Genomic DNA, 288358 nt, shown 5'->3' with positions numbered 1-288358 from the left:
TCTTTTTAGAACAACGCTTGCCAAAATGTGTGGTGTATAAATTGGCTTCAGGTCTTGAAACTTTTTGTACCAGTCCTCAGTAAGCTAAGAAGCTTGTGCCAGTGTATAAATTAACTGTGATACTAAGCATTCTAGTTCTGCTAAATTCATATATGTGTGTGTGTACGTGTGTGTGTGTCTCATACAAACATTTTACTGCGAAAGGGAGGGAAGCATTGACTTGTGACTTGTATTCTAGCAGAAGCTCTTTTCTCCTCATATGTTGGCATTTTGAGTCGCAGTGCTCTTTAAAACCTGTCTCCATATACGCGTGCCATATTCCAAGTCACTAGTGTAAACTCAGGGCCCAGTCTGTGTAACAATTGTCTCTTCTCTCTTCTTTCTTTGTTTCCCATTGGTTTCTCTTTTTTTCCATCGGAACTAAAGTGTACAAAGACACCTAAATGGTGATGTTAGCTTAGAGTAAATGTTTGTGTTGAAAGCTCTTGATTTGAGACAATGTCTTGCAAGATTAAGCAATTAACAAATCAAAGTTCTGAGAAGCCATAGTTGCAAAGAAGTGGGCGAGAGGCTGGAAGGAAGGCCGAAGAAAGAAACCCATAGAAATGGCAGAGATGAAAGGACCCGGATGCTGGGAGGGGAGGAGAGCACCTACAGGCAGTCCCTGGTCCATGAGGTATGGTTCCCATGGTGTATGGTTCCAAGATCATGGGTGAACAAAAGCCATCAATGTTCAGGACTGCTGAGAGTTCAGTGCTATACTGGGGATGCTCCATTCATTTATTCCCTTTTTACTTTATTTCATTTATTTTAAGCACCTCAACTTTACCCTAAATGTTACTGCTTGCGTACCACTTGGGCTTGAGGAGACAGATTTTCACAAAATTAAAGGCAGGGAACTACTGCAGATCCCAAGTAATGAAATCGTGAGGGTTACTAGGAGCAAATCGACTGACCTCCTTAATGCCCAGGGAGGAATTTTTAAACTTTGTTTCAGAAATTTCTTTTGATATTTAAAGTGTGTTATTTCTTTTTTTTCCCCCTCACCTTGGCCCAAATCCCATATAATCCACATGTAAAGTAGGATCACTGGATATGCTCTTCCCCAGTGCTCCTTTTCCAGCTCTCAGGTGGAGTCCCCACGCCGGGGACCCTCCCTCTGGGGAGACCCTGTAAATCAGCCTTTGCACCAGTACCCCAAGTTGGATACCTTCAGACCTTTCTTTTTTCTTTCGTTTTTTTAAATTTCTTTATCATCTACATGAGAAGTACAGAGGGGTTACAGTTTCCTACGTATGGCAGTGAGTATAGACCTTTCTTTCTTTTTTTTTTTTTTTGGCCAGTCCTGGGCCTTGGACTCAGGGCCTGAGCACTGTCCCTGGCTTCTTCCCGCTCAAGGCTAGCACTCTGCCACCTGAGCCACAGCGCCACTTCTGGCCGTTTTCCATATATGTGGTGCTGGGGAATCGAACCGAGAGCTTCATGTGTAGGAGGCAAGCGCTCTTGCCACTAGGCCATATGCCCAGCCCATAGACCTTTCTTTGAGGAACCCTGTTGTTATTTTTTTTTTAAATGTGACTTTTACTTCCTTTTGTGGTTTCAGTTCTGGCCAAATTACAGATATTCCAACAATTCACCTTTTTTCTTCTTTTAAAATATATTTTATTGCTATTTTAGAGGTGATGGTACAGAGAGAGGACTTACAGGTACATAACTCAAGTCAGTAAGTACATTTCTTTTTGAACCATATCACTCCTTCCTTTGCTTGTCTCCCAGTTTTTCCCTCCCATCCTCACTCACAAGTTATATAGTTCACTTTCTGCATAGTGTCCAGTGTGGACCACTGCTGCATTTGTTCACCCTTTGCCCTGCCTTTTCTTGCCCCCGCCCCCCCCTTACCTTCCCAAAGACCATTGAACAAACAAGACAAAAGCAAAAGACAAGCAAGACAGCAGCAGTAGCCCCAACAAAAATCTCTTGTTTCCATTTCTTGGAGTTCTTTTTGTAAAATATTATTTCCTGTGACTGTATGCACATAGCTATTGAGCCTTTGTAATCTGTTCCTTTAAATATACTTGTTTGGTCTCGCCACGTGAATGTCTAGAGACCTGTATAATTCCTCCTGTCCCAGTATATTTTTTTCCTTAGTATCTAGTGTGTTTACTTGTAGACTTATAGGCACGTTGTAGATACCATAAATGCAGAAAACCGTGCAGCCTATGTTTCTTTGGGTGTGGCTATTTCACTTAATATAACATTTTCCAAGTCTTTCCATGTCCCTATTTTGTGATACCGTCAGGTCCTGTCCTTCTTGCCTGCAATTCCTATCCCCTTTTCTCACTAGGATAATTCTCCCTCCCCATCTTGTAAACATAGCTTAGTCATCAAATTTTTTCTTATTCCTTTCTCATTCTTACTTTCAATTTTAAAAATCAGGGTTGTTAGTGCAGGTACAACCACAGAAAGGGGATACAAGAGGATCATCAACAATAGAAGCTACGGTTTCACATCGCATGTTGAAAGTAATTACAACAGTGATCTAACAGTCGTTTCCATAACATGGAGTTTTCACTTAGCATCATCTTTTGTGTTCATAAGGGTATAACTATTGGGCTCTTGTGACCCTCTGCTGTGACTTGCCTAAACCTGTGCTAATTATTCCCTATGAGGGAGACCATAGAGTCCATGTTTCTTTGGGTCTGGCTCACTTCACTTAGTATAATTTTTTCCAAGTACCTGCACTATCTCTGTAGCTTATTTGAGTACATTGGAAACCGTGTATACAGGTATTAGAACTAGGAAACTGAAAGGGAATACCAAAATTGAGAGATACAGGGTAAAAAAGACAAACGATTACAAAAGCAATACTTGCAAAACTGTTTAATGTAAATCCACTGAACAACTTATGGGGCAAAAGGGAAAGGGGAGGGGTGAGGGGGGAATGAGGGAGGAGGTAACAAACTACAAGAAATGTATCCAATGCCTAACATATGACACTGTAACCACTCTGTATATCAGTCTGACAATAAATTTTATTTTAAAAAATCAGGGTTGTTGTCTCCTACTTTTATCAAGTTTGACTATCCAAATTCAAGTTCAAAGAATATGGCTTTGCTTCACCTTCTGAATTTTTCAGGAACATTGTCAAAATGTTTATTAACTCCTTCCTTTGTTACATCCAGTGTTTTATTTTGGAAGTTGTCTCACATATAAGAAGTTACGGGAACATTATAATTAATTCCTCATACACTTTGCACCTTAATTCAATTATTATGTTTATGTTTATAAAAATATTTATACAAGGAATCCTTGTACACATCAATGTCAAGGAGATTTTCCCATTTTTTTCTAGTAGTTTCATAGTCTTAGACCTTATTTATGTTTAAGCTTTTAACAATTTTTGAGCCTTTTGTGTTGAATTTTAGAGGTTATGTTTCAACATTACCTGACACATTTCAGTATTACTAGAAGAGAAAATTTTGTATATTCTAACTACAAAGTACTGATAAATGTTTGATATAACATAACATGTAGCTCTAATGAGTTGATTGTCATATACATATTGAATCATCACACTGTACCCATAGCTAAGGGCAATTACTATGTCTGTTAAAAACAGCAAGGATTTTATCTTTTAAAATTTTCTGGGTAATTGGAAAGTTACAGATAATGCAGTACATTGTTTATAATACTTAAGCATGCATTTCCAAGATAGGGATACTTTTTCTCAGACTTTTGTATAACTTTTTATTATTATTATTATTATTATTATTATTTTTGTTGATTCTGAGGCTTGAACTCTGGGATGGGGCGCTGTCCCTGAGCTCTTCAGCTCACGGCTGGCTCTCTGCCACTTGAGCCATAGCACCACCTCCGCTTTTCTGATGGTTCGTTGGAGATAAGAGTCTCATGGACTTTCTTGCCTGGGCTGGGCTTTGAATCAGATCCTTAGATCTCAGTCTCCTGAGTAGCTAGGATTACAGGTGTGAGCCACTGGCGCCTGGCTTGTATACATTTTTGTTTTTTTTTATTTTTTATTTCTTCAGTTTTGTTCCCATTTCTTTCAGTTTTCTTTTCTAGATCTGCCTCCTTTTCCTGATCCATATATGTGTGTGTCTCAAAACTCAGTCCTTGTTCCTTTTCTTTTTGTGCCTAAACTGTCTCCTTAATTCATCTTGTTTCACCCAGTGTCATTTAAATGACATCTAGAGTTTGTTGGGCTCAAAATTTGTATCTCCAGTTTTCTCATACGTGAAATATAAATGTTTATCCAAATGTTATTTAACATCTTTATTTTGATATAAAATGGTCAATCCAAATTTCATATGGGATGTTGCAGCAAGGAGGAATTGTATAGAATCTAGCCTCTTGTTCCGGGACTTCCTGGCTTCTGTAAGTATAGGAAATATTTTTTGTTATTTATCAATACATCATTATGAAATAGTCTGTTTCAACAACAAAAAGTAGAATTATAGAGAGTTCCAGTTCTTAATATATACTGTGCAAACACATACTCTACACTTGTATTTGCTTTGTTTCATCTTATTATTATTACTGCATTTTTGAGATAAGCTCTTGATGTATTGTCCAGTTTGATCTTCATCTCCTGAGTTCAACTCCCACTTCATTCTCCGGAGTAGCTGGGACTACAGGTCTGCATTACCATCCTTGGCCCTACACTCCTATTTACGTGTGTGTGTGTGTGTGTGTGTGTGTGTGTGTATCTGTGTGCTTGAGTGTATGTGTATGATGATCATGTAGAATTTTGTTGACCATATTTCCCAAAATAGAGATTATTGGAGGGCAGTGATGAAATGATCCCACTTACTTTGCAGCCTCTCCTACCTAGCACATAAGACCAAAGTGAGCCTGACCATTGCACTGTTGAAATCACCACCAGTCTTCTCTGACTGGAAGAGCGAAAGCTTGTCTTTGAATTATGGGGAAGAGAGCTTTCCCTGCAACAGTTAATTGCTACTTACTTAGAGGAGGTGGACATTACTTTTAGAGAAAGGTCTGTGGCTACCTATTTGCAAGCAAAGTCTTCCAGTAGTTATACGTCATGACACAGTTCCATTCTGGTAAATGGATTTATTAAGAGAAAAAGGATAGGGAGGCAGTATGAGGAAAGGGATTTCAGTCCAGGAAGAAAGCATGAAAATGCTTGGGAAATGAAAAGTGAAGGACACCGATTAAACCATGACCACTCTGACTCCCAGATTCTCCTGCTTTCTGACTCTTTTCAGTTAATGTATAATGACAGTCGATGCTCTTTCTATAGGGAGCAAGTAGAATTATGGAGTCCTGAGGTCTGGATTCTTATTTTGATTTATTACTACCACTCATACTTAAGAAAAGTCTCTTGACTTCTTGAAATACTTTTCTCATGCAAATTATGACATATTCATATTTTCCTACACACTTCCTTATGTGGCAAAAATTGTAAGCAAGATGTATATGTAAGTATTCTGCAAGCTATAAAGTAGTATAATATAAAACCTAAAGCATTTTTATTTTTTTAGGGCCAATGTCAATATTCTAAGTAGAAAGCATATGAGCAGTTAACATAGTACCCTAGACATAATAAATGTGCATAAAATGTAATATGTATTTTGATGTCATTCTTATTTCAGAGTATCACCATATACCTCTCACAAGTAGTAAAACATATCTGTACAATGATGATCTACTCTGTATCTTTTAGCTAGGCGCATCATAATACTTCTTATGGGAACTGTGACTCCCTCCCTCCGACCCCGTGGTTAAAGGAGAGCAGAACTTTTCAGTGGAGCCCATCAACTTAGTCAGCATCAGTCAGCCTCATGTTAGACTTAAACATGACCAACCAGAGCTCCTTCCTAGCATGTGTTAGTTATTTGATGGCAGGTATAACAAAATGCAAAAATGTTGTTACTGTGTTCTCTGCTGTATAGAGGAAGCTGATCCATGATTAGAATGAACTAAAATATAGGAAAGCCTAAAACAGAGAAAATGGAAGTGGTTTGAGATGGAACAATTATTTTCCTCTATAGCTAAAATGAGGCTTTTTCTGTGCCCTTCCTGTGCATTCATTCTTACAACTTTAAATTGACTTCATGCGACACTCAAGTATCTATGCAACTTCAGCTTAAGCTTGCTTAAATCTTGTTTTATTTTTATCTCACAAACAAGACTTCTGACTCATTTATGTTTATGTTAACCAGTCAGAAGTTAAAGAAAGAAGTCTATACCCTTAAGGCTATTTCAAGGCCAGGTACAAAACCTGGCTTTCAAGAGTATCAAATTTAATATATTAATATGTCTCTTTTACCAAGGAATAAACACTGGCTTCAATAGGCTAAGTGATTTTCCTTATTCAAAGTCAAACAGTTAGCTAGCAGTGGAGGTTAATCACTTGACTCTTGATATTTTCTCCAACAGCTTTGTCATTACCCACCACTGGGACTCTGTAATATGCATCGTTTTGTCTGATGGAAATTGAGTATGAGCCACAAATGTAAACTATGTGTGGATTTTTTATTTTTTACTATAAGTAAAAAAGGACCTATAATCCTATTGCTCAAGGAGCTGAGATCTGAGTATTAAGGTTCCAAGCCATTTAAGGCAGAAAACTCTGCAGAATTCTTATCTCTAATTAATCACCAAAAAGCCAGAACTGGAGGCATGGCCCAAGTGGTATAGTACCAGTCTTGAGTGCAAAACCTCAGAAAGAGTGAGGCTTTGAGTTCAATTCCTGACACATGCACGCACACACACATACACACACACACATATAGTAAAAAGACAAATGATCGTGGTTTTTTTAAATCACTTATTTAAACTAAAACCACTAAATGTTAACTTTTTAAAAACATAACATAAAATATAGTTGACACCATTTACATTCTTTAAAAATTATCCTCAATATATTATGTGAATTTTATCCTTACTGCACATCTTATTCTATTTCATGTGTTGTGTATGTGATCATTTTTCTAGAAGCACTGTTCTAAGGACATAAGATCAGAGATGAGAAGTGATCAGAGGAATCAACATTGGAGAATGCTTTGTGAGACACCATCATCAATTGTTTGTGTTTTTTGACATTCTCCTTGCTGATAAATGTATCAAATGCCTATGAAATAATTTCTTTTTGTTGAGATATAAAAATATGTTGATCCTCTTTTCATCCTTCCTTAATACTCTAAAGCTTGAGAGCCACTTTGTTGTTTCTTAACTTCTCCTGCTTTACATTTTCAATAACAGTTACTTAAAATTTTCCCCATTACTCAAGTGCCTGCCATTATATACATTTTAGAAAATGACAAAATGATCATAACTGTGTAAAGATGTTCTTTTCAAGATTGAAAAAAGACATAGAGAGCAATACTTTCTTCCCAGAGAGGTAATGATTTACTTGAAGATATTCTAATATATGAGTTTAACCATTTCATAATTTTTTTGCATATGCAGAATTTATTTGGTTTCTTACCACATTAATGAGAAGAGTAAAAATACAGCTCTTTCCTTATATCTGAAAAGGAAAATAATCTTAGCTAATGTGGCCTGATGCATACTTATTTGATGGCAAGCAAGAAATTATCACCTAATGATGTCTTTGTAAAGAGCATTTTGATACCCTCAAAAGGATAAGCTATTGCTTAGTATCCAGATGCACTGTTTTTTGCACTTTTATTTTATTGTCACAATTCCTTTAGCAGAGTTTCGGGGAAAAGCTGTGATGACAGATTTAGTTGATTAAGAATAAAATAGACTTCCTATCCATTGGTGGTAGTTTCTTGAGGAAGGATTTTTCTCTCTTTCTCTTTACTCCATGTCATAAATCTCCAAGAATACATGTACATATTTGTGAATGAATACAGCATGTATTGTAAATAAAAGGCTTATTTAAAAGGCAAACGGGAGCAAGTTATCTGTTCTGAACTGTGACAGACTCTGTGTGAACTTTGTAGCACACATTAACTGTAACTATTGCCCAAATCCCAAGAAACAAGCAATACCCTTATTTTACAGATAAGAAAACTGAAACAAAAAGAAGTGAATGATTTTTTTTATTTAACTGAATGTGTAGTCTGGATTTGACTTTAGTTGCATCTAATCTCAAAGCTTTACTTTTTCACTGGATCAGTTTCTTCAGGTGCAAAGCACCACACACAGGGTGGTCTGAAATGACAGAATTTGTTCATAGTACTGGAAGATAGAAGTTCAAGATCAAGGTGTCAACAAAGCCATGCTCCCTTGAAATATGTGATACATGGCATTTGCTATCATCTGTGACATTCTGTATCCTTTAGATGCACCATGCCAACCTCTGTCACCAATCCCATGGATGTTTGTGTATTCTCTGTATGGATGCCAGACATAGTGGATTAAGGTCTACTATATTGCATAACAAATTGTATATACAGTGACAGTATTTCCAAATCAGGGCACATGTTCAATATTCTTTCTGTGGGAGCAAACTTCTATCATAACAATCACCATACTTGATATTTACCAAGCTCAGATATTTACTAAACACTCCAAAATCCCATAACATGAGGCTTGCCTATTGATGTAGCTATCTAAGAATTCATGCCACACCATTTCTTTCTTTTATTTGGGAGGAGATATATTTCCATAAAAATAAATGTCAAAGATGGGTATTTCTAGATATTGTGAGTTTGGTGTAATAGTACATGAGAGAGTGCAGAAGTTTAAAGATACACCTGTAGAGCTCAGAAGAGAAGAAAGAATTGGTAATTGAGACTGAGAGCAATGTACATGGAGGACAAAAGGACATGGTGAGACTTGGTAGAAATTCCAGTGGTGAGAATTAGAAGTGAGCTGGCCTTCTATCAAAGCAGTCAGTAGGGGAGGAGAGAGGCCACTGTCTGGAGATGATCAAGCATGGCCATTGCTATTAGAACAAAAAACAATGAGTAAGAAAGGCCCACTGGTTATTAGAATACCTGGGGAAACTTTTTTTTTTTGGCCAGTCCTGGGCCTTGGACTCAGGGCCTGAGCACTGTCCCTGGCTTCTTCCCGCTCAAGGCTAGCACTCCGCCACTTGAGCCACAGCGCCGCTTCTGGCCGTTTTCTGTATATGTGGTGCTGGGGAATCGAACCTAGGGCCTCGTGTATCCGAGGCAGGCACTCTTGCCACTAGGCTATATCCCCAGCCCTGGGGAAACTTTTGAGTACACATTTTCAGTAGGATGATGGGTGCAGAAGTTTAATTGCAGGTTTTAGATTGTTCTGGACAAAAGCATGACTCTGGAGGTGATTAGAGAATAGTATTAAGTGAGACTAGGTTTACTTAGAAGGAGCTGCCGTGACTGTGATATCCATTGTCAATGAGGCTCAAGGCCACCTTTTAAAATTTCAGCCATGAATTGATGAATGGATTTTTGGACTGCCTGTCATGTGGCTGGCATTCTTCTCATTGTTGAGTCCATAGCAGGGAATGAGGATGTGACAATTCCGGATACCATGGCACACACTTCTGCTTCGTAGGGGAGATGAACAATGAGCAGGGAACTGAACACACAGATTGTGTGGTTTTTCATCATGGTAGGAGCCTTGAAGAAAAAAACAAGCGGGTTAGGCTTATCAGTGACAAGTGAGATGACATGTACACACACACACACACACACACACACACACACACACACACAGCTCTGTCTGGGCATGTCTTCATGCATTATGGGAAATACTCGACCAAATACAGTTGACTAATTGTGTGATTTTTTTTTGTTGGTGCTCATTTGTTTGTCTCTGTGGCTTGATCAGCATGTGTAAATGGTGAATGTGAGAGAATTCTCATCTACTTTTTAGTTGAGTGATCCAGTGTGCTTTGGAACCATCTGGACAGCCCTAATGTGGATCACAACCTCGACAGGTTGGCTTCAAATCTAACTCCTCAATCCTACCTTATACAGAAAGGGAAAACCCACCATAGACTAGTTAGTTTGTGAGGTGGGGTTTGAACTCAGGGCTTTGTGCTTGCTCAGCTAGCTTGCTTGCTTGGTGCTCTATCATTTAAGCCCCACCACTAGCCTAGCTTTTTTTTTTTTTTTTTTTTCTATTTTGGAGATTGTTCACATACTTTTCTGCCTAGGCTTACTTTAAACCATGATCTTCCAGATGTTAGTATCCCTAATAGCTAGGATTGCAGGCACGAGCCACTGGTGCCTGGCTAATATAAGGATTTTGATTGTTAGCATACTTTTTCTATGCCTTATGAAGGAAATGATGAACTTAAAAAATTTATTGTAAAGGTGATGTACAGAGGGGTTATAGTTACATAAGTAAGGTCATAAGTGCATTTCTTTTTGAACAGTGTTACCCCCTCCCTCATTTTCTCCTGTTATTCCCCCCTCCTCCACACTGACTCCCTCGATGAATGTTCCAGTTCTCAGTTATCACTGAATCATTTTATTTTGGTCTAGCCACAAATTGGATACAGGTTTCTTTTGTGTTCTGGTTCCAACATAAAATGAAAATATATGCCCTCAGCAGTGTTCACTGTGCTAAAATAATTGCCATACATTAAATGCAAATATTTACAGGTAAATTTCATTTTTTTTCCCAGTCCTGGGGCTTGAACTCAGAGCCTGAGCACTGTCCCTTGCTTCTTTTTGCTCAAGGCTATCACTCTACCACTTGAGCCACAGCACCACTTCTGACATTTTCTATATATGTGGTGCTGAGAAATCGAACCCAGGGCTTCATGTATATGAGGCAAGCATTCTTGCCACTAGGCCATATTCCCAGCCCATAAATTTCATTTTGAATAATGAAGATCTCCAGGTGAAGGAAATAGAATTTTAACGTTACTGGTCGATTATAAAATGAGGTATAATAGAGGAATGATAAAATGAGGTATGATAGAGGAATATTAGAAAGATCATTGAGGAAGTAACTCCTTTTAAAATGTCTTGATTACACTATGGCAAGCAGTATGGAGATTCCTCAGAAGGCTAAATATAGAACTCCCCTATGACCCAGCAGCCCCACTTTTGGGTCTCTATCCAAAAGACCACAAACAAAATCACAGTAATGCCACCAGCACAACAATGTTTATCACAGCACAATTTGTCATAGCGAGACTCTGGAACCAACCCACATGCCCCTCAGTAGACGAATGGATCAGGAAAATGTGGTACATATACACAATGGAATTTTATGCCTCTATCAGAAAGAATGACATTGTCCCATTTGTAAGGAAATGGAAGGACTTGGAAAAAATTATACTAAGTGAAGTGAGCCAGACCCAAAGAAACATGGACTCTATGGTCTCCCTTATTGGGAATAATTAGTACAGGTTTAGGCAAGTCATAGCAGAGCATCACAAGGCCCAATAGTTATACCCTTATGAACACATAAGATGATGCTAAGTGAAATGAACTCCATGTTATGGAAACAATTGTTATATCACAGTTGTAACTACTTTCAATGACCCATGTGTATCTGTAGCTTCTGTTACTGATGATGTTCTTGTATCACCTTCCTGTGGTTGTACCTACACTATCTCTGTAATCTTATCTGAGTATATTGGAAACCGTGTATACTGGTACTGGAACTAGGAAATTGAAAGGGAATACCAAAATTGAGAGACACAAGGTAAAAAAAGACAACTACAAAAGCAATACTTGCAAAACTGTTTGGTGTAAGTGAACTGAACACCTCAGGGGGAGGAAAGGGAAAGGGGGAGGAGAGAGGGGGGTATGAGGGACAAGGTAACAAACAGTGCAAGAAATGTATCCAATGCCTAATGTATGAAACTGTAACCTCTCTGTACATCAGTTTGATAATAAAAATTTGAAAAAAAAGGCTTGATTAAATATTTTTCTATGACATTCTGTTTTCCCCCAAAAGAATGATACTTTGGCTCTAAAGCCATGGCAAGCTTGGCGTTGATCCTGAAAATGATGTCTCTTTTCAAGTCTGTAAGAGCTACTCATTTAAAACTCATTGTTACAAGGGTGTCTTTGTTCAAGAAAAGGACTACAGTATTATTTCAGTCGAAAATATTCATGCATTTCTGATTCTGGAGGATTATTTTGATGTCAGAAACATTTGTTGTTTTGAAAAACCTGCCTGGAAAATAGTTGACAAAAAATAAAATCATCACTTGTTTTTTTTAATATATATGTATAAAGGGTGATAAATTACATCTAAATATTTCATTTTTTATAGTCTCATTTTTAAAGTTCTGCCATAAAATTGAAGGCTTGAAAAAGTTATTTGCAGCAGCGACATGATGGGGTGGTGGAGAGAGAGGAGGAAGCTAATGGCTCTGCTCTGGTGAAAGCAATGGAGAGGATAAAGCTAGGCTGTGTGCTGTTTCCCATTCCTCTCCTCGAACCCTCCAAAAGAACACACTGTTACATGACAGTGCCAGGAGAATAAGGTCAATATGCATCTAAAGAAAGGACAAAAGACCCAGGCTGTGAGCAGTCAGCCAAGCCCGGAGGAGTCTTGCTGGAGCTGAGTTCTCACCATGTGAACCAGCTCAGTGGGAAGACTCCTTCTCTTCTTTACTGTGGTGCTGCTGCTCAACCACTGCCATCTTTGCTGACAGATTCAGAGTGACAGTGGCCTGTGGCTCCATCAATTGAGAAAGGCAGAGTCAATTGGCAGCCTGTCTAGTGGTGAACATGCTTGCCTCCCTTCCTGCCTATTTGGAAAAGAATAAAGAGAGCAAATGGAATTGTGTGCCTCATTTTCTGTACTAACCAGGTCTGACCCTGCTTAGCTTCCAAGATCAGATGCGAGCAGGCATTTACAGTGGTATGGCCACAGACCAAATGCATCTTCTCCAGGGTCCTGTTCACTATGTTGGCTATGACTTCCTTGATTGCTTGGGTCTGTAGTGAGAAACACTTACAAAAACTGATAGAAACATACATAATGTGACCGCAAATTCTCACCTAGCTGAAGGCTGACAGTACAAAGCATCAGATGGTTTACATTTGCGTTGTAGGAAGATTCTATGTGTAATCATGACTGATGTTCAGAGAGATTATCCTTTTCCATCTTCACCCTGTTTCCTTGTAGCTAGCTCAAGTAGGACTTGTTCTAAAATAGCTTCTCTTTTATAAATAGATGAAGCTCTAGGCCTTCAACTGTCTGAAGTCAAATATTCTACTCATCAAGAATCTGTTTCACCAAATGGAAGGTGCTCCTTTCTTTCAGGCCCAGAGCAAAACGTGCTGCTTGGCTTTTTATGCCAAGAGCTACCTGATGCCAACAAGAGAAACTTCAAAGCTACTATATGTCATAAGGAAACGTGAAGAACTTGTCCCCTATAACGATTGCATACTGGATAGTAAGACTTTTTTTTGATGTGTATTTACTTTGTCGCTAATCTCCCTCCAGGAGCTTAAAGTGAACAGGCATAATAAAATGCTTCTTGCTGTTTCTCTTCAAATTTAAGGATTGACTGCACCACATGCTTTCTCTAGACTTATTTGGTTATCTCTCAGTAAAGGTTTTTCTCCCTGAAGTTCTCAATTCCCAGTGATGTTCAAGAGCATTTTGTTTGACACAGGCATTTCTCAGTCAAATTATGACACCTTATAACACCATCTAATGTCAGATGCATTTATCTAAGATTGCCAAAAAGGAAAAGAACAAGGACATGAAGATGTGTTTGGAAATAATTTTTCAAAGCAGGGGGTAGTTGTTTGGGCTAGAAAATAATTCCTTGTTCTGGTTCTATTTTGTATTGTTTCTTACTCCTTCCAAAGTTAATTTGTGGCACTTATTACTTGCATTTTATTTTTAAATTTAATTTTATTGTCACAATGATATACAGAGGGGTTACATTTACATATGTAAGGTAGTGAGTACATTTCTTGTCAGACTTGTTACACCCACCCTCATTTTTCTCCTACTTTCCCTCCCCTTACTCTCCCCCGCCCCCAAGTTGTACAGTAAATTTCCAACACTTTTTCTTGTATCACTGTTGCATTGGTTCACCCTTACTAGCATTTTCTAAGTAAAGGGAAAAGATTCAGTGAGGACTTATCTAGAAGGTGTATACACTTAACTATTTTTTCTTATGCAAATAAATTTGGAATAAGATGAAAAAACAGGACAATGGTGGCGCACAGAATGCTTTCATCATTTGGGGGTGGTTCTTCCGGTACCCAGGAAGAAGTTCAGAGCATCTCATTGGCTCTCTGGGCAGTCATTTGACAACAGAGCCAGCAGAGATTCCTCACCAGTGATCTCAGCCACAGCACTCATGAAGCTCCTCAGTTGCAACACTGTGGAAGTTCCTAAACTGTAAAAAAGGTAGGAACCCTTAGTGTGCCAATTCATAATGGCATCCGACTCTCAAATCCCTTAGGTCACCTCTTCTCATCTCAGTGGTGGATGTGTATTTATTAAGGCCTAACTGAGCCAAAGGAAGGGGTTTGTAGAAGGTCACACAATAAACTGGTAACTAGGAACTTGAACTTGCCATTCCTTGACAATTATTTCTCCCTCTAGGTACCAAAGGAAACGATTCCCAGGTTTAGTTTTTATTTTTAATGACACATGATTTCACATTTGGCTATATCATATACGTTTAACAGTAGCTCTCTACAAACCCATTTGATTATTTCTGTCCCTATAAAGTCATTTGCTTGTATTTTTAACTTTATCTTGTTGTAAAAGTGATGTACATAGGGGTTACAGTTACATAAGTACAGTAATGAGCACATTTCTTGTAGAATATTGTTACCACCTCTCTCATTTTTGTCCAAATTCCCACCTCCCCAACTCTACCCCCTAAACCAGGTTATAGAGTTCATTTCCAACTTAGCATTTTGTGAGTATGGTTGTTGCATTGGTTCATCCTTTGTCCTTTGTTTCACCGTTTTGTTATTCTCTCTCCCTTCCCCAAGTCAGATAAATGTATATACAGACACAGGGTACGAGAAAATTGCCTTTCTCATTAATTCAGCATGGATCAAATTCTAAGTAAAATCTTGTTTTGCGTTTTGAATTGATTCCTAAGTACATGTGCCAGGGCCTGTATTCTGGAAAGACACCATATTGCTTGGGATTTAGAAGGTACAGAATGATTATATACTATCCTATTCTCAAGGAGCTTATAATTAATTTTAAGAAATGAGAAACAATTAGGAAATAACTCAAGATGACATTGAGCACTGTATTAGATTGATGGGAGCCTGGGAAGACTTAGGGCAAAGATGCAATTCAAGTAGATTTTAAGGAAAATAAAGCATGTCTAGAAGAGAAAAAAGATAATACTATTTGGTTAAATAAAAAAAGATTCATCAATGGCCATACAGTCTTTGTGGTCTATAGAGATCTTTCTTTGTTCTGGTTGTGCATTTATTCCTATGTACTTATTCTTTCAGAAGATCATCAGACTATAATCTTGTTTAAATCCCAAAAGTTTAGTGCCTGGATTAAATTAAGAATAAATGACAGTAGTCAAAGTTCTTTAACGAATTAAGAGACTTTAAGGCCTCATATCTCCTTATCTTCATGGCTATGATAATATGTCTTTATGAGTGTAGATCTAATGAAGAGAGTTAATTAAATCTATATATTGACTAGTTCCTTTTGCTTGAAATTATAGCTATTGTTTCTAAGTCAAACATCTTACCAACAAGAACTCTTAATTGCAGTGGACCTTAGATGACAGGGTACAATGAAAAGTAATAATAATCACTGGTTTAGATATGTCCAGTATTGGAATGTGAGGAGAGAAAAGAGAACCCAATAATGAAGCAGGCAGCAGGGTTCTACAGAGGAAAATAATTCAAATCACCAAAAATTCAAAAGTCTGACAACATAATTCTTATATTAAAGACCTCTGATGTCAAAGGTCTGAAGTTCTATTGAATCTATTTGGTCTTGAATAATGGGCTATATTTTCAAGTGTCTCAACTCCTCAGTACATTATAGGAAGACATTAGTAACCTGGGAGTAGAAGCAGGTAGACCAATTTAATGAAGTTCTTGTTATGTCCAGTGTGCCAGAGGAAGTCTGTTCATTGGATGTAGTAGTTAAGTTGGAAATTTGAGTTGTTTTCTTTCCTTTCTGTCAGCCCCCAAAGCCTAGTATTCACTAATGGCTGAGGGCTATGAACATGGGCTTCAGTGATCCCTGCCTTCCAGGGTTCATGCGTCTATGTAATCTTCTTCCTATGAAAGTAGTTGAGGCTTCTGATTTCTTGTAAAGAATTCATCTTTGACGTGTTGAGGATGAAAGGAATAATTTTTAAGGATTCTGAGTTGTAGTTTCTAGTCACCAGTTTGTTTTGTGGCTGTGCACAAATTCCTCAGCTCCTTTAGGAGGTGGGAAAAACTGACTTGAGTGGTGGAAAGCCACAGAAGATTCTAACTTCCGTTTGACTAGTAGACTCTTTCTTGCTGGTTTTAATGATATAAGCTGCCATGTTGTGTACCATATATTGAGAGGCAACAAAACTGAGGGCAGCGTGTGACCAGCAAAGAGCGAAGGTCCTATCTTCAACTGAATCATTATTACATCATTACATCTGTGTGGGTTTGGAAGGGCATTCTCCAATTGAGCCTTGAGATGAGACCTCAGACTCAACTAACATCTTGACTGCAGTGTTTGAGACCTCCTGCAACTAAAATCCTAGCTAAGTCATGCCTGTACTTGTGATGCATGGAACTGGGATAAGATGAATATCTACTTTTAGGCCATTCCGTGGTAGTTTGTGGTGTAACAATAGATAACTCATGTACTCCTTATCATCAACTCTGAGTAAATTGTAGTCGCCTCTCAGTTATTTACCTGCAACACTGGGCCCCTTTGTGAATCTAGGTGGGGAGGCAAAAGGCGAAACTGTAACCCCTATGCAACTTTCCAAAGAGCCAGGCACTACATTTGAAGTCTCCTTTGTGCTTTCAGTGTTTCACCCCAGTGTCTGAGGTTTGACAGTGAAGCAGCATTGCAACTGAGCTCAGGGTTGCTAAGAAGGCTTAGCTCTTGGGGCGGACAATAAAGACAACGTTTTCCTTGCAGGCAGCAGAGGAGGGGATGTTGATGCCTTAGTTGAGAACTTCCTAAACTGTGTCTTAAAATATCTTCCTATCACCTTAGCAGTGTTCATTACTTCTTCCAGGAAGAGATGTCCAAGTGCAGCTGAAGAGCAGAGCAAAAATGCAGTTAGTGTCGTCTGATGTATCTATAAATTAGTAGCTGGAAATTTCAGTCTTAACAAGCTGCTGAAAAGTTGTCATATTTGAGGATTCTTGTAAAGTGTCTATGTGTGCAATCTCCAAATGCCTAGCAGGGGAGAGGGCAGGGAATAAGAAGGGCTCATGTGTGCCCTTCCGCCTCTAGACTCATGTTAGTCTGAGACTTTCTCACTAGAACTTTTCGCTAAGAAGCCTGAAATAGAATATAGGTTGTTTTTCTATCCCTGGGTATTTTTTCCTTTTTTCCCCCCTGTTTTGTTTTCAACTGCTCTCCTGAGAGAAAATTGAGTGTATGACAGGGAAGACAAGCATGAAACCTCTCATAATCCAGGCTTGTGTTCTCAGGAGATTGTCTTTGATGTATGAAGCTGCTCATTGAGTCTTCCCTGGAGTTTATTTAGTTGACCACGTTTTCCTAGACTTAAATGCCTCCATTAATCAATACCCAGTTTCTCCATACTGGAATTGCGGAGCTCATCAAAATGAGAACTTTTTAATTTAAAAAATTAAAAAGAAGTTCCAAGAGAGGTACCTAATCCTTAGAGAAATAATAGATCTATTACTGGGCAACAACCTATCCATTAATAACTGAGTTTTATTTTTTGTTCCCTATTTTGGGACTACTGAGGAATCAGGGTGAGAAGGAAAGGATTTACTTAGAAACTTATTCAAGAAGCTGGGATTGTTTAGGAGTTTAAGGCAGGACACAGTTCACTGTCTCACTCAATGGGTATTTGAATTCCTAGTCTGTTCTAGCACTGTGTGTGCTCTTGAGATGTCATGTGAACAAATCTTCCTCTACTGACAAAGAATCAATGATAAAGTGGGATGAAGCACAGAAAATGTCCAATTATAAATGCAGCTTGATAGAAATGATAGCAGGGAAATGGCATTGGTCAAATATGCCTATAATCTCAGCGTTTAGCAAGCTGAGAGATTAGAATATGAGTTTGAAGATAACCTGGGCTACATAGTGAGACTGAGGCAAGTCTTCATTACATCCTGAGACCTTGCCTCAATATTCTCTCCCTCCAAAATTGTTATGACAAGAATATATTTACAGACATCCAACCTGTGTGTAATGAAAGACTTCTTGATGTGGAAAGAAGACATAGCCTAAGAATCCTACCATCTGTTACCTGGTTGAGAAGCTGAAGCCGAAACATTAGAGCTCTCATGGAATACTTATTCTGAAAGAAGTTCTGGAAGAAAAGAAAGGCTCAGGAGAGAAAGCAGAGGTGAATGGGCTGAGGAGGACAGTCTAGAAATAGTCATCTTGGCTCTTTCAATGTCACTCTGTTATTATTAGTTCCATATTTGTATTATTCAATTTTTATTTGTTCTCAAAATAAAAGCACTTAACATTTGTGGGCATCACAGACTGGGAGAAGATATTTACCGGCCATTCAACGGACAAAGGCCTCATATCTAAAATATATGCAGAACTAAAAAAATTACCTTCTTCCAAAACAAAACCGCAAAGAACCAATAGCCCCCTCATCAAGTGGGCTAAAGACTTACAAAGAGACTTCTCTGATGAGGAAATGAGAATGGCCAAGAGACATATGAAAAAATACTCTACATCACTGGCCATAAAAGAAATGCAAATCAAAACAACATTGAGATTCCATCTCACCCCAGTAAGAATGTCCTATATCAATCCTATATCAAGAAAACTAACAATAACAATTGTTGGAGGGGATGTGGCCAAAAGGGAACCCTACTTCACTGTTGGTGGGAATGTAAACTGGCTCAGCCACTCTGGCAAGCAGTATGGAGATTCCTCAGAAGGCTAAATATAGAGCTCCCCTATGACCCAGCAGCCCCACTTTTGGGTATCTATCCAAAAGACCACAAACAAAATCACAGTAAAGCCACCAGCACAACAATGTTCATCGCAGCACAATTTGTCATAGCGAGACTCTGGAACCAACCCAGATGCCCCTCAGTAGACGAATGGATCAGGAAAATGTGGTACATATACACAATGGAATTTTATGCCTCTATCAGAAAGAATGACATTGCCCCATTTGTAAGGAAATGGAAGGACTTGGAAAAAATTATACTAAGTGAAGTGAGCCAGACCCAAAGAAACATGGACTCTATGGTCTCCCTTATTGGGAATAATTAGTACAGGTTTAGGCAAGTCATAGCAGAGCACCACAAGGCCCAATAGCTACACCCTTATGAACACATAAGATGATGCTAAGTGAAATGAACTCCATGTTATGGAAACAATTGTTATATCACAGTTGTAACTACTTTCAATGACCCATGTGTATCTGTAGCTTCTATTATTGATGATGTTCTTGTATCACCTTCCTGTGGTTGTACCTACACTATCTCTGTAATCTTATCTGAGTATATTGGGAACCGTGTATACTAGTATTAGAACTAGGAAATTGAAAGGGAATACCAAAATTGAGAGACACAGGGTAAAAAAAAGACAAACAACTACAAAAGCAATACTTGCAAAACTGTTTGGTGTAAGTGAACTGAACACCTGGGGGGGGGGAAGGGAAAGGGGGAGGAGGAAGGGGCATATGAGGGACAAGGTAAGAAACAGTACAAGAAATGTATCCAATGCCTAACGTATGAAACTGTAACCTCTCTGTAAATCAGTTTGATAATAAAAAATTGAAAAAAAATATGTAACTGTAACCTCTCTATCACCTTGACAAAAAAATAAATTAAAAAAAGAAAGAAAACATTTGTGGGCATAACATGCCTTTTGTTCTTACAGCACATATAGAAAATATACCATTCATTAAGTCAATATTCATTGGGCACTTATCACTCACCACCATTTATCATTATTGACATTCATGTTTCTTTTTTTTTTTTTTTAACCTTTTCCTTTCTTTTCTTTGGTACTGTGATGGAACCCAGGAAAAGTGCTAGGCAAGTACTTTGCCACTGAGCTACATCTCAGCCCAGATGTTTAATTAACAAATATGTGGCTTCTGTAGGGTAGTTTTCTGATGTGTTCACTCTACTATGAAGACAAGAAACAGGACAGAAGCCATTTTGAAAGACATATACGTTCTCACTGTTATTCAGAGAAACACCAACTTTGTAGTTATTGGGGGGGGGCGGTTTACAGATGCTGTTGAATTCTCTAACAAGTTGACTAAGTCATGGAGGTTTCCATATGAATCCTTGAAGAGCAATCAACTCTTTCTGGAAAGAGATTCCCAACAACAGCTGGATTAACAATTGCTCTCTCTTTGCTTGGTCTAGTTTTCATGACTGCCAGCGCTGCTGGTCTCTGAAATGTGAAACATTTAGTTAGCTGCTCCAATCGTTCACACCCATTTCCCCACCCATTCAGAATACACAAGCATCCCTTCCTATCCACGGAAGATCATATCCATTATAAAATGCTATCACATTTGTTCATAACCTCTCTGTAATTGTATGTTTAAAACCATCTCTAGGCTATTTATCATAGGCAACCGTGTGATGCTTTGTAACGAGTTTTGATGCTGTATTGTTTAAAGGGAGAAATGACTGAAGAAAGGATATGGAGACCTTACAGGACTATCTTGCTGATTCTGCATCTGTAGTTGCATTCTGACGGATGCACCGGGAATCTTAAAAGTACTGTGACCTTAACACATCTTTTATGCTTGGAACAAACACCATTGCTGGTGAAATTGGGAAGACATTGTTTAAGTTCTATGCAAACATCACCCAAGTATATTTCATGAGATCAGCTTGGCCTTCCATTTGTTGCCTTCGCCTAGTCTCTCTGGTTAAAGAGTGCGAGGCAGCTGGTCACTGGGTGAGTTGCCCACACTCCTCCACTGCTCATACTTTCAGTTTTCTCTGGCGCAGTTCTGCGATGTGGTCTTTCCAGCTGGCGAGATGGGAAGTAGCGTGCGCCAAGCTCTGTTGGAACATTTTAAAACAACATTGCCTATAACGTAATTAAATAGGGATGACTGAAGACTTAATGCCGTTACTGACTAGAGTCAAGTCTGTAGTTGAACCCAGAAGTATTATTTTCTGTGTATTTTTAGACAGAAAAAATATGATTTATGGGGAAAAAATAGGCTCTGTTACCCTTTTGATTCCATCAAAGAATAGAGACTTGTTCAAGATTATTTGATTCAGCCTTTTAATTTTTATCTTTTATTTTTGTGGTAGTAAGATTTGAAATCACTGGGGCCATACCTCTAGCACTTTTTGCTTTAATTTTTTTTCAAGTAGGCTTTCTTATGAGTTGCTTAGGTTGGCCTGAACCGTAGTCTTTCTGATCATTACCTCCCAAGTAACTGAGATTATAGGCAAGATCTGTATTGATTTTGGGGGAAGAAATATATATTCAGAAAAATGAAGAAATAAAAAAATGGCTTAAAATCACCCATGGGCTACCGGTGGTAGCTACAGCTGTGACCAAACACTCTTCTCTGCATGTCTAAACTAGATTTTCCCTGCTTTAATATATGTGTTAGGAGGCTGACCTCTTAAAACTATCTGGTTTCCTTGCCAAATGGCTTCTAATAATTTCAATTTACAGAAGGCCCAGATTGGCAGGTTGGAGAATTTACTCTTTGTTGATATCTGTCTTTGTCAATGTCTTGATGTTCCTGGCAGTGGTTCTAGATATTTTCAGAAAGCTCCTAAGAGTGTGTTGGTTCACTGAGAAGCTTTTGTCTTTATTCTAGCTCTTTTGCAGTGGCTCTGATTCCTAACATCTCATCACATAGCCCCAGTTTTATCATCTTCTTAGCCATACCTGGAATAGTGAATTCCAGGTATTGACATTCTCTGGCTTGCTCATTTTCGCCTATTTGCTATTTCAGTTTTTACAAAACCTTTATAAATGAGATTCCACAAATAAAATTCTTCTGTTTACTAGACAAAGCCAGCTTTTTCTTGACAGTCCACTAAATAAATCTACTTACTGTCTCAACATAACAGGAATATTTTACCATATAATATTGCTGCAAGATTTACATCTTAATTTTTCTCATCTTTTTCAGGAATAGCTTACATATAATAATATTTAGCAATTTGAAGTTTATGATCTGATGGGTTTTTGTTTGGGTACTAGAGATTGAGCATGTTAGGCAAATGTTTTACCACTATGGTACATTCTTAGCCCTAATTTGATGAGTTCTGATAAATATATAGACTTGCAATTACCATCATATTCCATAATATAAAACATTGTCATAACTCCCAAGTTTCCCAGTGCAGTCAATTCTTGTCTATTCAGCCCCTTGTAGCCACTGATCTTCTGTCTTAGATTTCATATACATGGGCTTGTATGTTGTCTTTGTACCTGACTTCTTTTATTTGACATGATGTCCTTTGAGAATTATTTCATGGTGTTTTGTGTATCAGCAGCACACTTTGGTATTTATTTACCAGCAATAGGGTATCTAGGATATTTCTAGCTTTTGGTTATTACGAATGAAGCTCCTAAGAATATCGGAATACAACATGCTTGTGTGAATATGTGTTTTGACTTAGCTTACATAAGAACGTAGAAAGGAGATTATTGAGTCTTCTGGTAATTACAAGTTTACCGTAATTGGAAGGGGCTATACAAGTTTTCATTTCTGCTACCAAGTTAGGAAATGTTTTTTTAGTTGCTTTACTGAGTATTGTCACCTTTGTAATAGATGCATCCTAGCATCCTAGTAGGTATGCAGTTGGACATTATTTAATTTCTTTACTGACAACTAATGTTGACTATCTTTACTTGTGTATTTTTTTTGTTATTTGTGTATCTTCTTTGGTGAAATCTCTATTAGATATTTTGTCAATTTTTAATCAAGTTGTCTATGATTGAATTGTATATCTCTCTATATGTGTATATATATACATATACACAAGACTTATATGTGTGTTTTGCAAATATATTAACCTACCCTGTAGTTTGAAATTTCAATGTTATTTCTTGGTCTTGAAGAGCAAATTTTTAACCTAGATTTTTATATAGGCTTAAAAGTTTTGCCTAGATTATATATAGTCTATCTCTTACTCTGTTTTATGAATGTGCCATTATATATTATTAAAGTTTCCTCACTGTAACTTCATTGCTATCACAATATTATTTGGCTCGTTTACATACTTGCATTTTACCTGAGCTGATTATAGCGTGTTATTCACAAAAGTACTATAACAGTTCAAGATTATTATATTTTGATATAAAGTCATTTTTAATCCCGTAGACTTTCTTTATATTTTATTTTTTATAAGTTTACATTAAAACAAAAACAGCCTGTAAGTCACTTCCTTCAAGGTAAGAAACATTTTATCCCTTCCTCCCTCTCATTTAAACTTGAAGTTTGGGGAATTGATTACTATTAAAGTGTACCATGAACACTTTGTGAGTATCTTGGAAGAACATTTTCAATATATTTGAATTGTCCAGTGCCTGGATAGTCAGTGGACCGTAGGTATTTACTTAGTTAAATTACAATAAAGGGCTAAAAAGTTACAGGTCTAAAGGGCCAAACTAAAATAAGGATTCAACAGAGTTCTAATAGCAGCGAGGTTGCAACATCTCTTACCACCAAAATTGAAAGCAAAAGACAAATGAAACAATGATAGGAATATTCATAAGGCAAATGATCTTCACTTATCCATAAAGGATTGGAGTGGAATAAAGATATTTGTGTGAGAAAATCTCATAATTTGAGTGGACAATCTCCTTGAAAAGTTACTTGGGCGTATATGGCAGTAAAATATGAAATGACATAAGAAAATAGAAACATCCATTTATGGAATAGGGAAATTCAGGACAAGATAGTAACAAAGCACTACGTAAGAATGCTGATAAAAGGAAATTCCTAGACTATCATTGAAGAAAAAAAAAAAGAACAAGCCAATTAATGGAGATTTTGTAAGTGTGTGTGTGTGTGTGTGTGTGTGTGTACATGTGTATCACTCCACTGTGCTTTAGGGTAGGTGTTCAAGCCGTAACACTGGCACAAAAAAATGGGATATATATATATATATATATATATATATATACACACACACACACACACACACATATACAATCACCATTAATTTCTTGACTAATGAAAATCTTGTAATTCATCTTAACTATGTCAACTTCAGCTACTTATGATATAGCAGAATTTTTTGACTGTACTCCTTGTAGAGCTATTTCATTTTTATGACTCTTTCTTAGTAAATAATAAATTCTAATACAAGATCCATTTAAATCATTTGATTGTTTTAGGCATTTTTAACAATATCTCTCATGGTATAGATTTTATATTCTGTCTCCTGAATTTGACACATAGGAACATTTAGCTTCATGTAGTATCTGTGACTAAATCTTAGCAATACCCTACATTTCCTCATAGCAGTCCGAAAGCGTTACTTACATATTTATGCTTGTTGCATTACACAAATAGTTATTTCTTTCTTAGATACAGCATTAAAACAGGTGCAGATCCCCCCGCGTGTGGACCTGATGGAGCAGGTTATATTAACCTTTTCAACAAGACATTTGGGACAAGCAGTTAATCCATGAAGCTATCGACTGGAAAAAGACCTCACCATCCTTACTGCTCTATTGAAGAGCTGTCTAAAATGATATATATGTGTATATATTTGGATGTTAAGGAGGAAAAAGTAAGACATCTTCTGAAAATTAAAATAAAAGTATATTCATCTCATTTGTATAAAGTGGCCATAACAGAATCTTATTTCCTATTTGATGGAAATGTTGTTGTTGTTTTTTCGTATGGTGTCTGTTGTAGTTGGATAAAACTGTCTCATTGGGGGCTGGGAATGTGGCCTAGTGGTAGACTGCTTGCCTAGCATGCATGAAGCCCTAGGTTCCATTCTTGGCACTGTGGCTCAAGTGGTAGAGCGATAGCCTTGAGCAAAGAAGCCAGAGACAGTGCTCAGGCTCTGAGTCCCAGCCCCAGGAATGGCAAAAAAAAAACACAAAAACAAACAAACAAACAAACAAAAAAAAACCCAATGACAACAAAAAACCCAAAAAACAAACAACAAAAAACCTTTCTCATTGGATATTCCATGACAACAGAATATAGTCTCTTCAGAACTAGCAACTGGATGTAGTAGCTTCAGAATGTAGAATCTTCAGACCTGGCTTCTTAGACCAATTTTATACGTTACTATTTGAGACAGTTTATTGGAAATCTTAAATAGTTAAGAATTCGCAAATGAGCTGATGAAAGTCTTAGCTTTAGTAGTTTTCTTTATTTAAGGCATTTCTAGATTGTATTGGCCTAAAAGAAAACTCCATACCACAAAGAAATGTGTCCTGTTTCAATTTTTTTTTCTTTTTAGTTAAGGATTAGTGCAGCTATTTTATCATGATGAGTAAATAGAACTAAAGACTGAAAGAAGCATGCTCATGATGATTATGAAGATTGAGGGAAAGCTTTCAATGAAGAAGAAAACTGACAAATTCTTAAGAGGGAAAGAAAATAAATTGTTGGAGTAAAAAATTAAACAAGGAAACATTCAAGAAAGATCTACAGGGAATCCAAAAGGATCTTGTAAGGCAATGCTGATGATGACAATATGGTACCATTCAAAAGACTAAATTAAAAGTTGGTTTGAAAGTTGACATTTGGACTCATTTTCACAGTTCTGTGTCTTCAATAATTACAGTTTTACATGCTCCTCTAATTTAATGAATAGCAACACAGATCAGAGTAAGGCAAGAAGGGGGTAGGGAAGAGAGAATAGAGGATCCAGATAGTTTTACCTTCGCATAGCTCATGTTGAAGCAAAGTTGGCAAAGGATTCCTTTTTATACACAGTATTTTCCAAGGTAAAAGGCAAGATTCCGGACCGTTTCCCTCCTCTCTGAAACCTGACTATTATTTCATGCCAACAGATTGTTACTGTCTGCTCATTTACTGAGCTTAGCACTTGGCTTGCTTCAGCTTCAGGGCATATGGCGCCAACAAAATTCCCAGAAGAACTCTTACAGTTTTGTATTGGCAAAACCTCAAAGCAAATGCAGAGTGCAGCTTTACTGTGAATTGAGGAAGCATCTGGGGACATAAGTGGACAGTTGTTAATAGGCAAGCACAATATCCAAGTGAAATCGTGCTATTGCTGACCAGATTTTGCTCAGAAATGAGAAAAAATATATTCAAGTATGGAGACCTGAGTCATACTGTACCATAGCCACTTGCTAAAATATTTTATTATGAAATGGAGCCACCTTTAAAATTGTGATTTTTTTTTGTTCTAAAGTAGTTGGATAGTTCTAGTACAGATTTGTGTTATTCCAAAGCAATGTCTTCATCCTGGGGAAATTCATAACCATCATGAACTGGCATTCATATCTGGTTTTCACCATTTCTTTTCACTATGTCAAACAGACCAAATTTGGGTCCCAGTGGAAAATCTGTGTAGATTGAGTTTCTACTATAATCTCCTTGTTGAGTTTAAGTCCCTGAGAGAATAATTTTTATTCAGTACTGAAATACCATTGGAGTTTCTCTTCTTCATTTCATCCATCTCTCTTTGCCTGGTTCAGAGTCACACCAAAGGTAAAGGATTACTAATAAAGAAGTGTAGGATTAATAATAAACAGGGAAATAAGAATAAACAGAGAAACAGAACACTTAAAGTGAATTGGTGTGAATGCAGCAAGGCGGAAGCATGGGACTCCTTAGCATCAGTGTTAGTCAACTTGCTGTTACTACAACAGATATCTGGTACAAATGAAGTCTAAAGAGACTAGGAGGTCTCTATTTTACTCATCACTCAGGAGTTTTGGAGATCCATAATCAGTTGCCTGATTGCTTTGGGCCTCTGATAGGGCAGCACATTATGGCAGAAGCATATGTAAATCAACATTTACTTCATGACCAGGGAGCAAAAAGGAACGAATCCCTTTCAAGGACTCACCCCATATGACCTAAAGAGATGTCACTAGTTCTCACCTCTGAAACCATTTTCCACCTGTCAATAGTGCCAGGCTGAGCACTCATGCAACTGCTTTTCTAATCATTTGCATTGTCTATTTATGGTGAAATACCCTGGAATGCTCCTACAATTGAAAATAGCTGCATGTACCTTCAGTTTGTCCACATCTTCCCTATTTGCCTCTGGTTCACTAATATGAAAGCTTGTTTATTTAAAATGGCAAAGCAAGGACTTAAGGAATTTAATAGAAAGAAAGAGAGAGAGAAAAGAGGGAGAGAGAAAGAGAGAGAACATTAAGGGAAATAGTGGTACTAATATTGATATTTAGAAGGAATTAATGCTAGGAACACTTTAAAGCAAAATACAAATAATCTGCCAATATTGAAAATCATGTAATATCAAAACACACATTCACCGGGTAAATGACATGACATGATTCTTTTATTTTTTAAGACCCTACATAATAACAGAATTAAGCACATAGCATATATTGCATTTCAAGAGCATTTGGTGAAGGGTTAATTTCCTCCTTCCAGGCTAGATTATATGCATACCATTTTAGTGTTATGGTGAAATCCAAGCAAATGTGAATGTTTCTAAACTACTGGCCAATGTAAATATATTAGTTTTATGTCATCTGGTTCTAGAAGCGTTTGTGACCATTGGTATCCAAGGATTCTGGGCTCAAGTAGAGAAATGTTGGAGAGGGCTAGGGGTGCGTATGACTTATAATTATTCCTTCGGCCCAGAATGAGAATTGACAAAAATGAGATGTTCAGAGGAAATGAGTGATCTGTTTCTAACCAGAGATTGTTCCACTAGGAGATGTTCATGTTTTTTGTAGAATAAGAATCCAAATTATACTTTTGACCATTTTCAGAGTCACCCTTAAATCAGGAATGTTTGTTGGTCTTCAAAGGCATCCCTCAATATAACTCGACAAACAAAAGAGTCTACTTTAATTATTTGGTTTAGTAAAGCAGATTTCCTTCAATTTTTCTTTCAGTAATTTGCCTCATGGAATTTTACCATTGTACTTATAAATTTATTTAATCTTGGTGCAGTACTGTAGAGTGAACTGAGCCCCATACACTTGCTAAGTAAGTGCTCTACTGTTTGAGCCATGCCCAAGTCCTTTACTTCCATTTTGTTTTACAGGTATGATCTCACATTATTTCCTGGGCTGGCCTTGAATGATGACCCTCTTATTTTTTTCCTCCCGTGAACTTTGCGTCATAGTTGTCTGCCGCCACTCTGAGATCTGAATTTTATTTTTACATTTTTAAAGACCTATCTGTATGTTTAAGCAGAGACATTGGTTAAATCAGACTTTAATCTTTCTGAGAAAATAAGCATTTGAACCAATATTTGTGGAGTTTAGCTTCATGTCACATACTAAATGATTCTTGGAGTATTTGCTAAGAACTGTCATTATAAGAAAAAATAATGACATTGCAGGTTGAAGTATCCCCAAAGTACACAATGAGAAGGAGATATCATAGTCATAACAATGCTAATACTTGTAATATGCAGCCAAAATAGAAGGCATCTTGGTCTACTTCTTAATTTATTGTGAAAACTTTTCTGTCACAGCCTTCAAAAAAATGTGCCTTTTTAATGTCTGGATCATGTGGAAATGGTACCATTTTTTTTTTCTTTCACAGTGAAGTGTCAGAGGTAAATCATTGCTCTCATCACCTCAACTAATACAAAGTATGCTTGTCAAAGTGCAGGAAAGAATTTATGAGATCACAAATAGACTGATCTTGACTCATTTTAGGAAGTACTTCAGTTCCAAATACTAATGTTGGGGCAAGAGAAGAACTGGCCTTCTCTGGGTTGAACACATCACCCCATGGACATAGCCTTTCAAATTCCAAATGGCCTAGGTAAAGTTCTTCATTTTTCTCATTGTGAGTATAGCAGTAAACAGAATCACATGCAGTCTCTAAAGCACTTTTCTTATGATCAAGTCCAGGAGTGTGGGAATCTTGTCGATCAAGGGACAGTTGTTTTGACTCTCTGAGTTTGTTTTCTGGTTAGCTAGCATCCCAGTCGGGGATGTTAATTGTCTTCATTGCTAATACATAGAATAAACGCAGATGGGAATGGGGCCCTCTCTAGTTCCTTGGATTATATACTCATTCCCCTCAAGACAGAATGCTTTTGCCTATGCCAAGTATATAATCACTTGTGTATTTTTTTTCCTTTGCATCATTTCAAGTTGAAAATTTGAGTAAGTCTCAGAGTAGACATATACCTGTTTGGAACAGTCACAACTTTTTCACTGCTAAATCACACATATAGGAGAAGCCCAAAACCATTAGTATTCTGATGAGTTTGGATTATAAGCACATGATATAAGCATATGGCCAAATATTCCTTTCATGCCAGATTCTACACACTACTATTCACTTCAGGAGACAGTAAAGAAATCAGTTCTATTGCAAAGGAAAATTATTCATGGCAAAACTGTAATTATAGAGCATTTTTTTTGTTTAAAAAAAGAAACAGAATTATAACGGCAACCCCAGATCATCCAATAGAAGATGAAATAGCTATGGAATCAAAAGTCACTATATTTTCATTGTTCATTACATGGATATTCACAAGGGAAGGATTTGAACATCTGTTTTTTTCTGAATAATGTTCTGTGATATGTCATCATAGCAATGGGAAGGAAAAAAAGTAAAGGAAAAGCACTGTATATTGAATAAAAGAATAATTTAGAAACTGAATGCTCTTCCTTTAACATACTCATTCAATCATTAAAGCTCCTGTCTGTGAATTGGTTAGCAAATAACTAACTGAGCTGCTCCCAGGTCTTTCACATTATAGAAACTACACTCTCACTGTCTAGAACACCTCCTTAATGGCCTGATTATCAGTATCTGTTCCATGTGAATTCAACTCCAACATACCCAAGTAATGTGGATCTTGTATGAAAAACAGAGAACTGTTTGCAAGAAGACAGGCTACATTTTATTATTCTTCCAAAACTGGTTTTGCTTTTGATGTACAATTTTAAGTATAATTTAAATGGTATGAAATTATTTTATAATTCTATGCTTTGATTGGAATCCAAATTGTAATTTTGAAAAGCAAATATTTTCCTTACACAATAACTAATTGGGAGGATTTAATATGTTAAGTAAAGCCCGCAGTTTCATAGATTTGAATCCTAGTGACTTGAATCTTCACATTCTTATTCAAGTCAGGAGATGTAATTAGTATGTTGGCTATCACCTTCTTCATGCTTTCAATTGCTTCAATACATGGTTATTCTGTAGACTTTCAAAGAAAGCCACTTTCTTCTGGGAAGAGAAGAGCCTGGTGTAGATTAAGCATGAAAACAGAATTGGATATTCACTCACCACATATGCATGTTGGCAAATCTTATTTATAAGAAATATTTTTTAAAGGCTTGGATCAAAATCATATTGTAAATAAGATGCTAACAAAAATGAAGTGAATGTAAAATGATTAGGCATAAGTTCAGACTTTCCTAGTGTATGTGAAGTTCTATTAATAGATGATAAAAACCTTTCTTTCAGGGCACTAATTCATTCATACTTTTGCCCTTTACTCCACTAAGCACCATGTTTCACTCACATTTGTTCTCTTCTTGGGAGGTGATCCAGCTTGGATCAATGTTGACACATCTAATTATTTGAACAAGGAATCTTAATGTAGAATCCATTGACCCAGGGTGGAGGGGGCTGGTGAACTTATTAAGTTGTGAGGTTCATCTTTTTTTTTTTTTTCTGTTGACAAAATCCATGGGTTTTCATCAAATTCTCTAAGGAGCTTGTCCCTCAAAGAGGTTAGTGCTGCTGTTCATCACCAACAAAGGACTGGGAGGGAGGACATAGCTAAACCATATGATTCTCAAGTCTATAAATTCATTAGATCATTATCCATGTACAGAAAATAATCGTGTTATTAAAGAGCTCACCATATTAGCTCTCAAGCTAAAAGTCTTTGTTAACTGCTCCATTGAGGAGATTAACCGTTGCTCAGGATCCTGAACTAGAAACTTAGATGTCATCTTTGCATTTGTCTCATTTGCCATACTTACTCCTCAATCAGCCATGTTGCATGGATGCAATGTAATACACAGCTCTCAAACTGTGCAACTCTTCTCTGTCTGCAAATATCTCCACTATGTCTCACACAGGTTATAGGATTTGCTTCCAAATGGATCTCTGCCTACAGTCCAGGACAAGTGAGTCTCTAATGTTCAAATCTGATTAAATCACCCCTCCTACTGTTTAAACTCTTGTGTCTTCCATCTGTTCCCTAACAGAGATCTTCCCAAGTGGCACAAATGCAAACATTCCCTGACGTGATGTGTGGCATAAAGAATGAAGAATATCTTATGCTTTCATTCTCTACCTAGTACTGGTTTTGTGAATTGATTTTTAGAATAGAATGGACTATGTTTCATTGTGTCATACTTTTAAGCTACAATGTAATATTCACACAGGTGAAAAAAATGTTCACCACTTGGAAAATATCGCCAAATCCAACTTTAACTGAATAGATAGTTAAGACTAAGTTGACTGAATTAAACATTGCTATATTACCTCTCTACATAAATAAACAATACTTATTTCTCAAGTCTGATTTTGCTTTACCAATATAAATGATGCATGAGTTAACTTTTTTATTGTAAAGGTATTTATTGTACAGAGAGGTTACAGTTATATAAGTAAGTAAATGAGTACAAGTCTTGTAGAACATTGTTACCCCTTGTCTTGTTTTGTCCTGCTTTCCTTCAGATGAGTTAAATTATAACATATAACCATCCATCCTAAAGTCTAGTGACCAGTTTTATACTGCCTACTGTAATACTCAAGACTTTTGTTCAGCCCCTTTTCTGCTTCTTCTGGTCTTGAGCTTGTGCAACCACATCACTGCTAGGACTTGTGTGGAAAGCAGGCTGATGTACTTGCTGTGCACCCAGTCTTTAGCTGTTCAATGTTTCTCTATACTTACAACAGCAATGGCAGGAATCCTCTTGCCAGTATGTTGAGCTGCTCACTCTAGAACCAACTCAAACACTATTTCTTTTTTTTATTTATTAATTTACTTTTTATTTGGCATTTAAATTATCTTACGTAGTTCTCATTTAATAAAGCAGTTTATGAATAAAATGTGTCTTGACCAATGTCATCCCTTTCAACATTCTCATTTATTCCTTCCCTACCCATCTCTTCCCTCGTTTTTCTTAATTTTGTAGAAAATACATTAAATTCTTGATTGCATTCTTCTCTTTTCTTCTTCATTTGCCTACTCCTTTCTCCTTGACTGCACCCCATCTTGTGTTTCTTTTCTTTTTTTTTTCAAATTTTTATTATCAAACTAATGTACAGAGAGGTTACAGTTTCATACATTAGGCATTGGATACATTTCTTGTACTGTTTCTTACCTTGTCCCTCATACCCCCCTCCCTCCTCCCCCTTTCCCTTTCCCCCCTGAGGTGTTCAGTTCACTTACACCAAACAGTTTTGCAAGTATTGCTTTTGTAGTTGTCTTTTTTTACCCTGTGTCTCTCAATTTTGGTATTCCCTTTCAATTTCCTAGTTCCAGTACCAGTATACACGGTTTCCAATATACTCAGATAAGATTACAGAGATAGTGTAGGTACAACCACAGGAAGGTGATACAAGAACATCATCAGTAATAGAAGCTACAGATACACATGGGATGTTGAAAGTAGTTACAACTGTGATATAACAATTGTCTCCATAACATGGAGTTCATTTCACTTAGCATCATCTTATGTGTTCATAAGGGTATAGCTATTGGGCCTTGTGATGCTCTGCTATGACTTGCCTAAACCTGTACTAATTATTCCCAATAAGGGAGACCATAGAGTCCATGTTTCTTTGGGTCTGGCTCACTTCACGTAGTATAATTTTTTCCAAGTCCTTCCATTTCCTTACAAATGGGACAATGTCATTCTTTCTGATAGAGGCATAAAATTCCATTGTGTATATGTACCACATTTTCCTGATTCATTCGTCTACTGAGGGGCATGTGGGTTGGTTCCAGATTCTTGCTATGACAAATTGTGCTGCGATGAACATTGTTGTGCTGGTGGCATTACTGTGATTTTGTTTGTGGTCTTTTGGATAGATACCCAAAAGTGGGGTTGCTTGGTCATAGGGGAGCTCTATATTTAGCCTTCTGAGGAATCTCCATACTGCTTGCCAGAGTGGCTGAACCAGTTTACATTCCCACCAACAATGAAGTAGGGTTCCCTTTTGGCCACATCCCCTCCAACAATTGTTATTGTTAGTTTTTTTGATATATGACATTTTTAATGGGGTGAGATGGAATCTCAATGTTGTTTTGATTTGCATTTCTTTTATGGTCAGTGATGTAGAGCATTTTTTCATGTCTCTTGGCCATTCTCATTTCTTCATCAGAGAAGTTTTTTTGTAAGTCTTTAGCCCACTTGATGAGGGGGCTATTGGTTCTTTGCGGTTTTGTTTTGGAAGAAGGTAATTTTTTTAGTTCTGCATATATTTTAGATATGAGGCCTTTGTCCGTTGAACGGCTGGTAAAGATCTTCTCCCAGTCTGTGGACTTTCTGTTTATCTTGCAAGCTATGTCCTTTGCCGTGCAGAAGCTCTGCAGTCAAACGCTATTTCTTTAGGGACATCGTTTTTTGTTTTTTGGTGGCAGTACTAGCCACTGAACTCAGCATCTATATTTGCTAGGTAAGCATTCTACCACATGAGCCATCTATTCAGTCCTTTTGATTTGATTTGTCTTTCCAATAGGGTCTTCTTATAATTTTGTCCTTATGGGGGCAAAATGATAGTTCGGCTGCCACTGCCATGCTTTCTCTCTCTCAGGCACGGTGCTTTTCATTATGTATCAGCCAACAGTTATGTGCCTATTTTTGTTGGTTGTGGGGCTTGAACTCTGGGCCTGTGTGCTGTCCCTGAGCTCTCCCAGCTTAAGGCTAGTGCTCTACCCTTAGAGCCACAGCACCACTTCCGGTTTTCTGATGGTTAACTGGGGATTAGGGTTTCACGGACTTAATTGCCTGGATTTAATCAGCTATGTGCTTTTTGTAATTTCTTTTTTTTTTTCTCAAATTTTTGCTTTTTGTAATTTCTTACAAAACATTTACTTAAATTCAAATTGTGTGTATGTTTGTCAACGTTTATGCGAACGTTTATCTAATCTGTTTACCTATATGTGAAGAATGGTTTACTGAGCTCCAGGTAAAGGACTGAGATTGGCAAGGTAAGTAAATCCACTCATAACCTTCTACATGAGAGGTAGACATGCTTGCTTGTGATAATGGAACATCTCTCAAGACCCTCACAAGGTCTGGGGTTTCTGCTTTTGCACATTTTGTGTGAGACTAGCAAGATTATCTCTGTATCAGTAACTGTAGATGGCTCTCATGTGAATTATAGCAAAACATAATTTTAATCCAAGACAAGGACCACTTGGCTGTTGGAAATCAGATTTGTAAGAGTGCAAATTTTAATTGCTTTTCTCCATATTAAGGCACACATGTTATGTTTTACAGGGGATGTGGTTTATAATACACAGAATGGCATTATTGGACCTAAGTAATTTTTAGTAAGATCTATTCACATTTTTTCTCATTTGGCAGAAAGACAAGTTCAACATTTATGATAAAATTAACGTGAACTGTACTTGAGGAGTGGACTGGAAGCCTTTCTTTCACAACAAGCTGCATTCCAGGAGATGCTATTGTTATCTTTTCTCAAGTCTAGTGTCTTGCTTTACTCTGTTTCTGGGACTCTGAGTAACTACCAAGGTCATTCATTCATTTATATTAAACTTGATTCCATTTGAAATTGTGCATCCATCATTCTTTCTCAAAATAGTAAAACAGTCATAATAGTAGAATTCAGAAGGAGAGAAAACGAATGGGATCTAATGAGAGGTCCATTTCTCACCTAGCTTTGAACTTGAGTTTGATTACACATTGATGGTAAATGATAATAAAGGGAGTTAATATGCTCAGCTCTTGGGGGAATTGTGTCAGGATTTTTTTTTTTTTTTTTTGGTAAGAGATCCAGGAATTATTTCTGCCATGATTTGAAGACAAGGCAAACACCTGCACAGAGAATTGGAGTTTGGGAAGCAGATTCTTGTGAGGTTTCTCAAACTGTAGTAACAGCTGTATATTCCATCGAAAATGTTTCACATGGAGGATATTTGGCTCTCATGTTAGAGAAAGGATAGGCAGAAACTCATGTTGGCAGGGTTGAGAATTCATTTCCCAGGCCAGCACCGCCTCTTGATAACAGTTGCATGTCTTCTGGGCATACCCACAAGGAGCAAGGAAGATCTAGGCTGGGAAGGATGGAAGTTGGTTTTAAAGGCCAAAGAGGGCTTATGCCAAGCCCACTAGCTTCCATTGCCCTTTCATTTGGACTCACTCACTGGCCTGCACTTCATTATCCTGGATTATCTTTGTTTTTCTGACATAACCAAGGATGAGAAGTGTGCATGTTTGTTAGCCTTTATTATGGAAATCTACGTTCAGAAATTCAAAATGTCAACCACAGGGGCTATTGTTATCAAGAGACTTTTCTTGACTTCATTCTCACCAATTTATCTTAGTCATTTCACTTACAGTCTAAAGTCAACTTTAAGGGAACCAATGTTTGGAATACTTTGCTGCCAAGCCATATGGTTCTTCCAGCCAGAGGGCACTTTCTTGATTTTTGTGACCCCTGAGAATATATATTTGCACTGCTTGGATTTTGGAAGGAGAGCTCTGGATATTTAGGGGCAAATAGGATCAATGAAAATAAAGGATTGTTGAATTTAATTCAGAAACTGTGGGAAGGGAAAGAAGCAAGATAGGAGAATCAGATTCATAAAATGGGGTTCTTGTAACTTCAGTGAAATTTACCAGTATCAAGGGAAGTAGTACCAAAAAAAGCATCTGAAAACTAGGACCCCAGAACAATCAAGGTTATGTACTAGAGAAGAGGTTCAGCTACCAAAATAAGAGGAGTTTTTCAGGGCCCAGTGATTCTCAGCGCTGAAAAAAGTGAAGATGTAGAGAGCAGTTAGGTATCACAACTGTTTCATGGTATCTTGGGAAATAGACTTGAAGGAAACAAGTGTGAAATGCCACATTCTGTGGGCAGGGACTCCTTCCAAATGTGGAAAACTAAAGGAATACTGTCCTTCAGTAATTAGGAATTACAAGACAATATGCTGTAAACCAACTGTACAACTCAGAGTGGGGGAGAAGAGGGGACTGGGGAAGAGGGAAGGTGGAAGAAAAATGAGGGAGGAGGCGACAAGTTTGACAAGAAATGTACTCACTGCCTTACATATGTAACTGTAACTACTCTGTACACTATCTTGACAATAAAAATTTTTTTAAATGTGGATTACCTACCAATAGGAGACTTTAGGACAGAGACTTGGCTATTCTATATTGGATGCAAGACAGAAGTGGAAATGACTTCCTGGCATAGTGTATTGCATAAAAATAATTGTACTTAATTCTGCGTATACAAGTGTGAACATATGTGACTGCCATCTTTCATGGACTTTGATATCAGAGAGAAATGAGAGATATCATGGTCTAGACTTGGAGATAATAGAACTGTGCTCAAGTTACAGGCTGCTAAACTGATTATGTTTAGTGCTGAGATGAGGCTCTGTTTCCAAATCTTATGGGTGTTATTTATATGTATTTTGACAGCTCCCGGGAACTCAGAACAGATTGTGCTCAATTTGGAGGAGTCCGTCATAACTTCACATGGAACTGTTCATGGCTGCGATCACCCCAGGCTGCAGTTACTCAAGAAGAGAGCCAAGAACCGAGGTGAGGCCCTTCAAGCTGAGAATGAGACACATGGTGAGAAAATTTATTCAGCTGTTATTTGGAGGATACTGGCTTTGTGTTGAGTATGGTCAGTGTCCTAACAATAAGAGTCCTTCTACCTTGGAACTTATATTCCAATGGGATGTGACAAACAACACAAACTAAACATAGTAAAAGGAAATAAGTATCGTGGAATAAAGGGAAGAGTAGGGTAAGGATTAGGAAGTCAATGTATGGGCCTGAGGCCATTTGCAGTATTTAGTAGGACATGTGGAGAGACATCACTAGAAAGTGGCATTTGCACAATGATGCAAAGGAGTAAGGGGTCAGCTTTCTGAGGGAGGTCTTGGGTGAAGGAAGGCCATCCAGACAGCATCATGGTGCCTTACTGGGACATGATCTGCCATTGTGTCTGGATCCGAGTAAAGGAAGAAGAGAGAGAGGCAGAAATGGGACAAGAAAGGTGTTAAGGAATGCTATAAGCAATTATAAGGACTTTGGAATTTTAACTAACCAAATGGAGAGAGATACATTTAGAAGTTGGATGGAGGGGATGACATGGTTTGACATTCAGTTAAAGATTATCCTCGAGTTAGTGGGAAGGAAAGACAATATAGGAGCAAACGCAAGAACAGAGAAGCTGCTTAGCATCATTGCTGTGAGGAAAGCAACAAGTGACTAGATTTGTGATTAGATTGAAAGCAGAGAATTGATATGCACTGAGCGATTTTGGGGGATAAGCAGCTGGCAAGGTGGAAAGCAATAATTAATCAGATCAATTCTTCTGTTGCCATAGTGGTAACATTTGTTCTGATAGATCTCAGCTTGTAACTTATGAAAAGACAATCTTCCCTTCATTTCTACAATTGGTGGCTATACCTGGGTCAGGACAGGTGTGTGTGTGCAACAAATTTGGGGTAAGAGGAAGGTCAAAAATTAATTTATAAAAAATTAAGTTTGAGGCTTTTGCCCGTTTATGATACTTTTTATTTATTGGGTAACAGGGTAAAGAAGATTTATTTTCTTGGACACTAATTTATCTATGTCAGGTTTTATGAAGAGTACTTGAGAAAGTGAGAGAATCTGAGATATCTTAGAATGGAATATATTTGACTTCTTTTATAGAGATGAGTATCTTTTGGATTCTAATATCTATCAATTATGCTATAATTTCACTTTACTAATCTTGCTTTAATTAAAAGAACTGAAATGGAAATAAATAAAAGACACATGGTCTAGACATCTAGAGACTTAGAACTTGGGAAGTAGACTACCATTTTTCTTGAAAGAAACACTTCTGAAGACCTGTGGGACTGATTTCTTTAATTTATTGATCCTAGGAATGGAGGGGGAATTAGAGTACTAACCTTGTACAACAAGGCTTTCGTGATGAAACACTCATCTACCTCCATAAAGAGAACAGGAAGACATCTGACTTGCCTTTTCAGCCCATTCTGCCAAATAAAAAGTGCTAAATAATGAAGGAGTGTTAAGAATTGCACAGCTGGAATTGTAACAGCAGAGCTGCAGACTCCTTGTCTTCACTGTAGTCCCTGATAAGAACTTGGAAAATCTAAATCTGAGCTATCACACAAATGACCCCAGCTCCTTATGGGAAAATCAAGGACACAACAGAACTTGGCATTGGTAGTAAGTGCCTTTTTTGGTGATGTGCTCTCCCTTGAAATCCCATACAGCTGACCAAACAAAATGAACTGGGATCCTTCCTGTGGAGAGGAGTTGCACCTTTGGAAGGCTCAGCAGGCAGCAAAAGAAGATGAGGAAAAGGAGGTTTAGGGAAGTCATTTAGGAAAATTTATCTGTACGTCTTCTCTCCCAGGTACTTCCCTCACCGTGTTGCTTAGTCGCCAACCCTAACTAACTTATACGCATGCTAATGGATTGTTGCTGTGCCTTTACCATTTGTCAGAAGTTCCAGTACTGCAATAGGAGAAAGCACTGCAAATTTTGATATACATTAAAATATCTCGCACCAGAAAGTTTACATCTTATTTAATTGTAGATTGCAGAATGCATAAGTATATTAATATAGCTTGTTTTCTTTTCTTGTAAGATAATGAACACATTGTTGGGCTAGAAACACACAAGGTCCCAAATTAGCTACATCTGAACAAAAGCACCTTCAATTTTTAAAGAAGATGTGATCGCCTATAAAACTAATAGTGGCCAATATGGGTTTTGTTTCTTTATTAAAACTCCTTACCTGATTTTTCTCCCTCATCAGCATTTTGGAGGCAGTAATATACATAATTCTAGCCACGGGCCCTTGCCAGCCGTATTGAAAGGGACACAGTTAAAAGACATCCTATGTCTTTGAAACTTAAATATGAAATACTTTTGAGTGCTATTCCACTTATTGGCCTTAGGTAATTAAATATGGCTCAGTTGGTGACTGTAGCCCTATTTTTAACTATTTGGAAGATTCAAAACTCCCTAAAATTAGCATAGGTTTATTTTCATTTCAAAGACCCAAACTGAAAAGAAGACCCCACAGAGAGCTTGTCACCTACTAGTTTGCACATATGACCATGGAAAAATAACTTTCTGAGTACAAAGATCAATGGTTTTCTTTCAAGAAGGACATGGTGGCTCAATAACTAATTAGCTTTTGTCTCTCTGTTCCTGTAATTGCAAGCCATGCTGGAATCAACTTTGTGAAAGTGTGAAATAGCTATTACTGTACGCGGCTTGCTTCAACCACCACACTCTATTTTTACACTTGGGATATTTCTTTTCTATGGCCCAAGTTCAGCCAAAGTTTTATATAAGATTTCTTCCTCGTGTCCAAAATATAAATATAACAGGCTTCATAGGGCGAAACTAACGCTGTAAAGAGATCTGTGAGGGTAAGGTTTCGGTTAATGAGTTGAATGTTAGATGTTAAGATATCCGAAATCCTATTTTTACTTTCAAAGCCTTATTTTGAGTAAGCATCTCATAGTATACTTCATTTTTTCATCTAAAATATAGTACAGTACCATAGTCATATCTGTGTGTGTATAAGCTTGGTCAGGCTCACTGGAATGAGCCAGGCAATTTAAGTGTACTGGTCTGGGACTTAAGTCTGGTTTCTGTTTTGTAACACCTATCTTGCAATAGACAAGTGGGTATCCTATAAATTAAAATTCCACAAAAATTCATTACAAGTAGATGAAAAATGACAAAAAACCCCAAAAATCCTGAAGCAACTAATTTGATTTATGCAATCACTAATACTCATTTGACAACTTATTGGCCAGTTGTATCCAGCAATGTAGAGCACCATCTTTTTTGACTGGCTCATTGCTAGTTAGCTAACAGTGTATAAAAAGGAACTGAAATTTGATATTGAATACTTTCTTATGAATCCTTTCAGAACTACAGTGACACCATTGCTTCTCATACTTCAGGTCTTGAATATCCTGAACCTAGAGATATCTTTTAAGCACTTTCTCTCTTGCATACCATTTTGTTTTATCCCTTCAGAACACTTCCATAATTTAAAAATTAACATGTTTTAAAGATGTTTATTGGGTATTGTCTATTTTTCTCCTCTAGAGTAGAAGTTCTGGTCTAGCAATACTCAGCTCAGTGTATATTTCCTGACTGTGTAGCCTAATAACGGCAGATAGCAGAGCACTGTTGATGTTAGTCAATATTGCCAATTGATCACCTCTATGCTGGCATGACAGGTGACTATAAGAAACATATGTCCTCCAGTAACTGGTATTATAGTTATGGTTACTGTAATAGGGAGGTCAGATCTGGCCAGTGCCATCATTAGCTGTGGAGGGACTTCAGGTTGACTCCAGCTCAGGTAAGAGCAAAAGCCAACTCCATCTCCACTAAGCTCTCCCCCACCCTATCCAGGGAAGCTCCCCTTTATTATGATAAGTTATGTAAATTGACCACCTGAGGCCTGGGGGCTTCAAGGGGACCTATGCCCTCCCATGGGTAGGCGTATCCACCTGCATCATGTGAGCCATCAATCAATGCGCCAATTCTAACTAGAATGATAGGTTAGTTCAAACAGATGCTATGAGACAGACTGTAACTCTATTGGCCACCTGCATGCGGCCTAGCATGCTCTGTAAGTGTTGTATCCTCATTGGCCGCCTGCGTGTGGCAAGTTTGGCTGTGATGTTTGCCTTATAACCAGGCTGGAAGGCCACACGGACATGCGGTTCCAGCTCCCGAGTCTGGGCCCTGACCCTGCACACATGGTCGGCAGTTTTGGCTCCCGACTCCGGGCTGCGACCAAGGCCGGTTGGTTCACTTTTTGTTCACTTTTTACTTCCCCAATAAATCTGTCTTTTTGTCATCTTGTAGCTGGAGACTGTGTGGTGGACTCTTGGGGGAACCAGGAATCCCCTCCCTTGGGGGGGGGACCCCATTTCATTGTAGCAAACCCCCACTCTACTTCAGTTACTAGTCAATTATAAAACATGATATCATCTTGAAAATGAGTTGCGAGGTAAATAAGATTTTTATTCAAAGTTTTTTTTTCTCTCTCTCTCTCCTCTCTCTCTCTCTCTCTCACCATTCTTGGTGCTTGAACTCAGGGCCTAAGTGCTGTCTCTGAGTTTGTTTTTTTCCTGAAAGGTAGTACTCTACCACTTGAGCCACAGCTCCACTTCTAGATTCTATTTTGTAGTTAATTGAGGAGAAGAGTCTCACAGACTTTCCTGCACAGGCAGGCTTCAAACTTCAGTCCTCAGATCTTAGCCTCCTGAGTAGCTAGGATTATAGATATGAGTCACCAGTACCAGGCTGTCACTCCAAGTTTAATTTCTGTATTGTGTACTGGTTCAGTTGATGAGAACATAATTGATATAATTAGGTGTCACCTCCACTGAGTTATATTTAATTTGGGGTGAATGACATATTGACAAAACATCCAGTGGATTTATTAGTTTGGCAGTCACTGTGTAGCTACAATGGCCCCAAGTGAGATGCCCATCACCCACTGGGTGACTTATTCTGTCCAGATTAAATAAAACCCTGTGCTTCTATCCTGGAAGTTTCCTTCAATGTCATCTCCTGGCACATAATATTTTCTTATTAATATTATGCACCTATATTGGATCCCAGGGACAGGGGAAGGCGCAATATTATTTGCTGTCAGTTCTGATACTGTGCAGTTGGACAAGGCTCAGTTAGGACGGTATGGGCTGTACTCCATGAGGGGTAACTTGGTCTCACAAGTCCTGCGGCCATGTGATAGGTGGCCTGGGTGGACTTGCTGTGAATAGACTCACTCACGTGTCTGGTACTTGCTTGGAGCTATTACCAAGCCGTCTTTTTTTTTTTTTTTTCATGTGCGCTTCTCCTCATGCCAGCTGACTTCCAGGAGGGCATGTCTTAACGTACAATCACTTGCCCAGTTCCTGTTTGTATTGCATCTGCTAAAGTGCCATTGCCAAAGATTGTCATAGAACCAGTCCTAGATTTATGAAAGGAGGAAATTATACAAGGATGTGGACAGTGGGAAAAGTAGGTCATTAAGGAAACAAGCCATGTGATGTTTGCAATGAGTAATGGAGTTAGTATAGTATACCTTTTGCATACTATTGTTCTGTCCTTGAATATGATGAATGCATAATTAAAGTAGATAGTCACAAGGAGCCTTGGTTTTATAAGTAAGCTTGAAGCAGTCTCTCCTGATATCTCATCGTTAGAAGCTACAGAATGAAATCCAAGGCATAGCTAAATGGCTTGTTAAGTAAATCCCTGCTATAAAAAAGCAAGGCCCCCAAATATTAGAAATAACAACCCATATTCATTCTGAGAACAAAGAAGAACACATCAGGAATTAAAGAAGCATTTGAGGCTACTTAGAAAATCATTAGTTTAGCAAATCTTTCTATGTAATTGATATTTGAGGCGGCTTAGTGGAAGGGGGTGTTATTTTACTTTTATTATGCATCAAGTATTTAGTGCGTTCATATAACACACTTTGAGAAAAATCATCCTTATCCAAGAGACTGTGCCATGCTATCAAACTTTATTGCTCATTTGCAGTCATGATGAGTTCACAGTTCTAATGAAACAAGAAATATTTTGATTAGCATAGCAATTTTATTGAAACATTTATGGTATTCTAAAATGATTAACTATAATAATTAATGCCATATTCATTTCTTATTGTAAAATAAAGATGGTTATTATTATCAGGAAATGTAAGATAAAATGGGTCACTGTATGAGACTCCAGTCACGATGAAGAACATGGAGATAGTGCAGAGCTCATTCTCTAATCTATTCTTTGCTCATAGTCACTGATTTCAGGGTTCTTTAGTGGAGCAGACATCAAAAGAACCCAGATATTCCTGATGTTATCGGAAATCTGTGGATGAGACAGAGTTCTGAAATAAAGTGAGAAGGAACCTTCAGATGCAGCAAGCATAAGTGGCTTTCCGAGTGCATCGTTTGGTGACACTGGGAGAGATGATACAATAACCTTCAGATCTGACCATCTAAGAACCATTACTCCAGCCATATCTCAGGATAGGAAAGAGAAGTGAAATGAGTACTTGCTATGAAACAAGAAGTGGTCTGACTACTTAACTTGTAGGCAAACTCCATATCTGCCAAATGACTCATGATTTTGCTGAATAACTAACATGGAACTATTTGGAATTTTTGTGCCATACTATGTATGTGAAACAGACAGAAAAAAAGAGGAAATGAAAGATAGGAAGGAATTGTACTAGTTTGTCCCATTATTACTGATTCCTATGTCTCTGGATTTCCTTCAAGTGGAGCACTCTGCTCCACAGACATCTTCTCTGACCATAGGATTGATTGTCACCATCAAAATTACTTTACAGAAAATCTGAAACTTGATCACAGATTTCATTTTAAAAGGCTATATATACCTTGCACCTTTGGCAAGTGGGCTCTATTAGACAGGCTTTCTTTTTGTCATTGTGACAAATTACCTAAATATCTGACAAATAATTTGAGGGAGGAATGACTTATTTGGGTTCAGAGTTTCAGAGGCTTCACTCCATGGTTGGCTGGCTCCATTGTGTGGAGCTCTGTGGCAAGGCAGAAACATCTGGACAGAAGCACATGTGGTGGGAAGCTGCTTATCCTGCCTAGCAGAGTGAGAAAGTGGACGGAGCCAGTGCGTTCAAAGGCATGTTCCCAAGGATTCACTTCCTCTACCAAGCCTCCACCCCCCTCCACCTTCCAGTAGTACATCTGTGCATTAATGCATTAGACTAATCATTGGGAGACTTAGTCCGTTGATGATGTTAGCACCCTAATAATCGAGTTTCACCAATACCACCCCAGCAGGAGTCTAAGCATCAAACACTTGAGCCTTATGGGAGAGACTTTGTATCTAAATCGTAATATGGACACTAAACAGTTTCCAGTTTGAGGCTGTTAAAGTAGTTCTGCTGGGAATACTTTGTGTATATTTTTTTGGACAAGCATGCCTCCTACTTAGATATATGCTGGACCAGAGAATATTCAGATGGTCAGCTTTTGTAGACAATGCTAAAATACCGCTTTCTAAGTATTTGAAACAACTGGATTCTAACAGTGGGCAAGCATTTGAGTCGCTTAATATTCTCACTAGCAGTTACTCCCACAACCCTTTTTTTTTCATTTTATCCATTCTTTTGTGGGTGTAATAGTAATACAATATGGCTTTAATGTTCTTTTCCCTCATGGCTAATGAAATCAATAATCATGTTTTCATATGCTGATTGGCCATTTAACCATGCTGGGTTGGAGTTTCTAATGAATACTTTCTTTGCATAAAGAAAGGCACTTAAAGGAATTACTGTGTTTCCCAATACCCTTAGCCAGAAAAAGGATTTCTAGAATGTTTTTACTTGATGTAGCCTAGACCTTAGTCCATATTTAGCAAATATTTGGTCCAGCAGGATTAGATCCCGTGATTGGCCAGCCTAGAGCTAACTCATTCTGCTGTGGTCAGACAAGAGGATGAACTTTGCACACCTGCTTCTGTGAGAGCAGTTTGTTTAATGTGGCCAAGGAAATACCTATCTAAAATAAGATACAAAACAATAGTATCTGCTCTATCTCAGAAATAGTCCATTTGGGTGCCTTTCTTTATGTCTCAAGGATACAATTATACCCCTTGCTTTGAGTTAAAAATTATAATACCATCTTTTATGATGTGTAACAGGATATATCATTCTAAACCCTTCATGTACTGAGCTGGTCAATTGGTTTAATGCCATTCGACTCTCATGGAGGATAGAATTGTGCTGTCCCAACTGAGTGCTCCTTTGTAGAAAGTAAATCCAAATCAGCCAAAGGAGAAAAATCACTAGCAAGAATACCGTTATGAACCAGGCACCAATGGCTCACATTGTAATCCTAGTCACTTGGGAGGCTAAAATAAGGTAGATCATAGTTCAAGGCCAGCCCAGGCAGAAAAGTCTGCAAGCTTCCATCTCCACAGCAGTGAGTTGGATTTGGTGGCCTGTGGTCCCAGCAACAAAGGGAAGCTGGAAGTAGGCAGATCATGGCTCAGGTACATGCTTGTGTAGGAAGTGAAAGCTTCTCTCCAAATAACCAGTGAAAAATAGAATTGGCAAGCATGAGGTCCACTTTCAGATTCCAGTACTGAAAAAGAAAAAAAAAGAAAAAGGACAATGTTACAACAGGGATGACGGCTGCCGATGAATTGCAGAATCTCTCCTCACTGTGCCATTTCAATGGTGCTTGGAATAGAGTTTTCTAGCTTTGTCTTTTGTTCGCTCATATTTTCTGCTACCTTTTTCATTAGAATAGTATAAGCCCATTTCATCCTACTTGATGATTGGATAGAATTCAGAGGATTGAACTTCATGGAACTTACCTAATCCTCCAGAATGGGCATTGAAGTTACTTCCGTTCTTGTTAACTTCAAAAGATACTTCAGTTAATATGATTCTGAACTTGTTTGTTTCTTTAGGGAAAAATTGTCCAAAAAGATAATCATTTCATATTAATTATTACTAATATTTAATGCCTTTCATCAAATATTAGAGATCTTTCAAAAAGGTCATCACTAATAACAAAATAAAACGTTCTCTGTTGGCAACGATTAAGGGTATTTAAAATTTTTGCTTAAAATGCTATAAAGTTGGGTGTTTTTTTTTTTTCTTCTTCATTTTTGGCAATACTGGAATTTTGAACGGAGGGCCTCATTCTTGCTAGACAAGTGCTTTACCAGTTGAACCTTGCTCCAGACCTTTTTGCTTTAGTTATTTCTCAGATAATCTTTTCTTTCTGTCCAATCCAGCCCTGGTTCATGAGTCTCTTCATTCTACTTTCCATGTAGCTAGAATTATAGCATGTGCTGCCAAACCTGGGTTATTCTTTGAAGTGAGGTCAGCCTGACATTCTGCCTGGGCTGGAGTAAACCATGATCCCTCTGTCTTCTTCTCCCATTGGGCTAGGCCCAAGTGTGAGCCACTGTACTGAGCCTCTAGTGACCATTCTTTTTTTTTTTTTTTTTTTTGGCCAGTCCTGGGCCTTGGACTCAGGGCCTGAGCACTGTCCCAGGCTGCTTCTTGCTCAAGGCTAGCACTCTGCCACTTGAGCCACAGCGCCACTTCTGGTCATTTTCTGTGTATGTGGTTGGGGAATCGAACCCGGGGCCTCATGTATCTGAGGCAGGCACTCTTGCCACTAGGCCATATCCCCAGCCTCTAGTGACCATTCTTTTTTTTTTTTTTTTTTTTTTTTGGCCAGTCCTGGGCCTTGGACTCAGGGCCTGAGCACTGTCCCTGGCTTCTTCCCGCTCAAGGCTAGCACTCTGCCACTTGAGCCACAGCGCCACTTCTGGTCATTTTCTGTGTATGTGGTTGGGGAATCGAACCCGGGGCCTCATGTATCTGAGGCAGGCACTCTTGCCACTAGGCTATATCCCCAGCCTCTAGTGACCATTCTTAAAGGTAGACTTCTCCATAATCTTTCTGAAAGAGGGAGTTTGGAAAATGTAATTGCTTAAAGACAGGGTATGTACATTTTAAGTTGGATTGATAATACTGAATTGCTCTCCATAAAAGCTATGTCTGTCCTTTATGTTGACCCTATCCAAATGTTTAATACCTGGTTTATCATAAAACATTCAGTGAATGTGAATCTTTATAATTCTTGCAGTAGGATGGGTGAAAATTTCTACATTGTTTTGCTTTACTTTCTTCCTGAACGCTGGTAGAGAATCTCCTTATATTTTTATCATCCAGATTTATATAGTCTGTTAATTATCTCTGCAAAAGTGTTTACTCGGACTGCCATTTTCCCTAGTGAGATAATTTTATTTTAACTTTTCATATATGTTTCTACATTTTTCTGAAACTCTTACTATAATAGGGTTGAAAGAGATAGTGTCTGCTGCTACTTTCTTGGTTTATTGTACTTACAGGGTCTCTCCCAATTACTTCATGAGCATGTACAGTAAATATTAGATCACTGCCATGTATTTGGCAGAAATTCCTTTCCTGGCCACTACCCTGCATGCTCAAGTCACACTCTCAATGGCGTCCCTCACTGTTAAGGAGAAAATGAATGTATTTCCTCTGACTTGCTGCAAGTGTAACCAATTCTGTTTTCTGAGACTACTGTTAAGCATTTCAACAAAAACCATTTACTAAAATCTTGCCTGCCATCAGAAATCCGTCCAAAATCTATGTTTACGTATATATTGTGAATGTCACATTCTTTTAAAAGAGACACTATTCTTTTGAACAGTTAGCATACTTAAAAAAAAATCAAACAATGAGGATGTAAAATAGGTCTTGCGTGGGTACTAATGGGAGATAGGAGGGCGAACGGAGACAGTGAAGGAGGATGAATGAAGTCAAATGCTTTATGTACATTTGTGAAAATGAGACAGTGAAGTTTGTCGAGATTGATCTGGTAGAGGAGAATGGGGATTCAGCAATGATTGAGAGAGTGAATCTGACCAAAGTATGTTGTATAATATAGAGGCATGTCAAAATAAACACCCTTTCCTATAATTGAGGCTGATAAAAATGTGGATACAAAAGAAAAACTACCAAATGGTTGAAAAGAGATAAACCTAAGTATTTGTTTATTTTGGTGCATGTACCGGAGTTTGAACTCATGGCCTTTACTCTTACTAGGCTTACTAGGCTTTCATAGTCAAGCTTATCACTCTACTACTTGAGCCACACCTCCGGGCTAGTTAAGTGGCAATAGTGTTTCTGGCAGGGCTGGCTTTGAACTGGAATCTTTCAGCTACAAACATGAGCTATGAATATCTAGCCATGAAAGGATTTTCATAAAAAAGAATCAGCATAAGAGGATGTAAATGTGAAAGGAAGCCATGTTTATAGAATATTGAGACAAAATTAGGGCACCTAAGTGTGGCCCTGTTAGCACACTAATTTTTGGCTTGCTGGTGTCCTTTAACTTGTGATGTGCATGGTTTGACAGGTTCTGTAGTTCTTTCCTTTCACACCTGTGTGCATTATGACTTTGTGGATTGTAGTTTCTTAGCATGCTAGTGTTCAGATTGAAATTATTTGGGGGGGAGGGGTCATCAAAGTGCTGATCAGTCTTCCCCATGAAAACACATATGAAAATGGCCCAGAGGAAAATCTGAGATATTACTATGACCATTTCCATCTATACAACTTTTTTCATTCTCTCCCCAAAATAGCATTTTTTAAGAGAAACTCAGGAACGATATCAAACACTCCAACTGGCAGTCAGATTTATAGAAAATTTAAAGCTTAATTCAGCAGTGAAATTTGTCAGTCAGAATGACTGACAGCCTAACAACTCCAAACCTACGTCTTAATTTATCATTTGAAGGCCAGTCATTCCTTGTCAGTTTTAAGTTGACTTCAAATAAACTTCCAACCTCAAAAAATGTAAAAATATAAATTAAAAAAATGAAAGTGTTCTCTTTCAAAATTGGTAATTCCGATTAGAAAATGTGTCTTTAACATTTAAAAGAAATCGTCCATTCTTAGTCTTACGCGTTTCTTATGCTGAGGCCTTTTATAGTTGCCTTAGGAAAACTTAATGCCATCTTTGCGTCCATATTTAGATCAAAATTATGAGTGGACATATTAGATTTATGGAAGATTATTTCCATCATCAAACTATAAAAGAGAGTTTTCAAACATGGGAAACAATCCAATTTGTGTAGACCCGTTTATTTCCTGAAGTTGTTGCTTTGGCAATAGGGAATTGTGTCCAGGCCATAAAACGGGAGCTCACCAGCTTGCTTGCTGTTGTTTTCAAAAAGGCTCACATTGATACAAGGCATATATTTTCTATATGTTTCACATATTATCCCCATATGGTCATCTCATATATCTGCTTAATCTTTGTGCAAAAAGCAAGGACTCTAAAAGCTGAATAAATCACCTTAAAATTATATCACAAGAAGTCTTTTTTTAGTAAAGTGTCATTTTTTTTTGGGGGTGGGAATGCAGAATTCATGCTCTTTTGAAAATAAACTCACTGATTATGAGTAGAAAGAAGTCATTGTAAATGAATGGATATGTCAATATTCAATATAGTTGAAAGGAAATACATTTTATTTTTCTTGCTTCAAAAGGCACAGTGTGATGGAGGATTAAGACATATTGTTTGGAATGTGCATTCTGGCCTGGCACTGGCCCCGTGATCTGTCACTTGAAGGAAACTAATTTTTGTAGGTCACATTATCTTTAGTTGTAAAATGAGCCACCAGATGGTTCTGGAAATTCCTTATATCACTAATATTTCAGTTCCAGGTTGCACATTCATCATGATGAATTCTCCAGTGCATAACTTCTAACTGGCGTGAATTAATTTATTCATCAATTTTTCTTAATTATTCTCTATAGTTCAGGTATTGGCAATAGGAAGTGAATGAAATGTATTTCCTGGTTTCAAAAATACATAGTTTGGTAAGAGCGAATCATGGAATGCAAAGAACTAAAAATGATTACAGATGCTCACAAAGGTGAGTTGTGTTCCCAGCATACACTGTGCAAGGGCCACACGAGAGAGAGAGAGAGAGAGAGAGAGGAGAGAGAGAGAGAGAGAGAGAGAGAGAGAGAGAGAGAGAGAGAGACAGAGAGACAGAGAGACAGAGAGAGACAGAGAGAGAGACAGAGAGAGAGAAACAGCAGTACTGGGATTGAATTCAGGGGCAGCTGACAGGAAGGGCTTGGTAGAGGAGCAGAGTGGAATGGTCCTTTATAGGGTCAGTCGCCTAGAGATTGTAGATGGTAGGAAGTAGGCGGGAGTGGGAGCTGAAACACTCCTATGCTTCCAGTGACGCTGAGACGAGAGCATGTACCACCATACCGAATGTTTTCTTGGTTAAGGTGGTGTCTGGTGAACCTTTTTGTTAGTTTACCAGAGGTGGCTTCTTAAATGAGGGTCCTCCCAATCTCTACTTTTTGGAGTAGCTAGACTAGGAGGTATGACCCACTGCACCATAGCTCAATGTTTGTTACTTAATTGCCCAAACCAACTTTGAGCACTAATTATTCCGGGCAGGTCATTAGCCATGGTCATTTCAGTGGGCCACTGGCATTGGGTCACAAGCATGTATCATAATGCGAGAAATACACTTGCTGTGCACATTCTATGTACCTGACCTGCTGCTTCCACACGTGGCTCTTAGATACCTGGGGAGACAGCTTACTGAAGTGGATTAGAAACAAGCAGGAATCAGTTACTCTTTTTATTTATGTCAGTTACTCTGATGGGAGGATATCTGCAAGAGTCAGGCCACAAGGTCTCGGCGCGCTGGGCCTCTTGAGCTGCACAGCTCGGGACTGTCATGCAAGCTCATGTCTGCTTTCTAGTCTAGACTCGAGGCTCCTCTAACGGTAACCATCTTGTTTCCTTGGTTTGAATTTTCAAAATTCTGTTTTTCTTTGCCTCAAAACCTGATAGAAGAAGGCTGATTCAGATCCACAGGAAATGAGACTCTAGTGCATGCTACAAGAATAGCACAAGCTGGGTGCGGGTGCCTCACACCTGTAATCCTAGCTGCCCAGGAGGTTGAGATGTGAGGATCATGGTTTGAAGCAAGCCTAGGCAGAAAAGGCCACAAGACTCTTATCTTCAATTAATTATTACAAAATAATGGAAATAGAGCCATAGTTCAAGTGGCAGAGCAAAAAGTGGCTTTGAGCAAAAAGAATTCAAGGGTAATACCAAGGCCTTGAGTTCAAGCTCCAGGACTGGCCCAGGAAATAAATAAAATAAAGAATAGCATTCCCTTTGGCCACATCTGCATCAGCATCTGTGACTAGTAGTTTTCTTGATTATGGACATTCTAACTGGGGTGAGGTGGAATCTCAATGGTGTTTTGAAGCAAAGTAAGCCAGACCCAAAGAAACAAAGGCTGCAAGGCGTCCCTCATTTGTAACAACTAGAATATGTCTAGCATATTCTTAGCAAAGAATCATAATAGCTCAATAGCTATGTGCATATGACCATTTAAAATGACACCAGCCGAAATGAACTCCAAGAAATGGGAACAAAAGGTTCTTCTAGTGTACAGTTTGCAGTTACATCTTGTTGGTCTGCCCGCCTGACACCCTCCCTCCCCCACCCCCCCATCCCTTTCCTCTTTGGCTTATTCCCTGTTGTCACTGCTTTTTATTTCTCTATCCTTTTTCTTGTATATAAATTCATCTGATTTGGGAAAGGGTAGGGGAATCACAGAAATGCTGGGACAAAGGGTGAACCAATGCAACAGTGATACTCACTAGACACTGTTGGAAATGAACTTTACAACTTGGGGGGAAGGGGAGGGGGTGGAGGAATGTGAGAAAATGAGAGAGAGGGTGATACTATTCAAAAAGAAAAGTACTCATTACCTTACTTATGTAACTCTAACCCCTCTGTACATCACCTTTATAATAAAACAAAAAGAATAGCACAAATAACCAGCATGGAGCACCTCTATGTGAAACTAATCAGTATTTCAAGGTCTTGTCAAGATAAAAGTTTTATTAGCAAATTAGCTTGAAGTTGACCAACCTTTAATTTGAATCAGTTCCACCCTGTGAGAAGTGGTCAAGTAGAACAAACAAAACAAAACAAAATTGGGCACATGTTTTCTCTGAGGGTTCTCTTAGTATTTACACCCAGTATTCCAAACTTGTTATTTCACTGAGTTCTTAGTATAGCCACAGAAATGCCCTTAGCATTCCATCTGTAAATTGAAGAACTCCCGGGTCTTGATGTTGCTGGCAAGTGGATGCTAGCTTTTCCCCAAGCTTACTGATTTCTTCATTGCTCTTTTTCTACAGGCCACAATTCCTGTGAATCTTCTAATTTGTTTTAGCATTTCTAAATCTCGAGTTTCCAATTTCTGATAATGAAGGTATGATGGTTAGTTTTATGTGACCACTTGGCTAGGCTCAGTAGTACCCAGTTAGTTGGTCAAATCTCAGAGTAGATATATATATATATAAATATCAGAAGGTGGGGAACACAAAAATGGAAGGAGAAAGTGTGAATAAGTAGTCATTTCATTCAACACACATTATGTAAAACTTGAACTAAGCAACTTGAGGGTAGTTATGGGGTGGGAAAAGATGGAGAAGGATGGAATGAAGTGACATTGATCAAATTGTTTCGTACTCATAACCTGACTTCTGGAATTGAAGCCTCTTTGTACAGTCATGTTTTTAAAAAGTAATTTTAAAAAATCTTAAAAACTTAAAAAAATAAAACTAGAAGCTTAAGGTTAAAGTCCTGAGAACTAGCTCATGCACACATTGCAATCTTGAAACTAAAATTAGAACAGAAAAAAATATAATTAACATTTCAGTCAGTAGACCTTGGATAAAGCAGATTTTCCTCCATACTGTGGGCCAGGCCTCATCTAGGCTGTCGAAGGTCATAAGAAAAAAAGGTCAAAGATCTCAGAAGAAAAGAGAATTTTCAATTCAAACTTCAAGACGAAGTTCTTTCTGTTTTTACAGCCTGTGGACTCAAGACTCCAACATCAACTCGTCCTGTAATTTCCAGCCTGCTGGACTGCCCTTAAGATTTCAGAGTTGCCCATTTCCACAACTGCATGAACCAATTCCTTAAACTACATCTCTCCCTATCTCTCTTTCAATTCCCTTTATATTCCTGACATAGATTTCATTTTGTAAGCATAAAAATAAATATTAAAAGTAACTAATTGCAGTCCCCTAGCATTTTCAACGTACTTGTTTCCCTTGTTTCCTATTATACATTTTTTTATATTTTACCTATTTTCTCTCTCTTTTCTTAAGCCTTTCCTAATATCTGAAGTTCTTTAATGCATATAGATGACATCTTTCCCAATTTACATCAAAATACCTATCTCATTAAAATAGAGTGATATTGCCTGACGACTAGTGCCTACAGTGACATTTATACATTTGCTTTCACAAGTGAGTAATGATAATTCATATGCACCACAAAGCTGTGAGTAATTACTCCCTTCCGAAGATAAAGGTTAGCACAATCTGTAGCCATCAGAAGTTACTCAGTGTATGCGTGTACAGTTTCAAAATATATTTCCCACAATGTTGTTCTGCCTCTCTGTTTTCATCTAGATATTCTTCATCTTTATGCAGGACAAACTTCCCATTGGGGAAAAAAAACAACACATTTTATTATTGATTTCTTCAATGGGTAAGTAAAATGGTAAATTTTAACACTCGGTTTGAGGTTGGCCAGGCAAGTGTAAGGAAACAAGAAGCAGATGCTGGGTGGCAAGAGACTGAGGCAACTGCAGAGCTGTAGGTGTGTCCCACAGAGCAGGACATTGTGTGATGCTTCCACTACAGAAAGCCAGCCCGACAAACATGGACTGGTATTATCATGGCCAACCTGTCCTCAATGGTAATGGCTTCTCCAAACCTAAGTAGCCTTGGAAAATTGCCTGTTCCCATCATGCATTGATACCAATCAAAGCTGAAAACTCATGACACAGTCTGAAGAGGGGAGGAAGCCCTATTTAAGGAAAATCCCTACCCATTCTTGGAATTCCTCGAACTAACTTGGGAGTAGTCCTCTTCACTATTTATCCCTAAAGCAAACTATCCAAAATATATGGGAACAGAGATCATGCCTTTCTTGGAAAGACTCCTCTCTTTTGGGAGAAGATATTTGCTCCTTCTAATAAATTTTCCTCCCAATTCCTTACTTTGTCTTGTATCTGAGCTCTCTCTCTCTTTCTGATGGCAACAAGAGCCTCGAAGCAATGAGTTGAGATCTCAATCTGCTCTATTTATGACATCTTTCCAGATTCACCCAGACGTATCCAAGTCATTTTTTTACTTCATAAAAAGTTAGTGCACACTGTGGTCATGAAGGTGTATAATAACAATGTGTCAGAGAGAGAGAAAAAGAGAGAGCGAGAGAGAGAGGAAAGAGAAAAGAGAAAAGAATGAGAGAGACAAAGAGAAACAGTAGTGACACTAAAGAGATTTAAGAAACTACTAGGAGGATTCTTTATTCCCTAACTATCAGCAGTGTGCAGTTACTGATACCTGAGATGTAATTTACAAGGAAGGTTTAATTAATTCCACATGCTCTTGGAAAGACAGATCAAAGACAGAATCCACACAAAATGTCCATTATAAGCTCCTTCCTTCAGGACAGGGACTGCCCCTTGATCACTGAGGTAGGATTAACCACATATAGAAAATAAGTACTTAACAGTTTGACGCTGAAATTGATGAATTAGTTATGAGAATTGATATAGCAGGATTTTGATGGTAAAGATGGGGAAACATGATGCAGATAGGAAGGGTCAAAGGCAAGATTGGAAGAAAGTTTGCAATAGAGTAAGAAAGCTTTACACATTTTGTTTTCTTGCCAATAACAGAGGAAGATATTAAGCTTTCTCTCAGACATTTATTTTTTAGTATTTTGTTCATTAATTTTGTGTTAATATGATTAAGCATTATTACTGGGTGAGTTTTTAAGAAGGTTTCTGGATGGGATTAGTGCTAAATCTGTGGATTCCATTAAGAAAATTGCTCTTTCCAATGTGGGTGGAGATAACTTAACCCATAGAGAACATGGCAGCATAAAAGGAGGAGGAAGGAAGAATTTTCCCTGTTTGTCCTGTCTCATTAAATGAACTCAGACATCTCTCACTTAATCTCCCTTTCTTTGGTCCATTCATTGAGATTTATACCATTGGCTCAAGCCTTTAGATTCCAGTTGTATTAAATCCCAGTTTTCCTGATTCTCAATCTTGCAAACAATAGACTGTGGAATTTCTCAACATCTGTGAGCATGTTCACCAGTTCCTCTTAATAAATCACCTTCCATGCATCTGGTGGGAAGCTGAATGAGTGCAGGTGTGCAGTGCATTGTTGGATCAAGTGGCCGGCCAGCTCTGCCTCCACTTGCAATTGAACCAAGGAGTACTTGCACTGAGACTAAGAGACAGACATCCTGACTGTGGAGTAGGCACACACCAGGGCTCGCATAACATTGCTTCTGTGGCTGAGGTCTCGCCCTGGTCAGCAAATGCAACCTCCAGCCTTTGCCAAACCTGCGTCTGTGCTCACCGATGCCTGCTTCTCTACAGGAGTTAATGCAGCTTCCGTAAGGGGCTCATTTCAGAGCCTGGCAAGAGCTTAGCCACTGAAAGAAATATGGCTCACTGAATGCCAGGTGATATAAATTAAAGTTAATGTTATATATGATGAAATGTCCTTTTAGATATTATGTGTAATTTTAAGTATTAGGAAGTCCCAGTAGGCTACTTTTTTTTTCTTTAGAAACTAATCTGTAAGATTTCTCCCATATTCATTCCTTCTTTTCAACAAAGCACCAGGAAAAGGTTATGTGAATAATCATATTTTTAGCATAGCAGGTAGACTAACCATTTATTAATAATATATTGTGAAAATATCTCTCACAAAACAAGAGGCAAAAGGTTAGAATATATTAGATTAAAAAGCTCATAGTGTTTTGGTTTTAAAAAAATCTGAAAAGACAATGAATCTCCCAGAAGACTTGCTTCTATAAAAGGGTGGAGAAGGTAATAATTGGGTAATATGCATTCAGGAAAAATAATTTGATAATACACATAAAAAATATAAAGTTCCTGTGCATTTTTAACTCAGATTCTAGCTGTTTAATCCTGGAAAACTATTTAATCTTCCTGCTATAAGATTTTTTTTTATCTTCTAAATATGAATTTAATGTATTTTTATAGAAACAATGTACACAAGAAGTATTGACAGTTTGGAGATCGGAATAAGGATTGTTAAACTTGCTTTTAGTAGCCTAATAGTTTTAGAATGTACAGTATAAATTCACATGAGACCATTGGACAGTTACTAGTGCAATGAGAATAGCCCCTTTAGGAATCAGTGTGGAGATATCTTAAGAACTGTAAACTTCTTTTGCACCTGACTCAGTAATTTTTTTCTCCTGCACCCCACCTGCCCAGGGCTCCAGGAGAGAAGACAGCAAATGTCTCTAAGCAAGGAGTGGGAAGGAACAGGGAAGAGAAGAAAAGGAAAGTGATATGCAGCCCTGCCCGTCTATGGAGACAGGAGTGAGCTGGGATGGTAGGCTCGGGTGGGCGGAGCTGGAGAAATCGTGGTGATGTCATCGTTTTCACGGCCTCCCCTGCCACTGGAATATTGGAGAGACTGGGTATCATAGGGTGCAGTGATGGGGAAGCCAAAAGCTTCTGTTCATTATTGTGTTTATTTGGAAGCTGGAAGAAGGAGAGGGTTGTTCAGTAAACATTAGGAGAAAGGCACTGCAGTGAGGTGGTGCTACAGAGCCACCATGAACTCCCATGAGCCTGGAGTGACTTCAAGAGTGAGTGACACCACGTCGTGCTCTGTGAGAGGTGGGGGAACAGGAAGGAACTGCTATTCTTAATTGACTTATTGACTTTACCATGGGTGGCCAGGAGAAACATTCTGTCAGAGTGTGTCTGATAGGATATTTCTAGATGAGATTAGCATTTGAATTGGCAGATTCCATCTCAACGGCGGGCTGGGCTCAAGCCTCTCATCCTGGCGACTCAGGAAGCTAAGATTTGAGGATGGGTCATGGCTCATAACCAGCCCGAAAAGGGAAGTCCCTGGGACTCTTATCTCCAATTAACCAGCAAAAAGTCAGGTGTGGAGCTATTCCTCAAGTTGTCGAGTGTTAAACTTGAGCAAAAAAAGCTCAGGGATAGCACTTAGGCACCGAGTTTAAACCCCAGGAAGCATGTGCGCACACACTCGCAAACACACTCGCGCACACACACACACACACACACACATACACACACACCTGGTTTTCCTTAATATGGGTGAGCATCATGTAGTCTATCTAGGAAAGAAGAGGAAAAAGGAATTCAGTACTTTTGTTTCTCCCTTGTGCCTGGTTGAACTGGACTTCATGTTCTGTTGCCCTTGTGCTTAGACTTACACCATCCACCTCCGGGGTTTCTGGCCTTCAGACTTGGCCTGAATTATATGCTGGCTCTTCTGGGTCTCCACCTTGTGGATGTCAGATGACAAGAGTTAGCCTCTGAAATCATCTGAAATGATTCCCCATTATAAGTATCGTCATCCATGTATACCCTACAGATTCTGTTTTTCTGGAAAACTGACTGATACAAGAATCTTTCAGGAAGAGTTTGTTCTGAGGTAGAAAAGATTCTGACACATAATCTATGAGAAGTTAAGTTTCAATAGAAGCTACTTGCAAGTGCCTGAAACCAGAAAAAAAATTGAACCAAGGGGCTGCCAAAAGAAGGGGAAAATTGCAGTCTCTACAAATGAGGTGAAATAACAAATCACAAGTACACTACTACAAACTTAGAAGCCATCAATGGCAAGATTATTTGGTAGGGGGAAGTATCACCATTCCCACACAGGATGTCCACATTCTAATCTCTGGATCCTATAATTGTGTAATCCTAGACAACAGAAAGTCAAGGTTTTAGGGTAGAGATGATCCTGGATAGCTGTATGGGAACATTGTAACCAGCAAGGCCTCGTGAAGCAGAAAGTTCAAGAGAACCACAAGAGATAAGGTGCTAGAAGCAGCTCTCAGAGTGATATGACCCTCAGCCAAACAACACATGAACAGTTCCTAGAATCTAGAAAAGCAAAGAAACAAATTCTTCCTTATGACTTCTAGAAGAATCTCAGTACGATTAATAATTTATTTTAGGACTTCTGACTCCCAGAAGTATGAGATACTATAGTTGCTTTGTTTTAAACCACAAAGCTTATGATAATTTGTCCCAACGGCATTAGGAATACAGTGTAGGTCCAATGAGTAGACGGGATAGGCCTCTCTTTGAGCATGCAAAAGGAATGTTGTGGATTTCAATTTTATTACTTATGCAGTGATGACAAACGATAGCTTATGGGTGCTCTCATCCCCCAGATATCAACTTGTGGAGTAGTGGGATGTGGAGGTGTTAGTGCATAGACTTTAAATAAAAGCCAGCAAGAATATTTACCCCAAAGAGATTGACTCACTTTAATTAGTTTAACTGCAAATAGTCATACAATTCTCAAAATGATCAAGTTAACATTTTCTCCTGTTACCTACTTGGAGGAGGCTCACAGAAAAATAGAACAGTGATAGAATTAAACTGAGAAAGGGTAGATTGCTACACTGCTGTGAATTTATGCCATGATCACAAGTATTAATGATGTTAACACCGAATTTGTGTCACCTACCTGCAGCACTTAAAGGACTTTGAATCTATTAGCTTCTCTCAGTGTTTAACACTGAGGAAAGTATCAATACTATGATTACCTTCAAATTTACTGATGTAGGAACGGGGGGATCCAGAAATCAAATAATTTTCTGAAAGCCTTGTGGTTTTCGATTTGTTAACCCAAATTTTGAACACACACATCTTAGAGGAAATACAGAAAAATCAAAACAGTTTGATTTATTTTATCAGTAGGGTATGTATTCATTCTTTTTGTTTTTGATTTTTGCAAATGGTAAAAGAAAGTCATGATCACGCTTTGTTAACATTTTTACATATTGGCAGTTTACCATCTGAGAACAAATTGTATCCTGAAATTATCAGCCAGAGAAGTTTATAAAACATTTTTGTTGAGGTGCCATATTGGACAACTTGCTTCACTACTTTGAGTTTGAGTTTTCTTATTTTGGGAATAAAGATAATAATGTTAGTATTAGAGTCATTTTCTGAACTCAGTGACTTGAATATAATCATGTAATGATGCTCTTTACTGCCCTTTAAAAGCCTGACTTTTGTATTCTTCAGAACAACCCAGTTTCTCATTTGAAACAATAAAATACTTGATGACATTATATATATAACTGTGTGTGAATATATGTGTATGTGTGTGTATACCATGATACACAAATAACAATGGCAGATCAGCCAGTATCTTCCTGTCAGTTCTAAGTTATCAGAGTTAAAGTACTAGGATACAAGTATTCAGTTATAGCAGTCTTACTGTTGCTTCTACAGGGAAATGAAATATGAGTTACAACCTGGAATAGTGAATAAATACACTATAGGGCCCTGTGCTCTCCTGTCTTCACTGCCCTTCACCATGAGCCATGAGTCTTCCATTGGTATTGTTGAATTTGTTCTGCTGATGCTGAGGAAGGAGAGGAAATGGGGACACAGAGGAGCTATGGGAGAGAAGTAGGATTGGGTAGATATACTTGAACAATCATATTCAAGTCTCCACAGTTGTAAGATCTTTAGATTTTTGTTATCCTTAAGTAATTGTACAAAGGAGTTGCCATTCAACAAGGCAGCTTATGAATACAATGCATCTACACACAGGATACTTAAAGAAGAGAAACTTTTTCTTGTGTCCTATTTCCCATTGACCTATCAGTATCTAATGTACAAAACTTAGGCTGAATTCTTGTGTGTGATTCAATGGGGAAAGTTTCTAAGTTTATAGACAGGTATTTTCTATGCACTTAACCTGTAAGAGCCTATAGTTGTGCCTAGATGATTTTCACTATTTAGCAAAATGGGGTAATCAATTAGCACATTACTATTACTACTGAGTTTTTAATGTATGATTCTTCCCCAAACTGCTGTATTTTCAATAATGTAAAAATGTGTCAGACTGAGAAGATAGAGGGTAAAGTACATTCTGTTATGTGGTCAATAAGGAAAACTGAGCAAAATTGAAAGGTATTAGAGAGAGGGGGAGGGAGGGTGAAGGAGGAAAAGGAAGAGAAGGAGGAGAAGAAAAAGAGGAAGAGGAGGAGGAGAAAGGATGCTGTTAGATGTGCTCTGAAAAGAGATACAGGGTTGATGGAGTATTAATCAATCATGCTATCTCAACAAGTTGTCCAGCAGTGAATTCCGATATGTTTTCCCTAAAGTCAATGTTAATTTCATAAAAGGAGAAAAGTAAATAGCATTTCTATTATATTTTGAGAATGTTTTCACCCCCCTGACCGCAACTGATCCATGACGATCTGTTACTTTTGAAAACTCTTAGGTTAACTTCATCAAATGAGATTTTCTTTTTCTCTTTTCCCCTGACTAGAGAAGCCAGTCCCTCTGTGTGTGCTATTGCTTTTCTCACTGTGATTACACTCCTTCAACCGAACAGCTTATTCATGGGAAATCGTAAGGCATAAAATGAAGAATATCCCACATTCTATGCTTTTCACCTTCAGTAAATCTATGACACAATAATGAAGACAAGACTAATTCGAAATAACACTAAGAGTCTAGTTTAGTTTTGTCATTTGAGAGATCAGTGCTCTCTACCATGTATCGCTGAAAGCATCCTTTCAGATGGCATTAGTAAATCTTGCACAGCTTGCATTTGGGTTGATTGCATAACCGTTTGGGGAAGCACAACTATGGAATTACAGCATTAGAGTTTAGCAGGCTTAACACACAAGAGTAATCACCAGTAAGAGCCAATGAGATGTTCTATGCACATATCCTGTGTGGTGGACAGGAGAAGGAATGATTCCATATCAGGGAGATTAGCACAAAAGGTAATAGGAAATATTTTGGTAACACTGCAGTCTGACTAAGCCCCTGGCATAACAGCTTGATGTAATGCAGCCAGTTTCCACCTGTAGCACCCAACTCTCACTAAGCTGTACAGCTGACAAGAAAGCTCAATCTCCACGCTACATCCAGATGCTCTCTGGAAACTTCACCTTCTGAACTTGCATTAAATACACGATAAATGAGAGGCTTCTTGTGAATGAGAAACACAAGAACCTAGAGCAAAGGATATTGAGAGGAATAAAGCATTTAATGTAGCCTCTTTTTTTTTGAAGGGGGGTGGTGGTACTGGCATTGCGGCTTGAACTCAGGGCCTGGGTGCTGTCCTTGTGTTACTGTCCTCAGGTCACTCTACCACTTGAGCCACAGTTCCACTTCCAGCTTTTGGTGTTTAATTGGAGATAAGAGTCTTTGTGGACTTTCCTGCCCTAACAGGCATTGAACCATAATCAACAGATCTCAGCCTACCAAGTAGCTAGGATTATAGGTGTGAGCTACTAGCACCTGGCTAAGTTATCCTCTATTATAGCTCTGTATTCAAAAGAGTTTAGAAAGGATTGAACCGCAGGCCTATGTACGCTAAAGCAGTTGCTCTACCATTTTAGTCACACAAACACACACACACACACATCTTTTATTTGTACTTTGTTTGTAAGATAGGGTTTCACTAAGTTTGCTTTTCTGGATTTGCCTTACATTCACAATTTTCCTACTTCTAACATCTAAGTATCTGGGATTACAGGTATGTACCACTTTGCCTGGCAAAGATTAATTTTGAGATTTATTTACTATTTTGTTTCTCTATTTATGTGGTGCTGGGGATGGAACCCAGGGTCCTGAGCATGTTTGGCAAGTGCACTACCACTGTGCTTCTGCCTTCATACAGTTATTTTTATTCTGAAAACATTTTACAACGTTTATACTAATTTAAGGAGAAAGCACTTTCTGAAGATTGTATATGTATTTTAGTTAACAAGGAGTAATGAGGAAATTAAGGGAAAAGACTGTATCAGAACCACAATTTTGGTTGTTTTATCTCTAAGAATTGTGCCCTGGAAACAACAGGTAGGGAAGAGTATGCCTAATTTAAGTATGCCTATTTAAGTATGCCTAATTAACTGGACAGAGGCTATGATCCCTTGGCTATTTAATTTGAATGGCATCAGCTGTTTGGGTTTTGGAAGTACTGGTATTGATATAGGTCATTTTTTCCTGAGCTGATTTGAGGTCTCTGAGAAGGGTTGCTCAGTCAAGTTCATAGGAGGTAACAGATGAAATACATGAACATCAATGGTGCCTGTAGATCCTTTTCAGGTTAAGGAAGGAGATTAATGATGCTAAACATAGGTGGGAGAGTGATCATGAATTCTTCTGATATCCTTTACTTCCTTAATCACTTTTGAGATCCCTGGAGGTTGGAGAATTATTTTACTAACTGTCTGGAAGTGAGTGACATTTGTTGAGTGGACCAATAGACATGGAACTGTTGAAGATAACCAAAAAGCTGTTCTGGAAGAATTCCTGACATTAGCCATGCCAATTTAATCATTGCAGATAGTTTTTCTCAAATAGAGCTTTGCTGACTTTGTCTTCCATGTTGCGTTCTTTTTTTGTTAGTGACCTAAAAACTGAGAAATGACAAATGCCGATCAGAAACATGTGTAAGGAATTGACACTAAGATTGAGCACTAGCAAGGCTATTCTATTTCAGTGGCACTGAAAAATGGATAGAATTTCCAGAAAGTTCCTGGAGCACTTGTTATATATGCACTTGGTGCCACACTTCAGACTCTAACTTCCCTTGGCTGTTAACAGAGAGCCGTGAAGCCCTGGCATAGATCCAGGGGTCCAACTCTACTACTTGCAGTGGGGAGAGTGGGGAGAAGTTCAGTCTGGGGACAAGGCAGTGTGGAGGGTCAAGTTGAAAGAATTCCAGCGAAAGTCAAAATGCACGTCTTGCCCTTCTATGTCCCTGATTATGCCCTTGTCTCAGAAGTTTGAGTATATCTTGTTTGATAATAATTCAAAATGTAGGCGATGATTGTGAAAACGGCCCATTAAAAGGTTCTCAAAAGCTCTCTTCTGTCAAGAAAGGGACTCAAATCATGGGAAGACGTTTCAGTAGGAAATTAAGTTTGGAGAAAAATGAGGAGATTCTTCTGTTCCATCACACAGTGTTCTCTTGAAATTTTGGTGTGAGGGTCGGTTCTGAACAGGCTGACTGCAGGCCTAATGGTGTGGGAAGCAAATATAAAGAAAACACAAATCTAGAAGGCACAGAGGTGGCACTAGTAAATGCAAGAAGAACAGTTAAAAAATGTGTAGGCAGATGAAACTTGAATTTGTTCTGCACATATTTTAGCATCTGTTGCTGGAAGAAACATTTAGGAATGAAGATTTAAAACACTCAAAGAGCACCTCCAAAAAGATCCAGATGGGTAGATTAAATTCCAGAATTTGGCAAGAAAGGAATGCTCTAATCATTAATGCTAACCAGCTGAGGAAAATTTTAATTTCTTAAGCTGACACATGAGCAATATCTGCAGCTCTCATTTCCCCAACTGCGCTAAAATGGAATCTATTGAGCATGGCCTGCTGTCATTGTGTTATGACATCAATTCCCCAGGTAATTAGTCTCATGGAACATCACCAAGCGAGCATATTTCCCTACCTCTGTACCTCTAGAGATATTTTAAATGCTTCTGGGTAGGTGCTTTTCACCACACATTCATATTGATGAGTATTATTAAAGGAACACAACTTCTATTTATTTTAGGCTTAGCAAAACACTGTCATTTCCTCTTTTGACTTTAAACTTTTGTTGTTGCAGCTCTCAGGCAAGGTGATGGGTTGGCTTTGTTGGCCTATACCTGTGACATGGTAAAATCAGACGCTAAAGTAGAACTATAGCTGTCTATATCAAAGAAGGTAGTGGGTACAGTCTCCAGATGGAGAATTTACAAATGAGTTGATGATGAATTTATTCTATGATCCTTGGATTAATCAAACAGAAAAATAAGTTCTGTACAAAAGAGAAAATGAATTAGGAAGTTCTTTCCAAGTAGGAATCAGTTCTTCTCCCTCGCCCATAAACCCCAGGTTGGGCTCCTGTGAGAACATCTCACACTGTTTTGACTTTGACCCTTGTGTGACTTCTGTGCCTGATTGCAGAGAGCTGTCTGTGTCTGAGCCCCCCTCATCACCTAGAGTCTGTGAAAGTAAGGCGTTTGGAGTCATTGTTCATGGACCAAATGTAGGTGGATAGAAAATAGAAATGAATGGAGCTATCTGTCTACTGGTTGAAGAGAGGGAGAACTTCCAAGTCAGGAATCTGGAAATAAATGCTAGGTCCAATGGGGTTAAGGAAGTAATCTGAAATTGGCTCCCAGCATCCACCTGTGGAAAGGAACTTTGTCAGCTGCTGCGCAGGGGATCTCCACCAGCCTGCATGGGGGTTGTAGGTGTTCCTGTGACACCTGCAAGGCGCTGTTGCACAGCTCTCTATGTAATGGTATCAAGAACTTCTTAGTCCTTACTTCATCTTTCATACCTTCTACCAGTGATAAGAAATAGGCAAGTAAGTGGGATGAGTTTGAGTGGCTAGGTGCTTACACAGTCACAAGGCATTCAAGTCAGGAGGAAGGGAATTCCTTATATTTGAGGCTTCCAGCCTGCAGCAAGAACTAATTGGAATGTAAGGGTTGTTGCACTTAAATTCATTTTATTTTGCCAGTCCTGGGCCTTGAACTCAGGGCCTGAGCACTGTCCCTGGCTTCTTGTTGCTCAAGGCTAGCACTCTGCCACTTGAGCCACAGCACCACTTCTGGCCGTTTTCTGTATATGTGGTGCTGGGGAATCGAACCCAGGGCTTCATGTATACAAGGCAAGCTCTCATGCCACTAGGCCATATTCCCAGCCCAGCCTTAAATTCATTTTTAATATATTCTTTGTTGTTTTAAAATGAGACTTGTCCTTCTGATTTCCGAATTGGATTGTGCTTGCAACGGACTTTAGGATATCTGCTGCCCAAGGCCCTTCAGGAGATGGCTACAGGTCACCCACCTGGATGGTGGTTTACAGGGAGGAAAGGGATGTATTTTGATTATATCAGGAGTTGTATACTCTTATACTAAAGTCCTTTGTGACCATTGTTCTGTGTGTGTTGCTGCTTTTCCTTTGGGACCTGTGTTGGGTCCCATTGGCTGGCTCCATTGCAAGAGGGCCAAGTGAATCACTGTCACATGGTACCACATTGTGCTTGGGCATAAAGAAAATATCAGGAACGCAGATTTCATCTGTTTAAAGTTTTGAGCATTTGTTCATCAGCTTTATTCCCATTGGTTTTAATACAATGGTATTAGCATCAATTTTGATTGTTGGTACTCTTCTTTTAAAAATTTTATTTTATATTATTGTAAGGGTGATGTCAGGGGGGTTACAGTTACATAAGTCAGGTAATGACTTCATCTCTTGTGGAACATTGTTTGCTCCCCTTCCCTTTTCTTCTCCCACTTTCCCTCCCTCCCCCACCCAAGTTATAAAGTTCATTTCCAACACAGTGTCTCGTGAATATCACTGTTGCATTGTTCCACCCATTGTCCCTTGTTTCTCCATTTGGTACTCCTTTAAAATTCAGACTTAGGGTGAGTATCTTGTAGTCACTTTCCATCAGGGCTAGTCCTGTTGGGAGCAGTTCATTTTTCTGAGAGAAGAAAATCCTTTCTTCTATTTGTGGTTGCTAACGTTTTCTCTTCCTTCCCCTCGCATTATCATTTTTTTTGTCTTTTCTAGGTTATTCTAGAGACCTTTACTTTCCAATTCCACCACCCATGTCTTTCTCTGGTATCAACCCCAATAATAAATTGTGGAACTGCTACTTGGGGTACTGCCACAATAATAAATGTGGCCAAAGATAACAAGAGGGGGCTGGGGATATAGCCTAGTGGCAAGAGTGCCTGCCTCGGATACACGAGGCCCTAGGTTCGATTCCCCAGCACCACATACACAGAAAAAACGGCCAGAAGCGGCGCTGTGGCTCACGTGGCAGAGTGCTAGCCTTGAGCGAGAAGAAGCCAGGGACAGTGCTCAGGCCCTGAGTCCAAGGCCCAGGACTGGCCAAAAAAAAAAAAAAAAAAAAGATAACAAGAGAATTTTCTCTAATCATAGAAATGTTTTATTTTGATATTCCAACTTGAAGGTTGGTAACAATTTTTCTGAAAAGGGCCATGTAGGAAATAATTAAGGCTTTGTGACCCTTACAGTCTGTATCACAAAAGTGCTAGACTCCACTAGCCTCACTGTTTCAATAAAACTTGACTTACAAAACAAATGCAGGCTAGAGTCAGCTCACAGGTTGTGGTTGGCAAGCCTCTGGTCCAAGCTATGCTACTTTGTTTTCATACCTGCCCACCCCCTTACATACAATTTAAAAAGAATTAAGAATGGTGAGGGAAATAATGACAGTGCTCTTTATGTTGCTGAGATAATTAGTACCACGTAGACATTGAGTTATTCTGGCCTTAAAATGAATAGATTACTAATGTGCAAATACCCAGGTGATAAATGCATTATTTTTAGAGTAGCTACTATGTATTGACTGCATACATAGGTTATATAAATTAATCCTTCAAATAACTGCAGTTATTGGTATTCCCATTTTAAAGGAAAGATACTAAGGACCAGAAGATTAGCAATTTGCCTAAGGCAGCATCCAGTCCTTAGTAGTTATAAAATGTCTTGTGCATTCTAAAGCCCTGTGAATGCCCCCTGACCCTGGCCTTTCCTCTGAAGTCCTCCTGCTGGAACAAACACGCAGGAGATCTTCATTAGAGGATAATTTTAGACTAAACTGGGAGAAGACAACAAGGAAGTCATGGCCTTAAACACTGACAAGCCACCCAGAAATGGGATCAGCAAAAAGAGGGCATTTATTTTGATGACCTCAAATTAAAGGTTGGCAGAGGCTGGGTTTTGATTCCATGTGGTTTAGAGAGCTCCAGTTGAGGTATAGAAATTTCTTTTTGTTGAAGTCAGCATCTTGTTTCATACTTAGCAGTGAAGGTGAGTGACCCTGAGCACTGACTGTAGCCTACCCTTAAGTGAGGACGTCATGCCTTTTCGGATTACCTTAACTATTTTGGTGATAGACGACCTGAATGTACTTCTTGGGACTTAGGTCTGCACAAGCAACTGGAGACACAGAAGCTAGTGGAAGCCTAAGAAAGCTATATATATATATATATATATACATATATACATATATATATATATATATGTATATATGTATATATATATATATATATTTTAATCTGTGCAAAACAACACACATAACAGACCAGATCATTTATGCTTATGCATACACACATGCATGCTCACTCATACACGTGTATGTATGTGAATGCTGTCATAGCTCTTTAGTAAATATTCTGCTTTTCTTACAAATATAGGCTTGTTCTTCTAGACTTAGTGATTGCAAGGTTTTCGCTTTTCAAGCTAGTACATATATTCATCTTTTAGTCCTTTTGATTTTAAAATGGCTACATGAATTAGTGAATTATTGATTAGTAGGGTAACTTACAAGGGAAAATTTCAGACTTGGTTTAACACTGACCGTCTTTGCTGTGTCAGACAGAGCACGTAATACAGCATTTGTCTCCTGTCCTTGGAGTATATCCTAATTCAGGTATTGCTTCCAATTTTCTTAAAATAAAATTGCCTTTTTTGTGTCAAGCAGAAAGAGAAAAAGGTCTCACTTTTTAACAGATTGCTGTGATATTAAAGTGGTCTCTATGTATCTATTTGCAAAATACCTGAAGGCTCCAGAAAATGAATTTGTGAGCGTAATTAGGGTACAATTTCTGAGGAATAAAATGGTGGGCCAAAATATAAGTTCATAAATAAAATGGAAAGCCAGAGAAATGAATATTAAAGAGGACCAGAAAGGCAAAAGGGTGACCTTTCATCTTTCTATGTCGTTGGCTCTGTGGTGCTCTATCTAAACGTTTAAAGCTCTCTGGTGGATGGGAAGATTCGAAGCAGATGACTTTAAACACTCAGTTGGGCTACTTCATCAAACACAAAGCCAAACACCATCTCACAATTAGTTTAGCATTTCCCAAACTAGTTTGAGAACATACTTGACTCAGGTTATGCGAGCCCTCCAAAGTCCTCGATTACTTTCATTTTTATTTTGTATTTAAACATGTTGTTTTGATGCCCTCTCTTATTTGTGGCACCTAATGCTGTATTCATTGTCCCTTAAAGAATCTCTCAACAACAAACAAAAATGTTTCCAAAACAACCTGAAAAAATTAAAGATGTGAGACAAATAAATTTCTTAGTATTTTTGCAAAATGGTACCCACCATTCCTTGCCTTCAAATATTTGCCTTTGCTCCTGTCTCTCATCAGAAATCGCTATGAACAAATAGAAAACATGAGGGAGTTGGGAAGACCCAATTACAGTTGTCTTTTTTTTTTTACTTTCTTTTAGGATGGAAGATTTTGTGGAACTGGTCAAGTTTCATTTTATCTTTTGTTTTGTAAACTCCTGGCAGGATGCTTATAATAGCCTAGCAGAGTATGTTTCAAATTTTCTGCTTATCTCTAGAGAGTAATGGGTGAGTCCATCACTCTGGCCTTTCTATTGTGCCAGTTCTTCATGTCCTAAGCATCTTGCATCATTCAGTAAATACTGTGATATCTTTGTGATAGGATTCTTTTAAAAGTTTCTGCACAACCAGTGTTGTCATTTAGTGTGAGCAGGTTCCCTAGAAACAGCTAATCAATTAACTTGATAGTGATCATCATCAAATAGAGATTGATTCATTTATCAGCTGTGTAAGTTACAGGAAAATCCAGAGCCAGTGGGAAATGGAAAAAGGCAAATTTCAGTGAGAAGTAGATATTTCTATAGTGCGTGACCACTGAAACATAAGAATGGGAAGTGGTAGGAAAAGATCCTCCAATTGGAGCAAACAAATTAAGGGTTTCAAAAGAGTGTAGGCAAGCTTGTTTGAGCATGCATTCTAATTTCTGTATATTGGATTAGCATTTTCAAAGTGCTGTCAGGTGATTTCTCATCTATCTGTATTAGGATTAGGCTTACGTGTAGCCAGAGGACAGACAAGTCTCACACCTAGGAGAGCTCACTCACCTGTGGGCTTGATGGCGTCTTTTTCTGCAGTAACAGTATGGGGAATGTGGCATCTCTCCTTTTGGTCATAATGGCTTAGGCTTTGCATGGCTCCCTAGCTTACTGCCTTCCCTTTGGAGCCATGGACCCATAACCCGATGTGGATCTGGCCAGAGCTCAGGAAGTGGCCAGCAGAAGGGTAGGAAGGTCAACAGATTCTAATAGGAGGCCATTAAACAGCAAAGGAGACTCTCTCGTTTTTGTTTTTTTAATTTTTATTTATTTCGTTTTATTATTTTGTTCAGAATAAAGATCAATTGGAATATGGGTTTATGCTAGGACAAAGGACCCTGACAGATAAACTTGCTATAAGCTCAAACCAACCCAAACCTGGAAGTGCCTTCATCCTCCCTCCTGTCTTATCTCCTGGGCTACCTCCTCTCTTTTTAATCCCCAAGGAACATATTCATTGGCAATAATATGTGACCATCAATGTTCTAGGTGCGGGATAGAGATTTACAGTCCAACATAAAAAATAAGATGAAAACCATGAAGATTTGCAATGTGTCCTCAGCCTGGATGCCTGTAGCCACTACTCTGCATAGGTTTCTTTCTTTTTGTCTTTTTGTCAGTCATGGCGCTTGAAGTCTGGGCCTAGACGCTGTCCCTGAGTTCTTTTTTTTTTTTTTTTTTTTTTTTGCCAGTCCTGGGCCTTGGACTCTTTGCTCAAGGCTAGCACTCTGCCACTTGAGTCACAGCGCCACTTCTGGCCATTTTCTGTATATGTGGTGCTGGGGAATCGAACCCAGGGCTTCAAGTACACAAGGCAAGCGGCTCTTGCCACTAGGCCATATCCCCAGCCCCTGTCCCTGAGTTCTTATGGTCAAGGCTAGCACTCTACCACTTTGAGCCACAGTGAAACTTCTGGTTTTCTGGTGGTTAATTGGAGATAAGAATCTCACAGACTTTCCTGCACAAGCTGGCTTCAAACCATGATCCTCAGATCTCAGCCTCCTGAGTAGCTCGGATTACAGGCGTGAGCCACTGGCATTGGCTTCATGGGTTTCTTAAGCACTGAATTTGTCAAAAGAACCGCTCATGGCCATGCCTGTATTTGTTTAGCTTGACATGTGTATTTCTCACCTCAACCATTGCTCCTGTTTAAAGGTAATAAGCAAAGTCATCCATGATAGCTAGATGCCTGTGGTCAGCCTCTGCCCACATGCGTTCTCTGTTGCATTTATATTTTAGGTTACATCCTTCCTTCTTGAAAGTCTGCTTCTCTGGGTTCTCCTTCCATTACCTTTCTTACCACTGGTTATTTTCTTGTCTTTTCCTATATGCTTTCCAGTTGTTCATAGATCTAATGGTTTTATTATCTTTGTTTTACTTGCAAATCTTTCTTAGAATACTTTACACTCTTCAAAGTCCACAAGGATAATGATTAGCATAGCACTAAAATGTTATCATAATAACTGACCAAATTATTGACATAGAATATCTATAATTATTTTTAGCACTTAATTCTGATATATGCTACTTACTATTATATATAAACACACACACACACATATATATATATACTCTGCATACATTAACTTAGTTCTTTTAAAAGTATTGAACATGAGATAATTCTCTTCCTATCGAAGATGAGGAACCTCAATAGATACAGAATAACTTTCTTCAAGCAACACAGTCCATGGTAGGCAGAGCTGAAATTGAAATCACCTGCTTCCCTTTGCAGAGCTCCCTTATCAGATGTCCTGTGGCTCCGTGCATTCTCCACATTAGGATCCACTCTAGTGTTGTTTGTTGCCCAGTGCGGATACATTCAGTAAACACATGCCATATGTCAGGCATGGGGCTAGGCATAGAACACAGAAGGGACCTGGTTTCCATGGGGCTTTCTTTTCCACAAGTAAGTAAATCATGTGCTGTTTGAAAGGCAAGCTGTCCTGTCCTTCCCTAGTCTACCTGGCAGATTCTCCTCTGTCCCCTAGTTCGTGCTCCTCAGTACTGACTGCACCAGAGTGTCCCCGGGATCCAGGGCCTGGCTTCACTCCTGTCTCACTATTTCATTACTTACAGATATGGGGCTAGGAACATCCATATTTTTCTAAAATGTCATGGCTGATTCTGACATATAGATGAGCTAGAGAACCTTTTCGTATCTCTTATCCTGGCATCGTCTGATCCCTTTGAGTTCCTCCAAAACTCCTTTTTAACACCTCCTCCTAGTCAGCCAGTCACATATTCCCTCAGATGCCATTTCTCAGGTGTCTTGTGAAGACATTACCTTCTCTTTATTCTTTCGTTGACACTACTATATTTCATGTCCTTATCATTTTTCCTAGATACTGAAATAACCTTTTAACACAACTTTCTGCCTCTCTTTTCAAATACTCCCACCGGATATTTTGAGAACTCAAATTTAATGATGCCATTACCCAGCTCAAACCCTCCCATGGTACCTGTTACCTGTGGGATAACTTGAAAATGCTTCAGCTGGGTATTTAAGGGTGCCCCTCTATTATTTCTGCATGTCCTGCTTTATCTCCTACCCTCAGCTCTTACTCTACCTCAATAACCTGCTCACTTATTCATAAATATAAAAATGACTAACATTAGAATTCAAGTGCATAAACTTAACTGTCACTGGTTTTATTGGTGTGTGTGTGTGTGTGTGTGTGTGTGTGTGCGTGTGTGCGTGTATGTGTGTGTATGCAGTAAGATGAGCTAGTATATGATTACCAGCAGAAGTGTGTTTCTACTTCTGGGAACATTTCGAGCACATGGCTTTTTTTTCTTCTCTAGTACCCAGGCTCAAATCTAGACTCATACTCTCACTCAGCTTGTTTACTAGTAGTTGGTGTTCTACCACTTCAACCACGTCTCCAGTCTGGCATTTTGGCATTTTGTGATTAATTGAAATGGAATCTCTTGGACTTTTTGACCTGGACTGGCTTGGAGCCATGATCTTGCAGATCTTAGCCTCATGAATAGCTAAGGTTATAGACAGGAGCTATTAGTTTTGGGCTTGAACACATAACTTTCAAGGTGAAAGAATTTTCTTTAGCGTCTGAGGATAGTATACTGTTACCACTGCCTCCTGCTTCCCTTTCTTTCTGAAGATCAAAATGAGAAATAAAAATACATTTAAGGTATATGCTTTGATAATTTGCATACATATGCCTTGTGCAATGATTACTACAAACTAATATACACATTCATCACTTTACCTTGTCCACAGTGTGTGTAGGGGCATGACTGTGTTTGTGTGTATAATGGGACATTAAAAATATATGGTTGTAGCAAATTTGAAGTACTCAGTTTAGAATTATTATATGCAGCCACATTATTATGAATTTTAGATCTCCAGAAGCTGGTCAAATTGTAGCTAAAATACTTTACCCATTAGCCTGCAGTTCCTGGCTCCTCTAGGCAATGCCTGTTCTGTTATCTGCTACTACAAGTTCAACATTTTTAGATGCTACATCTATCTGTTTCTGTATCTGACTTATTTTAATGAGAAAAAATATCCTTAAATTTCATCCATAACATCTCAGATGTCAAAATTCCCTCCTTATTTAAGAGGGGATATGCCACATTTTCCTCTGCTCATGTGATCTAGCAATCCTACTTGTGGGTCTACTGCAGAAGGAACTGAAATCCTTTTCTCAGAAACATGTTTGTCTGGATGCTGATGGTTCATGGCTATAATGCTAGCTACTCAAGAGGCTGAGATCTGAGTATTGCAGTTTGAAAGCCAGCGCAGGCAGGAAAATCCATGAGATGCTTCTCGCCAGTGAACTTCTAAGAATCCAGAAATAGAGCTATGATTCAAGTGGTAGAGTGCTAGCACTGAGCAAAAAAGCTCAGGGACAGTACGCAGGCCCTGAGTTCAAGCCCTAGGACTGGCACAAATAACAAACAAACAAAAAATAAAGCATATGTTCATTGAAGCATCATTCACAATAGCCAAATGATGATATCAGTCTTAGGATAGTAGCTTCTTGATGTTTAATGTATAAAGCTACTATAAAGAAACACTGCATTTTACTTGTTTAAAAACTATTTGCCCCACTGTCTATTTCCTGAAGACAGAGCTTGTGTTCAGCTGGGCTGGTCTTCCACCCATATATAGTGCTCAGCACATAGACATTCAGAAAAGAATTGTGACTTCTTGTCTAACTTTCATTTACAGAAAATACCGGTGAAGAAGAAATTCCATCCCCCACTCATTCTTAGAAATGTCATCACCTGTATCAGATCCCCAGTGCACCTCTGAGGTACTGACTGTCTTATACAAAACTCGACTTTCCCTGCTGCGGAAGACGAAGATGAATGCAAAAAAGATTGCCATTGATTTTTCAGACAGTTCAGTGAATGCATATTTTACATCGTTTACAGTGAGTTCCAAATTTGCAGGATCCCATAATTATGCTGTAAGTCTGTGAATATCAGTCCATGGGTTCTAGAATTTTCTCTTCAGTGATGACTTCAATCTCCATGATTCAGAAGAAGATTTGTGTCCAGGACATGTGCACTCATTTGTTAGGTGTTCTATGAAAGAGGGACACAGCTTCTAAAGATGAATGGAGGAACTGAGTTTTATCCTGATACACATGATCTTATTACCTTTCTCATTATCTTCTGCTTCCCATACTCAGGGAGTTATTAATAGGCACAAAATGATCCAGTCCTTTAAAGTACCCAGCCACTGTATGCATTCCATGACCTCCTGCTGCAGAGAATTCCATATACCCAGCTAATGAAGTATTACCTATTATTAGGTTCAAATTTACTACCTACCTAATTTTACTGCGTGTTTCTCTTTCTGCAATCACATTGCAGAAAAGGGTAAAAGGGAAAAGCACATTCATTCTCATAATGCCCTTTATTCTTTGGAATCCCCACAGCAGCTTCCTTCCTTTTTCTAATTTTCATGTTTAAAAATTGGCTGGTTTGCATTTTGAAGAGGGACAGTTATTTATTATGTTTTTAGAAAGTAGAACTGCAATAACAAAAGCTCTTTTTGATTACGTGCATCTGGAAAAAACATTCAGAAAACAACAATTATGTATTAATTCAGATTTATTTCTGGGAGGCTTGAGTCACGGCTGTGGAAGAGCAGTATGCCACTTTGCTGGTTTTCACTTCTGTCTTGGGTTAGCATCTCTTCTGTCTTCTGGAAGGTTGTCAAATAGCATTAGGAGTCTTTCAGCAGTGTTTCATTGTTCATCCCATGCCTTTTATTTCCCTAGGAATATTCTAGCTGCCTATAAAATGACTGTAATGTTTCTGAACCACCTTGGTGGGGAAAAGATCTGTGGCTCTGAATAGTAAGACATATCCAAAGAAACCTTACCATTGAGTTATAATCTGCAGCTAAAGCCCTCATCACCAGGAAGCCAGGAGAATGAGACTAGATACCGTGTTATTTTCCCAAGATACAGGGAGGAAAATATTACATGCAATTTCTTAGTAGAATAATACTGTCTGGGATTTTTTAAATCATTTTATAAGAAGACCCCTGTTGAAATTTCTGTGAATGGCACTGAGAGTCTGGAGCAACTAGATTATTCACTCTGTCTCTCTAATCTAGTAATGAATCCCAGTTCTCCATCCTTGGAAAGTACTCTTCTTTCCCAGAGAAGGTGCTGCTGTGACACACACATGCATGAGAGAGAAGAGGGAGAGATAGAGACAGAGGCTTTTAAGAAAAGAGTTACCTTCCCACTTCAGTACTAAGAAGTCCTGTTTATGGTTATTTATCCTGAGACCTGATAGAAGGATCTCAATGTTCTACCTATACTCTAATGTTTATGGCAACTCTACTCTTATGAGCCAAGAAGTTGTGAAAATAACCTAAATATCCACTAACAGAATATGGTGTGTGTGTGTGTGTGTGTGTGTGTGTGTGTGTGTGTGTGTGGTGTGTGATGTTATTGTTGTTGTTCATGTTCTTCTTATTCAATGGTTTACTCAGTCAAAGCCTTAACCGTAAAAGGGGATTCCAGGTCTTCTAGCACAGCTCTTTCCATATACATTGGAGATGACTACTAATTTCAGAAAATTTATATTGGCAAAGAATCCATAAGGATCCTTATGCATTGGTAAGCCTTCATTAAAAACAGCCAGTGGGCCTCTAGCCTTCTGTGGACATAAGACAAACCTTCAAATGGCCCCCAAGGGAAACATAGTTTCCACACACCCCTAAATTAAGAGGTTAACAAGGAGAATAATGCATCTGGAACACTCTCATAGAATATGAGGCAAAATCCACTAAGATCCATAAAGCAGGATACTCCATCCAGAGAGCAGAATCAGGGCCTGAAGAAACCTTCCAGTCTCCTGATTGGAGCTGGGGTTGCAAAGAGAAACTTCATATATTCTGTGAGAGAGATGTAAAACTTAATATGAAACACTGACTACTTTGTGTCCATATTCTTCTAATTTGGATTACTTGGTCTTTGCTCCAGTATTTCATTTGGGGGGGAATGTGTAAAAAGCCCCAAACCTTTCATTTTTAACTGATGAACAAGGGGCGGCTAGATCACCTGAAGGTGAATACACTGAGTGGCCATTCTAGATTCCAAGTTGTATGTTTTACCTTCACCAGGATGGAGTGAGTATGTTGTATTTGTAAGGAGGAAAGGAAATTATCTGGAAATTTGGACAATGGTGGCAGGAGCAATGTGAAATTCCAACCCTACATTTCCTGAGAAACACTAGATAGCTGTTTGCCTTGCATAAGGCCATTCGTGGATGATGGAATAAGGCAAGAAAGTTTTGCATTTTTGAAAGAGCCAGTGATCGCCACTTATTACAAGAGTGATGTCACAACCTGGGAGGAGCAGGATCAGAAAGTTCCTGTTGCAATCCCAGACAAACCGTGGCTATGCCACTGAGTCTGTCCAATCTTGACTTATATACTCTGCAATTCCAGTTATGTACATTCTACTTTGAGCAGACCTAATTACATCATTCCCTCCTGAATAGCATATCCAACTTGAGCTAAGACTTTACCACTTGGGTAATATCCAATTTCTAGTCCTAGTTATATTATTGTCATGACATTTTAAATTTTTTGCATGAGAATTATCATTTTCTTTTACTCATTATTTAACATAAAATATTGGAGCAAAATTACTCTACCACTTAAATGATTATTCCAAGTGCTATAAAGATAGAGAGTAAAATTGCCAAAACTAAACTTCTCCCTGCTAGGTAAGCATAGGTAATCCCTCACTAGCTATCAGACATAGAAAGGCAAGTCAGTCCAGGAAATGACTGCAAAAGCAGTTTTGCTGAAAAAACAAGGGTGTCTAAATAGGCCACGTATTCCTGTATGGCACAAAGTAGAATCAATAGTTTTCTCCGAAGTGTTTTGTAGGTTTCTGGAAGACAGAAGACATTGTTTAAAAATATTCCTAGAAATTGTTTTATATATAGCTATTAAAGAACTAAGTTGTCACTAGAGTAAACAGGAACTATTTTTTAAAGTCACATTTGACTTTTATTGTTTTAAATCAGAATCGCCTCCCATGGTAAAGGGCTATTGAATAGGACAGTATAGGTAGAAAATTTTACTGTCCATTAGGATTCTGTTTCCCAAAGCGGAAAATCCAGGTTAGATACAGGAAATATTTTACAGACTCCTTTCTTCATGGCTTCGTAAACATTATAGGAGAGTATTTGGAACTGTCATTAATCAAATGGTATTAAGAACTAAGAGAACAGAAGAGGAAGGATTTCCACAATTAATTTATGCTAATTATTTTAACAAAGGAAACAAATGATTTGTTGATAAATAAAGATAATAGTTTAACCTATACTGTGCAAATCCATAGTAGTTATAGTTTTGCAGTTTACTAACTAAAAGCTAATAATTTATGGTACAGAGAATAATTTTCATTTGGGGATGAATACAAAATGACCAAGGTGAAAACAAAGAAATCAGCTGGTCATTGTGATGGTATATAGCTGTTCCCTAAAATTAAATCTGAACAGCTACTTTCCCCTGAAAACGTGAACATTTAATACTGCAGATGCTTTAAGTAATGAAGGATTTGGCGGGGGGTGGGGGGCATCATATAATTGTTTTAGAACAATTGGTACAATCAGTGTGGTCAGTGGTCCCTTCTTCCTCTTGTCTATTTTATGGACCTCTGAGATCTCATTATCTCTGTAATAGGCAAAACAGCTGCCCAATTCTATGTTCTCTAGTGATATGTATATGCCTATGTACAATATATATGCAATATATTGTAATGTATATTACAAAAAGATGAAAATACATGTATTCTTGAGTACAGGAAGATCATATGTGAAAAAGGGCGGGAACATGCTATTTCCATGCAGAACTTGACATTTTTCTCTAAATAATTTTTTCTTCTCCATAACTCTTTTTGCTTCTGCCCGGACGATCTCTGTCAGGCTGTTTAGCTAATGGAGGAGGGTATGCATTTGCTGTCTGCTGTAAGGGCCTCCTTCTGATTTGGCTTGGTTCTCCTACCCTTCCACTTATTCTGATTAATCAGGACAGCCTGCCTCTTTCCTTCCTCTCAGGAGCTTCCGCTGTGCTCCAAGATGGCCTCTTCCCAGCCTACAAAAAATCCACAGAAAGCATGTTCTCCTGGTAGAATATACTCCTGTATACCTCCGGTATCTCTCTGAACATATGCATATTTACTATGAGAAAGCAAAACCGTTGGTGAATGAGTAATCAGGCTAAAATTGAAATTTAGGATTTTTAAGAGAACATTGCACAAGAGGTGAAAAAAATAGATATTAGAGAGTGGCCCTGGACTGTGAAGTTAAATTTCCATGTTCGTTTGTTTCTGCCTTCTCCTTTTATAGATGGCGACACTGAAACTCACAGTGGCTAAGTACCCAATGCCCAATATATGAAAACAATATTTGGAAACCAGTTTCTTAGGCGTCATACTCCTTATTTTCAGCCTTCAATGAATAAGCTAAAACAGCTCTTGCTGAGTCATGACCATTACTCCGCTTGTCGTTGTCACGTATCTGAGCATGCAGGGACGGTCAATGCTCAAAGAATCATTGAAATTATTGATTGCATGGAGAATTTTGTGAGAGGCAATTTTGACTGCTTCATAATTGGTGGTGTTCTTGGACACCCCATTTTCTCTCAATGTCCTCTGTACAGATGGATGAATATACACGTTAGTATTAATTTTGGTCTCTTTGGTTGGACTTTTATATCTACAAAAGTTAACACTAGGGATCCAGTGAAAAACACACAAAGTATTGCACGGAGCTTTATTACTTACTATTATTATTTAAATTTGTGCCGGACCTGGAGCTTGAACTCGAGCCTTAGGCACTGTCTCTGAGCTTCTGTGCTTAATGCTAATGTTGCACTTGAGCCACAGTGCCTTTCCCAGCCTTTTAGTGGTAAATTGGAGATAACAGTCTCATAGATTTTTCTTTCTGGGCTGGTTTTGAACTGTGATCCTCAAATCTCAGCCTCTTGAGTAGCTAGGATTACAGGTCTGAACCACCAATGCCAAGCTTATTATTTTTATCTGAGACCAAGCTCCTACCCTGCTATTCACTTACGCTTACCCTTTGCTTACAGGAAGCCTATCTATTCCTTGTTTCATCACAATTTGAGCAGCCAGATATGAGAGTGGAAATTTTTCTGGATTTCTCTAGTTGGAAAGTTTTCCAGAAATGGACAACTCGAAGTGGAATGAGGTGGTACTTTCTATTTTATATATTTGAACTTTCCAAATATTTAAAGCGAGAATGGAAAGGGTAAACGTATCATATTAACAAGTCAAAAAATGCCAAAGCAATTGAATGACCACATCTCTGAAAGCCTTCTTGGAAGATGAGTTTGAAGAACCCATTTCAGCATCAAATAGTAAAGCTAAAAGCTAGATGGTTGAGCTGTGTTCCAAGTTGCAAAATTGTCACATATATTTTCTTGCAGCATTATAGGAATGGGTCTGGCAGACAATCAGTTAGTGCCAACAACCTAGATACCCATGGAGCTACACCTCAAAGTGCCAAGAGAAAATCCATTCATCCAGCAAAGGCTGTATCTGTTTGCAAATTAATTTACTTGAATAAATTCCCATTCCCCTGCAAACAAATTCGGAGAGGACACAAACCCTGCTGATAATCCAAGTAAAGTGTGTTTTACAGATGGGAGATTAATACAGCCAAATGTTTGATGGCACTTCCTTTATAAAAAGGAAAATGGTATGCTTCCTATGAATAAAAAGCAGCTGTGAAAAAGAAAATGTTACAGCAGACAGTCATTCTAGTATAGAAAAACAGTATTTTAGACAGAGTGCTGGTGAATGGAAACTCCTGATTTGACTCTGTGTGTGTGTGTGAGAGAGAGAGAGAGAGAGAGACAGAAAGAGAGAGAGATATACAGAGACAGAGACAGAGACAGAGACATAGAGAGAAACAGAGAGACAGAGAGACACATGGGACACTGAATAATGAAAAGAAGAATGATTCTAGCTATGAGTAGATAAAGTCTTGCATCAGTCTCCACTTTTAAAAGGCAAACATTGATTGATAGGATCTATTTTCTCTGAATTCCTAAGTGAAGTTGAAGAGCAAGAGAATGTGGAGAGTTGAGAGAGCAGATGAATGGACTGACACTGATGCTCAAGACACAGGAGGAATCTGTAACCCAGACCTATACCTATGTATGGACATACTGAACACCAGGGAGGTAGGCAGTGGGGGAAGGACCATCAAAAATGAGATGTGAGGACACCAAAGAAGTTGCATTCTTAGGTGATTTTGTCATACCTCTTCCTGTATACCACCTTGTTAAGACTCAAGTAGATAAGATTGAAAGGTATATGAAAATGGTAAGTTTAGAAAATACAAAAGACAGGGGCAAAAGATGATGTAGCAAATGGTGTAGCTATTTATAACAGAAACACATCAAAGTTAATTAGAGGCAAAGTTAGTTTGAACAAGTGACAGCAAATGGTTCAACAACATTGATTTTTAGAGTAAACTTTAATAGATGGTGCTTTATGGCTTTCACAGGCAGACAGCTAGAATTGGCATTTAACAGGTAATGCACAATGAAGTCATTGTTCTGGAATCAGGCCCTATAACTTTTTCTTCTACTGACAATGTTCTTTACCTCCCATTGGCCAAATACCAGTGTTTGTCAGAGAAGCACATTGCATGATGGCTGGTTTGCAGGCAGTGAATTCCAGGCCCAAAGCTCTTCACTGGTATTCAACATCCACAAGAGTCTGTACTAATATTTGGAATCATCTGGACCTATGGAACCTTTCACAATCATCTGGAAATCCTGAATCTTCTCAATCTCTGCCATGGTTGATTGTTTCACTTACATATTGTTTTTAATGGAAACCTAACTCTTGCCTAGACTATACTACGCTGTTCTGAAGGTGAGGTGTGTGTCCTTTTTTGATTCTGTTCATGCTCCCTCCGTTTTCCCTAAACGTGTGCAACTGTGATTCTCATTTGCACATTATACCGCCATAGTGCATCTATTCCCATCTTCAGTCTACCCGTTGGTGGTGATTGATTTCTCACCATCATTCACTCACCACGTGCCTTCACTTTCTTCTTTGTCTGGCGGCTTACGTTCTACCCTTGTCTACTCCTACGCTCACAGTACTCTGAACCTGCTAGGCCAACATGGCTGACCTCAGCTTTCTTTCTATTTTTCCCCTTCACACAACCAGTCAGAGATTGCATACTGCGTTCGTAACTACCTAGCCTCAGTAGTTCTCAAATACTTCTTGGCAATCATGCTATTTTCCAATTTCATTCATTTTGTTACTGCTAGGTAATAATGTCATATTGTCCTCTGCCTTGCATTTTCACTGTATGATAATGTGTATATACTCTTCTTTCTCTGCCATTTCCATAAGAGTAGCTACCTTAGTCTTCCTCTTGTATAGTAAATACCACTTTTCCTGTCCCCACAAACTCTTCATTCCACTAATTCTCTTGCACCAGCAATTCTCTCTTCTCTAGTGCATAATCTCCATCAGCCAAAAATACACTATTATTACTCCAGTATAAAGGAAATGAATCTCCCAAGAGGCTGAAAGAAAAGGCAGCCAAAGGTAAGAAGGAGGCACAGCTCCTACTGATGTCTGCTAATCAGAGAAAAAAACAAAAAGAATTTGGGTAATGGACAGGACATTCAAGACAAAATGACCTCACTGATTTTGTCTCATATCTCCCTTACTTTTGGATCCAGCAGCAAAGGGCGTTTCTCTTTCAGGCACCTCAAGGTGTCTCCTGGAACTCAGGGTTTGCGTCACTAGGCAGCTACGCACTATGCAAGAAGGCCCTAACGTACAGAGCAGAGCAAATCAGGAGACACGGAGGCGGTTGGCCTGCGCAGAGAAGGAAGCTTCCAGCAAAGGAGCTGCCCCCAGTAATAGAAGACTTGTCTTTGTGTGGTGATTAATATTATCACCGCAATGCAGGGAGAACAAGATGGCTGAGCTGGTGGCAACTGCACTGATGTGAACTCCACTGCATTGTAAGAGGTTGGCTCCTGTGCAGTTATCAAGCTGAAGGGCAGGGTAAGGCCTGTGGTCCATAGGAAGACATATATCACTATTGCCTCACACAGGTGAATTCAGGAGACAGAGATGCTCTGGCTAAGCTAGTAGAAGCTGTCAGTATCCATCACAAAAGGACAAACAAGATGAGATCCTTTGTCATTGGGACACAATGTCTTAGGTCCCAAATCTGAATATAACAGTGCCGTACTGGAAAAGGCAAAGGCTAAAGCTACTGAATTGAGTTAGATGCCCACTGTTGATTTTCTCTACATAAATGTAATAGAAATTCTCTATCCTCTCCCTTGAAAAAGAATTAAAGGCTGCCCTGGCTCCGCTTGCTTTTCCACTTACTTACCCTACTTCACTCCTTCCTCTAATGGCAAAACAGCTTGAACTGCTGTACTTGCTGACTCTGGTTCATCTCATTTTTTTCCCCTCTCTCTTGAAACTATTCCAGTCATGCCATCATTCTTTCCTCTTATCAAGGGTCAACCATTGAAGATCATTGTTGAATGATCTTCATTTTGCTAAATCCAGTGGTTGAATTTTAGTCTCCATCTGACTCGACCCACGAGAAGCATTTAACACAGTGCATCACCCTCTGTTCTGGAAAAACTACTATCATGTGACTTCCAAGAAACCATAGTCTCTTGTTTTTCACATCCTCTATAACCTTTTCTCCTTATCTTTTTGATTTCTAATGATGAAAACCCCTGGGTTTAAAGCTTGGATGTCTTAGCTTTTTTGACAAGCCCTCCCCTCCTCCAATGTCATTTAGGCATAATTTCTACTTGGATGTGAACAGGCAGCTCAAAATTTTCTAAGCTGTGATCTTGATAGTTCCCCTTTCCTGACCCTCTCCTATTCTTTTCAGTCTCACTTAATGGCTATTTTTTTTTTAATTCACTCAGGCCAAGTATCTTGACATTATCTTTACATTCTTCTTTTCTCCCAAATCCATGATTGAATCTACCAGCAAATTCGGGCTCTATCTTCAGTGTACACCCAATGACCACTTCTTACTGGCTCCTAGTTCATGATGACTTTATCAATCACCAAGATGGTTACAGTAGTCTCCTAAGTGGTTTGTTTCTTCTGTAGGGCAGGAAGAGTCATCCTGCTGAGCCAGGCTAAAGCAGAAAGTGACCTTGCTCTGATGGAATTTCTTCAAGGCTCCACTCTCGGGTCAATGCAGTTACCATAGTCTCAGGGTTCCAGCAGGTCTGGTTCTGTTTGGGTGGCTGGCTTCCTCTCCCTTCACTCATTCATCTCCACTTGCAATAACCTTCTCATTATTGCCTCCTATAGGCCAAGAGCCTCTGGTATAAAGCAAGCATTTTCATAAATAGGAATAAATGTCATTGGGATCAGCATGACACATCTTGAGCTGCTATTTACCCAAACACAGATGACCAAGGTGTCTTAGAACTTAAATTTGAAATTACAACTGCTACCCCCTGTAAGTAATGCTGATTTAAGTAGTATGCATTTTCAAGCTACTTTGGAGGATGGCTATGAATTAGCAAGTTTAAAATAACTACCTGCATAGGTTTTCAGGCTTCCAGAGTCTATTCTTCCTTGAGTTTACATGTAAATCATAAAAGAGAGAAATTTTGATTTTTTTTCCTTGAAAATATATGTTTTGAACACTTTGACCCTTTCAGATGTGGTTGACTGTTTTGTTTTTATTTCTTTTGTGTTAGCCTTAAACGGTATCTATTCTACTACAAATGCAGTCAGTAATTATTTTGATTATTGTAACTACTTTTTCCTTAGAAAAAGAATATAGGTTTTCTACCACTATTGAACTTCTTATAGATTTTGGCTCCAAGGAAACCTTTTGAACTTACAAAGGGTTTTGAATCCACAAATCCTGAAAGGAATGGATAGCTCTCAGATAACAGGTTCTAGAAAAGGAGGAAGAAAAGAGTGATCCCAGCAAGGATAAACATATTAACCAGAGCTTCAATAAATAAGGAAACACACATTCTTCCACCTTCTGCTAGCTCAGAAAAGATAAGTTCGAGGGTGGTTTTGGAGTTCTGACACTCATTCATTCCCCTTAGAATTGGAGGACAAAGAGTCCTTGAATGGAACAGGTTGCAGCCAAGCAAAAGGTATCATAAAGGTCATGCAGTATGAGTGTGGCCTTCACAGAGAGGGTGCATTGTCTTTTGGGTCTGGCTTTCTTTTCTTCTCTGCCCCCGGTGCTTCTGAAATGAGTTCCAGCTGCACGCAAGCTGCTTGGAGAGGCTGCTCTGGATTCCTAGCTGTGTTGTGACTCTGGGCACCACAGGAGCTACTTTTCTATCCCAGCTGATAATTTTGTCAGGAGACCTGGTGTGAAACACTGTTCCTCAGTGCCAAGCCCCCTACTGCTGAAAGCCCCAGACACGGAGACACATGTTCTGCTGTTTTGTTCTCCAGGAACCCCTGTTGGAGTACAAGGCACTTTCTTTAGAAAAAGAGACTTCTATTGTTTCAAACAATACAAGAACACCCTTGGAGGCCAATGAGGAAATTCATTTGTTAGGAAACAATCTATTATTTTAAATGGTACTTTTTAAAGAGATAATTGGCCTTTTTCTGGTCTTTCTTGGGGAAATCACATTTCCATTTCTCCCACAGATTAATGCAAGACAGATAACTTTGTAAATTTACTACAACTCTTTCCTCTTTGGAACCTTCTAAGCTTTAAAGATATGTTTTATATGAGAATTACGTTCTTCAGATGCTGCAAGCAGACAAAAACAAGCACAAAGAAATGGCAGTTGGGTGGCAAGAACACAGGACCCCTATGTGGATTGCTAAACAACACGGTAGTGGTTGGGACACTTCCTAGACCTAATTTCTAAGATGGCTTGGAATTCTATGTGAAGCTTCTGTTCCTGAAGGCTTGAACATAGGCAAATAGGTAGAATGAGTAGCTTTATTTTCCATTTCTGCCTCTAACTGAATCAGATAATCACTGTGTTTATCTCAAAGTTATTTTGACCAACACTGACCTTCTTAACAAAAGGCCTGAGTATGGTGAAGAAAATATCTAGAAACAGTACCTATGTCAAAGGGCACTATTATTGTATAAATTACAGTCAAACAAAACTTGCTTGTGTAGTGAAATTCTTAATGTTACAAGCTATTACCTGATGCAGTGATGTCAATAAGATAAGAAGATATCAGAGGTTCCTGTGGAGGGAATTTTTGTTAGGGCCCTGCTTGCTGGCCTCACCCTTAGAGTCACTGGTGTAGCAGATCTGAGTCCTGCTAACTTCTCCTTTTCTAAGGTTCTGTAGATGCTGCCAGCTGGGTACTAGTCTCTGAGAACCACTGATTTAATCCATTATGCAAACTTTGTTCCTTTTTGGATGTTTATCATAAATAGCTTGATGTGTGATAGGTTTAACTCCTTTAGACACACAAAAGTCTTTCCTGTCAAACAATTTATAAGTTGAATACATCAATGAAAATTCCTATTTAACAATTAATTATAAGCTAATTGATTTCAAAGAATATTTTACCAACATGAAGCAGGAGATAGCAAGGAATAAAGTGATGTTTAATCTTCTATGAATACAGTATGTTCTTTGTACAGTAATGTTAGCTTATGTTGTAAGAAACTAGGAGTTGATTATGTTTAGGTAATTTATACGTATATAATTCATAAATAAATCATAATTTTTGTATAATACAAAAGTATGCAAAAATATACAAGTTGGGTAAATGCAAAACTTTCTGTATGTGCAATATATTTAGTGTAATTAGGACCCAAATTGAATTCAAATGAAGGCATAAAAATCAAACTAGCAATTTTAACTCAAGGGGATTAATGTTTTATGTTGAGGAATTAAAGCAATGTTTGTATTGTGGCTATGATAAGACTTTTCCTCAGCATGTGGCAGTGTGGAAATCAGAATGTGACCTGCTCTAAGTTTCTCCATATGGTATGGAACAGTAGTTTTCAGTCTGTGCTTTGCCCTGAGTGACTCCATTTTATAAAACAGCACATCACTCCATTTTGAGTGCAAATACTGAGACAGAATGACTCTACATCTTGTTTGTGTAAGTAAATAATCACCATCTGTCTAATACAAAACATGAGGAACTTACTTATACAAATAAAAGATTACTACCTATGAGCTTATCAAAATAAATCATGAACACATGGACCTATAGTCATATAGAACCCATAATTTTATAATTTATTGAATAACAATAAATCCACAGGCTCTTCTGCTTTTGCTGGTGTTAATTTACCAGGTACTGCTGGTATCACTTGATAGCCATTAGCAAATAATTTCTTTTTTCTGTCATTATGACTAATATTAGCTATCAAGTAACATAGTTATACTTTACAATGATTTATGCACAATACAAGATGACTAAGAAAGGGTAAAAATAGTGACAGTGTTAAAAAAGGACTTGTTGACGATAAAAGCAGAGGACAGAGGAGATAGTTATTCTGGATGGCTATATAAAATGCTCACATAAAGCATGACATTACAAAGGCATGCATCTCTGCATCTGGTTTCACAACACAATGCTGAGCTGATTCCCTAGGCTTTCTGGGTCTAGATGGGCAGCAACTTGAATGGGTCCTGTCAATCAAGGGCAACATGCTGCATTAAAGCCTCAGAAACAGACTGTAGAAATGTCTCTCTCTCTCTCTCTCTCTCTCTCTCTCTCTCTCTCTCTCTGGCTCTGGCTCTCTCTCTCTCTCTCTCTCTGATGCTGGTCCTGAGGTTTGAACTCAAGGCCTGAGCACTATCCCCGAGCTCCTTTTGTTTAAGGGTAGTGCTATACCATTGAGCCACAGTGCCACTTTTGGCTTTTTCTGAGTCGTTTAGTAAAGATAAGAGTCTCATAGACTTTCCTGCTTGGAGGCTTCAAGCTGCCATCCTCAGATCTCAACCTCCTGAGTAACTAGAATCACAGGTGTGAGCCACTGGCGCCCAGTTTCCGTGATCTCTTTTATGGCAAGGGAGTTTCATCATTCTTTGATCTGATATGTTGGAGAAATTAATGAAGCTGATTTTTTAAAATATTTTTTATGTCTCAGAATCCATATGTCTCTGATTTAATCTGATAAACTTAGAAGTGATATTCTTTTATTTGTGTAAATAAGTTAATCAGCCTGGCTCATGGTTTGTGATGGACAGATGGTGGTATAGTTGCACACAGAAGATGTAGGATCATTCTGCTTTAGTTTTTGCAGTCAAAATGGAACAAACTACTGTTTTGTAAAACAGAGACAACTTGAGTCAAGGCACAGCCTGAAAGCTACCTAAAGCCTCAGTGGTATTCCATAGAACATAGCGGAACTTTGGAGCAAGAACAGCCTGTTCTCTGAATACACCCAACAGAGTAATGTCAGACCATCCCTTAGTGGTATGGGGAAGTGTGGGGCAAATGGACATTCCAAAGCAGGTTTCAGATGAGGAAATGGGTTAGATTATGTAGAACATTATGAAACAAGATCAGGAACTTGAGGTTTGGATTTTCTTTGGAGGGGAGTGGAAAATCATTAGAGCATTTCCTCCAGGGAATATATATTATTTTTAAAAATCTGGCCACTCTGCAAAGAGTAGCTTGTAAAGAGGGAAGAGTGGAATGAATGTAAGCATGGACCCTCACGCTGAAGCAGTTATTTTATCTGTCTTAAACATTGTGATCCGGGTGATACATAAGAAGACGATAGGCTCCCATTCACTTTTCAAATTTGTTAGCATTTTTATTATTATCTTTAAGTAGCTTTACAAAGGAGTTGCCATTTAACAAAGCAGTTTATGAAGACAGTATATGTTAATCAGTGGCATTCCTTTCAACATTCCCACTCACCTCTCCCATACCTACTTCTTCCCTTCCTCTTCAGAAGTTTGCAGGCTATACAGTAGATTCTCCCCTTCTCTTCATTTGTCTACCTCTTTCCCCTTGACTTCCATCCTACCCATTTCAAGTACCTGCTTCCTGGTGTTTTATTTTGTTGCTCTTTGATTTTGCCTTTCTACAGAATATTTGAGATCTCCCTTGAAACTGCCATATTTCAATTCATACATTTGTATACACTTGCACACCATTCGACGATTTTACCTATGAGTATATAAGCTAAATCAGTCTGCCTTTCACAGATGAGGGAAAACATGCATCCTTTGTCTCTCTGGGCCTGACTTACTTTTCTTATCATAATTTTTTTTCAAGCCTTTCCATTTCTTTACAAATGTTAAAATGTCCTTCTTTCTAATGGATGAGTAAAATTGTCTCTACCCACTTGTCCATTTAGGGGCATCTGGGCTGATTCCATACCTTGTCCATGGTGAATAGTGCAGCAATAAACATGATTGTTTAACTGTCTCCTGGTTTATAATCTTTTTTGTTGTGGTTTTTCATATCTTTTAAAATTTACGTTATTGTTATTATAAAGGAGATGTGTAGAGGGATTACAATTACGTGAGTCAGGTAATGAGTGCATTTCCTTTTGTACAGTGTCATTTAGTCCCTGGCTCTCTAGTTTCAGCATCTTTTAAATAGTAATAACAAAGGCATCCTAAAGAACTTTGACGTCCCTCCATAGATGCTCAGGATCTTATGCAACAGAGTCTGTGTCAGGTGAGCCTGTGTAGCTTTGAGGTCAGACTTGATTTCCCCACTAGTTGGGCCTGGTAAGTAAGTTGCTTGACATTGCATGGCCTCTGTTTTCCTCTGGAATGAGACTAATCAGGCTTCTAACTCCAGGCTGCTGTTGGTTAAGGGTTCAGGCACAAGGGAGTCATTACACTGAGCTTCGGGGTGGTCACTTTGCATATATTTACATGTATTTAAATAAAGGTGTCAGAGAAGAATGTAACACAAAATAAAAGTGGGTTAAACACTTCATGATTCAAGAAGACTGGGGCAGTTATAATTATCAAAGGTGAGAAAGGAAAACCAAGAAATTGAGACTGGGTCATAATGAAGGTGCTTTCCTGTCTTGATTTTTGTCCTATTTGTGCCTTTTAAGCATGCTATTAAGGGCAAACTCACAGGAAAAGGGGACAAAAAAGACTAACTCAACTCTTTGAGAGGAATAAGTTCACTTCTCAGTAGTTATTCTTGTTTTGTAGATAAAGAGCATTCAAGTGGCTAATCCATTGTTGTAATTTCCATATTGAACTTCAGGTCAACCCAAACTGTTCATCCTGAACCACTGAATTTTGCTTCTTGGTAGAATTATGATGACAATTGCTTTATAACCATTTGTTACAATCTACACACTGACTGCCATTTACTTGTAAATTATATGACAATTCTAATGATTGCTTTGCCATTCTCCCTGAATGGGTAATTGAGACACCTCAAGACAGCCCTTTGAGACAAGGGTACAATAGTCAAATTTCAGAGAAAAAGTATGGAAAGTAGGGGGTTACATGATATAGGTCAAGTTGAAGTAGATTGTAAAGTTTCTGAATGCGCTGAGTCTTGAATAAACATTTCAATAAAAAAAACCTTCCGTGTTAAAAGCATAACTTGTAGAACATTTAAAATACTATTTATCAAAATGAATCCCACATGGGGTACAATTTTGTTTGGTTTTGCATTTTTAAATCATTTTAGGGGGAGCAAAAAGGGGGTGCAGAAATGGAGGGAGGCAGGTTGAACAAATATTACACTATGTGGAAAATGAACTATGCAGAAAATGAACTATGCAAATTGTGGGCAGGAATAAGAAGGAGAAACTGAGGGGGAGAGGAGTGAGGGAAGGGGTGACATTTGTCCAAAAAAGAAATGGACTTATTACCTGACTCATGAGATGAGTATAACACATTTAAAACAACAAAATTATATAGTTAACACTTCATTGTAAATACTATAGCAGAATAGATATTTACAGAGAGAAACAAAGACTTACTATTTTGTCCAGGTCTGTTCAGTTGCTGTTCTGTCCTTGCAATTACTTTTGTGATGACAATGAATAAACCTAACTCGTTCACCAAATATGCTTAAGGATAATTTCACAGCTCAGTGCAATGCAGCTGCTTCTGCCCTGGCCGGTGTTTCACAGCTCAGAGCAACAGCATATGGGCACATGCAGAAGGAAGCCTAGCAGGCGATTTCAATTTCAGACCGTGGCATCGAGAATATTGTATGTTATCTCCACGTTCAGATTCCCTGTTCCCTCATGGAATGATTCCAAAGGGAAAAGAAATCCTTGTTGGGATGTGTTTAACAAAATTCTGCTAATAACTTCCTCAATGAATTTGGCTTCGCAAGACTATGATATATTTTTTGCATGGACTCTTTTGCTCTTTTAATTTTTACATTTTGTTTTGAGTGTGCCTCTATTTCATTTATACTTGGTCTACCAAACTGCAGCATTTCTGAGAGTTATTTGATGTTGGAGAAGTTCTATACATTTTTTATAAGCCAAGTTAAGTGTTTCTCTTTGAACCATAAAGTTGTCTTTTTGCTTTTGCAAAGTGGAAATCAAACTGAAAAATAACATGGGTAGAGTTCCTAATGCAAAAAAATCACTAAGAGGATATTTATCTACTAAGTATAAAAGGATGACTTCTGCTTTATTCCACAATATCCTTCAGAAGCAAAATGGAATTTGTATAAGGCTATCATGATAGAACCCAAGCAAATAACTATCCACTTGATGGTCCTTTCAAATGGTCCATGTGTGTTTAAAAAAAAGGATAGTTATTCAATATCATGAATATCATGCATATATGTCCCTCCCATACCTAACCAAGTACACAGGAACTTTCACTTTTGAGAAAGCTCAATTAGTGTTCTTTCTTGCTTGCATAAAGGGATTGTAATGCATGAGTTAATTAGGCTTTTTAGCCTTCTATTCTTTTTTCTCATACCCAAGGAAGTATCAACTGTTTTACTGAGGCATTTAGAAATTTTCAAAGCACAGAACAATGTAATCAAATGTTTCTTTTTGGTATTTTCAAGGAACACAGTTCCACCACTCTTGTATGGACATAAAAAAATAGATGTCTTATTGGAGAAAGTGAACCTGGCTCCTTGGATCTGGGATTCCCTCAATAGGAGAAAATCTATGACGCTGCATGACATAAAAGAAGAAGAAGAAAACAGAAAAGCTGAAAGGCACCTCTAGATCTCCAGTGTCAGAGAAGCCCATCCTTTGGGCTTTGGTGTTTGGGATTTGGTGTTCAAATCTTGTTTTTGCTTTTTGCCAGTGTTCCCCAGAGTCAGATGAAAGAGTCATTGCTCTGGTTGGAGAAGGCAGATGGAAGGAAGAGCATTAAACCTCCCTTCTGTTTTCTGTCTTCTGTCTTCATCTCTTCTCACCACTCTGGCTCTTTGAGGCACAAGTTTGGAAGCTACTGACCACTGTCAACTCTCATTTCACATACAAGGAAACAGAGGCAGGAGAAGCTCTACCACACTCATTAAATACATGATTTGGAGAGAATTTGCAGTGCTTTTCCATTGTCTCTACTGGTATCTAGGGTAGAGATTTCTCTGTAGAGGCAAGATTGAATATTAGTAGGCTTTGTGAGCTTCAGGGCCCTTGTTGAGAGCCCTTAACGCTGAAGCTGTAGATAGCAACAGGAGTGGTTAGTTTATGAATGTATATTCCAACATGCTATTTATGAAAACTGAAAGGGAATTTTATGTAATTATCTTGTGTTATGAAATATATTCTTATATTTTTAACCACTCAGAGATTACTCTTAGCTCGTTAAACTATCTGAAAATAAGCACAAAGCCATGTTTATCACGTGGATACATTGCCCACTCTTACTACATTACCTCTTTAAATCATGCTTTCCGCTATTTGTTTCTTAACAGTATTGTTTCCTTCCTGTTGAGATCTTCTGTCCACCTACTGCACTGTCCTGCATTGTATATTTTTTGTACTTTCTACCACAATGACCTCTCATTTTTCTAGTTTTATCTGATGGTTCAGAAAACCTTGCCAAAAAGTTAGGAGAATTCTCTTGATGGTTTTGCCACCGAGCATAGATGAACACATACGAAATCAAAGTCATTGTTCAATTTTGCCTGATTTTGTATAGAAAATATCATTCTCCCAATTTCAACAATGCTATACATGGAGGGAGTCTACCTCACATGCCTTCTCCTTGCTCATGCTGCAATTAAAGCTGTACTAGGTGAACTCTACTCTGCTTCACTCACCACCTGTTATTCTAGCTAGATTTGTCTAAAAGGTTGAGAATTAACAACAGAAGCAGCAAGCTTCATCATTTGGCTCATCAAACACCAGTGAACATTTATTCTGCAACCACTGTGAATGATAACAACATTTATCTGCATACTCCCAGGTAAATCCTAGCTCGGTTGATTAATAATTATGTGACCCTGGGAAGGTTAGGTACAGTGTCTCTTCCTCACTTTTCTTATGTGAAATGGCAATAGCCACAGGAATAGAAACCTTACAGAGGTATTGATCTTAAAGATTTAATATATGTGAGATATTCAAACCAGTCTGGCCAATAGTAAATGGTGCATCAATATAGGATGGCATTATCATTGATTAGACATCATCTCAACTTCACTCTTGTCATATTCCCTCCTAATTCTATTTCTTCACTCAGAGTTACCAATAACTGTTAGTGCACTTAAAATCTGACATTTTCAATGTATATGATAAAAAATAGTAGCTAAAAAGTTATCTAGTAGTTGCCATGCTTACCAGATAGTATTAAGAAAGCATTACATGTTAATTTTAATAATGAATATGAATAATATCAGTATTCTGTATAGTAATATAAAAACTTTGAAGTGTAGGTAAAGACAAATGAATCAAAACAATGAGAAATTATTGGAGCTGGCCAGGGTTGTTTAGCTAACAAATGGCATCAGACTAAATAAATGGAGATGGAAAATGCATGTCATCAACTGATTGAAGCCCAGGTGTCAGGTATATGCAGGTTTTGAGAGTTTCCTCAACATGGAACTGGAGAGGCATCGCTTGAACCTGAAAATTGTCGAGACTATGAAGTACTGCTTTCCCCAGTGGTCAGAAAAACCGTAGGATTTAGTGCCTCACAAATCTGTGCAGGCTTCTGGAAGTTTCAGGAAGCCAGAGTATGACACCCAGGACTCAACCCTCATCCAACCTTTTGTAGAGAAAGGAATAATAGAATCCTCCAAACATCACTTAGTTAAGTAATGACAGTTCGATTAAAAGATGAAACAGACCTCAGAACCGTAATGTTATGTCACTGTTAGCTTATTTTCACCTTGTTTTTTAAAAATTTATTTATTTGGTCTTTCCTCCTTGAACCACAACATGGATGGGCCTCAGGGGCCACTAGGAAAAAGGAGCCTGTACCCTAGAGCCCTTCGTAAGAGGCTGCGATGTATTAATCCTGACTGAAACCCTCTGCTCCTAGGTCACGACAATTCTCTTGGGCAAGAGCTGCCCTCAGAAGGCTGGCAATTAGGTCCGAGGCAGTGGTTTTGACAGTGTCTTCAAGTACTGTAATACTCCATTGGGATGACTTCAGGCATCTTGAACAATCACGGGTTTGGAATCTAGGGACACATGAATGCGTTGGCGTTAATATTTTGTCTCAAAACACTCCCTGCTGTGTTTTGTAGCAGCTCACATGAAGACTGCAACTTCAAAAGACATTAATTAATTGCCCACAGTGGTACCAGCATGCAGTGGGAAAAACAAACAAGACGTAAAATAATTTTGGCTAAATAATTGTGTCGCTGAAAAGTACTTTTTCACCTTTCATATAAAGCATTTCATTATAGAGTTTTCAATTTTTCCCAGGAGGTTAGTCATATCAGAACCTATAAAAGCATCATTTTCTTTTTTTCCCTCCCGTGTCCAATTATCTTCTCTTTTTACTATGACAATCAGGTGAGGATAATGTGTTAATGTAATAATCAGTTGTCAATTTCTCATTTCAGTATGCTATCTAGCTCCCCAAGCCTGTTTTCCAGTTTGCTCTTCCTATTTTAATGAATAATATCAGTAAAACCAGAAACCTCGGAGTCAACTTTAAATTATCCTTAGTCCACCCAGATCCACAGTATTGTATTTGTATTGATTTGGTTTCAGAAATTCATAGCTCCCACTTCCAGAGTTGTAGAAGTTACCAAGAGCCAGCTCATGACCTGCCCGGCTGCTGCTTCATGGATCCTAATTGTGTTCAGTGGTCCAGGAAAAACAGAAACCTGGTAAATTGTCAGTCTCCTCTATTCTTAAGAATTGGTTAGCTCCACAGAGGTGGCCTCTGCTCATATTCCCAGCATAAGCAATCTCAGATAACCTATTACACATTCATGCCCCACCATCAGTAGTAGTAGTGATTACTGCTACAGATTCCTACCCAGGCTACTCATCCCTTCCCCCCCCCTCGCCCCCCCCCCCCCCCACAGGGTTCTCCGATTCCATCCTTACTGTTGCATATCTTAAGCAGCTTGGTTTACAACTTCCTTTCCTGAAATGCAGCCTTCCCCTTTCACCTGGCTAAGTCTCCGTAGATTTAAATATAAGCTCCTGTGCCACTTTCTTTTTTAAGGTTTTCCTTAAATCATCCAGTTAAATGACATTACTATTTTTATTACTTTATATTCTTATTTCTCTATGAAAACTCAATGAGAAAACTGGTATGTATGAAATTTTCTGTACTAAATTAGATATACTAATATAAAGTGAAGACAGAATAAAACCAATGTAAAGAAGAGCATCATTTATATTCTTTCAGGACAGATAGGCAATATCATTGAAACTATAAAGGTATATGTACATTTCTTATGTCTATGTGTAATGTAAGTTTTTCTAAGAATAGTTATTTCATACTGAAAAATAGGAGCCTTAATGTTAAAATTATAAGTAAAAGTGGTAAAAGCCCAGATCCATTAATATTAGAAATGAACAGTAGACTCTAATGTCAGCATCTAATGGGTCCATAATATAAAGAACGTGTTTCACTTAATAGTACAATCCTCAGCCTCTTTGCCCTCAATACTTTAATGGCTGCCACTCAGAAAGATAGGAGGAATGAGGAGTGAAGAGCCTTTTGTTTGGAAGCCTTGCTTATTTACTCTTTGTCACTTTTGACCCTGATTTTTTTGAGAGTTAACTTTGTATTTTTATTTTATCAAGAAGGCCTTAAGTCATTTTCACCAATTATACAAATTGTGCAAAATTTTGCCAGTGGGAACTCTTTTAAACTGGCCCTGTATGCTCTTTCTAGGTCGCCAGCATTCCTTGAGCCTGTTTTAGACATTCTTCTTCAAAACTACTGCTTCCTATTAGTGGAGAATGGCCTTCAGAAACCAAGATTTGAGGTTTTATTCAGGGCTTCTGGGTAACTTCATCAAGTAGCCTAGGAATACATGTGTGCAGTTGTAAACATGCGCACAAACATTTTTATGTACATAGGTATACACTAGATCCATATCTTTGATATCAGTCTAGCACTGCAATGTGGAATCTGGCTTTTCAGTATTTGCAATTCCTTCTCCACCATTATCTTCAGTTTCATTGCTCTTTTACTCAAGCTAGTGCACACCTAAGTCAGTTTGTAACTTGCTAACCCATCCTTCTCTGAACAAAGCAAGCCTACCAACTAGAGTTGAATCGCTGTCTATTTATGAGTAATGTACACACAGTGAATGCTCACATTCCAAGTGCACAACTCAGTACATTTTGATAAATGTACTCATAGCCCTATCTAAAAAGAGACCTTGCTGTATTCAAAAGGTTTCCTCATTCTATTCCTAGTCAGTCTCTTTCCCAGAAGCAATCACTTTCTGACTTTTTAAAAACCATAGATTACTTTTGCCTCTTCCAGGACTTCATATAAATGGAAATATATTCTCCTCTGTGACCGGCTTTCTTCACTCACACTATTGCATGTGTGAAATTCATCCACAGTTGTTTATTCTTTCTTATTGCATTGCCGGAGTATACCATGGTTGTTAATACTGTCTCCTGTTGTCGGACATTTAGGTTTGCTCTGGTTTGAGACTAATATGAGAAAAGCTGCTAAGATTATTCTGCAAAAGTCTTTTCCTAGATAAATGTTTTAATTGGTTTTAAATAAATGCCCAGAAGTAGAATTGTTGGGAAATAGAGAAATATGTTTTCCTTTCAAAGAGACTGGGGAAGTTTCTCCACGATGGTTACCTAATTTAACACTGGTACAGGAAACAAATGAAAGTTTTGCCATCATTTGTTGTTGGCTGGTTCCTAATATGATCATTCTTCATTGTAATTTTAATTTGCATTTGACAATGGTGAATAAAGCAGCATTTTTTGTTTACTGACGATTTGTATATCTTCCTTTATGGAAATCTTTGTTTAAAGACAACCTACTTTTGTGTTCTTTTGAGTTTAAAGTTTGTTCTGTATTCTAGATGGAAGTCATTTACTACATGTGTTGCCAGTTTTTCTCTTAATTTTGCAGTTTGCTTCTTTAATTTTGTAACTATACATTTTAAAACATTTTAAATTTTTATTTGTGTCTAAGAAATACCTGTCAAGCCCAAGGTTGCTAAAATATTCTATTTTATTTCCTTAGAATCTTAACAATTGTAGATTTTTGGTTTGAAGCTAGCCCATCTTAAATGAAATGTTTGACTGTGGTATGAGATAGAGACTGCTTTTTCCCACATTGCTATCCTTTTCTGCTTTCTATTCTGAATCCTTCTGTCCTTAGGATGCTCCTACACATGTTGGTTATTGTCACGTTTTCATAGATCTTGAAGTCAGTTTATCTGAGTCCTCCTACTTTCTTATTTCTCCTTAAGACGTTTTTAAAATTAGTGAATGATCCTTTTGTTCATAAAAATTGTAGATTCTGCCTATATTTCTAAATACATCCTACTGGAATGGCAAGAACTGCAACGAATCTGTAGTTTCTTCTCAAAAATGTTCATCAGAAGAAATTATCTACCATTAGATTTATTTTGGATCTTTAACATTTTTTTCTATCAATAGAATTTTGATGGTGGGAATCAAATCAAGAACTTTGCTCATTCTAGGCATATGCTCTTTCACTAAGATACAACTCTGCCACAATATTTTATTGCTTTGAGTGTAGAGGTGATATGCTTATTTTTAATTAAACTTCATTCAACATATTTCAGTAATCGTATAAATGAAATGTTTTCCCTTTTATTTTTTTAAGTTGCTTGTAATATAACAAAAATTGAATTTTGTGTATGAATTCTTCTATTCCATACTTTCTTCTATTTATTTGTTAGAGGAGTATCTTTGTAGATTTCTTTGTTTCTTTAATATTTACTTTAAAAATAACATAACATTTGTTTTGTATGTTAGAGACAGGGTCTAGCTAGTTATGTTGTCTGGGCTGTACTTGAATTCCTAGGCTTAATTGCTCTCTCCTCTTCCTTCACTAGGACTATAGACATGTGCCACTTTGTCTAGGCTACTTCTTTGATTCTTTTTGTTTCATGAATATTTTAAAGATGGTTTACCTTTAATTGTTTATACTTTTCATTTTTTTGTCTTATTGCACTATGACAACTAGTTTACAATGTAAAACTGAAGAGAGTGAAAGGTGACATTCTTGATTTGTTCCATATGGTGAAATGTTCCTTATTGTATTATAACATTTTATTGTGATGTTATTACTTTTTAAGACAGGGTCACTTATACTAGGCTGTAGCCTCCGCTGACCTTAAACTTTCTTTCTCCTGCCTCAGTTTCCTGAGTGCTAGGACTACAGTGATGTACTACTATTCTTGGTTAGTGCTTTTTTCATGAGAAAGATACTTGGACTTGATGGATTTATAGGTCATGATAGCTTCAAAACGGTTGCACGTGCTATAAACCTGACACATTTCACTTTTTTTGTGTAAGGAATGAGAACAAGCACCTTAGTTAGGGACTTGTAATATTTGTTTGTGCGCATGTAATATATGAGAAAGGATTTGAGGCAATGCAATTATGATTATCCAATACCTAACAACAGCAGCTTTGACAGTTCTCATAAAGCCTGGTGTTGGATAAAATTTATGATCCATGAGAATCTGCTTTGCCAACTGATTTATTTTTATTTATTTAATTTTGTCAGTCATGGGGCTTGAACTCAAGACCTGGGTGATGTCCCTGAGCTCTTTTGCTCAAAGCTTCATGCTCTACCACTTTGAACTACAGCTCCACCTCCAATTTTCTGGTGGTTAATTGGAGGTCAGAGTCTCATGGACTTTCCTTCCCAGGCTGCCTTTGAACTGCGATCCTCAGATCTCATCATTCACAGTAGCTAGGATTACAGGTGTGAAACAATAGCGCCTAGCTGTGATTTGGCAATTTAAATGTATTTTTTCTATAAGGTGGTTCATATCTCTCATCTCCTTATTGATCTTTTATATTTTATTTCCTAAAAATAATATTGAAGACAGAAAATGTGCCTCGTTTAGAGAAAAAGTTAATTATTATTGTATTTAAAATAGAAACTCTACTGGGAGTGTGGCTCAGTGGTAGAGTGCTTGTCTAGCATGTATGAAGCCCTGGGTTTGATTCCTCAGAACCACATACACAGACAGAAAAAGCCAGAAGTGGTGCTATGGCTCAAAGTAGTGGTGGCTAGCCTTGAGCAAAAGAAGCCCAGGCCCTGAATTTAAACCCTAGGATGGGCACACATGTATGCACACACACACACACACACACACACACACACACACACACATTAAAATTAAAAGCTCCATACATACATAGATAGTTGTACATATTTTTGTGTTCTAATATTACAATAACAAAAATAGCTACTTAAATTACCCAATAGTTTGTTTTTCCCTGGAGACTTGGAAAAGCATTAAAATAATCTTCATCTTCTTTACATTGATGAGATTAACTAGGTCTCACAACATCTTAAACAATAGAAAGCCAACAGTGTTTTTCTGTTGAATAACTTTTAGCCTATTTAGTAGTACCTCTGGCAGAGATTAGTTGGCTGTGTTTGTGTAGCTCTATTTCTGGATTCTATTCTGTTATATTGATCTGGGTGTCTGTCTGTTTTGCCATTGACATGCTTTCTTGATGAATGTAGCTTTATTCTAACTCTGGGAATTAGGAAGTTCCAACATAGGTAGTTCTTCAACTTTGTTCTTCTTTTCTTCTTTTCAAGATGGTTTTGGCTATTCAAGTTCATTTGCTTTTGGTTTGTTTGTTTTTTGTTGCCAGTCCTGGGGTGTGGACTCAGGGCCTGAGCACTGTCCCTGGCTTCTTTTTGCTCAAGGCTAGCACTCTAACTCTTGAGCCACAGTGCCACTTCCAGCTTTTTTCTATATATGTGGCACTGAGGAATAGGACCCAGGGCTTCATGTATACGAGGCGAGCAATTTACCACTAGGCTATAGTCCCAGCCCTCAAGTTCATTTGCTTTTTAACCTACATTTCAGAATGTATAAAGGTGCTTAACCCTGGGGCTGGGGATATAGCCTAGTGGCAATAGTGCCTGCCTCGGATACACGAGGCCCTAGGTTCGATTCCCCAGCACCACATATACAGAAAACGGCCAGAAGTGGCGCTGTGGCTCAAGTGGCAGAGTGCTAGCCTTGAGCAGGAAGAAGCCAGGGACAGTGCTCAGGCCCTGAGTCCAAGGCCCAAGACTGGCAAAAAAAAAAAAAAAAAAAAAAAAAAAAAAGGTGCTTAACCCTCAGTCCACTCACTATATTACAGTGTCTGCACTCTGCCTTTCTCCACCAATTCATCAATGGTTACACAGTTTTTTTTTTTTTACTGGTGTGGGTGCTGCCTGCCCCAGGCTTTTGTCTCTTCTTTCCCAGCAGACTCCTGTATATCCTAAGGTGAGATGTGCGCTTGATGGGTTGACCTGAGATCTCAGCTCCCTGATGAGTCAAGAAAAATCACAAGCTTTAGTTGCAGTGACAAACTAATTAGGAAGTATGTCTTAATTTCCTGCTCTTAGTGTTTAAATTGAAGAAGAGATGACAGTCTTTTTAGCTTTTTATATATTTGAAACCAGGAATTTAATTTTAAACCATGTTTTTTTATTAATTATTAAGTCATAATTGTTAGAGTGTTCAATTTTCGTTGCAGATGTATCATTTTCAAAAGTATGATAGCAGAATTTTCACAGAAAGTAGACAAAAGTTAAATCCATTTATAATTATAAGATTAATGCATAGTTATAAATTATTTTCTAATCAATAGCCACAGAAAACACTAATATTAGAGTATCTCTAGGAGGGCATAAACAGTAATGATACCTGCATGTACATGTTCACAACAGCATTATTCACAATATCCAAGCTATGGAATTAGCTCTGGCTTCCATCAACCAAGAGTTACTAAAACAAATATGGGGGCTGGGGATATGGCCTAGTGGCAAGAGTGCTTGTCTTGTATACATGAGGCCCTGGGTTCAATTCCCCAGCACCACATATATAGAAAATGGCCAGAAGTGGTGCTGTGGCTCAAGTGGCAGAGTGCTAGCCTTGAGCAAAAAGAAGAAGCCAGGGACAGTGCTCAGGCCCTGAGTTCAAGCCCCAGGACTGGCCAAGAAATAAATAAATAAATAAATAAAATAAAATAAATAAAACAAATATGGTATGTATACACGATGGGATAGTAATTAGCCATCAAGAATGGTGAAACTATATTCTTTTCTGGAAAAGGGAAGGAAACGGAGATCACGCTAAGCAAAGTAAGTCAGACTCAGAAAAACAATTATATATATTCTCTGGTATTCAGAATCTATACTTAAAGAAAAATATGCACATAAAATGGGAACTACTGAAAGGGTGAGGGAGAAGGAGGTGGAAAAGGGAGATTTAGGAGCATATGAGCAGGTATATTATATGCGTATCTGAGACAGCATTAAGGAAACCCACTTAATAAGCAGCCTGTGGCCAAGCGCTGGTGGTTCACGCCTGTAATGCAAGATACTCCAGAGGCTGAGATCTGAGGATATAGGTTCACAGCCATCAAAGCGAGGATGTCCTTGAGAGTCCTTGAGACTCTGAATCTCCATCTGACAACCAGAAAACCAGAAGTGGAGCTATGGCTCAAAGTGGTAGAGTGTTTGCTTTGAGCAAATGAGCTCAGGGACAGTGTCTAGGCCCTGAGTTCAAGCCCTGGTACTGACAAAAAAACCCACAAAAACACCAGCCTGTGCATTTGGCAGTAATTCAACTCATACATAAATGTGAATTCTATTCCCAGATTCATAGTTCAGAACTAAATTCTTGACATGTAGTCCTTGACTCAAGAAAGCATGCTTAGGAGCAGTGGGACTCAGTGTATGTCGTGTGCCTGCCTTCACAGGGGCTGAGTTCACTCTCCACTATACTGCACACAGAAAAGAAAAGCTGTTTTGATTTCTCTTTCTTGCATTTGGAAATACTAAGTAACCTTTAAGAAATAATGAATAAATCCTAAGAAATACTAAATTCCAGACACTCTAGAAAGAAAAACAAGGTAAAAAGATTGTCTTCTGCGCTACCTTGTCACAATTTCAGATCTATACTATTTTTAGATATTTTCCCATGTTGATTTCTTCATTTGTCATATTTTTCTGGTGCTTGTATTATTTTTTATTTTCTCTTTGAGGCATGTGTTTAATAAGTGGTTTGTTGTGGTTGTTGTTATTTCCAATGTACCCTATGAAATTATGCCTTTTTCTTTTGTCTTTCCCATGTATTTACCCCTGATGTCACTGTAACTGACTTTGGTACACTGAGTATTGTATATACGTTTATTGGAACTAGGGGAGGGGAACACCAAAATGGAGAGACAAAGGGTAAAAGGCAAACCAATGCAATAGCAATACTTTCAAGACAATATGCTGTAAACCAGCTGTACATCTCAGGGGTGGGTGGGGAGGGAACTGGAGAGGGGGGAAGGTGGGAGAAACACAAAGGAGGAGGTAAAACATTTGAGAAGAAATGTACTCATTGCCTTACATATGTAACTGTAACCCCTCTGTACATTACTTTGACAATGCAAAAAGTTTTAAACTATTTTTATTTAAAAATGTTTTCCTATAGGATTTGCCTTGCTGGTTACATTGATTCAGGCATGAACCATTTTCACTACCATTTCTGTCCATCATCATTTTCATCATTCATCATTATAAATGATAATACAATTAACTTTCTATTCTTTCTTTCCTTTTGATTTTTCATCACCGAACTTTGATCCATAGCACTTTATTTCCCAAGTTTTACTCTTGTACTCTGTTCTTATGCATCTGAACATTCAGTCATTATTTGACATCCTTGATATTACATAAGAAACTGTATTATTTAACTTTATCCCACATTATTTTACCATAGTTTAAAAAATAATACTGTATGTTCACTTTCAGATCATGCAGTATTTACATTCTATGCTGTCTTCCTGATCTCTACCTTTATTTTTGTCTTAGATCTATAGTTAAATAGATTTCTGTCTCAGTTGTACAAGTAAATGTATTCAGTGCTTAGAGCTAGAACTTTTGCCACGGTTTCTTCAATTATCCATGTATTGAGTGGAACTAATTCTTTAGTAGTTCTTTAAAGAAAAAAAGATTCATATAAAAATATTCCCCAGACTGCCTTATTCATAACAAAGCACGGCAGCCTCTATAGTTGAAGGGTTTCGTGTCTAGATGTGAAATCTTTGTTTTCTCTTTTGTACATATTCCCGAACCAGGTTCTGCCTTCTGCTTTGGTCAAGACATTTGAGACAAATTTAATGTTATTTCTCTTAGGAGTAGATTGGCAGTCAAACTTGTCAATCAAATACTATCATTTTGAGAATGAAGGAAACAATGTTAATAATTACATAGAGCGGTAGGTTTACACTAAGCCCTTCTTAGAAATGCTAAGGTATTTTATTTTCCTTTGTCTGGGAATCCATAGGTTCTTTACCTGGAAAGTTAAGTAATTTTCTAAGGTGGTAACTCTCGGATAATTTTTTTTTCTAGAATGTGCTCTTTGTGTAGATTCAAATCTTTTCTAATTTCATGGAGATTTATTCATTTAAATATTTATTTTCATTTGGGGAGACTTTAATTTTATAACTATACATGTATATATACATATAAGCATGATATAGACATATGTATATACACTATTTCCTCTTTCACAGATTTCCCTCATTTAAAAGTGTCCCATATTTTCTATATCCTTTTGTCTCTGTCATCAATTTCATTGATTTCTTATTTACTTGATTTTATTTTCTTATTTTCCCCTCACAAGCACTTTAATGTATTTATTAGTTTCTCTTCCTAAAGTCAGTGTTCCAATTCGTATCTCTTGTGTTCATTTTCATGGTCTTAAATCAGTCCTATAATCTCCTCCATTTCCTCTCCTCTTCCATGAAAGTGAGCCATTTGTAATCCTGGTGGCTAGTCTAGTATATTCCAGACCCAGGTATCTCCCTCTCCTACAATCTGGAAACTGTCTGCTCACTTAGAGGTCAAACACTCCATTACTGAGCAAGCAAATAGAGACCCAGATCCAAGGCACAGAATTCATTAATCCTCAGCAATCAGTTGGAGCCATTAGCTGATGGAACAAACTATACATCAATGTTAGTATTCTAAATAGGATCATAAACTTGGCTCCTGCAAGAGACTATAATTTGCCATGTAAAATGTTCAACACAGAAATGAAGGTAGAACACAAGACCCTGGACAAGTTGTGAGGTTTTAATTTGACCATTGTTATGGACAGAAGACTAGCAGCACTGTAGCATCCCTTGTGCTGAGAATTTCAGGCAATGCTGCCCGTGGCTTCCTCTGGTGAGAGCTGTTTGTTAACATGGCCTTCACTGGTGTAAGACAACCAGAGGGCTCCTCACACCTGTCAATTTCCCTAATGAAGGAAGAGAGGAACATGCACTAGATTTCTGTATTGACTTTTCAAAGAGTGCTGCAGCCCTGCAGGTGTCAACCTATAAACACATTGGAAAACGGGAGAGTCGCATTCACATCAACGCTTTTCATCTATTCACACCAATATCAACCAAGTAAATAGAGCAGAACTTGAGTTTCAATGTGTGTTTTTGACTGTAGCAGTCTTAACTCTGACTTTATTATGTCTCTTTCTATGTTTTGAGTGGAAAGTTGGAGAGTGTTACTATGATTGATAAAATCGTATCTCTGAAACATTTGATTTATAAAGTTTCTTTCCATAACAATTATATGGTTTTAAAAAATTTAAGTACTCTTGCTTGCCAAGAAGATGTCATATAATTTGTCTCAAAATGCCTGTCTTCATAATATGCTGATCATTAGAGTAATGCATATTTGATGAAAACGGGTAATAAATAACATTTCACAGCCTATTTCTAGGCACTGATTGATGTATGCGTTGTTTTGTCTGCTGTGTTTAATAGCCACAAAATACTTTTTCTAGTTTTTCCAGCAGCAACCACTGAGGGTTAAATGAGAAGTGACCTGTTTTGAAATCTTCTTCCCGAAATAAAACTCTTATCCAGTTACACTGTGGCTTTGGAGGGGCTTGGCACACATATTGCCATTCATTTACAAATACAAAGTCACCCACTTGAAAGTCTGTTCATCGAGAGTAGGGTACGGTCTGTCAAACAAGATCAAGGGGACTTTTTATAGACTCGCAAACATCTCTCTTTATGTACATACATAAAAGGGGTTGATAAGAATAGAATTTCTCTCACTGGGAAAAGTCTCCTAAGTATAAATACTCAATTCTATGAAATTTATTGATCATAAAAGGAAAATATGCTAGCAAAAATGCCAGTAAGCGGCTTGAACTCTGTTGATCCGTAATATGTATATGGCTTGGTACTCAAGAATCTCTCATGTGTGTTCTTTAGAAAAATCAGTTCTGACAAACTCTTAATAAGAACTTTTTTCCATTGTTATATCGCTTTTAGACATCCACTTGAGTGTCTGCCTAGAGATATTAAACCCTTGGGGAATAGAGAAAACTGCCTGTGTCACCGGGGGCCTTTACATGAGACCCTGTTCATCCACGGCTTGGCACCTGCAGGTCAGTGTAACTATCAGTCAGATTTTAGGACAGCCACACAGAAAACACATCAGTCCTGCCCATTGCCTGATTCCGTTTTATTTTTCCCTTTTTCTAACACTACCGAGTTGCTCACAGTCACTTGGGTGTAGCTTTGTATAATTGTTGGTTTCATTTGTGTCTTTCTTTCTTGGTGATTTTTTTTTTTAAAATGAGGTTTAACAGACGTAAAGAAAGGGAAGATTTCATGTATGTTCCGGACACACAAATAACGGAAACTAGAAGAGAATTGGAAAGAATTAAAGCTGATGTGAATGGACAACTAGAACTAAGTAGAAATTAAATCTGATAAATGATCATGTACATTTGGAATTTGAGAAGATCATTTCAGCACTGCTTTGAATTCGAAAAGATCTGAAAGCTTCCAAGGATATGTTATCTTATTTGATCATCAAAGATTTTGTTGTTGGTGGTCATGGGGCTTCAACTTGGAGCCTGCATGATGTCCCTGAGGTTTTTTGTTTGAAGCTGGCGATCTACCATTTCGAGTCACTCTTTACTACAGACTTTTTGGTGTTTAATTGGAGATGAGAGTTTCATGGGCGTTTGAGCCTGGGTTAACTTCAGATCTCAGATCTCAGCCTCCTGAGAAGCTAGGATTACAGCCTACCAGTACCAGGCATAAAAGATTTAAAAACAAACAAATGAACAACAACAACAAAAAAAAACAAACCTTTTCTTTCTGGGATGTTCACATCTCTAAATCTTAAATTCTATGGCAGATTTTTTTTTAAAACACGATTTTGTAAATATGAAGATAGGTGTTATTCTGGGATCCTTCCCATGAATTTATTTCCAAACATGAATTGTGTTTGATTCTTTCACTACTCACTATGTCCCTATTTTGATACTTTTACTTCTCAGATCTACAAACCTCTAGAGATGGCGTAGATTTCAAGGACAATTTTCTTTCCAGTCATTTGAATATAATGTGTTCAAGCATTTAATTTACTCTTTACTTGTAGATGTTGATTCATTTGTTAACAACCCTCAATTGCAATCAGTTTCCATTATTCAACAAATCCTTCAGCCAATCAAATGACGCGTATATATTCACTATCAATGTGTGTCCAGCAGCATACTTGATGTTGCACTGAATTTATAAGTCAGAACAGAGCACTGGTTTTTGATGGCTACTTACCATCATTGACTACAACCTGTCCACAGATTGATCCCACAAATTCTGCACTCATACTGGAAATTCATAATTATCATGTCTGTTCACATTTCCAAAATGTATACTATTAGAAATAAGCAAGTAATTGAAAAACTAAACATTAAGCTCAGAGGCAGTACAGGTTTCAGAGTTTTAGTAGCTTCAAATTATGTCTATTAGCATAGAATCTGAATACTCCTAAATGATAGCAAAGAGGAAGGCTGTTATTTGTTAAAATAAATTGTTTTAGTGAAATAAAGTCAAGCTTTAAAACTCTTGGTTGTTGTTGTTGTTGTTGTTTTGCTGGTCCTGGGGCTTGAACTCAGGGTCTGGTGCTGTCTCCGAGCCTCTCTGTGTTCAAGGCTAGCACTCTACCACTTGACCCACAGTGCCACTTCTCATTGCTGAATAGTTTATTGGAGATAAGAATCTCACAGACTTTCTTGCCCAGGCTAGGTTCCAAGCATGATGGTCAGATCTCAGCCTCCTGAGTAGCCAGGATTACAGGCGTGAGCCACCGGTGCCCTGCAACCTTTAAAACTTTTAATTCAGTTTTCCTCTTCCAGAAGAGATTCGGGAAAAGTTGGATATCTTTTGAAGCTCCAAGTTAGGAAAGAAAAGTTTCAATACCTCGATAATTGTGTCACTGAGATTTGATGATTCTGAACTGGTTTCCTCAAAGACTTTGGCAATACTTCTGTTTTGATTGAAAAGAAATTTGAGGACTCGCTCTCATAAATAATAATTCTTTTAGTCTTATAGATGCCATTATAGTTGATCATTGTTCTACTGCTGTTAAATTCAAACTATTTCTTAGAAAACAAAAATAATACCTGCTTAAGTGTGTGAAATAGTAAAATATAATTTTATTTTGGCAGACTCTCATGGAGTTGTCCATTCAAGTTGTCTTTAAGAGTTCAGTGAAATTAAAGCACAAAAGACTGTCCTACTGCCAATTTTAGCTACTGACGTGCTCAGAGGTTTCCTTTTTGTCTTCGTAATGCTTTTTGGTGTGATAACCCTATCATGCGTCCTTATCACTGCCACTGGGATCTTGAGAAAAGTGTTGATTCTTAGGACCTTTTGACATTAGGTCTTGGTAGGTGACCTACATTTAGTGAATTAGGAAATCAGAATATGAACTATGAACATTTTAGACTATGCACTTGTAAAGAAAGTTGTCAAACTTGTGGTCAGAAATTACAGCTCCCAGGGCTGTGATATTACATGTAATTATTAAACAATTTGGAGTAAGCAATATAGAGAAAGACCAGAATACTATTCAACTTGTAATCGTTGCCTGGGCTAGTAACTGTCTAAGTGCTTAAAAGAAAAAACCCTGGCAGTGCTTTCTGGAGCCATTAGGAGCTTGCTGCACCCTGGAGTGTTGTGAGCCATAAAAGCAGAGTGGAGATAAACACACCCTGGGGTGTCATAATCCATGAAGCACAGATGTGTTCACCCATATTATGATAACCATCACTTAGAGAAATCCCATTTTTAGTGGAAGAAGGAAAATGCATTTTTTCTCTTTGAAAATGATCTAGTAACTTAATTTTTGTCTTCCTAAAATTGTGTGGGGCTACTGAGCTAGGAAGTTTTACATAGCTATATATCACTTCAGATAGTCATCCAGTATTACAAACGTTCTCCATATGAAGGCTTCACAACTTAATAAAGAAAGAATTTTTTTCCTTAGTATTAGGGCTTACATTAAAAAAATGATACTGAGAATTGAACTCAGGGCCCTGTACTTGCTAGACTAGTACTGTACCACTTAAACCATGCTTCCATCCCCTTTTCACATTGTGCATTTTCATGGTAGGGTCATAGTTTATGCCAAAGGTGGTCTGGGCTGTGATTCTCTTTTGTATGATTTCCCATGTTACTAGGGATGACAGGTGTGTGCTACTGCACCCAGATATGTGCTTCACTATGGCGTGATAACAGGTATATACCACTTTTCCCAGACACTGAATGAATTTCTTGGCCCTGACCTTGAACCACATTCCCCTGGTCTACATTTTCCAAGTAGCTAGGATTGCATGCTTGAGCCACCTTGCCAAGGCAATATTAGGACTGTGCAAAAATTTATTTGGTGTAGTTATTTTCACGTATACAGAAAAGTAGGTTAGGAGTAATCCTGTATATTTTTATCAGTGTTGAATTGATGCAGTTTATGATTTATGAAACTAAAACAAACACTCCAGTAGGTACTTTTTTGGTGTAGTATGTTATTCAAATAAACATATTAATTGATTAAGTTTACCCTTCACCTTACTTTAAAGAGACTTGCTACTATTTCAAGGGAAGACTAAGGCAGGCAGGCATGTCAAAGTAAGGGAGGCTTGGGAGCTAGCAGTTTCTCTACCTTTTCAGTTTTGTGTTATCTGATAGCATGTATTAGAAGTTTTTTCTTTCTCATCTCCCTCTGCCTGTCCTACTGCCTTTGGAGTGTAATAGTTGTACAGATGGATATAACATCAACAGATGTGGTCTCAGATTTTTGTTGAGGGAACTAGAAGTAGCTCAACCTAAAAGGATGTGCAAAGTACCTCAGAGAAATAAAGGAAGTAAGAAAGCCAGGTTTTGGTGGCTCATACCCTTAAATCTAGCTACTCAGGATGCTAAGATCCATGAGGTCATGGTTTGCAAACAGCCCTGAGAAGAAAAGGTCATGAGACTCTGTATCCACAAATAACCAGGAAAAAGAAGTTCTAAATGACTGCCTCAAGTTGTAGGGTGCCAGTTGAACAAGTGAGCAAACAAACTAAGGAAGTATGAGGCCCTGAGTGCAAACCTAATAACACCACAAAATTCTGTATAAAGGGAAAGCAGTGTAGTAATTACAATGTAAATGTGGGAGAACATTTCAAAATACCTAGAAAATCCATATCTGTATCCAAAATACATTCAGATAAAAGTGTATTATCTCATGTTATATTATACAGCATTGGTTAGTACAAATTCTAGAGCTGTATATTTAAACCTATGTCCCATTACCCTCAAGATACTATGTTAAATTTTGTTATTACAACTGTGGTTCTGTTGTTTATGCATTATTCTGCAATAAGTTCTGTAGGTAAGTCTGAATCTAAGAGAATGTGATTGAAAGTTGATTGAGTGCCAGAAGAACTCTGACAAAAATTCTGTGGTACTTTCTTTAAAAAAGAACTGTGGTAATTGAAGATAAGTTGTTCAAAGTAAATCAGAACAAAATTTGATATATGAGTAACTCATTTCTTCAAGATCTCACAAGGGTGAGATCTTCCATAAGAAAGGTCAGCAAAAATTTTCACTGGATTTGTGCAAAGTATAGCTATGTGAATGAATTTTTTCCACTCCAGGGCTTTAGTTTCTGGATCCACTTGGAAGTTACCACTTCATCCTCACAATAAGTAAAAAGATGAGTCAGCAGCAATGAATTCAACAACTCTTCCTCAATTCAAAGAGAAAAGCACCTCACACTGGAAAGACATGAAGGGAATCCAAAGACTTATACGCATTGGAACTCATGAGGAAAACTTTCACTGGAAAGTGGCCAATGAAGGAAGGGAAAACTGCAATGGAATTATTGCTTCAGGCTTAGTGGGTATAATCAGTATGTTAAAATTATAGAGGGACAGACATGGAAGTCTCTCCACCCTTGTGTGGAATCTTATTTCCAGGATCTTAACTAGTTTTTGTAGTAAATGACACAGAAAAATCATATCATGATTTCAGAAGGACAAGGAGTAAAACACTATTTTGAAATATATCTACCTGCCTATATCTATCTATCTATCTATATCAAGATATTAGGCAAAATGTATTCAAATTATGAGGACAGCTAGTTAAATCTATGATACAACTAGAGAGTTCAACATCCCTCTATCAGTAATGAATATATTCAGAATGCAGAACATCATTAAAGGCATAAGTCAAACTCAACCCCACCATCAATAAACTGGAGATTATAGATCTTTCTCTATATCTATATACAGAGACCAAAATAGCCAACCCAAGCAGAATGTATATTGTTTTCAAGAGAAGATCACATCAAACACCTACCACAGTAGCCTGAGCCATAAAACATACCTTAATTATACAATTTCTGATCTTCCATTCCAATAGACTGAAACTAGAAACCAGTAACAAAATAAAAGCAGAAAACATCCACAAATACATGAAAAAATAAATATCATTAAGAAAAATTAAATAACAAAAAGATCTAAAAATTACAAAATGTTAAAGATGAATTTTGACATTGGAGCCTTGAATTTTATTGTCTCCTGTAAATTTCTCTTCACCTTTATTTTGTCAGATGCTTAACAAATACTTAAAGATGTGCCTTACATTATCAACTGTATTGATTCTTTTCATCCATTATCAAAACTATGGGTAAGGCAAAAAAATATATAAACCAAGTAATTAAGTTGTCCATTCAACAACCCAACTATTTTTACATTATGCATTATTTGATGTGGTGTAGGTGTGAAAATGTCATATGTAAAGTTGCAATCTAGAAGGAAGTTGGGTAGTTTCCCATAGGCGGTAAGAAGTCGTGATAAAGAAACCAGTAATGAGATTGGGCCACTTTTCATTTTTTTTATTTGGTGCTGAAATAAATGACTTCTGTGAAATTCCTGTTTGAGAGTTGTTTATATTTGTCAAGGAGATCATTTGTTTCATTGTATTTGTAATCAGAAATTTAAAGAATTTTTATCCATCTGCCTGCCAGTTATTTGTCATTGTATTAAATTGAATGTTGCTGTCCCAAAAAGTATCCACATGAGACTATAAAATATAAATGTATTTGGCAAAAGAACTTTTGTGAATGTCATTCAGTTAAAGGGCTCAAGATGAGATCAATCTGGATTAAAAAGGACCTGAAGTCCAACATTTGTGGTATTATAGAGCAAGATACAAGATATGAAAGAAGAGCCCAGGTAGAATGGAGACAGAAGTCACAGTGACACAGCCATAGCCAAAAAAGGTGTCGGACCATGAGAATCTAGAAAGGGAAACAAAAGCTTCTCCTTTAGAGACTTAGGAAAGAGTATGAGCCTGTCTTCATCTTGAGTTCAGATTTTGGTCCTGTAGAAGTATGAGAGAATAAATGGCTATTGTCTTTATAAAAAGCCCATATAAAGACATAGAGACACAGAGGCAATGCCATGTAAAAATAGCTGTAATATTAATGTTGAACTTGAAAGCCAACAAATTCTGGCAACTATCAGAAAGTAGGAGAGAACTAAGGAATGACTCTTCCAGAAGGGTTTAGAAAGGACAAGGACATTCTGATACTTTGATTTAAGAATTTTAGTTTCCGGAATTATGAGAGAAAATAAATTTGTCATGGTTCAAAACACTAAGCTTATAATAATAAATTATAGAACTTGGAAAGTGATGTGGTCATGTATAGTATTCAAACCTCATCATTGATAATCATGGTCCTTCCTTCGTAACTCTTCTACCTATGTCTTTTTTTCCATGTACTGTCACAAAACCAGCACTATTCACTGCTATATGTCTAGACTACAATTGTGATAGATGCTTATGTTTCATAAATATAAAGTGAAAACAAACAGTAAAGATTACTTTAATATTGTATCACACTATGCAAACACACAGAAAATATAATACAGAACTGGAAGTCACTGTCCTATAAAATGCACTAATATGAAGGCCTCGTATTTTTCAAATGTATCTATTTAGTATTTATTCATTCAGTCGGTTAACTAAACCTTATTGAATGTTAGTATCCTACAGAGTAAATGCTCTCAGCCAATGAAGTCATTCTAACATCCTGAGTTGACTACTTAGACTTACTGGAATAATTTTGAAGAACACACATTAAAAATGACTTGAGGACTTGCAAAACTATGATTGAGGCAAGGATCACTGGAGAGGTCTTCTGACATAATTAATAGCTGCCCGGCTTAGCTATGGTAGGAAGGCTGACTGAAACATATGAATAACATTGCTCCCGAATCATAGCCGCTTGTGATTCCATGGGCATAACCCCAATGCTAACAACTGTGTGCTTGTTTGCAATTAATAACTATGTGTTGGGTGTCTCCAGGCAATAATCTTCTCTATGTTTAAGGAAGCTACTTACACTAACTTTTCTAAGGATTTATTTTAGGAATTTCTTTAATAGTAACAGGGTATTTGTTTAATTGCTCTGAATTTTAAGGCCTTGGTAACATGAAGATGTGTCAGGCATGATTTCTTCATATAATAACTCACAGTTTAGTTAATAATGTTGTAATACCTATCATTTAGACACTTTATTAGTCAACAAATACATATTGATCTCTACCAAGGAAGGCACTGAGAATATATCTATGATTATGCTTTCTCTCAAAGGGAGAAATTTCCTGGGAAGGGATTTGTTTTCTAGAGATTGAAATCTAATGGCGACAGGTAGAAAATGCACAAGGAAATATATGAATACTTGTGGAATGTAAAATGGTATAAAAAACCCAACCCCTAATGAGACAGATATCAATGGCCTGATCAAGAAGAACGAATGAAAATTGGTCTGAGGTGGCTTTCTTGAGGATATGATGAACATTCAATTATTCGCTATACTGTGCTTGAATTGCATGTTAATTATTCATTTGTGTGCAGTCAATACTGAAGAAGAAATATATGGGTGAATGCTTCATGAGGAAAAGGCACATGAATTGGATATCTATAATGAGAAAATAAAAGGAACATGACGAAACTTCCTGGGAACAGATAACCATCATCTCATGCTAATTCTAATTGAGCAACTAACCTGTAGTTAGAGAGGTTTGTTTTGGGGTTCAGAGCTCTTGCATTGTACGTCTCAAAAGTTTCTAAATGTCATCATTCTGTGCTAATGACACAAAATGAAGTTCAAGAAACAAAAACTAACTTTCAAATGAAAATATAGACACTAAGGAGTAGTAAGTGAAGCATAAGCAGTAAATCTCCCGGAGGGCAGTATTTTATTGTTTTCTTCCAATAACCAATTAATGCATCAGATTGTCACAGCTGATTAAATCAACGTACCCCACTTAAATGATGGTTTTCACCCACTGTTTCTAAAACCACGTTTCAAAAGCCACATACAGGATGTTGTTTGCATCAGCTCCTCAGACGTGCTCCTCCTTGGGTAAAATTCATCATCGCCAAGGTACAGTCAGATTTGATTTATGATCTGAAGCCACTGCCAAAAGACTAATTGTAATGGCAGCTTTAGCATCAGTTGGACCTCTGGCGTAGGCATGTTATCTCAAGGAGAGGGCTGCTGGTAAATGTCAGGCTTGTTATTAGCAAGAGAGGGCTCAAAAGTCTTTAGACACACTTCTTTAAGTCAGTGTGGAGAAAAGCGATTGTGTTGTCAAAGAACAGCTCCAGTTTCTTTTGGATATCTCAAATGAAAACAAAACTACATTCAAAGGCACTTCTAAAAGTTGTTGGCATTGTAAGTGTGTTGCTACTTAAATCAGAGACAAAGTGAGCAAATTCCATGAGGTAGTCATGGTGAAAATATCAAATTTTATGGTTTGTCACAGATTAATAAGCAAATAATACTAAAGCTGTGCAAACTCTTTTGCAATAACTTGGGTGATTATCAAAGATTACACAGGGCATGTTTAGCTAAAGAACAAAAACTAATAAATATGAACATCAATCTGTGAGTTGTGCCTCATTAATTCTTTACACACCAGTGAAAGGGAGTTAGAAATATTCACTGTATAATAACTGGAGATCTGTGCAGAGTTTTTAGAATACTATTTTCCATGAATAATTTAAGAGAACACATGAAATTTGTATTTCAGTCAAGCAACTTGGCATTGCCTAGATTTGACACTTAAGCTTTTGTTTAATGGTGAAGAACTAAACTCACTCAGAGATATCTGACCCTGTGCTTGCCTGCTGACACATATTCTCTGTAGGAGATGTGGCTGGGTCGAAACTCTGTTTTCCTGGGGACTTTGACCACTGGACAAGTTAATAAGATTTATGATAGGACTTCCACCACAGGCAGTATCAGTTCTCATCTCCAGACAAACCGGATTAGCCCCACCTTTAGAAAAGTGAGTCACAAGTCAGTCACGTGGGCAGTCGATAATCAAGTTTCCTAAAAGCCCCAGGATAATAAAGGGTCATGGAGCCCATGTTGGGGTCCTTCTCTGTGTGCCACGGTAACTCCTGGCCAGCGGTGGGTCTAACACTTGTCCTTGGCTCCACGCAAAGAGGACAGTGGGCACTTCCTGTGTGAGAAGCAGTGCTCAACTCTCTCATTCACTCTCCTCTCTCAGCTGAATCTTTTCCAGTAATCAACAGGAATAGCGAATAAATGTAATATTCTAGTGATTACTATGGGTTCTGACAAATTGCTGGCCTTGTAGATGCTGTAGGGCACTTCTCTCAGATTTAAAGGTGGTATCAGAAGTAACAACTTTCCTGTGGGGACTGTTTCCACAAATCCTTACGCTTGATAAACACTGAGTGCCTGTTTAAGCCCAAATAAGTAATGGTAAAACAATTGTAAAAGAGGATAGTAAAGGCAGAGATGTGCACACACACATAGTCTTTCACTTACTTTTATTAGGCAAGTTAGATAAAAGGTGTGTATAATTATACATATTAATACCTACATCTTTTGTAAATATTGTTGCAGTTATCTTTGCTTGCCCTGAATGCTTTCCTCTGGCTAAAAACAGAGTTAGCACCTTTCTTACCCACTGCCACATCCAGGGCATGGACATAACCCAAGCTCACAGTGCTCTGGGAAGTCCAGTCCCTCAGCATAAAATGATTGGTCCATATGACTGTATCAGACCAATCAGAACTCTGAGATTTTTCTGCCACAGCAATATTGGAAAGAAATCTCTTTTGGTCTAAGTTGCTATGACAACATACATATATTTCCAATTCCTAATAGTCAGCTATACATTTCTACTACAGTGCAAAGGGAGGCTGCTTTTAAGAATGAAAATAAATACTGAGAATTGGAGTCCCAATGATATAATATGATTTCACGGATATTATATCTGAGATTAAATGCATGTAGTTTCTAAATATCTGAATCCTTATTTCCATTCTGCTTTTGTCAGAGTAGGATAAGGATTTCTTAAAGTTATTTGTTGTTGTTGTAAAGGTGATGTACAGCATGGTCGCAGTTACATAATTCAGATACTGCATTTCATTTTGAACAATGTCACCCCTTCCCTTACTCTTTGTTTTTTCTTTCCACCTCCACCCACAAGTTCTATATTTCATTTTCAACATAGTCCAAAAATAAACCTTCCAAGAAACAACAACTCAATTAATATATGGGATAAAGACTTAAAGACAGACTTTTCAGAAGAAGAAGCAAGAATGGCCAGTAGACATATCTCTAGCTGTGAAATAAATGAAAATCAAAACAACGTTGAGTTTCCACCTCACCCCAGTAAGAATGGCCATTATCAAGAAAACTAACAATACAATACTGGTGGGGATGTGGCTAAAAGGAAACTCTACTACACTGTCGGTGGGAATGTAAACTTGTTCAACCTCTCTGGAAAGCAGTATGGAGGTTCTTTAAAAGACTAATCATAGAGTTATGGATGACCCAGCAATGCCACTCCTGGGCATTTATCCAATAGAACACAAACAAGGCTACACTAAAGCTCATAGTACAACTACATTCATTGCAGCATTATTTAGCATAGCCAAGATCTGAAATCAACTCAGATGCCCCTCAGTACACAAATGGATCTAGAAAAGGTAGTATATACTTGTATGTATGTATATATATATATATATATATATATACACATACACACACATATACACACACACATATATATATACACAAATTCTCATCCATCAGATAAAATGATATTGTACAATTTGTAAGGATATGGAAAGATTTTGGAAAAGACATTAAGTAAAGTAATCCAGACCCAAAGAAAGACAAATACATGGTTTCCCTCATATGTAATAACTAGAATATGCCAATAAATCTACAAGAAAGACCACTTGATGGTTAAAAAAAGCAGAAATGTATTGGTACATGATAAATTATACGGGTCTCTAAGCATTCACACAGTGAGATCATATAAAATAATATTTATTCAAATGAACTCCAGGAAATAGAAATGAGTGTTTTTTTTCTTTTGTTGTTGTTTCTGTTTTCTTTTCTTTTTATTTGTCTTTGGGAGGGTAAGTGGTGGCACAGAAATGTTGGGACAAAGGGTGGACAAATGTAGCAGTGATACTCACTAAACACTAGTTTAAGGATTTTATCCTTCTCTTCTGTCACAAACTCATTCTGAACAGGGTTTGTTTTTGATGGACATTCAACACATATTCAAACCCAGGTATTATATGTATACACATGTAAGTGAGTGAGTGAATGGATGAATACGATAGGAACATCTGGGATCATAAATATTTGAATATGAAACCAGAAGTTAACCTTGCAGAATTCTAAGAGCCAAGCAGAGATAACACTTGAAGCCATTGTTCACTTTTTTTTTTTTTTTGCCAGTCCTGGGCTTGAACTCAGGGCCTGAGCACTGTCTCTGGCTTCTTTTTGCTCAAGGCTAGCACTTCACCACTTGAGCCACAGCACCACTTCTGGCCATTTTCTATATATGTGGTGCTGGGGAATTGAACCCAGGGCTTCATGTATACAAGGCAAGCACTCTTGCCACTAGGCCATATTCCCAGCCCCTATTGTTCACTTTTTATTATTATAAGTCTGAACAACAATCGTGATGTGGGCTGAATCTTCTGTATAGCATTTTTTTTTTAGTTCTTTAGCTTATAGTATCAGTTGTTTAAGGAAGGATCCTGCTTTTGAGAAATATTAAGGTAAAGCACTACAAATCCAAAGGACACTGAAGAAGGGGAGGATTTGTTCTTAAGGCCTGGAGGAAACTTGTCTTCCCCAAATGAGCATTGATGGGCACTTCTACAAGTAAAGAGAATTTTATTGAATCTTCAGTATTTTAAGAAGTAATTTACTTCAGCCAAGCGACAAGAGAACTTCTAAGGGCAGAACTCCCCAAAGAAGAAACATTTGAGGGGGACATGAGAATAGTTTTAACCTCTTCTGTTTGGGTCAATTATACTGTTTGTGATGAAAAATAGACTATATCATAATTCTTCTATCTCCTCTGTGTGTGTGTATGTGTGTGTGTTTGCAACTGTGCATGTGTATTTAAAGAACTCTTACTTTAGGAACTAAAACCTAAGTAAGACAAAGCCCTTTCCCTCATTCCAGTAGAGACAGTGATGCTTCAAGGAGGATGCTCAGGTTGATTTAGTCTTTTTCTCTGTATTTCCCAGTCTCCACCGATAAACAATACGGTCATATCTTTGCAGTGGGAAAACAGCTCAGTGATGTTTGCTTGTAGAATGACAGACACAAAAGAAAGGATGTAGCACTATCTTGTCATGTCTGATATATCTTTCAAATTTTGGTTTTCAGAAGTAGCACACAACAGCCATGAGAATATCCACTACACTCAGAGCACATGATTCCATGTCGGTGGTAACATTCATTTTTCCTGCTGATGGATAATTAAAGGCAGTACCAACTGACATCAGAAAAATCATAAAATCATTAAATTTGGTCAAATGGACACCAATTAACTAGCAAGGCAAAGCTTTTGCTATTCACAGAACCACGGCATCTAATAAGTACATGTTATTAGTAAAAGTGGTGGAAGGAGGGAAGAAGAAAATGGAGAGGGAGAGACAGAGACAGAAAGAGGGAGGGAGAGAAGGGAGGAGGAGAGGGAGAGAATGAATGAATGTATTCAAGAACATTAGGGAAAGAGTGACATGCAGCTGAAGAGGGGAGAAGTGAAGGAAGAGAAGAATACGTAATGAGTCTAATAGTAAGTTTGGGAGTTTGCTTGTTAAGGTATTGTCCTTTGTATTTTCATGTTAATCAAAGTAATTTTGGAAGCTTTTTAATAGCAATTTATGGATCAGAGATAGTCCTTAGTTCTCAGCTTAATTAGTGTATGCTATTTATAAAAAAATAATGGGTTTCATTGTACTATTTTCATGTATATGGATGAGCATTTTTAAACAACCACCTCTGCTTACCATCTTTTATCAGTCCATTCTTCTTTCTATTCTTAAAGGTCTCCCTTCTACTTTTGTGTCTTTTTCTTTTTAAAAAAATTTTATAGATTCTACATTTAAGAGAAACTATAATATTTGAGTTGGCATATTTCAGTTAGCATGATGATCTTAGGTACAATTCACTTTTCTGAAAATGATGCGACTTTGTATTTATGGCTAAATAATATTCAGTTGTGTATATTACATTTTCTTTATTTATCTGTGGTTGGGCATCTAGACTGATTGCATAACTTGACTATTGTGAATAGTGACATAAAAACTGAATTGTACAGATATTTCTATCTTCTTGAGGAATCTCCATAATTTATATAGAATAATTTATATTCCCAACTGCTGTGTATAATGAACCATTGTCCCTCATCACCAACATTTATTTTTGATTATCTTAATGCCTGTGGCTTTACAGCGTAGTTTGAAGGCAGGTATTATGATACCATCAGCATTGCTCTTTGTGCTTAGGATTGCTTTAGCTACATAGGAAGTTTTATGCTTCCATATGAATTTGGGGGTTAGTTTTTCTTTGTGTGAAGAATAACATTGGGATTTTGATAGAGATTTTATTGACTGCAGAATGCATTTGGTAGCATAGTAATTTTTGGAATATTAACACTTCCAATCTATGAACATGGGAGGCCTTTCCATCATCTTCAGTTTTCTTAATTTCTTTATTGTTTCCATTGTACAGCCATGAGTACTTTTACATGCTTATTCTGTGGTATTTAGTATTTTATTTTATTTATTTTTATATTTGGCTGCACTGGGGTTTGAACTCAGGGATTACATGTGCGAGGCATGTGTTCTCTGGCCGAGGTTTGACTCCAGTTCATTGTTTTTTCTTATTTACTTTCTTATCCCTTTTATTTTATTTAATTATTTGATTTGGACTCAGCACTTTGCCTTTGCTATGCATGCACTAAATGTTTTGTTTTTTGATGGAACCATGAAGAGTTTCCTGATTTCTTTCTATACCTTGTTATTTATTGTTGGTATGAAGAAAAGCTACTGATTTTTGTGTGTTGATTTTGTATCCAGATAGTTTCCCCAACGTGTTTGTGAGACATGAGTTCTTGTTAAGGTGAGACATGAGTTATTTCAGTATTGGATAATATCATCCGCAAATAGAGATAGTTTTACTCTTTTCTTCCCTATATGAGTCCTTTTACTGTTTTTTTTCAAGATTCATGTTTATTTCTTTTTTTAATATATATTTTATTATCAAACTTAATTACAGAGAGGTTACAGTTTCATGCATTAGGCATTCGATACATTTCTTGTACTGTTACCTCGTCCCTCATTCCCCCCTCCCCCCTCTCCCTTTCCCTCCCCCGCCATGAGTTGTTCAGTTGTTCAGTTCATTTTCACCAAACAGTTTGTAAGTATTGGTTTTGTAGTTGTTTGTCTTTTTTTCCCCTGTGTCTCTCAATTTTGGTATTCCCTTCCAATTTCCTGGTTCTAATGCCAGTATACCCGGTTTCCAATATACTCAGATAAGATAAAGAGATAGTGTAGGTACAACCACAGGAAGGTGATACAGGACTTGGAAAAAGTTATACTAAGTGAAGTGAGCCAGATCCAAAGAAACATGGACTATATTGTCTCCCTTATAGGGAATAATTAGCTCAGGTTTAGGCAAGTCACAGCAGAAGATCACAGGAGCCCAATACCTATACCCTTATGAACACATAGGATAATGCTAAGTGAAATGGAAACGATTATTATATCACAGTTGTAACTACTTTCAACATGCCATATGTAACTGTAGCCTCTTTTACTGTTTTCTTGCCTCATTACTCAAGCAGAAACATATTGAAAAGAAGTAGAGAGAATGGTAACCTTATCTTTCTGTTTTAGTGAAAATGGTTTCCATTTTGCTCCATGTAGTATAATGTTATCTATTGGCTTCTGGGTGTCTTATGTAGCATTTATTTTACAGAAGCATGTTCCTTCTATTCCTAGCTTTCTTCACAAGGCCTTTTTCTTTTTTCTTTTTTGTTGTCAAAGTGTGATACAGAGGGGTTACAAATTCATATGAAAGGCAGTGAGTACATTTCTTGTTCTACTTGTTACCTCCTCCCTCATTTCCCCTCCTCCCCTTCCCCTCTCTTCCCCAAGGATTGTGCAGTTGGTTTACACCAAATGGCTTTGTAAGTGTTGCTTTTTGAATAGTTTGTCTTTTTGTTCTTTGTCTCTTGATTTTGATATTCCCTCTCTCTTCCCCAGTTCTACTGTCCTTATAAACAGTATCCAGGGTACTCGGCTGTGATACAGTGGTAGCGAGGGCACAGCCACAGGAAGGGAACTACAAGAGAAACAAGACTAAACAAACCAATCAGTCAAACAAACAGACAAGGAAAAAGAGAAAAAAAAGTAGTACGAGTTCACATGGCATGTTGAGAATTAAAACAGTGGTATAACTCTTGTTTCTGTAACATGGAGCTTATTTCACTTTGCATCTTCTTATGTGGTCATATTGGTATAGCTATTGGGGTATTTTGGTCTTCTACCATGATTAGCCTATTCATGTACTAGCTATTCCCTATGAGGGACACCATATGGTTTATGTTTCTTTGGGTCTGGGTCACTTCACTTAGTATGATTTTTTTCCAAGTCTTTCCATTTCCTTACAAATGGGTTAGTGTCATTCCTTCTGATGGAGGCATAGAATTCCATTGTGTATATGTATCACATTTTCCTGATCCACTTGTCTGCTGAGGGGCATCTTGGTTGGTTCCATGTTATAGCAATGTCGAGTTGTGCTGTGATGAACATAGTTGTGCTGGTGGCTTTAGTGTGGTCTTACTTGTAGTTGCCCAAAAGTGGGGCTTCTGGGTCATAGGGGAGCTCTATGTTTAGCCTTCTTAGGAAGCTCGACACTGCTTTCCAGAGGGGTTGAACAAGTTTGCATTCCCACCAACAATGTAGTAGTTCCCTTTTGGCCACATCCTTTCCAGCATTTGTTATTATTAGATTTCCTGATAATAGATATTCTTCCTGAGGTGAGGTGAAATCTCAGTGTTGTTTTGATTTGCATTTCTTTTATGGCCAGTGATATAGGGCAGTTTTTCATGTGACTCTTGGTCATTCTCATTTCCTCTTCAGAAAAGTCTCTTTTTAGATCTTTAACTCATTTGTTGAGAGGGCTGTTGGTTCTTTGTTTGTTTTGGAGGAATTACAAGGCCTTTTTTTTGTAACTATTGAAACAATAATATGATTTTTTGTTACTGATTCTGTTTGGGTGCTGCACTACATTTATTGATTTGCATATGTTAAACCAGCCTTGCTTCCTTGGGACTGTTTTTCAGTATCTCTATCCATTGACTTTTTCATTCATATCCTTAATGTTTTCCTTAATTTGTCCTCCTGTTTTGTTTTTTCCTGAATTTTTTTTTGGAAATCATTCGTCATTCTTTGAATCATTCAACATTCCATCCACTTCAATGTCTCTGAGTTATTTGTTAGAAAATTACTTTTGAAAGAGTTGTTTCGACTCATTTTTGCATATGCTTTCTATTCTATGTAGAAATTTGTTTATCTCTTGGGTTATATACCTCTTCTACTTTTTTGTGAGAGCTATTTTGTGGAAAGCCTTCTCTTAATTACTCCTGGGATACTAGGTGACTGTGAAATAGTGAATATACTGCTAATTGCATTTTTTTGTCAGTCCTGGGGCTTGAACCCAGGGCCTGAGGACTGTCTCTGGCTTCTTTTTTATCAAGGCTAGCACTCTCTCACTTGAGTCACAGTGCCACTTCTGGCTTTTTCTGTATATGTGGTGCTGAGGAATTGAACCAGGGCTTCATGCGTGCTAGGCAAGCACTCTTTATCAGTAGGCCACATTCCCAGCCCCCTCAAATCGCATTTTGTAGGGTAGTTTTCCTGTTGGTCATTTGGTGGGTTTTCATATGTCTTGATTCTGTTCAGACTGCCATGGGTTGAGAATTCTGATTCCTTAGGAGTCTTACAAGAGTGGGGTACTTACAGTGTGTAGTTGTGAATTCCAATGAAAAGGAACATGTACCTAAGTTTGACCTTCTTAAAAAGGTTCTCAACTATAGCATCTCCTTTACAATGAACAAGTAGAGTACTTCTCAGTTACCAACACTATTCAGATCCTAGATCAATAAAGTTCAGACTTCCTTTCTCTCTGTATCTGTTTGTACTGATTTTTCCCAGTCTTTCTATGTTCCCCCTTCTGTTGTTCTTCCCTTCTACTTCACAGTTGAACCACATTGGTTTAGTGCTTGAAAGACTACTCGTCCTCTATTCTAATGACCTGAGTCTGAGTCTTGGGGTCTTGCCAAATTTCTGTCTGTTCCCTCTTAAATTTAGTAAATTCTTTCAGGATTGCATCTTGCTGAGAAGTTGTTTTAATTCAAGCCACCGAGAAGCTAGAAACTGCTGTTTGGTTCTAATCTGCAATCTTGAAACTGATCTAGTCTAGAACATTTTATTGCTGATGTGAGACTTTGCAAAGCTCTCTTTCCTTCTGGCACAAATGGTCACTGCTCCTTCCGCCTCTCTACTTGAAACATATCTTTTTACAAAGTTACAGTTGAAGCAACAATGAAGGAGAACATTCATTTGTTTTCTATGATGAGTTGAGTCCTCCTGACAATCTAGCATGAACAGCAACAACAGCCAATTTTAACTATGATTTTATTTCAGTATAAATATTTTATTTTATGCATTATTTGATGTATTTTTATATACATATGCATGTGGATATACACATATAGTACACATATGTTGTTAATTTTTCTCTTTATGGCATTTTATAAGCATTGTACTTAGCTCCTGCCAAAGTAACTTTGTCCAAATAGCTATAATATAAGCATACCTTTTATATGAATGTTTTTGGATTCTTTCCAATAGTTTTTATTGCATAGGCCAAGAACCAAGTAAGGTAATTGTAGCTTCCATGTATTTCTAAGTGTTGTCTGGGATGATACATAGGCTTATGAATAACAGGGTTCTGCTGGGTACTCTCTGTTTTATTATGCTTTCAATACTAATATGTCTATGGAACTTTCTTTGTTCATTTGGTACCACTGATGCACTAAATCCTCCACTAAACTCAGTAATAGTAAGTAACTTGAGGGACAGTGAGGGGGTGATTTCTTTCTTTCCTTTGACTTAGACTTTGCTGCTATTCCTAACAGAGTTGTTTCATGTCCTTTGCCTTGAAATAGATTCTGACTTTTTCTTTTTGGGCAGAGGATAGAGATACACAATTATGGGGAACATTTTCTAGGAGGTGTGTTGCCTTTCATGTGCAATAACACTACCATCTTATGCCACTGATTCTCTCGACCTCTGAAGATCTGTCTAAACACCAGCAGAAGAAAGTGCTTTCATGTTATCTCAGGAAACTTCTCTACCTGCGTTCAAATATTCATTTTTATCAATACTAGCTCTCAGACAATCACAACTGTTCAGCACAGATAAAGTCAAAGTGAAACTGAAATCTTTTTCCAAATAACAAGTGCTGAAATAAACATCTTTGAGCATGTAGATTTATGTGCACTTATCAGTTTCTGATATATAGACAGATTACTTTCAAGATGTATGGCTTTTTCCAAGTCACATTTGCAACAGTAGCATAGAAAAAATTGTCCTTATTGTACCTCTGTAATACTTAATATTGTTCTGATAATTCTGACAAGAAAATTAAAGCATTTGCTGCTTTAAACTTTTTCAATTTATTTTTCATCTGTATATAAAAATTAGAAATTTTAATAAAAACTTGTACCTTTGAAAGCCATTGGGGGGATTGTTTTTTTCTTTTTTTCTTCCTCTTTATTGTCAAAATGAAGTAAGAGGGGTTACAGTTTTATATATAAGGCAAGTACATTTCTTATCCAACTTGTTCCCTCCTCCCTGATTTCCCCCTGCCTCCCCCCTCCCCACTTCCCTCCACCCCATGAGTTGTACAGTTGGTTTACATCATGTACTTTTGTAAGTATTAATATTGCAATGTTTAGTCTATTTATCCCTTTTTCCTTGATTTTGGTATTCCCTTTCCTTTCCCTAGTTACAATACACATATATACAGTATCTGGGGAACTAAGATCAGTTACAGTAATAGCAGGGGTAAAACCACAAGAAGGGAATGTGAGAGAAAAAAGCTACGGTTTCACATGTCATGTTGAAAATAATTATAAAAGTGATATAACAATTGTTTCCATAACATGGAGCTCATTTCACTTACTATCCTCTTATGTGTTCATAAGGGCATAGCTATTGAGCTATTGTGATCTTCTGCTATGACTAGCCTAAGATGTACTAATTATTCCCTATGAGGGAAACCACAGAGTCCATGTTCCTTTGGGTCTGGATCATTTCACTCAGTATGATTTTTTTCCAAGTCCTTCCATTTCCTTATGAATGGGGCAGTATCATTCTTTCTGATAGAGGCATAAAATTCCATTGTGAATGTGTACATTTTCCTGATCCACTCGTCTATTGAGGGGCATCTGGGTTAGTTTCATATTTTATCAATAACAAATTGTTCTGTGATGAACATAGTTGTACTGGTGGCTTTAGTGTGGTCTTGCTTGTTAACTTTTGTGTAGATGCCCAAAAGTGGGACTGCTGGGTCATAGGGGAGCTCTACATTTAGCATTCTGAGGAACCTCCACACTGCTTTCCAGAGTGGTTGAACAAGTTTACCTTCCCGCCATCAGTGTAGTAAGGTTTCCTTTTGGCCACATCCCCTCCAGCATTTGCTATTATTACTTTTCCTGATAATGGTTGTTATTCTTACTGGGGTGAGGTGGAATCTCAGTGTTGTTTGGATTTGCATTTCTTTTATGGCCAGTGATGTATGGCCATGTGTCTCTTGGCCATTCTCATTTCCTCTTCAGAGAAGTCTTTTTAGGTCTTTAGCCCATTTGTTGAGCGGGCTGTTGGTTCTTTGAAGATTTGTTTTTGAGAAATTTAATTTTTTGAGTTCTACATATATTATAGATATGAGGCCCTTGTCTGTTGTATGTCTGGTAAAGATCTCCAATCTGTGGGCTTTGAAAGCAATTTTTAATTCAAGTAGTAGATATATTTGACAACAAAATAATTCAGTGATCATAGATCACAAAATGATTTAGGTTATCTAATGGTGAATAGATGATCTTTACCCTTATTTCAGAAACCCAGATATCACTCTTCAAGGAAATCTGATTTTTACAAATTGCTTCAGTTTTAGAAATCCATTACATCATTTTTGTGCTCATATAATTTTTTTTTTACCTTTGTTCATTAATTTATCTGCTTAAGTGATTCCTGGCTATATGAAATGAGGGATTTACCTCACTTAAAACAGTTTACTCTCCTCTCATCCCCACTAAAGTTTGACATTTTTCCTCTATCAATTTTATAAGTGTATATATCAGCTTAAACCATTCTTTCTTGTCTAATGGGCTATAGTGTTCCAGATAGATATCTTTGCTACCTAAAAAAGCATCCCAAGTCATAGTAGCATGAGATAATCATTTATTAATCTCACAGATTGTACAGTCAGAAATCTAGGAAAGACACTTATTTCAGTTCCATGATATCTGCTGAAAATTCTCAGAGAATCACAGGGCTCAATTGGATGATGTCAGTTCAAGGTTCTCTGGTGAATGGAGTCATAAAGAGACTGGGGTGGAATTATTTTAAAGGCTTCTTCAGTCCCTTATCTGGAGTTGGACACTTCCCAATGGCCGAGACTGTTGATCAAAGCATCTACATGTGGCCACTCCATGTATTCTGAGTTCTTTTGCAGCAGGAAAGTTTCAAAAGAGTTGAAATTCATATGTGAATTCCAAATCGAAGGTCCAAAGAGAGTGAGGAAGAAGTTACATGCCTCAGAAGTTATACATTACCAATCTGCTTACTTCTGTCGGTTAAGTGGGAATTGCCAACAAGAAACCCCAAATGATGGGCAGAGGATATGGATCTGACCTCCTGATAGAGGGAGTATCAAAACTTACTTATTATAAAAATCATTTTATACTTCATAACTGGAGTCACATTTCCCCACTGACGAGCTAGCATTTGCATCACAAACTCCTTTTCCTCACAAATTATCATAGATGCTCCTATTTAAAACCAATCAGACTGCCTGTGAATTAAAAAGCTCTGCCATTGCCTGTTTGCTCTACCCTCTCTATTTTGCATAATCAACCTTTCATTCTGCCGGTTTATTCTTCATAACACACAAATCTGCTCTCATGGCTTCCCTCTTTAAACAAACCAACGTATCTTCCTTACTCCTTTTCTCTTTTTGGGACATGGGGAATTAAAACCTAGGGTATTGTGCTTAATGAGCAGGTACTGTCACACTTGAGACATGCTCCCAGTCTGTAATTTTTTTCCTTGAAGTCATGAAATCTTCAAGATCCATCCCCTTCTAACATTTCACACTTGCTCCTACAGACATCTTTGCTTTCCCTCCAATCTCATTGGTTCTTCCTCATTTTCCTTTGCCAGTTCATCTTTATCCCAACTCCATAAGATAATGTGCTGTCTTAGCTTGAGTTCCTTGAAACAAAAACTTGAGGTAAGGATTTGGGGACAGCTAGTAATTTTTTTATCAAATAATTCCAAAGGGAAGGGAGACATGGAATGATAAGAATGACGAAGAATAAAGAAAAACCAAGTGATGGTGATTTATCAACTTCATTAAAATTGTTATGGATCAAAAGTGTTCAGTAGCTTTCTTACAACCCATCTTAAATAAGCCCAGTATGAGTCCAATAAAGGTATGGATGAGTATTTTTGTGTTTTTCTGGCCAGCTATTGTATTCATGTTGTAATGTATTTCAAACTTCCCAGTGCAATCATTCACTGGATGTCTGAGTGGGCTATCCCAGGCTCCTGGCAGCGGCAAGGAGAGATTTCATGGCAGAACCAAGAGATACACAGTGAAGATGTGCTGAAATATCATGCCAATCCTTATCTCCACAGCAGTGGACTACAGCACCAATCCCGGGGAAAAAAAAATGTTGAGAGAAAATATTTAACTCAGAGGATGAAAGGTACTCACCACAAATGCATCCGAGAAGGTCTTTGGCCCTGTTCTTCATTTTTAAACAATATAGACTTTTTCTTGGTGAAAATTATCTGCCATCATGTTTGTAAATCTCATTGTTGTGTTGAAAACTCCAAAGATTTTATCTCCAACCCTGATTTTGTTTTTTTCTGGTACAAGGCTTGAACTCAGGGTCCTGTTCTTCTCAGTTTGTATGCTGACTGATGTTCTACCACTTGTACCATGCTTCCAGTCTGTTTCTTTGCACATTATTTTGGAGATAGATTTCCATGAACTTTTCTGCCTAGGCTGGCTTTGAACCATGTTCTTCTGGATCTCAGCCTCCTGCGTAGCATATGGCATTTGATGCGTGGATGTCTTCAAGATGAAGTGTCTTCACACATTTCTTTTGGTTTAGACATGAAATATCTACCTAAAGATGACTTATAGGATAAAGGTTTGGTTACCAGCTGATAGAGTTTTGGGGAGTGACTGAATTCTAAACTTACAACATGAAGGCATTATTGCAAGGTTCAGCCTCATTGAAAGAGGCAGGTCACTGGAGACATGCCCTTGAAAGATGGACCTTTCCCCTTTCCCCTAATCAATTAGCCTCTCCTCTCTCTCTCTCTCTCTCTCTCTCTCTCTCTCTCTCTCTCTCTCTCTCTCTCTCTCTCTCTCTCTCTCTCTCTGCCACCTAGCTGCTTCACTCTCCGTATGCTCTCTCCACATAACCATACCAAGCCTTGCCTAAGGCCCATTGCAATGGAACAAGCCCACCATGTTTAGAAAGCTCTGAAATCAAATCTGTCCTTTCAGTTTTTTCCAGGTATTTCATCACAGCATAAAACTGACTAAAACAACTTTCTCAATGCTCTCTGTGCTGACCATCACATTGCAATTGCAAATTTCTCTCTCCAGTACTCTTAAGCTACATTTTCTCTTTTGGTTTCAGTAGTTCTTGTTGTTGTTGTTGTTTATAATATATGTAATTCCCATGTATTTAAATTATGTATTAATGTAGCTTATTATTAATTTTATTTCTTTATTATGCTCAGTCTTCCCTTATTAAAATGTACCTTGCTTGATAACAAGATCCCAGCGTGTTTGCATCATGGTGAATTTCACCCATCTAGGAGCAACGCTTGTTTCATAAATAGTCACATTTGATGTTTAGGTGGTGTGACATCATCTCCTACATCTGCCACAATTGGTGTGATCTTTACCAATTTTAGAGTCTTTCTGAGCTTGGAAATCTTTCAGATTCAGTACATATATGTGTATTGATACAATTTGTATTTTTTCTGCTCTTTATCTTTGCTATTTGTAAGATCAAACTTGGTGAAGGTTTTCTCTATCTCCTGAAATTATGAAAGTTAGAGGAAAACCTATTTCAAATGTTTTATTTGATTTAGAAATCTTGACTTTAGTGAACTGAATAAAAGTGAACTATACAGTTTTTTATGTGTGACAGAAGTGAAACCTGCCTCTTTAATTGCTACAGGATAAGCTTTAGAAAAAATTCTAGGGTACATTACCATGAACAAAATCTTCTTGCAAAATGAAGTCTTAAAATAATTTAAAATACATCCTCAGATGTTATGAAACAAACTTGTCAGTATCATCTATTAGACTTTCAGAAATAAACAGTAGTGAAATGAGATAAATTTATCACATATGAAATTCAGAATTACAGTGGTGAAGGTTTCCACAATACCCAAAGGCAAAGAAAACATGGTTTTTATATTTTAAAGGTACTTTATAAAAGACATTTTTATTCTTCCTAGACATTTTCTTCTCATTATAATTTGCACAAAATTATGAATGATTGTTGTGCCAACTAAAAGAAGCTAACCAGGATAAACAGTCATTGCATATTTCAGTCCATCCACCATGTTCTCTTATTTCTAGTAGAATATATACACATTCTCTAAGTCATTTCAATAAAAAGGGTTCTTTTGTTATATGTTCTCCTTTAATTTTGTATAAAGCCACTATTGCAATTAAATTTTAGTAAGAAAATAACTATGGTCAAATTTTCAATGGAAAATGAAATAGCACATAAATGTGTAACTATTATTCTTTAGCTACCTTAGTTATACTGATTGGTTAAATTAATTTTTCATGGTTGTTTAATTCACTTAGAGTCATTGTATGCTAGAACTAGTTTACTAGCTGGATCTATATTAGCCAGTGGCTTTTTAGACAAATTTGATGTCTTAAAATGTCCATTATATAGTATTATTCTGGGTTCATTGTGATTTTTAAATAACAACTCTTGCACTCGTGAACTAGGCACAGAATATTGAATGATACTGCTTTTCCCAATGTATCCTTGGCCTTCTCACATCATTTCAGAGATAAAGGAAAATAAAGTCTGTCCTGATGGATTGAAAATTATCATAAGCTTAAATATGTTTAAGATTAGCTCAAATTCAATTGACCGGATAAAATGAGACACAAAAGTGAATATCATGGTAGAAAGAAGCTTTGGCTAGGTGTAAAAGTCATTTAGATGAGGTGCTGGTCATTTTTTATTGGTTTTCACCGTGTTGCCCTGTTGAAAGTGAAGCAGAACTGAAGGCTGCATTAACTGCTCCCATGCATCAGGATACAACTTGCGTTGTGTACTTGCACTGCTCTGAATGCTGCCAATGATCCCACACAGATGACACACGTTATAAAGTCTCATTGGTCTTTAATGGATTCCTTACACCCTGGGAGAACGTATTTTTTATGTCTGTTGAGCTTCATGTAAGGATGGACTTCCATAAACTTCATATATTTCCCATTTCTATACTCCACAGAGTGTACAATTATGCATTTATAGTTCCCCAAAGTACCACCTTACTGTTTCAGCAAGATTTATGGATTTGGTAAGATGTGTCAGATCTCTGATCTTTCACTTCAGTACTTAAAACTAATACTCTGTGGTAGAATAGTGCTTCTAATATCTCTTTATCTTAACTGGGCAGAAAACTCAATATACTATGTTGTGTTGGAAATTAATTTTAATGGGATTATTGGAATTATCAGCCTAAATATTTTACCAAAGCCTGGAAGTAATTAATAACAGGCTTGATGCATTTTGTTATTGTCTGAGGTACTGCCTCGTGGGATGTTTTAAGATAAGATAGCTGAATATTTAAGGCCAAGAATGCAGCCTAATAGGCTCAATGAACATGCATAAATGATATCTTTCTATTTCATCTTTAGTATGATAGTTTGGAAAATATAGTTCATTTTGGCAAATGTTGCTTTATTTAGTTCATGGTGAGTGTAGGTATTCTTTGGATAGACTTTTTATAGTTTCCTTCTTACAGAGATTTTAAGTAAAGAAAAAATCAATTGATTGTTTAAAAAAAGTACACATATGTTAGCAGAAATGTGTTCTCTTTTTCAAGTACAAAAAAATTCCACTAACTAAAATAAATTGAAAAGTTGGACTGAAACTAATTTTATCAGTAGATTATTGATTTTCTCACATCTGTTGAGAAAGTATTCACTTTGAAGAAATTCTTCTTCTTATTTTGTTTGTAGTGGGGCTTGAACTCAGGGCCTGGGCACTGTCTATGAGCTCTTTTGCTCGAGGCTGGTACTAAGACTTTGAGTCACACCTTCACGTTCAGTTTTCTGGTTAATTGGAGATAATTGTCTCATGAACTTTCTTGTCCGGGCTGGCTTTGAACCTCAATCCTCAGATTTTCAGCCTCCTGAGTAGGTAGTATTACAGGCGTGAGCAAGCAGAGCCCAGCTAGAATTTTCTTTTTAATTTAGGTCTGTTATATATACTAAGCTAAATTTAAACTCATAGTGTTCTTGACTCAACCTCTGAGTGTTGTGATTATACACGTATGCCATCCTGCTGGGCTTAGGAAACTCTTGAGTAATAATTTGACCTTATGATATTAATTTAAACATCTCTATATAAAGCATGACATGTAATAATTTTTATTTTCCTTGTTGTCTCTTTCCACAATGTTAATCAATATTTGATTACATTTTTCTGTATTCGTGAAAGTCTTTAGTTGTTCCAGTCTCATGCAATTTTCTTTCCTTTGTAGTGAACTCTGAGTCTACAGAATATACTGTGATAGGAGGAAAGATTTTACCAGTGCAAAGGGCCCTACACTATCTTTGTAATCTTATCTGAGTATATTGGAAACCGTGTATACTGGTATTAGAACTAGGAAATTGAAAGGGAATACCAAAATTGAGAGACACAGGGTAAAAAAAAGACAAACAACTACAAAAGCAGTACTTGCAAACTGTTTGGTATAAATGAACTAAACACCTCATGGGGGGAAAGGGAAAGGGGGAGGAGGGAAGGGAGTATGAGGGACAAGGAACAAACAGTACAAGAAATGTATCCAATGCCTAACATGTGAAACTGTAACCTCTCTGTACATCAGTTTGATAATAAAAATTTGAAAAAAAAGGCCACTTATCCAACTCTTATGAAATAATAATTCTTTCATGACAATTTCTAAATTAATTTTTTTACTGTGTTTATCTTCTAATGAATTCTTATTTAAAAAGTATTTCAAAGCCAAGAGCCAGTGACTTACTTTTGTTGCCCTAGCTAGTCAGTATGCTGATTTCTGAGGATCAAAGTTCAAAGCCAGCCCAAGGCAAAAAAAAAATCCCTGAGACTTTTCCTGACAAGTACTCAGCAGAAAAGCTGAAATGAGCTGTGGCTGAAGTGGTAGAGTTTCAATATCAGAAAAAATAATATTTCAAAACCATCCTGAGACCATATTGTTAAAGGATAGTTTTACAGGTTTATCTCTTTGTATTGTTGTTTATTGAATGCTTACAATTAACTGTGTAGAGAATATTCTTGCTTGTGGAAGAAAAAATTTAAGTCAGCACTGACAATCTATATGAGAGATAATCAGAACTCTTGAGCTGCATACATTCTCCTTGTAGAGGAAGAAGGAAAGATTTGAATCATTGCTAATTCTCTGTGATATCTGCCTCTTAAATGATTTAATATCTTGGCCATGGATTATTGCTTTACAGTATAGAAACAAATCTAAATTAGTAAAGAAGTCTTGTTAATTAATGGATACAGGGAATTAACTCAACCATGTGAAGTGCTCCTGCCTTATAGTTACCAGAAGTTAGCAAAGCAGGTTGATCAAAGATAAAAGATAATTCTTACAGGTCTAAATTGTCTCTTATCTCCCCCTCCTCTTAACCATCCATCACCCTAATATTCACTTGTTTTTCATACACTTAAACATTCAGTCACAAAAATATTCGAGGCCTACCACTGTTACTCTAGAGTGAGTGCTAGGTTGGGATTTAAGTTATGTAAAGAAAGAATAAAATATTAATTCACATATATCAGATAGGTGCTAAATAAGCCCATAGCAAGTGATGCAGTAATAGTTCACTAGACTAAGAAGATTACTTTGGCAGACATCACCTCTTAGCCCTTACAAGTCAAACTAAGAAAGAAGCTTGGTTTTTTTCAAAGTGCACACTGCCATCTGCCATGAGAAATTACTCATTTCGTGCTGTTCAAGGTCTTTCCTCTAGCACAGTGACTTGTAATCTCATGAACATTCTGAAGAGATAATAGAACAGTTTATTATGCAGATACCATTGGTGATGTTTTTATGAAGGCAGAAGGAAAGAAGGAACAACAAATTTAGATCTTATGTAAAGGTGGTCTCAAACCTACTCTTGCAACCAGTGTGCTCAGAGAAAGAACAAGGCTGAAAGTGGGCACTTCTGACCCTTCCTCAAGAACTTGCTTGTTTCTCATTCATTGATGACATTTTTCTGTTGAAACCAGTAGGCCATTGCTTAGAGGACATGTGCATGTTAGTCCCATGTTTAATATCTAACGACAATGGTTTTGTTACATTTCATATGAAATTGCTTCAGAATAGAAATAGCATTAACAACAACAACAACATAAAAAAACACACCAAATGTTTCCAAACCATCCAGTTAGTTTCAATACAGACTTTCCTTGTTTTCCATTCAAACTAGAAATAAAAAGGCATTACGATAACTCCATCCATACCAGTATTCTGACTCCTTTTTAGCAGTGACAGGTAAGGGAATATTTGGGATGAGTCTAGAGAAATAGAATTAGGTATTTTTTGAACTTGAGTATTTGAATTTCAGGAGCAACCCTCTCAGTGTTTCAAAGTTGAATAAAGTGTACAAAGAACTGTATGAATAATCTTGGAAAAACAAGGATGATTTCCCAAATGCTATTAACCAGAAAATTTAAACAACTTTATTTAGACTACAGGCTTTTTTTCCCCAAAGTTACCTACTATCTGTTCTTGCACTATTTGATTAGTTAGTTGTATTTCTACCAAGTTGCAAAAAAATAAAAGATTTCTAATAGTGTGTTTCATATACTTAATCATTCACTAAAAACATATTTGTGTCCCACCACTGTTGATAAAAATTTTTTAGAAAGAGAAGAGTATATTAGAAAGGACCTTTAGTGTCTTTCCAAGACCCTATCCTTTACATGGGAAGATACAATAGTTGACGAATTTGTACAAAACAGTCATTATCTGTTTGTGGAAAAGGACATTTTTCTTGCTGTTTTAATTTAATCTCCCATCAGCTACAGATTTGCCAATTTTACAAAGTAGCATTAATGAACATTACTTTTTATTTCTAAAGGTATATAAACAATTCTGTGAAATTTTTATTGAAGAAAATAGCTTATAGTCAAAGATTCTAAAAACAGAGCAGCATGCAACTTTGTTTTTTGTATGTAGGAAAATGCAATAATGAGGTCAAAATTCAGGAATTTTTCCAAGCATATTTCTTTTAAATTTTTGTCTTTTTATGTGGCGGTAATGACAGTTTTCCTACTAGGTCACTTCAGCAGTGGCATTTTATGCTTACAAATGTGGATGTTTGTTACTCATACTTAAATTTTTTTTTTTTTTTTTTTTTGGCCAGTCCTGGGCCTTGGACTCAGAGCCCGAGCACTGTCCCTGGCTTCTTCCCGCTCAAGGCTAGCACTCTGCCACTTGAGCCACAGCGCCGCTTCTGGCCGTTTTCTGTATATGTGGTGCTGGGGAATCGAACCTAGGGCCTCGTGTATCCGAGGCAGGCACTCTTGCCACTAGGCTATATCCCCAGCCCCATACTTAAATTTTTTAATTATAAAATGTAATATGGAATTTAAAAGATTTAATTAGAATCTCCAAATTATTTGAAAATGTTGCCTATCTCAACATCCTTTGAATAATTTTTTTAAATGTTTATTCCATCTAGTATTATTTTTAAAGATTTAAGTTTATCCTGGACCATTTTTTTCATATTAAAGAATAGTTTTTGAGGAGGAAAATGACAGCTTGTAGACCACATAATTGTAGCGCAGAAGTGCTAGCTTCTCTTGGTATAGTGCATAGTTCTGTCCTACAGCTTTTGAAAATCTCAAAAACATTCCTTTCAAACTATAAGACAACTGTTGGATAGGATTTCTTCATTTGTTAAAGACTCACAATTCTGTTTGTCTCAGCATGCAGTGCAAAGCACAATGTGCAATGTTGACTGGCCTTTATTTAGATAAGCTGGGAGAGAATTAGTGTTTCTTGAGAAGCCATGCATATGTAAAATTAATTGAGGAAAGGAACTGATTTCTTTTTCTTCAGTTGAAATTCAAATGACTCCAGTGAAATACAGTACAGTTGAGATAGTCAAGCTAATACAAGGACCCAGCGTTAAATAGTTGTTAATCACAGAATAAGGTATTGGTTGTCAAATTATCATTAAGAAAAATCACAATTTCTAAAAATAGACAAAAAAATTCTTTACTTGCACATGGTTGCTCAACTAGCACATCTGGATTTATAGCAAATGATTCCAAAATTCTTCATAATTTTCTTCTCAGTGTGAATCTGGTTTCTGAAAAGTTGTTTTTTGAGTAATCACATTGGTCATCCTAACAAGTTGAATGACAATTTTCAACCAAAAAGATTTTTTTCTGACAATGTAGTTTCTTGGCCTTCACATGATGTGAAGCAATAAATGTCTAAGGAATATTATATTTTAGGTGAATTATACAAAGTTCTTTTTAGTCTTTCATGATTAGCCCATGCTCTACTAGTCATCAAAAATGATGTTTTGTCAAAAATCATAGAAGATTCATTGAAATCTTTATTGTATTCAAAATAATATTCCCTTTCATGGAGTTATTCACATTGTTCACTGAGCCTTAAAATTGCTTTTATTCATCTGAAACATGGAAGGTCTATCTGACTGTAATAAGCACACCTTTGCACTTAACCAAGATCCTCAGAAGAAAATCTACTATAATTCCCTCTAATCTTGTTTTGTGTAGCACATTTTAAGAATGCATACTTGAACAATCTACTCTCCCAAATTCTTATTCAAAAGACACAGGAAGTTCTGGTGTGCTTTGATACAGTAGCATGATTATAGATAATGATAATATTGTATAATTCAGAAAGCTAAAAAAAAATGATTTTGAATGTTTCCACAAGGAACAAATGATGAATGTTTGAGGAAAGAGATAGAACTAACCTGATTTAAACATTATACAGTGTATATATTTATCCCAATATTACACATACATCCATAAATCGATGCCTCTTCTATGATTTTATGTATTAGTAAAAATAAATTTTAAAACGTCTTTCATTTTATTGGGATTATTTTTTTATGGCCCACATCTGGGATATGTTGGCCCATCCAGTTCCTTATCCAGACTTTTCTAGGATCCACATGATTTAGAGCCGTTGAGGAGAGAAGAATCTTGTAAAATGAGCCACGTAGGACACATTTTAGAATCTTGGTGTGTTTTGTTTGGGGACAGGTTAGTCAAGGAACTCCTCTGCCAGGATGCATGCTTTGTCTCCCTAAAATAACTTGATTTCTGGAAGAAGTGAATAGAACATTTCCTTGTTCAGACAGTAGTTAAAAGGTGAACCTCGGAATTGCACTCTGCTCCAAGGGACTGCTTTTAGTGTTGCTCCCTGATGTCAACTAATGGATTGAGAAAGGCCCGGGAAAAGCAGTCACCAGAGGAAACCTGCTGATGGGCAGCCACAACGGTGCCCACGCCAAGCAAGAACCATTTACGGCGAAAGGGGGCACATGCAGACACCTGCGAGATATCAGCGGCAGTGGAAGCAACCATAGAAATGTTTCTGGTTCTCTTTGAGAAAAAAACATGCTTTCCTGAAAGCATGCAGCAGGACAGAGGGGAAATAATAAAAACCACAGGGAAGAGTTTGCTGGAGAAGGAAGACAAAGGAAAGCAAGTCTCAAGTAAAAATAAAAAAAAATCATTCAGTGTTGACCTGTTCCTGAACAGGCTTACATACAATATATTCCTATACCCACAGGTAATAACAAAGGACAAGAAGTGACAAAAATGGACAAGAAATGTTACAGTACACAGCCACTGATCAAATAACTTACTGCCTGATTAAAGCTGATAAGCAACATGAAACACCTACTTTATGACATAATATAGTACTCAACTACTTGGCTTAATGTACTAAGAGTGTATTCAAGTTGCAATATTTCTATTTTAAGAAGAGTAATAGTTTTGATAGATTAAAGGGGAAAAATCTTGCTGTTTCTCAGGTAAGAGCTGGTAGGGTACTGCTTGAAGCTTTGCCCTCTAATCAGACACTGTCTGAAAGGGCAGTGGGCTTGGAGACAGGTAGGCCTATACTCCTGCTGGTTATTGGGTATAACTTGAGGCAAGTTACTTAATTTTCATGGCTTTCATTTCCTTTTATATAAAATGAGACTTACAAAGTCCCTGTTTTAGGAAATCATGATGATTACTATTGCTAACCTATAAAGTGCCAGGAAATAAGGAGCTTAAAAAGGCAAGTTTTTATCATTGCAGTTGTAGTTTTGGTTAGTGCTATAATTATTGACAGATGAGATAATTTAGTAATAGAACGATGTAGTGATGCTTCAAAGAGTGTATTTGGAACATGAAGTATTCTTAAATCATCATCAGGATGTGGAAACTTGGAGGAAGAATACAAAATTAATTAAGTGTTAGGAAAGAGAAGCATTGGAAAGATACCAGAATGGAATGAATCCAGAAAATGTCATGCAGTTTTGTATTTCTGGTCTTTTAGAAGCATGTCCTAGGTTCTACTCTTCTGAAATGCATGGTGCATATTTTATTTCTGCATGGATTACTGAGGAGTCTCCTTTATTGCATGCTTATGAGAGCCCTATGGCCTGTATGTTTTATATTCTCATGTGTTTTCATCATCAAGAATTTGCTGGAAGCAGTATGTAAATGCACCCCTTTCTGCATTGCCAACAGACTGTGTATTTCTTATATGACAGGGGCAATGTCTAAATCAAAATACCATTTGACTTCAAAAAATAATCTCATTTCACTTGTTTGTACTAACGAATGGTGAGCATTTGTGAAATTTTCTACATTTCATTTGCAAAAATAAGCTTCCACCAAGTTGAATAAGCTACCCAAATTCTCTGCATGTACTTGCTGAACTGCACACAGGCTTGGAATTTTCCAAAATAAGGGTCTGGGGATGAGCATGACTTCTGAGTTTCAGGTGGAACTGATCCCCCAAAAGAGGACATGGTGTTTTACTAAGTGGAGAAAATTAGCTAAAAGCAAATCTCGGAATGGTGATGGCTTTGTCAATAGGCTGAACGGAAGCAAGGATTTTGAGATTAGATTAATGCCAGCCTTAGCTAAAATAATTTGTTCTCTTGAGCATCTGCAGCTGTGAAATCACTCCAGCCGGCTCTAGTTGGATGCCATTCTCTTGCTCTGATCCTAGTACGTCCCGGCTCAGAGACCACGTGTGGAAATGGGTCACCCGGGGGAAAATGTATATTTCTGACACCCTGAAAGGGCATTAGATTTACACATCTGCAAATGACTTGAAATTAGGTTCAGGAAAAAAAATACAGCATGTCCATTTGTAGACTGAAGATTATTGATATTTAAAGAGGAAACAACACATTTTCACTTTTAGCAATGCTGGAAAATAGAAAAAATCATACAAAATATCTGTAAAAAGCTAATATTTAGTACATATTTTTTTCTTGTTGACTATTTGCTAGAAGGCCAATGGATAAAAATACATCCAAATACATACTCTACCTTGTAAAAAATATATTAAATAATCTTAGCATACTCAGGTTTCAGATTATCAGGGGTGGAAGTTTCCCAGTGCGTGATGGGAAGGTAAATGTTTCAGGTCTTTCTTGATGGAAAATAACCAATTGGATGTATGCCAATATAACACTCTTACTTCTCAGTAAGTTATATTTTATTTTTTTAAATCTAGTATTGTGAATTACAGCCATATGCAACATGGGATAATCTAGCAAATATAATAATGAGAAGCTTGGCAAAATGATTATATATGTAAAGTTCATAAACAAGAGAAATAAATTCATATGAGTCAGAGCAGAGTTACCATGGATGGGGAGAGAAGATTGGAAAGATACACAGGAAACTTCTAGAATACACATAATAGTCTGTTTCTGGATCTGAGTATCAGTTACATAGGGATGTCAAGTTTATGAAGAATCCATCAAGTGAACATTTAGGATGTATACAATTTTGCTTAGTTTATCCAAGAAGTTTTTGACAATCTAGGTTCTGTAGAAGTGTCTTCTGATAAGTGCACGAGCACTTCAACAGTAAGCCCTATGCTATGACAAATCACACTGCTGTCTGATGTCCATGCTAATAGAGCAACTGAGAAATGGAAAATTCAAGTGTCTATAACCAAATAAAATAACCATCAGGCAAAGCTTATGGGACATGTGGGAAATCATGCAGTCTGTTCTGAAAGCCAGAATGTCACCGTCTTTTTGCAAAGATTTTCATTACCAAGTAGGAATATATACATCTGTATCAGGGGAAACATATGATTCTTCCCTAAATAATGTAATTATAGTAGGTAGGAATATTACTAGGAGATAGTTTTTTCATGCCTTTCTATTTTTGGTATCAAAATGAAAAAAAGAAAACATCTTAGCCAAGAAATATTATATTCAGAGAATGGAAACTGTCCTTTGGAGGTAAGGCATATAATTTTATTTGTGCCTCTTCTCTACTCATAGGGAACTTTCTAGCCATCTTTATTTACAAATGCAGAGATAGCCTATTTATAATTGAATGCTTTGTTCATATGTGCAGAGAGTTAAAGCCATACTCGCAGTCTACACTATGGGAGGTTCACATGCAGGTCTGTGGAATAACACTGATGCTGTTCTACACATAAGGAAATTTCTTTTTTTTTCTTCAAATTTTTATTATCAAACTGATGTACAGAGAGGTTACAGTCTCATACGTTAGGCATTGGATACATTTCTTGTACTGTTTGTTACCTTGTCCCTCATACCCCCCTCCCCCCTCCCCCTTACCCTTTCCCGCCCTGAGGTGTTCAGTTCACTTACACCAAACAATTTTGCAAGTATAGCTTTTGTAGTTGTTTCTCTTTTTTTAACCCTGTGTCTCTCAATTTTGGTATTCCCTTTCAATTTCCTAGTTCCAATACCAGTATACACAGTTTCCAATATATTCAGATAAGATTACAGAGATAGTGTAGGTACAACCACAGGAAGGTGATACAAGAACATCATCAATAGTAGAAGCTACAGATACACATGGGACGTTGAAAGTAGTTACAACTGTGTTATAACAATTGTCTCCATAACATGGAGTTCATTTCACTTAGCATCGTCTTAGGTGTTCATAAGGGTATAGCTATTGGGTCTTGTGATGCTCTGCTATGACTTGCCTAAACCTGTACTAATTATTCCCAATAAGGGAGACCATAGAGTCCATGTTTCTTTGGGTCTGGCTCACTTCACTTAGTATAATTTTTTCCAAGTCCTTCCATTTCCTTACAAATGGGACAATGTCATTCTTTCTGATAGAGGCATAAAATTCCATTGTGTATATGTACCACATTTTCCTGATCCATCCGTCTACTGAGGGGCATCTGGGTTGGTTCCAGATTCTCGCTATGACAAATTGTGCTGCGATGAACATTGTTGTGCTGGTAGCATTACTGTGATTTTGTTTGTGGTCTTTTGGATAGATACCCAAAAGTCGGGCTGCTGGGTCATAGGGGAGTCTTAGAATGATAAAGGGGACTCTTTAACATCAGCTATAATCGATTCCACATACTGCCACTTATGGACTGAAAAAAAGAACAGTTGCTTAGGGATCTCCTATAAAATACCTGCTTTATACGAGTCCACTACTTTAAATAACACCTATAAAACTTGTGACACATGCCCTTTCACCTATTAAGTACATGTAAATACTCGCCTGTAGGAATATTATTACTGCCTCCAAAGATAGGAACAAGAACAATGCATTCACATGTATGACAATCGATCGGAAAGCTACAATGCCTGTCTGTTCTACCTGCATGGTCCTGGTTTGCAAACTTAGAATCACTTAGCAGTTTTTCTTTTTCATTCAGTTCTAGTCTATTCTGCATACAAAATATAAAGCTCTTACGTTCTGAATGTCTAACTCTTCAAATATTTGTCCACACATCTTGTGAAAGTTGATCCCCCCCCCCCAAATGGTCATGCTGTTGTAAAGGTTCAGATGATACATATTGGAAGACATTTTCCCCTGAATTCCTGTCCCTTTTCAACAAAACGATGGCATTCCTGTGTCCTGCTGGTTATGGCTGTAGACAATAATGAATAACGTGGGCAGGGCAGCTGCCCTCCAGAGACATATTCCAAGGTAGTTGAAAGGAAATAAAGAACCGTAGGAAATACTGGCTGAGTCTCATGGTTCTGGGAAGGAAGCCTCGGGGGAGCAGAGGAGTTGCAGGTGCACAGGCATGGCCTGGGGCATGGCTTTGGATTGGCACCTGGAAAGAAGATTCAGCAAAATGATACTGAAAGAGCAAAGTTGAGCTGTGAAAGGCTTGCTATATCCAGAGAATAATAAGATCACAGACACGAGGCTTTGTGAAAGAGGAAGAACTTGCAGGAGATGAGGTGAGAGAGAGGCCACCAGGAGCAAGGATTGGAGAGATGGGGGAGCGCTACCATGGGAGCTTGCTGGAGAATCATGATTTTTTTTTTTTTAACAAACTGACAGGACGCTGGTGGGGCATGTTATGGAGGAGCAGGAATGAGCATTAGTCCAGGTGGAGAAGAGGATAGAGGGGTGGACTCATCAGAGCAGGCAATCTTAAGGTCTAAAACCGCAGTATTCACAAAATAGACACAAACTATTCACCTTGGTTAATGTGAGTTGGTGACAGCAATGCAGGTTCCTTGGGGCTTGTGGTTGGAAATAGCACGAACAACTCCTTAAGTAGCTATTACTAGCCTCATGTAACTAGTAGGTGTCCCTATAGATGATTTCTCCCATGCCCTCTAACAATCACAGAGGGGCATGAAGAGCCAGTGTCTCCTCTGCTGAAGAAAGAACTTCTATTTAATCACCTATCATGGAAAAAGTTCTTATGATGAGGAATAACATAAAAGCTTGAGAAGGTGAGATAGTGCATAGCCTTTAGAACATGGTCGCATACGTTTCTTCATTTAATCTACGTAAACCCCTAGGAGATAAACAGTCCTGCAGCAAATACAGTTTGTACAGCTTTACAGATGAGAAAACTAAGGCTCTGAGGATACTTCATCAAGTTTCCACAGCTAGAAATAGACAGGAAAAGATGCTATATTGTGTAGATTCGTGAAAATGAGTATTTCTTCTAAGTGGTGTATTGATGGCTTGTAGGACAGTGTCAAAGGGATTTTTGGAACGCTGGCTCTGTGGGGTCTTGCCTTTCCTTCTTGTCCTTTCTTTCCACTCCTGCGCTATTTCCATTCTCTGTGTTTCTCAGCCCAATGATAGAGGGAAAGTTGGGGGAAGATAAACGTGCACTCATTATAAAATGAATTCTGACGACCTTTTAGTATTTGTTGTGTGTGAACTGGAAGCGGCAGTTTAAGATGAAAAAGAATTGGCGTTGAGCCTTCTTAATTATTGTTCCTGTTTCAGACCTTTAATATGTCTCCAGCTCTTGCTGACATATCTAAATGAAGTTTACAGAACCCGGAGCTGTGAATTCAGCGCTCATTAACGAAGGGCTGACAGGACTGTGGAGTTTTCCTCTGACTCTTTTAGAAAAGACATCATCACTACCCTCTGGTTTAGATGTTTCATTTTTACATGGGATTAACCTGCTGATTTGGAATCATTGTAAGTGTGCTCTTCCAAAGGAAAGCTTACAATGAAATCATGGAGTGTGTGCTCAGTGAGGCTTTGGGAATTCCATGAGGCGCCACTGATAGGGCTGCAATCAGAACTCAGCGCACCATCCAAGCCTGAGCTTTCCAAGTGCTGTTAGAAAACAGTATGTGCCGCCTCCGAAATTTCATGCTTCTTCGTCTTTCTTGGCTGTGGGTCTCCTCCTGTTCCTTTGACCTTTAGGGTCTTCTCATTTGGAAATGTCCTCTGCAGCACTGTCAAAATTGATTTCACACTTAATTAAAACTTGGTGACCAAGAAAATCATCAAATGGAAAAATAATACTTTAGAGAAATGATCAGTTATAAGGAACAGTTGGGAAGGGAAATTTTCTTTCCCTTGACTTTCAAAAATCTCAAAAAGCTTAAGGTCATTTGCTAATTTGTTTATTAAGCCGATAGTCATTGCTATCCTATATGACATGCTTTATACTGGGTCATTTAAAAAAAAAAAGACGTAGATAAATAAAGAAGACTTCCTGTCTCCAAAAAGGTCAGAGTCTAGTTAGGAGAGAGGTATGTAAATAAGGATGAAATACAAGGAACAAAATGCCATCCTGAAAAAAATGTTTAACACATTCTGATAATAAATTCTTCTAGACCAGATTGAGGATTCGCAAGGTATTGAGGTAAATGACTTTTGCCTCTGAAAGAACACACTCATGAAAGGCATTTGAGAACGTAGGAACACCCTACGGTATATGTGACTCTCTTACACGTGTGCACAAAATGCACACACACACACACACACACACACACACACACACACACACACACACAGAAATTTGTCAGGCATGGAGCTTGAACTCTGGGCCTGGGCGCTGTCTCTGAGTTCTTCAGCTCAAGGCTAGTGTTCTACCACTTGAGCCACAGTATCACTTTCGATTTTCTGGTGGTGGTTAATTGGAGATTTGCGTCTCATAGACTTTTCTGCCTTAGTTGGTTTTTTTTTCTTGTAGACAGCATATATTTGGATAAAAGTTTTATTTATTCTGCCAGTGTATGCCTTTATTTAGAGCATTTAAGCCACTTACTTGCAGCAAAAGATTCATGTCTTCTCTTTAGCTAGGAGAGGGTCTAGTTTCCTCTATGTCCTTTCTATCCCTTTATTCCTCTATAACTGCCTTCTTTTGTACGAACTATCATTTCTTTTTTTATCAATTCTAAAAAACTTTTTTTCCCAAATTTTTATTATCAAACTGATGTACAGAGAGGTTACAGTTTCATACGTTAGGCATTGGATACATTACTTGTACTGTTTGTTACCTCGTCCCTCATACCCCCCCTCCTCCCCCTTTCCCTTTCCCCCCATGAGGTGTTCAGTTCACTTACACCAAACAGTTTTGCAAGTATTGCTTTTGTAGTTGTTTTTCTTTTTTTACCCTGTGTCTCTCAATTTTGGTATTCCCTTTCAATTTCCTAGTTCTAATACCAGTATACATAAGCCCAATAGCTATACCCTTATGATCACATAAGATGATGCTAAGTGAAATGAACTCCATGTTATGGAGACAATTGTTATATCACAGTTGTAACTACTTTCAACTTCCCATGTGTATCTGTAGCTTCTATTATTGATGATGTTCTTGTATCACCTTCCTGTGGTTGTACCTACACTATCTCTGTAATCTTATCTGAGTATATTGGAAAGCTAGTTGGTTTTGAACCATGATCCTCAGGTCTCAGCCTCTGGGGTATCTAGGATTACAGGCACCCTGCTTTTTTTTCTATTTAATTATTATCATAAAGGTGATATATAGTGGGGTTACAGTTATATAAGTCAGGTGGAGTACATTTCTTTTGGGACATTTTCATCACTTCTGTTGCCCACACACAGTGCACTTTGAAAAACAATGTTTTAGGTACCTGTTTGTTCTCGTCTACACATACACACACACTCAGTAAAGGCCTGGTACTGTGGTTTATGCCTTTAATCTCAGCTATTCCATAGATGGAGATTGGGAGTATTATAATTCTAGATCAGTCCAGGAAAAGAGTTACTGAGATTTCATCTCAACCAAGAGCTCGATATCGTGGCTTATGTCTCTGGCCAGCTGTGCTGGTGTCATAAGTAATAAGATCACAGTGCAAGACTAGCTCCAGCAAACAGCTCACACCTTAACTGAATGATAACTAAAACAAAAAGGCACGGGAGGTATGGCTCAAGTGGTAGATTAGCTAGCTAGCAAAGGCAAGGCTCTGACTTCAAACTCCAGTATTACCACAATAAAATTTTAAAATAAAAGGTAGCATTGGTCTGGGTAGAACTGATTGGTGGACAAATACTAGGGATGACTTAATAAAAATGCAACAGCTTTTGTCTCTCATGATTCCTTTGAATGTGTCTAATGAGGCCTTTCTTTTCTGACTCTGTGTTGAGTGATGCTGACCTTTTCCCCTAGCTGTAGATAACAGATATTTGGGGAGAGGGCATATTCAGGGATAAACATAACTTTAATTAGAGGAAGTAGAACATTCTTAATTATATACAGTGTCATGTTCAGAACTTGAGCTGGTGTTAGATCTTCTCTCAGCTGTGGCCTGTTGTAGGAACGTGGACTGGGAGTCACCATTGCTTTTCTGGATGGTCAGCGAGGAAGTCCATCCCCTCTGGGACTGGAAGGTGGGAAAGGAAGGGGGGAAATGGAGTAGGAAAGTCCATGCTGAAGTGGCAAGACGGTCCTAAGGCATTGGTCAGTACTTTGACAAAGACTTTTGGCTTGTGACTGGCTCCCTCCCGTAGTGCTCTCTATATGCGATCTGCAGAATGCAGGAAGCTAGAGGGAACCATCTGCATTTGGCCGAGTCACCAGCACCCCCTCCTCAGCAGGCCGGCACACCTCCTGGTTCTTCCTGAGGCTCCTCCGGTGCCTTTGTATGGTCCTACTGACCAAGATCCAGGACAGCTCATTCTGGCTATTCCTGTTTTGTCATATGATGCCTGGGACACATGAACTGATTCAATCTTTTGACAAATAAAACAGGAATTCTGAGTAGTAAATTAGGTTATGAAACCCTGAACTTAATCTATGACACTCAGTGTTCCTTACTGTACCTGCTTGTGGAGTTGCCAAGTATAGTTCAGAGATTTCCATTCAGCATGCATCACATGAAGTTAGCAATCCCTTAAGCATTTATTCTCACTGTAAAATACATGAAAGAAAAATGAAAACCAACCATTATATCTTTTTTTTTTTTTGCTAGTTCTGGGTCTTGAACTCAGGGCCTGAGCACTGTCCCTGGCTTGAGCCTTTGCTCAAGGCTAGCACTCTGCCACCTGAGCCACAGCACCACTTCTGGCTTTTTCTATATATGTGGTGCTGGGGAATCGAACCCAGGCCTTCATGTATGCAAGGAAAGGGCTTTACCACTAGGCCATATCCCCAGCCCCAACCATTATATCTTAGACTAACAACAAAAATTGACTTTGAACAACCATCCCTACCTCACCCAAAAGCTCACTACATAACAAGTTCCCCATCTCCCACTCCTTCAGATAGCCCTTTGCCTGGCAGGAAGAGACATTACTGTTTTGGAGACGTGGCTAGTGAATCTCCTGGTTCTGATGACTTTCCATCTTTAACAATAAGATGGAATACTGGGCTTTGGATACAGAACCAAATAATAGCAGTGTTTTCTTCCATGGTTTTTTGAAGGATGTAATAATTTTAACCCCACAAAGGCCATGCAATTTTATAACCCCTCAAACTAAGAAAATATACCATCTTCGCCCGCTCTGTGAAATGTCTCATCCTTTTCATTTTTCTTCTCTGAAAGAAATGCTGTATTTACAGGGTATTATGCTTATTAACACCACTGTAACTACCTTGCTGCTCTATCTCTTTGTCCTTTCCTGGTCTCTTAAAGTCCTTTCGGATATAATGGATAGTCTAACATCAGTTCTCGGTGCAGGATATACCCTTTGGTACATTACTAGACAATAATAACACATGCCTGCTCAAAAACACATTTATATCATCAGCTATTATAATTTAGCTGGGACAAAAGCTACGAGTTAGCACATAGCTTTTCCCTTTCTCTTATTCTCTTCCATGCCTTTGTGCTTCTGTGGCATAATAATAATGACTGCAAAGAAAACTTAGCTCTCACCATTTAATACCTCAGACATTTTCCATACAATTGAAGCTGTGTTATTCATGGATGACCTGCTTCTGAGTTTGGATTCATTAGTAGGGCAAGGTTGTGTTGAGATTTCCTTAATTTCAGTTTGTGGTAAAATCTACTGTCAGCATGAGGAACTTTATCTGTGAGTACATTGACAACTTGCATGTTTTTTTCTTTCCTTTTTTGGAGTAACTTGTCCCTCCATTTCAAAATATAATAAACAAACCTTCTCCAAATACAGCAAATATCATTTACCAGATGAGGGAAAAATCAAAATTATTTTCAGGAACACAAGCATTTTAAATCACAATACAATGAAACTAGTACTAATAGCAATATAAAAATCAAATTAAAATACAAAGGGAAACCCAATCATTTGGAAGTGAGTAAACCAAACAACACACATAGTTCTTTCCCAAAGAACTGTCTTTTTTTTGTTTTTTGTTTTTTCCTTTGGCCAGTCCTGGGGCTTGGACTCAGGGCCTGAGCACTGTCCCTGGCTTCTTTTTGCTCAAGGCTAGCACTCTGCCACTTGAGCCACAGCGCCACTTCTGGCCATTTTCTGTATATGTGGTGCTGGGGAATCGAACCCAGGGCCTCATATATACAAGGCAAGCACTCTTGCCACTAGGCCATATCCCCAGCCCCCAAAGAACTGTCTTTAAAGAGCATAAAACCAAATTGCAATCAGGTACCATGCAAATAGTACATATCAGGACTGATAGTGTGTGAGGACCTTGGTGATTTCATCCAAATTAAAATTAATTAAATATGAAGAACAAGAGTCACAATAGCAACACATTAGTGTGTGAATATGGGAAAATATCACAAGGACATGCAGCAAGTAGAGATATAGTTATTCTATACATAAATATTTGTAAGAACATGAGTCTTAAAAAAATCAAACACCTTCTTCTATTTATCCTTGTCCTCCCTTCCCTCTACATAATAGAAACTCTACCTGAGAATATGTGATAAGAAGATGGGGATACTATCCCCTGACAGTTTCTTGTCTAGGGTGACTGTTCTACTGTAGATACTTAGACTCGGAGTACCACATATCCTCCATCTGCCCCCCCCCCTCCATGCTGCAGAAGCTGTATTCCAAGCAGGTATAGCCAAGAAAACTTCAGTCTCCTTGGCCCCTCATTGATCATGTTGAATTTCTATCCCAGACATGCTAATTTCAGAATAGTTACTGGCAGTTGTATTTCACTTTAGCTTAAATATAGATTGGAGGCTCAGTTTGGAGGGAGGTAAATCTCTAATACAAGCAGCTAAAATGTTACCACTGACAAGATAGCCTGTAAAGTAGAAGTCATTTTGTGGGAATTTGCCTGTAGTTTCCACCTCGGCAGTGATACAATGGTGCAGATCCTGCCTAGGGAAAAGGGCAGACCACTGAGATAAAAGCTCCATTTTTAAAAAAAAATTTTTTTAAACGTGTACAGAGGGGTTACAGTTACATAAACAAGGAATTGGGTACATTTCTTTCTTTCTTTCCTTTTTTTTTTTTCCAGTTGTAGGGCTTGAACTTTGGGCCTTGGAGCTGTCCCTGAGCTCTTCAGATCAAGGTTAGCACTCTTCACTTGAGCCACAGTGCCACTTCTGGTTTTCTGGTGGTTAATTGAAGATCAGTGTCTCATGGCCTTTCTTGACTGGGCTGGCATTGAACTGTCATCCTCAGATCTCAGCCTCCTGAGGAGCTGCAATTACAGGTGTGAGCCATTGGCATTGAGCCTACATTTCTTTTTGAGCAGTTTTACTCCATCCCTCATTTCCTCTCAGCCTATCCCCTCCTTCTCCTCTCCCCAAGTCGTATAGTTCATTTCCAATATAGTTCTTCTTTGGGGGACTTAGATTATTTGGAACAGAATGTACTTTGTACCTGTGGATATTTTGAATACAGAAGAAATTTTGTTTTTGTGCAGTTAACAAGAGGGGCTTGGTAGCTGTGATACTAGTAGAAATATGGAAAGGACGGATGATTCAGAAAGTTAATAGAAGGAGCCAGAGAAGGAAGATCCCCATGGGACACCATTCTGGTCTCAAAGACCCTTGTCTACAAATATTGGACTGCAGTCAAGAGCAGTCAAAATATAATGTAAGGCAGATTTAAGAACACTAGAAACAGATCCACCAAAAATGGACCTTGATCTTTACTGGCTCATGAGACTTATAGTCAACACCTGGCTGAAAATAACCTACTCTGGTCCGTGAATCCCTCTAAGAAGCCATGTTCAAAAATAGGTCACACTCATCCCTAGAGGTGTGAAAGATGGTGCAGGACCAACCCTTCTCTATCATGGGAGGAACTGAAGAGGGAAAATACAAGCTACTAGTCTCTGGCTAACCAATTGTCAAATTCACAAAGTAGTTCAACAGTGAAAGTCTCCAAGCTACATGTGCATATTGCAGTAAAGTAAGGGAGCTTTCTTGGAAAAGAGGGCTTAGGCAAAACCCAAGATCAGCAAGTGTTATTTATCTTGCCATTAAAAGCAAGTAGGCAAAGATTAAAATGAATGTAAAAACAAAACAAATAAAAATTACCCAAACAGTAAGCTGAGACTCTGGAGGCTACCTATTATAGGAAAAATTATAGATTTATTCCTACCAAGTCACTAAAGATATAAAGCCAACTTAATTACCATAATACTACTAATAGATCCAAGAAAGGGAGGATTAATCAGTTTGCATAGTTGTTATGATACTAAAATTATTTTCCACCAAAAATCATTAAACACAAAATAACATGTAGCAACATCATGAGTCTCCTCTCAACTTTGATGCATGTATAATAATAACCCAACCATGTGTTACTGGTTTGTAATAGATAAATATAAGTTACTTAACATAAGATATGAAAGGGGATAGTTAAGGTAGAGCTATCTAGGAGCAAAGTTTATGGACCTAACCAGAACCTTTAAAGAATTAACATCAACGCTTTCAAAGCCATAGAAGAGAAAAAAAATCTGCCAATTCATTTTATGTCTTCAGTGTTACTCTGTTATCAGCGTCAAAGAGAAAACTATAGACTAATGTGCCTTACGATTATAGACACCAAAATCTTGATAAAACTTGACCAGCATACCATATTAAACGTATTGTAAACCAGGTACATAGAAAAGAAAAAGACAAAAAAAGGGGGGAAGTATTGTAAACCGTAACCAATTAAATTAAAAATATTGGTGAAATTCCACAGTGAACATCACTGCTGATGCTCAGTATTTTCCTCCAAAATCAAGGCTAACCCAGAGATGTCATTATCACCATTTCTATTCAGCATTGTCCTGCTATTACACATGAGTGCAGAGTGAAGAACACTGTTAACACATTTAACACAATCCTTATCAAAATGCCACCGATTTGCTGTGACTACACTGATAAGCTGATCCTAAAATTTATTCAGCAAGTCAATGAGTCAAGAATAGCCAAATGACCTTGAAAGAGAAATGTAAAATTGGAAGATTTATACTTTTCAATTTGAAGTCTTGCTATATCAAGAGAACACACTACTGACATAAGTTTGTATGTCAAAGGAAGAGATAGAGGTTCTAAGGTCACTAGATTTCAACAAATATCTTAAGAAAATGCAATAGAATACAAAATAAGTTATTTTACAAATTCTGTAGGGATAACTGCCTATCTACATGAAAGAGATTAAAATTGGATACTTAGTTTATGCAATCCAAGTATAATCCATAATGAATCAAATGCCTAGGTATGAGAACTAAAACTATGACAATCTCAGAAGAAAGTGTACCAGTACACTTTACATCAGTCAATGGTTTCTTAGAGGGGCTACATATAGATAAGTTAGGCTTCCTCAACTTTTAAAACTCTTAAACTTCAAAGCACTGTCAAAAACAGAAAAGATAACTCATAGTAGAGAGTATATTTGAAAATGCTATGCCTCATAAGGAATTTATATTCTGGATATAGAAAGAATTCTTATAATTCAGTAGTCAAAAGACAACCGAATTAAATGAGCAATGATTGATATAGACATTTCTCTAATGAAGATAATATATGAAAAGCTGTTCAACATCATCAGTCATTCCCCATCTACTTCTACAAATGTTCTAGCAGCTCCTGTATACCATAAGGTCTAGTAATTCTACTGATAGATATGTATGTACCTACAAAGAATGAAAACAAGGTCATACAACAATGTTTACATGAACGTTCAGAGTCATGTTATTTATAACATTAATGTTTCTCAAGTCATAGAGCTTTTAAAGTTAATGACACCTACAATACCATATTATTCAGTCATAAGGAATCAAATACTGACATGTTTGACAAGTGTGAGCCTCAAAAATCATTGTGCTGAAAGAAATGAACTGGTCAAACAAATGCCACATATTGTATGATCCCCTTAGCTGAGAATGTCTAGAATAAACAAAGACACAGAGAAAGGAAGTGGCTTAGTGATTGCCTCCAGCACCATGGAGCCTGTAGGGCATTGCATGCTGGGAAGTGGTAAGAAAGCAGCTCCCCATTGGTACAGGCTTTCCTGTAGTTGATTATGATAATCATAGTACCTTAAAGGATACCCAAACCTATTAATTATACCCTTAAAATGGGTGAACGATATGGTATGTAAGTTATGTTTTGATCTATTCAAATGCTAACCATAAAAACGGCATATACATTCTGACTTTCATTATGTTATTGAGAATATTAATTAAGAACCAATCTAGTCACATGTAATTACAGTTTTTTAGTTGATCATGACACAGTGATTCTATTTTTTTCTGTACTCCCAAAACTGTCAAAATATATAGAAATCACAATAACATTTTTGCAATTTTTATTTAAAGAACTAGCACAATTTGATTATATTTCATGCTTGTGAGCACAAAGATATCATTTTTTAAATTTTCCCTTTTAATTATAATAAATGTACAAATTGGTTTTGCTTACAGCACATTTAGATGCAGGAGAACACAACCAGTTAGGGGTGGAGAGGAGAGGTCCCAAAGGGAAGCAGCATGTTAAGCAAAAGAACTGGAAAACAATTCAAACTGTGCAATTTACATACAGGCGGCTCATATAAAATCTGCAGCTCCACTTGGAGACTGCAGAATATAGAGCCAGTGCTTTTCATTTTGAATAAAAATAAGCAAATATCTAACTTTAACAGGTCGTAGAAGGGACAAAAGACAAATCTAGAAGCCACCCCCCTCCCCCAGACAAAAACCCTTTTAAGTTCTCCAAGTCTGATTTGAGAAGCTCCAGAATCTGCCAAAGCCAGTGCTCTTTAATGGCTGCTTCCTTGAGGAAATTTCTGTGAAATAGCTAGGGATGAGGCAGTGGTGAAAGGCTCAGGGGCAGAGCTGGTGTTTTCTTTGCTGGGTAATCAGAGAAGTAGAGTCTCACAATTTAGTCCAGCAGCAGGAGTGAGACCAGGAAGCCCACATTCCACCAGAAATGTTGGCAGCAATAGGAACTCTAGCAAAAGTAGGCTAATTGGACATCAATGTTTCCCCTCTTGACTATGAAAATGCAGCTAACTCTATCCTACATTGAGCTGGATAAAACCTGGACTGTGTTTTTTTGGAGAAATGCAGGGGGTGGAGTTGTTCATTAAGGAGATAAGACTAAGTATCAGCTAATCCTGCAGGCAAGGACTTAGCAGTTGTGATTTGGAAAAATAAAACACAGTGATAAAATTATCTCTGAGTTCCCTGGACAGTGTCTCATTACATAAACAGGATCTGTGCATAAATTCAATGTTCCTCTTCCCAGTTTTCATTTTGCTCATGGTAGTTTATACTACATACAGGTTCCGGTGGGAAGATATAAAAATTTATGATTATACTTTACAATAAAGTAACTTACATGTACTTCTCTTCTTTTTCTTTCAAAAAGTAATTATGCTAAAGACCATGTGGTATTTTACAGCAATTCAGATAGAAGAGCAACTTTACTGAAAAATAAACTGGTGAAAGTGAGATAGAGTATGGAGTTAATGGTGCCGGTGGGCTGGGAATATGGCCTAGTGGCAAGAGTGCTTGCCTCATATACATGAAGCCCTGGGTTCGGTTCTATCCCCAGCACCACATACATAGAAAACGGCCAGAAGTGGCGCGGTGGCCCAAGTGGCAGAGTGCTAGCCTTGAGCAAAAAGAAACCAGGGACAGTGTTCAAGCCCAGAGTCCAAGGCCCAGGACTGGCAAAAAAAAAAAAAATTAAAATTTTTTAAAAAGAATGGGAGAGGGAGGGGCTGGGAATATGGTTTAGCAGTAGAGTGCTTGCCTAGCACGCACAAAGCCCTGGGTTCAATTCCTCAGCACCACATAAACAGAAAAAGCCAGAAGAGGCGCTGTGGCTCAGGTGGCAGAGTGTTAGCCTTGAGCAAAAAGAAGACAGGGACAGTGCTCAGGCCCTGAGTCCAAGCCCAGGGCTGGAAAAATAAATAAATAAATAAATAAATAAACAAACAAATAGATAGATAGATAAATAAATAAATAAACAGAAAATGGTGCCAGTGCTGATTTTCAACAGTGGGAAATGCATTCTAAGATAGGAACAATGAGCAGTACAGTAGAGCCATGTGTGCGGATTCTGTACTTTCTTTACAACCTTTCCTATACATTTCCTTTTATTTTTCCCAAAGAACTCCAAATAAAAAGTTGATTAAAAATGTGGTCATGAGTCACACATTGTATTTACCGTGCTACACTTCCTTAAGACTTCTTGCTCAGGACTGGGAACACTGAACAAGAGAATGTGAACATTACTGATCTAGAATATGTGTACATGGCTCCAGAGGTATTTAATCTGATGGCTTAATATTCTAAAGAAACTGAGGAAAAATTCCATTTATTAAAATAGTGAAATTTGAAGGTGGTTTGTATCACTGACAAGTCAGCCGTGTGCTTTACAATTCTTTTACTTGGAATATTTTTTTTTCTAACTGGAAATGTCTTATATTCTTTTTTGGATGGTTTTGAGTAATATTAGTTTCACAGTAATTCTACTTCAGTTTTTAGTTTAGTAGCCAATGAAAGCTCAGGCAGAGAGAAAAGTATGTATGCAAAGCATTCTATCATGCATTCCTTGGCACTGTTTCCTGAGCAATAACCCTGTCCTGCTCTCAGGATGAAATTTCTAACCTTCATTCTTCCAGTTTATCTACTCTGGAGAGGAACAAATGCCTCATAAAACAGCCCAATGGTGCAATTATCATGTTAGTATTAGAGGGACACCAGAAAGTGCTAAAATTCCGCATTAAATAGAACATTTTATTGGTAACTATAAATTCCCTGTGGCCTTTAGGTATTTGCTATGGTATTAGTCATGATTCATACTCGGCATGTGAGAAGAAATGGAAGAATGCCTTATACACACATTTGATAAAGCCGATAGAAGGAGATGAGTGGAGGGTAAATTGTGTGAAAGATAATGGTACATCAAATACCTACTGCCACACTTGGATAAAGTGCCAGCAATTTAACATGTTTCATGGCGAAATGTGATGTTTAGGTTGAATATTACTGTCTGTGATTTTCAAACAACACGAGGATGCTTCCAGCACTCTTCTTACCAGGTGAGGATATGCAGTGAGCCATTTTTCCATTTGTACAAATAGCTGGAGGGTAATTTGAGGTTATCAGACTGAACTGAGCCAAATGGGACATCTCTAAAATCCGCTACATCCCTTGCCTCGTCTAAATGATGAAATTCTCATTTTAAATTAGCTTTCCTTTTCTCTAGTATTTATGCCCTCAAATACTTTTGTTTACTTTTGACAATGCAGAGAGAAAAAAAAAATCAATGGAGTAAAAGCCTCACTTGGGAAAAGAAACATGGAGATATCCCTCCTACTGTCTTAATCAGATGTATTCTTTTTGAAGAATTTTCTTCACAACTTTTCTGGATGTTTAAAAATGGTGGGCATCACTATAAACCTGTCTATCATTTTGCATTTTTTCACTTAACATTAGGTAATTAAGACATTCTGTTTCCACATAGATTTTATCTCTACAATTATAAAAATAAGATTATGCTAAGTGCCAGAATTGATTGGATTGTTCATCTATTCTAGAACATTTTGATTTCTTTCAAGATTTCTTTATTGTAAATAGCATTATAATTAGCATCATTATGAAATAATGTTTTTGGGTAATTACTTTTAAAATAAGTTTCCCAGAAGTGAAAGCATTACCATAAAATAGTAGCAGTTCTCTAGTTCCATATTGTTTTAATGTGCTTCATCATTTTGCTATACCCCTGGTACAGACATTCCATACTTTCACAAAAGTTTAAGGCATTCTTTTGATTTTTGTAATAGATACAGGTGTTCCCTATTTTAATAATTTTATTTTTATTTTAAAGATAGAGTACAGGATATGAGCAACCTTTTATTTTAACTTTTCCAGATTTTAAAGTTTTTGCTTGGGGGCTGGGAATGTAGCTTAGTGGTAGAGTTTGCCTAGCATGCATGAAGCCCTGGATTTGATTCCTCAGCACCATATAAACAGAAAAAGCCAAAAGTGGTGCTAGTCTTGAGCAAAAAAAGCTCAGGGACAGTGCTCAGGCCCCTCAGGCCCTGAGTTCAAGCTCAGGACTGGCAAAAGTAAATGAATAAATGAATTTTTTTCTACTACCATGTTATACATTTGATGTAAGTATTTCATAATATAAATTTTACTACTTGATTGATATTTACTTTTTATCTATGTAAAATATGAATTACTTTGAAGGCTTGTAGCCTCTTAGTCAGATAACAGTTTATGTTTTCCCTTTTCCTTTTTTCTTTGTTTTTATTTATTTATTGTTGTGCTGGTTCTCTGGCTTGAACTCATGCCTGTGCACTGTGTAGTGTGCTCAAGGTTAGCACTCTACCCCTTGAGCAACAGCACCACTTCCACCTGTTCTCTGTGTGTGTGTGTGTGTGTGTGCATGCGTGTGTGTGTGTGTACTTAATTGGAGATAAGTGTTTCATGAGTTTTCCTACAGAACTATACAAACACTGTCGCCTCATTCATGATAAATAAGGCAACATTTCAATTAATGTAGATTATAATCATGAAACAACCAAGACTACACGTTTTAGTATCTGCGATCCAATTATAGAAACTGTTGAGTGAGTCTGATCTTGGAAATTATAGTTTTTAGATTTGCTTCTGTTACTATTATATAATGATACATTGATACTGATTAATGAGCTGTGAACAATGCAATGATTCAGAAAAAAAATGACAAGATCATGTAAACAAAAGGATCTATTTTAGTTAGAATAATGTAATTGTTCATATGTTCTCAAGGCATATGTACTCTCCTTTGTCTGATTTCCTTCTGTCTCAACATTTCTGTATTAATTGGATGACCTTATTCACTGAGAAAATAACATGTGGGAAAGAGAGTGGAGTTTTGCCTTTTCTTCTTTTTCAGTCATGAATTGCAAGGGGATCTCACCAAACAATCTCTGTGGATACAAACTTGCCAGTTTCACATTCTATACTCATATGACAAGTGTCCATATGAAACAAGTAAATGATGGAAAACATTATAAAGGAGCGAAGGCCCACCATTTTTTGTGGGGGCATGCTCTCAAACAATTAGTACAGACTGAGGATTTCATCAGACGTCTATCTGCCACTAACTGAATTCCCAGAGGATTTTTTTGCTCCATTATCTTAACAGGTCACTTATGCAATCACGAATTGTCTTCAATTTGCTTTTTTTTTCAGTGAAAATGATCTTTAAAGGTTAGGTCTTTGTTTTTTGCAAATTCTATTCATTGAATAGAAACTCTTCAATAGGTCCTCCCCTCCCCCAGCCCTTTGTTTTCTTCAAACTAATGAGATCTTGAGTAAATCCACCTGGACAGAAATTTCCTTCTAGAAAACATCTATGTGTGTTTCTCGGAATTATGGGCAGGGAGGATATGAAGTAATTGCCAATGGTAGTTTTGTTTTATATATGACAACATTCTTTACAATTAGATTGTGATAATGGCTGCATGACTTTATGAAATACTAAAGTTCATTAAATGTCATACTAGGAAAGGGAGGTAATTATAGTATATGAATTATGCCTTAGTATACTCAACAGGTTAAAGAAAAAGTTTAAATACTGTTCAAATTTTCACCCCCTCTTTTGCTTCCTGTTCACAAAGATAATACATTCAACTGTAGAATATGACCTGAAAGCTAATAGTTTTAGGTTGCCGATAAAAAACAAAAAATGAAAGTAAAACAATGACAATAACAAACAACATTGTGGTAGGTTCTCTTATGTCTAGGTTGTAGAGTAGAAGTTAAGGGGAAGGTGGTAAAACCCAACATCTTGGAGAAATTAGTCGTATGAAGTAGGAGCTATATTAGGGAGGCAATGGTCAACCATTCCTAGCTTCTGCATGGGAAGATGAATTGAGCTTCAGGTCAAAAGATCCCAGAGCACAGCTATGGAAAGTCTGCTTGCACGAAGATTTGTGGGGAAGTCCACGGTGATTGTTCAGAGGGAATCACTTGATTTCTGATGGTGTCATTGGAGCTGGGATATGTGTTACTAAGAATTCTTAGGGCTTGGTGAAGATCAGCCATGAGGAAGAAAAGACAACCAAGGATTGGGATTCTATTTTCTTCTGCTTAGGTACCTGGATATATCATAGAGTTATGTTTTTTTATACCAGGAATATGGGTCATTAACAAGCAAGATTGGAAAGTGTGAGTATGTTAACTCCGAGGAAGTTGTTAGTCATTAAAGTTATCTTTTTAGAATTTAGAAATATGCATCTTAAGACACAGGTGAAAGATGTTGATTGGTATTCTGAACTTCAACCATGTTTTATCCTTGTAGTTACATTGATTCCCATCTTCCTCCCCTTCTTATATATTAAGAGCTCTTTGAAGTGGACTGTTTCCAGTTTATTTTATTTTTTATCTTAAAATGAAAACAGCCATCATTGTCCTGCTGGGAGTTTGAAAATACAAGTGTGAATCTAGGGAAGAGGCAATTGCTCTCAGAAAAAAAAAATTGTCTTGTAATATCCTGGACATTTTTTTACCTTAGGCTAAAAGAATGCCACAAACAATGGACTATAAGAAAAATGTAAACAACTCGTGCAGTCAGGATGCATAATGGGTAAGTGTGTCTAGCTAAGGATGGCAAGGAAGGGAGAGCGTGGAAGGATTCGCTCCTTGAGTTTCCTCAGGACTAGTACATCTCATTTGTACAAAGTTGAACCCAGAACTGTTACATCTCATTTGTGCGAAGTTGAACCCTGAGACTAAGGACTAATGACAGCTAGGAGCATGATGGGTTAATGTGATGATTATGAATTTTTCCTGGATACAGTGGTTAAGTCCTACTACCTCCTGCTCAGAATTCCTACTTATCAGCTACTAGAAGTAGACTTAATATTATTATTATATTTACTAAATGAGTGCTCATTATTATCTGTACTGAATGAATAGAAAATTGTAGACTGCATCAAGCTTGAAAGAGGATCGAGCAGAGAGTTAAGGGCCCAATATGTATTATTATTGTCATCATTATCATTATTGATGATAAAGAAATGACTGAAATCTACATTGGTCTCATCTGGTTATAGACATGGCATATACCCAGGTCTGAAAGATTGTAGAAAAAAATTGCAAGCTGAGACCAAGCCTGTATAGTAACTACAAATATCTACATGTGTGTAGCATATATTTGTAAACACACACAGTTCATTTCAAAGAGCAAATGAGCCATTCATCAAAGAATATAACAACATCTGCTAGTATTTGTTTAATAGAAAACCCATAGTTATATAATCCATTTAATAATCTTTCAGTACCTGTACCTGAAATGGATCTAGTTTCCAAATAGTATAGCTATTTTTTTAGATTTCTCAATTTGATAAACCTCATCACAAAATATCATTCAGCTGATATCCAAGCAAAATTAAAAAACACAAAAATACTTAATTGGACTTTATCTAAATCAGTTGAACCTCTAATTCATCAGAGAATAATGCAAACTCACTGAGTCTATATAATGGATTGCCTCTGCATGGGTAGAGTTATGAAATTGCTTCTTGATTCTTCATTAACTCTCCTCTAGAGATAATGGGAGACTCCTAATTAAATATCTATCCAGATGCATTTGCGTAAAATATGTTGACCAACATTTTTTTTTCTTGAAAAGGAACATGAGGCATGCATTTAATCTTGGAGGGGGTGGGTAGGTTAAATACTCAAAGGTGTATATTCCCAGCTCTAAAAGTGGCTGAGGATCTAGAACTACTGTATCTTTTTCAAAGATTTGACACATAGTTTTGTAAATGTGATAGCCCAGAATACTTTTAACCTAAAGTTTGATAACATGTTGGGTTTGGGAAAGTGAAATGACTCATTTTTTTAGGAGTTCGGATCAAGGCTCAGTATCAGGTTCATTGTCTTTAGAAGTTTTCACTCAACATTTGACAAAGAGGGCTAAAGGATTCTCCTTAAGAGACTGCCCATGCAGGAGACCACAAGTAAACTGTGAGGGTCATGTTGATACCACAGTTTAATTGTGACTAGTTTAATTTCAATTGCTATGATTATCTATTTTATCAGTACATTTTAACTTTGTACTTGTCACAAAAATCAGAGTTCCCATGATGTGCAAAGAAATCCATGGGAAATTGCCTTTGTCCAGGAGAATGATTGTGGACATAGAGTATCCTTGCTTTCTCCTCTGAGTCCTCTCTGTCTCCTAGAGGCTTGTCATTCTTTGAATTTTTGGTATGTTTTATTCAGTAACCTAATGACCTTGTTTTGGTCATATACCTCAACTTTTCTCCTAAAGTATGCATTTGTTTACTTGTCATACAAATGATCTATTGATAGCCATTTAAATTCGCACCCGTTATTTTCTTCTTCTCATTGTTTTCTTCTTCATTATTTTCTTCTTTAAATTCTCACCCATTAATATCTTCTCTTCCCTCTGACTCTGACACTGACCTTGAAGTTGAATCTGCTCCACCTGGCTGAGGCCGGAAGTGTAGTAGTTGAAAAATAGGTGCTTGAAAGAGAACTTTGTGCACACACACACACGTGTGTGCGCACACACATACACATGAAAGAGACAGGCAGACAGAAAAACAGAGACATTGAACTTTAACATCCAATAGCCCCTCCTGAAGCCCTTTCTATCAGCATCTCCTTCCTTAATGCATATTCAAATAATGAGTGTCTCCTATAGCGTATCAATTTATTCTTTCCACAATGTCGTCAGAAATGCTTTGCTGTACTCCACGACCCTGTTTTCTTTTAAGCAAGCACAATATATTAATCACTGGCCTGTGTTTTGCAGAATTTTACGTGGAGCTGTCACTCAGCCTGTATCAACAGAAAATACTTGAGATTGTCCCCTAGCCACCCCCCCCCCATTCATACATAATCCATGGTTAATTCTACAGCACTTTTTATGATGGGATGTATCCCTGATCAGGAAGGAGCAATCACAGAATAATAAGTGTAATTACATCAAGCAGGCCTTTGTTGTTCTCTCAGAGGAGTGTTCCTATCAGAACCTGCACCTGCTCCAAGTCTGGAAATGCTTGTGGGTTATCAAATATCAATTGCCAATGACTTCCAATGAAATGCTACTGAAAATAGAATTAGTGTCGTTTTCTAAAAATGTTGTTTTACTTGGTTTGTCCATAGTCATCTTTAATCATTTTATAGGAGAAAGCAATATTGTATCTCACAGAAACAAAATAAAGAGGGTGATGTGTATCTTTTTCCGAAACTAAGGAAAAAAAAATTGAGGGGGGTGGACTTACTGAATTATTTAATCCTAATAAAATGCTACTGTGAAATTTAGAATCCTCATAGAGTCTTAACTTGATGCTTTTCTTTTGACATTGTTCACTATCAAAACTTAAGGCACATTTCCTAGGAGAACTTGATAAAACAATCTGTCATTGTACTCTCTACATGGAAAACTATTAAACTGGTTTTTTAAATGATGTCTTTAAATTCCACTTGATCCGAGGTCATAGAACATTAGCTCTTACATCAAAAACATACTATTTTGTGCATCTCATGTGGCTGAAGTATATTAATAATGGGTTTAGTGTAAAATCAATTGAGATTTCAGATTTGTACAATGGCTATCAGATAAGAAGTTGATGAATAAGACAGCATGGTAGGAATTTCAGAGAATGGCTCACTGTCTAATGTGTTCACACTGATCATTTCCATTCATGGTGTACCCACACCTGTTCCTAGACAAAAGCCTATCTTCAGATGAATGGAAGCTCTCCATCGGCAAGGATGCGCACAGGCGGTGAGGATCTGAATGAGAACAGGGTTGAGGATGAGCAATCAGAATTCCTACGTAATTACATGATGGTTTGCTGGCTTCAGCTGAGAGCATTTAAAATGATTTTTAAGGAACATTAGGGGTCCTTGATGAGATCGTACTCATCTGTAACATTAGCCTTAAGGGAAGTCACCATGTCTGAAGGAAAAAAAACATTTCAGAGTTCAAACTATGAGCCCTTCGGTTAACACTCAATTCCCTTAGATGGCAAATCTTGGGTTCTCACACATCAGTTCCCTAAGCTCATTTTCTGCATTTAAAGGGATCAGTCCTTTCTTTTTTTCCTTCATTTTTTGTTCCTGTTTTTGTTTTCCTTTGGTTTATCCCATTGTCACTGTTTTTGATGTGGCACCGTGTGTCTTGCATGTGTTTATCTGAAGGGAAGGGGAATCACAAAATGGTGAGACAAAGGACAAAGTGTGAACCAATGCAACAGCAATACTCACAAATACTATGTTGGAAATGAACTTTACAACTTGGGGGTGAAGGGAGTTGGGGGGAGTGAACATTGGAGAAAGGGTAACACTGTTTTACAAGAAATGCACTAATTACTTTATTTTTTGTATTTATCACCCTTACAATAAAAATTTTAATAAACAAAGGGATCAAAAATTAACTTTACTGATAGCCTAGTAATTCTGTATTTATTCATTGAGTGTTTACAATAAAGTATTCTCATTCTAAGGCCTAATGAGTCTGACATAAATAGAAATATTGTTACATGCAAATATTTCATACTATATTGATAATAAGTATCAATAAGGTAAAACGAAACACATTATGTGAAATATCAGGATGGGATAATGGTGTATACTGAGTTCCACTCACTTTAGCCTGTCTACCCACCTGTTTTGTTATATACTCTTTGTCCTTTCATTATAAAAATTGTCTCTATTAAAATTATCTTTTACTCATTTGTTTTATTTATTTATTCTTTATGTGTTTGAATGTCTTCTCTGATAAATGGTATAGTTTAGTTTGCAATTGTTGTAGTAAGATGTCACAAAATAGGAATATTTTTTGTGTGTATATGTATAGGTTTGCCTTTCCATTGTACAAAATAATGGGCTTTGTTATGACACTTACACATACATACATACACACATTTTACTTTGACCTTATTATCCCATCACTGTACCTTGTTCTTCTTCCCCCATCCACCCCCCACCATTAGTCTTTCATTTAAGTTTATGATCGCTTGCTTTCTTGCTTCTTTATATAGTATTTGTCTCTGTGAATCTGGCTCATTTCATTTAACACGATGACTTCTGTCATGCATAGATAACCTGCCTTTAATTATTGTCTTCAATTAGTCATACAAAAGGTTCCATTCAGCATTTCAATTTCTGTGTACAATGTATCTTTATGAGAGTCACTCTCTCCATCCTGTACCTCCTCATCTGACCCACACAGCTTCTTTATATCCATTCATCAATTTTATGGACACCTAGGCAGACCTGCACCTTGCCTATTGTTACATGTCAAGCACATAGATGTACGTGTGTCCTAATTGTCCACTGTCTTATATTCCTTAAGCTACATTTGTGATAGTGATATAGCTGGATCATAAAAGACACTGCCACACTAAATTCTTAGGGGTTATATGTATTTATATTCCCACCAAAATGTTTTTTTCATTGCTTTTTTCTCTTAATGCTCTCAATTTCCCTTCCTTCCAGTGTGTCTTTTTAGATAACAAGTAGTTGGATCTTAGATTTTAATCGAATGAGCCACCTTGAATCTTTTAATGGGAGTGTTAAGGTTGTTTACATTTAGAGTTATTAGAGAGGGGGGTATTCATGTTGATGCAATTCTGTTGTTATTTTTCTTGATTGAGTCTACTGCTATTTGGTCTTTCCTTTCGCTCTTATTCAATTTTTAGTGATATGTTTGTTATATTAATATGCTTGAAATTATTTCAACACTTAGGTCACACTAATTACAGCGCTGTTTTACTTGATCCCCAACATTTTGTTATTCATTTTTGGAGCTCATTGGTTTATAGAGTTGGACTTGATCGATTCTTTGCTGATTCTCCTGCAGTCATCTATTGCTATTATGGAAGATTTTGTTTCTTCAGGCTTTACATTTGTGACTTCTTCTGTGGGGTTGAGTCTGTTGTGATGATTTACTGGCCCTGAATTGCTTTAGTTTCTGTTTATCTTGGAATATATTTATTTCTTCTTTGATATTAAAAGATAACTTTGGAAAAATATAGAATGCTCATAAATTTGCATGTCTTTCTTGCACAGCATCCAAGCTAATCTTCTCTGTATCATTTGTTTCAGCAAATGTTCTGCCAAGAGTTCACTATATTGGTTTATCTTAAGAAAACCAGAATAAAACTAGATCTAAACTGTGAACTCTGCTATTTTATTTACAAAATATCTTTATGGGGTAATCTATGCAGACACATACTATTCTCTTTAGATGAATGCATCATTTTTCACTGTACAAGTATAGTATATTGCTTTTTTTATATCCTTTTGATAGACATTAGACTGAACTAATTTTCCATATATTAACATCATTGCATATATTCCAGGATTTCTTTGGATTATGAAGGGTTGGTGGGCGGATGTAAATGTGTGTTAAATTTAGACTTATTGCCTACTTGCCCAACAATTTTTTTTTAATTTTATGCCAGTCCTGGGGCTTAAACTCAGGGCCAGGGCACTGCTCCCTAGCTCTTGTGCACGAGGCTACAAGGCTAGTGCTCTACATTTGAGCCACAGCTCTCCCTCCCCACGCCCCTTTGGTAGTTGATTGGAGATAAGTGTATCATGGACTTTCCTGCCAGGGCAGGCTTTGAACTGTAATCCTGATATCAGCCTTTTAAGTAGCGTGAGCAACCAGCTCCTGGCTTACCTTATTTTTTATCACTATTTTCAGTCATGTTCTTTGTATATTAAGTCACTTCGTAGTTTCTCATCACTCTAGCTCCCATCTCCTTCGTTCCTCCAGGAATTAGCTTACATTGCTCATGCGCTAGTTTTATCATCCAAAGTTTGCTTCATTCGCTCACATACTTTGTGGCCTTTGTCTGCAAAATATTTCCTATTTGCCCCATTTGTTTCTGTAAATCTTTTAGGATTCCCATGAAATGTTAATTTTTCAAAAGAAACTTCTTTTGCCTTAACAACAATAATTCTGATATTATTAACTGTTAAGAGCTCAGACAGTGATTAATTTCTTAGGGAGACATTAAGTCACTTTTCACTGCTTTTTCTACTTTTCTTTTATTTATTTATTTATTTATTTTTGGCCAGTCCTGGGGCTTGGACTCAGGGCCTGAGCACTGTCCCTGGCTTATTTGTGTTGAGGCTAGCACTCTGCCACTTGAGCCACAGGGCCACTTCTGGCCATTTTCTGTATATGTGGTGCTGGGGAATTGAACCCAGGGCCTCATGTATACAAGGCAAGCACTCTTGCCACTAGGCCATATCCCCAGCCCTCTACTTTTCTTTACTAGCATAAATTAGTGGTAATAAAGGAGAGGAAATAAATTTGAAGAGATTTTTACCTTTTACTTGTTTATATGTGTGCATAACATTCTCTGATCAGACTCATCCTCTCTGTTCATCTCCTTTATCTCTTATCCCTTCCAAAACTAGTTTCAGCAACCATCATTATTTCATTCTGTATGTACACATGTATACAACCATATTCACTCTCATTTGCCCCTTCTATCCCCTCTCCCCCTCCCACTAGCAACCTTAGCTGGGACAGGAACTACTTTTCTTTTTCGAAGTGTATATTCATTTTCTTGTTCTAAGTATATATTAATTGCTCAAACTGGATTATCTATGGCATTTCACATGTATGTATGCTGTAATTTAATCAGATAGAATTCTCCCTGTCCTCTTAATTTAACCATCTCCCTGTCCCCTGTTATTCAACTTTCAGTGACGTTTGTTATGCCATCTCCATTTATACATGAGACAGATCCCGATATCGTTCATTGTCTAACATTCTATACTAACAGTAATTTTGTTCCGTGCTTTTTTAATGTCTCTTTCCGGTGCTAGCTTGAAGTAACATGGAAAGATGGGAATCTTATCTATCATATGCACTAGGAACTCCCAATTCTCAACAAACCACTCCGTGTATACGATATGTCCCTGTAGTATTTGTTGTATAAATGCATTTATCCCTAATGCCTAACAAAATGCGTTGGAAACAGTTGATGCTCAATAATTATTATCCAATAGAGTAATTTATCTTTTCATACCTCTTCTCAACATTGGTTATTATGTTGGAAATAGGGAAAAACAAAGCCCTACATTGTGATGCTTTACAATGAGATCAAACTTATTTTCCTATTTATGATTTCATGTTTGCTAATCTGTTTCATTTCTTTGGCGAATCTATTCCTCTCCTCTGCTTCTTGTTCTGTTGGGATACAAGTCTGTCCCTTTCTCACTACGTAGATGAAAATGTGAAGGCCAATCCGGCTCATTTGTTTGTCTCAATCAAGAACAGGAGGAGGGTGAGGGACCCTGAAATAGCAGTGTGTTTCCACCTGAAATTTGTGGCTTTCTTAAAGAGTAGCTACTTTACCTTTATTCTATTTTTCTCTGTAAGACTTAGGAACAAGTCCTTTCACTGTCTTTGTCATAGAAAATTTTAGTATCTGAAATGCTGGCAGGTTATTGACTTGCTTTCTCTGTTTATGATCAGTGCATTCTCTCCTCTCCTTAGAGCATCCAGTCTTCTCCCAGCTCTCCCGCCTGTCACCAGGCCATCCAATAGGAGGTTTTTTGAATACAGAGATTGATCTTTTCTCATCACTGATGAATTTCCAGGGACCACAATAGGACCAGGAATATCGTAGGTACTCAACAGCCACTCATGGACTAATTGAATTTATGGCCGGTGGAGAGAACATACTATGTAACACCCATCAGACTGTTAGTATGGGGCAAAATATCACCCATGTCAACTGGTAGTCCATGGCTCACGCCTGTCATCCTAGCCTCTCAGGGGGATCATAGTTCCAAGACAGCTCAGGCAGGAAAGCCTGTAAGACTCTTATCTCCAATCAACCACCAGAAAACCAAAAGTGGTGCCGTGGCTCAAGTGGTAGAGAGCTAGCCTTGAGCTGATGAGCTCAGGGATAGTGCCCAGGCCGAGTTCAAGCCCCATGACTGACAAAAAGAAGAAGGAGAAGGAGAAAAATCACCCATTTTCCATTGTTGTCAATATTGTTCCGAATCTGGGCTCTTACACATCTTTCCATTGGGATGAACAGATCAGACCCCATCCAGGGGTCTGTCCTAGATAAGCACAGGTGTTTCTGGTCTTGGGAGCCATCATAGTAGGGTTGGGAGCAAGTGAGCTTTTCTTGGTAATCCCTAGACTGTAGATGAGATCACTAGCGTTAAATGTATCTCTACTTTATTGACCCTGTATAACCTTGACCCACCTATTTAACCTCAGTGGTCTAAAGAGAGCTCCTGCCCCATACATTAGTGAGAGGATTATGTATCTAAAGCACTTAGAGAAGTGCCTGACATGGAGTAAGTGCCTGATAAATGTGTTGTTATTATTATTTTATTAGTCTGGTTTCCAGCTGCAGTTATATGTATGCATGTCTCTCTCATTTCAGGTTAACAAGGAATCTGCACATGTAAAGCTGGCAGCGAAGTGTTTGAAAATTACTGCCTATGAATACTGTCATCCGAAGCTCTTCCATGGGAAAAATATCATAGACAGTTTTAATTTTTATTTTTCCTCTAAATGTTGTGATGGGAGCTGGCATCATCCTACTTCACTGAATAGTCTGAGACATAGAAAGGTTAAGTGATTTGTTCAAGGACATAACAAATGAATGGTAGCTGAGAGATAGAAATTATATGACTGCTCCAAACCAGATTCATTCTATTTCAGTGTTATGTTCATGCTTAATATTATAGGTCCAAACGACCTGGACTCATCTCACATTTCCTGGGTGCAGGCAGTATGCAGATGGTGAATGTAAAAAGAAGGTTGCAAGTCAAATGTTGTATCATGGACAGAAAGACTATAAAATTGAAACATGATCCTTGATATTATTCCATTTTTATTTGAGGCCCATTCATTTTCTCAACTCACATGAAAAGACTATTTATTTGCTTTGTGGAAAGCCTACCCTAGTTTGAAATTATTTCCATCAATTGCAAAATAAAGTTATCAACTATATAAACTAAAAAAGATCACCTTGGCAACTTCAAAAATAATAAAGTATGCTATTATCAGAAGTAAATTTTTGTACTAGGAGCAATTTATAATAAAACATTAAATCCATATTTATTGCATGAAAAATAAATTGGACTACATTTATACCCACTACTTTATAGACACATACTATATTAGACGAGAAGGCAGAAATATATAATGGAAATACACAAATAGAGAAATATTTCCTAGAGTTGTTTGAGTGACTGAAACTTCAGTGTGCTTCTTTTGTTAAGATTACGTCCTGGTAGTTCAGTGAATTGGAACTAGGAGTAGAGGTTTAGAGGGAATGCACTAGGTGTTTCATGCCGAACTGAGGAGGGGAATAATAATCTGCATGGGGTGAAAAGAAGGCGCTGGCCAGGGCTTTCTGTTTATGAAGCCAAGGCGTAGGAGCTGGAAGCAGATGCGAGACTTTGGCAAAAGTGAGGCGTCAACTACAATGATCCCAGCGTCACCCACAACAGCGAGGTCCAACACTCTTGAGATCCAACAGGCTGACCACATGGCAATAGAATGACAGTAGTGACTTAGGAGCAGAAACCAGCCTTCTTGCCACCACCAGGATCTGCTGTGAGTAGCCTGGCGACAGTTTTGCAAGCAGAGAGCAGAATCAATCATCCCTGAGGCCCACCGCTTGGAGTACAGAGGCAGGAGGCAGAGGACACAGCCAGGGACCCCACGGACTGCAAAGTACATTTCAAGTACAACTGCAGGATCTCTATGCTGGAGGGAAAGGAAATAGGGAAGACAAAATACAGCAACTACGAAAAAATAAAGTCTAGTTGTAATGAAACATACTTTAGGCTAAATACTTGGCTCAGTTCAGTCCTCATCATGATGTTGAGGGAAATCACAATAGTTCTGTTAATAAGAGTACTATAAAGTATTGTGTGAGTTATTGAGTATTTATTCCCTATCAAGCGCTTACTTCATGAAACTCTTGCAGAACCCCTCCAGGGAAACATGATTATGCCCATTGTGGAGTTGAGGCAACTGAGCTCTCAAAAACACTAAATGAACCGCAGCAGCTACAGTGAAGGTGTTGAGATTCTATCCATCTGGCTCTGCTACCTCTTCCAGGCAGGAGACTACCTACCCCGTGAGTTTAAATGTAGATCTGATTATGAAAAGCCATACAGTTAACTGGAAGAGACAAGATTTCCCATTAATTTGTAATAAATATTTCTATTTTGCGTCTGCTCTTCTGTCTTCCAGCCAGGGAAATAGTGGCCTGTCTCCTCCCCTGCCTGAATACCAGTGTGAACCCAGTTCACACTGATTTATACAGAAAATAGACATGTTGTGTTTGGGTAATAGAAGAGTCATTGGGAAGGTTTGGGGATTTCACAATGGTATTTCAGAGACTTTAGTAATGTCACCAGAGTCCCACTTTTTGCCTATCACCTGTCTTCCTGAATGTACCTCGGAGTGTGCTGTCCTGTAGAAAAACAGAACTTCCAAGCCTTCCTATCTCATTGCTCTTATGTTTTGGTTTTCTTTTCTTTTCATCTCCTTTGTTAGTTTGTTTGTCTTTGAGAACAAAGGGTGAACAAACACAGCAGTGGTACTCACTAGACACTACATGGAAAATGAACTGTACATCTCATGGGTGAGGATGGGAGGGAAAATCTGGGAGAGGGAGAGGGAAGAGGAGACATGGCTCAAAAAGAATTGTATTTACTATCTGACTCTGTGTAACTGTAACTCTACATAACCATAATACAGAAAGGATTAGAATAACATAAGATATTGTATATTTAAAAAAGATTATTGAGGGCTGGGAATATGGCTTAGTGGTCGAATACTGGTGCTGCATGCATGAAGCTCTGGCTCGATTCCTCAGCACCACAAACAGAAAAAGCCAGAAGTGGTGCTGTGGTTCAAGTGGTAGAGTGTTAGCTTTGAGCAAAAAAAGAAGCTGAGGGGGCTGGGGATATGGCCTAGTGGCAAGAGTGCCTGCCTCGGATACACGAGGCCCTATGTTCGATTCCCCAGCACCACATATACAGAAAACGGCCAGAAGCAGCGCTGTGGCTCAAGCGGCAGAGTGCTAGCCTTGAGCGGGAAGAAGCCAGGGACAGTGCTCAGGCCCTGAGTCCAAGGCCCAGGACTGGCAAAAAAAAAAAAAAAGAAGAAGCTGAGGACAGTGCTCATGCTCAGGCCCTGAGTTCAAGCCCCAGGACTGGCAAAAAATAAATAAATAAAAATTTAAAAACCTATAAAACATTATTGAGACTTCTCATAACTGGATCAATCAAGGGCACTATTTGGCCTTGTGTATGGAATGTTCTAGATGGCCTGGAATCAAGGGCCGGGACTAGAAGAGGGTAGAGACCCCTCAGCACAAACATTATTGATATTCTGAGCATCTGGGTGCTGGCCAACAAACATCCCTGTAGTAGGCTGACTGCAGGAGTGAAAATCAGAGCAGAAATGTCAGTACCGGCCCTTTGGCTCTTGTGGGTATCCTAGTGGCTCCCTCTGCTATTATTACAAAGAGATGAATAGAATGAGTTTATTTTAAGCTTCTAGTAATGAGAAGACTTAATTTGCCAACATGTTCCCTAAAAAGGATGTGAAATGTGTACCTGACAAATAAGCCAAACGGCTTGAGATTACAATGGAAAGAGAGGTCTGTCTCCCTCACCCTTACCATCACTTTCCATACCTAAATCTTGATCCCTCGTGCTCATGGTGACCAACGTAATAGACTTCCTGTGCAATTTTAGAAACTAAAATGAACATATAAATGTGTATTTTCTCCCATCTTTTCATAACGAAAAACAAAAGCGATACAGTCCCTGACACATTCAAAGAATTAATACAACTGACAAACCAAAACAAGACAAAAGAGATTGAGAAGAAAGAAAGAAAAAAAACTCTGTGCTCATTGCACTTATTAATAAAAATGCACCCAAAATTAATTCACATAGAAAATAATTCTGAAACGGAATTTCAAGATGAAGGCAGATAGAGATAGAAAATGATAGTTCACTATGATATGTTAATGTATATCTGGCAAACCAGAACAGTTTTCATGAGAAAAATCTGCAAATATTATTGATGACAAGCATAAACATTCCAAAAAAGTGAGTGAAGGAAAGTAATATACGATTTACTCATCTCTGCTTTTTTATGAAGACACAAAACATTCTATGATCAAATCATTAGAAATTACTAAAAACTTTTAAATCAAGAGCATTAGACAGAAATAAAAGGTAAATTTAATTGAATTGCTATACACAAACAGAAATATTTGAAACACTCAGTTAAAGATAAAATTTAGCCTTATATTAGGGACTTTCAAACACTGCTAGGAACAAATATAACAAAATAAATGCAAGAATATAAGGAAGTTATCAAGGTTTAATTACTAAAATTTTAATTAAAGAGCTACCTCGATCATGCACATTAAACACGTAGCTATGAATTATCACCTGTATTTCCAATCAAAATAGAAACAATTTATTGACTTAATAATTATATTAAAACTGGATTCTTACACTACACATTAAAATTGATTCAAATCAAAACAAATACCTTATACTGTCTGAAACTATATAATTAAGGCTTTTAGAAAATGAATAACCATAATTTATATCCTATTTCTGTATTACTAGAATATTGCAAGGCATTATCCATTATTCCCAGAAAGAAAACCAAGTATGAATGGCCTTTTAAAACCATACAGTGTGCGCTGTGTGCCCATGGCTCATGTTTGTAAGCTTAGCAACTCAGTTGCCTGAGATCTAAGGATCACAGTTTAAAGTCAACGTGTGTAAAAAAATGTCCTAAAGACTCCATCTCTAATTACCCAGCAAAATGCTAGATTGGAGGCATGACTTACATGGTAGAATATCAGCTGCCTTGGAAAAAGCTGAGAGAGTACACACACACACACACACACACACACACACACACACACACTAATACAATATAAACAGTTAAAATTATTATTAGCCTTTTCATTTTTTTGTCCATGGCATTTCGTTTATTTCAGCAGCTTGCTTGTGTTCACAGATAATGGTAGCTACTGAATTAAAATGTCTGGTGTTTTAGTGGATTTTACTAAAATCAAATTTTAGTAATTTGCAATGATGTCTATTTAACACATAATAATATATGTATAGGCATAGTGATCTTTAACTTAGCATCTCCATATCGTGGATTCAAGCCACTGTGAATTGCTACCAACAAATGCAAGTCATCGGTGAGTATTCCTGTCCCTTTTGACGCTTCTTTAGTCCTGTCCATATCTCCACATTGTGTATGTATACTTTTATGGTGGAATCTCAGAGGCTCCAAAAGCTTCAGAAAAAAGCAACCTCAGGACCAACAGAAGTATTCTTTATTTTAATAATGGTCCATTTGCAAACCAAATCTAGAACAGGATATATGCAAGGTCTGAGTATTCCTATGCCATAACTTGTAAAATGCCCCATTATTTGTGCACTCTATTCTGCCATCCCTGGTTCCTTAACTCTTTGGGTCCTTGGTAACCAGGCAAGTGTCACCAGCAGTCACGTTCTGCAGGTAGGCAGCCGGAGCAAACGGCAGGTGAACGCTATCCATCCACCGGTTTTGCTTGCAGACCATATTGAATGCCATTAAATGGAAACCAGGATGGAAGGCAGAGATAGGAGATGCCATGAGATGGGTAACGCAGTGCTTTGAACCTTGCTTGTTGAGTTTAATGGAATGATCCCAGGTTAGAAAATCAACTATCCTCAGGTCTGTCAAGGATATAGTGATGAATACAAAATAGCTCTCACCCCTAGAGCTTCAAATCAAGAGAAGTAGGTGAGTTTGAAGCTAACTATAATGTAGTTAGAATGCTGCAATAAAGGGAAGAAGAAGAAATTGATTTGTTTTGAGGCTAGCCATGAAGTTTTGGTACCGTGTTTCTTTCTTTCTTTCTTTTTTTTTTAATTTTGAAATCACTAAAAGCTTGTAAGAAGTTCCAAAAAAGAGTATGGTCATCTCAAGTACTCAGCTATCATCGAGCTTTCTTCCCATGGGGAACTAGAGCACCTTGTGGAAACCAGAAATGGGTATTGGTAAATAGAGTTAACTAGACTACATACTGTATGGAATGTCTTTTAGTATTCAGACATGGGGGGAAATGCCCTGAAGAAAAAGACACTGTATGTGGAGGGAATAGACCCTGCTTCAGGTAATGAAGGGACTTGGATTATACCACAAATCTGCTGGAAAGAACTTTAGTAAACAGAACAAGCTTTTTATTTACAGAGGAACTAATGAAGGCCAGAGAGCTAAGATGGTTTGTCGATTTCCTTTTCTGTCTTTGGTTCTTAAGTGTAGGAATATTTACACATCATATACCTCAGCATTGATCTCCAGACGTAGACACAGTCCTTGCCAAGCTACTTTTTAAAATATAATAAGATAATCCTTTTATAACCTCCATAAAGAGTCCAGTGTATGAGTTTTTTTCCTCTAATTCACAACAGCCCCAGCCCTGTGCCCGGCACAACAGTAGTTCCTCAGTAGACAAGAACCAATGAATGTGTTTATTTTTTTTAGCTTCTATAATTGGGGGAAATAGGCAAATCAGTCAAAGGGGTAAGTAGGAAGATGAATTACATCCACAAGCAGCCAACTGCAAGGGAAATTTATTATTAAAAGTCAGTTTGCATTTGTACAAAATGACAATTGTAGGAAAAAATGTTGGGCAGAGAAACCCATTTTTGTGAATTACTGTAAATGAAAAATGTACAGAGGTAATTATTCCCATCTTGATTACATTGTATAGTAAACCTGTAAATAAGAGGTCTGGGTAGCAAAGTGTAAAATAGCACATTCTCATCTCCTTCATTTTGAACCCGTGTATCAGACTTCCCATCATTGGCATCATTATGGTTTTTAGCTTAATTCCAAACTTAAAAAGCACAATCATTGCAGAAATGCTGCTGTTCTCATTGAACAGCCTGTAAGATAGCTTGTTGCCAAATTAAGTTGCACACTGCACTTGTTAACTTAATTAGCAACGTAATGGCTGAACCATGGGCTGACAAAATACACGCAACTTTAGAGGCAAATCACAGTTAAACTATAGATACTTCAATCGACTCAAAATTCAATGGATATTCATTTTCCCTTTTGGGCTAGAGAAAACCTGACTCCCTGGAAAGATCTTCCACTTCTTTGCATATCAAGTGGCACTCCCAGGAACTAGCACCTTACAAGCCTGTGAAACATAGTTTTCCAGAAGCTGTACACAAGAGGACTCCCAAAGGGCTAATGGATATACTTGTGCTTCCGGAAATAGCACAGAAAGCAAACTAATTAATCACAGGACACACTGAACGAACTCCATCTATCACCAAATGGCTCAAGTGATAAACAAATTATTTAAGAGCTCATTGAAAGCAGAAATCAAGAAGTCAATTGCTAAGGCTTTAGCCTCCTGTGTTGTGAATATCCCCAGGTTAGCAATAATTTCAAGGCCTCTTTCTGGAGACCTGCACGGAGATTTTATGTGATAGATCCATATTGCTTTATTCAACCAACAAACCTCACATTATTTTGGGGTGAATCTCCTGTACAGAATTTATTGAGGTCCTGTAGGCGTAAATGTACTGCATGTGTTCTACTTCTTTGACCAGATCGCTTCTTCCTATTTTCTTTGAGCTTCTTTTTTTTGCCTTCTTTCTTTTCTTTGTCTGGCCTGTTAGGTCATCACATCTTGTCAGGGTCTTAGAAGCCCACATTGGTCCTTTTTTTTAAAAAAATTTAATTTTATTGCCAAGGTGATATGCAGAGGGGTTACAGTTACATACATAAAGTAAGGAGTACATTCCTTGTCAAACTTGTTACCCCTCCCTCATTTCCTCCCAGGTCCACAGAAGGACCCAAGTGTGAGTGATTTGCTCCACTAAATACTGCGGGGAAAGACTTAATGGTAGAGGGCCTCTCTAATGAGCTAGTGGCTCACCCCACGTCCATTCCAGGATTTCTGTGTGTGACACTTAGTCTACCTGTGAAAGTCTGCTGCTTTTTGGAAATCACATTAGGTGTTCTCAACTTGAAGAAAATGTGCTTAATATGTTAAGAAGGTGCTTGATGATCTTGAAGTAGGCAAAACATGAATACAATGGATACAGCTATCAATAGAGTTTACCATGCATTGCAGCTGCAAATGAAAAAGTGAGGAGGCTCTTGACTAAGGTAGTACAGCAATCCCTGTGTAGTCCTCCCTTATGTGGTACTGTATGGCCCTCTATGGAACAGCTTCATTATTTACAGGTCATATTTATCCACCACGGTGTTTACTCTATTCCCATGTGAAGTTCTCTAATAGGAACATCTCCATTTCATCTTATTAACTAACCACTTACATTGTGCCTTGCTTTGCAAAGCTAAGATGATGGTTAAATTAGTGCAAAGTGGTCTTATTCCCTTTGAACCCTGAAAATGGCATTTGATCACATATATTTAAGTCTATTTTTTTTTTAGCTGAGAGTGAAGCCAAGGGTTCTGGGGACAGCAACCACTGACATGGCCTACTATTTAACAAGCCTTCCTTCGTTTCTGCAGCTCAATTCTATAGTAGAATTCTAAGTAGAAATGTAATGACTCATATTATGGTAACCTCCCATTTATATAAAATATATATAGAATAATTTCAATTTACATGAATATAGTACCACAAAAAATTCTTTATATTGCTATTTCGTAGGATAATACCATATCGTTAAACTTACTGTCATTTTGAAAATTACTTATCATTTTCTCATACATTAAGGTCTATGACTTTTCAGGGGGAAGAGTCTTAGATATTTAACTTCCAATGCTCTCAGAAGTCTAGATGGAAGAAAACATTATTTGGAATAGAACCTAGAGCCTAGTTTAAGCTAAGCAAGTGCCTGACCAATAATTTATACCCCTAGCTGGGAAGAATGTCTTTGAATCTTCTTAGAGCATACTTTTTTATTCATTCTTCGGTATTTATTTTGAGTAATCTCATTTAGCCTACAGCTTGTGGTATAAACAACAGAGATAAGTGGGAAGGACTTATCAGCTGGATGGGAAAAGAAAACATTGCCAGCACCACACCAAGGGTACATATCTCCTTGTGTTTTCCAGATAGCTAACAGGTCACTTGTTAAAAAGGAGCCAGCACATTTCTTCTGGACTCAGGGGTTATTCTTGGATTAAATCTTTGCTGAGTCATCTACTTCTGCAAGATTCAGTGGTAATTTGGTTCATTAGGCCTTGCTTGAACAATCAGAATGCATCTCAGTTCGTACTTCCTTCCATTCCAAATGAGTACCTCCAGAGCTGCAAAGTTCCAGATTGCTGAGGCCCACGTGGGAATTGAACAGAATTCCACATCTCCCCTCTGGAAAAATGAATCTGAGCACTCAGATACAAGGGATCAATATATGAAATACTTTCACACCTCAAACAAGTATATGTGTATGATTAAATATAAAGATACTGCATATGATCAGCAGTGTGTAGCTTGTACTTTGTTAAAAGTCAGACGTGAAAATTATGTTCAAAGATAATTTTTGATAAATGTAAGTGATTTACCACTTTAATATTCTTTTTGTGTTGTGAGGGTCCTGAGGTTTGGCCTCCGTGCCCAGCACTGTTCCTGAGCTTTTTTTTCTCAAGTCTCTAGTGCACTTGAGCCTTAACTCCTTTTCGAGTGTGTTATGTTGTTGTTGTTGTTTTGTAGTTAATTGGAGATAAGAGTTTCAAAGGCTTTCCTGCCTTAAGATCCTTAGATCTTAGCCTTCTGAGTAGCTAAGGATTACAGATGTGAGCCAATGGCACTCACTCAACTTGTTTTGAGGATTTCATTTTTCCTTAAATCTTACCCATCCCTACCGAACTTGGCATTCATGAGGTCTGTGATTCTACAAATTACTTTGCTGCATTGCAATAGTCCACCAGTAGGGGGCACTAAATGGGATGGACAACCTGGAGAAAGAGGAAAGAGGACTTCATTCTTCCTGTTGATGACCTGCTTCCTTTATTGCTATGCTACCAGTCTTACGTGTTCACCCTGTCATTACCACTTCACAGAAACAGCAATTTACTCCTGTTTGAAATTTACCTCACATTGTGTCCCATTCTGAAAGGTCTGATTGTTGGTTCTTTGAAGCCCTTTGTCAAGTCCTAGTAGCTGTTTCTTACAGGGACTACCTACAGCATATCTTGATACTTTTGTTACTGTGGTTATCTTTACATTGAATCTTGCTAGCAATTGTAAATACTTAATTCTGTACACTAAAACCTCTGTTTCCAAAGAGCTGTTAGGATTTTTGCTCTTGACTGGACTGTGACAATAGCCCTTTCCTCATTTATCTTGTAGCATCCATTCCTGGGACTCTGCTTCCAGCCAGTCCCAGAAAGATATTCCAAACTGTTTTCCATTGTTTTTCTGACTGAACAGAGACCTAAGCAATTGCTCTAATGGGCGTTGGTAAATGCCTCATGAATACATGTAATGAGTCTCAGTCCTTCAAAGGAAAAGGTCACACTTCCCTTACTATCAGTGCTCAAAGCTACGTCCCTAAAGGAAAACACTCCGTGTTGACAGCATTTCCACACATTTTGTGTTAAGCCATCTTTTTGCACAACCTCATTAAATCATAGAACTTGGAAGGAAAACTGAGAAATCATTTAGTTAATTTGCTTGCTCTAGGCAGGACTAAATCTTGATACTTGTGCAGTTGAGTTTTTCCATCAAAGCTAAGCACTAGACATTCATAAAATGGGCATATGAAGGAATTCCACCATCTAGATTATAGATAACAGTAGTGACTTGTTTAGAAACTTCTCATCACATTGTTGATTTTTGTCTCTGTTATATACAGCTTTTCATATCCCTGTACATTGATCCTACAAAAAGATGTGGAAGATAACACTATTACCCTAATCTTCATATCTGAAAAACTATCATTTAAGATATATTATTTAAATTTTTCTCAGATTTTTATATCCATAAATCTTATTTTCATTTCTAGTAGAGTCACTGTAAGAATAAACTGTAAGTACAAAATGTAAAATGTGAATAATAATTTCCTATAATTTTCCTTGTGCTCACCAGCATACATTTCTGTCCTATCGGAAACTGATCTTTTCAGTTTGAACATCTTAGTCTCTTCATAACTCCTTCCTCAGAGAATCTCCCTTCCTTCTTCCATCCTAAGACATGATCTGGGTACAAGGAGAATCCATTGAAGTCTCCCAGATTGCAAAGTGTCTGTTTTAATGCTATCCTCATCAGGAGGTATTTTTTCTTGCTGTTTCTAGCCATTGACTTTAGTACTCTTTGTTTTCCTCAAGTCCTGCACTGCTACAGCTGAAGTAAAATGGCCTAAACTTTGATACATGGTTTGGTAAATGATGCAGTTGCAATTCCTCATCTTCTTTATATTGAGCCTTCCTGTGTCCCCAGCCCATGAGGACATGTTAAACTGTTCCTATCTCTCAGTCTTGAATTCTACAATCACCAATGAGTTACCTAATTCAGAAGTTCCTGGTGACATTCTGGCTATACCATAAAGCCTAGAAATTTTTGGCTCAATATTAGAACTTGCCAAAGATCTTACTCAAGTTTCTACATGAAAGTGATAGGGCTGTGTGCTTTTACCAGAAGAGTTATATAAGGCTTTGTTGATATCAGGGTCACTCATGAGTTTCTGAAATTTGGTGAGCTTTGATATGACCCAGACCTCTCTTTCAATTTTCCAGTCTTTCAGAAATTTCACACTTTCCTTGTATTCTGGAAATTCAGAATCAATGGAGTCCAAATTACATTGCTCACATAGCCCCCAAAAAATAATTTTAGAGAGTTATTCGTTACTCACTTTTTTAAAAGTCTAGCTTCATCATAAGTTTTAATAGTTTCAAAGGATATAATTTAGCAAGTTGAAAATATTGATATTTTAAAATAGAGCTGCTATATCACTTTTAAAAATATATCCAATGCAATCTAAATTCATAAGGATTTGGTACCCACTATCATCCATATTAAAAACATTGAGTAATCTCATCTATAAAAGTCACACATTCTATCTTGGTTCTTTGCCTCCTGACTTCACAATTGCCCTTCATTTTACCCTACAGGATTTAGTCTTATGTATTATAGTGTTGGTAAGTCTTCCCTCCCTCCCTTCCTCCATCTTTCCCTCCCTCCCTCCCTCCCTCCCTTCCTTCCTTCCTTCCTTCCTTCCTTCCTTCCTTCTCATTCCTTCCTTTTCCTTTTGTGCTAGTACTGGATCTTGAACTGTCAAGGCTTTTACTCAAGGCTGACACTCTACCATCTGAACCACACCTCCAGTCATACATTTTTCTGGTAAATTGAAGATACTATCTCTCAGATTTTCCTGCCTGGGCTGTCTCTGAACCTTGATTCTCAGATCTTAGCCTCCTAATCAGCTGGGATCACAGGTGGGAGTCACTGGATAGATGGAAGAAATGGCACCCATGTTATGCCATCTAGTTTCGTATTACCTTCCCATTGGATTCTGGCATTAATTTTTGACTTGTTTTGACCCACCAACTGTTAGCACATATGATAAGAACAGGAGCTTGCAAAGCTGCTGAGTGACTGCTTGCCTTCTTACATATGTGCCAGAGACACTGTCCTAAAAGACCAAAGACCCCAGAAGCAGAGCTGGGTGTCCCCAGCCAACCTAGCTGAGATCAGTCAGCGTTCGATCAACACAGATGTGTGAATGAGACTGGCCAAGATAAGCAGCATCTCTGAGCCAACCTCCAGCTGCAACAAATAGACAGATGGACAAATAGAGGCTTATTGCTGTAATACTGAGATTTGTCTTGCTTTTTTATGCCAAATTCACGTTTGGGCAAAATCAGGTTCACTATCATACTTTATGATAGAATAAGAATTATTTATTTTGGGTTTCTGTGACTATAACCTCTGCATGTTAAAAAGATGTTTTCTATATGGTTATTCATTCTGCTCCTACAACTAATCAAAAGAATCCTCAATATATTCTAAAATATGATGCGACTTTATTTTTAAAAGGTAATGTTTAATTCAAAATTTAACCTATAATGAGATGAAATGTGTTTCAGTTATTTTGAGAATGTGTAAATGTATATTAGACTTAATTGAGTAAAACAAAAATATAATTAATTCCACTTACCTAAAATATTTATAGATGTAAATAATCAAAAATCTTGTATACATGTTTAGGGTTATGGAAACAACACTGGTATTATTACATCATATTATTCAGCTGTTTTGATACATTTCCCAGTTGTATGCCAAATTTATCCTAGTGATCTAAGAATTTTAAAACGTTAAGTATTTATTGGTAGACAACTCTTTAAGTCATACCTGAACTATCTCATGAGAAGATTGGATGACCACTTTATAAAACAAATGTTTAAATCTAATTAGTAGAGGCATTTATTTTCTGAGCAGGAATACCAGTAATTCAAATGATCTCTTTCTTTTTGTCCCAGATATTCTCACAAATACATTTTGATTCATCTGGAACAATGCACCAAAGGATATTTTCGTGTTTTATACAATAGAATGACTGTGGTAAAAAAAAAAAAAAAAAGAAAAGAAAAGAAGAGAAGAGGTGGGTTTTAGGAAAAACAGGTTGTGGAAGGGGTACATTTGAAAGCTGAGCAGCCAGCAATTAATGTCACTTAAAATATAACTTCAAGGCTGGGAATGTGGCCTAGTGGTAAAGTGCTCCGCCTCGTATACATGAAGCCCTGGGTTCGATTCCTCAGCACCACATACATAGAAAAAGCCAGAAGTGGCGCTGTGGCTCAAGAGATAAAGTGCTAGCCTTGAGCAAGAAGAAGCCACAAAATTGTTTGGTGTAAGTGAACTGAACACCTCAGGGGGGGAAAGGGAAAGGGGGAGGAGAGAGGGGGGTATGAGGAACAAGGTAACAAACAGTACAAGAAATGTATCCAATGCCTAACGTATGAAACTGTAACCTCTCTGTATATCAGTTTGATAATAAAAATTTGAAAAAAAAAAAAAAGAAGAAGCCAGGGACAGTGCTCAGGCCCTGAGTCCATGCCCCAGGACTGGCAACAAAAACAAAACAAATAAACAAAAATATAACTTCAAAAATTATTCTCTTCATTTCCATAGCATGAAGGAAGAAGAGCTTGGGACTCAAAACATCCATCTGATGTCTTCTGACTTGCTCAGACTTGTCTTGCTCTCTTTATTCTAACCCATTGGGGAAGTCAATCCTTTGGGGTAATGGAGGCCCTGTCATCTCAAATCGATCTTAGAGCTTCCTGTCCTTTCTTTCCGTTGCACTCTAACAACTTCCAACCCAATTCCAGGAATTTTCTCCCTCTGGTAGTGTCTTAGTTCATGCTCCTGTGTAAATACACCAGATGAACCAAAATGGATTGCTCACTGTCTCGGAATCTGGAAAGTCTATGGCTGAGGTAACTGCACATGTGAGTTCTGGGGGTAGTCACTATCTGTTGTGAGGTGGCTTTCTTGCTATCCCCTTGTAAGGCAAAGAACAGATATGGATGAAACAAGTTCTATGTCACTTAATATCAAGGTACTATTCCTTGACCAAGGCTTCAATGCATATGAATTAGGTGGAGGGTACAAACATTCCGCTCCTAACATGTGGATTAGTCTGTTTTCTTAAATACCATAAAACATGATATCTACCTTCAACTCCCTACTGAAATTATCTGCCATAATAATGTAAAGTATTTTTGTAAAGTATTTTGATCGATTGGTAATAATGCCAATATCGATTAATTATTTTCCTCAAAACCATCTTCATTTCCTGACATTATTCCTCTTTCTCCTTCCATACCCATAGTTTTTATTCATATTCTCCTCCCAAAGTTCATCTTAATTTTTCTGGGCTTTTATCTTGTCTTTGTTCAGCTGTCCACCTACTTCATATCTCTTCATGGGTGAACATACTTAATTCCCCGGATATGAAATAAGTAAATAGGAGATCGTGAAAATCCTTGTACCTGTACCTCCAGCTTTCAGGTTTTGTTCAACTTACTCTATGTCCACACTATTCTTGAACATATATCATAGGAACCACGAGTTACCATACTGAACTCATAAATCTTCCCCAACTCCCTTTCACATAAAACATAATAATGAATAACAGTGGTTGTTCACATTACAAAGTGCAAGTCTGAGCATGATTATTATTATTCCTTCTTATTCCCCATCATCAACTCTTTGTGAGGAAAGATCACAAAGTTGAATCTGCTCTCTGAGCCTCTCTAGCCCAGCCACTTTTTCCATTCCCCTTGCTTGAGTTCACACACTGTTTTCTGTCCAGAATACTGCACTGTATTTCAGCTTATCGGAAGAGATATCTTTAGTGTCTTTTTTGGCTTCCTTCCTCTCTTCATGCTCTTAAACACACCATATTTAATTAAATGAGGAACATCATATACTTGTGCTCATGAGCAAAGAGAATGAGCTCTTCTCAACACAGCCCACGAATGCTTGTCAGATTTTTCCACTCTTGCAGGCTGACTTTTGTCCAGATAACAGAGCCTTTATTGAGGGGAAAGTGTTGACCTTTGAGTTGCAGGTTGGATCAAATTTATATGGGAAGAGATACTGAAAGGAAATGACAAGAATATCATGACAGTTGGTATTCTATGTATATGAAAACTTTTCTCTAGCTAGTTTGTATATCTACAAAAATGCAATGTCTGATGCTAAAATATGAAATGCATATGTGAACCTTTGAAGTGAATCTTTAATGATCAGTGATAGAACAAGGGGTTTGATCTTCAACTGAAAAACCTTCATGAAGAATGTGTTTATCTACATCCTTTCCTAGTCTTTCTTTCCTGTTGTAATTGATACCAATGGCATCTCCCCAAAGGCAAATACTCTCATGTATACCCAAGATACTAAATGAATTTGTCGTGAGTTAAATCCTCTATATGCTTTCTCCTTCCTCCTATCTTTAGTCTTCCTCTGTTGTTGCACTTCCCCTCATTACTGAAACAGGGTTTTCTCTTGCTGACACGCCACACCCATTATTGTGGACCTCTCCTTTCATGATATCTCCACAGTGGAATTGTGCACATGTGTAAAAAGTTCTTCATTTTCTTACCAGCACTCAATCTTCAAACCTTTCCATCTGACTTCCATCTCCAACACTTTACCTCTCCTTGCAAATTTTGCCAATGACTGTTATGCTATCAAATCCTATGAATATTTCTCAAAAAGTCTTTTGGATGTATGAGTCCCTCTTTACAACCAATTCTTGGCTTTCTTGCTACTTTTTTGGTTGATTCTTCACAGGTCTCTTGGTCAACAGAAATGTTTGTAGTGAGCTCATTTCCAGGTTATTCACTCTCTTCCCATTCACCTTAAATGACTCATCAGTGTTCTTGTAAACAAAAATCATGTGTTAATTACTCCTGGGGACTATTTCTTCAGGCTTTTAAGCATGAAGGTATGAGCCCAGGCAATTGGCAGTCAAATCGAAAGAAAAGCGACAGATGGAGAAGCATTATGAAAGATGAGTCAGCCTGATTTCATTTGTCATTACTTCAAAGCAAAGATGAAGTTTGGAGAAACTAGCTACATTTTAGTCTCAAGGGTTTAAAAAAATCTTTAACTAATGAATATTCATCTGCATAAATGTTTCCACCTCCTCCATTGCATCATACATCCTTTGTAAAATACCATAATTTATCCTATAAATGTTCCCAATGCAGCTTTTGAACAAGGGACACCTTAGAATATCTATAAATATTTTATGGGTAAACTACTGCCGTTAAATGTTCCTGGGATGCCCTGTGAGTCATTGTTTTCATGGCAAATGTTCTACTTCAGTGTTCCCTCCTGGCGAATCTCACAGTTCCTTCTCAGGGCACATGGATTATATTGGAGAAGCTTGGCTTATGAAACTGCTTCTGAAAATATTGTCTTTTAACCTCACTTCCTAACTGTAGAACTTTCTGCTGTCACCTTTTTGGTCAAGTCAGTACTGCTAGATATCTAAGTTGATAGGATTCACACATTATTGAGTTTTTGGAAGCATCAAGCTTAGAGACTTTAACTGAAAAATGAATAACTTGATGATCTTGCTTCAATACTTGAATTGTACTGATGAAAATGTGAGAATCATAGGAAGTTTCTAATCAAATGGTCATTTCTTTAATTCCATGGCCTTTCCAACTAGCCTTACAACATTTTTTTCCCTCCAAATTACTTCTTTGCATCTGAATAAGGTGACTTTCATGTAAGGTGGTTTGATGTCTGTTCTAAACCTCAGAAGCATTCCTCTGTGTAGTAATTCCTGTACCATTTTGTTGGGTTTCTACTGATATTTCTTGAACTACAATAGTTAGGTTATTCTGATTCTGAACATTATCCTATTTTTGCATAACTTCTCAATTATTTTATGAACATTGATTACAACTCATCAGTTTATTTTTTGTGCTTCCTATTTCCTATGTCACACAGTTTTTCATAGAAATAATATTTGATCTGAGAAATCTGCAGTCATTGGGAATATTTGCCCATTGGCATATGGGTGTCTCTGTGGGATCAACCCTTTACTCACATTTAGTCATACTTTTTGTCATCACTACACAGATATCAGTGTTGTCTCTCCATTGGAACTCTTAATTGAGATGGACAAATAAGTATTCCGGTGTCATAACTGAAGATATCTTTTGTTGGATTCCTAACCTTTTCCAGTTTTAAACTCAAAGCTACAAAGAAATGTTTCTTTACGAGGCATATATCGCTTTCAATAGTAGCACTATTCACAGAGTGTGTTCTGATTAGAAGACTTTTAAATTTATAATCTGCTTTATTCATGATGCTGAATTTGCATGTCAAACATGACAAAATTGTGACTAAATGTGGCTAAATAATTTTCCAAAATCACTAATAAATGTCATTGAAAAAAACAGGCATCAAATCCTGAGTGACTTTGAAAGTCAGTGTCTTCCCATTCCTTCTAGCTCCTCTCTCAACAGAGCCTGCTCTTACCATGCACAACTAGCATTGGTTGGTTGCAGAAACTCCAGGATAAGAGTGAAAGAAATTTTGATAACATACTTGATTCTGTGTTTATGTGTTCTTGACTTGATTGTCCCAGCTTTTTATCTTTAATTTTGCTTTTTTATTGAGGAAATTTTGTGTCTTAATTAGGTGAAATATGTACTTTCTTAGTATAATGACTAAAAGTGAGCCAAATCTCAATGGTGGAAAAAGCCTTGATTCATTCAAATGTTTTAATCATTGTGTTGGCATAAAAATAATTCTTCTGTCAAATATGTTGCTCCATAATTAGTGGTTTGTCATGTGTGCTTTTTTCATATTCAGATATTGTAAGAGTAAACATCCGAGGGCAAAAAGTCTACTTAAATAAATGGCAAAATCAAGACATATTTCTTCATTATATTCTTTTAATTCCTTGTGGTGTAAAGATACCTAGAAAATACTGTTTTTTATTAGACTGCCTGGAATTTTGCTGTAACCCAAGTTTCAAAACTACCTGTAATTCCTTCCTCTATCAAACTCCTTTGTGCTCTAGAAACACAAAGTGCTCATCATAGGCCAGTGCACCTTCCTACCACATCTGGATTCCAGATGTCATTCTCCAGCAGAAGGGACTCAAATTCCATAGAGAAATTCCAGCAGAGGACTATCTCATGCCAGAAAATCAGAATATGTTCCAAGCAACACTGAAGGAATGTCAGGAAAACACAGGAACGACCTTTCAGATGTTCTCAGCTAAATGATTGGGGAAACATAAATAACAGAATAACAGTGGAATGACAGATGAATGGCCAATTTAACAAAATGAGGATTGTTAGCCTATGGATTAAATAAGCTAGTATAAGAATAATGAGGAAAAGTACTTCCTTAAAGACAGAATCTCAACTAATAATTGTGGATATAGTAATGGTGTTAGAAAATTACTGCTTGGTGTAAGTGAACTGAACACCTCCGTGGGGGGGGAAGGGAAAGAGGGAGGAGGGAGGGGGGGTATGAGGGACAAGGTAACAAACAGTACAAGAAATGTATCCAATGCCTAATGTATGAAACTGTAACCTCTCTGTACATCAGTTTGATAATAAAAATTTGAAAAAAATTACTGCTTTAAAATACTGTAAAAATCAAGTTACATAAGAATAGTCAAATAGCCATGACTAAGGGGAAACTTCTATAATATTTACATGGTATTAGAATATTTTACCACAAGCTACTTCTCAATGGAATAAAGAAGGTATAGTGAGCTAAGAAGCAAAGTTAATTATAAGATCATGATTAAGTTCCAATAAGAGGCAAATGAATGCCATAATTAATGCAGTAATACACCAAAGAGACTATAATATCAATTACACACTTCTATAAATGAAAAAAAAGGAAGGAAAGGAAGGAAGGAAGATCAAATGGAGACATATTTTCAGAGAGCTTTGAAAATGTTGTATGGAGTGTATATATATATATATATATATATATATATATATATGAAATACTATTATCTGATTTTAAATTATCTTTCAAACATAACTTATTAGTAAAATAATACTTTAGCTAAAGTAAAAAGAACACAAATTCTGTATTTTTCATACTTTATAGATGTTGTGCTAAGGTTAGATCAGGATTGACTGGGAATGAATAAACAAAGTATTTCATGTGAATTTCATTACTGAAGCATGTTGTGAGAATTATGAAGCATTTTAAAATTTACCTGTAGGGCACTCTGAGTGAGAAACCCAACTGTAAATCAATATTCTCTTCTAGTACTTTTCTGGATTTACTCAGTACGAAATGCAGTCTAATGGAAGACTTAAAAACAAAACAAAACACTCTATTAGGCATAATCAAACTCTCAGCATACATAGGAGACATACTTTTGGCTTTGAGTAACCCTTATTATGTGCAACATTACACCACATCTGGTCTGTTATCAACCTGCTATTTATCCTGTCTCACTCAGAGCACTTATTGGAATAAGTAGAGTGACTAGATCAGATTTTAAATGATAGTCTTTATTTTAAACTAAAACCCATGCATTTTTTTTCAAATTTTTATTATCAAACTGATGTACAGAGAGGTTACAGTTTCATACGTTAGGCATTGGATACATTTCTTGTACTGTTTCTTACCTTGTCCCTCATTCCCCCTCCCTCCTCCCCCTTTCCCTTTCCAACCCTGAGGTGTTCAGTTCACTTACACCAAACAGTTTTGCAAGTATTGCTTTTGTATTTGCTTGTCTTTTTTTACCCTGTGTCTCTCAATTTTGATATTCCTTTTCAATTTCCTAGTTCTAATACCAGTATACATGGTTTCCAATATACTCAGATAAGATTACAGAGATAGTGTAGGTACAACCACAGGAAGGTGATACAAGAACATCATGAATAATAGAAGCTACAGATACACATGGGACATTGAAAGTAGTTACAACTGTGATATAACAATTGTCTCCATAACATGGAGTTCATTTCACTTAGCATCATCTTATGTGTTCATAAGGGTATAGCTATTGGGCCTTGTGATGCTCTGCTATGACTTGCCTAAACCTGTACTAATTATTCCCAATAAGGGAGACCATAGAGTCCATGTTTCTTTGGGTCTGGCTCACTTCACTTAGTATAATTTTTTCCAAGTCGTTCCATTTCCTTACAAATGGGACAATGTCATTCTTTCTGATAGAGGCATAAAATTCCATTGTGTATATGTACCACATTTTCCTGATCCATTCGTCTACTGAGGGGCATCTGGGTTGGTTCCAGATTCTCGCTATGACAAATTGTGCTGCGATGAACATTGTTGTGCTGGTGGCATTACTGTGATTTTGTTTGTGGTCTTTTGGATAGATACCCAAAAGTGGGGCTGCTGGGTCATAGGGGAGTTCTATATTGAGCCTTCTGAGGAATCTCCATACTGCTTGCCAGAGTGGCTGAACCAGTTTACATTCCCACCAACAATGAAGTAGGGTTCCTTTTTGGCCACATCCCCTCCAACAATTGTTATTGTTAGTTTTCTTGATATATGACATTCTTACTGGGGTGAGATGGAATCTCAATGTTGTTTTGATTTGCATTTCTTTTATGGCCAGTGATGTAGAGCATTTTTTCATATGTCTCTTGGCCATTCTCATTTCCTCATCAGAGAAGTCTCTTTGTAAGTCTTTAGCCCACTTGATGAGGGGGCTATTGGTTCTTTGCGGTTTTGTTTTGGATGAAGGTAATTTTTTTAGTTCTGCATATATTTTAGATATAAGGCCTTTGTCCGTTGAATGGCTGGTAAAGATCTTCTCCCAGTCTGTGGGCTTTCTGTTTATCTTGCGAGCTATGTCCTTTGCCGTGCAGAAGCTCTGCAGTTTGATGCAGTCCCATTTGTCCAACCTTTCTTTGATTTGTAGCCTTTCTGGGTCTTTGTTAAGGAAGTTCCGTCCTGCGCCAATGAGCCCAAGTGTTAACCCATGCATTTTTAAACAAACCTAATTGGGTACTTTCTGTATAAGAATAGCTGTAAGAGATTATTTGCCTGAATACCTTAGTCTGTGAATAAGACTTATGTCACCATTTCTAATGTAGGTTAATAAAAAGAGTAAATAACATTGCCAAAAGGCTATATCAGTAGTTAGAGTAGTTACAAAGTGTGGCTCATTGTGTAATGTTTTTGGTGATAAAAGCCACTCAGCTACCAACTTTTCCCCATTATTTTTGTAAATTATCTTTTCTATAATTCCCTAACTTCATGTGTTAGTCACTGTTTATCTCCTTTTAAATAAACAAAGTAACAGACATAAAATGAAATTGTATTGAACACTGGACTTAGTTTAAGTCTCATTTATCAGCATACTAAATATGAAAAAAGCAAAGTCTTGATTATATCTCAATATACTCTATAAATGAAGAAACTAATATATAATTCACATAATTATTGTAAGAATTGAATAAGATACAAATCAAATAATTTTTTGGCCTTGAGAGTAGTAATTCAATAATCTTATTTTAGGAAATTTAGCAAGAGGAAAATCTAGACTGTCAAATTAAAAAACGATATTTTTTTTTGTTGATACCACTGATTCAACTCGTGACCTCATGCTTACTTGATGTGCTTGCTTAGCTCATTTGTCTTTCTTGCTCATAGCTGATGCTCTACCACTTGAACCACACCTCCAACCCTGCTTTTTGCTGGTCATTTTAGAGATGGAATCACAGACTTTTCTTCAATAGCTGGCCTCAAACCATGGTCCTGCAAGTCTCAGCCTTCTGAGTAGCTAGGATTACTGCCAGTAGCACTCAAATTAAAATGATTTTATTTTTAGTTAATACTCTAAAACGAACTAATTTGCTTTTAAGGAAAAATTTCCAACTAAATAGGAGCTGCTCTTAAAGTTAAAAAAATAGCATTACAGGGTATTTTGGACATATTTGTTAATTAACATAAACATCCATTTAAGAAATGTTATCTATTCCCATCTTATGTATTGGGAAACCAGTGACGCTATGTCAGTGGTCACATGTACATAAGCAAACATATGTGTCAATCAATGGTCACACATACATAAGCAAACATGCAGAGAGACTTGTGTATGCCAATGAAGAGGTTTTCCTGAAATTTGGGCTACTCTGTCCTCCACACTTTTAACCAGACCTGTTACTATCGACTGACATAATACATTTCCATTATTGTCATATTCAGTATCACCTGTCACTCTTACTGCCTTATAAATTATTTCCCCATCATCTTTCAGACAATAAACATATACCATCACCATGTCTTTCTGTAGTTACTATCATTCAATGAAATAAAATGTTATATTACTTATTGTGAAATATTGGTATTTTGTTTATAAAAGAACCTTTATCTTAATAGTGAAAATTATATGTATTTAAACTATTATATGCAGAATTTCTGTGCAAATAGTATGAGTCTGTATGAAATAGGTTAACAGGTTCAAAAATATGCCATGCTATCTTTCTAGCTTGGTAAACACATAATTCTTAAAGAGAATAGTCAATCACTGAACATGAGATTTGCTTTATAAAAGCAAGCTATTTATCATGGACTTATATGCCCTTTAAATATTAAATGGTTTCATTTTTTTTCTATATTTTTGAGAGTTTCAAAATACCACTATGCAAGTCATATGCTCTTTTTTGTTTCTTTTCACTGATGTTTTCTAGTATCTGGTCACTACTAACTGTATTCTTTCCTTCAGAAACAATTTTCTAAATTCCTGTGAATCAGAAAGAAAATATAGTGTCTTTAGTTCATTGAGCTCAGGATAAAGTTTACACTTGTTGAAGTGGCATTCATTCTCCTCCACAAACTTTGTTGGACTTGCCTATATCTTTCCAGCTCTGTATTAACCCTCAGTAAACCATAATTTTTTATTATAAAATTAATTTTTGTTCTTTAAAAGATAACAGTAGGGGCGATGGTAAGCCAGGTAGGTGAAGGAGTACATATGATAAAAAGTATATTCCATGTATTATGAAAATAACTTTACCATTAATATACACTAAAAAGTGACAAGGTAGCTCAAAGTGAAAGTATACCTTTGTGGCATAAAACCCATAGGTTTAGTCAAATGCAGTAGTCATATTTGCACAAACACATATAATACTAAAACATTCTATTTCGTGCACTATTATTTACTGCTGTTGATTTGATTCTTTTAAACCCTAACCACACTTCTTTCAACAACTCTTCTATTTACCAGTCTTATAGTTTGTCATCTGAATATGATGGAACAGGAATCATCCTTTATGTCTTCTTTGACATCTGGATTCTTTACTTTTGTAAACTGCATTTGAGAATCATTTATTTGTAAAACTCAATGGTTTGTTTTCATTACGGAGTAATAGTTCATTGCACGGATGGTAGATAGTTTCTCCATTTATTGGGTTAAGGAATTTCAGACTATTAGTAGTTTTATTCTTTTTTTTTTTCCTTTCTCTTTTTTATGGTTCTGGGGTTTGAACTCAGGGCTTAGTTTTATTAGGCAGACACTACTACTGAGACATACCGGTAACCCCTTTTCCATAGGTTTCACTTCCTGCTCCGGTGGGGGCCTACATGGTGATACCTGAGCTTCAGGCTTCCTGTCATCGCTGCAGTAGCAAGTACACTCCTCCGTTCACTGTGTCTTCTTCCTTCCAGAGGGTATCTCAAGCTTGGCCTAGAAGTGCAATGTTCACAGTCTCAGCCCGCCATGTAACTGTGATGATTGGTGTGAACTTCCAGGCCCAGCTATTGGGTAGGATGAGATCTCATGAACTTTACTGTTTCCACTGCCTCAATAGCTGAATTGCAGATGTATTCCATTATGGTTTGCCAAGCTTTCCATGTACTTTTGATTTGCATCTCTCTCTCTCTCTCTCTCTCTCTCTCTCTCTCTCTCTGTCTCTCTGTCTCTCTCTCTTTCTGCAATCTTCATCAAAAAGTTATTTACATATTCTTGATGGCTAAAAATGTTGAAACACTTCTTATATATTTATTGGCCATTTATATTTTTTAAATGTCTCTTCAGTTAATTTTTTAAGTTTGTTGATAAGATTGTTTGCTCTCCTGGTGACTAATTTTTTGAGTCATTTATGTAGTATGCACATTCAACTCTTTTTGGAGGAATAACTGATATATCATTCTGTAGGCTGCTTCTCCATTCAATGTTTTTCTTTATTTGCTGAGCAGAAACTTTTTAATTTGATGTAATCTCATGTATCAACTCCTTCTAGTAACCACTGAGCTATTGAAATCCTATTCAGAAAGTCTCCATCTACCCTCAGATCTTCTTTCATTGGCGGTTTCCTCCAATTGTTTGAAGTTCTGGGTCTCACATTCAGAGCTTTGGCCCATTTTGAGTTGATTTTCATTCAGGAAAGAAGATAGGGACCGATTTCAGGCTTTCATGTGTAGCTGTACAGTTTTTCCAGCACCATTTATTAAGTTTGTTGTTTTTAACCAGTGTATTTTGGCCCCTTTGTCAAAACGAGATGCCTGTAACTGCGTGGGCTTGCTTCTGCTTCTGGGTTTTCCCCTTGAATCCTTTGGTTTACATGTCTGTTTTTGTGCCATTACTCTATTATGTTTCTTGCAATAGCTTTGAGTTTAAAGTTGGGCACATCAGTGATGTCCTTTTTGCTCAGGATTGCTTTAATTCAAGATCTATTTTATACGCATATAAATTGTAAGGCTAATTTTTCTGTTTCTCTGAAAAATATCCTTTGAATTTCATGGAGGATTACACAAATCTGTAGATTTAAAAAAATAATATTGGTATATTAGCAGGATCGATTCTACTCAGTAATGAACATGAGTAAATCTTTCCATACTCTTGTGTTTCTTTCTTCAGCCCAAGAATAAATAGATTCCTGGATCTACACTGGTTCTGAAGGTGGTATGTTTATTAGCCAGTGGAAAAGATGTGAACTTTGGAAGTATAGATATAAAAATTCAAGGATTTCTGTTCTCTCTGGCAGAAATTGTGACCTTGGGCACCAGGAAGCAAGCTAAGACATTCAGGTGGCCCCTCATGTAGCATCTGCTTACTACCTGGGACATGGATTTTGTATTTTTTTCAGAGTGCCAGTTGGTTCGGGGAGCTTGCCAAAACTTACCTTTTCTCTGTGGTTTACATTTCTACTTTGGGAGGGCAAATTCTATTTCTCACCACTTGACCATGTTGCATGTTAGAGTCCATTGTTCCTTTGGGGTCCATTGTTTACTGGTACCTTCATTGCCTTTATACCTCCCTCCTCTCCCTATAGCCACACACCTGATATCTTGTTTCATATGGTAAACGCCTGAAAGTGTTGAGTGTCTGTATTTTGCCACTTTTTCTACACTCATTTCTTCATTCTTAGTGGCTTTTTATTGTTAAGTTTTGAAAGTCTGTGTGGTCTAAGTACAACTCCCTTCTAAGATATATGATCTTTCGACATTTGTACTTTGTACACTTATTTCTCAATGGTGCCCTTGTCAAGCAAACAGGTGAAATGTATTATTCTATCTGATAATATTTTAGACTTTGTATATGCATTCTGCCACATAAAAAGTATTTTTGTCTATTCATAGGTTTTTTGAGTTTTTCCTCATTAATAATTTTGGTGAATAACTGAAAATGTAACAGAATAATGCATAGCTCATTACTGTTTCCATATATTGACAGATTTTATAGAGGAAAATTTGAAAGATTTAATTATATTGGCAAGGGTGATTTTTCTATAGTTTTCCTGTCATTTAATATCTTTTTATTTGGTATGAAAGTCCCTCTTCTGCCATTTTCTCTAAAGGATTATCTGGCTTTGGTATTATTTCTTTATTTACTCTTCAGTAGAATTCATCAATAAAGCCATCAGACCCAAAGAATTTTTATTATTGTTTTTGCATTTAAACACAAATTAAATTTCTTAATTAAACATAGCTTTAGTTTGATTGATTGATTTCTCTTGAATGTACAAAATTCACGAACTAAACTGAAAAATAGCTTTTTTTTTTTCTTTCAGAGAGTTGGTCCATTTCCACTATGGTTTGAATATTCATGGTCAGAGAACAGTTTTTTTTTTTTTTTGTCATTAGTGTTCTCAGTCATCAAAATATTTTTAAAAAATGAGAAATCAATGAAAAAATAAGTATCAGACTTTTAAGTTAGGACAGGCTCTTGTTGATGACGCTGTTATGATCAACCTGTGATTTCTGGGCTACTGAGTCCGTGGCCTGATCAGTTTACAAACACTGGCCATTGTGATTGTGTGCCATCTGAGCTGGCCACTTTAGTGTTACAAGCGATCATTTTTTATTGATTCCGGAGCTTCTATCCAGTTCTGTTCACCTTGACCCAAACATGGGAGGTTATACTAGTGCGTTTTCATAGGACAAACTTCTCTGCTCTTCTTAAGCAACAGTATTGCTTGTCATGGGCAGTGAAAGGGATTTTCTTACTCTAAGCCTTGGCAACCTTTGCAGCGGTATTGCACTGTGACCTGTGAGTACATAGTATGGTTGTTAGATGAATATTTTCAGTATTAACCTGTTATATCCCTTTTAGTTTTGTCTTTCATTATACATGACAGACTGTCAGATTTCAAGCATCACTGAAAATGAAAATTATCTTCATGGATTAACGTGGCTGGAGAAAATACTAGTTTGTTTCTGATGTTTTATAAAAAGTTCTGTGCATACTCTGAGAGGAATACTCTTGTACTTGATTTCTGATGAAAAGAAGATGTCTTACCTTGACATTTTTTCTTTCAAGGGAATTTTTGTTTTTGTTATCGTTGTTTACAATACAAATTTTGACCAAGAGATAGTATCATATTCCTGGATAAATGTTAATGATGTTTCCTCAGGAATTCCCATTGTAAAACCCTCCCCATCCCCATTTTCTAGTTGTCACCTTGTCTTAAAATAACCATCATAGCCAAACAACATCCTATTCCTTTGTGTGGGATATATCTATGTATGTACATGTATCTCTGTATATATACATATATATGTATATACATATACATGCATAATATTTGCTTATTCCATTTTTTTCTGTATTTTTGAAGGTCAAGAAACATGAGTAAATACTTGAGGAAACACAAACATTCACAGAAACCCTTGTAAATGTCTTTTCTTCCACACATTGGTTAAAGTTACATAGTTCCAAGAATATTTCCTTTAATAGCTCCACAGTCTTTCAAACATATTAAATGGTGCACTAGATAAATGCCATTTAAATGCTTAGCAACAGTATTACCACTGAAACCATAAATTGCATTTATTCTACGCCAATTTGAATTAGGGCCTCACTGACCACCAGTTCTTCCAGAGTATTCTCCAATCTCACAGATTAGGCTGAATCTCTCAACCCCCCTCTTTTTTAAAATTTAATTTTACTGTCAAGGTAATGTACAGAGGGATTACCGTTACATACATAAGGCAGTGAGTATATGGATTTCTTAATGCAATCATTATGTTTTATATATTATGATTTACCTTGTATGAAGAGCCAATGAAAATTTGGAAGGAAGTGTTGTCCTAAGTAAGTGATTGTTAGGATGAGCCATCATCCCCAAATACCCAAGGCTAAAACATTCTGGCTATTTCTAATTTATAATTACGTATACATAGATATGTGTATATCTATGTATATTTAAATGATCATGTCGTATGTTTCTAGAATCCTTATTTAGGAACTTTAGTCGAACTTTTACAACAACATGGTCAGGCAGATAGAAATACCATACTTTAACTCAAGTATAAGGGGAATTTTTCTAAGAACTGCAAAGCCCCCCAAATTGATACGATTTAGTTCAATACTTTCCATCTCAAGAACTAGAGAATTTTCAAAAAGTAAATACAGTAATTCCAACACTCTATTGCTGAAGCAAGAAGAAAGCTCTATTACTTTTAACTTAGAATATGACATACATTTCAAGCAGAGGCTTAGCCTAGCTTGCTATTTCTTAAGCTGTGGATGTCTCTTGGCATGGTCCTCTTTTTCCCATAGCCATCCAGAGGGCAGCTGCAGGTCTGTGAAATGCATCCTAGAAAATGATAACACAGACTCAGGTGCACTGCAGTTGGATGATTTATAGAGCACAGATCCCCAGTGCTGGTGTCATTTATTGTCACCGTGGATGTGTTGCTATGGCCCACATTTCTAGTTTCTGCTGAGCTGGGAGAGGACAGTAGCTGCTGTTTAAGGACCACCCGTGGGCACTGACTATGGTGTCATTTTTTTTTAACCCACCAATATGTAGAAACATCCTAATGTATCTTATAACTCTCATTCTAATTTCTAAAATGCAGAAGAAAGGGCGATGTGATGGATTTAGTTGTTGGCTGTACTTCAAATGCCAGGAAAGGGGTGAGATTAGTTTCTTCTATCATAATAAGAGTCTATACCTCAGGAGAGCAGAAGAGCTAGTGGAGTAATATAGGAGGAATAAACCTTTACACACATGCATGCATACACACACACACACACACACACACACATTCTTTACTTAAACATTCTGTTAGATTTAAGGGTCAAGACTACAACCTCCATAACATAGCTTAGTCTTATTAGAGCAAGCCTCAACATGCTTGTGCCAACTAAGAATTTAAAATAACAAATACCTAGTTAATGTGCATGTGAGCATGTACATGTATAATAGGCATTTAAAGTAGGTCTTAGGAACCCTCAACAGCACTTAATTTTTCAATGTCACCCGCTAATAAATTTGGAAGCATGGACTGAATTCTGACTCTAAAGTTCTACCTGTTGTCTACATATAGTTTGGTGATCTTCCTTGGGAAGTTAGTTGTTTACATAGGTTTGAAGGTGAATACCTTGGAGCTGTGTCCTGGCCTTCACTTTTACTTATTCATGAATTTTGTTTTCCTAGTGTATCCAGAATTAATTGGACTCAGGAAATGGAAAAGGGCAATTAAGCTCCCCAAGTATCAACATAGAAATATGAATACCAATTTATTAATATGTAATTATTAATATGAGTAAAAAGTGTAAAAAAACAATGCCAGTTGACCAATTCACCTTGCCTGTGTAGGGAATACTATAAAAGAAGACAAATTGAATAAGTTTCTTAGAAGCAATTGAGTCTGAGACTGGGAAGGCAATGAATCAATTTTAATAACTATGAACTTATTTGATAGAAGGCTCAGAGTTTGAGTCCCTGTGTCAATGGATACATGCTACTGAAGGGAAAGGAGATAGTTTTATTTTGATTTATGTTCTTTCACAATCAAGATTCTCAAATTATATATATGCTGAGAAGGAGTCACAGCATAGAAGGAAGGGAAATGCTTTAAGCTTCACTAGTACACATAAAGGTAAATTATTAAAGTCTGGAAAAATTGTTCAGGCCAATCAGACCTTAAGGAGGGTCGAGCAAAACACAGAGGGAGAAAGGTTGCAATTGTCAGTGCCAAGGAGCACAGGAGGCATTGAGCTGAGGAGAGTCAGGCCTCTGATCAAAGATGCAAGGAGCATGCTCTATTGTTGGAGACCCAAGAAATAGGCCTTCTGCCTGTGGCAGTTACGTAGTAACAAGAAATGACTCCTGCAAATGAATTAGACAGCAGTGAGTGATAAATGTATAATTGGTCTAGCAGGGTTCTCTTCAAGGATGAAGTCCAAGCAGGCCAGAGGGATATATTTGCATTGCAAACCAATAATCCAAGTCCAGAAAGGGTGAGTAGGGTTCTCTATCCTCAGGAGATGAAGAGGGAGAGATGCTCTTGACGCTCTTGACCTACTTATTTTCCAGTGGATTTGTCAGATCTCTGGGCAACCTGTTCCTTTGCTTCCTTTCTACTTTCTTTCTTTGGGGAGCGAGGGCAAAGGATCATACTGGGGCTAGATACTTGTTTTACTTATATACTAGGCAAGCACTCTACCACTGCCCATCACTGAGCTACCTCTTTATCACCTAACCACCCTTTTTCGTGAGGAGGGGGCTTGAACAGGACCTGAGTGATGTCCCTTGTCTCACAGATTTTCTGTTTGTGCCCTCAGATCTCAGCCTCCTGAGAAGCTAGGATTATAGTCATAGTCCTGGACCACAGATACCTGCCCCCCTCTCTAACTCTTGATGGAGCATGAGATTCAAGTGGTACTAACCATTCCTTGCTTTCCTGTTCACAACAGCTAAGGCATTCATTCAGTTTCCTTGAGTGGCCTTCTTTGACTTACCATTACCTGGAAGGGTGCATAGAAGCAGACCAGGTGTCAACAATTTACAATGATACCACATGTGGAATGGTTAAATGTAGATTGTGGAGAGAAAATCGTATTTCCAACAGCAAACATGTAACCATGCCCATGATATAAAAATGTGTTTAGAGGCTGGGATTATGGCCTAGTGGCAAGAGTGCTTGCCTTGTATCCATGAAGCCCTGGGTTTGATTCCCCAGCAGCACATATATAGAAAACAGCCAGAAGTGGCACTGTGGCTCAAGTGGCAGAGTGCTAGCCTTGAGCAAAAAGAAGCCAGGGACAGTGCTCAAGCCCTGAGTTCAAGCCCCAGGACTGGCAAAAATTTTTTTTTGTTGTTTAGAGATTGGTCTCTTGGTGTGAATCTCAACTCTTCTAGACATAGTTCCTCCTTTTTCTCTACAGAAATTTTAATCCTGATACAAACTTTATTTTTTTTTTATTGTCAAAGTGAAGTACAGAGGGGTTACAGTTTCAATGTTACAGACTTTATAGATGATATAACCTAATTGCACATCAGTAGATCACATAGTGATCTACCGGTAATTTTCTAACTGCAGTATAAAGAATAAATCAAAATTATTTGCAGTAGCAAATTTATATTTGCAAGATGTAGATTCTCAAGCTCCCGAGTAATGGAAAAACTATTTAACTGGTCACCTGTTTTCTCCTAAATGTACCCACACTCTGAGCACGATTGCTGGAAATGAAGTAGAATGTAAATGTTTTACATTGCAACGCAGCCTTCTGGAGTGGCATTACGTGGGCGCTGTGGTTTTATGAAATGGCAATTCATTCCTGGTAAAGGTTCAGAAGTAAAAGCTTTCTCCTATTTACAGATTCCTTGCTTTCATAGAGCAGCCAATGTTTATTAAGCCCATGCAAATGTGTTTATTTTTAAGCCATTTATTCTAAAGAATTTCTGCAGAATATCTAATGCCCGTTGAATGAAAGGCAATTTTTCAACTGTCCAAGACTGCAAGGGCATTTCAATATTTCTCATCTTTGCCAATTAAATTGTAGGAGTGACCCCAAACATCAAAATAACCCAATTTCACATTCTCAAAGCACCAAAAGTCACGAAAGGAGCCACTAAGAACAGTGCTTTTTTGTGTGGTTTGTGGATTTATTGTTTGGAATAAGTTATACAGAACTTTTCAGAATTGGAATCATTCTAGTGTTTTCAGCAAACTAGAATGCTCTAATGCTTTATAAAACTCATTCACCTTTTTTCTTTTTCTTAGACATATACCTACGTGTGACTACCATTGCAGGTAACGTTATAAGTAGTTAATCTGAGAAGTACCTAGAATACAGTCGGGAATAAGAAATTATTGATTTCGAAATTTTTGAGGAAAATTAAAGCAAAACCATCTCTGTCTATGAGGACACAGATGAACTGCAGCCTTGAGATCATCAAATGCCAAGTACCTGAGATATGAAGAGAAGGCATTTGGCCAATAATACATGAGATTTAGGGATAACACACAGGATTGCCAAGACTGTGATTCCAGCCCAAGGTCTGGGGCGTTGGCCCTGCAGGAAGGACTGTGTGGTGAGGGAAATGGATGCTCCAGTGAGCAGCATATTGAGGGTCCTTTGGAGCCTGTCTCACATGGCTGCTCTGAATTTCTGGGGGGTGTCAGGAGCATGGGTTCCAGAGTCTGATACCTCAGCATGATCTCAGAAGCTGATGTGGCTTGCTGTTTCTAGACCCTGTGGGAAGGTGCAGATTCGATCACCTGCTGCGTTACTATGCCAGCCTATACTTTCCTGCACACTTTATGTTTGAGGTTAATTCTATTCCTTTATTTTTTGTGTAATTCTTTCCTTTGTCCTGACCACTAGTCTCCATCTTTTATCACTTAAAATCGGGTTTGTCAAATTAGATGTTTTAAGCTGAATTTAGACAAATAAAAAATGGAAAATACTTTGGGCCCTGGGGTGCAAAGAGTTTACCTTTTCATGCATCTCTTTCTGTTTTGGGACAGGGTCTCTCTACCCATCCCTGGCTTCTGTCTCTCAGCTCCTTTAGCTGCACTGGTTGTTAGGTTTTACTTACCCCCTCCCACTGCCAGATTCTTGCCAACCATCCACCATATACAATATTGCAGATACAAGCTGTTCTCAGAAAATCCACTCAAAATAGACTAGGAGCAGCTGCTCCTGTGATATTTTCAAAAGGAAGAAATTTGTATTTGGCTTTACAGGCTAAGGGTCTGTTGGTATTGCATAGAAAGAGGCAAATGAAGGCCTTCATCCCAACTGAAATTCTCTGCCCTTCATTCTCAAGCTCCAATTTCAATGTAAGGATAAGTGGGCAGGGAAATGGAAAGATGGTTCTGGAGAAAGTATGCATCATTTGCTTGAGGACTGTTCATTTGTTTCTCATATTTTTGCAACTGATATTTACAAGTCGATTCACAAGAGCTAATTTGTGGGTACAAATTAGGGTGGGGGGGGAAGGCCAGTCAAGTCCAATTAGCATTTTTTGACTCATTTGTCACTCACCTAACATAACATTGGTAGGAATGCTTTAATAATGTGGAGGAAACGTATCATTTAGCACATGGTGTGCTTCTTTGCCTCTTGAAATTTAACCGCTTTAAGAAATTTTGCGAGTAGGGCTAAGTATTCTTAAACTTTCTAATCTGCTATTAAGAATCTCTTCTTTTCCTGCCCCCCCTCCACCCCTTGTATCCCCCCAGGAAGCATTTGAAAGAACACGGTGGCTGTCAGGGTTGGAGTAGAACAATTAGATGTCAGGGATGCAATTAGTCTAAGATTAGAGCATTAAGGACTCAAAATCATGACATCTGAGACCAGGCAGCTACGAACTAGTAATTACAGAACCACTTTCTGCTTACTATTTCCTGGAAAAAATATATTTATGTATTTCCTGTAGATAATGCTTATTTACTGTACAATTAAGTTTCAGTTGTGTACTTGAAACCACATCTTGATTCAGGAAGAGCTAAAATGCTTTTCAGAGGGAATACTCTTATATTAGCAACAAGGAATGTGTGTTGCTAACATTGCCCACTGTCCTTAAAATAAAATTTTATGCTGCAGATCAAACAGGGCTACAAATAATCACACTTCTTGTCACATGCTGTGGGATCACATCAAGTCTTATAAATTATTAGAGATTTCACATGGACATCATGTAATACCACAGGAGTTCCATTATGATTTACCGTTAATTAACATCCACTACCTATATTTCAAAGTGTTATTGCTCTGTCACACCACAGGCTGTTATATAAACCATAAACGCCATCAATATTCCTGCATTTATCTAAGCTCCAGCTGATTAAAATGGGATTTGTCCCATAATACCTTCTAACTTGATATGTGACTCAGATTGCTGACCTGACATTACTTCTATCTCAAGTTGTCACGCAGTCAATTATACTGAGTAACTGCGGGACTTAAGAGTACAGAAGAGAACCAGTATTGGAAGGAAAACATTACTCCATAATTTAAAGAGAGAAAAGAAATACTAAAATGAAGAGTGAGGGAGGCTATTCTGTGCCAATGAAAACAGATTGTAAAGGTTGTGAGTTTCCAGGGACAGATCATAATTTAGCCTGCCTCTTAAAATTTAGATGAGTAGATGTTCTCAACATGGAGATAAATTCTACTAGCTTACTTGCCTCCAATACGTACTCTCTCTCCTCTTCTCTTCTCTTCTAGATACATATGTATATACACGTGTATAACATATATAATATTCCATAATACACACATGTATTATGAAATACACTTAAACATGCATGTGTATTATGAAAGATATGTGTACATAGTTATGTATGCATATATGGGTATGTATATTATTAAATATATATGTATTTTAAAATATAACATACATAGTAGTATGCAAGTTTCTACTATATACACACTATTAGAGGGAAGATGGAAGGAATGGTGTGGAAGCCTTGATTAGAACTTTGTAGAAATGTTATTTTGTTCAGAAATGGACATTAGCTTCCTGGGTAGCTCCAATAGCTCTGCACTTTCAAGATTGATGGCTACCCTACACTCCTTTAATTTCAAATAATGATGAGTCATTGGGCTAAGTGCCAGCTCTGAGTGGAACTTTGGGAAGGACATTTCTCAAAATATTTTCTTTTTTTTTAAATGTCTTCCTAGCAAGTCATATGAAACTATCTTATGGTTGGAGCATTCCTAGTTAGGAAGGACATTGGACCATTTGGATGAGAAAATATGATGGGGAAGTGACATTCTTTACAACCCAAACTATAGACTAAGAGAACCATCTTCACTCTGTGTACCATGTAGGCAATTCATTCCCATACACTATTTCCAATAGTTGGACTACAGAGTATAGTAACTGAGAGTCTATGTTGTGTTATAATTTGACAGTTTACTCCCCCAGAAGTTTCTGTCTTGGAAGAGCAGATTTGACTTTGGGAGGTGTCCATCTTCCCCAGACTTAGAGAGCCAAACTGATGTAATGTTTTATTTTGGAAGGAGTGCGAGTTATACAGAAAGGCCAGCCCTTTGGCTGCACAGACAGGCACCCTCAATCTCGAGGGATTACTTCTAAGTCTCCTCTGTTAACTATAGAGGCACTGGGAAATGGTGCTGTGACTCAGGTGGTAGAGCACTAGCCTTGAGCACAAAGAGGCTCAGGGACAGTTCCCAGGCCCTGAGTTCAAGACCCAGCATGGGCAAAACAACAATAACCACAAACTATAGAGGCACTGGCCCTCACTTTTTCTTGTGATAAGTACTGGTTTCTGATTTCAGGGCTTTTCACTAGCTAGACATGTACTTTACCAATTGAGTCATATCTCCAGCTCTGAAAGCGCTAAACCAGGACTAGATGACAGACAGGTAAACCAGGAATTCCACCCCCTTTTTACACAGTGAACACTCTGCTATTGCTGTGATGTCCTTCCAGTCTTGGTGGAATTCTACTGGGCATCTTCCCCAAATGATTTTGAACTTCATTGGCCTAATGACTGTATTTCTTTCAGGCTTTCTTACTTCAACACAAATATTTGGAACACAGGACTAGCTGATTCCCATGGCTTTGGATGATGGACAGCGGCCTGGGGATATGGGGAAGGAGGATTGTGATTGTGGTCTTCATTAGGAAATTCAAAATGCGAAAGGCATTTGTTGTCACAGATGGCCTGGACAAACCTGCAGGACATTATGGGAAGTGAAATCAGCTCTTCAGAGAAGGACAAATATCACACGGTTCCATTTACATGAGGTATCTACACTAGCCAAACTCATGGAAGCAGAGAATAGAATAATGATTGCCAAGACTGGGATGGGGGAATGAGGAATTGTTTAATGAGTATGGCATCTCTGTTAGGCTAGATGAATATGTTCTAGAGGTCCACTGTGTAACACAGTTCTCTCTCTCTCTCTTTTTTTTTTTTTTTGCCAGTCCTGGGGCTTGAACTCAGGGCCTGTGCACTGTCCCTGGCTTCTTTTTGCCCAAGGCTAGCACTCTGCCACTTGAGCTACAGCACCACTTCTGGCTTTTTCTATATATGTGGTACTGAGGAATTGAACCCAGGGCTTCATGTATACCAGGCAAGCACTCTAACTAACACTAGGCCATATTTCCAGCCCTGTTAACACAGTTCTTATAGTTAACAACATAGTACTATACACTTTGGAATTTAAGTGTTTTTTTTCACACAAAAAAAACTAACATAAAACACAAAGCAGTGTTTGAAGAGTAGTTATTATTACCTTGATTGTGGTGATGGACATATATATTTGAATATTTCCAACTTATCAAATTGTACAACTCAAATATATGCAGCTTTTTGTCTCTAAATTTTATCTAATTAAAGTTTTTAAAAATAAATACTGTTTTCCCAGATGCCTATAATCCTAGCTACTTAGGAAGCTGAAATCAGAGGATTGTGCTTCAAAACCAGCCCACCAGGAAAGTCTGTAAGACTCTTATCTCCAATTAATCACAAAATGCCGGGAGTGAAGCTTTGACTGAAGTGGTAGAGCACTGGCCTTGAACACAAGAGCTCAGGGACAGAGGCCAGGGCAAGAGTTCAAGGCCTTTCTCCCCCAAAATAAATATTTTTAAAGGGGCTTGTGAATGAATGAATGAATGAATTGCATAGTTTTTGTATCATTATAACGAGCTAGTTATTATGGCAGATTCCAAGGACCTAGATTAAAATAGGACCATGACTTCACTGGACAGTGTCTCAATACACATATCAGTGCAGTGATAAGGGCCCAAATAGACACTGACTAGAGAACAGGGAGAGTAAATTTAGCAGGCTGGGAAAATCAGGGAAATCATGCTGAAGAAAGGAAGCTTGGAGGTAACCTCTGATTGCTTCAATTAATTAGTGTTTCTATTAATTAATTCATTTATTTATTTTAGTAGTGGGAACTGAGCCTAGGGCCTCATGCATGCTAACAATGCACTCTATCACTTGAGCTACACGCCAAGCCTTTTGTGTTGTTTGAAACAACGTCTTGCTCAGTCAGCATTACACTTGCTCTTCTCTTGCCTCTATCCCCCAAGTAACTGAGATTAGAAATGTGTACCACCATACTCAGCTCAACCTCTGACCTTTGAATTAAGGAATTACTAATTCCAACAATGTAACTATCCTCAACTTGTTTCTATCATATGTTTCTTGCTTTCTTTAGTGAAATAACTTATTCATGGGGTATAAATTTGGCTTTAAAGTCACTGTATTCAGTATAAGTTCATTAGCTTGAATGCATGTTATTACTGTCACCGTTTTTTTTAATTAGTTATTTCCCACTTGTGGGGCTCACCATTTTTATTTTTAATTGGGAAATTTTTATTCTTGTCAGTCATGGGGCTTGAACTCAGAGCCTGGGCACTGTCCCTGAGCTCTTTTGCTTAAGGCTAGCACTCTACTACTTGAGCCACAGCTCCACTTCTCGTTTTTTGACTGGTTAATTGGAGATAAGAGTCTCATGGGGACTTTTCTTGCCTAAGCTCATTTTGAACCATGATCCTCAGATCTAAGCCTCCTGAGTTGCTAGGATTATAGACATGAGCCACCAGTGACCATCTGTTTTTATTTATTTTTAGGTTGTCCTGGGATATGAACTGTGGGATTTTTCATTTGCTTAAAAATGACTCTAATGCTAAGTGAAGTGAGCCAGACCCAAAGAAACATGGATTCTATGGTCTCCCTTATTGGGTATAATTAGTACAGGTATAGGCAAGTCACAGCAGAGGATCACAAGAGCCCAATAGCTATACTCTTATGATCACATAAGATGATGCTAAGTGAAATGAACTCCATGTTATGGAAACGATTGTTATATCACAGTTGTAACTACTTTCAACATCCCATGTGTATCTGTAGCTACTATTATTGACTATGTTCTTGTATCACCTTCCCGTGGTTGTACCTACACTATCTCTGTAATCTTATCTGAGTATAATGGAAACAATGTATACTGGTATTAGAACTAGGAAATTGAAAGGGAATACCAAAATTGAGAGAGACAGGGTAAAAAAAGACAAACAACTACAAAAGCAATACTTGCAAAACTGTTTGGTGTAAGTGAACTAAACACCTCATGGGGGGAAAGGGAAAGGGGGAGGAGGGTGAGGGAGGTATGAGGGAAAAGGTAACAAACAGTACAAGAAATGTATCCAATGCCTAACGTATGAAACTGTAACTTCTCTGTATATCAGTTTGATAATAAAAATTTGGAAAAAAAATGACTCTAATGCTACGCCATGTCTCCAGCCATGGTTTGCACTGAATTAAGTTATGGGCTTATTTCCTGCTTGGCTTGTCTGGCCTATTCCTGGACTGCGATCTACCTACTTTAGGCTGTCTGTGGTTAGATAATAGATGTGCATCAGAACACCAGATTCCTTCTCTCGAAGTGGAATCTCAAAGCCTTTGATGCTCAGGATGACCTCAAATTCAGATTCTCCCATTCTCAGCCTCCCAAATAGCTAGAGTTGAGGAGGTATGTGAGCCACTAATGGCTGACTTCTTATTTGTCTTTAAAATAGTTGCATCAATATCATATTTGAATGGTGCAGTACAGTGTGATGCTTTGATTCTGAACTGTATCGATCAACTCAAGGTAATTACTGTATCTCTCCCCTTAATTTTGATAATTTCTTTGTAGTACGTTCCACATCCTGTCTTCTAACTACTATGTGAAATATGATGTAATGTCATTAATCATATTCACCTTACTGTACTACAGAGCACCAGAACTTAGTCCCTTTTCTCAATCACTATACTGTACCCTACTGTAGTACCAAACCTTTCTTATCCTCCCATGTTTGTACTCACATTTTGAAAATCACCCACATTTATCAGGAAACTTACAATAAGACTTTGAGTCCAAGAATCTAGCAAAGACATCCATTGTTTTGATGTGATCATTATTCCCTTGTTTTGTTCTGGTATTTTATATTTTGATTAATCATCCTTCACATCATTTACATTTTAAAAGTATTCTTCTATAACACAGGGACAGTTCCCAACCCCAGTCACCTGACAAGCACTGCAAGATTAACCAGACTGGTTTATCCTTCCTTTTTGGAGCTGTGTCTAGTTTTAATAAAATAGACAATAAATAATAGTGAAAATAATAAAGTTATGGATAAATTTAGAATATTTTCCTGGTAGGCTACTTCAGGCTGGTAGACATGGAAAAAACTAGCCAGATGGCAGAAATGTACTTTGCAAACAATATCTTAATTATGTTCTTGGATCAGTCAATTTCTTCTGGATGCTAATACTCCCGCAGCTGTCTCCTAATGACTAGGTGCAGAAAACCTCCCGTGTTGGCTGATGGTCTCAGATCAAGCATAAGAGCATATGAGGATCTGATAAAAATGTTCTGCATCAATAACATTTAATAACTAGGTCTTGTTCTTGGTTCATGTGAACACAGAAGCAGTTTTGTTCGAGCCATAGCTTGTATTCTTCATTCAATGGAAACATACGCCTTGAAGTTTTTAAATCAACATGCAATATAAAGTCCACATACAACATATTTACAACATGTAAAACTACTAGTTTGTTATTAGGAATTTGGAACAGGTATTTAATAAGGCTTTTTTTCTTAAAGAACACCAATGAAATATTTCTGTTTGTCTCCTGTGATCCTATCACTCTACCATCATGTAGTCCTACTAATATTTTAGAAATTTATTTTACTGTATGATATTAGTAAGAAAGTACAAAAGGACACACTTTAAGTAAATATCAAAGTGTGAATCTCAAAATATGTCCTTACTGGATAGTACTAATTTTCAGGAAAAAAAATAACGTACAAAAGGGAGAAATGCATTTATAAAGAAATGTGCATTAAATATAAGTTTCTGATTTTCAAAAAAGCCATATGCAAATAACCTACCTAAATATATTATTTAGTCACAGGCAAATTTGCAAACAGCAATAGGATAGTAGCCATGTGCAGAATGATTACTTTGATAAATATGCCAAGATCCGTCTGATCTTGCTTCACTTGGAATGCTACTGCGTGTAAATGTTTTCAAATATTAATTGAAAATCTGTATGTCTTCTTTTGTGAATTTCCTATCCGTGTGTTTTGCCAAGCGTTTTCCCACCGTGGAGATTCACACCTCCTTTCTCTTCATTTGAAAGAGCACCAATTTGCAATTTGTCTCATAGGTTGTAAAAATATATGTTAAACTCTAATTGGCCTTTTCTCTTTGAGAATGTAGCACATTTGATAAGATAAATCATTTCTAAAATTTAAGATTCTTTACAAATGGGGCATTTGTAAGGAAATGGAAGGACTTGGAAAAAATTATACTAAGTGAAGTGAGCCAGACCCAAAGAAACATGGACTGTATGGTATCTCTTATTGGGAATAATTAGTACAGGTTTAGGCAAGTCACAGCAGAGGATCAAAGAGCCCAATAGCTATACCCTTATTGAACACATAAGATGATGCTAAGTGAAATGAACTCCATGTTATGGAAACGATTGTTATATCACAGTTGTAACTAATTTCAACGTCCCATGTGTATCTGTAGCTTCTATTATTGATGATGTTCTTGTATCACCTTCCTGTGGTTGTACCTACACTATCTCTGTAATCTTATCTGAGTATATTGGAAACCATGTATACTGGTATTAGAAGTAGGAAATTGAAAGGGAATACCAAAATTGAGAGAGACAGGGTAAAAAAAAGACAAACAACTACAAAAGCAATACTTGCAAAACTGTTTGGTGTAAGTGAACTGAACACCTCATGGGGGGAAAGGGAAAGGGGGAGGAAGGAGGGAGGAAGGAGGGACAAGGTAACAAACAGTACAAGAAATGTATCCAATGCCTAATGTATGAAACTGTAACCTCTCTGCACATCAGTTTGATAATGAAAATTTGAAAATAAAATAAAATAAAAATGTTTTAAATTAAAAAAAATTAAGATTCTTTGACACAGAGTCTTGCTGTGTGGCCCAGGCTGGCCAGAGCCCTTACAGAACAATATTTTTAGCATATTTGCATCCTTGGTAATTACTATTTTGGGTTTTGAATTTTTCTTTTTGTTCTTAATATAAAACCTTGCTATGTATCCTAAACTCCTGAAACACAGTTTATTTCCCAGGTTGCCTGAACTCAAGGTCCTTCTACAATCCCACATCCTTGGATTATAGGCATATATCCCCCTGCCTGGTCCTCAAGTTAAAAAAAAAAAAGTACAATGACTCGTATAGAATCCTATTTTTCTCTTTTTGCATTCCCTATACTTATTTATATTCCAGAATCTTATATTGTTAAATTCAGTTGGCTGACACTTTCTGAGAATTTTATGGGAAGGTTCATGAGGAATATTTGTCTGTAGTTTATTCTCTTACAATGGCAGTTTGGGTTTCATAAAGTAAGCTGGAAAGGATTCTCTTTTCTCACATTTTCTAGAAGACTTGGTGTAGAAACAGATTATTTTAACCTTAAATATTTGGCAGAATATGGTAGTCAATAATCTGGACCTGTGTTTTGATTTGTTGGAACTGCTGCTTTATTTTTACTTGGTGTTTTTGTCTACGTTTTGTTTTTAAGCCATCTCCATCATTGTGTTTTTGACTTGTCATTCTAGCTATGCAGTTTGATTTTATTATATTTTACCTCACTATCATATTTTGTTAAGTAAGTTCACCAATGTGGCTATTCAAACTAACTGTCACAATTAATTTCATTTTATTCTTATTTTTGCTTTTTAAGAAATATATGGATAGATATAGGTATAGGCATTCATAATCCTCAGGTTTTTATAATAGGCTATATAAACTGTTTTCTTCACTGAACTGTGTTTGATTCTTTGGAACTGTACTGTCATCTGTTTATTTCTCCTATTTACTGCTTTTATTAAAAACTGATATAATTAATAAGATCTCATATTTAATTTCCAGTGTTAAACACATGCATGGATACATCTTTTCCAAAATAATACTAGTAGCATAGTTCAGCTCTTTGACTTTTTGTTTTATTGGTAGAATATCAATATTACTGTGCCTTCTTATTGTTAAATGATACTGTCTACATTAGTTTCCTTAAAGATATATTTACAACTCTTTCTTATGTTTGATCACCATATATCTATATTAAATATATTAACCATACTTAACTGTGCTTTGATACTTTCTGTACTTTTTCCCATTCATTTTACATTGTAACATCCCATCTTTTTGTGCTCCTCAACAAATCTCTTTTAGTTAATATACTTCTGAGTAATTTAGTAAGGAAAAATTGGTAATTTAACAAGAAGATTTGTAGGTGATATTTTCCCCTAGGTGCTAAGTTACATGAACCACAGTAGTTCAGCCTGGAACTGTGGCAAGAATATTTCTCCTGTTGAGTGAAGACCATTATTGAGATTTTATGTTGTAAAGAATTCTGAGATGAGGCCAAATTTGTCCTCTGGTTAGTAATTTGAACTGTGTATCAATAGAAGTTTCTAGAACAAAAGATACCCTCTCAACTTGTATAAAGTCCTCATATAGGAACATTTTCTTCTGTTATATATGTTATCATCCATTTTTTCCATTTCTATTTCCATAACACCAGCAATTCCTTCACATATTTTTTATTGTGATATTTACCTGAACTATTAAAATATCCAATATTTTGTGTAATTTCTTTTGGTGTCAGACCTAGGGCTTGTACTCAGAGCTTCACACTCTTGCTTTGCTACTTTACTCAAGGCTGGTGTTCTATCAGTAGAGTCATGCCTTCTCTTTTGGCTCTTTACTGGTTAGTTGGACAACAGATCCTCACAGACTTTCCAGACTGGATTGGCTTTGAACCTTGATCCTCAGATCTCAGCCTATTGAGTAGCTATGATTACAGGCATGACACACTAGTACCAGGCTAATGTTTGTTCTTAATAATGTTCTTGAAAGGGAATTTCAACTATTTCATCAGTACCATGTCTTCAACTTTTTCTTCTGTTTCTTGTTATAGATCATGTTGTCTAGTTTGAGTTTTTATTGTTGTTTACCCTATTGGCTGGTATGAATTCACAACTCCTATTCTCACTCAAAGAGCAGGATAATTCAAGACATTATTTGAGACATGAATACCAGGGGAAAGAAAACTAAAGAGCTAGTCTGACATTTTGTCTTACCACATCAATTCATAAATTTCCCCCCAGTATGTTTATCCATACCTATACACACTTTCCCATATATCTAAAATAAATTTGATTTTACATTAAACATTAAAATTGTTTACTATTTTAGGGGAGAAGATAAGCTTAGTGTTAGGAAACAATTACAGCTCTAGATATTTCTAAAAGTTTTGTTTCCCTTTCTAAATTAAACCCTGGTATTAAAAATTTACTCAACCATCATGAGCTATTTATGAACTAAATAGTAGTTTTGTTTCTTGAATATCCTGCCAGTTCCATTATCTTCCCAATTTTTTCAGCCCAACTTCCAAGTACTTCACCTGCATGCTATGCCAAGTACATACTACTTTCTAGAACATAAACCACAGCTTAAAACAATGACCTGTTGTGAATATGCATTAATTTATGAGAAGGAATGTTTCCAAGTCTGTTGGGTTATTTTTTCTTGTGTTATTTGCTTTTCTTTGTTTTAAGCTGTTAAATTTGCTGGATCATTGACAGCAATCACTTCTGTATTCAGTTTAGATTTTGAGAAATGAGAGAGTGAAAGCATATTAGGATAAGATACAGGAAACAGTAATCATGGTTTCCATGAATTTTGTCAAGCAGAGGGGATTGGTGATAAATTTTGACTTTTTAAAATAAGTTTGTCCTTCTTTTACCAGATTTTGTTTTGAGAACCATTCAACATAAGGTGAAGATACCTTTTGTATTTAGTAAATTTAACAACTACCTGAATTTTTAAAAAAAGTATCCTAATGTTCTCTGCCTTGTGTTTTCCTTAATCAGAAGTAATAGAAAAGACAGAGCAGATATTAACCCTGTACTTAATTTATCAAGAACCGGGATTTATTTACGCATAAAACCTTCCTGTTTGTTTGCTGTATTGAGCCTGGAACTCAGGGACACTGGCTTGCTAGACAATCAGTGCACTACGTGAACCATGTCCTCAATCCAGACCCAACCCTTTACAAGTCAAAGACTTATTGACTACCTGAAGATTCCCCTTACAAAAGTAGTAGACATTGTTTTTTCTTGCAAGTCAGCTACACTAGTAAGTACTGAGGGAAAACAAAAAAAAGACAGAACTCCTGTCTTTAGGCAGACCATTCCTATTGCTCTGATTTTCCAGTAGGGTAGATGCAGGAAGTCACAGTGTTCATCAAGAAAAGTGCCTTTGAAGCATCCCCAAGCTCTAGTCCCAGACAAACTGACTTCAAGCCTGCCTGTTTTAATGTTGCAAAAGAACAAATTTTGTAAGAAAGCAAACAACTCTAACAGCAGGTGGCTGAAACATAGCCTTTAGAAAGCTGCTAAGAAGCATTTTTGTTTGTGAAAAATAAAGCATGGTTACAAGCAATGTTATTTGCACTTATTGATTCAGGGGAAGAAATCACCTTATGTTTAATTCAAATGGCAGTTCTGACACAGACAGGCTTAAAACAATCATGTTTTACAAATCCTTTTGTTTGGATGGTTCTCTTATTGGCTGTTCACATTGGACTCTATGTTGTTGTATTGTCATTCATTGCAAGTGCTATTTAAAGAAGTGAAAAAGCAGTAACCTATAAGGGGTGAAAGTTAGACTTCAGAGGATAAGGCAACACTTATTAGATGACTGCTAATTTCTAGTGGCAACATTGTATCTCCTTAGCACATTGAAACAGTTGGTCTTTCTTTAATGCACAGACATAACTATTGTGACCATGTCCTTCATAAGTTTTTTTTTTTTCTCTGTGCTGGTATGTGCTAAGAAATCACACAGAATTAAGTTTCCAGTTATTTTCTATCCATGTTGGGCACCACAATGGTTCTCAAAATTCTGTTTCTGTTCTTTAGAAGTTAGAGCTCTATAATCGATGAGAAAAATACTTGTCAAACGTTAACAAGATGTATGACACCATAATTCCCTGCTACTTAATTACTCTTACCATTTAAATGAGAAAAATATCCTTGAAATTGCTGAGAAATCGCTTGAAATTAAATTTTGGTCTATTTTTATAGAAATAGTTCTTATTCATGGAAGCTCTTCTGACTACATTTCTGAAGGTCATATAGATGTCAGTATAAAGGAAAGTTATCAGCCCTCTGATATAGAAAATTAAGAAGGAAAGTGTGAGCCTTGTTCTGTTGTCATTTGCTATAGATTGGAACTTGTGTTTCCCGCCTCCCCAAACCCATTCATTTGAGGATTGGTCTCCAAGCTGGTGTTACTGGAAGATGGTGGAAACTTTTAAGCTGTGGAGCCTAGTTAGAAGTCATTATGTCATTGAGAGATCTGCCCTCGCAGGTGATGACAGGCCCCTGGCACTTTACTTATTGTCTCTTCCATCTGGGCTCAGTAGCTTTGTTTTTACCCTGTGCTCCTTGCCACAATTTTCCTTTCAGGCCCACAACAATGGGACCAATTGATTTGAAACCTCCAAAACCTTGAGCCAGAATAAACTTTTCCCCTTTATAAGAAACTTATGTGGTTTTTAAAAAATCACAGTGGAAAGCTTGAATCTCTCATGGTTTAAAATTCCAACTGGAATACAGGCAAAGAATTCAGAATTTTAGACCGCTTGAGCCATGCCTCTGGCTTTCACATGTAGCCTTTGGAATAAAGTATTGGTTGTAGGATCAGATAAACCCAACTTCGTATCTTGAATAGCCACTGGAACTGCAATGTTGGGCAATGGTCAAGGTTCAGGAATCTTGGGTTCTTACAGACTTGTTATGAAAGATTAAATGAAATGGATGGCCAAATCACCCAGCAGAATTCATTACCTGGATCCTTACCTTGCAAAGCTAAGGAGCACAAGATAGTGGAATCAGCCTCATGAGAACCCACATGTCCTATGATATACATTTTTATTTACAGCAAGTGCTGAACAAATCATTTTTTTGTTCATATGTGTCTAGCAGTGCCTTTAAACAACAGTACTTTGAATGAAGCAAACATTGAAACACAATGGAGCACACTATAAATGTACACAATACTGAGATGGTCATTCACAATAATAATACATTTTAAATAGAAGTAAATAGAAGGAATAATAACATGTTGGAAATTCTTTTCCTCTTGTGCCAATCAAGACAATTCTCAGTTTGACAAAATGAATACCAGGAATCTGAAATATGTCTTGCCTGAGTAAGAATTTAAGTAAGGCGGGGATTGAAAACTGGAGAGGGGAAATGTGTATGTATGTATATATAAATATATTTATGAAAAGTATAATATTCGTTGTATATGCAGTGTGAAAATGGAGCTAGGTAACTTGAGGGATGTGTGGGGTTGAAGTAGATGAGATTGGAAGAGAAAATGATGGAGATGTAACACTCATCAAAATTCATTATACATAAATAGACATTCTGAATAAAAATTGCTTCATACCTATTTAATGATAATATAAAAAATAAAAATCTATTTTTAGAAGACTATTCTTCTTTATTATCCCCATATTACTTTCTTATGTCTATTTAGTTCTTCACTCATTCATTGCTTCCTTTATGTTCTGGATTTCTATTCTGCACAAGACCCTAAGGTCTCAGTCTTCACACCCTGTCCTTTGACTATAGGATAGTAAATCTTGGTCATGACTTCCCAAACAGTTGAGTTAAAAGGCCCTTTGTTATCATAAAATTGGCAAGGTGATTTTGTTGATCCTTAAGAATGGCATGCATATGAATAAGTAAGTCTATTTCAGTGCAATTATATTTTGAGACACTTTAGAATATGTGAACATTGTGTCGGATAGTCACTAGAGAACCCTAGGTCTCACTAAGTTTTTGGTAAAATTGGGGAAACAAATATTATTCAAGTGGTCCAAAATTGTAAGCCTATGGTTGATATCCTAAAGACAGAAATAGCTATGATTAGATGTTCCCGGATGCTCAGCCAGAGTGCTGTCATTAAAATAAATTGAGAATGGAGAAGTTGGCAGAGATACCCAGTTGATTCTCTGCATGCGTGGGAAACCTCTGCTGACCTATCAGTATCCATCTTGACAGGCTAGAACAAGGCCATAAGGGCTTTGGCACATATGAAGAAAGGTGTCCCTTGCAAGTCAAATTATACAGCAGCCTCAATACAGCTCTTAAATCAAGACCAGCTCTCCATCCTAAATATTGCCAACTGTAGTACCATGCTACAGGGAATGCTGTAATAGACAATTCATATCAAGGTTCTTTCACCTTTTGTGAGAAAAAAGTAAATACTTAGATTTTTTAAGAGAGTATACACATACCAGAGGAACAAATGCAAAATATTTAGATTTGACCGAACTTGTATGTATTCAATAAATGTGGTTAGGGTCATTTACTGGCTACACTTAAAAACGATCACCATTTTGGTGCTCTTATTTAATATATATTTAGCCAGCAAGACTTTAAAAGAAAATAGTTTTTTGTGTGTTTTTTTAGCAATGTTTTGCTTTTGCAGTGTCAGAGTCAAACTCAGGCCGTATATGTTCTTGACAAGTGCTCTCCAACTAAGCTACATCCCCGGTGCTTGAAAATATGAGGCTGTAATGAATTTACAGCACAATTATCTGATAATAATAGATTTATATTATATAATACTACATACTATAATTTTATAATATACCCTATACATGAGGATTTCGTAAACTTTCACACCTACAATGAAAGTCAGTGAATAAGAAGTTCGTTTAGAAATTTATCTGCTACATAAAACAAGTACATGATCTTGCAATATATGTGTATCATGCAATGTTCAAATCTAGGAAACATATCTGTATCCTCCAACATTTATCATTTCTTTGTCATGAAACATTCAAAATCCATCTTTTTGTGTGTTTTCTCTCTCTCTTTTGATACTGGGGATTGAACCCGGGAAGCTGCACTTTCTAGGCAAAGTGTTTGCAACTGTACTACATCTCTATTATGCAACAGAACATCTGGAGTAATATATTAAAAATAGAATTGGAACCAATAGTATTCGATGGATGTGCAGGCGTGGACGATGTTAAGTGACTTCCCCAAGTGTACTCAGTTCTCATCCTTCAAGGGTGCTAAGAAAATGTGTGCACATCCCAGTGAAAGGCACAGTGACCTTCCCCACCTGTGTCACCCCCAATGGGCAGGGAACACATTAAGTGTGCTTGTTGATTTACTGTGTGTCACTTATTAGTAAGAAGGCAGGTAGATCTTGTATCGAGTGCTCCCTGCTATTGTAATAACTGTACCCTCATACTGAATATCCTTTCTATGTCAGATCATGTTTAAATTTTAGTTAATTTAGGGATGGGAATATGGCCTAGTGGTAAAGTGCTTGCCTCATATATATGAAGCCCTGGGTTCGATTCCTCAGTACCACATATATACAAAAAAAGTTGGAAGTGATGCTGTGGCTCAAGTGGCAGAGTGCTATCCTTGAGCAAAAAGAAGCCAGGGACAGTGCTCAGGCCTTGAGTTCAAGCCCCAGGACTGACAAAAAAAAACAAAACAAACAAAACTTTAGTTAATTTAACAGACAATTCTTGACTGTAAATCCTGCTTCTGTTCTCCTTTGAAAGAGAGGGCAAATGAACTGAGGTTCAAAAACTAAATAGTAATTTTGTCCTAAAGTATGAAACTGTAACCTCTCTGTACATCACTTTGACAATAAATAAGAGAAAAAAGACACTAAATAGTAAATTTTGTGAAAGTAAAGCACCCAGTGCTGTCTAGATCACTACCTGGTCCACCTTGCGTTTGGTTTGTGGACTCCTATCAAAGTGTGGGTTAATGAATTAAATACAGTGCATTTGCTTCATAGGACTTCTAGCTCTTTGTAGAATCATAATGCTACTACTTCTAGCACATGGTTCCTACGAGGATTAAATAAAAATATATCAAAAAGAAGTATTATAATGTCCACCAATAGTAGAACTTTCCAAAAGCCTAGTGGTTCTGTCTTATCTTTTATGTACAATCATATTATCTGAATGAGCTACAAACCATTTAATGTTTTCAGAATGCTTTATATCAGGATAAATATGGCTAATTGATTATTCATTTTATACTAGAATAATAACAAATCGAGATAATTGGTTGCTATTTATTTTCTGTACAAAGTGGTAGCAAAATTAATATGGAATACAAGTCCTTGAATTTTGTTTTTCCTTCAAGAAAATCTCTTTAGGTTTAAGTTTACCAATACTTAGCTATGTTTTCTCAGAAAACATGCCAGAAACATCCACATTATTCTTTACTAAATTGTATAATTTAAGAATTATTTAGTGGATTATTGCTAAACTTGTAGATCACCTGGTTTTTTGTGGTAGAATAATGTGGAATCAGATTGCTGTACATTTGATGTCATAAATACAAAAAAAGCATGGAATTTTATAGATCTATGTAAGCTTAAGCAACATCATTTTGATATTTGTAAAGTTGAATAAAATGTCCATTTTCAATTAAGAAAAGTAATTGAAAACAATTACATATTAGATTATTTTCCAGTTGCCTATCAATACATTTTAATTAGACTACTTTATGTGTGGTTCAATGCTTTCTCTTAAAAATGTTTGCAAATCTTTTAAAACTTGCCATTTATGTATTTTCTATACTTATAAAGGTGGTATGTTTTCCTGGTTTAATTCATATTGATATTTCACAAATTAAATACTCATTGACTACTCTGAGAAAATATATTAAGTAGACACAAGACAGTGTGTCCTACTTCCCAAAGCAGGCTTAGGGGAAGACAAATTCTCTTCCCAAATTCCTGTTTTGTAACGGTAACAATGTTGAGTCTGCTCTTTAAAGAGCCAGATGTACAGCATATCGTGTTAAACACGTGCTGTGAATTACACTCTTTCTTCTGACACACAGGACTTCCCAGATAAACTATTTCAGTAATTTTGTTTTTCAGATGAAGCACCTACTAAACAGAAGGCTAAATTAGAGGCATACAGATAATTAATCTCTGAGCTATATAGAAACCAGGTCTTGTTATTTCCTATATATCCTACTTTTTACTCTTGTAGCAAAGCAGTTAATTACCTTTCTATATCTGATAGACATATACAGCACATGTACAATAATACACATTTTAATAATTTAGTTCCATACTTAAAAGGCAGAAATTCACAAAATAGAAAAGAAAAAGCATCATTCATTCATATGCGGCCTGCAAGAGATTCCTTTTAATGTATACACTCTTTCATACACACAAATATTCCAGTGCAGGAAATAGATCACTATGAATGTGTTAATGCATTTCCAAGACTAAAATCATTTTATGTTTTCCAGACATGGTGGAATAAAACCAGAAGACAGTAACAATGAAAACTGGAAAACTCACCAACATGCAAAAATTAAACCACATAATTTTATTTAAGCAATGGGTTAAAGGAGAAATAAGGTAAATTTAAAGCTTTTTACGTGAATGAAAATAAAAATGCAACTTACCAAATCATACAGTATATGGTAAAATTCTGTCCTAAGAGAAATATATAGTTTAGAGATTTTTCAAAACAAAAATATCTAATCAGGAGTATGATTATTTTTACCTTCAGGAACTAAAAAAATTAACAGTAAACAAAACCTAAAACTAGAAGAAAGAAAAAATAATAAAACTCAGAATGGGAAGAATTAATACAATAAACACACACAAAAAAGAAAATCAAAGTAGTCAAAAAGATCTTTGAAAAGATCAATAAAATTGACAACTGTTTAGCTGGATTGAGAAATAAAGAAGAGTCACCTAGCTTTCTAATTAACAATAAGACCATAAATTACTACTACAATTTTATGGAAGTACAAAAGTCTGTCAGAGATTATGACACAGAATTATATGCCAGCACACTATGTAACTTGGGAGAAATGGGATAACATCCTAAAAACATGCAAATGAAAAAAATTGACTCAAGAAAAAGTAGGAAATTTGAATAAATCTATAACAAATAAAAATATCAAATGGCTACTTATAAATTTATCAGTACAGATAAGCCTAACATTAGGTGGCTTCAGTGGTTAAGGATACCAGTAATTTATAGCAGAATGAATACAACCTTTCTCAAACTTCCAAAAACCACTGAGAGTAGATAACATTCAATAAGTCAGTCTATAAAGCTAGCATTAATTACCTTAATGCCAACATCAAACAAATATGTCACAAATGGAGCTTGAACTCAGGGCTAGAGCACCGTTCCTGAGCTTTTTTTTGCTCAAGTCTAGTAATCTACCACGTTAAGCCACAGCTCCACTTCCAGTTTTCTGGTGGTTAACTGGAGTCTCATAGACTTTCCTGCCAGGGCTGGCTTTGAACTGTGATCCTCAGATCTCAGTCTCTTGAGCAGCTAGGATTACAGGTAAGAGACTGTGGTGACTGGCCTGATTCATACATTTTAGTATACAAAAATGTGTCTGTCTTTTGTATGTTGGTCTAATATGCAACAAATTGCTTAACTTTTTATTAAGTTGTTACCATTTCTTTTTCCATGTTCCTTAATGAGACAATGATGTGAATTTCCCCCTATATTAACAATGTTTTTATTTCACTTTATTATATGGGTTATTCTGTTCAATGTTCCATGGATACAGATGCAAGGAACTCCTAACGCCATTTCAAATTATGAAATGAATCTTTCAAATGTTTAACCAAAGATTGGCTTATTTGGAATAGATTATTGTATAGATTTGTATAGATTTGTGGACGTGGCATGTCAAAATCTAGATTGTCACGAAACAGTCTTTAGTTGTTGGTCTTCAGAAGTTCATTGAAATTGACAAAATTTGCATTGACTTATTGTGAATTACACAATGTTTTCAAAGTGTATGCATTGCCGATAGTCTTCACAAGTTAATTGACCTATGCATTATCTGACATTGTTTAGTTTTTCTGGTGGAAAGGAGAGTAGGAGAAAGAAACTGGCTAGACAGTCAGGACAGAGGGCTAAAGCATGGGACCTGCTGGGCAGCATGCCAAGGCCTATGGCCCCAGGAAGACTTGCACATGAATAGCAGACTGGTTGGACCCTAGAGAAGTGTACACAGAGGGGCATCTAATCAGAGGGCCTACGCTGTGCAGGCTTCCATGGAGCTTCTACTAGATCTGCGAGCTGATACGGCCTCTGTATGTCCAATGGTCTTGAGAATTAAGTAGCTCTCTCCAAGAGAAACACTTCATGAATCCTGGCCTACACACATGCACACACGTGCGTGCACACATGCACACACATCTATGATACCACTCTCTTTTTTTTTTTTTTTTTTTTTTTTTTTGGCCAGTCCTGGGCCTTGGACTCAGGGCCTGAGCACTGTCCCTGGCTTCTTCCTGCTCAAGGCTAGCACTCTGCCACTTGAGCCACAGCGCCGCTTCTGGCCGTTTTCTGTATATGTGGTGCTGGGGAATCGAACCTAGGGCCTCATGTATCCGAGGCAGGCACTCTTGCCACTAGGCTATATCCCCAGCCCAATTCCACTCTCTTTTAACCCCTCTCAACTAGTGGGAGTTTGGCCTATCTTCACTTGAATAGGTCTTTATTGTTTTACTTCTATGTCCATGGGCTCATTGTTCAAGACCACCAAGACAAAGGACCGACGAGGTGTTGCACTTGTTCAGAATCAGAAGCACTTCCAATCGATGACAAAATCTCAAAGATTTAATACCCCATGATTAACTATAGGCCCCATGTATACAATAGAGTTCTTAAACTTGTTTCTCTCGTCCACTTGAAAGTTTCTGTACGTTGATCAACAGCCATACCCCATTTCTTCCCACCTGTCACTTATACTGGATTCCAAGTGCTTGAAAACTATCATTCTGGCTGTTGGACTTGTGAAATATTTCATATAAAAGTGAAATCATTTGCTTTTTGTCTTTGCCTGCTTTATTTTATTTCAAAAAATGGCTTCTAGGTAATCCCAAATGAGAAACAGCATTTCACTTGTTTTGAAAGGAGAATGATACTCCTCTGTGCAACCATACTTTATCTGCTGATAGACGCTTTGATACCAAATCTTGGCTATTGTGACTAATGCTACAAAGAGCAGGAACGTAGATCTTCAAGTTCTTGATTTCATTTCCTTTGGATATACATCTGGAAAAATATTAGGGAACCATAATTCTTAGTGATACTAATGTACATCCCCACCAACAGTATGTAAGAGTTCCTTTTTTGCACATTCTCTCCAATACATATCATTATTTGTCTTTTTAATATTAGCCATACTAAAAGGTACAAGACGATACCTCATTTTTAAATTTAAAATTTCCTGATGATTAGATATTTTGAGCATTTTAAAATAGCTGCTACACAGGGTAAAAAAAGAGAAATAACTACAAAAGCAATACTTCCAAAACTGTTTGGTGTAAGTGAACTGAACACCTGGGGGGGGGGAGGGAAAGGGAGGGAGGGAGGGGGGCATGAGGGACAAGGCAACAAACAGTACAAGAAATGTATCCAATGCCCAACGTATGATACTGTAACCTTTCTGTACGTCAGTTTGATAATAAAAATTTGAGAAAAAAAAAAATAAAATAGCTGCTAATCATTTGTATATCTTTTACAATTCAGATGATTGGTCTATTTTGTTCATCTGATTTTTTATTGAGATAATTGAATACCTTAAATGTTTTGGATATGAATCTCTTATCCTATATATGGTTTGCAAATATTTTCTTTTTTTTTTTTAGTTTTTATTGTCAAACTGATGTACAGAAAGGTTACAGTTTCACATGTTAGGCATTGGATACATTTCTTGTACTGTTTGTTACCTCCTCCATTATACCCCCCTCTCCCCTCCCCCTTACCCCCCATGAGTTGTTCAGTTCATATACACTAAACAGTTTTGCAAGTATTGCTTTAGTAGTCGTTTGTCTTTTTAACCCCGTGTCTCTCGATTTTGTATTCCCTTTCAGTTTCCTAGTTCTAATACCAGTATACACGGTTTCCAATGTACTCAGATAAGATACAGAGATAGTGCAGGTACACCACAGGAAGGGGATACAAGAAGATCTTCAATAATAGAAGCTAGGGTTACACATAGCATGTTGAAAATAGTTACAACAGTGATATAACAATCGTTTCCATAACATGGAATTCATTTCCTTAGCATCATCTTTTGTGTTCATAAGGGTATAGCTATTGGGCTCTTGTGATCCTCTACTATGACTTGTCTAAACCTGTGCTAATTATTCCCTTTGAGGGAGACCACAGAGTCCATGTTTCTTTGGGTCTGGCTCACTTCACTTAGTATAATTTTTTCCAAATCCTTCCATTTCCTTACGAATGGGGCAATGTCATTCTTTCTGATAGAGGCATAAAATTCCATTGTGTATATGTACCACATTTTCCTGATCCATTCGTCTACTGAGGGGCATCTGGGTTGGTTCCATATTCTAGCTATGACAAATTGTTCTGTGATGAACATTGTTGTGCTGGTGGCTGTAGTGTGTTCTTGTTTGTGGTCTTTTGGGTAGATGCCCAAAAGTGGGGCTGCTGGGTCATAGGGGAGCTCTATGTTGAGCCTTCTGAGGAATCTCCATACTGCTTTTCAGAGTGGCTGAACCAGTTTACATTCCCACCAACAATGAAGCAGGGTTCCCTTTTGGCCACATCCCCTCCAACAATTGTTATTGTTAGTTTTCTTGATATATGACATTCTTACTGGGGTGAGATGGAATCTCAATGTTGTTTTGATTTGCATTTCCTTTATGGCCAGTGATGTAGAGCACTTTTTCATATGTCTCTTGGCCATTCTCATTTCCTCATCAGAGAAGTCTCTTTTTAAGTCTTTAGCCCACTTGTTGAGGGGGCTATTGGTTCTTTGCGGTTTTGTTTTGGATGAAGGTAATTTTTTTAGTTCTGCATATAATTTTGATATGAGGCCTTTGTCCATTGTATGGCCGGTAAAGATCTTTTCCCAATCTGTGGGCTTTTTGTTTATCTTGCGAGCTATGTCCTTTGCCCTGCAGAAGCTCTGCAGTTTGATGCAGTCCCATTTGTCCATCCTTTGTTTGATTTGTAGCATTTTCTTTCATTCTGTAGTCAGTCTCTTTACTCAGTTGATTTCCCTCCTTTGTTTGGTAGAAGACTTTAATTCACTCTAACCCCATTCAATTATTTTTGCATCTTTTGATCTTCTAGAGTGAAAAAATGGTATTGACAGGATTTTAAGTAGGCTTTAACATCATTCTTGCTCATAGATTGATTTAAATTTGGTTAATATTTAAAGAGAAAGTATATATGAGTAGTGTGTGTAAATCTCATATATGAAATGTGCAGCAATGGAAGAAGATCAAAGAAGAGAAAAGCTCTGGAGCTGGACAGGTTTCCCCAGAGAAGATTTGCAAGTTCACATCTTGTTTCTAGAATATAATCAACAATAGACACTTGAGGAAATTTGGCTCATGGAGATACTGTGTCCTCAATCAAGAAAAATAGATTTTACTTCATATTTAACACTCGTTGACCTAGTGATCATCTTTGGATTAGCTATTTTAATCCATTTATACTTAGTATGTCTTTTGACATTATATCTGTCCTCTCATTTTCTGCTACTTCCCTTGTTTCTCTGGAACACTTTCTCCTTTTCTTTATGAGTCTTTTCTTTCCCTTTACTTTCAAATGTATGCACTATTAAGGTATTCTTGTAGGTTATCCTCTTCAATTGCAATACCTTAAATATTTAATAATATCAAACGCATGTGCTCTGCTCCCTAACAATAGTGTAAATACTGGAATATTTTAAAATATCATTATATCAACATATAGGTGTAGAGTCTTTGTCTTTTATTTTCATCCCCAAATTCAACATAATTGCCCTTTGTTTATCTGATAGGTACTTTTAAACATTTGCTTAGGTTTTTAGTATTGTTCTGTTTGCTGCCTCTAGGAAGGCTCAGCCCTTTCCCCTTTAGAGCTGTTGCATCTTTCTAAAGTTCACTTTTAAAAATTTCCTCCAGTGTTAATTTTCTGAAGTTCACCCTTTAAATTTTCCTTAAGTAAAGGTCTATGGTGGTTGTTTCTTTAAAAAAACAACACAACAACTTTTATACATTAAGAGTGTGCCTCTCCATTACATAAACATGGTAGAAGGTTCCTTTCATATTTCTTTCTGTGAAAAGGCCAGAGTGAGAAAGAAACATAAACTGCTATTATTTCATCCCGTATTCCCAAAGTCCTTCCATTCACATTTCCTTTTCATTTCCGAGCATCTCCACACAATAGTGTACAATAATTAACAGGACACAGGCATTGCCCTCAGACAGATCTGTTCCGAACACTGGCTCTGCCACATGCTATTCATGTTAATGAGAATGTTATTGACTTTTCAACCTCAGTTAGTTCGTACTTAAAATATAGATTGTATTATCAAACTTAGAGCTCAACTGTGAGGGGTGAAGGAGGTAATGTACTCAGAACGTGTCGCACACTACTTGGCAGATATAATAGCCACCACTTATTTGGAGCTTATGATGATGATATCATATAAAAAGTCTTTCTATATCATCAGATATTTAATTCACTGGAACATTAGTGATCCTACTTTACCTGTAATATAATTAAACTTTCTGAGTCTTATGTACCTGGATGTCATTGTTTTAAGCCCTCATGACAGAAAATTTCAGGGAAAGACAAATCTCTCTTTACTTCAGACTCACAACAGAATATTTATATATGTGGAATCTGCAACAACAAAAAAGCTACACCTGAGGTTATACTTGTGCTGAAGCTTGAACTCTGCTTAAAAATAGTAAGAAATGGATCTAGGAATGGTGATTTCATGCCTGTCATCCTAGCTACTTGGGAAATAGAAATTGGGAGGATCACAGTACAAAAAAATAAATTAGTGAGATTTTTTTCAGCAATAATCTGGGAATGGCAGCTTGTGGATAGAATCTCAACGAGGCAAGAGGCATGGATAAAGGGATTAACCTAATTTTAACCAAGCACTGAAACATGTAAGCCTATCTAAAAAATAACTAAAGCAGGAAAGGACCCAGAGGCATGACTCATGTGGTTGAATTCTAGTCTAGCAAGAGTAAGAATGTGAGTTCAAACCACAGTACAGAGAAAAGAAAAGAAAAAAGCAAGAACAGATTAGTTTACAAATTACTAATAGGAATCACTTGAAGAGAGGCTTGAGAGGAGTCATAACAAAGGGTCACATAAACTGAATCCAAATGGAAAATAAAGAAAATGTATCAAAGAAGCATAAATGGTCCAATGAGATCATATCTGTACAGAATTCCCAGAGGGGAAAATGAGTCAACTAAATAGTTGTTTAACAAAGTAATGAAAGGCAAGGTCAAAAAGAAAACTAAGAAATATGTTTTTAACAGACTTGTAGACCCAAGAAATAGAATGAGCTTTAATTGAAATGGCATTCATGGCTTTGGAGCAAGAGAGCAATGAGATCAATGTAATATTTTGCAATATTAATGGATGATTAATTTGTTGAGATAGATATAAAAAACTAATATCATTTCTCTGTATAAAATGTGTTGAGGGGCTGGGAATATTGCCTAGTGGTAGAGTGCTTGCCTAGCATGCATGAAGCCCTGGTTCCGATTCCTCAGTACCACATACATAGAAAAAGCTGAAAGTGGTGCTGTGGCTCAAGTGATAGAGTGATAGCTTTGAGCAAAAAGAAGCCAGAGCCAGTGCTCAGACTCTAAGTTTAAGCCCCAGGATGGGCAAAAAAAAATGTGCTGGAATTCTGAAAAAGTTGATGACATTGGAAATAGAAAAAGACAGCGTAGGGCTGGGGATATAGCCTAGTGGCAAGAGTGCCTGCCTCGGATACACGAGGCCCTAGGTTCGATTCCCCAGAACCACATATACAGAAAACGGCCAGAAGCGGCGCTGTGGCTCAAGTGGCAGAATGCTAGCCTTGAGCGGGAAGAAGCCAGGGACAGTGCTCAGGCCCTGAGTCCAAGGCCCAGGACTGGCCAAAAAAAAAAAAAAAAAAGAAAGAAAGAAAAAGAAAAAGAAAAAGACAGCGTGGCAAGTATCTAATGTTGGATTAAATAAAAGGATGGAACCAAGTGTGGCTCTCAGGAGTACTGAAAGGCAAGCAACAGGGTGGTAGAATAAGTTAACACTGGATGCCTTGAAGGAAAACTCATTATGTATAATGTGATGCTAGTGATAGATACATGGAATCTGGAGTAAGCCATACAGGAAATAAGAAGTCTGTGTGGATGCACTGCAGAGACTCTATGAAAATCTCTGAGCTGAAACTTTGTAAGTGCACTATGGTAGTGATGGGTTGGGTGGGTCATAGGTCATTCATGCAGTCTTTAGGAAGTAAGAGAGTGGGATATCTAGAAAGCAGTGTGAAGGTTCCTCAAAAGACTAAATATAGAGCTTCCCTATGACCCAGAAATCCACTCCTGGGCAATTTTCCAAATGACCACAAGCCAGGCCACACTAAAGCCACCAGCACAACCGTGTTCATTTCAGTATTGTTTATCATACTTAAGATATGATATCAACCCAGATGTCCCTCATTGGATTAATGGATTAAGAAAATGTGGTAAATACACATTGTGGAATTCTGTGCTTCCATCAGAAAGAATAACATGGACCATTCATTGGGAAATGGAAAGACCTGGAAAAATTGCATTAAGTGAAGTAAGCCAGACCCAAAGAAACATAGGTTGCATGGTTTCCTTCATTTGCAATAATTACAACGATCCTATAAATCTACAAGTAAATACAATGGATATTAAAAGGCAAATTTTGTGCTGGGACATAATTAATTAAACATTCACACAGTGCGACCAAAGGAAGATATTCTTAAGAGAGGATCACAAAGGCTCAATAGCTATGTGCATATGCACATATAAAATGGTGCTTATCAAAATGAACTCCAAGAAATAAAAACAAGAGATTTTTTATGGTGGTATTTGCCATTCTTTTTCCCTTCTGTTCCCTCCCCCTCCATATTTTGTTGCTGTTTTTATTTCTGTACCCTTTTTCATATATGTAAATATCTGATTTATGGAGGAAAAAGGGAAGCACAAAAATGGTGGAAGAAAGGGAGAATTAATTCAGCAGTTCTACTCACTAAACACTGTTGGAAATGAACTATTCCTTGAGGGAAAAACTGGGAGAAAATGAGGAAAGAGGTGACATTGTTTAAAAAGAAATGTACCCATTACCTGACTTAGGTAATTGTAACCCCTCTGTATATCACCTTTACAATAAGAAAAATCGGAATACCTGAAGTAAATTTTATGCATAAATGGTTAAATACTCAAAAAGACTTTAAAAAAAAGGCCAATGGAGTAAATAGAAATGCTTATGAAGAGTTAATGTTGCTATAAAAAGTGTATTATATATTTATAGAACCCAGACATTATTTTTCCACTGGTTTTCACATCCTTTCCAAAAAGGAGGCAGTCCCTTTCAATTTAACAGCTGGACAGCCTATGGCACAATGAATTTTTCCAACATGCCAGATTTTAAAGATGGAAATTTCAATTGTTCAGGACTGAAACAACTTTTGATTTCTAGTCTTGTTTCATATCCATGCTTCATTCAATTTCCTTATTTTTCATGGAAAGGAGAAACATGAGCTGGAGCTGAAAAACACATTATATATAATCCAATTGATTTTAAACTCTGCCATTTGATAGGTAGCAAGAATGCCCTAACAACACTGCTCTGCAGTTCTCTAATTTGTTTTTTGCAGTTTCATGCTGCAAGCAATTTGTCACCTAAAATTCTAATAGAACGTTCACATATTGAAATGAGAGATGGAGGCAGCCTTGTAGATCATTGTGCTTGTGGTAGAGCAGAATTTTAGACAGCAACTTATAAAATTTTAAAATGATCCTGCATTTGACCTTAGACAAAAAGGCAAAAATGAACAACTAGGTACTGTGCTCATATAAAAGGAAATATCTCATCAGCAAACAATAAATCTGTTCTTTAAATGCCAGTTTTAACAGGCCCATGTAATGCTTGAGGGCAGATATCAGTCAACTTTAAGGTCATTGTCAAATAAGTACAAGGAATTCAATATTCACATATCATAAAATATACCGTTATAATACATGAAGTTCATTGATATTTTTATTTGTGGCAATAAAGTAATTACAATTCCATATTAGTATAGCCATGAGAGATGGGGGAACTTTGCAAATACAAGATTGAAAGATGAATAAATTGCGTTGTTTTGAATCTTCAATTAAACCTTGAGACTGTCTTGCTGGCTGATTGACAGTGTGGGGGCAATAATCTCTATCATTCAAAAATGAATAAGGACATGTGTGTATTTAGCTCCCATACTAAAAATTGAAGATTGGTATTTAGGCAATTATGACCCTTAACTTTCTAAATCAAAGCAGTCAAATAGCTTTCGAAAAATAATGTTAGGCTCAGGAATCATACTCAAATCCTTACTGTTTGCAGAGATTACAACCAGGAGAAGATATCTGTACTTTTTGTGTTTATAATACAAGGAAACTCATTTACAAGTTGGTGGTGAAGATCGAGGTACAATTAAGAAAAACTCCTACAAACCAGTAAGAATATAGTTCCTTTTCTTTACTGCTGAACTTCAGAAAAGTTTAAAATCTATATAGCAGCAATTGTACATTGTACTTTGATTGTGTATGTCTCTCCAAAAATGCATTTGTTATATCTTGTGGTAGGATTTGGGAAGGGAATTCTGTGGTAAGGGGTTCAGCATCTGAATGGGTTATTGCCCTAGCAGGAAAGTATAAGGGGGTATGTCCAACCCTCTACTGTGTGAGATCACATAGAAGGTGTCAATCACCTCTCTTGGATATGCCAATGCCCTCGTGTTGAGATCCTTAGATTCCAAACCTATTAGAAAAAAAATGTATGATGCTTATAATGATGCTTATGAGGAATTTTTGTTATAGCAGCACAAACAGACTGAGTCAGTGCATCTGAACTTATGAAAGCATACAATACAAGGGTTATACTCACACACATTTAGGTTATAGGCTCCAATCTGTGCTTCCTAGACTAGATCAAGTTCAGTTTCTTCTAGAATTGGAGCAAAAGCCATCAAGAATAAGTAGATAGATTCAGACAGAAGGTAGTTCACAGAGGTTGTTGTCCTTCTGGGGGCACTCACAAAGCCAGGAAAACAATGAAAATCACCTGCTATCACCACACACTGCTAAAGTGGCAGACAGTTCATGGTCAAGGTGTTGACTAATTTGGTTTCTGCTGAGAGTTTCTTTCATGGCTTAAAGTTGACTACTTTCTTGTTTGTCCTCATATGGCCTTTCCTCGGTATGTGGGGTTGGGTGAGTACATGGAGGGAGAGAGGGAGAAACAGCAAAGGAATGTCCTCAGTCTCTCCTTATGAGAATGCCAATTTTATTAAGACCCCAACCTTACAAACTCACTTAATCTCAGTTTTCCTCTCTGCAAGGTTTATCTCCAAACTTGGTTGCAGTCGGAGTTAGGGCTTTACTAGGAGAATGCAGGTGAAGTGGGAGACATACTTCAGTTCATGCCAAATGCTGGGTACTGCAGGGTGAAGTTCTAGGACTAAGTTGATGTTTGGAGAAATCCATCAGATTGGAATTGGGTGTCAAGATGTGTGATTACTTGTTTCTAAAATTATACTAAGTGAAGTGAGCCAGACCCAAAGAAACATGGTCTCTATGGTCCCCCTCATAGGAAGTAATTAGCACAGGTTTAGGTTAGTCACAGCAGAGGATCACAAGAGCCCAATAGCTATGCCCCTATGAATGCATATGATGATGCTAAGTGAAATGAACTCCATGTTATGGAAACGAGTGATATATCACTGTTATCATTACTTTCAACATGCCATGTGAAACCGTAGCTTCTATTGTTGATGATCCTCTTGTATCCCCTTCCAGTGGTTGTACCTGCACTATCACTGTATCTTATCTGAGTACATTGGAAACTGTACATGGTGGTATTAAAACTAGGAAAGGGAAAGGGAATAACAAAATTGAGAGACACAGGATAAAAAGACAAATGACTCCAAAAGCAATACTTGCAAAACTGTTTGGGGTAAACCAACTGAACAACTCATGGGGGGAGAGGGAAAGGGAGAAGGAGGAGGGGGGAAGGAGGGAGGAGGTAACAAACAGTACAAGAAATGTATCCAATGCCTAACATATGAAACTCTAACCTCTCTGTACATCACTTTGACAATAAATAAGAAAAAAAATTTCTAAATGTTACTAAGAAGTTTTAAGTTCATGCCACATCCTGAATATTGCGGAAGTAAAGGGTAGTTACCAAGTGTTGGTTTAACACCTATTACGTTGGGCCTTGGGAGTTTCGTAGCACGACTGCTGAGAAACAGAGGAGGGCGAGGGAACAAATATTGTTACGGGATTGTGGCTTGGAGATCCTCAGGCTGACGAAGCTGACAGAACACTTAGATAAGAAGTGTGTTTAAGCATTTTCTAGTGTCTACAATAGTAGATGGCTTTTGACTCTTATACTTTTTGTGTAAGGGTATGTCACACCCAGAATGGGAGAGCCATGCCCCTGCCCTCAGTGACATGGTACTTAACCACGAGAATTATGTGGACCAGTGGTAGGAAGGAGCACAACACAAGGATTTCACTTGTATTTGAACAGGGCGTCCTGTGCTTCTTTTCTGCCAAGAGGAAAACATGAGTAGCCACTGGCTGAAAAATGGGCTACCAGAGCACATTTGAAATAAATCCAGCCCCAGACAGACAGTAATCCTAGTCTTACCACAGTCTTAAGAGCCATGAGAGAGACGTTTGGTTTCCTGGGCTTTTGTTGTTCTGCATTACTTCAGAAATGGCAGAATCATACATTAAGTTCGATTCATTGGGGTTCTTCAGAGAAACTATTAAAACTGGAATTGTGATTATGGAGATGAAGAAATTCTGCCATATGCTAGCCGCATGTGTAAATTGGAAAATTATTCTTAGTCTAAGCCAAGGCAAACCCAAGAGCACCACGTGCCAATGGCCCAGGGCAGGGTGATGGACGCGCCAGCTCAAGCCTTTCTATTCTACTCAGGACCTCAACGGGTCTTGTGACGTCCACTCACTGTGGTGGAGCTTGGTCTTGTTAAATCACAAGCATTCTCCGCCAGAAACACCCTCACAGACAAAATATACATGTTAACGCAGTTCCGAGTAACATTATGGATTTCATTCTTTGAAAAGAAGTAACTTAGGATGGAATAGGGATAATAGAAAAGGTGAACAAGTGCTGAGGTGAGTAGGTACATTTTAAGAAAAGTGAGAGGATGAGGATATGTGTCAATCATTTACTCAGGGGAACTTGTTACAATAAAGCAGGCTTTGTGTTGATGTGTACCAGTTCTGAAGCTCTGGTTTGCGTTCACTCATTGCAGCTGGTGCTGTCTCACTTGAACTATGTCTCCAGTTCTGGCTTTTTGCTGATGAACTGGAGATAAACGCTGAGGATTTGTTTTCCCTGTCAGGCTTCTGAGATCTTCAGATCTCAGCTGGCTGAGTAGCTAGAATGATAGTCATGAGCCACTAGTGCCCAGCTTAAAGCCCAATTCTAATATAGAGGACTTTTAGTATGGATTTTCATAGAGAAAATTTAATTTTTGGCTCTCGTATACCTGAGAGCATTGTGCATGTCTTATGTTCTTATGTATTCTGCATATTAGATTTTTCATCAAATATTTATGATTACAAATATACGTATTAGTATTCCTACAGTTTCTACCTTCAATACACCTTCTCTCAATAACTCATATCAGGTGGCTGCAGTCACAGAATCTCCTTGTTAGTGACTTGGTTTCCAGCCTTTCTCCTCATCCATCTACTGTTTGCTGCAGGAGAGGATGTTGTGTGTTAGAAAACTGTGTCCTGTGGGCTGGGGATATAGCCTAGTGGCAAGAGTGCCTGCCTCGGATACACGAGGCCCTAGGTTCGATTCCCCAGCACCACATATACAGAAAACGGCCAGAAGCGGCGCTGTGGCTCAAGTGGCAGAGTGCTAGCCTTGAGCGGGAAGAAGCCAGGGACAGTGCTCAGGCCCTGAGTCCAAGGCCCAGGACTGGCCAAAAAAAAAAAAAAAAAAAAAAAAAAAAGAAAACTGTGTCCTCTCCAAAGATACATTCAAGTCCTCAACTCAACAGCCTCGAGTGTTACTGTTTGGAAATGGGTATAGAAATATTAAAATAAAACAGGTTTACAAGGGTCCATAATCTAAGTTCATGGCATTTCTTTACAGCTATCCTAGGAAACGAATGTGGTACCCTTTCCAAAGAAAACGGAAAGTCTTTTCCCTCAGAAATTAATAGTCAATAATGCAAATGTGAATTCTGGAAAGGCAGACAAGTCCACTCTTTGTGGTCTACCATCAATCTCCTCTCCCCTCAGAATCTCTCAGTCTTCCTCTGTCTCTATGTCCTCATCCCCTTATTTGTGCCAAACACCTTGAAGCTCTCTGGTGTAGATGTATGCATGCTCTCATTCTGCCATTGCTGGGCATGTCCTGCTGTCTGAGGTGATAACGTTCCCTCCGAAAATGCCCTCACCTGGAAACAGTAATGCAAGCATTCCTTTGAGGTGTCATTCCAAGTGGCATGCCCTACTGAGGGGGTGCTTTCTCTTTTGTCATCTCCATACATTCCAGGGAAGTTCTTCCTCCCTGATTTTGTACAACTTAAGCATATCTCTGCGTTAGCATTTATCGGATTGTAATGTAATGATCTGAAAAGGCATCCATTTTCCTGATGCAAGTAGATTGTCTTTACGTTTGAGTACATGGTGGTTTAAGGGATGCCTGAAATGGAGAAGCCCTTCAGTAACCATTTGTTAGATGAATGGTCCAATGGGTGAATGAGTGAATGAATGAACAAATGAAAAATTGAAGATATTACAGATATTACAGATTTACAGGAGGATTTTTATTATTCTCATTAAGGTAGAAGATCTGGATGTCTTGTATTGGTTGGCACTTCTTAAATTTAGCACAAACAGGAAAATGAACATTGCTTTTAGTCTTTTAATGGGTCTTTCCTTTGTTTTCAATTCAGATTGCAATCCGGTCATCTACATAGGGTTTATAGGTATTAGCTTTCCTTATAGTTCAGACACCTGCACTATGCCCTCTCTTTTAATTCTACTTAAAAGGTGATCATTCTCACACTCAATATACAAATGTATTTCTGTAGTTACTAGAATTCTAGAAAGGAACAGTATTGATGAGCTGAAACACACAGTTCTGTGACTCTTTCCCCCTACTTTGCCCCAACTTACTTTATTAAAATGAGCTATGTGACATCACCCTGATTTATGTTGCCCTCAGTATTAACTTAAAGTTATCAAATTAGCTCATCTTGCTACCTTATTTAGAGCCCATTAAAATCATTTTAGTACAGTACCAAATGAGTACTTTAAAAAATACCACTGGTGGTACAGGGAATGTGGCTTAGTGGTAGAGTGCTTGGCTAGTATGCATGAGGCCCTGGGTTCGATTCCCTGGTGCCACATAAGCAAAAAATAACTAAAATTAATTTTAAAAATACCACTGGTTAAAAAAGAAAAAAAATAGAAATGAATATGGCTTTGTATTTTCCAATTTCCTGTAAGATTTAATAAAGGCAGATTAGGTAGAGACAGACAGACAGATGATTTATCACTCACATGTAATTACTACACAGATATTAAATCAACATTATTAATTGGAGAAAATGGTCCTTAATATAGTCCTCAAAGAGATTCTTCTTCGAGGACCTTATGCCTTGTTAAATTTATCTGTTAATCTTGCGTGTACTGTTGTTCTCTGAGATGGCACAAACAACATGGGTCTACCGCAGCCTAGCAGATGGAGGAGCTTGCTCCAGGAGAGCCCCATGCTGATTCGGCGCCTTCATCTCACCTCCTCGGGGTCTCATCCCCATTGGCTCCCACCGTGCGCACCTGCAGATGCTTGGCTCAGCTCCCTCTCCCACCCCATAAGAGACACCCTTGCTGGCAGGATAACCTTTTCACTCTGTGCAAGTGTTCCCTTTGTGAACAATTTGATTCTTTTCAAGCTCCTTCATCTCTACTTGGCTCTGCTTGTTGTTTTTAATTGTCTTTTGCAAGTGTTGGTACAGTGTGCCACCCTGTACACTTCCCTGCATAGCTCGAGGACTCAAGCGTTAATGGGGGACATTTATAGCCACCCATGGCTGCAAAACTGTATGTGACAACTTGAAGACAGTCAGGAGTGGAGAGGAACCTGGTATTTTTCTGTTTACCTGCTGTTCTGAAATGATAAGACGTAGGAATAAATCACAGAGAGCCTGTGTGATTTTGACACGTTACTAATGTGGAAACTGGAGTTTGGAGAGGATAAATGATCTATCTCTTCAGATTCACAAGGTTAGTTTTCCGCTCTCTAATGACTGCAGGGAAAGGGATGCTGACCCTTAAGGAGTTAGTAGTAGGGAAGAGTGCTGGTCACACCCCCCCCCCCCCCCACCTCGCCATCTGCTCCCACTAGAGTTCATTTGGTTTGTTTCTTGGCTTTGAAAATATACTGCAATCATACTATTATTTTTATTATTGCATGCCTATTAGGATTTGTAATGTCTTGCTTATCACTATATTTTTCTAATTATAGACTCCAAGGGCAGACTCTAACTTCTGACTCCTTAGTGCCTAAGATTGTAAGCACCCGGTACATATAAATAAACTACAACAACTAGTGTCTATTCATATCAATGAATATGCAAATGATTCAATGGATGAATGGAAGAAAGAAGGAAAACAGAAGTAACCTACCACCCAGCTTTTAGAGGATCAACATAACTCACTTGAGAGACTTCTGCTCTTCCAGTAACCAAGGGACGCTTGCAAGCTGTTTCTGGTTGTGTTCTTGATTTTGTTGTATTTGTTTATTTTGTGTAGTACTAAGGATTGAAACCAGGTCCTTCTTTTTTTGTCTGCCAAAAACTGTTCTTTTTCAAAATATTGTTTACAAAATGCCCTTTAGATGGGATAGATATTATGAAATAACAACTTCCAATTCATGGACTTCAAGTAATGCTCTCCATCTATGAGTTAAGGTGAAACAATCCAGTACTTACTTAAGGATAATTTCAAAGTTGGCCAAAATACGTACAAGTAGATTGTTTTGAATAACTGCTTAATATGTGCTATCTGCTATTGCTACAGACAATTTTAAGTTTATTAGCAATAGCATTTCTGTATTAAAAATACTTAAATCTGTTTTCAAAAGTCTATAGTTTCACATTTTCATCCTGTGAATAGCTTATATATTCATATTACCTTTCACCACAACTTAAATGATTATTTCTTGGGGGACTGCTTTGTGCAGTTTTCCCAAGATAAAAACAATCTTTAAAAACTACTACTTTGAAAATCCACACATGAGTGTTACTATTTTCATTTAAGTTGAAAAGCCCAAGTACCTATATCTACTTAAGATTATATTCTTTAAAATTTTTATATTTATTACATGATGCTCATATGCGGAAACATACACTTGGGTAAAATAACTAAGTAATTCAGATTTTACTTTGATAATTGATGAAAACTTCATTGATAAATTAAAGAACTAAATAATTTCCTAAGTAAAAGAGAAAATTTATGCTTAGGAATATATTTAACCACTAAAATCTAGGTGCATAGAGCCTGCAGATGAAATCATTTAATATTCTCAAATATTTAAGGAAATTTAATGTTAAGTGTTCCATAATTTAGATAATCAGAAAATAAATGGTAAACTCAGACTTACCACTCAAGGCCTTGAATTTATAAATCACACACACACACACACACACACACACACACACGCATGCGTGTGCACGCGCTGGCTTATGGCTTAATCAAAACATCCTAATTATTCCATCAAATGATATTGGAGAATGTACAAATACTGTTCAAATCTGTTTGCCTTTATTTAGTATGTCCAACAAATCACACTATCAAATCAGAGACTTCATCTAATTCTTCCACAATGCTGATCATATGAAGCACGAAGCACAGTTGCTGGCACATACCTTGCCCAATGCTTGCTTGCTTCCCTTCCCTTCCCTTCCCTTCCCTTCCCTTCCCTTCCCTTCCCTTCCCTTCCCTTCCCTTCCCTTCCCTTCCCTTCCCTTCCCTTCCCTTCCCCCCCTCCCCTCCCTCTCCTGTCTCTCTCATCAATCTGTCAGTTTGTCTGACTGTTTGTCTATTTTGGTTGAACTCTGGAATCCATTGGCAAGCTCATATTCATGTTCAGTACTTATCCCCGAAGACTATATATCTATATTTCCTTTCTCCTCATTTAATACCGAATGGTTTCTAATAGAGGTTTTGTGTTAATTTTCTTATAGCTGTGATTTTGTTGTAGGTCTATTAGAAACAGGCAGGAGGAGACAGATGTGCAGTGAGATGCAGGGTGTGTGAGCCAATGAGAATGAAAGGTGAGATACTACCTTACATCACAGCAGTCGAGTTAGAAGTAGAAGGAACAGGAATGGGAGCTTCTCTCTTTCTACTCAACTGCATCATCATTACTAATGCATTAGCTGAAGGTGGTCCTCTGGTACTGTAGCTGAAATATAACATGTACTGGAAAAAGCATGATATTTGTACTCACAAAACCTAACAATTTCGTCAAATATAACATAGAATAAGCATTTTTCCAAGCTCATTTTCTTATATATTAAATAATTATATATGTCTCTGTATAAATCCAATAATATATCATTATATTAATTATAGTATACACATTATCAGACTGTGACTACTTGGGATTGTAGGTGTAAGTCAAGAAATTGATTCCTTCCCAAAATGTAAAGTTGACAGACTCCTAAAAAGCAATCATTTACATTAATCAAAATGCATTCAATGAATTCATTGAATGGTGACTCCTTTGTACAACTACTTAAAGATAATAAAAATATAATTCGAAGTATATTTAAAAACAATCATTTCGGGACACGAGATTCAGTGAAAGTAGACAAAAATATGTACTTATTTTTTGAAAAACACCTAGATCTCTGAATAAGAATATTGAGAGCATGTGGAGTTCTGTAGGGGCAGGACTGGTTCTTGAACTATAGACCTTGTCCTCTCTCTCTCTCTGTGTGTGTCTCTCTCTCTCTCTCTTGCTTGCTTGCACGCACGCATGCACACACATACACACTCTCACTTATGGTTTTACTCAAAGCTCGTGCTCTGCCACTTGAGCCATGTCTCCACTTCTGGCTTTTTGCTGGTTAATTGGAGAAGATTCTTGAGGTTTTTGTCTGCCTGTGCTGACCTATAACCATGACCCTTAGATATCAACCTCTTGAGTAACTAGTATTTCAAGCAGGAGCCAACTGGTACCCAGCTGTAGTTCATGATGGGAAGATTCACTTCCTGTCTGTGGAATTATTAAACGATTTTATACATACCTATGTAATATATATATATATACCTCTAAGTAGGTAAATATAGTTATTAAGTATATTTTATTTACTTTCATAAATAAGTATATTTACTTAAACTTATAAGTATATTAGCATTCACTTATATTTAACTATATTCTCATTTTGAAGAAATCTGAGAACAGGTATTAGTTCTGTTAATTAAAAAATTGGCAGATAAACGTCATTTTTTTGCCAACAGTTTCCAACTAGGAAAATAATAGAAGCAAAAGAGATAACATTCACAGTAGAAATCTAATATATACCACGACTAGGGCTTAAAGTCTAGTAAAATATGCTCAAGCCCTCTGAAAGTGGCAAAATGTTCTATCCAGAATCAACATCAAATCTTCAGAATCCATGGGTGTTGCCTTATCTGGAGAAAGAGCCTTCCTTCATAGCTGCAGGTGAGGGTCTCAAGTTGAGGGAATCGTGGTGTATGATGGCAGCATGATAACGGAAGGAGGGATGTGCGTACGTGTCCAGATTGCGTGACTACAGCCACAAGGCTAAAATCAAGGGATTCCCACAGCAACCTAAAGCTAAGGCTCAAGGAAGTCAAAAGAATCTCCCCCAGAACCATGACAGACAGGGCTGCCTGGAAGATGTTTTGACTTTGCACTTTTGACCTTCATTCAAAACGGAGAGAATATGTTTCTGTTATTTTAAGCTATAGAGTTTGTCACAGTACCACAGGATGTGTCTGGGGAAAAAAATTAAACTTAAAGAAACAGAATAAACGACAACATTCTGGAATGACAAACCCTTTTATTAATTCATTGATTAATTGTCTTTGCTATGTCATCGTTTCATACTTGTTCCATAGATGTAGCACAACTATAATTTTTTTCTTTATTCTTTTTTTTCTTTTTTTGGCCAGTCCTGGGCCTTGGACTCAGGGCCTGAGCACTGTCCCTGGCTTCTTCCCGCTCAAGGCTAGCACTCTACCACCTGAGCCACAGCGCCCCTTCTGGCCGTTTTCCATATACGTGGTGCTGGGGAATCGAACCCAGAGCTTCATGTGTAGGAGGCAAGCACTCTTGCCACTAGGCCATATTCCCAGCCCCAACAACTATAATGTTTTAAAAAAAAAATTTATTGTCAAACTGATATACAGAGCGGTTACAGTTTCATATGTTAGGCGTTGGATACATTTCTTGGACTGTTTGTTACCTCCTCCCTCATTCCCCCCTCCCCCTCCCCCTTTCCCTTTCCTCCCATGAGTTGTTCAGTAGATTTACACTAAACAGTTTTGCAAGTATTGCTTTTGTAATCGTTTGTCTTTTTTACCCTGTGTCTCTCGATTTTGGTATTCCCTTTTTTTAAACGCCTTCTAGTAAGGAGATAAGAGTGAAGTTTTTTCCCCCCAGAAGAATCAGGGTTGTGAAAATTGGGGAAGCGATGTTACCCTTTCAAATACTGAGCTAAACTACTAAAATATACAAAGTTCATGCAGAAATGGAAAAATATAATCAAAGTTAACATACCTAAACTTAAAAGTAACCTTATCTACATAATATGGAGATAAATTAGTGTCTAAGAACCAGTAATAAATTTAGTAAGTGGTAAAACAATGACTGGCTGTATTGTGGAAAGAAAAAAAATAGCTTTTTGCCAAAGTCTTTAAAAGGCTCACAAAGTTCCTATCACTAGTTACAAAAGTTCTGTTTCTAGCCCAATCCAATATCATTGCTGTTGTTGTTGTTTGCCAGTCCTGAGGCATGCATTCAGGGCCTGGGAGTTGGCCCTGAGCTTCTTTTGTTTATGGCTAGCACTCTACCACATGAGCCACAGGGATACTTCCAGCTTTTTCTGAGTAGTTTATTGGAGACAAGAGTCTCATGGACTTTTCTGCCCAGGCTGGCTTTGAACTGAAATCCACAGATCTCTGCCTCTTGAGTAGCTAAGATTACAGATGTGAGCCACTGATGCCTGGCTAGCCCAGTTAATCTTTCACATACCCCAAATCCCTATGTGTTCACTTTACTCTTGTTTATTATAGCAAAATCTTAAAATCAATACAATGGTCAATAGAAACGTAACCAATAATGTAAGAAATCATATTTAAATGTTAAGATACCTACTTATTTTTAGTTTTGTTTTCAGTTGTGGGGCTTGACCTCAGGACATATGCATTGTCCCTGAGCTTTATTTTGCTGAAGGTTAGCACTCTACCACTTCGAGCAAAAGCACCACTTCTTGCATTTGGGTGTTTAATTAGAGATGAGAGTTTCTTGGAGAGTTGCCTGCCTACGCTGGCTTCAGACCACAATTCTCAGATCTCTGCCTCCTGAGTAGCTAGGATTACAGATGTGAACTACCCATGCCAGGCTTAAAAATATCTATTTCTTTATTTAATGGAATACTAAAGTATTTCTTTAATGGAATATTATGCCATTGAAAATACATGCACTGGAGTTGCATATACATATCTTTTCAAACTTATTGAGCCAGGCACTACTCTAGATTTATTAAATATCTAGAATGAACCCAAATTTTTCATGTCCTGTGAGGACATGATCAACTAATCAGACAAAACAAATCATTTGTCCATGAATAATGAGTAGAACAAAATGCTATGAGTCTGTTTAAAAGCATTCCAGGCAAATTTTCATTGATCTTATTATCCCAGGAAAGAAAAGTGGCATTTCTGTGAGATGGTGAAAATGTTAGTTTGGCTCACTCTAGCCATCAGCTTACTGTCACAGGTCTATTAGAGAAAAAGTGTGGCAAAGACGAGAACAAAAAAAGAACAATAATACAGCCAAGAGGCTCACATGGCATATCCCAGTGAGAAGTGAGGAAATAGGCGGGAAGGAGACCAAAGACTTCCCTTTAAAAACTCACACTGAGCTCTTTGTGTCCTGGGGACCCTCAGTGCCAGGGTACATGCCGTGAGATCACAGGAGAGGCAAGATCTCATTTCATGTGAACACTTTCTAAAATTGTCAGCCACTCATAATACGGTACACAAAAGGTACCGTGGTGCCGCATATTAAAACAGAAAGTAAGATCTTTGTATATGTGTGTTAAATTGTATGTTTGGATTAAATGCTTGAAGAAATACATATCAATTTCATTTTTGTGGTAAAAGCAGAAAGTAGAGGCAAGGATAAAGGGCAAGAAAACAGTGGAGAGGGGGTATCTACTATCCTATAGCTGAAAACAAGATGATGTCAGTTAATACTGAATGGTTTTTGTTTTTTACATGTTTCTGATTGATAGATTTCACTCATAATTACTATGGTAAATTAGCATATAGGTGCAGACATGGAAGTTCCAATGTAAGGGCCTCAAAGGTCAGCATAGATATTCAGCTTCAGTGCTTACTACCCAACAGCTCTTTTATTGGCCTTCCAGGTAAAGAACAGATGGCATTAAAGCGGGGGTAGCACCTACCAGAGCCACATGGGAAACAGATTGGACATGTTTGTTTACTTATTCTTTCATAGACCCCTGTTGGGTTGAGCCACATATATTGCCATTTTTAGTTGATCAAAATGGCACAGAATTTGTGATTGCATCTGGCTTTACTTTTTTTTTGGTTGCCCATTTTTTGTTTCTGGGGTGCTGGTTTCTCTTCATTTGAAGACAATTACCAAGCAAATAAGAAGAGTCAAGGAAGGTCATATTACTTCCAAAAGCAATGCTAGCCAGCTGAGACTGATATTACAGGACACAAGAAGGCTTTGTTATTCCAGCCATTACATTCCTATATCTGGCCCCATTCCAGATAAACTGTACTAGATTTTTCAAGTACCTATAATAGTTATTTTCTTAATTATGTAACTGTGCCCAATCCAGACACAATGTAAAGTTATATGTGCTTGTCTGAAACATCCACAAATTCTGATCCAACTGCCTATCCAAAAGGTGCTATGTGGTAGCTACCCAATGCACCTTTTGACAGAAACCAAGTTTCAAGTGCTTTGAGACATAAAGGAAGTACAGGATCAGTGAAAGGTCACTGGAGGCCGGGGAGCGAAAGACTACAAACAGTTTGCTGAAGAAGTTCATTTAAGCACAGTCATTTGAAAACAGACACAACAGGAGATGATCTATATGATCTTTTATTTGCTCACTCTTTTAGGTTGTACTACTCCACCCCTGCAGTTCAAACCCCGCAGCAAAGCCTCTGCTACTTCCCAACAGATTTTTCCCAAGCTGATAAGGAACCAAACTTAGAGAAAAGAAGAAAGAGACAGAGTCAGAGGCACAGAGAGAGACAGAGAGACACAAAGAGAGACAGACACAGAGAGACAGAGACAGAAACAGAGAGAAAAAAGAAAGAGGAGGAGGAAGATAAGGAGGAGGAGGGAGCAAAGGAGGAATGAACTAGAATCTTCAACTTGCCTGTTTTCCCCTTATGGGCATCTTGTTTCTTACAGCTTCATGTGGTACACAGTAAGTCTTGGCGATGGAAATCTGGGCCTGACCTAGAAATGTCTCCATCTGTGACTACCATAAACCTTCATCTTAATGGCTTTGTGCATCCTTATAAAGCCTTCAGCAGTCCTGTGAATATCTTAGAAACGTAATGACTGTTAGTCAATTCATTTCATGTCTTCCGAATGTGAACTCCTTTGATCTGTGGAGCTGCACCAGGAGAAATAACATTCCAACTATGATCTTCCATCATGCGATCATTTATTTAAATAAAGCCATCTGTCATATTTTGGATGGGAAATTACATACTCAAGATGGATTTTTTTTTTCCAAAAAAACCCATACCTTTGCTATGCTTTGGCTGACAAGGACTTATTTTTCAGATTGGAGCAGTATTTCTTACTCATCTTCACTGTTATTTTTATCAAAATAAATCCCAGTGAACTGCTGTGTGTTAAGTACCTCATTGTGATTCACACCAGTGACACGCAGGGCAACTTCCTGGAGCGTCAGTTCTGGAATAGATTATCAATATGTCTGTTTGGATCCAGTTCTTTATTGCAGTGGTTTCAGAATTGAAGAAGTGTATTTTCCGAAGTTCATTAGTTTGCCAAGTGAGAAAGTAATAGTTCCCTCTACTATTCTTTTTAACTTTAGTTTGATGAAACTATCTTCCACTGGAACTTTACAAAATCCGTTCTCTCTCTCTCTCTCCCTCTCCCTCTCTCTCTCTCTCTCTGTGTCTCTCTCTCCCTGTGTGTGTGTGTGTGTGTGTCCTTAATATCGCTACTGAATTCAGGTCTTTGCCAGTAGAATTTTACATAGATGTTGATATTCCCTAGTTATATCTGCATTCCAATTTCTTTCTAGTATAATAGTTTATCTTCTGATGAGCAAGTTGTTCATTCTTTTAACTAGCCTACTTTGTAGTTGATCAATTCTGATGGAACATTGTAAGGACCCTTGCATCCCCTGCAGAGCAAAAGGGACATAAGACTCAATTTTCCAGGGTCAAACATTTCCTTCTAACTCCCCTGGATAGCATCAATACTATCAAATAGTCCAAAGCCGGCCAGACCCCCTGCTGGCCTGCTTCTTCCAGGAACTGAAGTCACTACAGGCCCCAGAATGTAGGGCTGCTAACTCCAAGGTTTACAGAGGTGCTCTAGTCTCTTCCCTACATAAGAGGGACAGAAATCTCTCTCTGTCTCTCTCTCTCTGTCTCTCTCTCTTTCTCTCTCTCTCTCTCTCTCTCTCTCACACACAGATAGAGTGAGGGAGAGTGAGAGAGACAGACAGAATTTGGTTTATAGATATTGTTCATTTTCCACTCCGATCAATACTGTGAACTACAATTTAAGGTATGCATTTCAGAGTAATTTGATAAAAACCCAGATTATTTGACATTAACACGATGATGGAAGAAGCCTGTGGAAGATGACGGAAGAGCTTAACAACTCTTTTCTAAAGAGATTATTTTTTTTTCAGAGTTTATCTCACCAGTTTAAAATCAGGCATAGATCATCATGTAATTTGAAGTTATTGTAATGCAATATCATCTTATTTTAGTGAAAACATGTTCTAAGGTCTCAGTCTATACTCTAAATATTCCAAGAATAATTATGCTCCAATATCACATGCTGTAGCAGAGCACTGCCATTCGCCTCAGTAGTTCTAAGGTTAGTTATGTGTCACCTTCTCATATTCCTCATTAAAAAACACTTTAGGCTTGAAATTTTGAAAGTACAGGAGATTCAAGCATAGGAAATGACTCTCAATAGGACTCCAATGCTCAAAATTATTCTGAAATAATAATAACAAATGAGATTGCATCAAGTTTTAAAACTTCTGTACAACAAAATAATCAACAGAGACAGGAAGAGATAGCTTAGAGGACTGGAGATTGTCTTTGCTGTCTATTTTCATCTAACAAAAATGTATTTTAATATAGAAAGAATTTTTTTAATTCAACAAAAAAGAGCAAATAATCCAATCCATCAATAAATGAATGGAAAGTTTTCAAATGAAAAATGTACAAATGGCTAATACATAAAAAGTGTTTAACATCTTTAGCCATCAGAAGAATGCAAATTGAAACAACATAATGATTCTAAATTGTTTCAGTTAGAATTCCTTTCAAAAAGAAAACAAACAAATGTTTGTGAGCCTGGGGGAAAGCAAGAGTCCTTACATGTAGATGATAAGAATGAGTTTGTCTGCGGCACAAATCCTAAAATTGAAACTAGTGTGTCTATAAACCTTACTGAAGCATTACAATTTATTTTAAAATATTTGTGTAATATCTCTAGTGAAAAATGTTACCTTCCATTGCATTTATCTTGTGACTTTTAACCTCAGAATCAAATAATTTGAAGTATCATTGAATACTTAAGGTTCGTTTTCCTTTTTAAAGAGGAGTCCCTGTATGGGTTAAGAGGTCTCCTTGTTTTGTGACTTGTTAACAATGCATGATTTCAAAAGGCATATTGGTCATCGCAGTCATATGCATACACATGTGTATATACATACATGCTTTTGGTGGCATAAGGAATTGGACCTAAGCCTGACACAGGCTAGGCAACTGCTCTGTTACCTGATACATGCTGAGGACTCTTGTTTTTATTTTAGTTTTGAGATAGGTTATCCTATCTTTACCAAACTGGGTGGAAAAAAACCTTGTAATCCTCCTGACTCTATCCCCTGAGTAGCTGCAATTGCAGGTGTGTGCCATGGCACCTGGCTGAATTATGTTTAATAGTTTACTTTGATAATTTAGGAATCTCTAGCAATGGCATATATCATTTGAATTTATTTGGCTTATGGCAAAAAATAAAATAAAATGAACATGCAAGGGGGAAGACATTGCATACCTGTCCAGTACCTTTTTTATGTTTAATATTAGACCCAGGAACAAAAATATGAAGGCAGGATTTGAGTATAAGAGTATCAAAGCTACAATTTATGGCATGCTCAGAAGAGTCATGCACTAAAATCCATGGTTCTCTTTTCCAGGTAAATCATAGAGGGTGACAGAGTGGATGGTGTAATGACAAGGATAATATAATAGTAACTCATAATAACTTAATTCACTTCGGGTGGTTTTCTTTAGCAATAGGTATTTTCTTCATGTAGTAACATGAGACTTAATGACCCTTCTACAAGATATGAACATGGTTTGACTAATGTATTTCAAGCCTGTAATTGCTTGGCCTGTCATTGAGCTAACAAAAATTTCACACATCCACGCAGAATGATTTATGATTGTATTAATTTCATAGGGTTCTTGCAACTACACACTACAAACACAAAGGCTTAAAACAAAGGAATTTATTCTCTCATACTTCTAGAGGATACAAGTCTAGTTGGATCTTACTAGTAGATCCAACAGATAGTGAGATGCTTGTTATCCAGTTTTGGGTGGTTGCAGGCAATCCTTGCCTTTTCTTAGTTGTCAGGTGCATCTTGTTTGTCTCCTGCTCCATCTTCTCTTGGTATTTACTCACAGCATTTGTAGCCTTCTCTTCTTATAACATTGGAAACCGTGTATACAGGTATTTGAACTAGGAAACTGAAAGGGAATACCAAAATCGAGAGACATGGGGTAAAAAAGACAAATGATTACAAAAGCAATACTTGCAAAACTGTTTAGTGTAAATCTACTGAACAACTCATGGGGGGAAAGGGAAAGGGGGAGGGGGGAGGGGGGAATGAGAGGAGGTAACAAACTACAAGAAATGTATCCAATTCCTAACTATGAAACTGTAACCTCTCTGTATATCAGCTTGACAATAAAAATTAAAAAAAAAAAAAAAGAAAGGAAAAAAAAAAGAAGTCAGTCATTCAAGTTAAGTCCTACCCTACTCCTGGTGGCTTCTCAAATTGTTTATATCCTAAATTCTTGCTTTCTCATAATAATCCTTTTAATGAATCAACTGAAGTTTGATCAATTATACTCTACATATGTGTAGAAAAAAGTGTAAAATCAAAATAATCTCTGTGCAGTATGCTTTATCTGCAAGTTCCATTTGGAATTCAATTCTTTTGACTCTATAGAAACTGTGTCACAGTGGGAAAGAAGCATTGTAATAAATGTACTAACATAAAACTCCTAGATCAGGATTTGGGAAATTAATTAGCATGTGCTAGAGATTCCTATTGCCTTAGTGGCAATAGGAACAAATGGAACAAATAAAATCCATTTGACCTTAAGCTTTTTATAGTTGTCTGTCTATCGAGATTATCTTTAAATTTGTGTTTTTACAATATGGCATAACCAGTCATTTTTATTTTAGGATACAATTTCTTTCTCTCACCCCCATTTTCGCCCACTATCTCTTCTCATGCTTTAATTGCAACCTAATTTGACTGCCTTTATGTTTTTCAAGTGTGTTTAATTTCTGGTTTCATGAGACTGATGCTCTCTAGTGGTTATGGGATAAATAGTGGGTATCATGACAACCAAACCATTAATAATGACTTAATGATGTCCATTTACACTTTTATAATTAGAAGTAAAGAAAGGACAGGATACATTGCAGTATCAACAGCCTCTTCACAGTGAAATGTTTGATAGATTTGTGCAAGTTTTCTTGACATTTCCTTACTCACTATGGGAATTTGATTCCTGTAGCTCTTTAGTTTGCAGTACTCAAAGAATCTTTACAGATAGAGGCTTTGGGTTAGTTGATCAAAAGACTTAAGTGGTGTTGATTTCTAAATGGTTAACTTTTTAAGGTTTTCAGAAATCATCTACCACAACATGGACATCTTCCAATTGGTAATTTTACATGTTAATTTTTAACAGTTCCTAATTCAATTTTGAGCTCACTCAGAGAGAAGATAAAACTACCTTTGCTTTAGCTGTTATCCTACATTACTCTTTATAAGTACCTAAAGTATATTTTTTATCATCGTTTGGTTTATAATTTTATACACATATCTAATTTCTATTTAAAAAATGATGGAGTTTTTATGTCATAAATATTTTATTCCTATTACTTTCTCAGGGCATTGTTTGTGTCTACCTGGGTCATTTAAATCTTTCTTAACCTTGCCACTTTTCAATAGTTTTCCTCATCCAAGGGAAAGAAAATTAAAAATATAGTAGTTTAAATACAGGTCTGTAATCAGGAACTATTAGAATCTAATGATCCCTAAATTTAACCACAAATTTTGACCTGTCTTTCTGAGGGTTTGAAGCTCTCAAAATTTATAGCCTTTTTTTGGCTCTTCACTAGACTTTTAATTTAGCATTTGTAAATCTATCTTAGGTAATGCAAATATACTTATCCTTTACCTTAAAGAGCTCTAATGTCAGAGGGGGGTACTTATTTAAGGGATTAAGGAAAGTTATGGAGAAAAAGAAATATGCAAACAGAATAGATTTCAAAAGCGATGTATTGGTGAAAATTATCTTGGAATATTCATCTGCAATATATGTCACAGACAGAGGTTAAAGCTCTTGTAAGTAGCAGAAAAATAAAATTAAAACTCAATTAAAATGGGCAAAAGGCACAGATTAGTCACATTATCATATAGAAATACAGTTATTTCAAGTGGCATTTGAACATAGTAGAATCCCTTTAGATGACAGTATTGTAACAGTAATCACCAACACAAGCAAAACTTATAAGAGTGCCTTTAACTTCATTTAGTATGATTATTGCTTTTCATGGTGTTAATACAGTAAATCTCAATTTATTCTGTTGGAATTATAGAGAAAAACAAAGGATTAAAGATGTTTTGATGAGACAACTTTGGGGATAGGAAAATATAACGACTCTATTATGTTAGATTTGAATTGGTAAGTAACTGAACAAAATCATGTAGATTTAGCTATGGCTGCTGAAAAGTTCCAGTTGCATCCATGTTCTGTGTGTTGCTTTGAGCTCATCTTGCTTCCAAACTGGGTTTTCTTAAGTATCTCATTTTACTGTACTGATTTAGTCATATTTTGAAGAAACATTTGTTTCCATATCTTCACTTAGTGTCTACAAGATAAGCCTAAAATAGGTTTAGAGCACAATGGAAGGAGGTGAGGAGCGGAGGTCAAAAGAACCCAGAATCGAGATTGAAGCGTTCACACCAGCAACTGCTGGACGGAGGACATCAAGACTGTGATCTCCAGGATCATTGTACAGATTTTTCAAAAATTAAAAAGAATGTTTAAAATACAACTTAGCTAGAAATCAATCTGAAGATAAATAAAACTTTATTGAGGGACATTATAGTCCAAAACAGAATGAGAAACTTGGTTGGTCCATTGTTAAATATCTTAGTAGCATAAAGATATCAATTAACCCTTCCCCCATTAGCAAGAAATACAGAGAGGTCAAAACTTTAATATACCATTGGAGCAATTATAAGTCAACTCATACACACTTCATGGCAACTAGTGAAGACACCTGTAACTCCTATTTCACTCATATATCTATAGCAAGTTTTAAAATATGCTAGGAAATACCATCAAAACATGAAATATCTGTGTCTACCAATTGGAGAATAAGTAAAATCTGTGGCCTAGTCATGTAATATGAAACTATGAAACAGGAAAAGGGAGTGTATTAAACTGCATATGAATACAGACAAATATTACTGATAGCTCATTAAAAGAAAAAAATGACAGTATACCGTTTCTAAAGGGTTTTAGAATATGTAAACCTGTTCTATAGAAAGACATAGAAACATAAAATGCAAAATATGTATGGAAATTAATACAATCTCAGAACAGTTTTCTCAATGAGAGTAGGGACATTGGCAAAAGGAATGTACACACAATGAATCTTGTTTCATTTCTTTTTCTTTTTTTTTTTTTTTTTTTGGCCAGTCCTGGGGCTTGGACTCAGGGCCTGAGCACTGTCCCTGGCTTCTTTTTGCTCAAGGCTAGCACTCTGCCACTTGAGCCACAGCGCCACTTCTGGCCATTTTCTGTATATGTGGTGCTGGGGAATTGAACCCAGGGCCTCATGTATATGAGGCAGGCACTCTTGCCACTAGGCCATATCCCCAGCCCTTGTTTCATTTCTTAAGCTAAGTTTTTTGTCACACTACTGTTAGATTTGGCTTTTTTTTTTTTTTGTCTTTTTTGGTTATGGGGCTTGAACTCAGGGCCTGGGTACTGCCCCTGATTTCTTTTGCTCAAGGCTAGCACTCTAGCACTTTGAGCCAAAGCTACACTTCCTGTTTTTGTGAGGTTAGTTGGAGATAAGAGTCTTACAGGGACTTTTCTGTCTGGGCTGGCTTCAAACTGAGATCCTTAGACCTCAGCCTCCTGAGTAGTTAGGATTATAGACATGAGCCACAGGCACCCAGCTGGATTGTTTATTATATACACTAGGAAATACTTATATTTTCTTATGGCAAAATTATTATAATTTGCTTTTGCTAATAACAGGATTTGAACTCAGGGGCCACAGATTTACTCAATTGGCATTCTACCACTCGATCCACGCTTTGGTTGGTTAACTTGAAAATGAAGCATCATACATTTTTCTGCCAAAGCTTCCTCGAACTAACGTACTCTGAATCTCAGCCTCTTGAATTGCTAGGATTATAAGTGTGAGCTATTAACAACCAGCTTCCAAAGTATTTGAAACGGAGAATTTCATGAAGGTACATGATTCTTGAAGTGAGCATCCCTTTCCTCTGACTCTACATACTACTTCACCTACTGAACATGAATTTCGGTTCTAGCTACCAAAATACTACTTCATCTTAGAAATTGCTTAAGTGTAGGATTCTCTGTCATGGTTCACTAAAAACACAGAACTTCCCTAGATCACTTAGGCCTTAACATGAACACCACTCCTAGATCAGAATAAATTTATGTATGTACTTATGGAAGTATATGTACACATATATAAAGTATAACACATGTGTTTAGAATATTTTATGGGAAATTTAAGACTATTTAAGGGTATTATCAGACTATTCTTTTTTTTTTTTTTTTTTGGCCAGTCCTGGGCCTTGGACTCAGGGCCTGAGCATTGTCCCTGGCTTCTTCCCGCTCAAGGCTAGCACTCTGCCACTTGAGCCACAGCGCCGCTTCTGGCCGTTTTCTGTATATGTGGTGCTGGGGAATCGAACCTAGGGCCTCGTGTATCCGAGGCAGGCACTCTTGCCATTAGGCTATATCCCCAGCCCCTATCAGACTATTCTTATGGGCGAAATTGCCAGAAGAAAAAAATGTATTATGCTGATTATCAAGATTACAAGAATATCTGACAAATCCCTGTGATTTTATATAGCTGGTTTTATATAGCTGAGTATATATGATATGGATGTGACACATATCTAAATGAAGCACCATATTACCCCAAACACAGGTGCTAGGTGGGAGAGAAACCTATCATAAATATTTTAAAAGAAAAACATCACAAAAATTTATACCATACATGAAGCCCTGGGTTGGATTCCTCAGCACCACACAAAGAGAAAAAGCCCGAAGTGTCCCTGTTGCTCAAGAGGTAGAGTGCTAGCCTTGAGCGAAAAGAAGCCAGGGACAGTGCTCAGGCCCTGAGTCCTAAACTGCAGGACTGAAAAAAAAAAATTACACCAGTCACTAGTTGCCTGAAGCTGGTCTGGTGTGCAGTGCCTCTTCCAAGGTCAGTGTACATTGTCTACAGTGGTTAGAACTGGAACAAGGCCTCCTGAAGTAGGCTTCCTGGTTTCAATTGGAGTTGTCCTTGCATCAAGCATGTCCTGGTCGTGATCCTCCAAGCCGCCGTGAGACCAATTTGGCAAATTACCAAAGAAGGGATTGCTTGGTTGACAGTCTCTTAAGCTAGGTGATCAGGTGTAAGGGAAGTGCTCTACCGGCTGCTACTCTAAGACGGATGCCTGCTCCAGAAGGCTTCATCTGCTCATAGAAAACAAACAAGTAGAGCGCTTCTGAAAAAGATGTAAAGCTCAACACAAAAAGAGCACTCTAAATTCCATTTAAGAGTGACTAACACCATTTAGCCATGTTTAACAGGGCTTAACCCCTGTCCCCATGTTCTAGGGAAAGTCTCTCAGTGAACAAAGAGCATTTTACCCCCCAACACCCACAGTTTTTGAATATATGATCTAAACAAAACCTAAACTATTGCAAGTCACTATTTTATTGTTAGAACTATACAATCTAGCTGGTCCTTACTGCTTCAGGGAAGTGTGAATTTTTCTTGATTTTTTTTTTCTTTATCTTACTTGATGAGCATTTTCTGTCTCTTCGCAGTCATGCTTTTCTGCAGCCCAGCAAGATATGTTTTTGTTATTGCCTTGAATGTTTATTTCTTACTGTGTCTCCTTTGGAAAGCTTTATAAATATTTTCCTATCTACATTTGGGAGTTGTGTTATGAAATAATTCCTTAGCAAAATCTTTCATCTTGTTAGATTTGAGTATTTTGTTTATTTAATTAGGAATTCAAGCTTTCAAAATCATTTAATTAAATGTTTTCAATGATTCCAAATACTACCAGCTTCATGATGTAAGTAGGCAGATAGATATTTATGTTTACATTTAGAAGTGTGTGTATCTATAGTTTCTTGACTCCTACTAAAATTATTCATTACCTAAAAGTTATTATCTACTTTCTGCCCTAATCTAAGTATATTGGTTCTGTTTTATTTAATTTGTGATTTCTCTTTTCTAGCGGCATCCTTTCCCTCAGTATTTGGTCTCTGTAATGTTTACAATCAAATATTGCACATTCTTTATATTTTGTGATTATTCCTCAGGCTGCTTTCCATTTAATGATTTTAAGATTTTTTTTTAGCTCTATTGTTGATAGCTTATTTCTTTTATTTCTTTTTAATTTTTCTTTTGGGTACTGGGGCTTGAGCTAAAGTCCTCATACTCTAAAGACATTTTTACTTTACAACTTGAGCAATGACTCCAGTACTAGTTTTCTCTTTGATTACTTGGAGATAAGAGTATGGTGCATTTGTCTACTAGGGATTGCTTTAAGCCATAATCTTCAGATCTCAATCTCCTGAGTTGTTAGTAATTATAGGCCTGAGCTATAAATGCCTGACTCTTTTAGTTATAGGTAGATAGACAACTATATAGATGATAGATAGATGATAGGTAGATATATCTACAGATATTGATATAGATATATGGAAACCAATATAAATATAGGGATAGATAGATATCTATCAATTGATAGAGATATAAATATAGATAGAGGTAGATCACAAATTTTTTCTCATTTTCATCAGCCACTGACAATTGTTTAAGTTTAAATTTTTTTTCAATAGATTTATTTTGTAGTTTCAGGGAGAAGCTTAAAATATATGTGCAATCAGCAGGTTAATGCATTTCAATTTAAAAAGTTGATGGAAATCAGCCGAGTGCTGGTGGCGCAAACCTGTAATCCTAAATACTCATTAGGCTGAGATCTGAGGATCATGGTTCAAGCCAGCCTGGGCTGGAAATTTGTGGCTCTTATCTCCAATTAACCATCAGAAAACTGCCAGTGGTGCTGTGGCTCAAATGGTAGAGCACTAGCCTTGAACTGAAGAGCTCAGGAACAGTGCCCAGGCCCAGAGTTCAAACACCATGACTGACCAAAATAGAAAAAAAAGATGGGAATCTAATAAATTTTGACTTTTTAAGTAAAAATAGGTCCTATTTCATCTAGAGGTTAAGTTCTGTTCACATGCATATTTTGCTTTTTTGCTTTAAATATGTTTTATTGTTATTGTAAAGGTGATGTACACAAAGGTTGCCGTTATATAAATTTGGTAATGAGTACTTTTCTTTCTGAACAACTTCACTATTTCCCTTGCTCGTGCTTTTATTGAATACCACTGCTGTATTTGTTCACCATATTTTCTGTATCACTCTTACCCTCCCAGAGACAAACTAACAAACAAGGCAAAAGAAAAGACAACAACAACAACTTCTTGTTTCCATTTCTTGGTGTTCATTTTGATAAATATTATTTCATATGATCATTATATTACAAGTGTATTTTTCTCTCATCTGATGTTTATTATGTATTAAGACATAATATGTTACTTTCTCCCATCCCCACAATAGGAGACTAACTGTGTTATGCATTTATTGGTAATGGCTTGTCAGTCATTACATGCTGATGCATTGTAGGGTCTTTCATGAGGGTAAATAATGCACACATGACACATAAATAGGGGCCAACTGTACAGCAGTTATTATGCTACTATTCACAATCATTTCTTCATATTGATGAACATGTCTGTTTGTGTTAAGGTAGCACATATTCACTTATTCAAATTTATCACTTCAAGTTCTCTCATTGTTTTTTGCACCTAAATGACAATTTGCCTTCTTCCTTCATCCAGGTACATATGACTAATAACTGTCTATATTCTCTTATGTGTCATTCTTATCTAAGTGATTTATTTGAAGCTCTTTTTCTGTATCACAGCTGAGATTTATATTTGTAAGCATCTGTGTTCTGATTTGCAGAATTTTAATTTTGGCTACACATGTGGAGAACATGATTAGGATTTTGGGGGGGGGGTTGCTTGCCTAATTTTTTTGTGTGTTTGGGGTTGATATAACTTCATTGATTTTAATTATGTATGTTATTTTAGCTCTACTCCATCTGGCAGAGCTGAACTGTAAAATTGAGAGCAGAAGGTGGCAACTCTCAGTTAGTTCATGAAACTTAATTGTCAGTGTTTGTTCTGTGACCGACCATTGTTATATGTGTTTTGTTATGGAGTCTTAAGAAGACTTCAAACACCTTGGCACATCTCGTAGTCATAGTCAATCAATTATTCTGCTTTGCAGATGCTTGATTTTCTCACAAAGTAATTGCACACTGGGCTGGATGTTGGGCAAACATGCTCATGAATATTTGGAAGTTTATTTTTCTTTTATTGTCAAGGGCACATCTGTTCGATGGCAGTTTTATAATATGCGTCTCAAAGATTGCTAAGATTCATGTTTAACCATGTCTTTAAAAATATTTTCCACCCATAGCTTACAGGGAAAATCATTAGTAGCTGTAAACATCCCCTCTATCTTCCCACTATTCCACATAAAGGATTTATTCTAATAATAGTCTATCAAATTAATTTCCTACAACACTAAAATTATACTACAAATTCTAGTAAAATTGATTTAGAGTTTACTATTATAATAGATCTACCCTCCAAACACCCATAATCCTTTTGTAGACTATTTGGCTGGATTTATAAGCCTAATTGATACAGAAGATGATTGACAGAGAAAAGCATAAACTTTAAAAATTAATTGTACATGTACATGTGTATCTTTGCAAATGAATAAAGATGAAGGCATGATGGTTTTATAATTGTTTTAGGCAGGAAACAATAAATTTGTGATGTAATGGCAGGGCAAATGAATATCTAAAATAGGGCAATAAATTCTAGGGACATCACTCGATATATAGGGTACATGCTAGCTATGGAAAGACATGGGTTATTTTGAATAGATCGTTAATTACCAGGATCCTGTGATCAAGGCTTGTTTCCAGCCTTGCTACATGAAGAACTGCCCTTCTGAAAAAAAATCTTCACAGCTTGCATATTATGTAGGGAAGTGCTGGCCAAATGACCCTATTTGAGGTTGGTGGTCATCAAGAGATTTAAGATTGAATTACATTCACGATACCAATTTCACATATCAAGAATGGCATATCCTTTACACACTTACCATATTCTGGAACTATTTTTTAATTTAAAAGCACAATTCCAAGTAGTCATAGTAATTAATACAATTTTGGAAGTGAGGAAGTAACCAAACTAGTGGCTCCATGTAATAATGTTTCACCTCTATATGGCCACTAGCCATGTAAATTATGTCACACAACATTATAATTCTCCTAATACTTGGTATTTGACTTTGAATTCCTTTGTATGTTGGTCCTGGGGTGTGAACTCAGGACCTTGGCACTGGCCTTGAGCATTTTTGATATTCTACCACTTGAGCCACAGTTCCACTTCCGGCTTTTCTTTTTCTGTAGCGGTTAATTGGTGATAGGTCTCATGACCTTTCCTTCCTGGACTGGCTTTGAGCTGTGACTATCACAAGCCAGACTCCTGAGAAGTTAAGATTACAGGTGTGAGCCCCAAGCACCTTTGACTTACAATTTTTAACATATAGATCGTTGACATTATTTTTCATCTTTCTGCATCCAAGAAATGCTTGGCATCCATCCATTCCAGGTTTGGAAGAAAAACTGCATTATCCTTAGTGTATTATTCACACAGAAAATTGCCTTTTGATGATGTAAACTTCCTCATGAATGCATGAGTAAGAGTACATTTCCTCCACATTCCACCTCACTGTTAGCACTGTTGAGGTTCTATCTCCCTCCATGGAACTTCAGCTAGGAGCTTTGACTTAGTGACTGTTATTCAAAGGGATCTGGGCTCTCAGCAAATAACCTTCAGTCTTTGAGATTCTCCTGAGCCAGATGCTTCTAGATATTTTGTTTTTTCCTTACAGCTTTCAGAGCCCTAGAATCAAACTTGCTTGACACTTAAAAGCATGTTGACACTTCATGAAGAAGTAAGATTACATGGCTGTACCTCAAACAGATCTGAATCAAAACTATAGAGTCCCAGCTCTGCCAAGTCCTTCCTCTGTGGTTTGGGTAACATTGCTTCCTATTTCATTGCCTCCTGTCATTCATAGGAAACAAAGGTACCTGTACTATTTGGCTCACAGCATTACTGAAATTACTAGATAATATAAATTCTAGAACACTTTGTAAAATAGTTGCATATTTTTAATTAACTCTTGTGGTTACCATGACTGAAGATATTACTTTTCAATTAGCCTGTTATGTTTAATTTAATCTGGGGCTTTACAGTTTTAGCTGAACACAAGACAGAGTCCCACTGAGTCCTCTTGAAACGATCAAGTTGGTTCCCCTAGAAACAGAAATAGATGGAAGACAGTCACTGTTAGATTTCCGGAAAAGGGAGTCTGGGTGGCTGGGATGGAAGCAGCCATCTTTGAAGAATGAGCAAGAGGGAAGCTGAGGATAACTGTGGAGGGAAAGGAGATGAGAGAACAGACAAGTCCAAGGTCTCTATATCTCATCTGAGCTTCCTACACATTTCCTAAGAGTGTTGCAATTTTACGAAAGAGTCTTTGCCTTATCCAGCTTGAGTCAGTTATATGCTACCCATCAATTTTTCCCTGCATCACTACTCTGGATAAAATAGCCCCAAATGAACAAGAACCAAAGGCTCCCATCTCCCAATTTCTTTTCAAAAATGGTCTTACTTATCTTTAAGTAGTTGGACATCATTTCACGAGTACAATTCATCACGTCCCACCTTCCCAGCTCTCCTAACCCCATTCCATCCCACAAGTTCCATTTCCACATTTTGGATCAAGCAAGTGCATCATTCTAGTGGTTGGACTAGTGAAATTTTTTTCAGTATCTACACCTACCATTTTTACTGTAACATGAAACGGTGAGTATTTGATGACACACTTGTATAGGTATTGATTAGATAAGTGAAGTTGAGCCATTCTGGATAACCATTGTGGAGAGATGCAGTTCCTTCCTGGTATGTGCAACACTGAGGAAAGGAATGAATCACCATCCATCCTCTTGCCCCTGGCTAGATTAAGGCAGGGTCCTGCAAGCTTTGCTTGTGTTGTCTATCTCATCTTCAGAGCGGGCCTGTCAGTAGGTATTGTTAATAGAGGATATATGTGAAAGCCCAAAGAGGTTACATAAATTGCCTAAACTCATATAGTTAAACCAGGGGAATCCAAGTCTATTTGGCTCTATGCTTTATAAAAAAAAATAATACAGAGGCTGAGAATAGGGCCTAGTGGCAATAGTGCTTGCCTCCTGCACATGAAGTTCTAGGTTCGATTCCCCAGCACCACATATATGGAAAACGGCCAGAAGGGGCGCTGTGGCTCAGGTGGCAGAGTGCTAGCCTTGAGCGGGAAGAAGCCAGGGACAGTGCTCAGGCCCTGAGTCCAAGGCCCAGGACTGGCCAAAAAATTAAATAAATAAAATAATAATAATAATACATCATGTAATCACCCGGTGTTATTTCCTGAACATTTGCTATGTGCCAAGAAAAGTGTTGTTATGTAAAACTGGATCAATAGAGTCCAGTAAATTGCAAGGCTTGTTGAGAAGTTATGCAAATGTTCAGTTTCTCATATATGAGACATTATATGTATAATACACGTATATAGTCATTTTAAATTATTAATGTCAAACAACATAGTTAGGCCTAATGGCAATTCTAAATATAAGCAATTGAAGATGCAGAAAAGTTAGAGACAAATGTACCCAAGACCTAACATATGAAACTGTAACCTCTCTGTACATCACTTTGACAATAAATAAGAAAAAATAAAATAAAATAAAATCATGAGGCCTGCATCTCTAATATTGTGCTTTAAGGTATTCGGCTGCATGTTCAAGTTCTGAGCCTTCTCATGTAAGTGAGTTCCTGTGATTAGGCAGCAAAATCTAAGCCACATGGAAAACGGCATTAATTAATAAAGATGAAGGATTCTGGACCTTAGTGTTTAATCAACTGACTTGTTCACTGCACAAATAAAAATAAGAATAATGTGAAATGTATAGGCTCAAGAATAAATATATGATATTTAGAATGTACAGGTGTTATTTTAAAGTTCATCTTAAAGTTCATCTTAAAAGTTCATCTTTCTAAATTAAATGTAACTTATTTTTCACCATTAGTGGTCATTGCCTTTTCTGATTGACAGTTCCTTGGTTAGAAACATTCATTGATGTGAAAGTGTTCCTTCATTACAGCAATATTGCTTTGTTAGTCTAATTTAAAGCCATAATTGTATTTAATTTGAGTGGCCTTATTTCTTTCTTGTGAATTATTTCAAAAATAAGCAACACGCTCTGATACAATGACACTTACACACACCTGTGTGCACACACTACCATGACCTTTGCTTACTATGGGTCACTGAGTTCCTCTCTAATTCACAGCTGACAGATCTGAAATTCTGTCCTAAGCAGGTCTTTGCAGAGTGATCCATATGAGTTTATGTAATTCTCCCAAGAATTTCAAAAGTTGAGTTTTATACACAAAATTACAAATGTAATTCTTGGATTTCTGGTGACATAGTGACAGAAGCATCATTTTTGCTTTAGCGAATGTCATAAAACCTAGAAAAACCAAAACATTACACATGGGATTCAGTATGAAGAATGGGGCAAAAGGAAAAAAAAAAGCAACCAATGTACCCTCACTATCACTGTACCTTGTCTGAGTGCATTGGAAACTGTATATACTGGTTTTAGTACTAGGAAAGTGAAAGGGAAGATCAAAATCGAGAAACAAAGGATAAAAAGACAAACGACTCCAAAAGCAATACTTGCAAAACCATTTGGTGTAAACCAACTGAACAACTCATGGGGGGGCGGGGGGAGAGGGAAAGGGGAGGGGGGAGGGGGGAATGAGGGAGGAGGTAACAAACAGTACAAGAAATGTACCCAAGGCCTAATATATGAAACTGTAACCTCTCTGTACATCACTTTCACAATAAATAAGAAATCAAAACCTAAAACTGCCTCAAAAAAGTCTTGATGAAACAATTGTTGCTATTGAAAATATATTTAATTATCTTAAATGTAAAAAAAAAAAGCAACCAAGCAGAAAGTACTTGTAGACTGAATGTTCAAAGAGGCAGGGTTAGAAAATCAGTTTTGAATGCACCCCAAGGATTACTTACCACTCTTTCATCTGAGTATCAAATAGGCTCTCAGTGATTAAAGTAGAAACAGTAGTTATCCCTTTCAACCATGTAATATCCCAGTAATTAACAGTACACTTTAGTTTAATACTAAGGCCTGAAAACCAGGTTTTGCAAAAAGCACTAAATGCTAGAGGATCAAAGTTTGATTTTTAACTTTAATTATATTTTGGTTGGTAGTCCAGCATTGGTAATTGATATGAAAGCCAAGTTCATCACGAAAGCAGCCACCAGAGAAATCTGAAAGTATACAGTCTTGGAATGCAAGTTGGCTTCATTTAGTAATGCAATTCTGTCATTACAGAAGAGAGATAAAAGAACTGACTTTCTACCACTAGCTTTCTGCTTGCCCTAGCCAACTCTGATTAGATGCTTAGGGAATTAAATTGGTTCTCTTGGAGCCACCCTGTATATATCAGGTCAAAGAACTAATTGCATAAGATAGAGAAGCAGTGCTACCACATTCTCACCTTCCATAAATCTTCTATGCTGCCTGTGGTTTTGGTCTCTGGGCCAAAATGGGAGCTCAGACATCACTTGCTTCTTCAACCTCATCAATGCTATTTATTCTTCTGAGATTAATCTTTGACCTGTAGTAACCATATCATCAGAGCCTAGGAATGTGAAACACTGACTATAAGTTTTATACACACACACACACACACATATATGTATGTGTATATATGTATACATGTAATATAATTGAATTCAATATGATATAGTCACACAATTGCATACTACAATTTATATTGCCAATTTCATCTTGATGAAATCTAAGGATGCAACTTATTGAAATAACAATCTTTTCTCTAAGGATCAATGTAGTTTCATAAATGACTTCACATATACTTACCAGAACCTTATGAGAAAATAGAACTTGGCTATAATCCAGGAATGAAGTTGGATTTTGACTGTGGGTTTATAATCCAACAGTCAAAACTGTGTCCTAATTCACAGCTTCATGGTTCTGTCCTAGTAACATTTCTGCTAATGTTAGATGCTATCAATTAAACTCCATTTCTTCTTACTTTCATCTATCTTCAATGTGACTATTCTGTGTAGAATACTTAAAAGAATCAGACTTGGAAAATAAATAACACAGTGCTTTTCAAATTTATAATTCTATGGTATATTCAGGAATCAAAAAAGGAAAATGGAGAGTGTATTACTAACAAAATATGAAAAGCTGTTATTTTTTTAATAGATAAGAAAATGGCATTGATCAGTCTTATATATTGTCATGCAAAATGGCAAGAAATGAAGACAGCGGTAATGGTCTATTGAAGCCTTTCACATTTCTATGTGTTAGAAATTTCTAAGTAGATCAGCATGTTCTTGCGGCTCTGGCTGCCATAAATCTTGGCTAATCTTCCTGTGAATGGGTTGGTGCATTAGCTCTGTAGCTTTAATTAGTCATACTACTATTGAGCTCTGAAGATTCTACTGTAACACTTTTTAAGCTGTTAGATAAAAATGCCCATAAATATGCAGTGTTGTTGTAAATGGGGACAACTTTAGGATATACCCTCTGTACTTCAAAGCTTCATTTAAGTATTTTAGATGAAAATGGGCAGTAAATATTTAAATGACCACATCTAACACTTATCCTTCTGGGAATGTATTTTATTCTAATAAAAGAACACAAAATATGGTAGGCTAAGCAATCTTGACATTTCTTTGGAAAACAAACATAAGAACACTGGATAAACATCACAGTCTTTCTTGTTAAATGTCTTGCTGAATTAGGAGGCCGAAACATAGGTGCATCTAACACTCAAGGCTGTACCAAGTGGTCACAGAGTACCAAGGGGTCACTAGGGATTGGTGCTCTTGAAGAGGGTGAGCTTCATGAACCGATGAACAGAGGAATCTTAGTCTCTGCTACAGTCTAAGTAGCAAACTGTCATTCTTAACCGCAGATATAAAATCAAGATTATCAGAAGATTACCATTAATGAAAAGATGGACCAGTTTAAGAAAAACTTTGCTTACCCAAGGTAGACAAGACATTTAAGTGTCTTTGTTCCTATTTTGATATGAAAGAGCTGGGTTGATCAGAGAAGTAGAATATGTGTTTGAGTGAAGGAAAATTTTCAACACTAAGAAAAGACTCAGAATTCAGATGTGAGGATAATAAATAAAGTTAGATATTTTTTACTTCATTTTAGTATAATGACTATGCAAATGCATAAGAATATTTTTAAACGAATTGAACTATTATACCCATGCTCATTGGTAAGACATTATTGTACCTCTGGACTCTTGAAATTAAAGATCAGGTATAATAGGAAGCAAAATAAGAACACATACATGCTTAGTATTTAGCAATAGCTTGATAGTTTGAAAAAATAAGAAACTGGTAATAATTTAGGGATAAGTCTTAATTTTTAGAATCAATATGGTAAATTTTTAGAGCTTACATCAGTTTCAATAGAGTTGAACAACTACAAGGACTTGATTTCATTAAATAACCAGTGTAGTAACTATTACAAAATTTTTAGTGTGAGGTGCTTTATGCTACTTTTATTATTTCATGAAATCACGCTTATTTTTTAAGATTTTTACTAATATATAAAAGAAAAATATTGAGGTATTTCATACATTTCTGGAATCTCTCATTAATATTCCTATTTGCCAAGAAATACAAAAAATGGTGTATCTGGATAGTACTTATTAATTTCTCAAGAGAAATTATTTTCATAATATTAATTGCCTCTTAATTATCAAATGTATAATTATTCAAATTGTTAAAAGACAATACTAAGTAAGTTAATCTACTATTTGTGGTAGTTAATCTTATTTTCTATTAATTTTCTGAAAATTATTTTTAAGCCTAGGATTATGATCCTATATTTTAATTGGTAGTAAAGCCTCATATAAAAGAATATTGTGAATACATTCCACAGACAGCTAAAAATATTAGTTATGAATTCTCTCAAAATGGAGCTAAATAAATTAGTTTCATTGAAACTCATAGGCTAACAAATCAGATAGCAAATTATTGACTTATACTACTGCCAAAATTTTGCCCAAAGCTTAGTTTAACTTATGCATGCATTCATTCAATCATATATTAACCTAACATTTGAATAATTTCCATGTAAAAGCATTTCACAGACTTCTGGGAAAAGTCACATTTTAAAAAAATGTGCTGGATCTTTTTCTTTCACAAGTACATCTTTCTGTATTTCATATTTTTCTTTTTGAAATGACGTTCTCCTTCTCATTATGTAGAGAATTCCTACCTAATTTCCAGTGCTGTCTTGAAGTCTTCTCTCTTTACCTTTTTCCCTTGTGGCTAGATGGACTCAATTTTCCTTTTGTGTTCTGCACAGCTCTGATGTATGCTTGTCTTATAGCATATAGAATTCCATACACTCGGCTATATTTTTTATGACAATTGTTTTTGTGTTTATATGACCATATTTTATTTGTAGACATTACTCCTTTGTGGCAGTTTATTTACCTAATGAGTCTTCCCCTATTATTTACATAATAAGTGAATGAGTCCACTGATGATCAACAAGTAATTATTAGACCTTGTTTTGAAATTGGTGTAAAATATGTTACCTTTTCAATGAATGTTTTCATTTAGTTCTGAGTCTTAGCCTCTAGTACTGTGGGGTCCCTCCTTCCTCTCAACTTATTAACTCAAGTTTCAAAGTCCTAAGTGAGATTCGGAGTTGGGTTTGGTTTGGTCACATGACTGCTGTTGGTACCAAGGTGCAAAGGGGAAGTTTCTGATTGTTATTTCCAAAGAGCCATGGCTTGCATCATACAGACTCCCTCCATTAAAAGAAGAGCTTTGTGTTGCCAGTCAATGAAATAACAGTAAGCAGTTTTCATAGTATGTTACCTATGAATTTTCAAATTTTATTTAATTTATTTAAAAATTATTGTAAAGGTGTTGTACAGAGGGTTTACATTTACATGTCAGGTATTGAGGATGTTTCTTTTTGAACAGTGTCACTCCTCCCTCATTTTCTCCCAGTTTTTTCCCTCCTGACTCCCCTTCCCCCAAGTTACATAGTTCATTTCCAACACAGTGTCTAGTGAGTATCACTTCTGGAAAAAAGTGTAAAAAGTAAAATACAAAACCTCTTGTTTCTGTCTCTTAGCATTCACTTCAATAAGCATCATTTTATGTAATCATTTGTACATTGCTAATGAGCCCTTGTTATCCTCTCCTAAGAATATCCTCCTTTGGTCTCACTGTGTGAATACTTAGAGTCCTGTTTAAATTATCATGTCCAAGTGTAATTTTTTGTCCTTTACTACGCATTGAATAAACTTTTAATTTATAGATGCATTCTAATTATTACAAACAAGAGAATCCATGCAACCTATGTTTCTTTGGGTCTGGCCTATGTGGTTTAATATACTGTAATCCAGATCTTTCCATTTCTTTATCAATGGGGTAATGTCAATATTTTCTCCTCTCATGCACTGAAGGGTATATGGGTTGATTCCCTATTGTGGCTATGATAAACAATGCTACAGTGAACATGGTTGTGCTGGTGGCTTTAGTGTGGTCTGGTTTGTGGTCAATTGGATGATAAATGCCCATGAGTGGTATTGCTGGCTTATAGGGAAGCTCTGTGTTTAGTCTTTTAAGGAACCTCCATACTGCTCACCAGAGTGACCAAATAAGTTTACATTCCCACCAACAAGATAGTAGCATTCTCTTTGGGCCACATCCCCACTAGCATCTACTATTGTTAGTATTCTTGATAATGGCCATTCTAACTGCTGTGAAGTGGAATCTCAATGCTGTTTTGATTTGCATTCCTTGTATGGCCAGAGATGTTGAACATCTCTTCATGTGTCTCTTGGGCATTCTTACTTTGGAGAATCCTCTCTTTAAATTTTTAGCCCATATATTAATTAGATATAAGGCTGTTGTCCAATGCATAGCTAGTAAAGACCTTCTCCAATTCTATTTATTTCTATTTATCTTGCTAGCTATGTCATTTGCTAGCCCATTGATTCAGTCTTTCCTCGATTTTAGTGATTGTAGATCTTTACTTAGGAAGTTTTGATATGTGTCAAGGATCCCTAAGGTTTCCCTTATAGGCCCTTCCTGTAATATTTTCTGGGTATTTGGTCTTACATTGAGGTCTTTGATTCATGTGGAAATGAATCTGATGCATGGTGACATATGAAGTTCTAGCTTCAGTTTTCTGTATGTATATGGCCAGTATCATTTGTTGAAGAGGCTTTCTCCCATTCTATGTTCTTGGCTCCCTTATCAAATATCAGGTGGCTATAGGTCTGTGGGCTCATTTCTGGGTCTTATATTCTATTCCAATGGCCCTCAGGCCTATTCATATGCCAGTAACAAGCTGTTTTTCGTAACTATGGATTTATAATAGAGTTTGAAGTTTGGTATTGATATTTCTCTTGCACTTTTATTCATGCTAAAGATTGTTTTTGCTATTTGGAGAACTTTTGTTAAAATACACATGAACTATTTTTATCTAGGCTCATAAAGTAATCACATTTTGCGGAGGTAATGCTTTCTGTTTATATGACACTTATTTCAGTGCTAGTTATGAATATAATTATAAGAATAATGACAACATTTAGTGAGTTTTTACAATGTTTGTACACTTTGTACACTTGAAATGTACTAGAAGCTATGCTAAGAATAGTTTATTTCTTGTTGAATTTAATCCCTAGACTATGCCTCTGGACTAAGGTGACTCATAATCCCATTTGTATTCTGAGGCAAGAATTCCTCTGAAGCCAGTTACATTTTTATTCTTTTATATATTATTTAAGATATGGGAAAAACACACATGGTAATATAATAAACATTCATGTTCATGTACTTACCTTCCAATTTAGAAAACAGCATTAACAGAGTTGGGACTTCTCAAGTATTCTACCCTAATTATATTCTTTTATTTTAAAGCTAGAGGTAGACAATAAACTAAATTTAGGGTTTATGCATACATACATATCCTTAAAAATATATGAAGCTGATATTCATAATTTAATATTTATACATCATATGCTCTATATCCTGCTGCAGGGAACATTTTTGGCTCAACACTACATGTGATATTTATGTATTTTGATACATATAGCTATTAATTTTTTTAGCAATTATATAGTACTCAGTTGGATATATGTGCCATAAGTTATTCATCTCTCCAAGATTTACATTAGAGCTTTCAAGGTTATAAACAACCATACTGTGTCCATTGTTAGTGTGTCCTTATTTACCCATATAAGCATATTCCTACATAAATGCCCAGTAAGGTACATTTGGGCTTAGTAATCCTGTGATCTTTGTTCTCAAAATTGTGTCAGGGGGTGTTAATCCTTATTTTAACACTGGCTTCTTTTTTTACTTAGTATATATGGTATTTCAGTATGATGAATCCATAGAAATGTAGCTCATCCTCTCTGTTATGCCTCATTGCTTCCTCTGATTCTTCTCTTTTCCAAGCAGAATTCAGTGAATTTAAATATAGTATTTTTATATATATATATACTAACATTACTACATATTGTTATATAATACAACAATACTACATATTGTTATATATTATGATATATAATATATGTAATATATTATGCATATTATATATAGCTATGTATATATTGTTCTATATTTAATTATACTAACATGTATTGAAGTACACTACATGTATATGTAATGTGCTTTAATTTTCTTCCCCTCCCCCCCAAACCTCTTGCTTTCTCCTTCCACTATTCCACTTTAGAGGTGATACACATTTAACACTCATATTCTTTTTTTTTTTTGCCAGTCTTGGGCCTTGGACTCAGGGCCTGAGCACTGTCCCTGGCTTCTTTTTGCTCAAGGCTAGCACTCTGCCACTTGAGCCACAGCACCACTTCTGGCTGTTTTCTATATATGTGGTGCTGGGGAATCGAACCCAGGGCTTCATGTATAGGAGGCAAGCACTCTTGCCACTAGGCTATATTCCCAATCCAACACTCATATTCTATCATCATCATCATCAGTTTTAAATTTCACATTTTACTGTAAGCATATAATCTTTTTGAACTTAACTTACCTCAACATTTATTTCAGTATTGTAATCTCCAGCTCTATTCAGGGTTTTTTGGGGCAAATTGCATGACTTCATTGTTCTTTGTGGTTGACTAATATTCCAGTGTGTATCTATTCCATATTTTCTGTGTGTTTTCCTACAATTATTCCACAGCTTGGCTATTGTGAATAGTGCTGCAATAAACATGGATTTGCATATATCTCTTTAATATGTTGACTTATGCAAACCTTTGGACATATGCCCAATTGTGACATTGTAAGGAAACAAATCATGGCTATTTTTTTTGCATAATCTCCATAGTAAATTACATAGTGGCTGTATCAGTTTACAGTCCTCCTAGCTGTGTATAAACTTCATGCCCCATGACCTTACCTGCTTTTATCAGGGCATTTTTTTTTCTTGATGGCTGCTATTCTTACTGGGTTGATAATGGTATCATATTGTAGTTTTGGTTTATATTTTATTCATGGCTAAATATGTTGAACACACATTTGCATTCTTAACAGTAGTTATTTGTGCCTCTGCTCCTGAGAACTATGTAGAATTCATTTGCCAGTTTAATAGGATTGCTTGTTATTTGGCTGTTAAACATTTGTGCTCCTCATACGTAATTTTCCTGGTGAGAACTCTCACTAGAAATACTTCTAATTTCTATCTTTCATTCATTTAATTTCACATCACATGCTACTTTCAGATTATTTTACTGAAATGAAGAACACAATAAGGTGATGAAAATCTTCAAGCTAGGTTCAACAACCCCATCTCTGACAATCTGCCCAGCCAAACAACTTCCTTCTACCTTGCTCCCCAAAGTAACCACTGTTACGAGTTCATAATTTTCCCTTGAATGATCCTTTAATTGATATAAAGGAAGCATAGATATACTTCTCATTCCTCCCGTGGATTTTTATTTTTCTCCGTCAGATATATTTTCAGTGTCTTCCCATATTTGCATATAAAAGCTGCTCCTTTTAAATGCTACTACCTTAGAAAAGTATCTGATTAACCAGTCTTTTTTTTTTTCTTTTGTGATTTCTGGTTGTTTTATGCTGTGGTGTAGTTGTTAGGTAATGGGCACTAGAGCTAGATAGAACCCTTGCTTATCAGTCTGAAGCAACCATTAATTAACTGTAGAATAAGCTAACAAACTTTTTGTTTCTGTTGTAAAATGCATTAACAGAATCTGCTCAACAGAGAATTTACAAGAAGTGATTGACCACTTGTGAAGTACTTAGAAGGGTACCATCATATAGTAAGTATCAAAGAAGTAGGTTTAGATTTCCCCACCCCCCATCTTTTATGTTTTCATTGTATTTAGGTAGTTATACAAAAGAGTTCCCATTTAACAAAGCAGTTTATGAATGCCTCATATCTTGATCAACATTCCCACTCACCCCTCCTTGTCCACCTCTGCCTTTACTCTTCTTAATTTTGTAGGATATACATTGGATTCTTGTCTACATTCCTGCCTCTTCTCTTCATTCGCTTACCCCTTTCCTCTCAATCCCACCCCGTCCTTTTCAAGAATCCTCAAAGAAATGTTAGTTGTTGTCAGTGTTAGTTGTTCACAGTGCCTGTCTGATGCGCTACATATTTCATTTCCCATGTAAAATTGTGGAAAACAATTTTGGAAGGTAAGTTAAATTGCCAAGGTATAAGGTGTATTGATTTTAATTTGTAGTTCTGTGGTAGTAGAAATTATTTCTTATAGAATTGTACAACCCCTTTCACTTCCATGGAAGTTGTAAACTCATACATCTTCACACTTTCACTCACAGCCTGTGATTTTCTTTTCCTTAGTGTTGTAAAGGAATGCTTCAACTAGAATCAAGTTTCAGCACATTAAGACTACTACAGTCCACAAGTTTCAGGACATAAGACTACTATAGATATCTTATTTTGCTTTAGCTTGAATATATTTTCAATTGCTTAATCTGATTAGTTTTCTGTGAAATATCTTAAGATATTTTACTAAAAGTTTCCTACTAGATTGGCTTTCTTAATGGTTTGTAAGATATATTCTCTATGATGTGAAATAACATTTTTCTGTGATGTGAGTTGTAAATATCTTTTCAAATGTGTTAGTTTTCTTTTGGCTTTTTAATGATGTTTCTTCCTTACATATGTTTTTGTTAATGTTTTAGGTAATGAAGTGAATCAATTACTTTTTCAGAGCTCTTAGATTTTTGCATCAGATCATAAAACTCTTTTTCCAAGTTTTCTTCTATTATTTCATGGTATAATAAACAATAATAATATTTTATATCCTTTTACTGTGGTACAGTTTCCACACAGTTAAATTCTCACTATTTGACTATGAATGTATGAATTTGGGGCCTACAAGAAGCCATAGTCCCCTCTATTTCTCATCTCCAAAATCCCTTCTCTGTTTTCTGTTCTTGTGGTTTAGTACCTTAATATTCTTCATATGTAGAATCACAGGAAAAAGTCTTGTGAACCTGACTTTGAAATGTGTCTGTACTGTTATAATTTCTCTCTTTGTTGTCACATAATGTCTCATAGTATAGCCCCATTACAGTTTGTTTATCCATTCACCCGTTGAAGGGCATTTTGGTGAGTCCCACTTTTGGGGTGACTATAAATAAAACCAATATAGAAATTCATCATGTTTTTGTACAGACATATGTTTTCCTTCTCTTGAAAATAGAAATGGAATAGCTTGGTCATATGGTTAGTGCATGTTTATCTTCCTAAGAGAGTGCCAAAATGTTCCTAAAGAAACCATACCATGTTGCATTTCCACGTTAAGACATGACATACAGTTTTGTTTAAAGTTAATTTCTCCCAGCTTACAGATGAGGACCGATTCAACTTTTGTCTTCCAGATGGTCATCCTCTTGTCCTGTCACAATTTATTGATACACATCTGCTCCTGCTCCCTGCTGATTTGAAATGCCATGGTTATCATCTTCTAAAACTCTATATTTGCATTGATTTCTTGACTACTTATTCTGCTCCATTGATAGCAGAATATAATAGATGAAAAATGAATTGTGGTTCAGTACCATACTTTACACATTATTGAAGCCTTCTATTTTAATCTAGAGACGGGCTAGTTCTGGCATTAATCATTTAATTTTATGCTTTCTATTTTCCCCCAATCACTGGTAAAATTGCCTTATCAGATGATATAAAAATTTATGTATTTGAGGGAAAGTATTGTCTGTAGGATTTATTCACCCATTCATCTAAGAATCTGAGTGACTTACTTTTCTATTTAGTCCCATCTTCCTATATGCACGTGACCTCACATCACGTGACCTACCTGGACTTTCCTTATCACCTGGCTTGTCCATCTGTTCCTAAGATACCGCAAGGCTGCTCCAGGCTCAGAAAGGTAGAAGTCTTTTCCTTTGTCTTCATTTTTTTTTTCCTTTCACATGACCGGTTCTCCTTTTCATTATTTAAGATCTTGTTCAAATGTCACCTCATCAGCGTGTTTTCCTACCAGGAGCACCCTCTCCTCCTCACTCATTGGGATCAGACTGTGCTGCCTTTCCTGTGTAATGCCCATCCATCGCTTATGCATTTCTTGTTTACTTGTGATCTCTTCCCAGCCAGCAGCCTAAGCTCATCGGAGGCCTGAGGCTTTGCCTTTGGATTTTCTTGCGGTTCACCATGGAAGGCAACAGCCTGGCCCTGCAAAGCTGTGCGGGACAGCGTAGGTGAGTGAGCGCACCAACGGCCTTTGCTTCAGCTCCAGCAATACGCAGAACAGTTGGGTGGATTTTCTGCTTAAAATCACTTGACTGAGAAAATCAGTGGAGTAATAACTTGTGACTTTTCCAACCGAGCCTCCGATGGCGGGTGGGGGTGGGGGGGTCAGGGAAGTGAGATGGCCTCGGCTACCCATCTCCTCTCTGGCCGCAGTAACGTGACTGGCAGGGCTGCCATCTGTGGTCCTCCAGGCGATTTTGAAGGAATGGAAGCACAATGCATTCCAGATCGGCGCAGCGCATGGCATACTTTGATCTCTGTAGCTCAGCTCTTTCCAATTAGAAATAACACTAATCCGAAAATGATCAGACACCTTGGTTCCATACTGGATGATAGTGCTTCACGTCAGGAATGGCGATGAGTCTCGCTCTTCCCTTCTCACCCAATCCCACCCAAATCAGAACTGCCAGAGTTCATTAAAACTAGCAAACACCTGCCCGCTCAGCTCTAGGGAAACTATCTCATATGTCAACATTGTGGATTATCTACTAGCCCGAAACAGGCCCTGGACAATGAATGGTAGCTGCATATGAACAGTAGGAAACAGAAATAAAGGACCCTGTATCTTAAACTTCTATGGAATGGTTACATCAATAGTTAAGCAATAAGCTAAAATATCTAGCTTTATTTTATACTCTATAGTGATGGAAAATTCAGTGAAGTCTTTTTAAAAGCTGCAAATAAAAATAGAGCTTCAAACCACAACATAATGAAATATACAGTCTACCACTTCCCTGGCCCACCTGTTTTGGGATTAGAAAATTGTATTGCTTAACTCTAGGCCTAAAAATGAGTTGCTAATAAGAAATGGGTATTTATGGGCTTTGTTATAATCATATTCAGTGAGATTTTGATGATGGAGTCTAGTAATTTTAATGTTTATAGAACTTTTTTTTTTATACTGGTCTTGGGGCTTGAACTCAGGGCCTAAGCACTGTCTCTGAGCTTTTTTGCTCAAGGCTAATGCTCGACCACTTGAACCACAGCTCCTTTTCTGCCTTTTTTTTTTTTGAGTATTGTATTGGAAATAAGGCTCTCACAGACTTTTCTGCCTGGGTTGGATTCAAACTGCAGTCCTCAGATCTCAGCCTCCTGAGTAGTTGGGATTATAGGCATGAGCCACTGGTGCCTGGCTTGGATGTTTATAGAACCATGCAAGTGTGGCTTTGAGACCACTTTTGGACACAAGCCAGTTGATTTCAAATTGTTCTAATCATGATTTAAGACAAGTTATCTTCCCTTTTGAATCTTCTCATTTATAGGATGGAAAAACAAGAATGCTTCATCAAAGGATTGTTGTAGTGGTTCAATTACTTTGTGGATATTAAATCATGTAAATAAAGTATTCAGCATAGTGCTTGAAAATTAAAATTGCATAGTAAATATTAGATCTTATTTTTATGAATCACTCACCTCATTAGTTTATCCCTACTGGAAAATTTCCATTTGCCCAAGAGAAATTCCTCAAGTAGTGACCCTCAAAACATGGGAGACTAGCCCAGCACTGGTCTCAACCCCATCACTTGGGAACTTGTTGGAAATGGAAATATTTGAATATAATCCTGATATATGGGTCAGAAATGGATGATAGGAGCCACAAATCCATCCTCAGAAGGTCCCTTTCTCCTGCTCTATTGTGTGGTGAGACATTTAAAAAGATGTCCCTAGATAATTGCGATGAGTTCTACAGTTCTAGAATCATTGACTTCAGCAACTGCTTAATAAAAGCTATAATTGAAAAGTGTCACCATCCTAGGAAATAAATTACACTTTACTAAATAGTTCTTGAGTGTTCTCACACATGTATATCAGTCTACACACACACACACACACGCACACATTTACTTCAAACTATTAACAGTGCAGCTCGTGTTTTTCTAATGCTCAGCTCCTCACATACCTTTGTCTATGCTAGCATTAACATCTTTTCTTTGTGTACCCTAGTTACAGCTCACCAGCCATTTCTCTTTGGAATTTCACTTACTTCCCTATTTTACAGCTGTGCTCCCTGGAAAAGTTACCTTTCTGTATCAGATTGTGGCATAGAAATAGATAGCGAAGACTTTGTAAATAGAGACATGACATGGCTCTGAGAATTCTAGGGTCTTCATATGTTAAAAAGGAAGAATGGTAGTTTGAATTTTTTCTTATACAGATTTATATGCAAATTATACATCACAGTGCTTGGCACATTATAGGAGTCAGTGAAAATGTAAGAAATATAAAAATCACACAGAAGGATCAATCTTTCTCCTAGATGGTGCTGATGTAAATATTTTATAGAGAGAATATAATGTGGACCAATAGTGTATAGACTTTTGGTCTGTGTCCCTTGTTTGCACAGAAATTCAGACAGAGATGGCATTCCTACCTTAGGTGTACAGCAGAGATATCTATTGACCTTGTTAGTGATTCTAGTGGTCTAGCGGGCAGCGATTCCTGCTCCCCATGCGCTGTGCGGTCTGTGAGATTTTACAGGACCAATGGACCGGTACTTACTAGGAGCTGCTTTCTGAGGTCATCCTCCCCTAACCGCGTGGCCAATGGAATGTGTAAGTCTTCCTAGCTGTGATGGTGGCACGGATTCCGCCTTCAGTGAACACTGAGCACTGCTGTTTCCTCGTGGAGATGGCATGAGATTCAGAGCAGCTTCTCCCTGTGCAGCAGCCAGACGTCCAGTTGTAAGGCCCCTATTAGAATTGACTCCTGGTCTTCCCTGTTTAAGGTGAGGAAGCTGCAGCACTGAGGTGCTGATTTCAGATCTGTGTTCCGATACAAGTCCCGCACTCGTTGTGACCTTGAGCCAACTGCTTTTACTTCTCTAGCTCTCAGATAATCAGGTCAAGTTTCCCAATTATGATCTGGGTAAATGCATTTAGACTATGCTAATTTGGGTAAATATTTTATGATGACTTGAAAGTAGTATTTTCTATCTTATTTTGCATGCCATAATTGGCATTTAATTTGAATGTACATTTGCTCAGATTAAAAACCCCAATTTAAGATTGGGTTGCTTGTTTTATCATGAGAGAAGATTGTTAAAATATCTCTTCTCAATATTAAAGCTGTCTGTTGGGAAGAATATACATTTGTAGTTTTGTATTCTTGGTAAATTGGTTCCTTGACCTTTATGAAATGCCCTTCTTTATATTTGGTATTGCCTCGTGTCTTGATGTCTCCTGTATGGGATATTATTATACTTAAATAAGCATTCTTTTCAGGAGTCTTGGCCAGATTTATCTTAGTCAACCCTTTTACAATCAAGTCATTTTGTCCTTTCATTAGAAATACACGTCTTATAAGCAGCACAGACCTGAGTTTTGTTTTTAGGAATTGAACAACAGTTTCCCAGGGGTGCTTTTTATTGTGTTCATCCTGCTTGGGAACCTGTAGACCAGCTTAAACCAACTTCCTTCCTTCCTTCTTTCCTTCCTTCCTCCCTCCCTTTTTTCCTTCCCATCTACTTTTCTTTCTTCCTTCCTTTCCTTCTTTTCCTCTTTCCTGCCTCCTTCCTTCCTGCTTTCCTCTTATTCTTACAGTTGTTGTTGTTGTTATTATTATACATTTTAAATTTAAATTGAAGTGTAAATCACCTAAAGAAAAATATATGCATACCATTAATGTGAAGAGCACTTAACTTGGGCAAAGTAAATATCCATTTATGTCCAGATCAAGCACCTGAATCAAGAATGAGAACTTGCCAAAACTCAGGCTTCTTCGTATTTTCCTTCAGGTAACTCTACACCAGAGCAATCATTGTGTTGACTTCTAGAATTAGATATTCATTTTAGTATTTTGGGTGAGTCTATATTAGCAATGCGTAGGTCCATGTGTGTCCATCTTTCATCAGTGTTAGGAAATTTTGTTATTATCTTTCTACAAATGGCTTCTCCCCTATTCCTTTCCCTAACTTCAACTACAAGCATTTGTGAAGCTTTTGCACTGTGCCCTTTGTGGCTTCTGTTTCTCCATGTTTTCTTTATGATGGACTTCGTTCAAGTTAGCATCAGTTTCACTTTTTATGGACATTTCTTTTAGCTCACTAATCCATTTATCTGGTTCAACTAACCTGTTGTCAAACCCAACTACTAATTTTTCATTTAGGTAATTATATCATTCACTTATCATATATCCATTTGATTCTTTTTACCATTTCCAGTTCTCCCATCAAAATTTCCATCATATTTTAGCAAACTGGTAATAGTTATATGCAAATTCATGTCTGATAACATGAATGCATTTTGTATATATATTCTTATTATTTGTATTTTTATTTTCATTTTGTGTTCCTTCTGCTATCTTCCGTTATGACATGCATTGTGAATTTTTACTGAGTATGCCATAAAACTTATGGAAAAACCACTTTGAGATAGTGATGTTATATGTTTCTTGAGAAAACTTTACTGGAAAGCTTTGGTTTAAGAACAGATTTCATTAGTTCCATTAAAAAATGTTTTCAAATGGAATTTCTGTATCTAGGAAGGCCGATCCATTGAGTTATCAATCTTATGTAAGAGTAACAGCTTATCAGAGTCCTTCGAGGTTTTGTTTGTTGTTGTTTTGCTTTGGGTTTTTTTTGGGGGGGGTTCTTGGGGGGTTTAGTAGTGGGTTTGAACTGGGGGCCTCACTTGTTGGTCAGTTCTCTATCATTTGAGCTATGCCTCCTGCCCTTTACTACTCGAGTAATTTCTCCAGTTATGTCTCATGCTTTTTGCCCAGAGTCTTTTGCTGAGACTGTTGTCCTCCTGCCTCTGCTTCCTGGGTCCCTGGGAGTACAGGTGTTCACAGGTACATCCATAATGACGTTCTTCTGTCTGGTGGGGTCATATATACAAACATTTGCTTGTTCCTGGTAACATGATACAGACTGAAGCTCTGTGTTGCTTTTCAAAGTCTGTTACTATTGGGGATCAGCCAGTGGCTAAGAGAAAAGAGGTGATGGATTTGGAAACATTTCTTTGGGTATTTTTTTCCATTATTGGGGTGTGATTCTTAAGTTACCTTTTACTACTTTGATGATTTTAGAATTAAAATTCTGCTAAAGCCAAAATCCCTAGGACCTATTTGGGCAATTTGTTTTATAAGCATATAGTTGTCGTTTCTTCTGCCATTAGCACAATTAGTACATTTTTGATGCTTAGAAATTAGACATTTTCCTTATTAGCACCCCTCAACATTTATTTTGGGTGTATGCCTGATTCTTAAATAAAAGAGGTATTTTCCTATAAGAGTTTCACTGGTAAGACACCAAAGTATTTATTTATGAAAATATCTTCAAAAACACTAAATTATCCATCTGACATGATAGAGATGCAGGTGTTAAGACACTAACTCCTTGAACATAACTCAATGATCCATAAAATATGAACTAAATCAGTTAATTATGTGGAAGAAAGATATGATAGAAATTTTATTTCTTCCCCTTAAAGCTTATGTTAAGATTGTATTCCATAAAAATGATTGTTCTCATAATACTCAAAATGAAGATTCATACTTGGGGAACTAGAAATTGCTTACATATTTTTCTTCTTTCTATCATTAAAAAATAGTCTTATAGTATCTTACAAGCTGTGTCTCACAAAATGCCTTAGAACATACTTTCATGGTGTTTTCAAATCATTTTCTTTGGGGCCCTCAGAGATTGACAGCTCAGTAACAGGGGAAAAATGTAACATTCTTTATTTGAAATTAAATAGAACACCTTAGAATCTCTGAAATTGTCAAGAGGCCTTGTGAAAAGACATTCTTAAGCTGGCAACTGCAAGTCCATCTGTTGCTTTAATTTGTCTTTCTAATAATTCCCAGGAGTTTTGCTTGGTTTGAATATTGGAATAAACAGAAATGAGTCAGGTCATTTTCTTTTAATACTAATCCAAAAATTCATTGTGCTATATTAACCATTACCTACATCCCTTCAAGGTTGTTTGATTTCATTAACCTTCACAATATTCCAATTAAATACAAGTGTATTCATTTTATCATCTGTACATGATTTCTTTAGACAATCAAACTATGCAATTTCACTGATTTTTCTATGTGAATAACATTGCAATTTGCAGATTTTTTTAAAGTAACATATTTCAATAAGACAGCAGTCCAAAATATTTCTTCCTTATTATAAGTTGACAGAAAAAAATCTTTAATTTATCTTAATTGTTTTAAGAGAGTAACAATACATCCTTGGTAACATTGTCATGTAGAAAATGTTAGGCCATATAACCAAACTTTGTTATGCATAGAATCTATAATGTTGCTTTGATGTTATCAGTATTGGTAATCTTATACTGTTTACTCTGAGTAGTTTCTTCCTGATGGAGATTTTTATAGCACTTTATCAAAATGCTTATGGATTTATTAAATATCATTTTATCTATAGTATGATCATGCACCTGTGATTAGGTGGTTTTTTTTTTTAAATTTTACACAAATCAGCCTCTAGTGTGCCTATAGTTTTGGCAAACACTACCTATGAGCTCCAAAATGGTCACCTTCATACCACTGTTTAGGCTGATGTCATCATTTCCCTGCTTCTTCCTGATATGTAGACCTAATGTAGCTGTCAAATGAGAAGGAAAGCACATGAACAGGAAGAGTAACACAGGTCTGCATTGTCTTTTGGACTTCCTTCTCCTTTCCTTATTCCTTCTGTATGAACTCCACTATCAGGGCAGTGAGAATTTCCCCTGGAAAATAGTACAAGGGAGCTAGTCAGATTATATAGGTGAGGAAAACAGAGTCAAAAATCATGAGTCAGAGGATTCAAGCCTGGCTTTTTAAAGAAGAAAATAAACTATTTTTTTATTTATATTTTGGCTGACAGAGGAATTGAACTCAGAGGCTTGCATATTTAAGTGCATGCTATACCATAGAGCTGCAAACTCAACCCCTGAAACCTTAACTTCTGAGCCCTACTCTTGCATTTTCATTGTCTTCCTTTCATGCAGATGTTGGAAACAAAAATTTTACAAAGAGAGAAAGGATGGAAGGAATCGTAGAGACATACCAAGATTGCAGGTTGCAAGCATCCAAACATGGGAAAGGATTCCAAAACCAGGGAAAAGTCTTGACTCAAGAAGACAGGCACTAATTGTGGCGTGTGAATGAAAACTGCATCTGTGTGTATAGACATTTTTCGTTCACTGAGATTAATTAAAAGGTTCATTTCCAGTACATTTTCACAATTAGCCTAGAGACTCGATGTTCTCTTTTACAATATGGTGACAATTCCTGAGGTTCAGGACCACCTGATAGTAACACTGCATTTTGGGTATAGAAAAGGTGGGGGATGTTTTGAACAACCTTGCACCAGAACCCTTCTGCAGAGACAGAGTGATAATAACTCCTAATGTGCCAATATTGGAATAGGGGAAGTTTAATTCAAAAGGAATTAAGTTAATGATGTATTGACTGAGGGAAATATTCGGTGTTAATTGGGTGGCATTCTGAATTGCTATGCAATTCAGCTGTTTGTCAAGGAAAGACTTTGGCTTAGACTTGTCCTTGTGCTGACTGAAATTTCCATGATCTCTTCACACAGATTTAAATGAAAACTTAGTTAAGCAAATGGCACCTTGGTATTGAATTCCGTGTGTATATGTGTGCATGTGAGTCTGTATGTGGCCAGAGCACATATATAATGTATATATGAATTTGGTCTACTATGCTATATAGTTTCTTTTAGTATGCCCATAGCAGGGCATATGATAAACAGTGATTTTCATAAAATATTCTGAAGTGTGAATGAAAACAGACAAACAGACAAAAAGATAATGGTAAAATGAAAATTTGGTGAAGAGTCAGTGCTGAAGGATTTGTTGATTGATTGAAGCATGTAGCTTTTAGAAATTATCATATTTTACGGGCTGGGGGTTATGGCCTAGTGGCAAGAGTGCTTGCCTCATATACATGAGGCCCTGGGTTCAATTCCCCAGCACCACATATACAGAAAATGGCCAGAAGTGGCGCTGTGGCTCAAGTGGCAGAGTGCTAGCCTTGAGCAAAAAGAAGCCAGGGACAGTGCTCAGGCCCTGAGTCCAAGGCCCAGGACTGGCAAAAAAAAAAAAAAATTATCATATTTTAGTAATAAAAATAAAGTTTAACAGGTAAATAGAAGTATAATTTAGATATCATACAGTATTTGAATTTTTAGTAATTCTAGTTATATAATCATTACTATAAGAAAATTAAAACATCCTCAATACCTGAAATAATGTAACAGACTTATTTTTTTTAATTAGATTGCACTGAGGTTGGAGCTCAGTGGCAGAACTCTTGCATAGCATACACAAGACCCTGAGTTTCAATTTTAGCCGCTAAAAACACGATGATTTCATATGCAAAATAGAATTTATAAATCCCTAAACAATTACATTAAACAAATGACTTTCAAAACACTCCATTTTTTAAATTTAACTTTATTGACAAGGTGATGTACAGAGGGGTTACAGTCGCACATACAAGGTAATGAATACATTTCTTGTCATTTTTAACATCCTATATTAATATTATATAAATACATATCACACTAACAAAAATCTTTGAGGTACTAGTCTGTAATGACACTATTTCCAACCATTTGTGCCTGGAAGTCCTAAGTTTAAAGTTAAAGTTCTTTACCTGAAAAGACAACAAAACCTATTCCTAGAGACCATAACATGATGTCAAAAGTAGTATATAAGCCAGGCACAAAACTGAAAATCTAGAATACCATGTAATGTGTGGTATTTACTGTTCATTGTGACTGAGAAATCACTGATAATAGTGGTACTGGATGCCCCAGAAGCTCACAGAAGGAGCCTTAGATTTCTGCTGTGTTAGGAGGGAAAACTATTGGGAAGAGGGATTCTGTGGTTGGGCCTTGGAGATTGGGGAGAATAAAACACAAAGGACCTGAAAGAACAAAACACAAAAGGGCTGATAGAGCAGAGTCCAGTAATATGGACCCGACCACCTACAAGGATGAGAAACTCTGCTCCCAGAGAGAGGCTTGTTTTATTGAACGGTGCAGAATCAGCAGGGCCTGGAAGACCATTTCCTTCTAAGTCACATGACTCCAGGAACAAGTATGTGTATTTCCTGTTAGGGATGCCAAAGGTCATAGTTCGGAGGGAGCTGAGGACAGGAGTGTTGTTTAAACATTAATATGATGCACCCTTACAGTGATCAAAGAAGAAAAATTACAAGAAAACCGAACTCCATTTATGAGAATTTTGCAAAAGTCTGGAAGACAGATACAGACTAATTAAGGTGACTTCTATGAAACAGAGAGGATTGGAGGAAAGGGTTAGACAGAGAGAATAAGAAGAGATCACTGTAGATAACTGCATATATTGGCATAGAAATGCCAGTTGTGGGGAAATGATTCAGACTTGTTGCTGGTGTTCAGGGTGTACATGTGTCCTCCCATGTATTCCTCCTTTCATATATGCAGTAAAGGACCGCAGTTAGCACAGTGTGAGCTAATGCTTCAAGTCTGAATGAGCAGAATAATGTCTTGTAACTTTGTACTAGGAGAGGGGATGGTATAAGGACAGACATGTTGTGCTTTCAAATGTTGAAAAAAAATCTTTAAAAACCCATTTACTTCTCATCTTGTATCCTCTTGGGTCAATTCTGCCCTTTAATTATCTTGGTCAACAGAAATAGGTGATTATGTTTCATTTTGATTTCAAGTCAGTTTCACTTTTGTATTTTCATGCACAAACACGAAAAAGAGCAGTTTATTGATTTTTTGGTCAAATAATTCATACAACATATCATATTTTGTATTGTTGCATATGGCACCTTTTTCTTCAGCTCTCGGGGCTCTTTGCAATTGATTCAGTTCAAGCAGAGAGCTCAGGCTCTGGATTGCACTGCTTTGAAAAATCACTACCTCAAATGATAAGGACCTTAATCTAGAGTACATTGCTTATATAGAAATATTATGTGCCTCCTGGCGGTGTGGGTTCTTTAAGAACCAAACTTCAAATTTGCAAGTTAGCATTTTCATTTTTTTTTTCCAGTTATTCTACACTTTGACTCCTGGTCAGCAATTTTTGCTTGCTTCTAGATCCACACAGGTTAATGTGTTTTGAAAATTCATTCACAGACTTAAATAAATCATAGGTTATTAGAGCTCTGAAAAGACATCAGGACAACCTGAATGAAATCATTATCCTCATATGAGCAAGTTGAGTCTCAGAAGAAATTCAATGACTTATCCAAGATAAATACAATTAGCCCAAGAGTGAGAGCTAACATCCAGGGCCCCGTTCTCAGCTCTTTCTTCTTCCTATAACTCCAATCAATTATAACTTTAAATAGTTCCCAGGAATCATAATTTCTTAGGAGTTTCTAATACAAATTTCTACAGACGCCCCCAGTTCAATAATACAGCATTTCCCCCTAAGTTGGTGCAAACCAACTCACAGTGAAGAACCGAAGCCATTTCGCCAGGGGCCTCTGCATTTGATTGCCACACACATTGATTCCAGCTGCTGGAGAAGATATTGGGCCTGATACATTTTTGCTCTATGTGCCCATCTCCAAGTTAGAAGGAGGAACTGGAGTTCATCATTTGAATCGTAGTTCAAATATGGGAAAGAAGAAAGAGATGCTCAAAAAGTGCTAATTCAATATAGAATTTATGCTGGAGGAGCACAGAGTCCAAGTTGGCTCCGTATGACTGATTCACTGAGCTGCTAGTCTTCACCTTCAGACTAATGAAGAAACTTCTCATACACATTCTTCGTTTCATCCTTTTGGTCACCCTGCCTTCTCCTGCAAGCTTTCTTCTTGGCTTATAGTCAGATTCCTCCTCTCTGTCCCTACATGGCCTTTCATTTGCACATACATGTAACAGGACTACATGCACATGTGACATAGGTCACATGTATTCTTTTCAGCATGTGACACATGCACACATACATGGTCCCACATGGTTAGCGGGAATCACACATGTACACACATGTAAATCTCACGCATGTATGAATTGTGTGACATGGACAACATGCATGTAAGAGGCTGTGTGCATGCACACTGCATATTGCATTGGTCACGTTATGCATATGTGTATGTATGCAATAGACTACACATTTGTGTGCACACCATAACAGGGTGTACATGTGTGTGCAAGTATGTGTAACATGAATGGCACATATTTGCACAAGTAATATGATGAAATACACATACACACTTCCATGTAAACTGGGATAGTGCATATGTATGTTTGTATGAAACAGGGATGACACCCATGTACAGACAAAAAGGGTCACATGCATGAGCTCATCCATGACATGGGCATCATACCTATGTGCATGTGTGCATACATGTAACAGGATACCGGAAAACAGATCTTTCAGTTGTAGCCAGCCTGCATTGCTGGTCTGTTTGCTGGGTCTCCCATTCAGGGATTCAAACTGACATAATTGCTCCTTTCTGTCTTCCTCTACTCCTGCTGGGAAACCCAAGATTAACACGCCTTCAAACAAGCTGAGCTTTTCCCCCATGTTATCTCTTTCTGGCCACCGGTAGGAGTAATCTTTGTCAAATAAGACATACAACTTCAGAGCAGCGGAGCCAGTAGTGGGGAGATAAGAAGCAAGCCAGCTGCCCTCCAGTCTTGGGGCGCGCACTCTGTCATGCATCCTGTCACTCGGTCAGAGCAGAGCCCCAGGCGCCCCCTCAAAGCCTAGTGATGTTCCTTCCTGAATAAGATGACAGGTTTAAGATTGAATCACACTGTCCACCTCATTTTTCTAGTGAATAATCATCATCAACCTTGTTTCTTTTTGTCCAAACTCTGTCTCTCATTGTTTGGGAATCGTCCTTTAGGAGGCCAGGGGAACCCAGTTTGGGTACCATATGTATCACCGGAGCCTCTTCCTCCCTCTCTGACACTGGTTGCATTGAGTTGAGGACATCACCCTTACCACGGACTTTGATTGTAATGAACATTTTTGAGGTTTGACCTCAGAATTTGCACTTGGTAGGTGGGAGCCACACTTCCAGCACTGATTTCTCAGATGGTTTGGAAGAATCTTGGGTTTTGCTTGGTACAGCCTGGACAGTCATCCTCCTATTTACAGTCTTCATCATAGCAGGGATGACAGGTGTGACCATGTCAGCTTTTTCTATCGAGAGAGGGTCGTTAGGACATTTTTGCCCCAACTGGCCTGAAACCATGATCCGTTCAGTCTTAGTTCCTCACTTAGCTGGAATAACAGGCACGAACCACTACACTGAGCTATTAGACGAGCTGGCCTGGAATCAGGATCCTCTGATCTCCGTCTCCCAAGTAGCAAGGCCTACAGGTGTAATCCTTGAACACTCAGCTTAGTGATTTTAAAGTCCCTATTTCCTAGGACATTATGGATTGGAAGGGATATAATTCGGTCTGCAACAAATGTACCAAATTTCTTGTTATTCACATAGCTTATGTAAAACCGTCTTTTGTCTTTGTGGATACTATTCACTCAGATAAGCCTCGTACTTTCCCTCTCAATTTGTTCCACGTTATTACAATCTGCATCTACATTCTTATGCAAAATTATCATGTTATGGAACTAGCAGGGCAGGGTATGAGCATTGGGGGGGAGGGGGAGAAATAAAAGGGCCACGTAAAATGCTGTAGTATGCTCAAGTATGTAAGGAAGGTGAAAACAATCAAATATTTGTAGACATGTTTGACTATTTAGCAAGAGAACCAAAGTGAAAATGTCAAAATTAGTTATGTTTTAGTAGACTAGAGAAGAGTAGGAAATTGGGGAGCTATTTCGAATTCTATAACTCATTCCTGTGATCATTTGAAATCCCATTGCTTTTATGTAGAATTCTAATACTAACCAGTTACATTAAATGGTGAGCAATATTCCTTGTGATAATAATTAACATGATTATTCAGGCAACTGCTGTCAAATTTTTAGAACTATAGAGATTAAGAAGAAACAATGGGCACAAAATAAGAGTTGTGAAAGTATGTCTAAGCTGACAAGAGTCGACTTCAATTTGCTTCACAAAGCTGCCTGACCATGAAAGATACATTACAATAGACTGGAATTTGTTAATAAATTCCTCTTGTGCAACTCTGTTGAAGTATTTCACGTTCTTTGTTAAAATGTGAAATTAAAGAGTATACACATGTAGAAATATTGATAACACAAATCATTACACTCTGGTGCTTTTGTTTCTAAGGCAATTTTATTCCATACCTATGATGGATAATTTCCATGTCCCCTGACTTGATTTTAAGGGATGTTCAGCTAGGAATTCCAAGTGTCTTAAGAGATATTATGTTGATGTGGTTTCAGGCTCTATAAGGGAAGTTAAAGGGTCCTTTAGGTTAATAGATATAGGTGTGAGATAAATAGCTGTTTCTGGAGATTTTGTGTCCCTTGGCTCAGGGAGAAATTGCTAAATAATGAAGTTTGGCAGAAGTACTTGGTAGGGAGGGCATGGGAAGATAAGTATTATGAGAGAGTTAGAAGCTAGAGGTGCATGGGTGCCTAGTTTAGTCATAATGTCCCAACCCAGGCAACTGGAGAATGAATAAATAGGAATGAGTAGGTAAAGACTTGTTCTCCTAGGGCACAAGTTAATATAGGTGTTTAGAGAGCCTTTACAGGATATATTCCCATTCTAATTATGATGGAAAACAATGAGAAGGACTTTAGAGGAATCAGAGGAAGTAGGTGTCAGTTTGATAGGATTAGTTGGTAATAGAATTACCTGAAAGGTAGCCATGTCTGTGGTGAAGTTTGAGCCTGGCACAGGCAGTAACTGTGTGTGTGTGGGGGGGGGGGTCATTCCTTCCTGGGGGAGGGAAGCAATTTGCTCACAGTTGAAGTAAGTCTCACCATGGAGGCCCAGACTAGAGGAAATGGGCTGTCTGTTGGCCTGGCCTATGTTTGCTCTGCCCCCTGACGGCATTGTTGATTACAGCAGCCATCAAGTGGAAAACTCAAACTCAAAATGGCCCCTTTTTAAAAGTGTGTATCTTGTGATTTCTGCTCCTTTCTGGTCTTTAGCTCTGTTTTTGAAAAAAAAAACAAATTTGAAAGGCTACATCTATCAATTTTGAAGCGGGAGTACTGGGTCATTTATCAAACTTTTGGAGTTTTTGCCGAATATCAGGGACCAACTGGGAGCTCAAGTTCATGGCTAACAGTTGATTGACCTTCCATTGAGTCAAGGTCAACATTAGTAAAGCAGAGGTTACCAGATAGTCCGGAAAGGGACAGAGCAATTTTATTTAGTCAAGACCTAGAATCTTTTTTCTTAGTGTTATTGGAATTGAGAGGCCTACTGGTGGCTCTTTTCATGCTGTCAGATTTTCTTTTTTTTGGTGTTTTTTTTTTAAATTTTTTATTATCAAACTGATGTACAGAGAGGTTACAGTTTCATACGTTAGAGATTGCATACATTTCTTGTACTGTTTGTTACCTTGTCCCTCATACCCCCTACCCCCTACCCCTTACCCTTTCCCCCCCTGAGGTGTTCAGTTCACTTACACCAAACAGTTTTGCAAGTATTGCTTTTGTAGTTGTTTCTCTTTTTTTACCCTGTGTCTCTCAATTTTGATATTCCCTTTCAATTTCTTAGTTCTAATACCAGTATACACGGTTTCCAATATACTCAGATAAGATTACAGAGATAGTGTAGGTACAACCACAGGAAGGTGATACAAAAACATCATCAATAATAGAAGCTACAGATACACATGGGACGTTGAAAGTAGTTACAACTGTGATATAACAATTGTCTCCATAACATGGAGTTCATTTCACTTAGCATCATCTTAGGTGTTCATAAGGGTATAGCTATTGGGCCTTGTGATGCTCTGCTATGACTTGCCTAAACCTGTACTAATTATTCCCAATAAGGGAGACCATAGAGTCCATGTTTCTTTGGGTCTGGCTCACTTCACTTAGTATAATTTTTTCCAAGTCCTTCCATTTCCTTACAAATGGAGCAATCTCATTCTTTCTGATAGAGGCATAAAATTCCATTGTGCATATGTACCACATTTTCCTGATCCATTCGTCTACTGAGGGGCATCTGGGTTGGTTCCAGATTCTCGCTATGACAAATTGTGCTGCGATGAACATTGTTGTGCTGGTGGCTTTACTGTGATTTTGTTTGTAGTCTTTTGGATAGATACCCAAAAGTGGGGCTGCTGGGTCATAGGGGAGTTCTATATTTAGCCTTCTGAGGAATCTCCATACTGCTTGCCGGAGTGGCTGAACCAGTTTACATTCCCACCAACAATGAAGTAGGGTTCCCTTTTGGCCACATCCCCTCCAACAATTGTTATTGTTAGTTTTCTTGATATATGACATTCTTACTGGGGTGAGATGGAATTCATGCTGTCTGATTTTTATAGAATTATTAATAAGACGACTAAGAGGGAACCACACTGAATTGGCAGTGATCACTAAATTACCATAAGAAATGGAGAGGACGCTGGAAATACTGAGTGAGGAAGTCCATGCAATGATGGAGGCAGAGACTGGAATTCCACTGCCCGAGGCCAAGGAGCATCTGGAGTTGATGAACCTGGAACGATGTCTCCCTAGAGCCTTCAAGTGGAGATGATGTCTTAGTTTCAGGCTAGCCCCTGGATCTGTGAGAGAATAAATTGCTGTTGTTTCCAGTCACACAGTTTATAGTGTGCTGTTGTTACAATCTGCAGGAAATTAATACACATTGCACGATGCCTCAAACTGAACTAGGTCCCTCCCTCCCAACTTCCATTGAGACAACAGCTGTGCTATTAGGACATAGGGACTCAGCAATGCCAAATTCCGATCTAAACCCAATGAGCCTAAAATGCTATTACCTTCACCTCCATTCCAACAAACAAATCAAAGATGATGCACATATCCATCCTAGGGGTCAGGGATGAGTAATTAGTGAAATAAATGGTAGGTTGTTCTCCCTTCTCTCTTATATATTTATATTTGTACTTATATAAATATATGTATATGTGTTCATTCATATTTGTCTTTACCTCAAATATTTACTGTAAATGGACCTGCTTTATCACTTGAAAAGGATTACTTAATTCTAAAGAACCTCATAGTTAAATGTCATATATCATTCTCCTAAAAGGAGACTCAGATGCAAATGAAAGCTTTCCCAGGTGGACTTCCCAGGTTTTAGACCTGTGGATTCACCGGAGTGAGTCAGAGGAAAGGAAGTCTGACTGGAAAACAGGACAACAGGAAGTTGGCCTTGTCATAGAGTCATGGTTTAGCCCCAGCTAATAGCACTTGGGCAGTTTTCAGAGGGCAGAAGTAGAAGAGTAAGACTTTAAAAGACTTGAGGATATCAGCAGGCAATACTATAATCATTACAGTGTGTTGCTGCTAAGAAACAGAAATTGCAGCCTCTGAATTAAAGCAGAACAGAAAATATTCTGTAGCATTTAAGCCATGGGAGGGATTTCTCAGTTGTATAAAGGTTTAGCAATGATAATAACTTAGAGATTGTTTCTAAAAATACTTAACCCGTTGCCGATATTCAGTACCTAACATTCACTGAAATTATTTCTGTCAGTACAAATGAGTTTTGAAGAAGACACAAAGTTTTGAAGATTGACACAATTTTTATTTAGATAATAGCATAAGAATGTTGACAGCACTCTTTCAAAGTGCTCCAAGATTAAAAGTAGGGACAAGGGAAATGATTGAAAATATTTAGGAAGCTTGAGTACAACTTTCATTTGTATGCACAATTTTCACTTCTTTCCTGACACCTCTAAATACATGAATTCTACAGCAATTTGTACTCTAAGTTGAGAATTTACAAACCTCTTGATTCCATGCTGGTCTCTTTGTCACCATTTCCTGGAAGAAAAGACCAACTTGGGAAATGAGATTTCTTTTTGTGTCAGTAGTAGATATCATATCCCATGTAGGTGAAGAACTGTCAAATTGCCTCAATTTTAATACTAATTTTAATACCACTTTTCATGACCATGTGCCTTAATCTCTGCCTCAGTTTCCACTTACAATGTTGGGAGCATTATTAGCATTGATCATGTGTGGTGGTGTAAAGTTGTAAATATGTTAATTATGACTATTACTGAGAACAGTGCCCGGCACACTGTAAGCATTCTGTAAATCCTAGAAATGTCATTTTGGTCAGAACAAAGTAACATTCCCCAACCAAATTCATCCCTATTTACAACAATCTACCGAATGACAGGAATTTATCTCTCTCTGCATTTTAGCTTGACAGCTACATTCACAAAACTATTACTTTGTGGCACAATTTTTCTGAATTCTCCCTCCTTTGGGGGCTATTATTTAGGGAGGAGAAGAACAAAGTCATCCTAAAGTTAGAATGTAGGAAATTTCTTGCAGTTGTTAAAGAGCAAGAGACTAGTACCTCTTTAGCTATTAATGCAAATGCCCTACACAGTGAAATGGCCTCCGTCCATCTTCATATGATATTCATTAAGATGTTTTAATAGGTTATAGAAAATTTCTAAGAAGGCCTTAAATAGAAGTTAAATTTAGGGTGGATTTTTTTGGGAGGATTCTATTTAAGTCAATGTTGGTATGCCCGGTGTCCTCTTTATTAGCAAGGTCCTTTACCTGAAAATGGAATCCTTGTGTGCTAATGGCTTATTTGTTCCCAATGCTGTTCTGCTGCCCCAAATTCCCTCCCTCTTGATGCAAATTCACAATGGGTCACAGAGGATGACCCTATCTCTTCTCAGTGTTCTTATACCAAAGAAAACCACAACAAAAAGTGAGATGAGAAGTAAATGAACAAAATATAGACATTATCCTTTGCTTAGTTCACAAATGCTTTGGGTATTAGAAATACACAATGTTGTGTGTGTGTGTGTGTGTGTGTGTGTGTGTGTGTGTGTGTGTGTGGTCATGTGTTTTCTACAATTTAGAAATCTAATAATAAAACAGGATTAGAAATTTCAGAGATATGAATGTCATTTTGATTATATACTTGCTTTCTGAGTAATCAAATTCAGGTGAAATAGTAGTGGGCTTGCTTAAGAATCAAGACTGGAAGTATTGCAGAGAATGAGTAGCATTTGAATTTTCCTTATTTTTTTAAAATAAGTGATGCTTCATGTTTTGTATCTCTTGCATTCTTTTTTTACTCTTACTGACTGTAGTAAATACACACGAAGAGAGCACATCCAGTTGGTACTGTTATTAAGTAGCATGATGATAGTCGCAAGCCTCGAAACCTTTCTGAGACTCACCTGCAAAAATCAGTGTCTCACCAACAATGTTCAGTTCTCGTGTGAGCCAGCCCCACTTGAGCCTCAGTCTTTGGTATGCTCCTTGTATCTGACAGCATTTGCAGCAGCTTCTACCTTAAGCTTACTTACCTCCCAGGGTAAAAGACCTTGAGATATACAACATGAAGCAAATGACAAGCAGGAAGGAAAGCAATTTCCTCTTTTGTTCATTAATATATGTAAGTTTGAAAATACCTGTCTCATCACTGGTCGAAGCTTAGCTTTGGTTGATAATGAGGATTCGTATGCACTTAAATAATTTATGCTTCCTTGGGAATTAAACAGCATTTAAAGACCAATATATCGTTTTAGGCAAGTGTACTATTTATGTACATTATTCTGATGCTGTGAAAAACTAAAATTATAAATGAGGTATCTGAATCCATTACAGGTTGTAAAAAAATTCCTGTTCTTTATAGTTCGAATCTAATATTTGTACTACTTAAATTATATATAATGTTCCTAGCACCTAAATTGTAATGTTGAATTTTGAAAATTGAATGTAGGTATTTTAAGATCCTATACTTAATACATTTTTATATTTATCTTTATATATTATATATAATTCTAATAAAATATTGTTTGCTTTAAAAAAATCAGTGTTTCTCAAATGTATGTTCAAATGCACTAAGATTGCCGTGTAACCTTATTTCACTAATACAAAGTGATAGAACAGCCACCCCATCAGTTCTCTTTTTTTTTTTTTTTTTTTTGGCCAGTCCTGGGCCTTGGACTCAGGGCCTGAGCACAGTCCCTGGCTTCTTCCCACTCTGCCACTTGAGCCACAGTGCCACTTCTAGCCGTTTGCTATATATGTGGTGCTGGGGAATCGAACCGAGAGCTTCATGTGTAGGAGGTAAGCACTCTTGTCACTAGGCCATATTCCCAGCATTTCTCTTCCTTTTAAATATGTTCCTAGACAACCTAAAGTAGGCAGTCTATACACAGTTGTATCAATCAACTTAACTGCGGGTTTGTAATTTTTTAAATGTGCATTTTTACATAGAAACATACAAGGCAGAATAACAGCAGTGAACAAGCTCGCTCACAATTTGAGGAACCAACTAGAAGAGATGGAGACTTAGGTCTTTTTAATATTACAGTCATGTTCCTTGGTAGCAAATAGGACTAGCTTTCCTATAGGTATTTATCACATGTAAACAGAGATAGCTAGATCATAACTGATGCTCTTTAATAACAGCACTGCACTTTTCCAAAGGATTTTATCTTTTAATAATAAATTCATTGAAAATATATTTTCACTCAACTTACCTTGCATGTTAGCAACCAATATTTCTACATAAGTGAAAATGAAATCAAGACAACTGAGTATCAATACATCTCATCATTTTCTTCATAATGTTGCAACTTGAATTCATATAATCTTGAAGACAATATCTTCTGTACAGAAAGCATTCTTTTAATATTTTCCTAAACTCAAATGTTATATACATCACAGTCCACTTTTGACAACATTTTTAGAAAGAGAGTCTCAAGATTTTCTGTCATGGCTGCCTTCAAACTGTGATCCTTAGGATCTCATCCTCCTAGTAGCCAGGAGTATAGATGTGAGCCAGTGGTATCCAGAATACCCAGAATGTCTCAGATTTTGAAGAGATCTAAGATCTGTATTGCCACTAATAGTTTAAAATTTAAATTGTACTATAATGTGTAAGAAAATAAGATTCCTTTTTTAGAACAAGTGCTATTGGGGCCTGGGAATGTGGCCTAGTGGTAGAGTACTTATCTAGCATGCATGAAGCCCTGGGTTTGATTCCTCAGCACCGCATGTACTGATAAAACCCTACGTGGTGCTGTGGCTCAAGTGGTACAGTCCTGGCCTTGAGCAAAAGGGAGCCAGGGACAGTGCTCAGGCCCTGAGTTCAAGTTCCAGGACTGGCAAAAAAAGAACAAATGCTATTACATCTTATAATTTTTAATATTAAATCTTTTGGTACGCATTTTTAATTGTTTTGAATTATAGTTAGCATTTCATTTCTAATTTCTCTCACATTTATCTTTACAATAATCACATCTGCTTTGTTCAAACCATTCTAGCTAAATAAGAACAACAAAATTTTACAATATCCATGTCTCTACCACGAAAGAATCATATAACTCAAATCCATGAGGGACATTTGTTGTTCAAACTTTTACCCCTTATATCTCTTCTCTCTATATTCTTCCCCCCAAATTTCAGGATTGGGTCTATATGATACCAAATTTAAAAAGTTGTATCCTTCAGATATCTTAGGTATGCAGTGGTTTTTTTTATGTGCTATAATCCTGAACTCTCAGACTAGATCTTTTATTCAGGGTGATGAATGATTTTAATTAATTAATTAGTTAATAAGAGCAGGTTTCACAATGTGTAGTTTCTTTGACCTAACATCAGCTTTAATATCAATAGTCAGTCAGACTCTAAACAACCATTATGCTATCATGTCTCACAATTGTTCACTTCTCACAGCCTAATTGGTTAGCATATTTATTACTCATGAATGAAGGCCTTCTACCTCTTGTGAATATGCATCCATGTAACCAGCTTATCTTAGTAAAACTTCTAAGTATAGAATGGTTTGCTCAGGTAGCTTGGAAAATGGAATCATAGAAATATAAAAAAAAATGTCCTGTTCTTTTCCCCTAAAATTAGCATTATTTGTTCTGATCTCATCAAGTCTGTTATTTCATACCAAAGTCAGAGTGCTTAAAATACCCCTAATTATCCAAGAGTTTCACTGTCTTTAGTTTCTCATTACCACAGTTATCTTAAACAAAGAACCCCCATATCATGTCACTGTTATATTTAAAACAAATGAATCAAAAATCATAATCAAAAAC

The 288358-nt window shown here is 37.3% G+C and overlaps 1 pseudogene; it reads right to left on the bottom strand.

Annotated features, from left to right (window-relative positions):
- Positions 1-162721: 162721 nt before the first annotated feature.
- LOC125364328 lies at positions 162722-162822 on the bottom strand (annotated as a pseudogene).
- Positions 162823-288358: the final 125536 nt, after the last annotated feature.

The sequence above is a fragment of the Perognathus longimembris genome, chromosome 15 (assembly GCF_023159225.1).
Source record: "Perognathus longimembris pacificus isolate PPM17 chromosome 15, ASM2315922v1, whole genome shotgun sequence".
Taxonomy (NCBI): Eukaryota; Metazoa; Chordata; class Mammalia; order Rodentia; family Heteromyidae; genus Perognathus; species Perognathus longimembris.
This window is presented reverse-complemented; position numbering and strand designations above follow the sequence as displayed.